This window comes from Mauremys mutica, chromosome 10 (assembly GCF_020497125.1).
Source record: "Mauremys mutica isolate MM-2020 ecotype Southern chromosome 10, ASM2049712v1, whole genome shotgun sequence".
NCBI classification, from domain to species: Eukaryota; Metazoa; Chordata; order Testudines; family Geoemydidae; genus Mauremys; species Mauremys mutica.
The window spans coordinates 9,920,762-10,161,081 of NC_059081.1; the positions used below are offsets into that span (position 1 = coordinate 9,920,762).

At 42.5% G+C, this 240,320-nt stretch overlaps 2 protein-coding genes and 1 pseudogene across 2 annotated transcripts; 1 reads left to right on the forward strand and 2 right to left on the reverse strand.

The window, feature by feature from the left end:
* Positions 1 to 51,447: 51,447 nt before the first annotated feature.
* On the reverse strand, positions 51,448 to 109,694 carry HSPBAP1 (HSPB1 associated protein 1). The gene is made up of 8 exons (XM_045032270.1): positions 109,253 to 109,694; positions 84,157 to 84,342; positions 75,478 to 75,662; positions 71,827 to 71,963; positions 65,976 to 66,147; positions 56,424 to 56,507; positions 52,256 to 52,366; positions 51,448 to 52,070 (listed from the first exon to the last, which is right to left on the reverse strand). Exons 1-8 carry the CDS (start codon positions 109,287 to 109,289, stop codon positions 51,516 to 51,518), a joined length of 1,467 nt encoding a protein of 488 aa, XP_044888205.1. The 5' UTR covers positions 109,290 to 109,694; the 3' UTR covers positions 51,448 to 51,515.
* A 279-nt stretch (positions 109,695 to 109,973) lies between these two features.
* On the forward strand, positions 109,974 to 235,108 carry SLC49A4 (solute carrier family 49 member 4). Its single transcript, XM_045032271.1, has 9 exons — positions 109,974 to 110,535; positions 166,032 to 166,125; positions 189,182 to 189,450; positions 199,497 to 199,626; positions 206,981 to 207,089; positions 207,749 to 207,816; positions 214,268 to 214,395; positions 231,044 to 231,226; positions 233,258 to 235,108. The coding sequence occupies exons 1-9, from the start codon at positions 110,184 to 110,186 to the stop codon at positions 233,371 to 233,373; spliced, it is 1,449 nt and encodes a 482-aa protein (XP_044888206.1). The 5' UTR covers positions 109,974 to 110,183; the 3' UTR covers positions 233,374 to 235,108.
* On the reverse strand, positions 116,696 to 116,824 carry LOC123343462 (annotated as a pseudogene).
* Positions 235,109 to 240,320: the final 5,212 nt, after the last annotated feature.

Consider the following 240,320-nt stretch of genomic DNA (forward strand, 5'->3'; position numbering starts at 1 on the left):
CTCATCAGATTTCTTTTGGCCCAATCCTCTAATTTGTCTAGGGCCAGAGTCGGGGACCGGGGGTTGGCCCGGGGCCAGGGGCCAGCCCGGAGCCGTGCTGCCTGGCCGGCCGGAGTCGGAGTCAGGGCCGGGGCTGCCCGGAGACACGCGGTGCCTGGAGCCCTCCTCGTGCCCCCCGCCCCAGTTCACCTGCAGGAAGCTGCTGCTTCCTTCTCAGCCCTCCCAGGCTTCCTGCGCTAACAGCTGATTCATTGGAAGCCGGGAGGGGGAGCCTTCAGGGGAGGGGGCAGAGGCAGAGCCGGAGCCAGGTGAGCTGGGGCCGGGGGCAGGGCAGGGCAGGGAGCTGCTGGAGCTTTTGTTAAATTTAAAAGCCCTTTACAACCGGTTCTAAAAGGGCTTCTAAATTTAACAACCGGTTCCTGCGAACTGGCGGGAACCGGCTCCAGCTCTCTTGAACAAAACCGGCCCCAGGACCGACCCTTGGGGCACTCCACTTGATACCGGCTGCCAACTAGACATGGAGCCATTGATCACTACCCGTTGAGCCCGACGATCTAGCCAGCTTTCTATCCACCTTATAGTCCATTCATCCAGCCCATACTTCTTTAACTTGCCGGCAAGAATACTGTGGGATTCAGTCGATCCCTTTAGGATATTAGCCAGTCTGCAGGAATCTAAGCAGTGCTATGGGTCCTTTTCTTGTTGGTTTTCTGGGACACCCAGGATAAGTCTACACTGCAGCTGGGAGCGAACCTCCCAGCCCGGGGAGGCAGACTTGCTACCTCAAGCTAGCATGCTAAAAATAGCAGGGTGGATGCTGCGGCTCAGGCTTTACAGGTCACTTAGGGAGCCCGAGCTCCAGCCCAAGCTGCAATGGCCACACTGCTGTTTTTAGCAGGTTAGCTCGAGCCCCACTAGCGTTCGGCTACCCGGGCTTAGAGGCTTGCTCCCTGCTGCAGTGTGGACATATCCTTCTGAGCTAGAGCCTCAGCCGGTGGAAGTCAACATAGCTCTTGAAATCAATGGAGCTGGGCTGATTTATGCCAGCTGAGGATCTGGATCACTGGAAATATGATCAGGTAGTTGCTGTCTAACAGAATTAGTAATTTATTTTAATTTTTATTGAGCTCTCCCCTCCCTCCCACCCAATCACTAGGCAGTCTTTTAAAGTACACTAGCAAACTGACCTGTCAATTAGATGAGGTCAAATCATATATCCCAGCCACCATGGAAATACAACACAAATGAATCGTCCTCCCTACCAGCGTCCCACCCAGCCACCACCCCGAGGTACCCAACACCTCCCGGACAAGGTGGCACAGACACCTCTCTTTCACTTAAGGGCAAACGCTGTCCTGGCCTCGGTGGACAGACAGGCTGCTGCCTGCAGTGATTCCTCTATGCTGCTGGGGATCCCTTTCCATGCTAGAAGCATGGGGTTTGGCAGGGCCGAGACGCGGTAAGGGCAGTTATGAGCGGGATAGATGTACGATGAGATGACCTCCATGGATTGGGAAGCACTTCATTAGCCAGGATGATTGCCAGGCTACGACGTAGCTCAAAGTCTAGAGCAGAGGTTCTCAAACCGGGGGTCGTGACCCCTCAGGGCTTCACGAGGTTATTACATGGTGGTCGCGAGCTGTCAGCCTCCACCCCCAAACCCTGCTTTGCCTCCAGCATTTATAATAGTGTAAAATATAAAAATGTGTTTTTCATTTATAAAGTGAGTCGCACTCAGAGGCTTGCGGTGTGAAAGGGGTCACTAGTACAAAAGTTTGAGAACTACTGTTCTAGAGCTTGCTGAAATGAGTGTACGTGTAGAAGAATGAAAATCTATTTGAATAAGCTGATGTCCCTATGCTGCAAATTTCCCATTCACTTCCATGGGAGCTTTGCCAGTGTTGGGACTACAGGATCAGACTCACTAGGTTTATATGAACAGGGTCTTGAAGAGGGTATTTGGGTATCTTTGCCAGCTGAAACCTCTCTGAGACATGCCGTAGTCATGACCAGCTCAGCTTTAGAGCAATGACAGGATGTCAGTTTTGGAGCTATTTTAAGCCAAAAGTCTTGGCTAGATTCTCAGCTGGTAGAAATCATCATCACTCCATGGAGGTTATGAGGACTACCCCGATTTACAGTCCCAGAGAGTCTGGCCTGGTGTGTTGGAATTTGCACATTTTTAATGTGTGGCTCTAGATTGCAAATGAAATTGCAATAGAAAATGTATGGTCCTAAATCGTATTTCCATCACCTCAGGATCAATGGAGCGGAATAATATCTGCCCCCTAATAACAGCTTAATAAAATGAATGGCTTCAGCCCTGCCATGAATTACTTTAAAATAGGGTTTGTAGAATGGTAATGTAAACAATCATTGATTTTTCTTTGAGAAAGTACAGTATTACCAGTTAAATATTGCTGTTCTCATCCTGTAATTGATACCAGACAATGCAGCAAATCTATCGGTTTACGTTAAAGATGGGTGTAAAGGGAAAACTAAATAGGACCCTTGTGATTCTTGAGTAGAGATTAGATAAATGAAAGGGGTATGGAGCACAAGATGAAAGCTCGTAGTTACATGACACTCCATATCATCCTGATCTGACACGATCCAATTAATAACACATTAGCTAGGTCTGGTAGTTCAGCTCCGTTAATTGAAATAACGTGATTAACTGCATCAGAGGAGACAGGGAAGACTTCGAAAAATAAAAGAAGTCTGTAGCTCTTTGTCAGCAGCTTGGGATGCATTACTCAGCACTTTAAAACAGATAAGAAGGTGGGGCTAATGGTTTGGTGTGCTAGCCTGGGACTTAAGAGACCCATGTCAATTCCCTCCACAGACTTCTGATGTGACCTTGGGTCAGCCACTTAGGCCCATGTGTATGCCTAGGGCTGTGCAGCTGTAAGAGCCGTGTTATGCTGATGGAAGAGCGCTCTCCCGATGACATAATAAAAACCAGCTCAACGAGCAGTGGTAGCTTTATCAATGGGAGAGCGTCTCCCACCGACATAGTGCTGTGCACATGAGCACTTTGCCAGCCAAACTTATGTCGCTCACAGGGGTGGTTTTTTACACCCGAGTGACAAAAGTTTTGTCGACATAAGTGCTAGTTTAGACATGGCCTTAGTCTCTCTGTGCCTCAGTTCCCACTCTCTGAAATGGGGATAAGCCCACTGCCCTGCCTCACAGGGGGGTTGTGAGTACTCAGACACTGTAGTAACGGGGCTATATAAGTACCCTAGCTAGCGAGACAGGGAAAGTCCTCGTGTTGTTGTTAGGAGGTGATTATTAACTAGACATGAGACAATAATAGGTGTAGGCTACAACTAAATCTCCAGTTATTCTATTTGTGTGTGTAAAGATAAACATGTGGGGCCTAAAAGCTAACCTGGGTGGGGCAATTAGACAGCACGCAGGAGCATGCTTGTTATGGAGAAGACAATATACAATAAAGGTAGAGGTTGGAGATGGACTAGATCAATGGTTCTCAACCGTATTTGCCACATAAAAAGCACTAGCAAAGCCAATACAAACTAAAATTTCATAATGAGCTTATATTTTTAAGGGGGATATGGTCAGGTCTTTGTTGTGGGTGCAATTGTCACCTACACCTGCAAACAAATTGTGAGTGCAAATCTGTGTGTGCGCACCTCTTTCCATCTGTTCTGAGCCCTCCAGGGAGGCTGCAAGTGTTGTGGGTCTATGTCGCACTTGCAAAGCCACCTTTTTGAAAATTTGCCCCGTGGGAGCTGAATGATCCATTCCTTTGTAACCCTGTGCTGCGCTCTCAATCCTTTAAGCACATTGGTTTTCAATAGAGCTCAAAATAGACACTCTGGGCCAAATTCTGCCCCTAGTCGCACTCATGTAATCTCATTGAACTCTGCCTCTCAAGCCCCAGTGAAGGTATAGGAGCACCAAGATCTCCAACCAGGTCTCTTTAAAGTGATAACACAATTTCTTCGTCTTATCTAACACATGGATGTCAGTATCTGGCAAAGAGATGGCTCTGCAGTCTGGTGCTTTTGTCTGTTATTTGCAAATGTAACGACAATAAAAGATTTTTAAACAAAAGCCATCATGCAACTTGATTTAGTTGGGGTGGTCCTGTTTTGAGCAGGGGGTTGAAATAGATGACCCCCTGAGCTCTCTTCCAACCCTGACATTCTATGATTCTAACTTCTTTAAAAGCCCACAGCACATAGCAGACAAAAACCCATGAGCCTTCTGAGGGCACAGTTGAAAGAAGATTTCCTAGATCCCCCTGCTGAGCAAACATGGGAGCCACCTCAGCTCTGCCCCACTTCTTGGCAATGCACCCCAAGTGGGGGTTTGTTGTGGAAGTCATCACACCACCAAGCCAACATTTTACACAAACATCCACATTTTGAGGGTTTAACTGAACTGAGTCAAATCTCCAGAGTGCTCCAGCCACGTTCCAAGGGCCTCGTCACGTTCTCACCTAGACTGGTGTCATTCAGGTGTAACTCCAGTAAAGTCAATGGAGTTACACTGGGGTTTTACCCCAGTATTAAAGAAAGAAGAATCAGGGCCTATTTTTATTTATACTATAGTAGCACCCATCAGTCCCAACTGAGATCAGAGCCCCACTGTGCTAGGTGCTGTACAACTGTATATTAAAAGTCCCTTCCCTGAAGAGCTTAGATTCTAAACAGACGAAACAGAGGCACAAGGAGACGTACTGACTTTCTTGAGATCACGCTGCACGTCAGTGGCAGACACATCACTCCTAGCCCAATGCCCTGTCCACTAGATCTCACGAGGAGGTATGGTTTGACCTGCTTCTCCCAGTTTTTTGAGGGCACTTCAATCCAGTTAGGCTGCTGCTTCTTTAGACTTCATCAACCGCAGTCCAGACCACACCCATCTGTTCTGCTACTTGCAGACTGGGCAAAGAATTGAAAGGGAGGGAGAACTAGTGCATATCTGGTGTACTTTGCATTTCCCGTGGTGGCTAAAACAAATCACAGACTGCACGCAGCACAGCTACATTTGGGGAGGGGTTTTTAATACATAATTTAAATGGACTGTTTACTTTATTTCCTCTTACAACCCAAACACTGGCACTGCAGAGGTTCTCCTCATTAGCTTAGCAAGAATTTTGGGTGTAGGCCCATGTGCAAAGAATTTGGGGAGCAGTTTCCGTTTGTTTCTGTCTCTCCCATCATTTGATGTTAATTACCTTTTTATTTATAAATAGTTAATGTTTTCATTTACATTTTGCAAATGTATTTTGTGATGGCAGTTCCCCCTCTCCTCCCCTTCGTTCAGTTCTGTCTCACAATATTAGTGACATCACTGTCTCCTGGCGACATTCTGAAAAGGTTAGTGCTTGTAAAGAATGTTTGGCTGTGACTTGTTGTTGGCAGGTTTGGAGCTGGAACTGGCAGGTGAGTCAGCCATATGACTTCCATTTCCTGGCCCGCAGTCACTGTCCTCCTGGCTTCTATAGAAAGCACAAGCCACTGACGTGCTCAGGAGTAAAGCTGGTCGGGGTTTTTTTGATACATTGTTTTTTGCAGAAAAACGCCAATTCGTCACAACCAAAACTGTTCATGAAACAGTGTCAGGGTTGATGAAACACTCAACTTGAAACATTCCTAGTTAAAAATAATAGCTTTGAGCTTGTCGAAACAGGACGTTTCGATATTGGGGAGCGAGAAGGTTTCTGGGTTTTGAGTCAAAATGACTTTTCTTTTTGAAATGTTGATAAATTTACACTGAAACACAGGGAAACGGTCACAAGCAAACCCAGAGATTGCACAGTTATAATTTTGGGGGCGTTTTGGTTCACAACATTTTTCAAGATTTCAACTTTTTGTCTAGTGTCAGGATGGGAAATTACTTTTTAAATGTGGAAAATTGTTGTGAGATGGGAAAACCATTTCCTGCCCAGCCTTGCTCAAGAGCATCAGGTCCATGTCATCCTAGTTATGCTCCTCAGATGAGGTCTGAACCATATCATGCTTTCATTTTCCCACTTCCAAGATGGTGGCTGTGGCGCTTCAGGGCTGGACCTTCCTGCCTGGCAGGGGCGGTGCAAAAGGACCATCTCAGGGTGTGTCTCTTGTTTGATTGGCTTGTAGAGAGTGCTTCAGGAATAGATAAGGTCTTATTTCCATTTGCAAAACACCCATTGTCACTCATTCCTTTTCCTATGGATCCTCATTCTCGTGCCTTGGATCGCGGGAGGTCCACCAGAGCCGCCTGCCGCCCTCCCGGCGACCGGCAGAGCACCCCCCGCGTGCTTGGCGTGCTGGGGCCTGCTTGGATCGGCCCGAAATGTGCCCAACTTCTGGGATCTGTCATTGCCCTGACACCTGCCTGCCAAGCTCCTTTCTGCCTCCTCGGAGCTGCTGCTCAAAAGCAAACATGCTGTCAACAAACTGACCATGATGCTCTGCTTTGAAATAGTGCTGAATGGGGTGAGATGCAGCTTTTCTTCAAGGAGCCACACGCTGAGGAAATGGAATGAGATGCTGCTGACACGTGAGAGAGAATATATCTGTGTCACTTCGCTGTCTTAGTTATTTCTAAGGCTGAGGAGCCCTGTTTCTAAGCACTACTGTACAGTGTTTCACACGGCCACCTCTGGGTCTTACATTGAGATCAGATGGAAAATATAGAGAAAGAGCTGAGCTGACACACCAACACTCTGGCAAAAACCCAACTCTGCCTCTTCCCCCCGGCTCAGCTGAGGGCAACTATTCCAGTCATGCTCGGCACTGTACTGAGATGGAAGATTCCTTCCTGCCCCCTGCTAGTGTGCTCAATTTAGCCCCTGACACATGAGGTTTAATAGCGCCCCACTAGTATTGCCACAAGTACTCCTGTTCTTTTTGCGGCTACAGACTAACACGGCTACTACTCTGAAACAAATGTAGGTGCTTTGAAGTAGGGAACATCTTTTCAATATAAGTGCATACTGCACCCGGCACCACAGGGTCCTGATCCCTGATTAGGGCTATTGGGTGCTATTACCACTCAAATAGCAATACCAGTAAAGTGTCTGATAGGGTCACCTTTCAGTTAGCCGGCTTCTCGCATTGGATGCAGAGGGGACGTTCTTGAACTTCACTTGCTTTCATAAGCTTGTGCAATGCAGAAAGACCCATGTCTTTCATGGCGAATTGAGCCCTGATGATTTTCCTTGATGGTCAGAAATGAGAACAAAAGGATTTAACGAATGTTTTATTGACCAGCTGTGAGGCTTTCACGTCAGTTTCCCAGCCTTCTGGGTCACTTCCATTCATTTAATATTCCCCACTTGAAAAATGACTCTTTGACTCTTATTTCTGAATCCTTTTCTCTCTAGCTTCACGGCTGCTTTTGTAGTTCCGTCATATCGTCTCTGATGTTCTGAATGCAGTTACTGAGGCTGACATAATCTCTGTGAGGGATAAAGGAACATGCACTTGTAGATTAACCCCCTGGCCCTCCCTAGACTGATGGAGCTGGGTGTTCTCAGGCGTCTAGATCTGAATTATTTTAATATTGAAATCAGTCAAGGACATGGAGAGGGTAGCCAGGATTGTACGGGTAGCCCCCTCCCTGCCTGAATGAATGCCAGGGACACCAATCCGATGGCAGCACAGTTAACAGCAAAGACTCCCAGGCAACAGAAGAATGACTTTTGCAAACTAAACAAAGGAATTGCAGGCAGAGCTGCACTAGTGGCAAGGGCCTTCCCCCTCTCCCACTGAAGTTACCAGGAGAGGCTGCCATTGGCTTTATTGGGAGCAGGCCCTAAGTGAGGGGAGAATTTGGTGCGTTTCTGACTGGATCCCTACTGTTTTCCCCTCTCACCTCACAGCTGCAGCACGAGCACTTTAAGAATCTGCCCTGAAGCTGTCTGATCAGAGATGAGATGAGACTTTGCTGCATGAAAAAAAAAATCTGTTTGAATGATGAATCTTCTCCCACCCTCTCTTTGAGCTTCTGTTTAATTCATGAATGGATGGAGTCTGAGCACATTTCCTAGAGCTCTTCTAGGAACTTAGGGTCCCTAGGAGCGAATTCCTGTCTCTTCCCCGTCTCAGTGCATGAGGTTCATGCTGATTAATAGCTCTTTTAAAGTTAGGGATAAACTCTACAAACTGTCTTATTGGGCATAGGACTTCATTCTCCTCTCTCTGACTCAGTGTCACTCCACTGAAGTGCCTCCTGATTTACACCAGCGTAAGAGCCTGTAGTAGCCTGTAGCATCCATTGACGCAAGGCTTGAGTCTCCTCTCCCTTTTGCACTATTGTAACTCCATTGGCGTCACTCTGATTTATACTGATACAACTGAGAGCAGAACTGGGCTCGTAATATGCACCAGTACTATCTCTGATGAGTTATGAAATTTTTACTATTCTCAACAACAGTGAACAACCAATTCATCATCACTTGTCCTAGTCAGGCGCTACACCAGCCTTTGTGTCAGTGGATAAGTATCTGCAATTAACTGGTTATTCCCTCTTGCTATTTGTAAGCAAACTTCCCTGCTTTCTCAGAGAATGCCTGTATTTGTGGACACTAAGCTTGCAGTGATGGTTTGCATATTTAATACTGAGAAAATGAATTATTATATTTGCAGGATAAATGATCATTACATTACATTTAAATAATAGATCAGCCTGTCGCTTTGCTGAGCCCTGCATCTCAGAGGAAGCAATGATCTGAAAGAGTAATGACAGGCAAGGTGATGCAATAAAGATAACCTGAAAGCCAGATTATTCTGAAAATGCTAAATACTTAAATAGCTCTTTTTGGTCAGTTGCTGCAATTAAGGCATGGTGTTATGCTCATGCTTGGGGACACACTGCAGTTCTTCAATACCTGGTCTACATGTGTCTCCAGAACTTTCCTAGAGACAATAACCCCTGGTCTTTAATTAGAACCTGCCTAAGAAATAGCCTGCAGCAGAGGAAGCAAACTGAGTTATGCTGATTTACATCAGCAGAGAATCTGTCCCTACGTTGATTATCTGATCTTGTTGTCCAGTCACAACCCACACGTGTTTGATGAAAGCTACTAACAAAAAATCTCCTGCATTTCTGACTCCCTTTTGGTTTGAAATGTCTAAGTGCTTTCGCTACCAGCAGCCAGGTATGAGGAATTAGCTGGACACCCCAGAATGCCATCAAGCCCTGTGTCCATGAGCAAGAACAAATTCCACTTTTCCTTTGTGCACAAAGGGAGCATCTCTCTGTGAGTGCTGATACAGTGCTGATCACCACGATACCCGAGCACCTTGCAGAGGGACAAATGAAAAGAGCTCAGAAGTAATAGCAGTAAGGGTGGCACATTGGTTTGGCTTGGTTGTTTAGGCCCTAGCAGAGCCTTGTCGTCATTAAGGTTCTCCATGGGTTCATATAGTTCTCTTTGCAATGTCTCAGTCTTCATGTGGAAATGGGACATGGGTGTCTGATGGGGAGGGACTCAGGAGGCCCCCATAAATGGGAAGTGGCAACACACATTTCTCCCTCCCCTTCACAAAACCATTTCCCCTCCACTAAATCCCCTCATACTCCATTGACCAGGTGGGAAGGGGAGCAGCCAGCAACAGATGGGGAAGTCAAGGAGCAGCTTCACCATCATTTATTCATCCTCTGCAGTCCATAAGCTCAACCTTGTGATGATCTATTCACTTGCAGTACATTATTTAGCCACTAGATGTCTCAGGGTGCTGAATAGAATTCCAGACAGAGTGTAGCCTCTGATAAACAAAGAAGACAAAGCTGGAACGCAAGCTGTGTGGAAGTCTAGTTGTATTTGTAGCTTTTTTCTTTACTAAATAGCATGACAGGCCTCACACCTAGTGATGATTTGGCAATTGGAGTTGGGATCTAATTGGAGCCTTCAGGGAAAATGACATTTTTTTTCTTTTTTACTGTATTTCCAACACTATTGTACCCTTCCACTTCCCAGGGAACAATAGAAGGGGAAGTTGCTAGCCATATTGCTTAATGCACTTCAGGAATCAGATACTCCAGTGATGAAGGCCACAAAAGACCCTGAATAGAATAAAATAGTAGAATGTACAGTAGCTGTGGGTCTCTAGGATTAATTTGTTCCTCCCTGTACATTTTTTTTTGCAAGCAGGATACACAGCATGCTAATAAATAAGACTTTGTAATGTAATTTTAAACATTCTCTTTAGAGAATTAATTCCTATTTAATATCAGGGACAGTGATATTTTGGTTTATTATTTAATTACAGAATATGCAAATGTAAATGGATTCAGAGATTTAATTCTGGTAGGTTTAAATTACCTACTTACATTACTTAATATTCTGTTCAAGCTGATACTGTATCTGGCTGTACCATATTTAGGGTGTGAACTTTAATTATACATTTTGATTGTACTCTCTTGTTTAAGTTGCATAATAAGTTTGCACAAACTCTGTTTTATAGTGAAGTACTTGGAAGTAATTAGCAACATAGTGTTACACATTGGGTGTCCAGGTCTCATCTCAGTCACCCCATGACAACCACAATACAAGCAATGGGCTGGCACAAATGTGAAAAGAGAATTTGACCTGTTGTCTGTAGCCTCATCTGTATCACCTGGGAATTTACACTCCTGTCTCTTTGGGGATGTTGCTCTAACAAAGCTTGGTTGCCTAGTACTAATCTATGCCATATAAACCACTGCCTTCAAGGGACACAATCAACTTGAGACCTAGTTCGCCAAAGCACTTGAAGCTCATGTTTAACTTTAATCAATTTCAGTCAACGCCTAAGGGATTTAAGTACGGGCCTGAAGTTAAGCAAGTGCTTAACGCCCAGATTTTGAAAGGTCTAAGTGATTTAGAAGCTACATCTCATTTTCAAGAGTGATTTAGCCAGCCCAGGATGACCATATTTCACAAAAGAAAACCTGGGACACTGCGTGGTAGCCCAAGCTCCTCCTCTCCCCACCCCATGGGGCTGGCCCGAGCTGCTCGTCCAAGCCCCCCTCCCCATGTAGGCTGGCCCCAGCTGCTCGCCTGTGCCTGCCCCTCTCCCCACGTGGGGCTGCAGTCGCTGCTCACCCGAGCCCTGCCTGCCTCCCATGCGGGGCTGGGGTTACTGCTCCCCTGAGCCCAGCCTGCCCCGTGTGCAAGGCTGGGGCTTGCGTTGCTGCTTGCCTGAGCCCTGCCTGTCCCCTGCCCAAGCCCTGCCCCCCCCCGCACAGGGCTGGTGTCCCTGCTCAGCCCCCCACTCCCGCATGTTCCTCTGCACCCCACGGTTTGGACACAAGGGAGCATTTGTCCCATTTGCTCTTGCCAGCTGATCACGTCGGGGCACTTAGAAGCCAAAATCCCATTAACAGTCAATAAGATTTTGGCACCTAAATGCCTAAAATCACTTTTGAAAAATGAGATGTAGGCTCCTAAATCAGTTAGACGTTGCAACACTCAGCACAGCAAGGCCTACACACCTTTTAAAAACCGGGCCTACGTGTTCTGATGACCTGGAGTGTTTCTCCAATTCAGGGCCTCAGCCAATTTCAAATATTGAATTTAAAGTACTTTTAAAGACTCATATCTGAGACCACGGCCAAATGTTTTGGTTTTGCAGTCACATTTTCCTATATGTTTGTTCTTCAGATATTGTCCCTCTCATCTGGTCACGTGTGAAACATCCACGCAAACAACACAGGAAGCAGCCTAGCCTAGAGCCTGATCCAAAGCTCACTGATGCCAATAGATGCACTCAATGGGCTTTGGACTCGTGCTGTAAGAGCACAATCTGTCAGACGCTTATACATGTGACCGGTTTCAGAGCAGTAGCCATGTTAGACTGTATCAACAAAAACAATGAGGAGTCCTTGTGGCTAAATAAATAAATAAATGTATTAGTCTCTAAGGTGCCACAAGGCCTCCTCGTTGTTTATACACGCGAGTAAGTTGTGTGTGTACCTATACATCTGTCTTTTTAAAGTACATTTTTTTATTTAATCTGGGTTTGCATTCGATCAAATGTTTGGAAAGTATTTTATACTTCAGTGTAGTTATAAGTTTAATTAAGGTCAGAAGGGCAATGGTAAAAAAATGGCAGGGCTTGCTCGGGTGGTAATAGTTTATTACAGTGAACAATCAGTCGTTTAATGGAGTCACATGTGGTGGCTTAATTGACGCTTGTCTGCATCCTTCTTGTATTCCTATCAAGGTTTGAATCAGGTCCCTCTTTGTATATAGACAGCAGCTCTGCTAGGTGAGCTAAAACACACCCGCTGAGCCTGCCTCAGCTGGAAGCTGCTCTTTAACTTTGCATGTTACCTTTCTCATTACTGTCAGAATTGGAGAGTCGATGTAACTATGCAAGAATGAGCAGCATTTTATTCTGCTTCATATGTCATCCACAAAATTCAGAGTCTGACTCTCTAATAAATAGTTTTTCCTACCTATCGGGCTTTGGATTCTGGGTTTCAGCAGCACAACTCGCATCTCTCGGCTGCCATGTAGCCTGACTCCACACCACCAGGTATAAAAGCCAGCAAGCAGAATCCACCTCTAGCATCTTGCCTCATGGTATATGAAGAACTTTTATTCTTTTTCTCTGTAGCATGCAGGTCATTTGCTGCCCAAGGGACCCTCAGCGTGGATTGTCTATTCTCCATTTTAAATATACATCATGCCTAACGGCACTAAGAGTGCAATTGGGGTCTCATTCCTTGTTCATGGCTATACTACAGTGTCTTTCCTCAGGCCACAACCACACTAGCTCCTGATGAAAGTGAAGTTGATCAATTACTGCAGAGTTGCTGGTTGCTGGACCCGTCCAACAAATCACACAGGACCTCAGTATATAATTCTCCTTTTGAAGCAAGTGGCAGTTCCTAAAGTGGTTTTCTCTCACTCCCCTAAAGCAAATAGCAGGAACTGTCAACGTATAGGAACTTGCCCAAGTAATGATCAAACCAGAGATAGGACATGAAGTACGGACTTTGAGAGCAGAGAGAGCAGCAGAGAAATGGCTCCAGCGACACACCTGGGGCCCGTTGATTAATCTCTTTTCAATGTTACTAATATTTTTAAACTTAATCAGTTTTTCTTGACCATTAATATGTTACTTATGGTACAACTAGGTCTAATTTCTGGTGCAGAGCTGAATCCGTAATATCTGTCTCATGGAGACTGAAGTACAGAAAGCCCAACTGCAGCTGGACATAAGACTACAATTCCACCTGAGGATTAGCTTCATTATCGAGTCCACCCACCCTTTCCTAGTTCCACCCAGTGAAATGACGGCCTCATCTGGACAGCTCAAGGGATACTATTATTCAGAAGTAGCTAGGTTTAGATTGTTTTTCTTTTAAATAAATAATTTCGTTTTGATGGTAGGAGTTCAGTGCTGGGGAGCGCTGAGACCCTAACAGCAAGGGGAGAGCAAGGGGCCAGATGCTTAACTGGCTTACTTGGAGTATTATGGGTTGGAGCCAGGCATTCCCACCCTCCCCCCGCCCCCATTTCTGTTGTGATGAAGTTAAATGAAGCAGCAAGTTCCCAGCCTGCTGCCCTGTGAGCAGGCTTATTTTTATTGTACAGAGCGATCCCTTTACAAAATAACCCTCAGCGTCTTCACCATCAATAAGGTGGCTAATTAGTACCAGTTTGTGCTGGTGTTTGAATAGCTTAAATAAGTAGGTGAGATGTGGGGTCTGACTTTAAGGGGGCTGAATTCAGCTGTTAGGACCTGATCCTGCCTGGGTGGACCCCTGTATCTGCACAGCACTCCACACATTTCAGCAGGGCTCCGGGAGGGTGCAGGCAGTTTGAGACCTTCGTTATACTAGCATAAACACCCATTGATTTCTAGTGGGGTGTGTGGGTGTAACTGAGGGCAGGACTGGTCCCCAGAGTTTCCTGTTTCTCTCCCATTGGGCCGCATGACTCACAGCTTCCAACCCATGTATCTAACAAGTGTTAGGCTCAGTGAGGTCAGCCTCAGTAATGAATGTGTCTTAGGTATGTTACTGAACATGGCAGCTAATTAAGGAAATCAATAGTTACTCCTGCTCTCTTCCCTGGCAAGGCCTCAGCCCCAGCATGGTTCAAAGGTAAAATGTTTACTTGGGGAAAATCTATCAGTTCAGATCTGAACTCTGCTGCTGTCTAGTTCAGATCACATAACACCGGATGTACAAATGAGACACTGGATACTTCCTCCAGGAGATGACATCTTCTGAGCTGAATGAACAGTATTGATTGTTGTGCTGTTATATTTTTGGTGATGTAACTGTCACAGAAACAGAGTTCAGTCCATTCAGCTCCTTGGTGATTTCCTGTTACCTACTAGTGTGTCTCATTGTAGTGCTGCCTTCTTATAGGAATTCCTTCCCAGCATGCCTTTCTGGGGTCCGGCCCTTTAAAATTGACAGAGCCAGGCCCCTGCAGCCCATAAGGGGCCATTTTGGAGCTGGATGCAGCTTGGTACATTTCCTCTTCTTCCAACTGGTGAGTGCTCTCTTTTCCCCTTCTCATTCTGGAGGTGATAGTACACGCAATCCAATATAGTGATTGGATTGACTTAAGCTCATGTTTATAAATGCTGTCCTGAAACAGGGACAGAATCAGAACTGGGCTTCCAGCTTTGCTTCCGAAGGGTTTGTGTGAGCCATTTTCTTCTGTGTGGGTTTTGGTTTGTAGGAATTTGCATGCGTGTGTTACAAGCGTTTTAAAGTGATCGGCCTTATTGCATTTAATTTTAAACAATGGCTATGTACTTTCCTTCCTCTGGGATTCTTCCAAGAATTTCTTTTGGTTGGAAAGGGAGTGAATTTTGGCATTATACATTTGCAGGTCACCATTTAAAAACCGCTTTCCCATTCACCTTTATTCTGTTATTGATTTGGAATCTTATCCAGTCTCAAGTATTTATTTGCCGAATTCTCATGTTATTGTCATTTTAATAAGTTGAGCATTTTTCGGTAGGCAGCTGGCCAATGCCAGGAGCATATACATGTTGCTGAACTTGCTGTATTTACATTCCCAGCAAGCATAATAAAATACATTTCAGCTACCAGCAGATCATATCTCTCTAATGTCCCTCATTTTGAGGGATTTCCCTAAATTTAGCCCCAAAGTTAACTGTACTCCACAGAAATTGGGTTTTCTCACTTTTTTTCTTGAAGATTGTTTACATCAGAAAGATAGTATGGTGAAAATGAGGCTACAGGAGTATTTACCCTTAAAAAAAAAAATCACCCAGCATTTCAAAGTTCCTGTGTAGATAATTTGTTTGTCCTTCATTTTCAGTCTTTCCCATGCATTGAGTCCCACCCGTGGGCCTCGGCAAGTTGAGAGATGTGGGCCAGACAAATGTGTAATAACATAGTGACAAAGCAAGGCTGAGAACTTCTTCTTACAGATTCTGTAGACCGTCAAAAAAATCAGCAGGGCAGACAGCCGAAGAAGCAACTCCATATAAAAAAGGGCAGATCCATGAGCAGAGAGTTCACCACCCCAGCCCTCCCGAAGCTGCATCAACAGGGAAAGGATGTACATGAGGACCAAAATCAAGGGTATTTTACATCTTTCTATGTCCTCTACTAAGTAGGACCTTCCTGACTCCCACCACAGCATAAGAAAGCAAATCATGTGCATTTTTAGAAAATACTCTAGGAAGCAAAGGTCAGATCTTGCAGGCAAAACTCCTGTTTTGTTCAGTGGTGCTTTCCTGAGTAAGGACTGTGTGCTCGTTCGTTAATACCGCTGCTAGGAAGAGTCTATGAGGGGATTACATGGTGATTGTTAAAATATTCTTCAACGTACACTAAGGAACAATTTGTCTCCTCAATAGTGTGTCTTAACAACATGCTCTTTTTATGATGTGTCATTTTAAACCACCATATTCACGCAGATGTACATTTAGCATCTGGATAGACAATGAAACAGAAAGTAACAAAGCACCTAACTCCTATCCATATGGGTTGGTTACATAAATAATTGTAGCAAAACACCTCTAAAAGGAGATTAAAGAGGATGAACACATGAGTGACAATGTGCAATAAACTGCAAATGAATACGTCAGAATTCAGCACCATGTGTCAATCTTAATCCCTTGCTAGGATTCAAGCATGTAAAGAACCCAAGCATGTAGAGAACTCTCCGTTTTGGCTACTTATGCAGTTGTAGCATAAAGATCTGAGTGTGAAATGCTTGTTCAGCCAAAATCCATGTGAGAACTCCTTAGTCAGCGTAGGCGTTTATAAAAGCCCAGCATTTCCTTGGAAAAACTAAAATCAATAATAATTAAAGAAATGAGCCATGTTTCTGTAACAAATCTCGGCTGTTATGTAAAACTGACTTCCCTTGTGTTCATTTGAGGGTACACGCAATCCTCCCAGAGAGGGCTTGTAAACGCAATTGTGATCTGTAAAACATCCCCAGCATTTTTTATTTTTTCGTAATTTTTCATGTGACCTCGGTGCTGGGAAAACATGATGGACTGGGCATGGGACCTCCCTATCAACAGACAGCAGCACAGAGCTCCTGCCTTGTTCCATCAATGGGCTTCAGGCTTATTCTGGAGAGACTAAATCCAAGGGGAAGAAAATAGCTTCCATGCCCATTCTAGCGAGTGGTGATTGAGCTGGGCACATGGCACTGGCTTTCCTCCTTATTTCTACCTGAGACTAGAAGGGAGATGAAAGGGAAAACAAAACTAGATGGACTAATTCCTTCTTTCTGAAGGGACCCATTCAGTGTGATGGCCCAGAACTAGCCATTGCAATGACTTTTCTTCAAACCACCTGTCACTTTAACAACAGCACTAAATACGCTAAATGCTTCCCTAACGTTACTCTTCCAGGTAAGCAATTGCTGTCGTTACCATAGTGATATCATGTAATCATGATCAGGAGGGAAGGTGGTCCTCACTGGGAGAGTTTGGTCGCCCTTCTAGGCTCTCTCTCTGGTCCTGCACATACACAGAGGTCTCACCAGGGCCGCCCAGAGGGGGGGGCAAGAGGGGCAATTTGCCCCAGGCCCCGAGCCCCACGGGGGCCCCCACCAGAGTTTTTCGGGGCCCCTGGAGCGGGGTCCCTCACTCGCTCCGGGGGGCCCGGCAAACTCTTGTGCGGGGCCGGGCGCAGGAGCTTCTGCCGCTCCCGGTCTTCGCCGGCGGGGGGTCCTTCCGCTCCGGGCGGAAGGACTCCCCGCTGGCGAATTACCGCCGAAGATGGAGCGGGACCCGCTGCCGAAGTTCAGCTCGGTCTTCGGCGGTAATTCGGCGGTGGGGGGCCCTTCCGTTCTGGGACCCGCCGCCGAAGTGCCCCGAAGACCCGCGGCGGGGCCCCCCTCCGCCGAATTACCGCCGAAGACCGGGCTGCACTTCGGCGGCGGGTCCCGCTCCGGCGGTAATTCGGCGGCGGGGGGCCCCCGCCGCGGGTCTTTGGGGCACTTCGGCGGTGGGTCCAGGAACGGAAGGGCCCCCCGTCGCCGAAGACCCCGGGCCCCCGGAATCCTCTGGGCGGCCCTGGGTCTCACCAGCTAAACTGTGCATCTGGCCACAGAGTTGTTACATTTTGGTGGCCAACTCTACGAATTGAACTTCTATGGACTCCAGTGCTTGGGGATAGAATGTGTTTGTTTATCACAGCCACCTAATGGCTGTCCATGGAAAGGTGAAAGCCCTACTACTACCAGTACCAGCTGCGGGAGTTGTTCTTTTAGCTTGTGTGGTAGAGAGCTAGGGGTTCTTGAGGTTGGCGTCCTGAGTTCTTCTCTCCCAGATGCTACACATGTGCAGTTTAGCTAGGTGTGATGATGGTATCCATCAGCATGCAGCCTCAGCTCAGTTAGAGTGGGAACTGCTGATCGGAGTGCAGAGGCAGAAGCAAAGATCAGCTCCCACAAAATGAGCAGCAAAACAAAAACTGCATCTGTCTGAAATTCCAGCCTCAGAAGATGGAAATCATCAAGCTAGGGATCTGTGTCTCCCTGGATACACAGGGCAGCATGTGCTCCTAGCTCATATCAAACACTAGCAGGAGTTACTGATGTAAATCTCCCATGCGCTGAGTAGAGAATATCCCCTTATGTCTGCTCATCACATCATTCCAGCTCTGAGTTCGCAAACCGGAGCTATTGATTTAGAGCGTTTGCCGGCATGCTGTGCTGGTGTGATATACACCGCGGTGGCGCTGTTTGTTACTCTCATGGCAGCACTTCACTTATAAATCACACTTCCCAGAGGCTTAGCATCTGCTTTTAAAAATACCTTTCTGCCAGTGCTCTCAGAATTTAATATATTTTAAAAATCCAAACTGTTTAATGGCTCGGACTGAAATTGAAAACTCATTTGCCACGGGCCCAAACTTATTTCCATTGAAGTCAGTGACAGAGCTCCTGCTGACTCCAGGATCCAGTCCTATAAACTGTGAGGACATTTACCGTTTAGTAGAAGGGAGCAGGAACACACCAAATGTAGGTGGAGGTAATGGCAAGAACATGTTTAGGCCAAACTCCAGCACAGCACTTAAGCACACGCTTAACTTTAAGCATGAGGGTGGTCCCAGTGAAGTGACGGCAGCTCAGGGGGAGAGGATTGGGTGATACCTTGTGATACCTGAAATCAGGGTACTCAAGTGCTTTGCTGGATCAAGATGTAATCGCACACAGCAGAAGAGACTCTGAGCCTAGCTAATGGCTGCAGCTACTCTCCCAGAGCTAGAATATGGCGCACAGGAAGGTCACACACAGTTTGGGCTCAAAGGATCTGATCCAAAACTCACTGAATTAAATGGGAACCGTCAATGGGCTTTGGATTCGGCCATAAAGGAGACGTGCAACCCTAGAGAAGACACCGAACCAATCCAGAGGTGGCTTGGTCCCAGTTCTGAATGATGTGGAGTTGCAGGGTTTCACAACAGCATACGTAATCAGAAAAAATGCTGGTTTGCTATCTGACTGATACACAAAATGATTACTCAGTGCCTGCAGTTAGAAACATTATTGGCCAGGTGCTTGTTAAACTGCAGTGGTCTCTTTGCAACAGCTCACATTTATAGGACACAGGAAAATACAGGAGTAAGAAGGCACAATGCAGCTGAAGCGAGTAGAGCTGCACCCACTGAGGGTATGTCCACACTTTGAGCTGGAGATATAAATTCCAGCTCAAGGAGACATAGCTGCACTAGCTCTGATCAAGCTAGTGTGCTAAAAATAGCATGTAGCCATAATGAGTGCGAGCCGCAGGCCAGGATAGCCACCCCAGGTATGATTCCATCCAAGAGGTCAGGAACGTGCTTGGTAAGCTAGCTCCTCCTGCAGCTTGCAGGATCAGAGCTAGCACAGGTCTGTCTCTGCAAACCTCCAACCTAAAGTATAGGATACTAGGAGAGAATTTGACCCATTGGGAAGGGAGGTGGTGTTTTTTTTAATGGAATTTCTCACAGTATTTCCAGCATAACATTAACTATACATTCTGTTCAGATATAATCTGAGTTTTAGGTAAACTTTGAGGTCAGTCTATATTTTATCTAGGCAGGTTCCCCCATCTCAACTTTGTTGTCCCACCTCAAGAGAAACCACAGTGAAGTGGGAAAGCTTAACTGATGTGTGTCTCCAGTTAGTCTGGCTTGTCTGTCTTTCCTTGTCTTATACCAAGTTAAAATAAGAGATTAGGAGCACTGAAAGAGTTCAATTTATAGAGGTAAGACTCAGATGTAGTATTTTGGTAAGTTATTAAACATGATGTCTGGGGATCTGAAATTTATTTCACTTTAAACACCAGGTGGCTGGTTCTAAATTAGCGCTTTGGGCATTGGTTTATTCAGAAACCCTGAATGCTGAATCTGTATGCATGACATTCTATGTAATATACAGTAATTGATTTCCATTGTACTGTGTCTTGGTAAAAATCAGATTGCTGGCAGATTATCTCTGGTGACCTTGTGTGACGGTGCAGGAGAATGCTAATGCAATGTCTGAAGTTTAGCAGATCAGCTACTGCATGTGGCTCAAAAGGGAGAGAAAGTTACTTATTCAGAGACTTATAATAAATACATGTGCCCATTGCCTGAGCCTCTGAATGCATCCACCACAACAAATCCTGTATTTATCATCATGCTGCCAACAGTCAGTATGATCCAAATGTACAACATTCCCAATGAAACATAGATGCCCTGTGGAATCTTTAGATAGTGGTGGACGAGTGGTCCAGATAAGGAGGGCTAGGCAGAAAACAAGAATATTTTTCAATAAAAAATTTCCCACCAGAACTAATGCTAAGCAACAGGCTCAAGTTCAAAATGTACATGATAAAGTGAAAATACAACATAACTCAGAGGTAGCATCTAACCAACAACCAGTTGTCCTTAAAGAAATAATCTTCCTCTTCACCAGCCAGTGTCAGGGCAAAAGAGGGTTTTATATTGTGCTCTAAAGATTTACAAACGTAGGCTCTGTCAGACCAATGGCAGAAAGCAGCTCCCAGAGCTGACAGTCCTCCACTGAGAACTCCCACCAGCTGATCTCAGGGCTAGATTCTCAGCACCCCGTCCCACAGATCTTTATTGCAACACAGGGCTATAAAGCTAGCTTATCTGTCCTGATCTCATTCTAGTAAATGGGGATTTTACCATTGAATGCTATGGGGTCAGGATCAGCGCTTAGTAATTAACACAGAGCTGAATTTTTAAACCCTAAGGAGAATGGGTGCCACACAGCAATGTGGAGAGAGGTAGTTATTGATTGTCTGTATTACAGTAGCAGCTCCGGGCCCCATCCAGAATTGGAGCTCCCTTGTGCTAGGCATTATACACACACCTAGGGCTGCCCCTGGCCCAAATAGCTACCAGCTGAATAGGCACAACAAAGGGTGGGAGAAAGGATGTATTATCACCCCCATTTTACAGAGCAGGAGTTGAGGTTCAGAGAAGTTGAATAACTTGCTGAAGGTAACGTACAATATCTAAGGCAGAGTTTGGAGTAGAACCCAGATCTCCTGAGTGCCAGTACTTTAACCCCAAGACCAGCCTTCCTCACTGAACTGAATATTTTCAGAAGAGCGAATATCACCCACCATTGGCAACGGTCTCAATGATCACCAGACTGGGACGGAAATGTAATGAGAGACCAAGATTTCTCCCTTATCCAAATCTCTACATGGCTCAGTGGCCTGTCTCTTTAACTCAAGTTACTTTCAATTATATGAGTGAGTCCTAACTTACACTGGCCCATTCCAGTGGAGCTGTTTCAGGCTCTTTCCTAGAAAAATCGCTAAGTGGTAACCCATCGCTTTAAGAAAACCATAAGGTATAGCACTCATTAAAAGGAGGACTCTTACTAATGCACGTACTCTGTCTTCATTATGTCAATGCACCTCTCTAAAGAGATTTGTAGAAGAATCCATCCATTTATTTCCACACATAATTTCTCAATAGACCATTTGCTTCAAAGATTTTATCGACTTTTACCACTACATGAATCCTCAGGTATTTATTTTTAGGCCCCAGAGGACCCATTGAAAAGGAAATTTATTTTATGAACTTTTATGACTGACTAAGGTATTTCCATGGCTAAAAAGCTTCCTATTCTGCCCAAATTCTGTTCTCTGCAAAGAATACTTGGCAGACTTTCTGCCTAATCCTGATTATTGACTAAAATAGTGGGTGTAAGACACTTGTGAAATTTTAGCTCCTATGAATAAATAAGAATATAGTTCCTGTTGCATGGAACGTCTGATAGGAATACGCAAGAGAAAACAGGAATGCAGCAGAGATATGTAGACCTTGGCTTGGTGTCTCCTTCCTATCTTTAGGGGATACAGAGGGACTGACTGTGGCCAGCCCTGAGTGGAAGAAGGCACAAGATGATGTCCAACTTCTTGGAACTCCTACACTGTCGGGGTGAGGAGTGGGGGGACAGTTCCAGGGTTGCGCTGATAGGAATGCTAGCCCCCTCCCAAGGAGGTGGGGGAGGGATGGGGTGTAGATCTCTGCTGGCACTGTGAGGAGAACTCGCTTCATTTGTTCAAGGAGTGGTGGAGCTGCCCCTCCAGGGTGCATCACTCTGAGTCTGACAGGATTCCTCCTACAGCATAACCCCTCTGTGCCCTCCTTCAAGACAGGCTGTGACTTAAAGCCACTGACTGGCTCATAATGGGGATTCCCTCTTGGGGAGAGAGGTCAGTTCAGAGTCTGTGCTAATTTTTTCATTGGCCCCTTTTTTGACACTTAATTTTGATGATCGGGGAATACGTTGCCACTGGGTTGTAAGACCACCAAGCAAAGCTCACAGAGCACCAAAGTCATAAACTGCTCAAGGAAGGGACTGTGCCTTCTCTTAAATCTCCATGCCTGTTTAGTGGTTCTATGGAAATACCGTAATATGACATCTTTGAGCAGACATCAGCAGGTAACAATTTATATCACGAATGACTGGGTCTTGGTTCAAGCCAGACCCTAGTGGTGAAAGAGTGAGCAGGACAAAGAGCTGGGATTTCTCAGTTCACTGACAATTCAAAAAAAGATAAAAAAATTGAATATGTTTTGGGTTGAGTCAAAAATCCGAATTTTTTGTTTGTTTTGGGCCAAATGAAATATTTCAGGCAGAATGAGTATTTTTGTACATTTTAAATTTTTAAAAAATACAATTAAATGAAATTTCAAACCAAAAAAGTTGTTTCAAGCTGAAAAATCAAAATGATTCATTTTAAAAATGTCAAAATAATTTTTTTTTGGTGGTGAGGGGTTGTTTTTTAAGTGTTTTTCAACTGAAAAAATTTGGCAAAACTGACACAAATCCACTAAATATTTTTGGTGCCACTGAATCTGCATCTTTGCTGAAAAAAAGTTTTGATTGAAAAATTTCACCCACCTCTCAGGAAAGATTCTACTATGCATATATCCGGTGCATGTATCCCCTTTTATCCTGAGACATGTGGTCCCCTGAGCAGGACTGATGTTTTGCCTTCTAATGTTAGCAGCATGTGAGGAAGAGTTTTGTGGTGCTTCTGGGCTATTCCTAATGAGATCAGTGGATTTTGGAGCATAGTTAGGGCCCTACCAAATTCACAGCCATGAAAAACACATCACGGACCATGAAATCTGGTCACCCTCCGTGAAATCCGGTCTCTTGTGTGCTTTTGCCCTATACTATACAGATTTCATGGGGGGGAAGGGGGGTGAAACCAGCGTTTCTCAAATCGGGGTTCCTGACTCAAAAGGGAGTTGTAGGGGGAGTCACAAGGTTATTTGGGGGGGGGGGGTTGCAGTATTGCCACCCTTACTTTTGCGCTGCTTCAGAGCAGCAGTGCAGAAGTAAGGATGGCAATACCATACCTTGCCACTCTTACTTCTGTGCTGCCTTCAGAGCTGGGTGGGTGGAAAGTGGTGGCTGCTGACTGAGGACCCAGCTCTGCAGGTAGCAGCTCAGAAGTAAGGGTGGCAATACTGTCCCAGGCCATCCTTACATCTGCGCTGCTGCTGGTGGAGGCTCTGCCTTCAGAGCTGGGCTCCCAGCCAGCAGTCACTGCTCTCCAGCTCCCAAGCTCTGAAGGCAGCGCCGCTGCCAGCAGCCGCACAGAAGAAAGGGTAGCAGTACTGCAACCACCCTACAATAACCTTGTGACCTCCCCCCCCACCCCACCCCCCCACAACTTCTTTTTAGGTCAGGACCTCTACAATTACAATACCGTGACATTTCAGATTTAAATAGCTGAAATCATGAAATTTACAATTTTTAAAATCCTGTGACTGTGAAATTGACCAAAATGGACTGTGAATTTGGTAGGGCCCTACTCATAGTATGCTGTGTTACAGGAGTGCTGCTTCTAGCTGACCTAGTCAGCTGATAGCGGAGGTGAAATTTCATCTTGTCTGATCTAGCTGAACCATTGCCCTGGCTCCTAGTTCCAAGCTGTCTGAATGACTTATCTACTAGCAAACGAGGTATTCTGAGTAAGCTTCTGACCACTTTGGGAGTAGGGGGATATAGAGGGACACTTCTGTGGAGTTCCAGAAGTAATTCCATCTTTGAAAAACCCATGCCCTCAGAATTACCGATGATGTTTTGGTGGTACATTTAATATTAAAATCAAATCATGCTAAATCGAAGTGACCACCAAGATGGTCAAGGGTGTTGCCTAGAAAAACAAAACCCTTCTCCCTGTTCCCACAGGGTTCATGCAATATTTGAACAGCACAAGGGCAAAGCAAACTGGCAATTCTCAGGAAGCATAATTTACCCGCAAGCTGTGTTGTTTCTGTGCAAGGAGTGAGATCTCTTCTCGCTTTATGTATATGAGGATTGAAAATCTCCAAAAAGGGAGCAGGCCCTCTGCCAAAACTATGATAATCTGAGCATTTAGGCATGTTATATCCATCCATTGCCAAACAAGTACCAGTAAGAACTCAGAAATAAGAATACATGTCTGGCTTGTGCAGTTTCCGGACATCGGTGGCTCATGCACACTAGGGGCATTTATTTATCATGATGTTTAATAAGAAATAAACACACAGGGTGAAACCCTGGGCCCACTGAAATCAATGCAAAACTCTCAAATCCCAAGATTGCACCGAAAGTGACTAGAGGCCCAGTGAGATTTCTGTGCAAAGAGAGATTGAAAAGAGTGAGGCTGTTTAGTTTAGAGAGGAGGCCAACAAGAGGGGACAGGATAGAGGTATGTGCAATAATGAATGGCACAGAGAAGGTAAGTTGGGTGTTCAGATCTACCTTTTCCCATCATACAAGAGAGTAGCCAGTGAAGCTGAATGGCAGCAAATGTAACATTGCTAAAGGAAATATTTAACTGGTGGAACTCATTGCCACAAGATGTCACTGAGGCCAAAAGCCAATGGAGTCCATAAAAGGATCAGACAATTATATGGATAATGAAAGCAGCCACAGTTACATTTTATGCGGGTGTACAGGCATGAGCCACCCCTCTCTACCCCCTCCTGGCCAGATGTGGCATAGAAATTGCCCATTTCTTGCTTTACCCTGACTAGGTGTTAACAGTGTGTTTGCTTACAGCAGCGCAAAGAGAAGCCAAGCCATAAGTAAGGCCTGGGCTACACTAGCAGGGGGTTCAAACTAAGATACACAACTTCAGCTACGCTATTCGCATAGCTGAAGTCGAAGTATCTTAGTTCGACTTACCTGGCTGTCCTCACAGCGGCGAGTTGACTAGCGCGGCTCCCCCGTCGACTCCACTTACTTCTCCTGCCGAGGTGGAGTACGGGCGTCGATTAGCGGATCGATTTATCGTGTCCAGACGAGACGCGATAAATCAATCCCCGATCCAGCGGGTAGTATAGACGTACCCTAAGTTTCCCTTTAGTGAAGCCCCCTGAAAGGAGCTTTGGAGAACAGTGCCTCAGAGCCCAAAACATAGAAATCCAAAACAAAAACTCTCTGGATCTGACCAGATCCAGTCTTCAGAGAACTTGGCCACTTTCCAGTTGTGCAGCTTCTAATCATCTCCCCCCCATTCAGCTTCCTCTTCCTGTTTTAAACAAGGCAGCTCTCGGATGGAGCAGGGAGTCTCCTTGATTATATGCACTTGGTTCTGAGTGCGGCCCCTGGCTGGCCCTTACAGGATAGCGTACTCCTTCACAGAGGGTTATAAACCCTCATGCTTCAGGGAATAAGCCCGCCATTAACTGATAGGGGTAAGGAAGAAACTCCCCTATAAGCAAGTTGATTCACAATTGTCCAGTAGGAGTATCTTGCACTTTCTTCTAAAGCATTTGGTGCTGACCACTGTCAGAGACATGATACTGGATTAGACAGACCAGGAGTCTAATCTGGTGTTAAAATTCCTATGCTTTTGCATATCCAAACACTTAGCACTGGGACATTGAATCATATGAACAAATAGCTAATGCTGGTTTTACAGGTAACTTCTCTGCATCTTATCACAAAGCTTCTGAGTCTCAGTGTGTTCTCAGATACATTCCCTGTGTTGAACTGTTCCTCCTTGCTTGGCTCCAGCTCATGGGCACTTTATATATTTCCACTCGGTCCAGTAGGAAAGAGGCCTGAGCAGCTGTGTAATGTTGCAGTGCCCCATTCAACAGCTTTCAGGCTCCACCCAACAAGTGGTTGCATTTCAGTGGTAAGACAAGTAGATTCTGTTGCAATTGCTGGGATTTGTAAAATGCTTTGAGAACCTTCTGGATCAAAGGTGCAATATAAATGTAAGATTATCATTAGTTATTATTTTAAGATGTTAAGGCTCTAAAGCTCCTGCTAAGCCAAAGTATCACCTTCCCCACATTCAAATCCCTCCTAAAGAATCCCTCTCTCATAGGTTCCTAGATTATAAATAGTCATGGAAGGATTCAGTTTTTATCATTAAACATTGATTTCACTGGACACACACAAACTGACAAAAAAAATTATTTCCATCAGTGATCATTGAAATGTACAGATAGTCAAAGAAAGAAAAATGCTGCTTGAGAACTTACTAGTTGGATGTAAAGCTATTTATTTTGTATACTTTGACATGTGATGTTGACAATTTGTGTTTTAATTGTCATAAAGCTTTAACTTTAGAATCTGTGTCTACTCGCTTTAAACAATCCTTGTCTGAGCCTCCCATTGGCTGACCTGACCTAATTTCCTGCAACTGGGGAAATTTAAAAATTTATAATAAAATTAAAACATGCTTAAAACCCATAATTTTGCACAACTGTGAAAATTTAAGCAGATAACAATAAAAAGTGCTTAAAAGTAAACATACATATTAGCCACTGAAATGATCAAAAAATAAAAATTGAATTCTGCCAAGCCTAATTACAAGTCAGAAGGGAAAAGGCAGCAAAAAAATAAATTAATATCCCATCTGTTAAACAAAGGTGCAAACCATCGTCATCTCCTGTGCCCTGCACCCTAACACACAGTTGCTAGAGCACAGCTCGGGGTAAACTGAGGCAGGAACACGCATGATTGAGTGAGCCAGACATGGGCAGTGGGTATCATAGGGGAAGGGAGGTGGTGCCTCCCCAAACACCTTACCATGGCCCTGCCCCCAGTGGAGTAAAGAAATCGATTTAAAGAGCCCTTTAAGTCGAAAAAAAGAGCTTCATTGTGTGGATGGGTCCAGGCTTAAATCGAGGTAACGCTGCTAAATTCAACCTAAAATCGTAGTGTAGACCAGGCCTGTGTGTGTGTTTCTGTGTATTTCCGCCTTGTAAGCTCTTTGGACAGGGTCTGTGTTCATTTGGTTTTTGAACAGAGCCATATTTTAAGCCATATTGTCAATGCTTAAAAATAACCAAATAATAGCAGGACCAGACAGTCTGTGCTACAGCAACTTCCTCTGATTCATGCCTGTTCTTCTCTCTTTGATTGACATCAGCAATTGATCTTGTTATCCATATGAGCACCTGAGGGACATATCATGCCTTCTGTGACTCATGATTGTTCTTTACTCAGAAATTGTTACTGACATTAAAACACAGCTATTAGTTGCAATCATCTTTAATTATCACATGGGTCTTCAAAAGGCTCCTTTTTCTCTTCTACCTCCTTCTTTGGGCTCTCGTTAATTAAATAGAAACTTTCTATAGCCAGTGATTAGATTATCCAATATTACTTGCCTGAAGCAATCAAAATAAAAGCTGGAAATTGTGCTCTTTTAGTACAAATAAATAGATTCCAGAGGCTTTAATCTAATTAACCAGTGACTGAGTTAAGTGGAAGATACTGCATTGTGCATACAAAATACCTCCACCCCAATAAGAGATTACAACCATATGGTTTAAGTGATCAGAACCAGAGAACATCTATTAAGGAGTCATAGTTTAATACTTACAGGTATTCACAGTTGCAAGGTGAATAAAATGAAAGATGCTTAGAGGCAATAACAGAGTTTAACAGAAACACTTGTGGTTAAATCCTGGAAGTCAACAGGAGTTTTGCTATTGACTTCAAGGGGACCGTGATTTCACTCTCTGGGATTAAATTTCTGCCTCCACAGTGAATATAAAGCAAACATTTTAGAGAAGCTGGAGGATCACTTTGCATCAGACAGTCTCCTGTAGGGAGACACCAGACACCCCTATTTGGTCACCCTCTTGCTGTCTTGATATGCCTTTAGTTAAACACCACAGCTGGGGTTTTTCCTTCTGTTCCTGTAGCTGTTTTGAACGAAGCAATTCTGGCCATAGTCTCTTTGTTGTAGAAAACCTCTGCCATTGGCTGCTTACATGGAGCTCCCATGGCAGTCATTGTGCATGCCTGTTTAAGGGCAGAGTTCTTGATCCTCTTGTTTATCTTCACGTGTAACACAATGGCGATCATATATAGCTGGAATTTGAATCGCTGAGGCGGTTTAAAGCTGATAGGGGAAATTCTCTGCTCAGTTGTCCTAGGGTAGTTCCGTAGACTTCCATGGCGCTGCACTGGTGGTGTTGAGATGAAAATTTGGCTTGGCTTCTTGAGGTTACATTGCTAATACCCTGGGATGCATTCCTGGATAGGGGTCTCAAATGAGGAGTTGGTAGGGTGACCAGATAGCAAGTGTGAAAAATCGGGACGGGGGGGGGGGGAGAGGGGAATAGGTGTCTGTATAAGAAAAATCCCCAAATATCGGGACTGTCCCTATAAAATGGGGACATCTGGTCACCCTACAGTGCCCTCCAACTCCTAGGGTGTGTTTTGGCCCCCAGTGAGCGAGGGCTGTTGAAGGAACAGAGGAAACCCAGGGATCTATACCTTCTGCAGACCCATGATCTTTCACCTCACAGGACGCTTGAAGGGATTATGTGAAAATCCAGTAATAACTGGAAGGACTTTGCCACCTGGGACATATGTCTTATGCAGAAAACATCGAGGAAGGAGTTTATTTTATTCAGGAAACTCCTTAGACAGCCTCTTTTTCCCTGTCTTTATCTTCATGAAGGTTGGCAATTCATGTAAGGATGTGACACCAAAGGTCCTCCTCCATTTTAAAAGGCGGGGCTTTGGGCAGCAAGCTGCCATCAACACCTGGCTCTGTGTCCTGTCGTGTTAGAGCCAGGCAATGTTTGAATAAAATTATTATAGTTCTTAAACACAGGCTCTCTGCACCTTCAGAAGAACTTTACAACAGGTAAGGGAACATGATTTATAACCTGCCAGTGTCCCTTTAATACTCCACCTTCTTCATACCTCATTATGTATTATAAAAAAACCCAAGCTATTTGTAACTGTATGTACTATTTTAAAGCAAGGTCTGTCAGGGATTTGTCACTAAAAGGGAGGAAAGACTATGTGGAGATACTCCTGGAGAAGGAATTTCAGACAGGATCTCAAAGCCAGGAGCATTGATAAATGTGCCACTGCCAAAAGCTTGCACAGCCCAAGAGCATCTATGATTATGATGAATTCCTCCAGCTGCTGGAGTTAATGCATAATGTATTGATATCATTTGTGTTCATTTGTAGCAAATAATTACCTTAAAATATTATCACTCATTTACATTACTTGACTTCTCTATTAATTGCATAAATAATTGGTTAAAAAACTATGTTCAGATCAATGAGAAGCATCAATAATATACTTTCATTTTTCCTGATAAATACATAGGAAAAATAGGCAGGCACAAACAGATGCTGCATATGGTAAAAAGTCTGGGCCATCTAGGAATTTCATGACTGACACTATGCAGTTATGAGAAGCTGCACAGTAGGAATAAAACTTAGCTGTCCAGGTTCAAAAGTACCATTGTAGCTGAAGTAGCTCTCCATTAGTTCTTGGCAGTATAGGGCATGTAACACATGTACAGGTAGTTCTCTTTCCACCCAGTAGAGGGCAGTGGCATGCCATATTCTGTTTAATGTATGATCCCGATTGTAACTGACTGGCTAATGTGTATACCAGTCAATTACAATCTGGATGATACTTGAAACGGATAGCATGCATTGCCAACATATTCTAGCTACATCAATTTACAAGAGATGTGTCAAACTAACAAGATAACTCTCAAGTCAGTATCTGTGCATATTTTAATATTATATTTTGGGCCAAATCGTATAAGCCAGCTGCATATAGGTCCCAGTAATTTCCAGAGGAGTGTCTCATATGGAGGATTAGTAAGACTGGGCCCAACATCTTCTTAGCCACGTACAAGTAGTTAGGAGCATCGCATGGTGCAAAGCTGAGGAAAGAGCTGTGGGGAAAAAAGGAGGTACCTGTTGTGCTCTTGCACTCAACACATCTTTGGCTGTCATACCCTGGGGGAATTCTGTACCATTGCGCAATGCAGAATTTTGCAGAAATTAATGTTGTATGTGAAGAATTTCATTCCCCACCCCCGAAATGGGCTGCAGAGCTGCTGGCTGCCACTAGCAGCCTCTGGACCCAGCAGAGCTCAGCTCGCAAGTAGGAGACACTGCCGAGGGAAGGGGGAGGAGGAGCTGGAGGGTTCCTGGCAGCTGCAGTTCCCAGCATGCCCTGAAGGAAGGAGATGATTGTGTGCAGGAAACTCCGTGTTTCTCTCCCTGGATCCCTAGGCTCTGGGGCAGGGGTTGGCAACCTTTCAAAAGTGCTGTGCCGAGTCTTCATTTATTCACTCTAATTTAAGGTTTTGCGTGCCAGTAATACATTTTAACATTTTTAGAAGATCTTTCTAAAAGTCTATAATATATAACTAAACTATTGTTGTATGTAAAGTAAATAAGGTTTTAAAAATGTTTAAGAAACTTCATTTAAAATTAAATTAAAATGCAGAGCCCCCCGGACGGGCGGCCAGGGCCCGGGCAATGCGAGTGCCACTGAAAATCAGCTCGCATGCTGCCTTCGACACACGTGCCATAGGTTGCCTACCCCTGCTCTGGGGGGTAGGAGATGTGAGTGTCTGGGCTGGGAGAGGGGGAGTGGTTGGGCTCGGGGAGGGGTGAGTGTCTGAGGGGGAAGGCCCCATAGCTGGGCTTTAGGGGGAAGGGGCAGAGAAACAGGAACTGGGTTGTCTTAGGCATTTCTTTAACCCTCTGTTCCTGGAGGAATATTTTGTGTGCCTGTATTGTGACAGACATACTTGCTGACAGGTACTTTGAAATAAATTACCAAAATAATTGAAACTGACATGATTATATTGTGTTATTTTGACAAATAGAAGTTGCAGAATTTTGTAGAATTTTAAAATATTGTGTGCAGAATTTTTAATTTTTTGGTGCAGAATTCCGCTAGGAGTAGCTTTCAGACTAACACCTCAGATAGAGGCTGCTGAAGCCAGCACAGCTCCTCAGAACTGGACCAGCACTGGGGTGATGGCGCTGAGGATGAGGGAGCTGCAGAAGTGACTTAGACACCTCGGCAAACCTCTGACCTACACCAGCAGCACAGGAGCTGGTCTGGATTAGAGGTTTATGGCAGATGCGCTGCCTGAACCAAATGTAAAGGGTCATTTGTGTCAGAAATCCGTTTGTATCTATGGCATCACATTTCTGCTTTAAAAATTAGGACATAACCTGTGATTTCTCAGGAAAGAAGGACCAGTGTCTGCTCTGATCTCGTGATCTTTTGCTGTAAATTTTCTGTCCTGTGATACTTCTAGAAAAAGCAATCCTAATCACCCCCTTTATAATACAAACAAAGGTACCAGGCGAAAGGCTCCACAGCCAATAACTTCTCCACTGTGTGCCCTTCCATCTTGCTTGATAAATGGTGATTTAGCTCAAAGATTTTTCATGCACTAAAATAGCCACACAATACTATTTCCCTCCCTTACAAGGTGAGACAAAAGAGCTGTGCTTTTCGGCCCCATGGCAGTTGTCTTTATTTCCAGAGCGATGTCAAGGGGGGACAGAGAAGGGGGATTGGTTTGTGGGGCTCCCAACCTACTACTGATGCTTCAGTCAAATCAGTGGAGCATCAGAAAAACATGCTGACCTCATTATCATCTTGTCCGAAATCCTCCGCAAGGTTGAATTAATGGGAGGCACCAGCTCCCTGACAACCCGCTCCAATCTAGCAGGCTGCCAAAAACTAAAAAAAAGTAACCGGTCAATTAACTGATTCTCTCGGAAGAAATTATTCCCAAACCATTCTGAAGAGAAAACTTAAAAGCTCTCAACGTTTAATTTGATAAAGGTTTTGGTGCCGTCTGGACAGATTAGTATTCAAGGGGCAGTTCCGCCCTGCGAGAGGCTGTGGAATATGCGCTCTATGCACTTGTTGCGTCTCCATGATTTCCATATGAAACATGTTTGTGACCAAAGTGTTGATCAAAGCTCAAAACTGGGCCGTCATTTAATGGGGGTGATGCCATTTACAGATTCCTCCTTCTCCTTCTTGTCCTGTGCCCTGTAAATCCTAACATCAATCCTGGTCACCGGGATTGCAAGCAATAAAAGTGGGGTGCCAACGAGGAGTTCTGACACCATGGCAAATGCCCTCTTTCCAGCTAAGTACCTGACATGGCCCCCATCACAATCACTGATGTAATTATCCTCACAACATCCCTGTGATCTAGGGCAGTGTTGTTATCCCTATTTTACAGAGGGGTAACTGAGGCACCGAGAGACTAAGTGACTTGCCCAAGATCACACTGGAAGGCTGTGACAGAGCCAGGCCTTAAACCAAGATCTTCTAAATCTTAGCCAAGCACCCTAACCACTGAACTATGCTGCTGTCTCTCTCTCTCTCCCTCTCCCGGAACAATACCTACATGCTGCATCACTTGCTGGAGGTCCTAATAATAATGTTAAAAGTTAGGATGGAGGCTCTTTCATGCCCAACATTTTTTTCAGGCATGTTCTCTGCTAGAAAGGCTGCACTGTAGCTTGCCCTGACAAATGTTTTTACCTTCCTTTTAAAACATGAGATGATTTAAGAAACTGAAAGTTTCAAGGCAGGAGTTTTAACTGAAAAGATATATCGATTTGTGGGAGGTTGTGGAATAAAAAGAATTAGTGTGGCACAAAAAAAACCAACCCTTTGTTCTAAAAGTCACCTCAGTATTTCCAATGTATTTATGGGAGCTGATGCTCACATAAACTGAAGGTGGTTCTCCTATAAACCTAAACAATCACTTACCCCAGTGTGGATTTTGGGGGTGCTGTGTGGCAGGAGCACACCCACCTAGGAAGGAGGCACGTACACCCCTTGGAGTCGCACAGAAAAATAATGATCACACTTAATGCTTCTACCAGGACTTTTTTAACCAGGGATCTCCAAGCATTTCCCAGACATTCATGAATTAAATCTCACATTGTCCCTGGGAGGGATTATAGCTGTTTAACAGATGGGATATTAATTGATTTGTTTGCTGGATTTTCTGTGGTGCCTCACAAACATTAATGCATTTATATTCACACACCTGTAAGGCAGGGAAATAGTATCATTTTACAGATGGGAAACCGAGAGATTAAATGTCATGACACAGGTCACTGAGGAAGCATGTAGCAGAGATAAGACTTAAACCCAGATCTCCTGAATCCTAGTCTAATGTCTTAAGTACAAGGCCAGGGAGGCATAGAGGCTTGTCATTGATCACGCATGATCTGTAGCAGAGCCAGGAAGAGAACCCAGGTCTCATGACTTCCATTCTTATGCCTTGACCACAAGAGTCTCCCTGTTCCCCTGCCCATTGCATGACCCCTGCATATGTGGAGAGCTGTGCAATGCTTTTCCAGTGAATCTCAAGCCATCACCATCTCAGCACGAGTGATAGACTCAAGTGCTAAAGTGAAAGACTCAAAGAGCTCTGTCTACTTAGCTTAGCAAAGAGAAAGTTATGGGGTGGCTTGATTACAGTCTATAAGTGCCTACAAGGAGAACAAATATTTAATATTGGACTCCTCAATCTAGAAGAGAAATGTATTGCATGATCTAAGGGCTGGAAGTTGAAGTTAGACAAATTCCAATGGAAATAACTTGTGCATTTTAAACAATGAGAGTAATTAATCTTTGGAACAATTTACCAAAGGTCATGGTGGGTTCTCCATCACTGACATTTTAAAATCGTGATTGGATGTTTTTCTAAAAGATCTGCTCTGCAAATTATTTTAGGGCAATTCTATGGGGTGTTATACAGGAGGTCAGACTAGATGATTGCAATGATCCCTTCCAGCCTTGGAATCTATGAATCTTTGAAACCTGGTTGTCTATATCCTCCGCTCTCCAGCCCCTTCTCATGCCCACTCTGCTTCCTGAAGCCACATGGAGCCCCAATGAGGGCACAGAGTGTGCCATGGAGTGGGCGCTCCCATCTACCATCCTCCCCCCGTCCCGTGTCGCTCCCTTCTACATATAAAACAAATGGGGATGACCCAGCCCTTGAAATAACTTGGATCAACCCTCATGCTATCTAGTTCTATAACTATTTTAACCAAAACCTGGTCTCAGGGTTTGAGTATTTGTTTGGCTCATCATCTGGGATTTTATCAGTGAGATTTCACATCATCTATTTCTCTGCCCCCTTATAACATTCACGGACTTGCGCGGCTTAAAAAGCTGTCCAGTTGCCCACTTAGGGATAAAATATACAAAGCAGTTGATGGTAAATAAATGCGTCTGGCCTGTTTTGCATAGATCTCTGCTGTCTACCTCCCCCACCCCAAACTAATACACGTAGGTATAGCTAAACATTTCCATGTTTCTGGAGTTCTAGGAGGAAAACGCTTTCCACTTCCATTCAGCTATTTCCAAGCATAGTAACTGGAGTGTGGCAGCATAAGAGAACTCCCAGAGGAGGGTTTGGATCCTGGAAAGCTCAGATCCCAAAGTTTTTCAGATATAGAGTAAAAATCCTGCCCTGTGACTTCCCCATACCCCCCAAAAGGGAGAAATCTGGCTCCCAAAGCACCATTGTACTAAAAATCAACTAAGATTTATTAGCATCTAAGGAGCAAGGATTATTTAAGTTAGCGAGTAGCCAACTAAGCCCCACACCGAGCTGGAGTCTTCAGAAAACGTGCGCTCAGAAGCTTAAGCTTGCCAAAGTTAATGAAAATCTCCAATGGCTGTGTGTACACTCAAGTAGGATTAAATAAAAAACATATATCCCAACTGGACCCCAAGAGGGAGAGCAATGGAAAATTGAAAATATGCAAAACGTTGCACAATAAAAGGCTGCAAGGGCTTGAAAATCCTGCAGTGTTTCATGGCAGCCGTTTCCAACCATACCCTTGGAATTGTTTTGGGGGAATTCTGTGGCTTTGCAACACAGGAGGTCAGACTCAATGATCACGGTGGTTCCTTCTGGCTTTGGAATCCATGACCTAGATCAGCGGTTCTCAAACTGTGGGTCAGGACCTCAAAGTAGGTTGGGAGCCCATTTTAATGGGGTCGCCAGGGCTGGCTTAGACTTGCTGGGGCCAAAGCCCAATCCCGAGGTCTTCAGCTCAGGTTACAGGCAGGGGAAGGTGGGGCTTTGGCTCAGGCTTCAATCCCCCCCTGCTGGGGTCCTGGCTCAATTTTTGTTGTCAGAAGGGGGTTGCGGTGCAGTGAAGTTTGAGAACCCCTGACCTAGATCACAGCTTTATGGAAGTGAAATCTGAAGTAGGCACACATTTTAAATAGCGAGGGGTGATTAACCATTGGAACACGCTGCCAAGGGATTTAGTAAACTATCCGTCCCTTGACGTTTTCAGATTAAAACTGGATGCCTTTTTGGAAAATATGCTTTGGACAAACACAAGTTACCGGGCTCAACAAAGAAGTAACTGGATGATACTCTAAGGCCTGCATTATACAGGCGGTCAGGGTAGATGATCTAATGGTCTCTTCTGACCTTAGAAGATACGACTCTAGATAGGAACAGGTTTCTGGTATGAAGAAGGCTGAGAACCATTGCTCTGAAAGAAAACTTCAACCAAAAAGTCCCAACGAAGTGTTAACAACCCGGTCAAGAGGAGACTGTGAGCCAACGCTACTGGGGTGTAGCCAGGAGTCTGCCACTGACATGCAATGTAACGGTGGACTAATCCGTCAACATGACTGAGCTTCTCAGGCTCAGGTTGGCCACTCCTGGCGTAGATACATGACTTACTGTGGCTGTACACTGCACAGGTGTAATTTATAAAGTCAAAATGACCGAGCATTTAAAAATTGGACAGTGGCAGCCCGTGAACCCCAGGGCTGCTTCTACCTGGTGATATTCTGGACAAAAAGAGCTCTCAACATGCCACTGCTTCACACTGACTCAACAGACATCTTAGGTGACAATCCTGGAATCTTGTTATCTATATAGAGGGACTGAAGAGGAAATTGCTGGTAGTGTTATAACAGTGTGCAGGTAGGGCGGGTTTAAGTACTATGTAGCTGTGGCTATCCACAATGTTATTAGCTATTGAAACGTTATTTTAATTTTCCCGAATCATCTTTTTTGAGGTAACAAGGCAGCACCAGCCCTGGTATTGCTACCCCTGCTCTCCTGGCATTATGATGCTCACTCAAATCACTAGATTGTAATGAAGGGATTGCTAGTGGCTTCAGTGTCTGTAGTGGCTTGGGATGGAGATTGACCATCACAAAAATAATTACTCCCAGAGTCCCAGCTCAAACTTGGCAGCACATTTGTTACATGGATCTCAGGCCTGACTTATCACAGCACCCAGACTGAACTTTAGACCCAAACTGGCTGAATTATATGATTTTAGGTCAGACCTGCAAAGGGACATCATCAACTTGAAATTTAGTCAGTTTAAAAGGACTTTGGGGTACCACACCTGCCCCACAGTCCCCTAGCCAATTTTGTTTTGTTTTTCCAATCATGTCCTAGTTTTTTAAATTTTTCTCTACCTTGTTGCTGAGTGAAAAACCTATGTAAACGACAGGGGAAACTGACTATAGAGAAACACAATTAAACTGACGGTTCTCAGAGTTCTGTTAAATGCGCAAAACAATCAAGATGAAAAAAATGGACCAATTCTTTCTTTTTTACACCTCTGTTTTCTCTCAGCCTCAGTCATGTCAGGCCTCACTTGTAACAAGAGTAGGTAAAACAAACGTTCAGACCAAAGTGTAGTTTTTAAGCATCTCCCTTTAGTATGATGTTAATGTAGTTCAGTGTGAGACCCTCATTAAGATTATGAGAGCTAATAAAGTTAAGTCTAAGAGTGTATTAGGTTAAGTTCCTGACATACACATAAGGAGTGAATAGTTTTGTGGTTAAGGCACTGGCTTGTGAATCCAGAGGATCTGCATTCAATTTCCAAGCTCTGACATATACTTCCTGTGTGACCTGGGGAATGTTATTTAACCTCTCTATGCCTTAGTTCCCCAGCTGTAAAACAGGGACAATAATTCTTTATTTTGTGCATCCTTTGTGAGTCTTAGAATCTAAATAGACAAGCTCTTCCAGACAGCGACTGTCCCTTAGTACGTGTGTATACAGAGCGCACCACATCGGGGCCCTGAGCTCAATTGCAAATAACAAATAAACAATAAGAGCTAATACAGGTTCAGAATATAAGAAACTTTCTCCACCTGAGAAGCAGGCCTCTGCCGTGCAATTGAAATAGATGCACCAGCCGAGTGTTTGTACAGCAAGTGAAAACAGTTCTGTCCTGTGAGCAATCTCTCTTGAGGGCACTGAGGTACATGGTAATTGATGACTTCCCTGACCTTATCATTGATGCCGTAGGAGAACAGTGAAGTTCTCTCGCTGTTGTGTAAAGGGAATAAGCTGTTGCCAGTGCCCACTGGGTCTGATCAGAATGCGTATTTAATAAACAAGAGATGCAAATGAGGGCTCATCCTGGCAGAGCCAGCTGGATAATGGCACCCCAGTTTTGAGTAAGCGGTGGTGTGCTGTGGTTTCCTTGTAACTGTTGCTTCCATAATCATTTTTATTTTTCTGATGCTTTCATTGTTGTAATTTTAACCTGGCCATGGAAATCAAGTTATTTTCTGCTTCACTTAACTACCACAAGTGAGCAGATCACAGGACGTATTGTATTATTCCCAGAGAGCTGCTGCTGGCCTCAGATTTTCAACTGAAACCAATTTTTAATGGCAGCAAATTGTTAATTCCCTCAATGGACTTAGCGCTAAGGAGGTCTAAAACCCCCAAGCAATTGCGCTTGTCAGTTTTAAGCTGTTCTGATCCTTATGCTTCTCATCGTTGGTTTTGTTTCTCTCTTGTCAGTTTCACATCCAGGAGCCTTGTGTGCTTGGCAAGAAGCGTAGGCCTGGGAGTGCCGCAAAGCACACGGGGGCCTGGGGGAGGGCAGGAGAGAAACACCCCTGGATTGATGGCATCTAATCAAGAAGTAGAATTTTTTTTTTAATTTCGTGTTGGAAACTGGCAGCCCTAAGCTGTGACGTGCAATATTTCTGGTAAAGTGATTATGTTTGGCTGAGTTTGCATTACTCACAAAACCCCTTTAGAGACAGTGCACGCCTGGAGGCAAAGACTTGAGCAAGAGGTGGTGAATAACATGCACCGGGTGCTCAGGACAGCCCCAGGAAGTATTGTGCCTCCGAGAGAGAGTTCCCATACTGTTTTCTCCCTGACTCTGGGAAGGGTATTAATGTGTTGCTTGTATAGGTCAGCATAAGAACGGCCCTACTGGGTCAGACCAAAGGTCCATCTAGCCCGTATCCTGCCTTCCGACAGTGGCCAATGCCAGGTGCCCCAGACCAGGTAATCATCAAGTGAGCCATCCCCTGTCGCTCATTCCCGGTAATACTACCTCTCTGTTCCAGCGTGGCTGTGCTGGCCCATGCATTGCAAGGGGTGGGGCCAAACTCTGACCACCCCCAGCCAACCTGTTCTGTGGGCATTATGCTGCCTGCTTATTGCTGCATGCCTAGACCTAAAGACTGGGGAGCACAGAGGCTAGGGTGACCAGATGTCCTGATTTTATAGCGATAGTCCTGATTTTAGGGCCTTTTTCTTATATAGGCTCCTATTTCTCCCCCACCCCCTGTCCCGATTTTTCACGTTTGCTGTCTGGTCACCCTAACAGGCATAAGGGTGCAGGAGGGTGTTACTAGCCCGAGGCAGGAGAGGGAGGAGACCCCCCTGCTGTCCAAGTCGCACTTTAGCCCTGTGTCACCAGGGTCATCCCATTCAAATACATTTTTCAGGAAAAGCAATGAAAAAAATCTCCCTTGGAAAAGGCCTGAAGAAGACACTGTCCAACGTTTAAATTGCTCAATGTACTTATTTAAACAATTCTAAATACAAGATGGAGTCTCTCACCACACTTACAGCAGTAGCTTGTCACCCTGACATTGACCTCACAGTCATTTACTTTCCTACTAATTCCCAGTGCAATCCCCAAAACACTGTCAATCAGTGGCACTGAAGAGCCTGGCGGTATTTTCATCTGCACTCCATGAAAGCACTTGTTAATTCTCTATTCCGTCCTTAATTACATTAATGCAATGACCATTTTATCAGTGCTTTACAACTCTGCAGTTAAATCTACTATTAAGGCAGGAATGCTCCAGCTCAGATATTTTAATTAACATGAGTGATCTCACCTTTGTCTGTACTGCTTTTTTTTTAATGTTATTATTCCAGGCAATTGTTAAACTACTCACTGTTTTAGAGAGTTCGGCATTTTTGCAAAAATGTCAGAGCTATTTCCCTCTTTTTGACTCAGATTTCTTGCTCATTTTCACTAGGAGGGTGGTGAAGCACTGGAATGGGTTACCTAAGGAGGTGGTGGAATCTCCTTCCTTAGAGGGTTTTAAGGTCAGGCTTGACAAAGCCCTGGCTGGGATGATTTAGTTGGTGTTGGTCCTGCTTTGAGCAGGGGGTTGGACTAGATGATCTCTTGAGGTCCCTTCCAACCCTGAGATTCTATGATTCTATGAAGAAGGGATGGGTGCGTCAGACCAACTTAGGGAAGGGCTTTGCAGGCATATGGGGCAAGTGGAAGAAAGGCTGCCGTTGAATGTGGGAGAATAACATGGGAATGGCCTTTAGTAACACAGCGTGGGTGCTGAAATCAATGGGACTCCTCTGTTTGCAGGAGAAGGCCCAACGTAGCGATGCCAAGCACTGTCGTTAACTGGGTTAATTATATTCATGTTGCTAGGACCATTGTGAATTCTGTTAATAGCCGCATCTGGGGAAATTACATCTTCATTAATTGGTCCTGATTGCTTTTCGCTGGATGTGATGTTTTTGGCTTTAACATACAGCGTAACAATTATTGTAATCAGCCCATGCAGTAGCTGCATAAACAGTAGACCATCAACTAGCCCAGCTAATTAATTCTTGTAGGCTCTAGAAATGGCAAAGGCCTGTTAGGTTATTGTGATCGGGGTCCCAATGGGAGTCATCTGTGGTCACTCAGATAGGGTGAACTGCAAAGAATGGGGCAGACAGTCCCCCAAAAGCTGGTGGATATTCCAATACTTAGATTTATCAAGCCAGCATAAAACAGCTTCTTTATTACCTCACTGGTTACTCCGAAGTCCAAACAACACAGTTCCCTTAAAGTGATCCAGCCTCAGGCCTCCATCCAGGTACCTAAGTCAAATATGATGATTTCCAAAAAGCTTATTTCATCATATAAAAGAAAAGGTTCTACCAATCCCAAAGGATTGGACACATTGCTTCCCAGGTTATTGCATGTTTCAGATCTTACCCAAATACACGCTACAGCCTAAACTAAACTAAACTAAAATGTATTCAAAAACAAAAGAGAGTCTGGTTAAAAGAGCAATATACATACAGACATGAGCTCAGTTCACTGCGGTTCAGATTCATAGCAGAGATGGTGAGCTTTGTAGTTGCAAAGAGTTCTTTCAGAAATAGTTCATATAGTCCAATGATCATATTCAGGGTGGATCAGCATAACTGGGACCTCAGTCTTGCGACTCAAACTTCCCCCGATGAAGCTTAAGCAGATCTGAGATGACAGAATCAGGCCCCAAGGATCTTTTTTTCATGTCTTTTGACAAGTTGGAGTTCAAAAGGTAATTAGCCTGACTTTGAAGGAGGTCCATCACTGGTACTTAGCTATAGAATTAACATAAGGCAATTTGCTTGTTCCTCCACCATTCACAGGACATTTCAAAGAGAGATGAATACCGAGATATCCCGTGTTTATGATTAATTTAAATGCTTGGATGTTCTTTTGATCTCTGAACTATCAGAATACAGCATAGACCGGGACTGTTGGTTACATTATCAACCCTACTCATACATATGGAAATACACAAAACCACACACATTATCTCCCCAGTCTTTTGAGGGTTATTTATTTTGCAGGATGTTTAGCCCTTTCTAGCCATGCGTCACAGTCAACTTCTCCCCTCTCCCTTCTGTCTCCAGCCAGTGAAGAGTTGTTTCCGGTGCTTTGTCTAGTAGAATTTTAAACATTACCCTGTAGTTAAAAATGACAACATTGTGGCCTACAGCCATAGAGAATGCCATGGGACAGATATGATGTCTGAGCTCGAAACCAGTGAGCACTATTTGATGCTTTGGGGCCCAGATTCTGGGGACAGTTACAGCTTGGTCCTCTTGGTTCAGTTACAGCAGGACTGTTGCATTTTAGCCCTGATTCAGCAAGGCACTTAACCTCATGAGAAATCCCTTTGATGGCACTGGAACTACACACATGCCTAAAATCAGACATGTGCTTTCATAATTTAAGGCCAGAAAGGACCATTAGATCATCTAGCCTGACCTCCTGTATATTAGAGACCACTGAATTTCACCCAGATAGCCCTATACTCAGCCCAATTATTTAAGTCAGTCCTGGGGAGACTAAACTGTTGTGCGCCACAGGTTAAGAGCAGAAGAGGCCGCGGTGCCCCCAATATCCAAGAACCCTGTAATGGCAAAGAAGTGATTAGGTGAGATTTTCCCATTTGATCCATACCCGGCGCAGTAGAGGAAGATGGAAAAACTCCCAGGTCCCTGCCAATCTGTGGAGGGGGAAAATTCCTTCCTAAACACAAATCTAGTGATTGATTTGACCCCGTGCAAGTGAGCAAGACACATCAGCCAGGCATCTCAAAAAGAGGATTCTCTGTACCACCGCAGAACCCTGCTCCACCCTGTCTAGTGTCCCACCTCCAGCTGTGGCTAATCTCAGATGCTTCAAAGGAAGGCAACAAAACCCCAACCAAACAAAAACAAAAATATCCAGAATACATCTGACCAATTATGCACTGGGGGGTGGAGGAGAAGAAATTCCCTGCAGGTGACCAGTTGAACGCCTGAAACATGAGATTTGATTACGCCATTGTCTTAATCCAGAGCTGCAAGTGTTATGAGTCTGTTGAAGACAATGCAGGCAATTCCATTTGTCCCATGGCCCATGAAGGCCGAGGATGACCAGGGGGACTCCTAGATTAACAAATGCCAAGGCCAGAAGGGACTACCATGCCCACCCACCTGAGTCCCTGCAGGCATCAGCCGTAGAATTTCTCCCAGAAGCCGGATTAAAGCATAGCTTTTAGAAAAATATCCAATCTCACTTTAGACTCCAAGCAATGGTGAGTCTGCCACCTCCCCTGATAAGCTCTTCCTATGTTTAATTACACTTAATGCTAGGAAATAGCATCTTATTTCAAGGTTGAATGTGTCTAATTTCAGCTTCTGGCCACTGGATCTTCTTATGCCTTTTTCTGCAAGATTGAAAAACTCCCCATGATCAGATCTTTTTTCCATGTGTAAGGACCTATATACCCAGAGATCAAGTCCCCTCTCAACCTTCTTTTTGACAAACTGTAAGTTGAACTCCTTAAGCATCACATTATAAGGCTTGTTTTTCAGCCCCTGGTTCATTTTTGTGCCCCCATGTCTGAATTCCCATCAGAATTTCCACATCCTTCTTGAGGTGTTGACACCAGAACTGGAACACAGTGTTCTCATTGTGGTCTCACGGGTGCCGCGTACAGAGGCAAAATCGCTTCTCTACTTCTACTTGATAGTTACCTTTTTATACATGGAAGAATCGCATCAGCCCTTTTGGCCCAAGCATTGCACTGGGAGCTCGTGTTGAGGAGATTGTCTAGGATGACCCCCTAAATCCTTCTCTGAGTCACTGCTTTCCAAGACAGTCTCCCACCCTGTAGGTATAACCTGCAATTTTAGTTCTCAGTATTTGGCTGTATTAAAACGCATGCTTCAGTGCCTTTCTGAATCAGACCTCTAACCCTAGCCATGGTCCCACTCAGAGTAACCTAAAAGCTACTGACAAAGCTTCTTAAGAAGTTGTGCCCCCCACAGACATTATCATCTTGATGGTTGCTGCTGGACAGAAGATGGGAGGATTCTATGTGGAGACAGAAGGAACTCTTGGATAAAATGGCAATGGGCTATGTGCAGAGCAGAACACGGATCTCTGTTTTGCTTTCAGTGTAGCTGCAAACAAGGAATTAAACTACATTGCAGTGAACTATTGCTACATGACAGAAAGCACCGTTTTTAGCTAGGGCAAGGATTCTAATCTCTTTTGACAAAAGACAAGCTCAAACAATACAGAATACCAGGCAGAGGTAATATATTACCACTCACGAGGAAACAGGCTAAAACGCGCTCAAGGCAGAGCTCCTCATAAGTTATAAGGGGGTTCGTTCTGGGCTGGCAGTAGGTTGTATTATGGCCCTGCCGGCTCTGCCTTTTATTTACACAACATCATTTTTCACTTTAATGGTGGTTTTTCAGTCAGCTTTGTAAAGGCTGTTACTAATTGGATTGGAGTCGTAGGCTTTGCCAGGACTCAGAACAAGGCCAGCATTGGTTAAATGAAAATGGTGAATTTTGCCATATAGCATTTCTAAGCATTTTGAATAGCCGTCTCCTGAGCTGGGGGGGCAATGGGGGAGGGACATTGTAATGACTGGAAGAGAGAAATTTAGCACAGGAGTTTAACCCACTTGTTGCTTCGGAAACTCAGACGTGCTCTCCAGTTGCAGTGATTCGGTAGAATGCCAGTGTATAAGGGGTTAAAACAGAGCAGCGGGAAGAGAAGAAAAATACCCTAGAGCTTTTTGCAAATAAACTTCACAGCCTTTCTGGGGAGAGATGTGCTTTCTTTTTAAGAATGTGGGTTTAAAGATCAATGTTCTCAGCTTCCATTCTTTGGAAAAATGTGATTTTTAAATTGATTTTCTAGGGTTGCAATACCCGTTGGAACACTCTGAAAAGATCCCCTTTCCTAGGGCTTTGGAAAAACCAAAAAAGCAAAGTCTACCCCCAAACACTTCATATCAGGTTTTACTGGGACATCACAGTACATGCTTCAAACTTCTTTAAACAGGGACTTGTCAATTTATTTGCCCGCAAAGTGCCAGTAAATAATGATGCTGGGCGCAGGCGTACTAGAAGCTTTAGTAAATGCAATGTAGGTCTCAGGCAAAACTAGATGTATTAAATATAGCTCTAGTCCTTTGCCTTAATGCTGAGTTCGAGTGTTAGCTAAAAGCACCCAGTAATCTAGTCAACAAGAGTTGGTGGTCCTGGGTTCCTAGTTTATCCAAACTAACCAACTCACTCATATGATGTGGCAACTTCAGTCTCAAAATAACTGCAGCCCAGATATTAAAACTCCCAGCAGCGATGTCACATTTTTAGCTACATAGGAGTTGTCGAGACCGGAAAAAGGTTGAAGTCAGGCTGGACCATGACCTTTTCCCTAGCACAGGTGAAAGGTAATGCTTTGTACCTTGATTGAGCTGGTTAAGGTCTACCCTAGCTCCCTCTCCAGATACAGTAATTCTGTCTTCCATGCCCATTCATATTTTGGATTCTATGTTGAGACTGCCAAGGTATACGAGAGAAAAACCGCTGATCAGATGGATTAAATAACTGAAAGGTGATTTAGTGAGGTGTCCCCTAGGAATGTCCCCAAAACTGAGCTCCTAAATCTTGTGTGTATTTTATTTAAAACAGGAAGGTTCCTTTCTACCACCTTCAACTATTGCAATGGGTTGCACACTGCAAAATCCTTCCTTATGGCCCCAGTCACCACAATAGACTCATCTTAGTTCCAGGGAATTGTCAGAGCAAAGACATGCTGATGATCACCGTGGCTCCATGTGGGGCTTTGTCTGCCTATCTGCATCGCATTGCAGGATCAGATTCCTAGTTAGGAGAACAAGACAGATGAAGGTGAGAGGTAGAGAGACACTGTGATGATGCAGTAGATGGTAGATGGCTGTGTCACACATTTGTGATGGCTTTCTTTTTAAGCCAGTGTTGTAAAAAATTGTGTCAGCAAAATATTACAAATAAAGAGGCTGCCACTATCATAAGCATAAATGATTCAAGCTTTTTGGTAAGAAACAGAACACAGTAGCTTATTGGTAGGCCAGAAGTATTGATATGTAGCACTATGTTTATTTTGAAAGGCAATTAGGGCTGTGCAAGCATTCATGTTGCCTCATCAATATGCCAAAGTCATTATTAGTTGACCATTCCAACTTCTGTCTAATGCTGAAGCATAACATATGCCATTGTTCTTTAGCACAATTGCTTTGTGACCTCAAATAAATACAGATGAAGTGAAAGTCATGAGACATACAATGGAAACAAAATTTAAATACAGGGAACTGATTAATGACATGAAGTAAAATGGTAACTTGTGAAATGACGCTTCTGCAATGGAGAAAAAGGTTTACAAGAAAGGAGCAAAAATTCATAAGAAACCTAATTGCTTGGGTGTTTTTTTTTCCCTAAAAGGTGTGACTATTTTTGCAGCCATCCTAAATAAGTTCAGCTCCCTTCGTGTTTGAGGACAGAAAGTTGCTAGTGCTGTTTTAAAGAGCCTGCAAGGGGAATGGAGAAGTTTATCTTGCTTTGATATAGGAGTTTTCAGCTCCTGCCATCTTCTGGTACGTTGATAGCTAAATTATCTCACTTAAGTATGCAAAAGTTAGCTTGTCCTTGTCCGGGCGTACCGAGGTAGCTTTAACAGTGATAGAGCAAAACTTCTGCATTTGACTGTGGTCAGTGGCAGTAAGGTGCCTAAAGAACTTCAGTAATGCAGGCCTTTGGAGCCTACGTTTTACTGAAAGTCAATGAGACTTACAGGTGCTTAAGTTCCTAAGTCAATTTTGAAAATGGGACATAGCCATATAAATCATGTAGGCCTTGCAGCTCTGAGTGGAGCAACACCTAAATACCTTTAAAAAATCTTGGCCTGTGGTCCTTTTTGGGAAATCTCTCTTCCTTTTACAGGTCTTGGCTATGCACAAAAATCCTGTCCCCAAAAAAGACAACAGGAGTTTTGCCATTGATGGCAAGGGAGCTAGGATTTCATGCAAAGTTACATGGACTTAACTAGAATCTGTTTTTATATAGTTTGAGTTAAATCAGTGGAAACTCCTGCAAGGCCATTCTTAATTAGATTTCAGTCTGGTTTCTAGCAATTTAGCTTCAGTAAGTAAGGGATCAACACAAGCTAAATTGCTAGAAACCAGGCTGAAGTCACATTAAGAGAGTGTCCATTCAGAAACTGGCATTGATTTAACTAAAACAATTTTAAAACACCGTTTTAGTTACACCGGTGCAACTTTGTGTGTAGACTGGACACTAGAAACATTAACTCTTCAGACACCATGAGTGACGTTACTCCCAGCCCTTTTTGCTGCTACTTACGCCTCCCACAACCTCCTCCAGCAGCACTGTCCTGTCAGTTGCTCTGACTCCAGTCCTCGCAGCCAGCAAAGTCTTCCTAGGGAAACCCCCCTCACACACACACTACTGGAAAAGAGCCCTGCTTCCCTCCCAGTATACTCAGAGAAATGCGCCTCTATATGAGCCTGCTTCCACACCTAGGGAGACATCCTGGCCTCCTCCAGTCAATGGCAAAAATACTGCTCTAAGTGACGCGACACAGAATTTGCAGCCAGGGAGCGGGAGCTAAAGTGATTTTAAACCACATTTATGCCTTCCCAGTCCTGGGTTGCTCCAGGTGCTGGAGCCCTCAGCAGAACTTAGAGCCCTGGGACCTTTCTCAGCGCTTGGCAGCCTCCTTGGACTACCTTATAGGCTACAGCACTGTGCAAAATCCCCACAATGCTGCAGCCACACCCTTGGAACCAGCCTCCTGCCCTATGCCTGGCACACTCCCTACGCCAGGCCTTGCGAGAGCCATAAGACATCCTGAGGACTTATCTCCCATAGTGCCAGTGCTGGATATGGAGCTTTCAGAGCCCTTTTCACTTCTCTGGCCCTTTCGCCCAGGGAAAGGGTGAGAACTGTAGTTTAAGGGTTAACCATCATGGTACCTTGGTAATGGTATTAGCGTTAGCTGTAGACACTTTATAACCACTACCGTATAAAATCTTTACTTGGGTAAGGATCAGAGATATCAGGAAATCCATGGTCTATATTCTTTTGAACTAAAAAATATTTTAATTATTGTATTGAAAAATAGCTAGAACATTGGTCTTCACCTTCCTTAGCCTTGGGGCTATGAGGACTCAGCTCCCACCTCATTGTCCAAAGTCATTACAAAGGTCAGAACTCAGTTTGTTTAAACACTCTTAATATGTAGACAGTTATTCAAACTCCTATGTGCAGGCACATGATGAGAGAGTCAGAAATCATGGTCTTCTGTATACTCTGAATTGGCTCATGGAACTGTAAATTTCCCTTATTAGTCCATGGGCCATTTGCCATACATGACTCCATTCATCTGTGGTAATTTTTCTCTCCATAACCACTTGCACTGAGTATGACTCTGATTTTTATAGTCCGCCTCTGAGACATGAAGCCCTTCTGGTGCTTTTTTCCTAGCATTGTAAACAGATCTGCTCTGGCCTCCCCAGATAACGATCTCTGACTGTAGCCTCATCCGTTAATCATGGTCCACACCTGGCGAGACATAAAAACGCTGCTCTCTGCGGACAGATTGAATGTTTGTTTAGAGCAATGAGTGATGTGTCTCTCTCTGGTCTAATGCATACCATTCAGTGCTGTGGCAATGGCTTTCCCTGCTATGCAGACTCTCTTAAAGGTAGGCCCTCCTGTACCAATATCTGGGTTTTTGCCTATAGGGGAGATCGTGTTAGGATCTTTAGGAGTCTAGAAGCCTTCTCAAGGACAGACATTCTGAAATAGAGAGTTGGGAAATCTTTCATGTTAATATAAAAAGAGCCCTAGCCCTGTGATATCTGAAGTTATCTTTGCTATAGAAAAAAAGAACTTTTTCTAAGCAAGCTTACACTTTGCCGAATGTAGTAGCCCTGCACCCGAGGATCTGCTCGTTCTTCCCACCCCCCTGTGAATGTACCCTCGCCCAGATATAAAAGCTTTCTTCATGAGGATTTTCACTGAGTGTATTTGAATGAAACATTTACAGTATCTCTCACCTTATGCAAATGTTCCCAGCAGCAGCCTCTGTCTGTGGTCAGGCTGAGAAGAGAGCAAATGTAGCAATGTGACAAAGGGGATGGAGCTTCATTAGTGTGTGGTTTTATTATGAAAAGTGACTATGTAAAAACTGCACCTTCTTACTCTACAGATCTGCTCCCAGGGTGCCGCGTGAGTCACTAACGGCAGCAGATGCAATAAATTTCTAACTTCTTCTTACACCCACTGGCATGGCATCACCAACACACAGACCAGTAAATGAAGTGGATTCTACTCTGGGTCATTCATCAACAGAACAGTTTACTAACTTCCAGTCTGTCACACCTGTGCGATCTCCCTGAGGCATTACCACCGAGGGCATCAAACAGACAGGGGGCATTGTATAGATATAACAAGTGACCTAATTTGGCCTGCAATCTTTGTGAGTGGTAATGAAGAAGAAAAAGAACCCATCTTGGTTCTGGGGCCATGGTTGAGTGTGCAGGACTGGGAATTAGATAAAATAGGATTTTACTTGTGAACTGAGCACATTTAGGGCAGAGAGAGACAATAAATACAACAGAGTCATTTTTCAGAGAAGAACCACATTTTAAACTCCGCTGAAATTCTTAATTTCCCCTGAGCATGCTCAGAAGTGACTTTTCCCAACTGCTTATAATTTTATTCTCTAATTATAATTCCCTCCCTCCTCCCAACCAAATGACAAGGGCCTAATCCTGCAACCCTTACTCATGTCAGTAGTGAAGAATCTGACCCCCAAATGCCCAGTAAGGATCATATCTCTGCACCATTTCAAATTTCCACCTCTATTCATTTTTCTCTAACCTTGTTCAAAAAGGGTTTGATTTTTTTTGTTTGTTTTTTTATGACTGGAAAAGTGTTTCTCCCCCCAATATTATGATGAATTGTTTACATAGCTGTAGCACTCAAAGGCCTGAAACAGGATCAAGGCAACACAGAGCTGGGAACTGTACAACCGCAAATGAAGAGAATCTCCACCCCTACGACTTCCATAACTCGAAAACAGCTGGAAAGTGGCTTGTGTGAAAATAGCACCATTGGGCAGAGATCAGGCCAAGAAAATTTCAGGCCAAAAGGTTGGGTGCTTAAGAGAACTATCAATGGGTAAAACTGGAAACCAGTTTGTCACCTTAATAACTGCAGATGTTATTCCAAAAAGAATCTGGCTGAAGCTATAATTAGGACAAGTGCCATTCTGAAGTGCTGCCGCAGGTCAAGCAAAGACAGTAAGCATTTCAGGGGAATTTTAAGTGACTTTCCCAACCGTGTTTTATTGTAATGTTCTTGCGAAGATCCTCCAGCTAGACATATCCTATGGTGAAAACAACACTGAGTTCACCATGTGTTAATCCCCCAAGACCATGCTTCAGAGAGCAACACTGTAGCTTCAAAAAGATTCTGCACAGCTTCTAAACTTGTGAACAGGCCCTTGCTGTGAACCGGAGAATATAAAATATGCTTTTTCCAGGATATACAAAGATGGATTTCCTCCCAACTTCCCTGGAAACCTGCTGAAAACACAAATCAATGAGTCTAAAATAGCCCACTGTATGAAAAGAGATTCAAATGTGCTATGATCCGAACAGCCGCTCAGAGGGTCTGAGCCGAGGGAGGACTGCAGAACTTGCAGCACTAACATTTTTTCATATTTCATACGGAGTAGCTGGTTTTCATGCCTTTTCCATTTCATGTACTATTCCTTTCCTAACTCTTAAAATCCTCACTGTAAAACTATCTTCTTCACTATATTTCCCTGTGCTGTAGCCCAACCTACCTGAGGACCACCTCCTGCTCCCTGTAGGTTCTTTTCCCACCCCACCACAGAACTGTTTATTGTTGAGAAGGGATATGGTGCTGGGTGTAGAATTTGAGTTGGGATTAGGTATCTCCAAGTACTTATTTCTGTCTTAACTGTTATCTCCTGCTGAGCAAATATCACAACCTATACCAGATCATCCTCTTTATGATCCAGATTGCTTAATGGCTCTCCTATACACATCCCCCAATTCCTGCATTGTGTTGGTCTTCCAATGGTCGTTGGCCTTTCACTCATCTCATCATCAATTATGCCACACATCATTATGTGGAGAAGTTACAATGAATGGGCCTGATTCACAACTTGAACCCACGTGGTGGAATGTCAGACTGGAGAAGGGTGCAGAGGAATAAGCCCCACACATTCTCCCAGCATGGGGCTGGAGCCAGCCAGCACTGTCTGGAGAGAGAATAGGATTAGTGTACCGAAGTAGTGCATGATTCAATACATCTCCCAGGCAGCTTTGGCTCGGAGATTGAAGCTGCCCTACTATCTGGTAGACGACAGCTGTTTTTCCCCTGGGATGAAACTTCCCTTTGGGTACAGTTATTGCTGTGTCTGTGCCGCTGAATCAAGCCCAACATTCCATGAAATGCTGAAGTGGACTAATTACATCCTACTCTGTTGTTTTCCAGTTTTGACCATGGCCATAAAGTACTGGGTGCTACAGGATCTTAACTCCCCATAGTTATTGCCTTTCGCAGGATTACGCCTGTTTCAGTGACAGGATACTCTGGGACCAAGAGCTGGTGTTCACCTCGGGCATATTTTTTTTGCCACGTACTGAGAATCTGTTGTCCAGATGTGTATCAGTTTCTAGGCTCCACTCATAGAGTCATAGCGTTTAAGGCCATAAGGGACCATCAGATCATCTAGTCTGACCTCCTGTATATCACAGTCCATCAACACGACCCAGTACCCACACACTAAACCCAACAACTGAAATTCGACCTAAGTATTGCAACCCCCAAGAAATTAAACTATTATAGACCCACACAGAGAATAGGCGGCATAGAAGTACACCAGTGCCTACTGTCTGACTCATTCTCTCATTAGCCTGTGCATGAGTTTGTTTGGACCCCATATAAATTGAGGCTCCACATACCTGTTATAGGTTTAAACTAATTATTAGGTTATAGGACACTTAAGATACTCTCTATAAATTGGAATCATGTTGTAACCCGATCAGGGGACAATTGTGTAGCCGCTGGGTATTTTATATTTCTAATCAGATGGATCCCAAAGGGGCTTTGTTTTATCTCTCTTAGTTGTCTCTGCCTAATGTTATTTATTTATTCTTGTTTCAGCTATTCATTTTTATTCTGCCATTTAACCATTTGAAATATGGGGCTGGGCTGGGGCCTAACATGCATTCCCAAGCATACTTGTCTACATCTAAAAAATATGCAAATTAAAAAAAATAGTAAAATATTCAATTACTAGTGAGTTAAAAAACCCAGAACAAGCCTGCCAGTTTCTCTTTATTTTAGAAATGATAAAATACTCTATCAAACTCTCTCTCTCTCCAACAAGAGACCGGCCACTAAACTGATGATTTGTGGATTAACCAAACAATCTAGCAAGTCATTTGTAGAAATGGCCATTTGTGAAGGGTTTGCAGTGCTGTCTGAATCTGTTTGATCTGCCAGTGTTTCGCAGTCATTACTCATTACCGATTGCTTCCCAGTGCAGCGTGATTTTCCAAAATGTCCTCCTTCATTTTCGCTGAGAAGGTCTCTAGAGTCACTTTCCACTGCTCCTGCCCCCCCTGAGCTTGCTTCTTGAGACTGTGGTAATACTGGAATAAGATGCACCCCGAAAGGTATTTTCTCCAACTTTTTTGCTTTAACCACTGTAAAGCCAGCTTCATGGGTTCCTGATTTATAGTCCTCTGGTTTGGTGTTGACTTGTATTTTCCTTCTTTTACATGAAGATGCCTCCTTCTCTGTATCATGGGTGCTGGGATCTCTGTCCTCTGATACAGTTACCGTTTGATATTCTAAATATGCAGATATTGCTCCATTTAAGTACTGAAGATTGATTTCATGGGATGTTGCCTCCACCTAAACAAGCAAACAAAAATAAACATAGTGAACAAGCTGTACGTGTCTATTCAATGCTATGCCTCTTAGCTGTATGAAAGGCACTTAACAATTTACTTCACAGGAAGAAAAGACTCATAGTAACTTTAAAAGAAATGTCAGTAACTCCAGGCTATTGCTGCTAATGGAAACAAGAGGGAGCTTACTTCTGTAGGATTCAGCCAGGCATCCACATGGCTGGGGTTTTCTGCAGATTTTATGGCACACACTAGCGTTCGAGTTATTGCCTCTTCCACCCGGGCTTTGTGGTCTGCATCCTATCCCAAGAACATAAAAGGTAAATGGAGAAAATGTGGCACTTTGCACCTTTTACAAAGCCTTGGAGGACCTTGCAAAGGACCAAACCAAGAGCCTTAACTTGAAAATCCCTAACACAAGAAACCATGGGATTACTCACATGAAGAAGAGGTTGCAAAAGGGATTATTTGGATAATTAAATCTGATACCTCATAAATTATACAGCATATGAATGCTGCTGAATTTCTAATGATATACATTTATATAGCCCCTTTAATCTAGATGGACCCCAATAGCATTTTACAAAATTATACATATAAATATTTTAAACACTTGAACCACAAAGGATATTACTGTGAGATAGCAAATACCTTGGGGCTACTAAGGCACATGACTAAGTCCTATGAACATTCAGGAAGCTTGTTGTCATCTGACAGTAACAGAAGCCCACTAATATGTTGTTGCAGTTTTAAATAGCAACAGAAGGAAAAACAAATGTTTCCTTCCCAGAAGAATGCTCATGGGCTTCTGCTAAACTAAAAAATCAGTAATTGATACAGCTTCGCAAATGTGAAGAGAATGTATAAAATGACATAAAACAAAACTCATCCCGCAGCGGCAGCTCCTGTCTCCTGGGGCCAGGCCTGAGGGCCTACTCCAGTTTGGTCCAGCCACTCCCTGGTCATGATGGAGGGGCACCTGGGTCAAATCTGAGTGGCGCTGTGACCCTGCACGCCAGATTGCAATGACCAGAAAGGAGAACCGGGCCCAGCCCTGTGAGACAGGAGCTGCCGCTGTGGGGTGAGTGCAGGGCAGGCTCGCTCTGCAATACCGCAGGGCCTCCCACTCTCCTGGCAGGCAGGATAACACAAAATAACATGACATTCACAAAAAATAAAATGAAAAATTATAAAAAGATTAAGAGTTTTATGGGGCTCTTGTAATTAATTCTTGCCTGGTACAGACCTTGAATTCTCCCTTCATCCCTTGGCCAGGTAGACATGGGCTAATTTGAGATTTTTAGAACAGAGAACCATAATTTTGAACGACAGTCTGTCGTCATCCACTTTCTATTTAACTAAATAGCTTAAAGGCGGTGGAAGGGTAGTTAGAAGGGAAGGAGGTTGATTGGGGTGTGCAGTGTTGATTAGCACTCAGATATCACAGTGATGAGTAGACTATAAATGGACAGATAATTTAAGAGTCACTTGGGCTCTTAGGGGGAAAGCAGGAGAAAAAGGAAGATGTACCATAAGTATGAGCCAGCCAGCCAGCCAAGGATTGTCAAATTTTGGGTTGAGGGTTTGAAACATTAGAATGTGTCAAGCCTTATAGCTTGCTGGGAAGGGTGTTAAAGGCTGTAATACATCTTGGAGTTTCACAGTAGAACCTGGAATTCATGCAGAAAAATAATCTATCTTCATTTCTGCACACTAGTTTTAGGACAAAAATCTGCCATTGGTGGTGTGTGTGGGGCTGTCATATGGCAGGTATCTGTTCACATTTATTAATGTTCTTTCATAAAAACCTCCTCCCTGCCAAAATGACAACATCCTGATTTCTACATATAGTAAAGCTGTCATCAAGGGTTAACTGGGTTACTCAGAGCAGCAGCCATGCTCTATTCCTCTCTTCTTGTCTAGTTAGAGGGAATTGACTCCCCCTTCTCTTGTGGGCTCTGTTGTGTTGTAGTAAAATAAAGTAGCACGTTCCCAGCCTGCAGTCCTGTGAGTAGATTTATTTTTGTTGCACTGAGCAATCCCTTTGCAAAACTACACATGTAAACAGTTAATATTTTTCCAGGTATTGTGATCTTGGGAGTCATCCTACTGTGCTAAATCCTGGGGCTGCATTAATCATGTGACTTAGTTCGTTAGAAAGCAGGGTTTGAATCTGTCACATTACACTGAAAACAAATTAAACTTCTACTCTTATTCTAAAAAGTCTTGGCAAAATAATTAATGGTATCACTAGGATGATGCTGGCATGACACGCATCTGTCAAAGTGAAAGCGGCTGGTTACAGCTCTAAGTGAGAGAACTGCTTGAATAGGTAATGGCAACGTTCTCAATATTATATTTTAGTGCCCGAGTCATGAATTATTTTAATAGATGGATTGCCCACATCTAAAAACAATGTTGCTGTCATCTGCAGGGATAATAGGCTGTAATCAACTGTCACCTGTGCCACAATGATTACATGCACTCCTTTCTAAGGTTCAACTACTGTGCAATTTACTTATTAGCCAAAGTCATTTATTTTGTTTGTGGGGCCTTTTAATTTTTGTATCTTATTAGGAAAGTCCAACAGACTCTATTCAAATTGGACTCCCATTGTGTTCAGTCAGAGCTTTGTCTTAGTAAGGGTGGCAGAATTTGGCTCTATTTTATTGTACCAGTGGATAACAAAATGAAAAAATAGTAAGAGAAAGGAAACAAAAATATGTCCAACAAATAACTCTCTCTCTCTCTGTATTTATCTGTCTAGTACAGTGGGCCCGACTCTGACCTTCAGCTCCTGAGTGGTGCAGTTCAAGAGGCAGAGCCCAGTTTAGGGATGAGGAGGGGGCTTTAAGTCATCTTTGCAGACTCTGAATTCTAGACACTGACAGAGGCACCCCCAGTCGCTGGCACAAATCAGAACTGCCTCAGGGACTGTACAAATTTATGACAGCCTTGAATGGCTGCCTTGCTGACCCAGAACAGAGGGACTGCAGCGTTCCTAGATGCCCCCTGTACGTGGCACTGTGTAGGAGACTGGCACAGGACTGCTACACATTGTTCTTATAGCTGAATATCCCTTACAATCAGAATTCTTTCCTCAGAGGATCCACCCAGGTTTGAACCCCTCTGTTCTTCCAGAGCAGCAGAAAGATGCCAGAAGATGGCTCAGAAAAGGGGCCATCCCTGTATAACTCTTTGTTCCTATCATTTCAGCTATCATTCACAGATTTCTGTCCTAGTAAAACCTGTTTCTTTAGCCACTTTAATAGTATTTCATACTGCGATAGTATTCATGATCACACGATTTGGGTTTAAAACATTGTGGAGTATTGAGACTCTATCACTGGAACGATCACATATCTATTCATTAACAAAAACACAGTAAAAACAACGCCTAGAGAAAAGGGAAATTAACAAAGCCAGAAAATCCAATACAAGCAGAATCTCCACTCTCAGGAAGATGTGAATTAAACATTTCAGGCAGTCGTATTCTTTGCCATTTTGTTTGCCATTTAGGCCCTGATCTGGCAAAGCACTTAAGCATATGCTTTGCTGAACAGGGAAGGAGTCAAGCACATGCTTAAGTCCATCCCTGTTCAGCAAAGCAATTAAACACATGCTTAATTTTAAACTGTGACTTCAATGGGACATAAGCATGTGCTTTTTTTTTTTTTGTCCCATTGAAGTCACAGTTTAAAATTAAGCATGTGTTTAATTGCTTTGCTGAATAGCGTGAATCTAAGGACATGCTTGAGGTGAAGTGCTTTGCTCAATCAGGGCCTTAAATTCTGCGCCTTCAAATCCTTATTCGTGTAAAGTCTGACTGATCATGTTGTTCACATTGCCTACTCCCTTCCCAAGCCATGAATGCAGCTGCTAGGCATGGGGCAAGATTAAGGGAGCCTCTACAAGGCTCCTTGTAGTCCACTGCAAGGATTTAGAGGAAGAGCTGGGCCAGCGGATGCATGATTAAAGCTCTTTACTCAAGAGCAGACATGTGATAACTCTGTGACCTGGTCAAATTCCCCTCTGTAGTATTAGTTAGAGAAGTTCTTCTGCTTCCTGATTTTCCTTACTAAAAACATCCAGGCAAACACAAAGAGTTGTGCAATGTATTGGCCCAGCATGGCTGCATTCTAGTGATGGGTGATAAATGATCCTTCTATAAACACAAGTCTGTAAAGTGTGTTGGGATCCCTCTGGATGAAAAGTGCTGTGAAAACGTTAGATTATTAATATAACTCTAATGTGGCTCATTGTGTCATTAGATGTGGGGCAGAATAATTTATTTTTAACCAGTGAGCCTACACTATACGGCATGCTTTGTAGCTTAAATGACTTAAAAGGAACGTACCAGTTCAATCCAAGAGTTTATACTGACTGTGATGGGGTCAATGCTTTCTACATAGTGCCACCAGTGTCTGGGTACAAACAGGACCTGAAATGAAGGGACACAGTCATCAGAATAGCAGCAGGAATCTTCCTTTTTCAAATACTGTAGCAAATGGTCTATTAAACCTCTAGTGTAACTGTAATATTTCCCTTATTTAAAAGGAAGTTGGAAGAGTATTCCCATTCTGAAACAGTCAGGCAAAAATAATGGTAAAGTCTCATTAGCAAAGCACCATACTGTACCCAGAATCATTAAAAGCAAGCAAATGCTATTTGTATATATCTTTCATCCAAAGAGTTCAAACATGAATACATTTCATCTGGAGGAAACAGCATGCTTTTTATGTAGATGGGCACAGAGAGGTTAAATTATTTGCCCAAGGTCACAGAAAAGGTTATCCAGGTCTACAATGAGGGGGTCTGACTTTAATTTCTCCCTCAAGCTCAGAGTAGTCCATTGTCTCACAATGTCAGTAGCTACTGTGTATGACAGCGGACACAGTCCTGTACTACCTCTTATCCAAAATCCTCTTATCTGAAACAGGGTTGTAACCCCATAACTCTTTCAGTTAAGTGAGGTCCAGATGCATAAAAAGCTGCTAGCTGGCTTAGCAGGACTTTAGAGAAAGTCCTAACCATACCCTGCTGAGCAAGGACTCTTTGGTAGACTCTTCAGCTTAGCAGGCTTTCCAGTTTCTTTATAAAGACGGCCAAGCTGGTTTCCCCAGGAAGTCAGTATTCTAAAGTTCTTCTAGGTGATTAATAATGTGCAGCTCTAATTCTGGTGAGTAACTATCCTTTATTACACTTGTCAAATTTAGTAGACTATTTAAAAAATAAGATGCCCTAAAAATCATGACTATCTAGTTTAGATCAGAGCTATATTACTATATTAGTGTGATATTTTTGACATAAAATTGATTTTAAACCTTGGCTTTTACGGTGCAAAGACATTAACGTTGTTTTGATGATATAGTACTAGCTTTATAGATTGCAGAACACTAGATTAACATAGGGTTATCAAGAACAGCATAAAAGACTGTTTCTGAACGGGTAAGAAAATGGTTGGACTATAGAGACAGTAAAAATATACACTTCAGGAAGGGGAAGAGCAGTAATGATTTTTATCTGAATTATAGCCAGTTTTTTTCTTGCTAGACACAAATTTCCTGTAAGAATGTCCTATCATCAAGATAACCACCTTTTCAGATAATACAGTACTGGGTTGACTAGAAAACTATGTGGAAAAAGACCAATGAGGCCCCCATTCTACAAACACTTACATACTCATTTAGCTTTATGTACACGAGTGGTCTCATTTAAGTCAATTAAGCACCTGCATAAATGTAGCATCAGGGCCTGTGAGCCTGGGTTAATTTTGGATGATGAGCTGAAATACAGCTCACAAGTTTCCATTTAAAACAAGCGAAAGGCTATAGATGTTTGAGGGTCAAGAATATTCAGAAAGTAACCTTAACCTCATGCAGCTTACAGACCAGAGTAAGCGGATGATCTGAGCAAGAACAGACCGAATCATGCAGCGGTGAGCACAATGCATACTTGCCATTAAACAAACCAAATGTTAAAATGTAGATGTGGTGCAGAAGTCCAAAGACATTACAGATCCCTCCAGTTGCTAGAGATGGATCACAATGGTGGTAACTCAGGGAAGTTCTATGGCCTATGTTATACAGGAGGTAACACTAGATGATAAGGTCCTCTCTGGTCTCAGAATCTATGAATATAGTACCCAGTTTTAGAGTATGAACTTGATCTACCAAAGTCAATAGCAAAACTCTAAGCACCCGATACTCATTTACACTAAGGCCACCTCACACCATCACTCAGGAGTGTAATTTATGCTTCCTTTATACTTCTAGAGCGGTGTGAATGAGCATCAGAATAAATGAGAAACAGGCCCTAAGGTCCAGGGTGAAATCCTGGCCCCATGATGTCAACAGTAAAACTCCTATTGACCAGGATTTCACTTTAAAAGTTCTGCTATATTAGCTGGTGACAGGAAGGGGGAATAGAGAGAAGAGGAAAGGATATAATATTCTTAGACTTCTGTACGACATTTGACTTGGGGGTCACACTTGGGATTAGATTAAAATAACTAGACCAATATAAAATTAACATGGCACACATGAAATGGATTTAAAGCTGGCTAACTGAGAGGTCTTAAATGTAATTGTAAATGGAGAATTGTCATTGAGCGGGTGTGTTTCTAGTAGGGTCCCACAGGAATCAGTTCTTGGCCTATGCTATTTAATGTTTTTATTAATATTTTTATGTTTTTTTCCCCATCACCAATGATAAAGTTGAAGATGACACAAAAATTGGGGGAGTGGTAAATAATAAAGGGGAGAGGCCACAAATACAGAGTTGTCTGGATCGCTTGGTAGGCTGACAGCAAGCAAATAATGGTGTGTTTTAATATGGCTACATGTATACAGCCAAAGAACGTTGGCCATACTTACAGATTATTCCCATTTTACAGATGAGGAAAAAGAAGCACAGGGAGAAGCGACTTGTTCAACACCATGTAACAAATCAGTGGCAGAGCTAGGACTAGAACCCAGGTCTCCTGAGTACCAGGGAAAGGGTGATGGCAATGAAGCAAAAGCAAGATAACATACATTGGTAAGTGCAGAAATGCTAAAATACAAGGTGCTGTTTGGAGAAATGAATTGGATGTAAGGAATGGAAGGTTGTGAAGGCAGCCTGGCCTTTCGGTGTGGCTGGTCTCTGGTTGCAGGAGCAGAAGAGGGGATTTCATGTGCCATGACATCAAATGTAATAATTGTAAAGGATGTATATATCTGGAGCCAGCACTGTTTCCTTATAGAATTTATGGGGCAGCTACAAAGCTTTGACTGCAAGAGGAAAACTAGGAAACATAAATAAGAAGCAGCGAGAACAGCTGGGTTTAGTAAGCATATGATCATTAAAATCAGAATTTATGCTAGCGAGAAATGTGAAATTATTAAAGGTGAATAGGCAAATCTTTAGGGAAGTTGCAAGACACAGCAAAAAAGTGATCACAGACAGCTGTGTGCAAAAAATAACCTGTATGGGGCTGTCCATAAATTATGTAACACATTTTTTGGTGATTTTCAAGACCCAGCCATCCCTTGTAACACTTTAACACTGAAACAAAACACACAAAATTAAGGACCCATCCACCCCTTAGTGCAGGGGTGCCCAACCTACAGCCCACAGGCCATACACGGCCCACCAGAGCATTTCATAAGGCCCGTGGCCTGCTTCAGCACAATATACTAACAGCTGATTCATTAGAGTTTTGTCATCAAGTTTACACACTTGTGTAAACTAAAAAGATGGAAATAGACAGTACTGTACATAGGTTGTTTCTATCTAAACACAGACGAAACAAGAAGGATTTAAAATAGAAATCAATACAGGTGACTTTAAATCTTATTAAAATACGCTGAATCTGTTTGGCCCACGCAAGGTTGTGCTTAGGTTTAGATTGCCCTCCTGTGTAATAAGGTTGGGCACCATCTGCCCTAATGCGTTAAATAAATTACGGACAGCCCCTAAGGGAACAAAACCGGCTGAACATGGGGAATATTTCAGATCGGAGAGAGAAATGGAGAGAGAGGGATTTTCATATGCCTAGTTTTACAGAAAGGAAAGCAAAAACTTCATCAGATCTCCCAATGAAACAAAACAGAGTCGCATATCTTTGTGCTCCTTCAAAGCGGAGCATACATATTTAACATCTGAAAATCAATGGGAAACATGCTGGTAAACCACAGTGAAACTGAAGGAATAGGGGTAAATGTTTAGCGTACAGATCTATGGATGTTGGTGAAGGGTTAAGTCAAAAAGCAAAGCACAGACAGAATAATTTCAAGCTGAGAAAGAATTCGCTGTGGGCATGCCTTTCACTCATGCCACTTTTGTTGCAGGGGCTGGAAAAGAAAGATACAAAACTAAATAAACAATCAGATAGAAGCAACTCGGATAATTGTAATATTTTGGCTAGTGGGTGGCAGATATGGCTCATCGCAGATAAAGGCAAACTAAGGCATTTGTACAAATCTCCTGAAAAAGATGAAATGAAAGGGCAAAACATTAGAGCACAGATACAGAGATAACTTCTACAGAGTAAATGGAATGATGCAGAGGATTTGTATATCCAGAGCCACATAATGGGTTGGAACTTCTACTGAAACTTCCAATGCAAATGTAAGGTGCTGATAGTCTCACTTTTTAAAGAAAACGCTGAGCTTCCCGAGGAGTGAAGTATGTATATGCAAGTAATCACTGCTTGTCACAAAGAGATATTTGGTAATCAGAAAGTGATGCACAGAAGAACTTGGGTAGTGAAGGTGGCAAAAAAATGTCTGCAACGGAATTTAAAAATTCCAAGGCCAGCTCAGCTTATTACAATGGTCTTCCCTCTCTGAGTGCACCCACTATTGCTGCAACTGTGGCAGATGCTGACAGAGCTATCCTGTTCTTGCATCCTTCAACAGAGCCTCTTAAAGAGTACGTCTGCACTGTAATAAGAAGACCCATGGCACAACCATGGCTGGCCCAGGACAGCTGACTTGGGATTGCAGAGCTTAGGCTGCAGAGCTAAAAATGGCAGTGTAGACGCTTGGACTGGAGCCTGGGCTCTGAAAACCTTGAGAGGGGCGTGGGTCTCATATCTACAGTGTGATTTTTAGCCCCACAAGGCCAAGTCAATTTGACCTAGGCTCTGAGACTCGTTGTCCTGGGTTTTTATTGCCATGTAAATGTACTTTGGTAGGGCGGTGCACCACAAGGTTCTCCCGTACTCCCATTCACAACAGCTTGGCTTGTCTCCACTTCTCACACACTGCAGGAGAACTGGGCTGCTATCACAGCTGCAGCAGTAGGCAGCAGCTACTAGGTAGGGGAGTCACCTTGAGCAGCCCCAGTGAAATACTGGGGAGCGGACAGCATGGTGGATCAAGAGGTACTAGGACCAGGGGATGGAAGGATTGATGGAATGGGAGGGAAGAGTATGTAGTTAGTAGATTTCCTTATTGATGGGTACAGGGAGGAGTGGAACTGATGGATTTTTTTTCATGGGGAAGGTGATGGGTGATTCAGCCATGGATTTTTCACATATTTTGCTGATCGAGGTGAAATTTTTTTTGAGGCAACCTATTCTGGCAGCTCATCATCGATAATGGCATAAATTCACTACTAGTTGCTCCACCTCGTCCAACTTTTCTGTACCAGATAGGCTTGTTCTGATGTTTAACTGAACCAAGCAGATGCTCCACTGTGTTAGCACGAGCCCACTCCATAGTGCACTGTGAGAGGCTGATCTGCAGCCACGTACACCGCTCCCCCAAAAGAGTTGTTTTATCCATGTTAATCAAACGCCCTCACCTCCGACACTTTTGGATTCTTCTTTAGTTAAAATCATTCAAACTCTGTTACAGCAAAATCCCTTTAAATATTTTAATATACCCTCTGAGCTTGAACATTTAACTGACTTTTAACAAGAGCTTGAATATATTATGTTTCCTGTGTTCCTGACTTGCTCTTTATTTTCAAGGGTATTTATGTAGAGATAGGAACTTTGTTTATCAAGAATTTATCTGCTCTTGCTTCTTATTATTTGGGGCCAATTCCTGACATGCTAAATCGGTTTAAAAAGCTGGTTACTCAGGTAAAACCCTCATTGAAATCAGGGGGAGTTCTGCCTGCACAAGGGCTGGATAAGAACAGAGTAAAGAGTTCACGACCTGGCCCCACCTGAAGTCACAGTGGTGTCTGGGGTATTTTGTTATTTGTATTGCAGTAGGACCCTGGACCCTGAGTGATGGACCAGGACCACATTATGCTAGGTGTTGTACAAACAGAACAAAGACCTGCAAAGAACTTAGCACAATTACTGATTGTGGAAAGAGAGGCTGGTGTGAGGACATGTATACTGGTTGTTTACAATTTTAGCAGGAAGCCAGGCAGTAGGGGAGTTGGGAACTGTTCTAGGCAGAAGCCCCACAATAAAGCAGAGGGAGCGAGAGAAAGACGGAGTGCTAGTGAGTCCTTATTCTGTTTTCCTTATTTTGATAAAGCTCCTTCTTCAGTGTTGGAAGACAGTGCCTCTTTCTGTGATTCTTTACTATTGATCACATGACATGGGGGATGTAATGACAGGAGCACCACAGCCTGAGAAGTTAGGAGGAGGCTGTAACGGGAGGTGGGGCGAAGGGAAACAATGATCAATAATACTTAGCAATTATATACCATCTTAGAGCATTTTACAGGCATTAAATTAAACCTCTTATTACTCTGGAAGGAGTCCAGGGAAAAGGGAGAGGATGAAGGGAGAATAGGATGTGGCTCTGGCTTTTCTTTTTTTTTTTAAAAGATTTTTATTTTTTTGGACACATTAAATCGTCTGAACAAAGAAACCAGAACAGCAGCATTTTGGGTGAAAACACACAGGTTTGGTGAATGAATGCATCAGCAGTCACTCACTCACTTGTGATTCTCCCCTGTGGAACTATCAAGGAATGGCTAAGGCCACATTTTTAAAAACAGCCTCTCAATTTGCCCCTGAAATTTTGCAAATTTGCATGCAGTTGTCTGAGCTTGCAATTTTGTGAATTCAGTCACTTGCAGATGCAAACACTAGCTTTGAGACCTCCAGCTACCTGGTTGGCCCTCCAAACAGTGGGATGTCTCAGTGTTACCATGTGCATCCAAAATATATTGTGGATGCAAAATTGAAGGTTGCATTGAGGCTTTATTAGAAATTTAGCCCACAGCCACAAGTCATGTTTAAACTGAAGTCTTTTTAAAAAACTAATGCAGTCTTTATACAGCTAGTTAAATTGGGAATAGAATCCATTCTTCCAGTGATAAGGGGCACAAAATGTTATAATCAAAGCACATTGTACCAATATATAATTTCCCAATGTAATAATGAGGGATACTGCATTAAACTCTGCAAATGAGCACAGAAAATTGCTTATAGCAAACTGATGAAATTAAACACATTGGCCAGAAGGTGGCATTAGAAACATTAAGTTTATTTGATATTCATCGCTGCACTCAGCCTACATGCAGTTGCTTTCCTGAATACCCAAGAATACCTTTGTCTTTATTTTTCAAGCCTGTACTGTTACAGTGTCTAATCCCAAACATTTTGTTCACTCTCTAAGAAGGAGTGGAGATTACTATAAATTACCACAAAATAAATCTGATTGCAAATCCTAAAGTAATTGTATTAATTCCCATCTGAAAGAGAGAGACTGAGTGGATATCAAAGTCTTTATTATTTAGGGATCTTCTCCATCATTAATAATGGCATCCTTTTAGGTTATTCCTTCCTTCTCACTCAAACAATAAAGGTCCCAAGCCAGTAACCACCATCCTTGTGGCTGAGAAGTATCGGATGAGACTGGTCTAAGAGTCTGCTGTGGAATGGATGGAGGCACTTCCTCAGTACCCCAAGTGTCTGTCTCTCTCTCTCTCTCTCTCTCTCTCTCTGTGTGTGTGTGTGTGTGTGTGTGTGTGTGCGCGCGCGCGCGCATATATCTCTTCATGGCACTGCATACTACTGAGCTGACCCAAGACCTTTATTCTTAACAAAGATTAATTTGTAATTAGTTTAAGCCTAATTAATATCATATTATAGAGTCATTATCAAACTGAATCGTTCAGACAGAGGTTATAAATGGCAATAGCGGTGCTTGGCACTGTAGATAATGCTATGCTAAATAAACACAGTTTTACTGATATTAAGCAAAAAATAATAATTTAGTACCAAGCCTCCCTCCTCCACTTCCCCATCCCACCCTACTATTGCTGTAAGGAGGGCAAATGGCAAAACCATTCATTTCGGTTTGGGCACTATTAACAGTTAACATAGTGTAAACTATTAATATGCTTTGCACACAATAAAATTACTTCAAAAAGGCCTAAGCTTTCTATTTTCAGGAGCACTTTACAAGAATGTGCATTGCTAAATGTAAGAAAATGGGTAACTAATGCAGTAAATGGCTGGAAGTTGAAGCTAGACAAATTCAGACTGGAAATAAGGCACACACAGTTTTTAACGGTGAGAGTAATTAACCATTGGAACAATTTACCAAGGTTCGTGGTGGATTCTCGAAAAGGGACACTGGTGGCTCCGGTCAGCACCACTGACCGGACCAATAAAAGTCTGGTCGGCGGTGCTGCGGAGCTAAGACAGGCTAGTCCCTACCTCTCCTAGCTCTGCGCTGCGCCCTTGAAGTGGCCAGCTGGTCTGGCTCCTAGGCAGGGGGGCCATGGGGCTCCGTGCGCTGGCTCCACGCACTGCCCCCGCCCCGAACACTGGCTCCGTGGACAATGGGAGCTGTGGGGGTGGCACCTGTGGGTGAAAGCAGTGCGCAGAGCCACCTGCTGCACCTCTGCCTAGGAGCCAGACCTGCTGGCCACTTCCGGGGTGCAGCGCAGAGTCAGGACAGGCAGGAAGCCTGAGGAAAACCTGTGCCCCAGCCCTGAGCCCCCCCCAACCCGGAGCCCCCTCCTACACCCCAAACCCCTCATCTCTGGCCCCACCTCAGAGTCCGCACCCCCAGATGGAGCCCTCATCCCCCCCAGCACCCCAACCCCAACCCCTTCCCCAGCCCAGAGCCCCCTCCCGCACCCTGAAATCCTCATTTCTGGCCCCACCCCGGAGCCTGCACCCCCAGTTAGAGCCCTCACCCCCTCCTGCACCCCAACTCCCTGCCCCAGCCCAGTGAAAGTGAGTGAGCCACTGAGGGAGGGGGAATGTAGTGAGCGGGAGACAGGGCCTATGGGAAGGGGTGGGACAGGGGTGTGGCCTTGGGGAAGGGGTGGGGCTAAGCTGTTCAGTTTTGTGCGACTAGAAAGTTGGCAACCCTATTTGTGATGTTGAGCAACTCATTTATAGCTTGATTTTCAAAGAGTGATTTATCAGTCCATCGGTTCCCTCATCACTAAAATAGGGTTACTAGAGACGCCCTTGTAAAATGCTACACAGTCTTTCAATGAAGTGCACTATAAGTGCAAGCATTGTCATTATAAATACTCCACTGTTAAAGCAACAAGTTGGGCAAATGTTTCCATGGTGAAGGTTATTCCTCACCATCATAACATAAACACGTTTCTTTGTTAGCTCTGCCTACTCATTAATCAAGTACACTTCACACCACATCCAGGTTTCAGAGCAGCCAGGCTAGAGCACTGCTCTAGAAAGTTTCAAAAACAACCTTTTAAAGAAGAGGATATGCAAGTACTTGCAAGGACTTCTATAAAACTAGGCAGCCTTTTGAGCTAGTCCTCCAAATGTTTGCAGTTCTCTTTTAAAAGTCCGGAGAAACAATAATAGTGAACAAAGCAAGTTACTGTAGCCAGATAATTGTATTAAATCCCATGTGTACTGGGGAAGGGGAAAGCTGAGCTGTTTTCTTTTCCTAGCTCATGTTTAGCAGCATAAACTATTTACAGAAAGTTCCAAAATAACGTCAAGTCTAAGTGTGGGTGGTACCTGTCCTGGATTGAGTGTAACCACATGGGCCTGGGCTTTCCTGAACTGAGGATAGTGTCTCAGATCAGGGTTGACAACGTTGACTTTGCTGAATATGCTGGATTCCTCATAAGGGATCCTAGTGGGATAAAGGAAAGTGGTGTTGCTAGGTGGGAAAAGGTGCCATCTTTTCCTGAAAGGAGAGAGAAGATAAAAGTTGATTCAGTAAATGCCTGTTCTGATGGATGACTGAAGGCAATCACAAAATTTTCAATAAAACATAAATCTACCTGCTGTTTGCGTCTCCTACACAGTAAGAACGCATGCAGTTCTTACAGGCTGATCTACTAAAAATAGTTTTAAAAAGTTCTACACATATTTAACTTAAAAGGAAGATTTACAGCTTCTCAACAATGAGTTTTGCAAGGGGAATAAAAAAAGTAGTCTGTAGCTCTTCCATTTAGTTTCTCCTTCCTTCTACAGAGCACTTGAATAACCTACAAATACTCAGGGCAACTCTACACTACAAAATTAAGTCGACTTAAGTTACATCGACACACAGCCACTGTAGTAATTAAATGTTTTGCATGGTCACACTAACTCCTTCTGTCGGCGGTGCGCGTCCTAACCAGGAGTGCTTGCACCAATTTAACTGTCTGAGTTGGGTACTGACAACTGGAGCCCTGGGCGGCAGGGCTCTGGCTGTCAGCTCGAACAGTCTCAAGTAAGCAATGCAGTGTCTACACCGACACCGCACCAACTTAACTACATCAACCTAAGTGCTACACCTCTTGAGGAGGTGGAATTAATAAGTCAGTGTAGTGGGCGGCTTACATCGGTGGGAGTAAAGTGTAAGTGTAGAGTCTTAGAGAGTTAGGCCTCAAAATGTTCACAACACCTGACATTTTCCCTATGAACCATGATCTCATGGATGAAGAACACATTTTCACTAGGTAAATATATTTTGATTCACTAATTGACTGTCCGCAATATCCCTGCTTGCTATAAGTACAGGGTACTGTACATATATGATATTGATAGTAATAGGAGTACAATTTTGATATTCTACTACATGTTGTCATCTACGTTTCTTATATTCATTTGTTAATCACAAAGTTTGTTATTTAATTTACTAATCCATAATAACTTGGTGGTCATCTACCATAGTTATGGGTATGGTATAAAGACAAGTTAGATAGGAGCAAGACAAGGTGCGAGAGGCAATATTTTTTATTGGATCAACGTCTTTTGGTCAGAGAGAGACAAGCTTTTAAGCTACAGGTATGGCAAAGGTACTGTGTCACAGCTAAATGCAAGATAGAACAGATTGTTTAGCATAAGTAGTTAGTAAATATTCTAAAGAGACCATTCAAAGTGGAGTGGCCCGTTAACACCTTTGCAGTCATATGACAAAAAAAGTGGGTTACAGATTGTTGTAATAAACCATAAATCCAGTGTCTCTGTTCAGTCCATGATTTGTACTGTCTAATAGAGTTATGAATTTAAGATCCCAGACTCATCTTTTGAAAGTGTTGTGTAGGTTTTCTTTGACGATGAAGATTGATAGGTCAGATGCATAGTGATCTTCTTGTGAAAAGTGTTCACCCACAGGTGATAAAGTATTTTTGTTTTTTGTCATTTTCCTGTCTGAGTTCATTTGAGAGTGTAGAGAGTTTCACTCATAATAGTTGTTTTGGGGCATTTAGTGCATTGGATGAGGCATTTGTAGGATCCATGGATCTTGAAAGGTGTGTTGTGGAAGGGTGTTGATCATTGTAGCAGTGGAGATACGCCTGCAGGTTTTGCATCTCTTATTATGACAGGGTCTGGTGCCACTTTGGATTATGGTATATCTATACGTACAGCGCAGCAGTGGCACAGCTATAGCAATACAGCCAATAGGAGAGAGCTCTCCCATCGGCATAAAACCCCCCTACTACCTCAGTATTGTCAGTGTATCACACTGGGTAAGGGTCATGACGTCTCTAGTAGCTAATCCAAATAGTGATAAGAGCCTACTACTGCTCCCACTTAATGGGATCTTAACTCTAGTAGTAGAGGACTATGCTTTAGAGTGCAAGGTCCACGCTCAATTCCTATCTGTGACCAGTGGTGCAGGTACTCCATCAGCATGCACCATGCTGTGCTGAACAAACAGGAGAGATGGACCATATCCCAAAGAGTTTACAATCTATTTAAACTGCACATGCTGCACTGAAAAAAAGTGTTGAGTTTGCCAGACCTTGGAGCATCAGTTTTATGTATAATATAAATAAATCTTCTTACCAGGTAATTTCTGCATGTATTTTTCCATAAAGCTGAATGGCTAATACATGAGGCAAAGTAAACAGGCATATAAATAACAATTTATAAGGAGAATACATTACGTGATGGAAATAACTAGCAGTAGGAGTAATTAAAGTAATAGCCCAAATGGTGAATTTATGAAATGTTTTAAGAGTAGCCATCTAATCAATACAGCAGTGACCCGCACATTTACTGACACCATGGACTGGTAAAACAGAAGGCAGCACTTTGAAGCAAGGTTAAAACAATCTGTGCTGCTCCCCTCTTACTTCCAGATTCTGGCTGCTTCCCCACTTCTTGTTCCTCTCCTATTTTCATGCTTCTCAGCTCTTTCTTACTTGCCTAGAGAATCTGGTTGTCAGTTCTAAGTCACAGATCTGAAAATGAGACATGAAGAAAGCCAAGTGGCACAAAACCAGAAGAGATGGGAACAGAAAAGTAGCCAGAACCAGAGAGATCAGCACAGATGGGAGTACCACAGGTTGCTGACATTTCTTGGTACAGATAATAAAAGCTACTGCTAAGCAGCTGGCATCAGAGAGAAATTTTCATTATAAATAGTTAACCTATTTCCCAAAACTCAATGACAGTAATATTTTGCACAACCATAACACCCTAGGAAGGGACAAGTGAGTGACTAGCTTAGAAAGCCATAGGGCTCCAGGCCTGGGTTCTATGCAGGAAGGCAAGTGTTGTATGAGTAGGACCAAAATACAGCAGTGTAGCCTGTTAGCCTCTAAAGAAGCCAGTCTGAAACACATAAGAGGAAGCACGTGTTAGCAGCAAAGAGCTAGGGGTAGCTCAGTGGCTGTACTGGAGAGGCAGCACCACTAACCTCAGTGTAAGCCTGTTTTGGGAAATAAAGACTGAGTTTTTTTGCCAGCCAGTTAAAAAGGCTTTACTGTCTCTGCTCTAAAGAGGCAAAGGATCCCCAAACTGTCTTAACATGCAGCCTCTTTGAAAGCTTTACGTTCTTCTTGTTCTGAGGAGGAAAAGGGCTTTGTTTCCAGTCTGCTTGAAGGTTTCATGCATATTCTGTCACAGGTAGGAGCAAGCAAACAGAACCAGGGACTTTGCTTTCCCAGAGAGAGAGGAAGTAATTTTGGGAAGGCAGACAAATCGGCAGAGCAGACCCAGAATTTTGTCCAACATTCCACGCTGGAGACTGGAATTCCAAAGTGTATAAGCTATAACAGGGGTCGGCAACCTTTCAGAAGTGCTGTGCCGAGTCTTCATTTATTCACTCTGATTTAAGGTTTCGCGTGCCAGTAATATATTTTAACATTTTTAGAAGGTCTCTTTCTATAAGTCTATAATATATAACTAAACTATTGTTGTATTTCAAGTAAATAAGGTTTTTAAAATGTTTAAGAAGCTTCATTTAAAATTAAATTAAAATGAAGAGCCCCCCCGGACCGGTGGGCAGGACCTGGGCAGTGTGAGTGCCGCTGAAAATCAGCTTGTGTGCCGCCTTCGGCACGCGTGCCATAGGTTGCCTACCCCTGAGCTATAAGGACAGCTGGGCGGCAATTCTGTGATGCAGATGATCCCCCAAACATGTACTACCTGGTTAGGACAGCACCAGGGCTGCTGCAAGGATGTTTCGTGTCCTAGGCGAAACTTCCACCTTGTGCCCTCTCCGCCCCGAGCCTCCCCCCCACACAGCAGCTCCCCCCCTCCGCCCTGAGGCGCCCCCCTTGCGGCAGCTCCCCACCCCCACCCTTAGGCACCCCACCCCACCCCTGCTCCGCCCACGAGCACGGGCACCCCGAGCACGCCGTGGCTGCTTCACTTCTCCCGCCTCCCAGGCTTGCGGTGCCAATCAGCTTAGGCGCCACAAGCCTGGGAGGCGGGAGAAGTGAAGCAGCCACGGCGTGCTCAGGGAGGAGGCGGGGCAGGGGTGAGCTGGGGCGTGGAGATCCCCTGCGTGCCGCCCCCCCCCTTACTTGCTGCAGGCGGCCCTCCCCGCGCTCCTCTGCCCCAGCTCCCTCCGCCTAAATGCCGACGGCGACCAGGGCAGCCGAAGATCCGGCCGCTGTGGTCGCTGCCGAAGAAAATGGCACCCTCCAAATGCCAGTGCCCTAGGCGACCGCCTAGGTTGCCTAAATGGTTGCACCGGCCTTGCACAGCACATAGTACCTCTGAAGTCAGTGGGACTGCTCATGGTAATAAGCAGTGTGGTCAACAGTATTTGTTGAATTGGGCCCATTGAGCCTCCCACATGAGGCTCTCAAATCTCTTTACAAACATCTGTGAAAACACACCTGTGAGCTACGTATAACTAACCCTGTTTGAAAGATGCAGGACCACTGAGATAAAAGCCTTGCAGCAATGCAGGGCCAGAACTCCTGACTCCCAGTCTTGTGCCTTAGTCACAAGATTATCCTTCCCAAAACACAGTGATTTAATTAATCACATTAAAACCCCATTGGCAAGCTATTCTGCCCCACCCCCACAGTACACTGGAGTGCCTGACACAAGTATATACAAACTGCTTTGTTACTGGACAGTTGCTAACTGGGGTTGGGTTTAATAGACATTTTTTTTTTAAGGAAACTAAAGCAAATACTTAAGGGAACGGGGAAGAAGAATTGCATGGAATTTGCAAATAGGAAGAATGAACAACAAAAAGACAGGCCCCAGATTTGAATGTCAAGCCTTGAAGTGTCCCTTTTAACTTTCCTCAGAGCTGGCTGCTCCTGTCCTCATGTTTCCCTTTTAAATGAATTCTAACAGGTGATTGGAGGCTTTAGCCTAGAGCAGCGGCTCTCAACCTTTCCAGACTACTGTACCCCTTTCACGAGTGATTTGTCTTGCGTATCCCAAGTTTCATCTCACTTAAAAACTACTTGCCTACAAAATCAGACATAAAAATACCAAAAAAAGTGTCAACACACGATTACTGAAAAATTGCTGACTTTCTCATTTTTACCATACAACTATAAAATAAATCAATTGGAATAGAAATATTGTATTTATATTTCAGGGTACAGTATATAGAGCAGCATAAACAAGTCATTGTTTGTATGAAATTTTAGTTTGTACTGACTTTGCTAGTGCTTTTTATGTAGCCTGTTATAAAACTAAGCACACATCTAGATGAGTTGATGTACCCCCTGGAAGACCTCTGCATCCCTGGTTGAGAGCCACTGGCCTAGATTAGTTTATTTCCATATTTTTTATTGCAAAACACAAAAAAGCCAAACAAACTTTCCTAACCCCATCCTGCTCAACTCATAACTATTGATGATTTAAAATATTTATTTATTTTAGATGTATAAAATAGGCCGAGTACAATTTACTGTATAATTTACAACTTCTTTAAAAATAATAAAAAAAAGGTAAACAAAGACTCTCCTTCCTCAAACATAACAAAATGTAAATTACGCACCAAACCCTCAAACCTTTCATCACTTCCCAAAGAAAAACGCTCAGCTCTGCTGGATCACTGAAGGCTTCAGAAAATGAAAATGGTTGACGAGCTAACAATTATAATACCTGAAGGCTGGTTTATAGTAAAAGTTGCCTCTGTAAATTCTGCACAAACATAAATATTTCTGGTTACCTTCCTTGTATCTGTAGTACTAAATTGCAGCCATAGGAATCCAAATGACAAGGAGTATTTGCTCCTGCTGAGCCAATCCACAACGTGCTCTCCTTTCCATTTCTTCCAGGGAAACCAAAATCAGACCACATTATATCCTGTTGCAGAGACAAAGTTATTGATGTGAGCGATGACATCTTATCATACTTTGACTTCTGTGACCCTGTCTGCTTATGTTTCTCTTCTCTCATTACTCCTCTGATCACACTTTCCTTTTCATCTTTTTTCTGTTCCCCTATTCCTCTCCATATAGGAATCCCACAAGCCTCAATCCATGGCCTGTTCCCCTTCTCCCTCTAAATCTTATCCCTGGGTGATCTCCTGTGCCTTGATTCTCTATGCAGACGATTCAGAAATCTACCTCTCCATTCCTGCCCTGTCCCTATATATAAATATTTCTCCAACGCTAAGCTGAATTTCTTATTTTTCTTCCTAAACCCTCATCATCCTCCTGTCTCCATTCCTCTACCATCCCTCAGGCTCAGAATTCCTGGTTGAAAAATGTCAAAATCTGAAATTTCAACAAAAGAAAGGAACACCATTTTCATAAAATCTTCACTGTTTTATCAACCCATTCCATGAGCTACCTTTGACTCCTCTCTCTTTCTTCCTAAACATCTTGTCACTACTTCCACCACGATTTCCAAAACATTCAGCCCTTCCTCTCTCTCCACTCCAGTGGCTAAAGTTTTTGTATCCTTCAGCCTCAATGTCTGAAAATTTCTCCTCCTTTTGTATAATGGGGCTAGTCCTGCTTCTGCATTTGCAGCCAGGGAGGCACCCTGGGCAGCTGACTCGATGCGGTTCTGCTGTAAAGGGAGATGGGGAAGGACAAAAGCATAACTGCTATGGAGGAGGGCAGCACAGGAATCCACCAGCGTTTGGATCCTCCCATCCGCCTTTCTTTGGTGCAAAAGGCATATGAGGATACACAGCGTGGTAGTGAGCTATAATGCATGGGCTTGGGTGGCTTTCCCTTGGATGGTTCTCCCACGTTTGGGGCAAAGGATTCCCAGCTACACCCCCAGCCTGCCCCCCCAGACCAGAGCGCACCTAAATAGTCTGGCTAGCTGCTGGGCAGGGGATTTGTCCATTAGAAAATATTTATCCTGAGGCAGGCAATATTGTCTAATGGGTAGAGTCCTAAACTGAGACTTAGGTGATCTGAATTCTATTCCTAGCTCTGCCCCTGGCTTGTTGGATGGTTTTGAACAAGTCTGTGCCACAGTTTCCCCATCTGTAAAATGGGGATAATGATACCTCCTTTGTAAAGTGCTTTGAGATCTATAGATGAAAAGCAATATAGCTAGATAATAATTATTACTGCCATGACTCCATATTCTGGAATCTTTCAAAACAAATGAGGTACTGTTAGAGACATCTTGATTTTAAAAATATAATTAAAAAAATACAAAAGCCTAATAAACATTTGTCAAAATCAGCAAGAAATAAAAACTGAAAAACTGCTCATAGAGCTTTCCACAGACACAAAATTTAAAATCCAATATAACTATTTCAGTGATAAAGTTAGGCGTAATAACATCTCTACCCTTTAATCTCACACCTAAATAGTTTCTGTATTTTGTTACAATTTAAATGGAAAGATTGTGTGCACAATCAATATTAGATTTAAAAGAACTCTTTGAAAATGCTGCAGCCATAGTAAATACTTGAAGCGATTGTGGGTAAAATAGTTTTTAACCAATGAGCTGAAAAGAAATTGGTAAGATTACTGATATCTTGGCACAATGGGCTTCTTTTTTACAATAAAAAAGCTACAAAAAGAAGAAATGCACTCAGAAGTATTCCCACCATAACAGATGGCACATTACTTGTGAATTACATTTATTTCATTTTCTGCTTATAATGAAGTTAATCTGTATTCGTATATCACTTTAAAAGGTCTCATTTCTATTTAAACTTCATGCGTATATCTTGCTGCTGATTTATATCTCAAATGCTGTAATAAAATATCAACTGAACAAAAAAAATGTAAGATGCTAGATACTGCTCATAGATTAGAATAATGGAATCATTACCTTAACCCACATAACTGTAAATGATAAACAGTGCAATCTAAATTTCAAACAACTTCTAAATGGCCCTATTAATCACTATAAATAACAATGTAGTTAGCCTTCTTTTCTCCTTCAAGTCACCTTAGGTAAATCTAAATAAAATCTAAATGAAAAAGGTGTTAACATCAAATTCATAGAACAAGGGAGAATTACTACAAATAATACTTTTGGGTGGCACAATAGTGCAGTAGTGCTTGGCAAATCCTGCCAGTCTCTCGTGGACGGCAGGATTTCACTCCCATGCCAGTACAGTCAGCATATGATAAGTAGATAAGATTCTTAAACTCCTAATTATGTACTTGTGTGGGTTGGATGGAAGTTGCTTCTCTCAAGAAAATTTCTTATTGACCCACTGAAATAGCAGTTTTAGGTAGATGTTCTGCATGTGATTATTTTATGTAATTCTCCCAATCTTGTGCCATAAACTAAAGGTCCATTGGGGCAGTAATATATAGGGCCAAAATTCGAGGCAGTCATGTAGAGTCCGGGCAAGCGTGAAATGGTGCTAGAGCTTCAAATCTTGTTTAGCCAGAAAGAATTCCCCTCATGAATCATGCTGACATTTGCAGAGAGTAAACACCCCGACATTGAGAGTTGTTCAACTCGTACTGTATTATTTATTAAGCACTGGCAATGTGTTTGACATGCTGTACAAGAGAGTGCAGGCAGAGAAGGCCTGGAGAAAACTTGCAATGCATCCCAAAACTTTGGCTAGGATGCGTGCTCATCCTTTCAAGAATGGGCTACTCCAGTGTATTTTAGCACTTTCACGAATAGTAAGGACATAATCCTGCAAACACCTGTGCACTGGTCTTCAAGGATTATTTAATGATGAACTGTGTGCCTCCTGAGTCAGTATGCACAAAATGGCAGTGAAACTGTATTATGGTCTTGATGCTGCAACTGGATCTATGCAGTTGGGATCTTTGGGCCAGTGGAGCTGTACTGAAGTTAATGGAGCTGCACACAGGTGTAAGGGTCTTCCTGCATTGATCCAACTGCAGCATCAGGGCCTAGGTTTGTAAACTATCACGCATGCCAATTGCTTATCATACTAGTGGAATAATCAAACCTTATACTCACATCTTAAAAAAAAGAAAGCAGTGGAGGTTTTAAGCTGTAGAGGTCACATAAATGGCAATTTAAGGGCCTAATCTACAAAAGTCAGTGGAAAGCCAGACACCCATTATCTTCAGTGGTGTCTAGATCAGATCCAAAATTGTGTGTGGCTGGGTGGGAGGAAGTGGTTACAGCTGCTTTAGACAATTTGTTTTGTAACTCCTATAGTGCTGTGTTTTTATATGTCAAGAGTTCCCCAAGCTTGAGATGGGTGCTCTTTGGTGTGATATTTTTGTTAGACTGAAATCAAAATAAACAGGCATCCAATAAAACTGAAAAATTGGTCAAAGGAATAGAGAAGTGAAAAGGCTAGACAGAGTTTAAAAACTATAATAAATCACTTACAATAATTAACCAACATCTTTAGGACATTTACCTGAATAGTTCTGAGTTGAAGGTAAAGTTAACGGTTTACCTTGAAAATTTCTGTCTTGTCTTCAAATATCCTAGCAATATATTTATAGTCAGCATAAGCCCAATATTTGGAGGAATCGTAACAACTGAATGGTCTAGAGACAGAAGTAGGCTGTCCAGAAGTCCAGGCCAAAAACTCTTCAAGTGTAGCTTCCACATAACTACACTTGGTTTCAAATTGAGGAGCTGGAGCAATATAAGAAAAGACAACATTACATGCATACTGAACACAGCACTATAAAAACAGAGACAGGGTGAAGCAGTTTAGCAGACGAAACAATAACTTTGTCTCAGCTGGGCCCACGGATTAAATGAAATATAAAAACCAAAGTGAAATTAGCTCAATTGCCTCACCCCAACACACAACTGAAAACAGACCACGTCACCAAGCTCATGTCTAATTTAACACAATTGACAGTCAGTCTGTCCTTTAATTAGTCTCTCTCCGTAAAGATTCTCTCTCACGTTCCTCCCACCACCACCTTTATTGAGGCTTCTTTGATTTATGGAGCTGGACTCTAACTTTTCTCCTCTCATCTAAGGGAATAACTAAATCAGCACCATTTTACAGAAGCAGCAAATAGTGGAGCCCTACACATGTCCAATAACCCATCTGAAAGGCTGTCACTATTTTTCAATACTTATGGATAAAGCATCTTGCAGCATCCTCTGCCAGCCATAAAAGATTCACTAGGACCATTACCTCAATTGAAGCAAGCGTTCTTTCCTCAGGAATATATATACAAGATAGGTAATTTTTATGTATAATAATCTTATGGTATTATACCACAAAAAAAGGTTTTAAAGTACTTCCACAAATGGGAGTCAGCTCGCAAGGCTGAATTCACTGAAGCTGACAGAATGGCTGTTTGGAAATTCAGTGAAAAACGCTCTGTATCTAACTCTGTTTGGGAAATATTTTTAAAACTTTGTTCAGGATATAAAGTACAACCACAAAGATCTATGCTATAAAGGCCCTGGAGTCCTCATTGTGCTAGGAGAAATGAGATCATTAGCCCATATGTGCAGGGCTTCTGGCAAAAGGCTTGAATTTTGAGTCAAAGTATCGCACAAATACACCCATCTCTCTGCACAAAATCCTGTTATGTTGATCTGTGTGTGCAGAGAACAGTGGCAAGAGGAAACATACCACAACAGAAGCAACCAAAATAAATAGGTGGATCAAGTCTAATTATTGCAGACAACCCATATGGCCAAGTCAGTAAAGATTTGCGATTCATAGGGGATCATCAACTGAACTTGAGCTCCTAACACGACGCTGTGGCCAAAAGGGTTAAAGCAATCCTTGGATGCATAAAGAGGGGAATCTTGAGTCGGAGTTAGGGAAGTTATTATACCTCTGTATTTGGCTCTGGCCTGACCGCTGCTGGAATACTATGTCCAGTTGTGGGGTCCGCAGTTCAAGAAGGGTGTTGATAAATTGGAGAGGGTTCAGAGGAGAGCCATGAGAATGATTAAATAAGAAAACATGCCTTATAATGATAGACTCAAGGACCACAATTAATGTCACTTAAGAAAGAGAAGGTTAAGGGGGTGGCTTGATTACATTCTATAAGCTACATGGGTAACAAATCTTTAATAATGGGCTCTTCAATCTAACAGAGAAAGGGAACATGAGTCAATGGCTGGAAGTTGAAGCTAGACAAATTTAAACAGGAAATAAGGTTTCATTTTTTAACAGTGAGAGCAATTAACCACTGGAAAACACTTATCAAGGGTTGTGGTGGATTCCCCATCACTAACAATTTTAAAATCATGACTGGATGTTTTCCCAAAAGATCTGCTGTAGGAATTGTTTTGGGGAAGTTCTAGGACCTGTGTTATACAGGAGGTCAGACTAGATGCCCACAATGGTCCCTTCTGGCCTTGGAATGTATGAATAAAAAGCTGTTGTGTGTGGAGCTGCTGAAGAGGATGTTATCCAATCCCAAGTCTGGGGTAGGCTGCAGTGCAGCCGTGCTCTGGCTGCTATTCCAGCCTTTAGTTTGAAATAATGTCCACAGTACCGCCATGCTTTGTACACTGGGATTCCTAGCCAATGGATTCATGTAACAGTGGAGTCAGAGGCCCAATCCTGAACTCTTTCCTTCACGCAAAAGTGTATTCAGAGCAGATATGGAGGTCACTTCCCCACTGCACAGGTCCCCTTGCATAGCCACTCTGCCTACAAACATGTGCCCTATGCAGGGGTATGATGGCAGTCCCACAGCACAGAAGTCTTTGAGTGGGCTCTGTGCTAATGGGTGAATTTGTCCCTTTGGGTGAGATTTTGCAAAGCACTCAATGTTGGCTAACTCTGCTCCCATTGAAGTCAATAGGGGATTTTTATCATTGACTTCAATAGGAGCAGAGTTAGGCCAATGGTGAGCATGTCTGAAAACCCTTAGCAAGTAAGATGGGGGAAAAAAATAGAACCCGGTGGTTGTAGCAACTGTGTGAATCTGTTAAGTCACCACCATCATCAGTCCTGTTAACCATACCATAAAGGTTGGCACCACTGCAGAACAGAGCATTGTAAGTCTTCACTGCACAGAAGACGGAGGGTACTGAATCAGCATGAACACTGGTTTTACTGTCATTGCCCTCTTGTCCCAGGAATATTCTGGTACACTATTTCAGGTCAAGGTCAAGTAGCAGGGGAAGGCCTACAGTGTTTTTGCTGCACCATAGTGCACATCACCTTTGGCTTATCAGAGACCTTAATTTCCCATCACAGCTAGTCATCCCAGCTTCAGATATACTCATCCAGAATGTAAAATGAAAAATTACATACTGTACTATAACCATTATTGATGGAAAAAATTACTACAGGCTGCCTGAATGGCAATGAAACAGCAGTAATTTAACCTTGGACAACTTGTATGCAGCTGCTTAGTAAGGGAATCCTTTTATTCTTGCACAATAGTAAGAACTCTGGGGGAATTCCTCATTGCTCTGATTTTGCTATCATGGCAATTCCCATACAGTCTCATACATTTGTTCAGATTTCCTTTGGGCAGGTGAACAGCTCTCTTAGGGCTTGTCTATACTACTACTTAAATCGATGTATCGCTCTGGGGTGTGAAAAAGCCAACCCCCAGAGCAACGTAAGTTAGATCGACTTAAAGCAGCGTCTACACTCGGCTATGTCAGCAGGAGACACTCTCCCACCGACCTAGCTTCTGCCTCTCATTGAGGTGGAGTAACAGAGACCACTGTCCCATTGGCACAGCATGTCTTCACCAGACACGCTCCAGCAGTAGTGAAGACAAGCCCCTACAAACTTTCACTGTCACCCTGTCATTTTCTACTGTAGTAGTGTTGGTAGCAGCTCTCCGTCCAGCTTATTTTCAAGTTTATTAGCTAAGAATGTCAGATAAGCTTAGTATTTAGCAATATATAACTTGGCTTGGTGCTATATAAGGGCTTTCACCAGAAATCACTTTTCCCTGCATAAGAATTGCATTGAAGACACAAGAACCCCCCTCCCATCTTAAAATCTTATATCTGATTCATCCTATGTGTTGCAGTCCAATGCTGCCTCCAAATATCCAGTCATTAATGCAATGCACATCATTTTGCTAAAGGATAGGCTGATGTAAAAAAATATATAAAAGGTATCAGAACTATTGAAGGCAGTTCAATATCTGAATTATTTTGATCAGAACAAAGAGTGCTCATGACACCGCCTGTTTTATGAGATAAGATAGAAGCAACTATTTTTAAGTGAAGAAATAGGGTATTTCTAACTTTCCATGTATTTCACACAAAGCTTTATTTGGACAATTCCAACTATGAACAGTAAGTCCTGCAGACCATTGAAGACTGTTGCTTCTAGGCTGTAACTTTCTCAGGGCAGGGATCTTGGTTTAATTTAGATTTGGTTCAGCATCAATCACACTGTGGATAATGAATAACAAACAACAATAAAAACAAGTATTTAGAAAATTTAGAAAAATGGAGAAGTCTACGGCAGCCTGCAAGTAAGTGTCAGTGATCAGAACAGGAAAGCAAGAACACGAACAGGCTTCTGACTATGTAGTGACTGAAGATTGAAGAATTTAAAAAATGAGATCATTCTTAGACTAAACCAAACAATTCTAAACTGGGCTAGCAGTGCTGTGCATGGACGATATCTGAGTTTGATGCCTGTCACTGATCTCTCGTTCCCTGCACTAGTGCTGTGAACTCAAACTTGCGAATAAGATGGAGTACTTTGTGCAGAACATCAGCTCACCTACTTGCCTAAGCACTGGCATTGACAGAAGGCTGAGAGGGGACATAAGTCTTCAAATATGTAAAAGGTTGTGATACAGAGGTTAGTGATCATTTTTTCCTCCATGTCCATTGAGGGTAGTACAAGAAGTAATTGTTGTAATTTGCAGCAAGGGAGATGTAGGTTAAATATTAGGAAAAACTTCCTAATTATAAGGATAGTTAAGCACTGAAATAGGATTACCTAAGGAGGTGTAGAAACTCTGTCACTGTAGGGTTTTAAGAACAGATTAGACACATACCTATCAGGGATGGTGTAGGTACGTTTAATCCTGATTCAGTGCAAAGGAATGGACTAGATGACCTCTTGTGGTCTCTTCCTGCCCTACATTTCTATGATTGTATGATACCAACTGCTGTTCCATCCAGAAGGATGGTGTCTGCAATGCAGGGTCTCTTAGTAGAAGTAGAGAAAATGCAATACCCGAAGGCTCTAATAAAGATGCATGGCTCCACCTTTTTATTTATTTTGATTTATGTTAAATAAACAACAACCAAACCACCCTACCAAACATCCATCCACACTTCTAGGGACCTTAATTATTTAAAACAACAATCCACGCAGAGAATAACTACTTAGCAGTATAACAAAGCGCATGCACATTCACATACCAAAATTCAATAAAATAGCCAGGGATGTAAACATCCAAAGACTAGACCACCACATCCAGCATCCCATTATCACCCAAACCCTCTGCCTTCCCCCAAAGCCTTAGCAGATGGTGTCATGGTTACAGGGCAAGCTGCATTTCAGTTCCCTTCACGGGCCCCTTTGAGTGCACCCCTGACGTGACAGGCTTGGCTTTCACCTCTCTTGAGGATGGAACCTCACAATTCAACTACTCTTTGATCTCTGGGTTGCAGCTCTGCCATTTCCCAACTGCGTAATACAACAGGCCCGGCTCTATTTGGCACCTGAAAGAAAACTTTTCTCTGGGAGCCTATGGCCCACAGTTGATTAACGGGATCCAAACCCAGCTTCTTCTCATATTGTTTATTCATCCAAAGGTATTGTAGCAAGCCGAGAAAAGACAGTGGAAGTCTATATGCATTTTGTCTCACCTAAACTTTATCCTTTCCTTGCAAGTTTTGATAAGCTCCCCTCAGTCCACCTATCTCCATCTCTGGGGTGGGAGAGAGAGACTGCGCAGCTACTCTCTCACCATTTCTCCACTGCAGTCAGGAGGTAAGTTGCAGCAGATGTAGAAATACCCAAACTAGCTTTAATCTAGCATGTATATACATGCTGCAACCACACTTCTGATTGCAGCGCAGGCATATCACTGTCAGAGACTAACCTTCAGCAGCTGCTACCTGCTCCCCACACCTTCCTCTAGGCAGCGGGCTTTAACGGTTTAATGTGCCTTTGATCCTAAACTCTGGCCTTGAGAAAATAAAGCTGTTAATCTGGCTGGAGCCAGGCAGGTAGGCATTTCCTGATCAATAATCCCTCAACCACTCTTGGTATTCTCTCTGGATGCATCTTTGTCATTGTTTTATTCCCTGCTTGTTTTTTCCTAACAGCTTCCTTTGATATAACTTTGTGTAGTCCGACAGAATAATATCAGCAGGTAAGCTGAGGCACCTATCCTAGTCATACACACAATACAGATATCTAACTTGTTCTCCACATCTGGTCTGTGGAATATGCACTAAAGATCAGTTGGCAACTGGCTATTTCAGGCTAACGGGAAAAGCAAGTGCTGAGATACGTGCTTGCCAGCAGCTCCCTCTCCTTTATACGGTTTGAGGGCCTCCACAAGCTATAGCTTTGATCGTGTTAGAAGGTAATAGGTGGTCTCTCAGGTAGGCAGGTCCCAGGCCACTTAGGGCTTTATAGATCAAAATCACCATCTTAAACTCCTGCCAGAAACCAATAGGCAGCCAGTGCAGTTGAGAGTGATAATACTGTTGTCTTGCAACAAAATCCCCCTTTAAACAAGCGATTTGTCTCACTCTGAACCAGCTTCTGAATGGATTTCAGCTGTAACTCCAGGTTAAGCACATAGCAATAGTCTAATCTCGAGGCAATGAACATAGACAATATCTATATCCGAAATAAATGTTTGCAACCCTCTAGCCAGGCCTGGATGGAAAAAGCCATCCTGGCTGTTGTTATGCGGACCACTGATAGGATCATCTACCAACACCGTTAAATTGTAAACTCAGGTGACTAATGGCAGATGAACACACTCAATCAGAGGGGCCAATATAATCTTTGGAGATTGCGGGAACTGTGGGATAGCTACCTACAGTGCAACGCTCCAAAAGTCAACGCCAGCCTCAGTACTGTGGACGCACTCTGCCAACTTAATGCGCTTAGTGGGGACACACACAATTGACTGTATAAAATCGATTTCTTAAAAATCGACCTCTATAAAATCGACCTAATTTCGTAGTGTAGACGTACCCTTAGGTGACTTATCTAACAAATTCTTACAATGTAATGCTTTCTGGTGCAACAAGATCCTCACTTAGCTACAGTACAACCCCAGAGGGCTCTACTCATTTTCTTAAAGACATTTGCAACTTCTATTGCATATAACGGTGTGGTCCTGGACACAAAACTGATTTCCTAGAGACTGGTTTTCACCAGGGATCAGCAATGAAGGGCAAGACATACAAGGACTTTAATCTTAAAATATGAAAACTCTAACTGTTTTGAATCCTTGATGACTGAAAGTTGTTATACTAGGACTCATCATGTAAGCTGGTGTCAGTCCAATTCTTGATAAGTGTCACAACTGGAACTCTAGTTGCCAACCTCAAGAAAGATGCCTAAGATTTGACAGACACTGAGACTAAATTACCTTTTCATTCCTATTGGTGCTTCCTCCATGTTAAGGTGGAAGTACATTAACAAAGCATTGTGGAGAGCTTCACAGCCATTGCCTGTATTGTGCTAGTTTCCATTGGTATCAATATGGTACCATCTGTGAAATGGCGATGATAATAAGAATGGTTGCTTAGCTAGCACTTTTTATCAATAGATCTTAAAGAGCTTTACAAATGAAGTCAGTGTCATTATCCCTATTTTACACATGGGGAAACTGAGGCACAGGAGAATGACTTGTTGAAGGTCACCCAGCAGGTGGGTGGTATAGCCAGGAACAGACTAATACCCAGGTCTCTTGAGTATCAGTCCAATACTCTCACCACTAGTCCACATGTCAAAGGGGTGAAGTGAAGATTAATTCTTGTTTGTAAAGTGCTTTGAAAACATAAAATGCTAAGCATTACATATCTGGCAGTTCTTGTATTCCACAGTAATCCAACATATACTTTGTCAATTCCATGGTTGTTAGTATCTCATTATACTTGTTACATACTTTTATCTTCCTGCTTTGACTCATTTAAAAAAAAAAATTAAATCTTCCCAATTGATTAGCTAGTGTGAGAGACACTGCCCTCCACTGGACAGACTCAGAACCATTTAATTATGTCCTGTCTGGACCTGATTGTAACCACAGACAGTAGCCGCTAAAAGGCTGCTTCATTCCACCCTCCTCCCAACATAGGGGTAGAGCTTTGGTTCTGCCCTACCAACACAATGGCTAGTGCAGCTGCATCTTTGAGCTGGGGGTGTATGCTGGAGCACGTATAGGGATGGAACAAAGTATATCGCCACCCCCTTAGCAGGGAGAAAGTAGGAGGCAGGCTGTGGCTTTGACTCACAATCTACTTTTCAGTCTGCTATTGAGGCAGTGTGTACATGGGGCTTTCGGCAAAGCCACAATTGACTCAAGTCATATTCTTAGAGCAGGAGGTTCTGTGTTCTGTGCTCTATGCTGTCTTGAAGCTCACAGTGGCTATGGCAAAATGCTTTTATTAACACTTTGTACTTCTATAGTATCTTTTATCAGAGTATCTCAGAATGTTTTAACAAACAGTAATTAATCCTCATCTGTTTTACATGGAGTTTATCTCCATTATACAGATGAAGACACAAACAGATTGGTTAATGGCATGATTTTCAAATATACTCAGCCCGGCAGCTCCTATAGGGATGGCAGTACAGATGCTCAACACCTCTGAACATCTAAATCATCACCTACCGCCTAAAACATCTAAGTGATTTAGGGATGACCACACAACAATTATGTAACAGAGCCAGGAAAGGAAACCAGGATTTGTGATTCTCAGAAGTCAGCTCTAACCATTAGACTTCCTGATCCAAATGTGAAAAGGAGGGAGAGGGGGAGAAAAAAAAAAGAGAGAGCCAGTGAGAGAGAAAGATGAGACATCACTGGCTAAAACAAACCTCTCATTTCATTCCTCTCACCCACAGTCTTTGTTAGATGTAATGTACTGTGAAAAGAACATTTGGCATGAAAGCATTGCAGAGGATTAAGGAGGATATTAAACAGAATTTCTAAATGTAACCTAATGCCATCTAAAATCCTACCTGTGTCCCTTTTCTTCATTCCCATCCTAAACCGTATTGTCCTTCCATCCAACACCTCAGAAAGATATTTAGCATTCCAGTGTAGTACTGGCCAATTGAAAACCATGTTACAAAACACTGCCGGTTGTTGTAGAGACATCACAATTTCCTTGGCTTTCTCTGGAGTAAAAGGTTTGACATCTTCACCTTTGGAAAGAAACAAAGAGTTGTAGAGAGATGATTTCACACAGTGTGAAAAACACAAATTACTAATATCTCCCTCGATGATGGTTGATTTTTTTCTATGTACTTGTTATATTTGTTTAATGAAAATTCTATTGCAATTCCAGAGAGGTCATTTCCTATCCTAAATTAGAATTTAAAGAGGCACATTAATACTCAGAAAACAAAACATTGGTAATTATTTATGATTTTCAGTTCCCTAATGTAGAATGTAGCCCAGTGGTTTAGAATTACTCTGACAATTAAGAACTTTGTGATTAATGTCCAAAATTTAGAGAATATAAATTTTATGACTAACATTCCTTCTGTGCAGGGTTCCTTCTGAAAAGTGCAGCATACCATCAGAGATGGCACACCGAGTGCCTAATGCATCTGATTTTAACCAGTGAATTAAACATTCCTTTCAGTGCAATCACAACAGCAGATATCTCAAAAGATAGATATAGTTCTATTTTAAATTATTTTCACCTACAGGCTTTTAAAAGACATAAATTGTGCCAATCCAAGGACTATGCTAATCCCAGATTTCAATTTAGCCCTTAGTTGTGGAAAGATTTATATGCCCCACTGAAACTGTCAAGCTGAAAAGTTGGCAACTTTGTATAAACTCGGCAGTTTTACAACAACTTCCCTTTAGGAACACGTTGAGAGGTAAAGTTTCTTTAAAAAAAGAGATAACAGCTCCACAGTGTTGGGGCAGTGAACTACATTTCTGGATCATAAAAAACTATAAATTAATTTTACTAGAGGTTAGAATAATGAACTCATCCAGAAGTTGTATCCACATAATGCAAAAAATTGAGAAGGACTAATAACTTTGTTTTGTCACACCCAACCCTGCCAATTTCCTCCTCCAACAAAAAAATATTTTGGGCCAAATCATGGCCCATGCTGCACAGTGCCTAAGCATGTCATAAGGTGGCCCCTTATTCCCTTGTGCTAGTTTCCCCTAGCGCCACTCCAACTATGGGAGGGGAAGCAGGATCTGCAGAGCCACTAGTTCTCCCATCACCACAGGTGTGTGAGAGAAGCGGTGGAGTCTTGGTTCTACACTCCCCCCACCCTCCAGTGTGTTAGGCAGCATAGCTGTGCCAGCATGCCAGAAGACGTAGCTTGCACTAGATATAGTCCTAATGTAGTGTACTCTCTCCTCAGAGTGGTAAGGAAACTGAGAAGGTAATTGTGACTGTGAAAGCGAGTCTCCCTAGTAGGCTGCTCCTAGGGAAGTATCCCATGCTGGCCTTCACTCTGGGTTCATGGCAGTGCAATGAAAGAGCCAACTATTATTAATTAATGAATAAATACTTTCACTGGCGAAGTGCCTGGAGGTTCCAATCACAGCCTGGCTCCCTATTATGCTACATATGGTACACACACATATATGAAAAGATGATTCCTGCCCCAGTACAAAACAAGAGACAACATGTGGATAAAGCAAAAAGACAGGGGAAGCACAAAGTAACAGTGAGACAAGTCTGGCTCATGTAATAAACAAGCGGCCCAGCACACATACTGTGTAACCATTTAAAAGGCATTTGTAGGTGAGTTTTAAAGGGGGACAGCGGAGTGGCCCGGGAGATTTTTACAAAGGGCAATTCCCATTCGTAAGGTGTGGTCTGAGGGAAAGCACAAAGATGCCTGATGGAAAACTTGACCAATAAGCAATAAATGCATGTACTGTGTTACTGTATTTCCCATGGAATAAAAAGTAAAAGTATCCCATCAGAGGCACTGGTATTGAATAATTAATAATAACTGCGCAAATGATAAAAGTTCATTTTGTAAGTTTTTCTTGGGGAAGAGAAACGTTTAGCAAAGATAAAGTTCCTGGTCCTTTGGGGACATTAGCAATGGTCAAACTGATGTGGATCTGACTGATAAAACAGAAAAGTAACATTACAAAGGTATTGTTTCCAGTGGAAACCGGGATGTCAAAGAATGTAGCTACCTGAATTCAAAGTGCAGACTGCGTGATCACCAACATTAACCAAATGCCAGCTTTCCTCCCTGAAAATTATACTGCTGTTGGGAAAACCACAAATGCACTATGGGCTCAATCTTGCAAGGTGCTGAGCAGACTGGCCCCAAGTCAGCAAAGCACTTAAACATGTGAATACAGCAGACCCTCGCTAGAACACACGTCTTTATAGCATGAATTCGGTTATAGCGCAGGGCCGCACATGGATCCCAAATGTAATTACCTTCATTGGAATCCATGGTAACGCGGTCCCCGTGTTAACACGGGACCGCGCATGGCTCCAAAACCCCATGTTCTAGCGGGGGTCCGATGTAGTTCCATTGAAACCAGTGGGACTGCTTGCTTGAAGTTAAGAATGTCCTTAAGTGCTCTGCTGGGCTGGGGCCAGAGTGTTCAGAATCTTGTAGGATTAAGCCCTATATAAAAGCTTCCTTGCCTCATATATTATGCTTCATATGAAAACTCCATTCAGTTTCTTTACTCAGTCTAAGAGTTGTCCCTAGAAGTCATGGCATCATTTATTTTAGAAAAACACAAAGCCCTTGCACTTATCAAATGAGATGTAGAAGGGACAATGTGATTTGGTTTCATACCATGTAGAAGTGGAACAACATAAGCAAAGATCTGATTTTGTGAGCCATACAAGACTTCCACAGGTTCAGTTTAGACACCCAAGAGAGAGAACAATGTTCATTAAAAAAGTTGTTCAGCATACACAGCAGTTTTAAATCAATCAATAAATGTTTAGAAAATATAAAAATAACTGGATATCCTAGATTTCTATATTCCTAAACACTATGAAAAGGCTAATTTTGTCTGGCAAGAAACTGGTATGTTAAAAAAGGAAGAAGAAAAACAGGATGGATTTATTTAAATCAAAGCAATTTAAATCAAGAAGTGGAAAGCCTTGAAATCATTGATTTTCATCTGTTTCATTTGTTCTCTAGTTAGTTTCGAAATAAAAGTGCATTTTCATTGGTTGATATTAACTATTAAAACATGCTGATTTACAACTAAATAGCACCTTTTCACTAGATTTGGTACATCTTTTTGCTACCTAGGAGGGTAAACTGTAACTATATACATTTAGTTAAGCAATTACATAGCTTAATATTTTCAGATTCTTATTAATTGTACATTTTTAGTATGTTAGAAAATGGTGAATGATATATTGCTTATTTACTAGACAGTTAACTTTTTGCTCATGATATGTGTCAAGTTGCATTAGGATGGTAACCGAAATTTAATTAAACACACAAAACAGCATAGATTTTTATTCAACAAAACTACATTAAATGTTATGGTTACATTAACTTCTCTTATCAAAACGTGTTTCACATTTACAAGTAAATGATTTATTAAACAGAGGGATTAACTGTTGTCAGTGAATTAAACTGATTACTTCAGGTCAGCCTGGGAAAATTTTCAAATATGCTTAAGTGAAAGTGACAGGAGCTTAACTTCCTATTCAGCTGTCTCTTGAAAATGATACATTCTCCTAAATTACTTAGGCTGACCTATTGTGCCATATTTATAAATCTAGACCTCAAAAGTTAGTCATTTCCCCCCGCTGCTTTCTTTACATAGGAAACCAGCCTTTAACAATGGATTCAGCATATTTATTTTTTACTTAAATGTTTTAAGAGATTATAATAAATTTAGGCCTTATATTTTGAATTCAGATTTTATTTTAAACAGGTTTATTTTTAAAAAGAAAAATTATTATAATTTAATTAACAAAATATAAAGATCCAATTTAAATAAAAAATCTTATTTTTTTATTTTCCTCAAAAAAAAAAATCAATGATTTTTATCCACCTGGAGACAAATGGATAAATTCAATTTCTTCTTATAGTAGAGTTTAGACCAGTGGTTCTCAAATTTGTGTATTGGTGACCCCTTTCACACGGCAAGCCTCTGATTGCAACCCCCCCCAATTAATTAAAAACATATTTTTTATATTTAATACTATTATAAATGCTGGAAGTGACGTGGGGTTTGGGGGTAGAGGCTGACAGCTCGCGACTCCCCATGTAATAACCTCACGACCCCCTGCAACGGGAATAAATTAAGTTTTTGTATTTTATGGAAGCACTGGTTCCTACTCCCATAGAGGCACTAAGCCTGGAACCGTCAAAGGAGACTAAGGGAGTTCGGACTCTAAATCTCAATGAAAGTTGAATTCCTAACTGCCTTTAGCTCTTATGAAAATTCCAGCATGTAAAGTTTTAAGAATAAACTGGTCTGCTCACTCATTTTAAATGATAAAAGTAATATTTTTAAAGATGGCTTCCATGTCTTAATTCAGAAGGTTTTTATAAGCTCTCCTCTTATAAGCAGAACAAAACTCGACATGGCATTGCTGAGAAAGAAGGTGAGGATAAGTCCTGGTCTTTGGCCTCATACACTCCACTACATTAATACCCAAGCATATGGAGGACTCATGGGGACCATATGCCTTGCCATATGTTATCCCTTACACCAGGAAGAAGCAGCTATGGGTTACCAAGCAATAGATTAATACACATGGAAAAAGCAAGTTCAGGAAAAGTGTTCATCTGGGAGCATGACAGCAGATACTGGTGCGGTCACAAGCAAGCTGGCTATCTGGTATGATTAACAGATTGCTACTCAGCATGTTTTTGCTGTGACACTAGGTCAAAGATTAAGGGCGAAGCTCAGACACTGCTGGAGGGACAGACTGAACTTTGGAGGAGAGACCTTTTGAAAAATTATACCACCCTAAACTGCTAATTCCTGGTGCAATTCATTGTGATATAAAGCAGAGTTAGCCTTCCATGACTAGGCAGCTGTGCTGGTCGTATTTGTCTTTCAGCTTTTCAAACATACAGTAAAATAAAATTACTCCTAGTTAGGCTAAGTTTATCACCACACAGCTGTTCTTTTGCCTGGTCTGATTTTAAAAAGCCAGTAAAAGTCTGCAAAGTTTATTTTTTAAGGACATAAATCCAAAGAAACACAAACAATTTATGGCAGTTTTCTTACTTGTAGGATTTTTTAAAATTGCATTTTAATGTGGAAACATCAGTTATGTTGTATAGTTTAAGGTGCTAAACTGTTGGGGTGTACTGCAGAAGCCTGTCTGTTTATAGAGACTTTCTCTGAAGGGGTGGGAAGATTCATTACAGTGTCCATTCAGCCAACTGTTGATTTTGAGAGTCTTTCTAAACTGATTTATACATACACCTTGTGCTTTAGAGTCACTGAGATCTAGGGATGCCAGGTAGATCCTGGGATTGACTGCCAATATGACTATCTTGAAAGACAGGGTTTTTTGCAAGGCTTGTAAACAACCAGTTCACAAGTCATTCAGATTAAGGATAGGTCTGTCACCTTGTGATGTCTTGAGAAGAACAGACTCCTTAGAATTTTCCTTTCCAGGACCCAGAAATTATTACCCCAGCAGCACTCAAGTTAGACACTGTTCAAAAAATCCCCTCTTCTATGGGTTGTTTAGATTCTTGGATATGGGGCAAAGGAAATGAAGGCTGCAATTTATTCTTTTTCCTTCTGGACTACAGCTAGCATCCATAGGTTCATGTCAATTTGAACCACAGCCTCTCATCATAGTCAGCTCTCCATTAGGATGAGCAGAAGAAGCATGAAGGATGAACAGAAAGGGAAAAAAGCACTTCGGGTCCTATGGAGCAGCTCTGCAAGCTCCTGCTCCTCATGTGCAGGACAAAGAGGGGAGAATGATTCGACAACCCAAGATGTCTACAACAGTAGATGATAGCTATCTTGGGGACCTCTGGATGGGAATGCTGGGTGTCAGGAAAAGAGCTTGTGCCAACTATGTCTTTCAGGGTCTTCCCTACATGTCCACTCGACAGCCTATAAAGGGAACAGAGATACAACTTAATGGAGAGTTCTGCTACTATTACTACATAACAGCTCAGTCTCTTGGCTACCCAGCATGAAGAGGGCACTGAGTTACATCATACAAATACCTCACCTTCAGTTAGAAAGGGGTGGCCAACACTTCTCCAATACGTCTCCTTGCTTAGGTGCCGACTCCGAGGCTGGACCACAGGCACCAACTTTCCAATGTGCCAAGGGGTGCTCAACCCCCAGCTCTGCCCCAGGCTCTGCCCCCATTCTATCCCTTCCCCCAAGGAGTGGGAGCGGGACATGGGGCAGAGCAGGGGGTTGAGCACCCAGTAAGTCCAGGGATGCTTGTTTTGAGCTACACATATTGGAGCAACTCATGAGGATCAGTTTGGACCCAGAGGAGGTAATAATGGCAAAAATGGAACCAAAGAAGTCATCTAGTGCCCCCTCAAGCAGGCACCCTACTCTGTTATCTGGTGGTAAGAAGAAGGCATCAGCAAGAATGCTGGCACCGACAACCTCAATGCTGATGGCCTCAACTCCGGAAAGTCAGTGCCTGTGTCTCCTTGAATCCTTGCACAAGCACATGGTGACTAGCTTCCACAGCCATTACATCACGTCTTGTGGCGAGCACATTACTCAGTTTGGACTCAGAAATGGATGTGTAAACACTGTGCTGCTGTGGAAATTTTTATCAATATTTTTCATACACCATCTAACAATGGAAGGCAAGTGCAAACGGAAGAAAAAATACACAGATGAAAATCAAGGCTTCCAACAGGAGTGGGAGACTAAGTACTTTTTCACTGAATGTAATGGGAAGGCCATGTGTCTTCTTTGCCAGATGTGTATCTCAGTTCAAATCTTCAAACTTGCAGTGTCGTTTCTCTTCGAGCCATGCACATATGGATCAAGAATTCCCATAAGGTTCTGAACTCCACACTTTAAAATTAAAAACTTTGAAAAAAAACAAATGGATGTAGAATCCCAGTTCTTCACCAGATTTTCCAACTGATAGCAAACTGTAACATTAGCCTCCTATTATGTGGCTTGGCACATAGCCCGTGCGAAAAAGCTCTACTCTGAAGGTGAGTTCATAAAAAACGTGCCTCACTGATGTGATTTCAATCTTGTCACCAGACAACAAGAATCTACAGAAGAAAATTTCTGGTCCGCAGCTTTCACGTCACGCAACGGAACGCAGAATCTCTGACCTGAACGGTGACACTGAATCACAACTGCACTTGCAACTTCAGCAGTGGGAATATTTGAATATCACTTTGGATGAGTCACAAGTCAATTATCAGTATTTGCCCGCACTGCGTCTGACGACTGTGTTATAAGGGAAGAATTCCTCGATATCGTGTTACTAAGGCATAGAACTCATGGACAAGATCTAAAGTAGGCATTGATGTTGGTAATTGTAAAAAAACAACTTGCCCTTACAGAAGCTCACTGCCATTGCAACGGAGAGAGCTCCATCCACGTGGGGATCTGCGAATGGATTAGTAGGGCTTTGTAAGTCTGACGAGAGCTTTCATGAATTTTGGACATTATTCATTTGGGAGCAACTAGCATCTAAGAATCTCAAATCTGATCATGTCATGAAACCTATCTTGCACACTGTGAATTTCATTTGCTTAAATGCACTCAATCACAGACAATTTCAAAATCTAATTGAAGAACTGGGTGAAGACGACTCCCCTGCTGATTTGCCATTTCACTGTGCAGTTCGGTGGCTCTCGAGAGGTAAAGTTTTTTCCGGTTTTTTGAGCTTCTGAAACCAGTAAAATTGTTTATGGAGGAGAAACACAGAATACTGCCTCAGCTTACAGATCCTGGGTGGGTTCTAGATTTGGCATTTCTTGCAGACATGCTGCTGCATTTGGATAAACTAAACGTGGACTTGCAAGGAAAATTCTGGTTGCTGTCTGATCTAGTGCAAGGCGTATTTGCGTTCATGAACAAACTGCAGTTGTTTCCCAGACAAATGTTTGAGGGAGCGCTGACACACTTTCCCTCAATGTCACAACTTCAAGCCAGATCAAAAGAAGATGCAGCAGAATCCCTAAAATGGAGCACAACTAGGTAAGCAAGTGTGATTAGAGATAGTAAGGACAGTTTTGAGGAAAGATTCCAAGATTTGCAGTGGAAAAGACCTAAATCAGATTTCTGATTGACCCTTTTAGTGCTGAAGCCGATTGTCTGAAGCCCCCATTAGTCACTGATGAAGCAACATCCCAGACCAAAATAATAGAACTTTTGGAAGATGACAGATTGAACTCCGCTCAGAAGACAGAGGGGACCCTTACTTTCTGGAAATCTGTACCAAAGGAAAAATACCCCAACATCAGAGATGCAGCCCTAAAATTAATCCTTATGTTTGTTTGCCTCGACCTATCTTTGTGAGTCTGTTTTCTCGACACTCAAACATGTGAAATCCAAGCACTGATCCATTTTGACAGAGAGCCACTTAAGAGAACTGCTGCTTGTGAGCACAACCAAACACAAATAAAACTTCAAGGGAATTGTTGAAAGCAAAGATTGCCAGAAGTCCCACTAAGTAAAAGGGTAAGTTATTATTGCTAACTATAAATATATAAAATTTGCATTATCAAATTATATAATTATGTGTGTGCATATATATACATATACAGTCATTACATATTACTGTGGCTCTTTGGCAATGTACAATGGTAAATTCTGGCTCCTTCTCAGGCTCAGGGTGGCCACTCCTGAATTAGAGCCAATATGTTCTCAGCTCTCTCTTTGGAGCGTTGCTATCTGGATAGGTACTGAAACACCTTCTCCATTCAGTAAAAAAGCAGTCTGTGTACAGCAAATAAGCAATTATTTAATTAAAGCAAAACAAAAACTGCCTACGTCATTTTGTCCAGGAAGAGAGAGTGGGTGGGTTAGTTTTTTGGCAAAGGAAAAAAGGCCTCTTAGTGGCAAGAACTGGCTGGGGCTTGAAGCCTCAGAGAATAGTCTTGCAGGAAGCCCTCTTCTATTTAAGTAATTTGTATGATTTAGTAAAATCCCCAGGAACAGAGAACTTGCTGTATCTTTGGAAGATCTTACTATATTACATATATGTATCATTATGGGCCAGAGATTGTAAATAATTCCATGGGGGAAGGATGGGCAGTGGGAAGTGATCAGGCAAATTCACTCAGACTGTAACCTCCCCAGAGAGATACCCCTAACCTGTACAGGCTCGCATATACTGGTTCAAACTGGATTCTCTAGAGAACCAACAGACAAAGAAATTACTTTTGGATAAAAAGCCTAAGTTTAAACTGACTTGAGGCCTGCTTTCTGATCCAGCAAACAGACAGACCTTCTTTCCAAGAGAGGCCTCAATCCTTCCTGGGAAGGGTTGGAAGGACCTGAACTAGTCATGGGGATGCTTGTTCTGAGCCAAGTGGTTACGAACTTATAACTACAGAAATACCCCCAGGTGGGATCTGAAGGACTGATCACCTGCCAGAGCGCTTGTTGGAGGTGGGGGTGATCTCTGGTTAGTTTGTTAGCATGAGTTCAGGTTCTTTTATTTTTTATTTATTGTCTGTAATGCTTTTACCTTAAGAATAAATGTGCTTGCTTAGACGGAGCTGTGTAGTAACTTATACTTTTGGGCAATTGTGCTGCTTATAGCCTTTGAGGGGAAGGCACAGCAGCCCTGCGTAGGCAGTTTGATTAGCTGGGGAATTCAGTGTAGGCAGCCTGGAAAAAGCCCAGTGAGGACAGAGAGAGACATGACAGCTGGAGGGCTGGAAGCCTGAGAGTGGGTGCCCTTGGTGGACCATAGAGGAGGAATATTGGTGCAGTTGCCCTGATCTGTGACACTTGCATCAAGAGTCTTTGAGGGATCAGTCATTCTGGAATCTGAGACTCCTGAAAGCTCCCCATATTCATTTAGTTTATCATTTTGCAGCATTATATCAATCCCCTCCATGGCTTCCTGAAGAGCTGTAGACAATGAGGGTTGACAGGAGATATGAAGGTAGATTTTTTGCTTCACATTTTTGTTACCTCCTTCCTTCCTCTGGGCTGACTACAGCACCGTCAAGAGGAAAAATAAATATCTAAAGGTGCTGCGTTAGGATCTGTCAAGCTCTTTCCTGTGTAGCTCTTAACCAGGGGGAGGTCTCTGGTGTAGTCCTCTTCATGCCTCTTGGTAATTAGCAAGCAAAGTAGAATATTCATTTTTCAAAAAGTTCACCCAGGTCGAACGAATTATTTAATTCCTTAAGTGAATTCATGGGCAGCACAGTATGTTAAGAAGGCTATCTACTCCAGGGAGACGATTATCAGCCAACTGCAAATAATGTAGCCAGTAAATCCTGGCATGAAATAGAAGGTAAAACTTCGTAAGTATTCAGGTCATATCATACTACTTAATAAAATATTTATGTCACATTAAACTTTCACACAAAAATATAATTGTTTCTGTCATGTGAAAAATAGGACAAAAGATCAGGTTTGAAAAGGCAAAGTTGTCTTAATCATGTACTACTTCATTTAAATTGTTTTATACTCCCTGGTGCATGTCAGTTGTTGTAAATGAATGTAGTGATTTTTTGCTTTATTAACTGTGTGGCTGTGAGCTATGGATAAATACTTCTTGCTCAGAACTGCAGGTATCTAACATGAAATCTTATTTTCAATGCAGTAAAACAAGTAATTCCTCTAAATTTTTATTCTGTATCTCCAAGTAGGCGCAATCCTATAATACATGTGCTCATGTGAGTAAAGTTAAGCATATACTTGTAAGAGCAAGGCCTTAATAATTGTGAATAACTTATTAAAACTGTCAGATGATTCAAGATATGCCACCTGCTGCTTTTAAAAAGAAAAGTTCCTTTCCTCTAATACCTCTGGTTTACCTTCAATTTTACTTAAACCCATTCCTAATTGCCAAATTCTACACTGATTTATACCCTGTGCAAACTCCCCACATTGCATCGTGTGTAAATCAGTACACAATTTGGTCTTTGATAAGTAAAAGTAAAATTTATATAAAGGAAACAAAATGCCAAACACACATCTTGGACATAGTATGCCACAAGCCACGGGGAAGCAGGCAGTGGAGATGCATGTTCCCTTTCAAGAGAGGAAACACTGAGATATGGAGTCTTCTGCTGCCCAACTGTAATCTGATTAAAAAAGAGACAAGAGTATTAGCAAACTAATTTTTTCTATCGGTCCCAACAAGTGATGTATCTTCACAGCACAAAAGGCGAATGAATAATTTGTCCCACTTTTTGACTTTACACAAGATATGTTCAGAAGCCAACCAAGAATCATACTTTGTCAAGTTTCAACTCAAATTCAATTACTGTAAGAAATTATATGATTTGGCACAGATGTTTTGTATTGGTTGGAATGGCACTTCAATGCTGTTACATTCCAAAATAACAATCTGCTAACTGAAAAGCCAATCATCTTTACAAGAGGTGTTTTAATATACAACAATGGATCCAGATTTTAATACTGGGGAGGAGGTGAAAGGGTAGTGATGGTTTCTGACAATCACTTTCCAGTCTCTCTGTGCTGCCAAGAGAAAAATCAGTTCTCAATTTCTGATTTAAAATTTATTCTGAATACTGTGCAGCATTTGGGAATAAAGAGTTTAACACAGCAGGGAGTCTGCAGAAAAGTGGGTTTGATTAAAGTTGTTCAGAAGTTAAATGTACAGTCATTAAGAAGTTAAATGTGCTGTCATTAATGTAGAATAATGTAAATTACAAGAATTCATTAGCGAACAGTAGTTGTCTCCTGCCAATGTACCCCGCTGTTTAAATAATGGAGTTTAATTGAGAGGGTTTAGAATTATCTTCAAAGGAAGGAGAACAAGTTCTATTGAAAATATTTGTAGAATAACCCCCATTACACTGCGTTGCTTGCAAATGTGTAAGAATTTATCATCCTAACTGCTTATAAAGAGGGGAAAAAAATGATAAAGAGTTAAAGGACAACCCCAGGTATTTTGAATACAGTACTCTGGAAGTGCCAAGCCACTCAAGTCAACTAACCTCCATCTTCCTAAGTGCCTGGCAATCAGGGGAGGGCGGTTAAGAAGAGGGGATCCAAAACCCCATAAAACCAAAAGTAAATGTAATGATCTGGGGAGGAGCTTATACTTAAAATTTTTCTCAATTATGCCCACAAGGTAAGTTTTATTTTTTTAAATAGTTACAGTAATCTGCATGTGATTACACTGGTCTGCAAAACAACAAACTATTTTATGGCAATAGGAGGCACTTAAATATATATTGATAAGATTTCAGGGCAATACATGAGTGTTTAGATATGACTTCTCTGAGCATCAATGAGAGTTCCGTGCTTAAACTTCCACTGATCTCTGCTATTAGTGGAGGAGTAGCAGAAGAGAGAAGAAATAGACCCCACTCACTACCAACAGCATCCTTGAAGAATCCTGCTAATAGCAAAGGGAGTGATCAGTCTGCAAGTTACGCTGATGCAGAATCTGATGACATTCATCACCTGACCTACAGTTTGTTTTTCTTTCCTTGAAAGAAAAAAAGAAAAGAAAAAAAAAGAACGAGGAGTACTTGTGGCACCTTAAAGACTAACAATATATACACACAGAGATATATATACACACAGAGAACATGAAAAAATGGGTGTTGCAGTTGGTATGGCAACACCCATTTTTTCCATGTTCTCTGTGTATTTATATATCTTCCTACTGTATTTTCCACTGCATGCATCCGATGAAGTGGGTTTTAGCCCACGAAAGCTTATACTCAGATAAATTTGTTAGTCTTCAAGGTGCCACAAGTACTCCTCATTCTTTTTGCTGATACAAACTAACACGGCTACCACTCTGAAACCCGTTTCCTTGAAAAGTGATTCAAGTGATTAACTGAGAAACCAGCTTTGTGCTCAAGCTGAACTTTCATTGTTGCCAAGGAGAGGATACAGCTCCAGACTTCATATGGGGCATACTCATTTGGTCTAAAGGACAGCATTCAACAGATTTTTTTGGTAACCTTTGTATATTTCTGTTTATTGTCTTTAGCAGAGTTATGGGAAACAGAACGTTTAGAGGATCTGCAGAACTCTCTGGACAGATGAATATTTATTTAGTTTTAGAGGGGAAAAATTATGGTCTTTGATCAAAAATCTCCAACATGATGTAAGGTGTGAGGGGGAGGCTGTGCTTTTTCTTTCTTTGCCTGCCACAAATCCACACCTTTGTCCTTTAGCACATAAATTACACCCACTTACACTGCTGCGAGAGTGATTTAGCAGCAAAGAAGTATCTTTCAAGTGCTTCTGCTTGTGTACCCCGATCACAATCCTGTATCTACTTTCTTCAAAGGTACAGGGTATTTAATGCAAAGAGTAGTGTTGCTACAATGACAATAGAAAAACTGAGAATTCACATGTCAGGATATTTAAACATTCACTTTTCAAACCAATCAACAACCACCTACAAAATCCCACCCCACCACACGTTGTGGCCACATTGTACATACAAAATGTTTTCTATTTTTTGCTTTCTTTGTTCATGGTCAATTTTAATATTACTGAGAGTTGTTCAGTGCATACTATAAGATGCACTGACATTTGTGGTCATGTAGGACCTCACAGATGTGTCTGTATTTTACAACATAGTCAGAACTTCAGGGCAATAGCAGAGCGAGAGAGAGACTGTAGATCTTTCTGGTCAAAAGGGACTACTTCCTTTAGCTTGTAACAGTGTACAGCCTATAACATGGTTTCTCAACCCATTGGTTGCAACCCAAAATTGCGTCACCAGAATGTGTCAAAGAGTTGTGTGGATGTCCCAGTGTGGGAGGGGGAATCAAGTCCCTCACCCAGGGGATGGGAGGCCCTGAGAAGAGGTCAGGTTCTGCCTACAGGGGGTGGGGGGAAGGGTTGCAGAACTCACCCCGCAGCACCGGCTCCTGCAGCTCTGGTCCCACAGTGCTGGCTGGGCTTGTCTCCCCTTTCCAGGCACTGTGAGGTTGCAGCGCCACTCAGGTATGGCCTAGCCGCCCCTTCATCATGATGATGGAGGGCCAATCAGGTCAAGTTTGAGTGGTCTTGTGACCCCATGTGCCAGGTCACAACTTTACACTCCAAATTTGGTCTGGCCAGACCCTCATTAGGGAGGTCAGCCCAAGCCTGACCAACGCTGCAACCCCAGAGATCGCAATGGCCAGAGCAGGGAGCTGAGCCCAGCCCCAGCCCAGGGAATTGGAGCCGCTGCAATGGTATGGATGGTTGTGACATACCAGGATACAATCCAGACTAACAAGTAGCTGTGTCACCCTGCCCTGTAACCTGGGGTACCCTTTACAATGCCTTGCTGCTCACAAACAGCCTCCAGCATGTAAGTCACTCCCAGCTCTGCCTGTGTGCGTGCTGCAGCCAGCCAGCCACCCCTTGGCTCTTATCAGACTTAAAGACTGCCACAGGGTGATCCCAACAAACATGTACTCTCAGATTTCCCCCCAGAAATGTATGTCCTGTACTGCCCAGCCCTCTCCTGGACAGTACCAATATAATGAGTCTGTTATTCCTTTAAGGGAATAATACAATTTGTTACCCAGATACTTCAACTTGAACACACAGGATTAGATAAAACAATCAAACTAGTTTATTAACTACAGAGAGAGATTTTAAGTGAGTACAAGTAATGAGGCATAAAAGTCAGAAATGGTTAGAAGAAAAATAAAGATGAAATGCTTACTGGTGCCTAACAAACTATATTCAATTCAAAGCAAAGTTTTCTCATCATATGCTTACTGACCGAACTCCGTTGGTCAGGACCTCTCCCTACCACCCCTCCTAGAGTTCAATGTCTGCTTCCTTTCTCTCTTTGGGTCTAGTGAATGTGATGGGCAGGGGGAGAGAGAGAGGGGTGCGCCTTGGGGTGTCTGTCCCTCCTTTTAAGAATTTCAGTCCCCCCCTTGAAAAACATTTCCAGCTGAGAACCAGGAGTCAGAGAGTCTATGTGGATGGATATTCCCTGCTGGTTTTTTTCCACCTGTTTGAACTTCCTTAATCTTCCCTGCCTGCTTGATGACTGTGTTTACTGCTTAAATTAGGAATGTGTGCTCTGCTTAACTTTTTGTTTAGGACAAACCTGTTTGCCAACTTTTGTTTGGGCAGGGTTGTGGGGTTTGGAAAATGTGTTAACAACACCATACAGGGAAATCTTATAATTTTGCATACAATGTTGCTATGCATATTTTACCAGGACAATACTGACCAGCAAATTATTAATTTTCAAAGGATACCTTACAAGGCATACTTTGTACAAAGATTATTACAATAGTGTGTAGAGTGTGAATACAGGCGTGTATTTCATCACAATTGTGTACTTGTTAAAGTAATAAGTACTGAATAACAATGAAATATGTATATACTGTGGGTAAGAAATATTTAGCAATCTAGGTATTTTTTGCATTAAAGCTATTTACTGGGTCACAACAGGCCATCAAGGTTTACAAATGGGTCCTAAGCCCCAAAAGGGTGAGAACCATAGGCCTATAATACAATTGAGCAGTTCTTATTCTATGCAGTAGGGGGCAGTGGTTCACATACGCACTACCTAGTATAAACGTGTGTGTGTATATAAAACGTATGATGTGCACCATGGTTAAGAATATAGTTTTGTCACAGATCATGGATTCTGGGACTTTAACGGGCCTCTGTGACTTCTTTGGCTTCAGCCCCCACCTGCAGCAGCGGGGCTGGAGGAGCTGTCAGCTCTCAGTAGTGGCAGGACTCGAGCTGTCAGCTGCTCCCTCGCGCGTGCAGCAGGGCTTGGACTGTCAGTGATACCCCTACCCGCCCTGGAGAGGTCACGGACTTCTGTGAATCTCTGTTTATTGACCATGACCTGTCTGACTTTTACTAAAAAGAACCATTACCAAATCTTAACCGTAATCATGGTTAGTTATTGATGCAGTATAGTTTCTTAAAGGGCTGTCAGGTTAAAATATATCCTTTACAACAAAACAAATATTTGTGCTAATAACATCTTAGATTATTAAACTGAAAGAAATTTGAAGAATCCATTGTGTACATGTCCAGAGAGGTTTATACAGCATGCAGCACAAGAGGGTCTCCCATCCTGATTGGGGCCTTGAGCATTACTGTAATGTAAATATTTAATAACAGCACTTTTCATTATTTATTATGTTTGTTTCCATTTTCCTTTGATGAAAATAGTCTGGTGAGTTTAACTTTTGAGTCAGTTCCTAATCAATTTCACTTTCATGCATATATTCATACAGAGGTGGGCAAACTATAGCCCGCAGGCCACATCCAGCCCGTGGGCCCGTCCTGCCTGGCCCCTGAGCTACCAGCCAAGTAAGCTCCCCCCAGCCCCGCCTGTCCCCCCTCCTCCACAGCCACACCACCACGCGGACAGCGCTCTGGGCGGCAGGGTTGCGTGCTCCTGCAGAGCAGCATGTCTGTCTCCAGCCGGGCGGCACAGTTGCCAGACATGCTGCTCTGAGCGGCACGGTAATGGGTAGGGCTGTGGATGGGGAACTGATGGGTTGGGGTAGGTATGGGGTTCCGGGGGGCCTGTCGGGGGCGGGGGTGTGGATAGGAGTCAGGGGGGCAGTCAGGGGTCTGGGAGCAAGGGGGTCGGATAGGGGGTGAGGTCCTGGGAGGTGGTTGGGGCGGGGGGTCCTGGGAGGGGGCAGTTAGGGGACAAAGCGCAGGGGGGTTGGATGGGTCGGGATTCTGAGGGGGGCAGGAAGTAGGAGGGGATGGATAGGGGGTAAGGGCCAGGCTGTTTGGGAAGACACAGCCTTCTCTACCCAGCCCTCCAATGTGGCCCTCGGGCCAAAAAGTTTGCCCACCCCTGCACTAGCATAATGCTGATTGTTTATTAAATATTGTTTCCAGCATTTTGTTTTGAATTTCATAGTTTGGGTTTAGCAAAAACCTGCTGTTACAAAACCTTGGTTTAGGACTAAATTTGACCTAATGTTGTCCATTACTGACCTTTCTGAATGAATTCTCAATCTTAAAGTTGTATTAATGTTAATTTTTTTTTTACATAATACATATACACTCAATATAAAAGTTACTGTCTGTCCAGAGAGATAGAATATACAGAATTTTACTGGAAAGTACAGCTTTAGAATGTAGAAATATATTAAATTTCACAGCTTTATAGCAGACAAACTACTACTAATGGTATCAAAATCTCTCTCTTCAACCCAGAGATTTTCTTCATGTTTATACATAATGTCCCACTCCAAAGTGTCTCTATCTATCTTCTTGGTCGTGCACCATCTTCAATAAAAAGACCAGCTTATTGAAGTCAGTCATTCCCCATTTTTCATGAAGGGCCTGATCACCCTGAAGGCACTCAGCTCCTCAAATTATTTGATTTTGTAAGGAGCACCATGCCTCCTTTGATTCCATATGGCAGCCAATTGTTCAAGATGGAATATCTTCATATATAAATCACAAATGCTTAGATCGTTACATTAGAGCAATTACACTGAAACAGCAATGATTAGTGTGGTGACAGAAGATGTTCAATAAGCCCTGATCTACACTACAAGTTTAGGTCGAATTTAGCAGCATTAGATCGATTTAACCCTGCACCCGTCCACATGACGAAGCCATTTTGTCAACTTAAAGGGCTCTTAAAATCGATTTCTGTACTCTTCCCCGACGAGAGGATTAGTGCTGAAATTGACCTTGCTGGGTCGAATTTGGGGTAGTGTGGACACAGTTTGAAGGTATTGGCCTCCGGGAGCTATCCCAGAGTGCTCCATTGTGACCGCTCTGGACAGCGCTCTCAACTCAGATGCACTGGGCCAGGTAGACAGGAAAAGCCCTGCAAACTTTTGAATTTCATTTCCTGTTTGGCCAGAGTGACGAGCTCAGAGGTGACTGTGCAGATCTCAGCAGCAGAGGTGACCATGGAGTCCCAGAATCGCAAAAGAGCTCTAGCATGGACCGAACAGGAGGTACTGGATCTGACCACTGTATGGGGAGAGGAATCCTTGCTATCAGAACTCCACTCCACCCCAGAGGACTGCCCAAGCAACAGAAAGCTGGCATTCAATAAGTTTTGAAGTGCAGTGTGGCCTTGTCCTTCCCTCCTCCACCACTCCACCCGGTGCTTCCTTCCTCCCCCACCCCTCCCGGGCTACCTTGGCAGTTATCCCCCCATTTGTGTGATGAATTAATAAAGAATGCATGAATTTGAAACAACAATGACTTTATTGCCTCTGCAAGCGGTGATCAAAGGGGGGAAGGGAGGGTGGTTGGCTTACAGGGAAATAGAGTGAACCAAGAGGGCAGGTTTTCATCAAGGAGAAACAACTTTCACACCGTAGCCTGGCCAGTCATGAAACTGGTTTTCAAAGCTTCTCTGATGCGCAGCGTGCCCTGCTGTGCTCTTCTAACCGCCCTGTTGTCTGGCTGTGTGTAATCAGTGGCCAGGCAATTTGCCTCAACCTCCCACCCCACCATAAACGTCTCCCCATTATTCTCACAGATACTGTGGAGCACACAGCAAGCAGTAATACCAATGGGAATATTGGTTTTGCTGAGGTCTTACCGAGTCAGTAAACTGCGCCAGCACACTTTTAAACGACCAAATGCACATTCTACCAACATTCTGCACTTGCTCAGCCTATAGTTGAACTGCTCCTTACTACTGTCCAGGCTTCATGAGCCATGGGAGCAAGGGGTAGGCTGGGGTAGCTGCGACCGCACGGTGCTGCCAGCTGGGAGAGCAGCCTGAGGCAGAAGCCTCCAGCTCGCATGATATTCCAGGCAGGATTGAATCTCCATGAGATGAAACTTAAAGAAGAGAATGACCTGGAGTCACTCCCATTTATGTCCAGGCGCCTCTGACCGACCTCACCGAGGTTGGCCAGGAGCATCCAGGAGACGACGACGACGGCTAGCAGTCATATTGCACTGTCTGCTGCCACGAAGGCAAGGAGCTGCTGCTGTGTAGCAATGCAGTACCATGTCTGCCAGCAGCAGAGATGTATGGTGATGGTGAGCTGAGCGGGCTCCATGCTTGCCGTGCTATGTCATCTGCACAGGTAACCCAGGAAAAAAGGTGAGAAACGATTGTTTGCCATTGCTTTCACGGAGAGAGGGAGGGAGGCCTGATGATATGTACTCAAAACCACGCGTGACAATGTTTTTGCCCCATCAGGCACTGGGAGCTCAACCCAGAATTCCAATAGGCGGCAGAGATTGCGGGAACTGTGGGATAGCCACCCACAGTGCAACACTCCAAAAGTCAATGCTAGCCTCGGTACTTTGGATGCACTCCGCCAACTTAATGCACTTAGTGGGGACACACACAATTGACTGTATAAAAATCGATTTCTAAAAAATTGACTTCTATACAATCGACCTAATTTCGTAGTGTAGACATACCCTTAGTATGGAGAGACATGAACATATGAAACAAGTTACAGAACCGATGTTCTCTGGTGCATATTTTTGATGTTCTATTGAAAGAACGAGGATGGTAGCTATCATCTCTAGGGGGCAAGGAAAATCTTAAGTGGTCTGGATGCCTTTTTTGAGAAGCGCAACCTTATGGACTTGTCTACACAGTGGAAATGCTTGCAGCAGCTAGTGTGCACTACCCTGTGTGGACACGTCTACTGCACAGTAAGAGTGCCTTTGTGCGTTGCAGCTTAATGCACTTCAGAAACACATTAAGCAAAACACCTCAGGGCAATCTCAGTGCTGAGTAAGGGTGTCCATATGGGGAGTTAGTGCAGAGCCTCTAGCATGCTTTAAATTCTCACTCTAGCTTACTGTGCACTAACTTCACTGAGTAGACAAACCCTAACTGTGCATTTTCTGGGGTCTGAATGTTTGGGGGTTGGTTGTTAAATAACATTCTTGAAAAATAATATGCATTCAGATCAGTGATCTGTGCCTTCAAGCTTAACTGCACCGTAACCAATTTTGGGTGTGTGGGAATAGCAAATTGGTCTCAGGTGCTTGTTAGTTCTTGTCTAACTAATGCTGGCTTCAATCAAAAATATCAATGTAAATTATTTTTATTTATAATGAACTTTACACTGACTATCAGAAACCTGCAAATGTACAGAAATCTTGAATATTTTAGAAAATTCCTAGTACCCTCTCCAAAACAAACAAGACTCCCATAAAAACCACAAACAAAACCAATCAAAGATATTATGATATAAACAGGATTATATGCACAGCAATGCACATTTTCAGATTTTTGTACAGTGAATTTTAAGACATATATATTAGGCATTGTGAATTGCCTTTACATGAAGGACTGGAGCAGTTTCAAAAGAACATCTCCGTATTTCATGTTTGCAGTGTTGTTGTAGCTGTGTCAGACCCAGGATAATAGAGAGACAAGGTGGGTGAGGTAATATATTTTATTGGACCAACTTCTGTTGATGAAAGAGACAAGCTTTCAAGCTACACGGAGCTCTTCTTCAGGTCAGGAAAAGGTACTCAGAGTGTCACAACTAAATATTAGGTTGAACAGATTGTTTAGTATACTATAGCATATTCTTTTATACCTTCAAAAGACAAGCCTGGGAGCTCAAATTCATAACTGTGCTAGACACGAAAAATCATGGTCTTAATAAAGACACTGGATTTATGGCTATTAGAACAATCTGTAAGCCACTAACTCCCCTTTTTGTCCTATGACTGCAGGGGTATTAACAGGCCATTTCATCTTGAATGGTCCCTTAAAATGTGCGTGAACTACTTACGCTAAACAAAATGTTCCACCTTGTATTTAGCTGTGACAGTCTGAGGGCTAGTCTACACTTGAAGTGCTATATCGGTGCAGCTGTGCCACTGTAGCAGGTCTGGTGAAGACACTATGCTGATGAGAGAGAGCTCTCCCATTGGCATAATAAATCCATTTCCAAGAGAGACTCTCCCACTGACATAGCGCTGTCCACTCCAGCACTTAGGTCGGTGTAACTTACGTCATCTGGGGGTGTCATATTCTCACACCCCTGAATAATATAAATTATACTGAAGTAAGTGGTAGTGTAGACCTGGCTTGAGTAACTTTCCTATGCCTGAAGAAGAGCTCCAAATAGCTCAAAAGCTTGTCTCTTTCACTAACAGAAGTTGGTCCAATAAAAGATATTGCCTCACCTACCTTGTCTCTCTCAACTTCATAACAGAAGTTGACCAAATTCTTTGCTACTACATTAAAAAAACAAAAAACAAACAAAAAACCTCATAAAACTCTACTTGTGTAAGTCTTAGGAGTCAAAAAATCTTCATATTTGTCTGAATACACATTTAGCTGATCTGACGGTATTCAAGTTTCTAGGTTACATTATAATGAGCTTAAAGCATGCAGAGATTTCCAAACCCAAATATACAAATGTCAGTTAGGAGAATGGGAAAAATGCCATCATATGGAGAAAAGAGTGATATTGGCATATTTAGAGAAGTGTTATATCCATGAGTGAAATAATGCAATCAGTTAGCTGCCAGATAATTTGATTTCTAACAGTTTATCAACAATGCAATGCTCCTTTACATTAACAAATTTAAAGGGTATAAAATCCTGCAAACTCAGGATTTCACACCTCAACTGCTAGAACAGGGCCTCATCCTCCCTGATTTATCTAACCTCGTTATCTCTAGCTTGCTTCTTGCTTGCTTATATATACCTGCCCCTGGAAATTTCCACTACTTGCATCCGAAGAAGTGGGTATTCACCCACGAAAGCTCATGCTGCAAAACGTCTGATAGTCTATAAGGTGCCACAGGATTCTTTGCTGCTTTTACAGAACCAGACTAACACGGCTACCCCTCTGATACAGTAGCAGTGTAGTTATACTAGATTGCAAGATCTCTGGGGCAGGGCTGTAATAGTGTTAGTGTTAGTAAAGCACCTCGCACTATGAGGCACTGATCTTGGTAGATACCTCTAGGCACTACTTAATTGAGCCAGGCCTGAATTTGGACTATGATCTAGTTTTGCTGCCATTTCACATTAAGGTTCATATCTATTTACTCTCTGCTATTATCCATATGTCTCCTATTAAATAATTGTGTGTGAATTATATTTTTCCCCAGGTGGACTAGCCTGAATTTGTCTAGACAGAATCTCATTTTCTTACTTTTTCCCCATATTTCTAATTATTTAGGTTGGTATAAATTTTCTTCAATCCACCCTGGTGCTTGCAATTCCTAGTTTAGGCCCCAATCCTGAAATCAGATCTGCAAGGGCATACCGTTATGCCAGTGCCCATAGTCTTTCATGAGACTCCATTAGGGCATAAGGATCCACCTGCACAGATCCGATTGTAGAATTAGGGGTTAAGTTTGAATTTCATTGATGTGCTGTTTAGATGTGTTAGTGAGATAAATAACACTGAATCCAACAGTCATTTTGGTGCACCCTAATACACAGCTTACCCCAATTTAACATACTGCCATTTATCAATTAAATTTCCAATCATTGTGACAGAACTGAAGCCAGTCTGAAATAAATACATTTTCAGAGAAACTGGAATACTGTGCAGCACAAGCAATTAATTTTATGATAACTGCATGTGGTAAAACAGAGTCTATTACCTATTGATATCTATGGCATAATGAACTGAATATATTCTTCAATTTGTTCAAATGATAATACACCTCTACCCCAATATGACGCTGTCCTCGGGAGCCAAATTTTTTTACCGTGTTATAGGTGAAACCGCGTTACAACAAACTTGCTTTGATCTGCTGGAATGCGCAGCCCCACCCTCCCGGAGCACTGCTTTACCACGTTATATCTGAATTTGTGTTGTATCGGGTCCCGTTATATCAGGGTAGAGATGTAGTTTATAATGAGCTTAGCTCATGTGACAGATGACTGTAAATTCATCTGAGATTTAAAAAAAAAAGTAAATCCAAATCATAACATTCAATGGGGATTATTTTTTTATTTAGATCACCATTGTTATAAAACAATACTAGCAGCTTATAAGAGTAGTTTACATTTGGTGGAACTGTGCCTATCCAAGTCATATCTAGCAGTCACCAGCAGAAACCAGATCTCTTTCCCGCCTCTTTGTTTCCTTTTGCCTTAAAGACAAAAAAGGAACAAGTGGCTGACCTGTCACAATACCTCACCATCTTTTATAGCATCTCAAAAGCAAATTTAAACCTGGATCCTGCAATTGGATCTGTATAGGAGAATTACAAGGAGTCTCATTTGAGTCAGGGAGAGGTGATAGCAGATCAGGGAGATTTATGCAAAGTACATATAATGAGGTTGCTTGTACTAGTAAAATACCCATACCCACTGAGGAGGTTCATTTAAAGATTATATGTGTTTTAGGCATGGGAGTGTGGGTCATTGTTGAGGGAAATGTGGACTTTGAGTGGGGATCTGAAGGAGCAGAAGGAAGATGCATGATGCACAACATCCCAAGGGGCAGCAGCAGATTAGTCAGAGGAATTTACAGAAGGATACAAGGGGTGAGTGGAGAGAGAGAATAAGATTGAATCTATAATTTGTAATGCTGGAAAACAGCAAATAGAAAAAGAAGATTTATTTAAAAAAAACCAATGAATTTAAATCTTAACTTGGAAATATGAAGTGGATACTCGTGTGGGCAAGTTAATGTTACTATGAGAACTTTAACTTCTGTGTTTCCTGACATTTTACAGCCTTAATGCGTTTAATGTCATTGGGCTGTTAATGTCCTACTTTTGTTGTTTGATTTAAAAAAGGGGAAGAAAAACTAAGGGCGTGGCTACACTTGCAGATGTAGAGCGCTGTGAGTTAAACCCACCTTCGTAGAGCACAGCAGGGACAGTTCACACTGTCAGTTCACACTGACAGCTGTTTGCGCACTGGCATGGCCACATTTGCAGCAGCATTGGGAGCGGTGCATTATGGGCAGCTATCTCAGCATGCAAGTGACTGCAATGTGTTTTTCAAATGGGAGGGTGGAGTGTGACAGGGAGTGTGTTGTGTGTATTTCGGGGGAGAGAGAGGGGGTTTTTGGGGGGCTGAGAGCATGTCAGCATGCTGTCTTGTAAGTTCAGACAGCAGCAGACCCTCCCTCTCCCCCCCACCTCTCTCACACACACAGCATTCCACACTAATCTGTCTCGGAGCACACTTATCTGTCTTGGAGCAGATAAGCAGCGGGCTGTCAGAAACAGAGCTTTCAAATGGCATATCCAAATTCCTACAGTGACTCATAAGAGTGGCCACTTGACTTAAGGGGATTATGGGACGTTTCCAGAGTGCAGTAATGGAACACCTTGTCCCCACTGGTGCCGTGGCACTCCAGTGGGGGCGCAGCAAACGTTATTCCACTCACCCAGGTGGAGTACCAGCAGTGCTGTAGTTGCAGAATCAGAGCGCTCTATGTGCCTTGCCAGTGTGGATGGGTAGTGGCTAGTGTGCCCGGGGCTCCTTTATTGTGCTGTAACTCGCAAGTGTAGCCAAGCCCAAAGTAGTAATGACTCACCAGAGGCGAGTGTTAAGGACCATGCACATGACACATTAACAGTCTTTGCACCAGTAACCTTTGTAGATGTAATTCCTCAGGGGTGCAGCTCCAGCAGGGTTAGGAACACTGGATGCGGTACAGCAGACAAGAGTCCCCACAGGTAAAACCTGTCTACACCGCAGCTTCCACTGTTGGCTACCCCCAGTGGAGCTGAAGCGGGGCTGGGGTTGCTAGCGCAGAGGAATGCACGTCTCGGAGACCTGCTAGCACGGAGGTACTTACCGGAACTGAGCCCAGACCTTGAGGTTAACAGAGGCCAGACTGTGAGGTGCTGGGAGCAAACGGTGCAGGTGTGCGCACACGTGTTCCGGCAGCGGGGGAGGGAGCCGCTAAGCGGCCAGCGCCCGGGCTGCAAAGAGGGTGTTGCAGACCCAGCCAGGCGCTCCCCACTTGCCCAGGCTCTGGGGGCCAGGTCGGGGCCCGGACAACGGGCTGCGCTCTCAGGCCGTGACCGAACGCGGCAGCCAGCCCGGCTGAACACCCGCCGCAGCACACACGTCAGCCGGCCAGGGCCACCTACCGGGCAGCGGGGGATCCAGGGCTGCGGCCTCTGCCATGCTCCCGCCGGCTGGGGGGACAAACCCGCCCGGCTCAGGCTTTGTCCGTCACCAGCAGCCCCGCCCCTCCGGTCACGTGAGAGCAGCGGCACCCTCACGTGGGTTTGTTTGTGTGCGGAGGAGCCGGGCGCTGTGGTCACGCGCTCGCCGAGCGGTTCTCGGGCTCCGGCCAGCAGCGGGGGGTTGGTCGGGGTGGGGCAGCTCCAGCATAGCTCCGTACACAGTGGAGAACCCCGCTTGCCCCCAGTAGGGAGCCCAGGGAGTGACCGTGGGGAGGGGCTCTGAGTGAGGGAGACCCCCCCACCCCTAGGGGGTGACCGTTGGGGAGGGGCTCTGAGTGAGGGAGACCCCCCCACCCCTAGGGGGTGACCCTTGGGGGGCGGCTCTGAGTGAGGGAGACCCACCCCCCAGGGGGTGACCGTTGGGGAGGGGCTCTGAGTGAGGGAGACCCCCGCCATCCCCAGGGGTAACCGTTGGGGAGGGGCTCTGAGTGAGGGAGACCCCCCCACCCCCAGGGAGTGACCCTTGGGGGGCGGCTCTGAGTGAGGGAGACCCCCGTACCCCCAGGGAGTGACCGTTGTGGGGGGGGCTCTGAGTGAGGGAGACCCCCCCCCTCGCCCCCAGGGAATGACCGTTGGGGGGCGGCTCTGACTGGAAGTAGCTGGGTGGCTGGGAGGCAGGGAGGGAAGGTGCCGGCCGGTGGGCAGGGCCGGCCGGCTCGCGCATGCGGCTGGGCAGGCCCGGCAGAGGCGGTGTGATTGTGAGTTTGGCGTCGTTTCCCCGGCCCCCTCCCCAATGCCCTAACAGGGCACGGGCCCCTCAACCGCCCCGAGCGCTGCTGTCCCCGAGCCCGTCCTGGCCGCCCGGAGGCAGGTCCCTCGCCGCCCCCCGCAGATGGGTCTAGGCTGGAGCAGCGCGGAGGAGCGGGAGTCCCTGCTACCACCGCCGCCACGGGGGGCGGCGGGGGGTCCCGTTGTGCCCCAGCTTCGGCGGGGCCTTACCCCGGCGGCGGCGCCCCGGCTGGTGCCGGTACTGGGCCGGGTTTACGGGCGGCGCTGGCTCGTGCTGCTGGTCTTCTCGCTGCTGGGCTTCGCGCAGGGCCTGGTGTGGAACAGCTGGGGCCCCATCCAGAACTCGGCCCGCCTGGCCTTCGGCTTCTCCAGCTGGGACATCGCCTTGCTCGTCTTGTGGGGCCCCATCGGCTTCCTGCCCTGCTTCGCCTTCATGTGGCTCATGGATAAGAGGGGTAAGTGGGGGATCGGGGGGTCTGGAGCTGTCGTGGGGTGGGTGGCAAAGGGGTCCCAGGGCAAATGACCGGCCCTAGGAGAGGCTTTCTGGCAGGCACGGGCTGCGGTTGAACCCTGGGGCACTGGCGGGTCGAGCGGACTCGCCTGGCGTCCTGTGGGACACACTGTATAAGGCAGTGGGGGCTGGGGCTGCAAGGAGTTTTCATAACATCTCTGTTCTCCTTATCCCGCTCTCCCCATTCATATTTGTCACTTTGCCTGCTCACCCCATTAGCACCTCTTCCCATCTCTTCTTTCTCTCCCTCGCCATTCCCTTTTCTCTCTAGGGGTCACATGAGGACTCTGACGTACTTCTCTGTGTTTGTTGTTTTTCCTTTAGTTGGATTTCATTTTTGGATGACTGTGGTTTGGCGCTAAACCATATATTAAGATTTCTTTGTTCCTATAAATATATAATACTACTACTACCTACTATTATGTAGTGCTTTTCATCCTTAGATCTCATTATAACTAACCCATTTCCATTTATGCTGAGTTGTCTTTCAAGATTGGTTGAATGAGGAAATATCTTAAAGATGAAATGAATGATATTTTAAATATATAATTAAAGCAAATGCACAGCAGAAGTCATTCACAACAAAGGATGTTTAAAAACTGTCTTAACAATACCTTTACAATTAAGGGGATTTACGGAATTTCCCACCCCAAATCTCGAGACCTGTAGGTAAGGATGTAGAGAAGGTTTAGTGTTTCTAACATGTCCATTTGAAATATTGGGTTAATCTTTGAGACCATTCTAGTATCAATGTGAGGCTTGCATAATAAAAGTTCCTGAAAATAGGAAAATGTTATTACAAATTGGAGCATTTGTGGTAGTTTCAGTGCCTTGAAAAATTTTAAATTCATTTTTTAAAATGGACTAGCTATCAAGTTCGTGGTATCTTTGAGGAAATTTTAAAATAATCCCTGAAGTTGTGAATTTAGATTATAAACTTTTTGAGGATTGTTTTCTTACCTATATTTAAAATAGTACACTTTGTGTGCAAAAAGTCTAATATCTACAGTGAGTTTGTGCAAGGCCTGTTAAGCACATGAGCACTCCCACTGAAGTGAATTGAGGTTACTCATGGATAAAGTTGAGCATATGTACGTTTGCAGGACTGGGGGTTTTGTCTCTAGTTATTTCATTTATTCTAGGGTTTAACTGTTTGCTTATCTGAAGGAAAGGGAAAACAATAACTAAGTAATTTGAAAATATGTACACATTGTAAAGCACTATAATTGTTTTCATTAAATCTCAAGATGTCTTTGGGGGACAAAAACTATGCTAGTAGCAAGAAGTCCTATACTGTCATAGGCCCACTCCCAAACAGTTTACAGTCTTAAATTAAAAATAGTTTCTCTAGACCAGTGGTTCTCAAACTTCTGTACTTTGGAGACCGCTTTCACATAGCAAGCCTCTGAGTGCGATCCCCCCATATAAATTAAAAACACTTTTTAATATATTTAACACCATTATAAATGTTGGATGTAAAGCGGGGTTGGGGTGGAGGCTGACAGTTTGTGACCCCCCTCATGTAATAACCTTGTGACCCCCTGAGAGGTCCTGACCCCCAGTTTGAGAACCCCTGCTCTAGCCTATTGTGCCATTGTTGGTATAATAATGTTAATTGTTCTGTAATTAAAAGTTGTTGGAATCCTGTTGGCTGTTTTCCCTTCTACAAGCAAAGAACACTACAGACGCTCTCCGGGTTATGCAAACCCGCCTTACGGAAATCTGCATTTATGCAAAAAGTTCCGTAAGCTTTTTTTCTTTTTCTTTTTGCATAATTGTTGGGTATATGTTCCCGACTTATGCAAAATTCAACTTGCATAAGTCAGGAAGCATCTGAATTGTGTTTCCAAATGCAATAAATTCCCATTGAACTTGTGTGCAAAGAGTTTGGACTTGGACAGCATCAGCACGTGCAATCCAGAATGTGTCTAACTGAGAATAGAGTGAACAGTGCATCTTATTTGTTATAGTCTTCCACCTCACAGGCACAATTAAAATGTTACTTTCTGCTGCAGCTGCATGTTCTGAAAAACATCTACTAGATTATGTGAATCAGAAGTGCAAGGAGAAGACACAGCAAGTCTATTTTTGAACATAATGCAGGCCTATGCCTTTTAATTTTCCTGACATATTGAAATCAAATCCTGGACCTCATCAAGTGGAATGTTATGGTGTTTCACCTGACAATTAGCATTTCATCTATATCTTTTTTTTATTAAAGTTGATGAACTGAAGACTCTTTCTTGAATGTTAAATGCACTACTGTTGTGGTCCTGACGTATGAACCTGAATATCAACACATTTTGTTCATGGTGAGAGGCATCAGGAGTAGCATCACATATGATAGGATAATAGATGGCTTTTTCTTTTGCTGCAAGAATGGCCTTTTGCCCGCTTTTACCACATAATTCAGTAAACTCATTCTGACTCTCTCATGAGAGGTAATGTACCTGTCCTTGCGTTGTTCTATCCTCTACCTGCTTCTGTTTACTCTAGCCAAATGGCCCTGAGTTATGTTGTCATAATGATCTAGTAACTCAAGAGTTCCAAGTTGCCATTGTATGGTTCATCAATCAGACTATCTCCTTGAAATGCTATGCCTTCTGAAGCAAGATGTAAGATATCCCAAGATGTAAGATATCCCAGTATTGCTGTCCATCTTGCAGCTTTTGTTAATATTCGTTTTTGGATCTTACTGTGTGTTCTCCATCCACATCACAACACCTACTCTGATTCCTTCCACTGGCAGTAGTGGGTTTTATGGTCTATGCTCTTTTTATGTTCAGGAAATTTGTGATGTAGGTTGAGACATTTTTTCAAAGCTGGAGAATAGTCTTCACTTTTTGCCAGTGTACTGCATTGTTTGTTTGTCCTCACCCTCAGAAAATAGTCAACATGGGAAGCAGTACAGTGCTAGGTGGGTAGCCCTTCAAACAAGCGTATCTCTTGTAATCTCTTCTCTATTTTTGGAAGTCGTACATTTGAGAAGAAATTCAGGAAAATTATGGCCGCAACATCTTTTTGGCACAGACTTCACCAGTGTCTGCATTTCTTTTAAATTCAGTACACCAGATAGAACAATTTTTTGATGAACAGAATCTGTAATGTGTTTAGGCCACAATTGTGAATCAGTTAAAAAAGCGTGAATCAGTAAATAGAAGCAGGAGAGATTAGTGCTGCACTTGCAAATCTTCCACTGAGCTTGGTGGTGATAGACTCTTTGAAAGTCATTAGATTGGAATCATACAATTCATATGCCTGTTTTCATTCATCAATTTCCACGGTCTCTATATTGAAATCACCTTCACCTTGCTGTTTGTGTTCACCCAGTTCCCCAGTTTGTGCATTGCTTGAACCAGACTGTTGAGAGGTTTTGTCTGTTTGGAAGAATTAGAGGATTTATTGTTGTCCATTAGCCAGAAACTTGAGGAGTTTGCTTCTTTTCTTTAATCTGATTTGTATTTACAGCCAGACATGTCAGTATGGTACATATATGAATAATACACCAGTGACAAATGCCCTGTAAGCATTCTGGAGGTACTGTACCCTGTCCCTGTGATCTTGTCTCAGCCCTTCTAGACCCGCCGGAGGACCAGCTCAATGTTCCGTCTCTGGGATCAGTTATTAACTCTCAGATCTTCTAGGCTGTAAAGTTTTGGGGATCAGCCAGACCAGTAAAGCGTTCTGTTAGCTCCTGCCTTGTAACTTCGGGTGCTTTAATGCTATGCTGCAATGGCTCAAAGCTCTGACACCAGTTGCCAGCCTACAAGTATAAAGATCTCACCCTGGCTTTTGTCAGCCTAGTGACGCCTTGCAGGGTGACCGCAAGAGCACTTCTGGTTCTGAGTCTCCCCAAATCTTTCTATCTTGAAATCTTAACTACCAGGAATTTGAACTTTTCCCTTCTGGTTTGTTACCTCTGAAGGAGTGAAACCTGCCCCTGTTATCAGTATGCTTTGGGGTACACACTCCATGCAGTGTGCACACCAGAGACCTGCTTGAGATAAACATAAAATTATTTAATAGAATAATTATAGATTCAGAGATGAAATAGTAAGGAAAATCAAACACATACAAGTTACACAGAAAATAAACATAAAGATGCAACTTCAGGCTTCACACTTCTATATTGTTGCCTCTGAACCGTTTCCCAGCATATCCTCTGCTGTCAGTGCCTGGATGCTAGCCCTCAGTTTCTGGATGTCCTTCACTTCAAACCCCTTCTCCTTTAAGGGTTTTCAGTTTTTCTTTCTCTCAGACTATGGTGATTTTCAGGGTGGGGGAAATTCCTTTCTCTTAGGCCCTATCTATACTGGCAAGTTTCTGCACAATAAAGCAGCTTTCTGCGCTGTAATTCTCGAGGTGTACACACTGCCAAGCCACGTAGTGTGCAGAATCTACGCATTTATCGGCGGCTGAACAGCTGTGCAGAATTAGAAAGTGTCCAAGAAGAACTAAGGAGGACTTTTTGCGTGATGTTATGATGCTCTCTGCCACCGAGAAACAGGAATGGAAGGAGTAGCGGGACAGCGAGAAGAGGGACCAAAAGGAGAACGCGGCATGCTGGAATGAAGCCACAGAGTGGCTCTTGACGGTTATGGAGCACCAAGCAGACACACTCTAGGTGATACTAGCTCTGCAAACTGAGCAGCTCCGAGCCTGCCCTCCCCTTCAGCCGCTGTCGCAAAACGGTTCCCCCCTGACACTGCCAACACACTGTTATCAACCTCCTGGCTCTAGTCTATCCCTGCGGCTTTCCAATCCTCCCCCTCCACAGTCCAGCACTGCGGACTCCCACTACCCACTGCACTCAACACCCATCCCTCTGCAGTTTGGCCCTGCTGAAGCACAGTACCTGCTGCATTGTACTCCGTAGGAGAAGGTTGGATATGATCCCAGGCCTTACACAAATCTTTAGCTGTCCCAGAACCCCTCTTCCTCCTGGGACCTTCCCTTCCCCTGTCCCCCTCACTGCTGTTTTTTTTTTTTGGTTTTACTCTCTTCTCTGTTGTTTCTTAATAAAAGAATTGTGTTGGTTTGAAAGCAATCTTTATTCTATTAACTGAAAGCAAAAAGAACCCTGCAAAGCAACATACAATTATGTTTAAACCCACATATTACATCGTCTGCACCAATCACCTTGCATTACACTCCTGAGCATAGTAACAAATATTAGTGGCTTTCAGCTTCAAATTGCTGCCTCAAGGCATCCCTGATCCTTATGGCTCCACGCTGCGCCCTTCTGGTAGCCCGTGTCTCTGACTGTTCAAACTAAGTCTCCAGGTGCTGAGCCTCTGCGGTCCAGCTCTGAGTGAAGATTTCACCCTTCCCTTCACAAATATTATGGAGCATACTGCACGCAGCCAGCTCCAGATTGCCATCGAGGCAGCTCCAGCAGGATTTTAAATGGCCAAAAGCACACTCAATAGTTACTCTGCACTTGCTCAGCCTTTTGTTGAACCGCTCCTTGCTGCTGTCAAGTTGCCCCGTGTATGGCTTCATAAGCCACGGCATTAAGGGGTGGGCGGGATCTCCCAGGATCACAATGGGCATTTTGACTTCCCCTATGGTGATCTTCTGGTCCGGGAAGAAAGTCCCTGATTGCAGCTTCCTGAACAGGCTAGTGTTCCGAAAAATGCATGTGTCATGCACCTTTCCAGACCAGCCTGCATTAATGTCAGTGAAATGCTCACGGTGATCCACAAGCGCCTGGAGAACCATTGAGAAATACCCCTTGCAATTAATGTACTCGGTGGCTAGGTAGTCTGGTGTCAGAATTGGAATATGTATGCCATCTATCACCCCTCCGCAGTTAGGGAAGCCCATTTGTGCCAAGCTATCCACAGTGTCACGCACGTTGCCCAGAGTCACGGTCTTTCGGAGCAGGATGCGATTAATGGCCCTGCAGACTTCCGTCAACACGAGTCCAACAGTCGACTTTCCCACTCCAAACTGGTTAGCGACTGATCAGTAGCAGTCTGGAGTAGCCAGCTTCCACAGTGCAATCGCTATGCGCTTCTACAACGGCAGGGCAGCTCTCATTCTCGTGTCCTTGCACCGCAGGGGTGGGGTGAGCTCATCACACAGTCCCATGAATGTGGTCAGCACCTCCATGAATGCCACAAGCAATCTCATGTCGTAGCTACAACGCATGGCGAGATCAAGTTTTCAACTAGCAATAATCACACCTCAGATTAACTTCATTGGTTATGATACTGCCACTGCGTTGCACTGCTCTTGCCTTTGTAGTTTAAGGAATAACTACTCCACTGCCACTTGTGACATGTTGGTCAGCGCGAGCATCGTACTGGTCAACAGTTCAGGATCCATTCCTGTAGCCTGAAGAGGCAGGGTGCGCAATACACAAAACTGTTGAAAGATGGCACCAAAGGCATATGGAAGCACAGGGATTGCTGGGATGCGAAGCAATGCATCATGGGGCACTGGGACAGGACTCAGGATGCCCCATGACCCCCTCAGTCTTTCCGTAACTCTTAGCAGCAGAAGAGAAAGAGGTGCTCTGTGGGATAGCCTCCCAGAGTACACTGCTTTGAATACTGCTGCAAGTGCCGGAAGTGTTAACCCACTGTTGTGCAGGCAGTTGTCATTGTGAACACACCACAGCAGTTTCCCTTTAGTGCTACTCTGCCAGTGTAGACATGCCCTCATTAGTTTTCCAAGACTGGGGATTTCTTTTCAGTTTCAACATTTTCCCATTAACTCTAAAGGTCCACCATTGTCTTTTCCTGGCAGGACAATGAATAAGTACTTGAAGTTAGTTTCATGCATACAACTGGCTTAAGAGGACTGCCCCTCCCTGCTGTGAGATGTACTTGAAATTGTAGTGCGAGTCATGAGCATACTATACTACGTAGCAGGGATCAGTAACTTTTGGCATGAGGCCCACCAGGGAAAGCCACTGGTGGGCCAGGCTGGTTTGTTTACGTGCAGCATCCACAGTTTCGGCCAATTGCGGCTCACACTGGCCGCAGTTCGCCATCCCAGGCCAATGGGACTTGGGGCTTTAGGCATTGGACGGGAGCCGGAGAGGCAACTTGGGCATAGTTTGACTTCTGTTTTGGGGGAGAGGCACATGGTGGGGTTCAGGCCAGCTCTGCACAGCGGGGCATGGGGAGGGAGCACCACAGCCAACCTCTGTCTTATCTCAGCAGGCCACTCAGCCTGTCTGGGTTGGAGGAGGGGCACAACCAAAAATGAAAACTCAAAGTGTGTGTGTGATGGGGGAAGGGAGGGGCTCAGCTCACAATGGTTGGAAGCTGCTCAGCCTGCAGACGGGATAGCTAGGGGCTGTGCGCTGAAGGGTTGTGATCACTGCTCCCTGAGGGCTCTGCTGGCCCTGGAGCCAGGTCCGCCCACCCATGCCGCTCGTACTGGCTGCCCGAGCAGTCAAAGTGATTTGGGAGCTGATGAGTAGCCTTAGCCCTGGGCACCAGCAGTAGGAGAAAGAGATGTGGGAGCACCATGGCTGCCTGCTCCATGACACCAGGCAGAGCAGCAGCCGCCCTGCACTGCTCGGCTTAGGCTTCCTGCCTCTGACCTGGTCGGTGGAGGGTGAGGAGGTGGGGTGTGTGAAACTGCCCTGTTCCGGCACTGCAGTTGGGGGGCAACACCCCCATCTCTGTCCATGGGCTCGGGGCTTCTGCCCCATAAGGCACCAGGGTTTGCGGACCCCCTGAAACTGGCTCATGACCCACCAGGGGACTGCAGACCCTCAGTTGAGAACTGCTGCAGCAGAACACATAAGCTTGGTCAGAGCAGTGGCCGTGGTCCTTTGGCGATTTAAGCTCTCTTGGCTAGGCATTTTCATTTAGAGCAGTGTTTTGTTTTCTACTTAGGAATACAAACATGTTTGTAATTACACTGAATTTGCTGTACTGTACAGACATGCTGAAATTACACCATTTATTCTTATGGTATATTCACCATTACTGGCTATCTTCGGCACAGAAAGATACCTTGAAAACTGTATTTGTCAAATGCCAGCAGCTAAAATTTGCTATTTTAATTGTTACGTATCACAAATTGTGAGAGAAGAAAAAACGTTCCAGTTCAATATTATTACTGGGCCATATTCTGCCTTAAATATTTATGCACCTCTCTGAAGCCAGATTATGGTTTGTCATTAGTTGTTTAGCTGGTCATGATCTATTCAGTCTGAATTTGTTTTATGATGGTTCAGATTCTTTGACATGAAAGCTGTTTGTCATTTTTTTTTTATTACTGTTGTGAATAGTTTAAAAGCTTGGAACTTAAACCTGTTCCCCTACCAAACCTGTTTTGTCTGTATTACATGCATGTCTTGTTATACTGCTGCTTATAAACATTTGCCTGTTCTTACTGGTTTTGTTTTTTTCTTGTAAAAGTAACCTGGAAATGAAAAATACTTACTCAGCACACTAACTAGGCTGAAAAGGATACTCTGCATATAGACAACAGCACACTTTATCTTTTCTAAGGATTTCTAAAATCATGCTGGAGTACTCTGGTGCCCCAGACACACTCATTTTACGATATTACAGCTGTCAACCCTGGACTATGGAGTCAACCCTAAAAGAGTTAGGTAAGTGGTGTTTATTTTTAGTAAATCATATCAGACTAAAATAAACATCACTTAGCTGACCCTTGGCCATGTTGTTTCCCTTCTACCAACATCTGCATTTGGAAGGGATACTTCACGCACAGATCATAAAAATGTAAGGGACCTCGAGAGGTCATTTAGTCCAGCTTCTTGTGCTGAGGCAGGACCAACTAAACCTAGACCACCCTGACTAGTATACAGAGCTATCCGTAGGGTATGGCAAATCGGGGCCACTGCTCTGGACCCTGTGCTTTGGGGGGGTCCCGTGGGCTGGTGCGATTGGCTGGCTTGGTCAGTCCCAGAAGTGACAGATTTGTAACTTCCACCCCGGACCCTCCCAGCCCCCTAGGGACGGCCCTGCTGGTATGTGTCCATTCAGTTCTTAAAATCCTTCAATGATGTAGATTCTACAACTTCCCTTGGAAGCCTATTCCAGAGTTTAACTACCCTTCTCATGCTTTGTCATAGAAATAGGGTTCAGCCACGCCTATGCCATTGTTATTCTCTCCCTTTGTCACCTCCCCAGTCTCCTGGATCCTGTGGAGAGCTCTAGTCAGAGTTCACATAGGTGATGGGATTGGAGGCTGGGTGAGCTGGGGGTGTGAGGAGTGGACAGGCTGCAGGTGATGTGTATCATGCCATATTTGGGTTCACAGAGAATCCCCAGCATATAGGCTGTGCTGTCTGGTCTGTTTGGCTTCCCAAAGAGTTAGGGAGCAGCTGCAGCCAGGGATGGGCTTATGGCAGGGGTTCTCAAACTTCATTGCACCGTGACCCCCTTCTGACAACAAAAATTACTTCATGACCCCAGGAGGGGGGGGGGACTGAAACCTGAGCCCGCCCAAGCCCCACCGCTCCGGGCGGGGGCGGCCAAAGCTGAAGCTCAGGGCTTCAGCCCCAGGCAGGGGGCCTGTAACCTGAGTCCTCCTGCCCAGGGCTGAAGTCCTCAGGCTTTGGCTTCTGTCCTGGGCAGTGGGGCTCAGGTTTCAGTTTAGGGGTCCTGAGCCACAGTTTGAGAACCTCTGTCTTATGACATGGCTCCTATGGAGCCAGATTGTCTGATAGCGTAAGAGCCAGTGTAGGAGTACGGGGCCTAACCTCCTGCAGATACCCAGGGATTTCCTAGGTTTGAGGGCAGGTCCCACAGCCTTTTTCCTAATGGTGTTTGTGGTAAACCCTGCCCCCTGATAGGACAGTGTGGAAAATTCCACAAGGGACAACTCATGGAGATTCTCACATTGCCTGGAAAAAATCTCCCAGTCCCACAAAGAGTGGGATGATGTTGGTCCAACATGAGTTAATGTCATGCTCCACTAGGGTCCTTTCATCCCTAATGTATGTGATTTGGGGGTGGGAAGGGGTGGGAGTTGGGTGTGCAGTGTCATAGCAGAACTATATGCAGTTGGCAGTCTCTTGGGGCATGTGAGCTGACAGATAAGTTTTGTTTGTTGTGCAGCATATTTGTGTTAAGTAAGTGAAATGTAATGCTTTTGTTGTCAGCTCATGGTTAAGAAAATATAGTATGTAATATCTTCTAGTTATTACACCTCTACCCCGATATAACGGAACCTGATATAACACGAATTCGGATATAATGCGGTAAAGCAGTGCTCCGGGGGGGTGGGGCTGCGTGCTCCGGTGGATCAGAGCAAGTTCGATATAATGCGGTTTCACCTATAACACGGTAAGATTTTTTTGCTCCCGAGGACAGCGTTATATCGCGGTAGAGGTGTACTAGTTTTCAGGAAAATAAACCCTAAAATATTATATGGTCTTGACAAACAAGTAAAAGAGTGAGTCAAGGGATACTTTTATGGTTGAAAATTTTTCTTCTGTATTGAGAGTGAGGTTTTCCTGACCTAATGTAATTTGACCACACACTTATTCTTCTAAAGGTACAGTTGTAGGAGTTTATTTGAGAGGAATGAGGGTTTGATTTTCACAAATACATCTTTCTTCAGTCAGATAGTAGAAATGATACAAATGTTAAGAGAGTTTTCTTCAGTTCTCATCGGACCTGAGCCATCATTCATCAAAGTAAATGAGAATATTCCCACTGACTTCTGTGAGTATTGGATCAGGCTCTTATTGTTTGAATGGTATAAATTGGCTAAAGATTGTAACATGGCACTTAAATGTTGTGTACCATCAGTACTGTGTACCATCAGGCTTGTTTGGAATTGTAAACTCTCAGCCTTTTTATAAACTCAGAGTAATGACAATACAAGTCCTATAAATAATATGTATTGACAGTCTACAATGCACTCTTTCTCTCTGTAAATGTGGGTGTGTATGCATGCACACAAAATGGAAGTAAATGGTCAAATAAATGTTCTACTTTGCATTAAGTAACGCAAAATTAAACTAATTGAAAATAACTTGAATATTATTAAATTGTCATTTCTGAGTATGGTCTTGGCATTCTCCATCTTGTAATACATTTAACAGTCAGAAGAATTTTGACAGTTTCATGTCAGATATTTAATTGCATCTATTTCTTTCTTACCTGTTTTTAAATTATGAACGGTTATGTGGATTGTTCAGACAGTTTATTCTCTTGAGTGGGAAGAGAAATTTAGATAAGCAAATTAATTTAAAAATGTAGCTTCCAAGATCGGCCTATCTAATGTAACTGTTGATTTTCTTGTTAGTCACATAAATGACCATTCCTTTTCTGAATATTAAGCTCTTGGCTTCGTTGTTGTTTTGCAACTCACTTAACTTCCCTGTGTCTCAGTTTCCTGATTTAGGAAAGACATACGATAATTCCTACCAACGTCACCATTCTGTTGTGAGGCTTAATTCTTTAATGCAGCCTTGCAAAATTGTCATGAAATTTTAACATGTAAGCATAATATTTACTTGACTGTCCTTTAATTCTACGAGGACAATGGGGAAAAAACTGTCACCTAGTTAAAATAAATTACTTATGGTGTACAAATTGAATTTTGCACAGTGGCTTTAATATTTGAAATTATCAGATGTGATCAGTATGCACCCCAAAAACTGAAAAACTCTGATCTAAGTTGCTAGGGGGGTCCATGTAGCTTAAAGCAGTGGTTCTCAAACTAGGGCTGCTGCTTGTTCAGGGAAAGCCCCTGACTAGAGGGGCCGGGCCGGTTTATTTACCTGCTGCGTCAGCAGGTTCAGCCAGTCGCGGCTCCCACTGCCCGCGGTTCGCCGCTCCAGGCCAATGGGGGCTGCAGGAAGCAGCGCGGGCCAAGGGACGTGCTGGCTGCCCTTCCTGCAGTCCCCATTGGCCCTAGTTTGAGAACCACTGGCTTAGAGCAACTTCGGGGCTAATTACTTCAATTCACATTGTCCCCTCTTTACTTTGGACCTGCACTGAGGAAGGGTTTATGGAATGATATTTTTGGAGAGTTTTGAAAGAAAATATAGAGCACGCACGACAGACAAGAAGTGAAAGATTGTTCCAAAATTTGAGGAGAGAGAAGAAGTGAAAGCCACAAATACAGAACCAAAGACAGCAGTTCTCTGTTTGTACAGTGCTGCCTAGCATAAAGGGGTGCTACTCCATGACTAAGTATCCTAAGTAATACAGTAATACAAATACTCCAATTATATTTATTATTGTTTAATTGGTGCACATCACTGACACTTGACAAAAGTGCCAGACCCAATTTTGGACAAATCTTAACACTCTTTGCTTAGATCAATAGAGAGTGGGGCATTTTTCACACTGGCACACACAACAGGGTGGTGGCTTTTATTGTAATTTTTTCATATTCATATTGTTGTAATCCTCAGAGACTTCAGTTAACATCAGCGCCTCGTTCCTTAGTTAACATCAGGTGTTATACAAGCACAGAAGTAGGTAAACTCCCTGCCTTAGAAGCCTAGAGGAGTTGTCATGCTGTGGCTAGGGAGTACACCTTCTACTCCTTTATGCCGTGATCTCAAAAACAATCTTTTCTTATCTCAGCTGCATTACTGCAAGAGGTTGGTGGTTTTGAAACATAGTAGAACCTCAAAGATACAAACACCAGAGTTATGGAGTGACCAGTCAACCGGACACCATGTGGAATTGGAAGTAAGCAATCATTCAGCAGTGGAGACCAACTCCCTCCCCCCACCCCCAACCCCAGCAAATACTGTATTGTGCGTGTATTTCATCTTAAAAGTAGGCACATCTGGGCTGCCTGTCCCCCACCCCAACCCCTTACTTGCCACGTGGGGGGCAGCCACGTGTAGGTAGCAGGTGAAGACACAAGTTCACAGGCGCAGCTGTAAGCCCCCAAGCAAGCAGAGCAGGAGCAATGCTGGGCTCTGTGCTGCTTTTCTGTAAGCCACAGGTGCAGTGTCCCCTCCACCTTGACCAGGAAGGGGACAAATTTGCAAGCTTAGTCCAAGCCCAGGAAAAGAAACTTCCCCAGCTCCTGCTGGAACCTGGCCGGGAGTGTGAGCTGCTGGAGCCAGAGCCCAATCTCCTGCCTGCATGCTGTGCTCTGGAGGAGCAGCTCACTTTTAAAGGGCCACAGCCTGCTCCGCATGGTCACTGACGCCATAGTGCCCCTCACTCATCACCCTTGCAGCCAGGGGGCTAGAACCAGTTGCCAGTCCCCACCCCCACTCGCCGGGCAGCCACTTACAGGCAGGAGGTGAAGATGCTGAAGTTCACAGGTGAAGCTGTGAGCTCCTGCTCCGAGCAATCCACCCTGAGGAGCATCCCATAACATCTTGTTCAGAGTTACGAACAACCTCCATTCCTGAGGTGTCTGTAACTCTGAGGTTCTACTGTTATATTGCCTCCTATTGGATCATTCACAAGTCAAGTACAAGTGTGAGCTCCAGCTGAAGAAACCCAAGATGAGGCTAGACTCATACATTTCAAAAAAATTTGTAATGGTTAATAGGGAAATTGAAGAATTTATGAAACATAATTGGAGCAGTCTCTTCAGTTACTGTGATTTTGGTCAGGTCCAGTAAGATCATAGAATATCGGGGTTGGAAGGAACCTCAGGAGGTCATCTAGTCCAACTCCCTGCTCAAAGCAGGATCAATCCCCAGACAGATTTTTGCCCCAGATCCCTAAGTGGCCCCCTCAAGGATTGAATTCTCAACCCTGGGTTTAGCAGGCCAATGCTAAGATGTTGTGGCAGTTCTCAGGATACCCGGGACAGTAAGTCACCTTGTTATCTCCCCCCCCGACCCCCATTTAGTGAAAAGGAGTCTGTCTTGTAGTAGTTGGATATCAACTTCCTTACACCTGCAGCCATCAAGCACTCTCCTCTGGGCTTATGCCACCTTTTCTTCATGTTGCAGGTTAACAGTAGGTGCATCCCAATCTCTGAATCCCTTTGAATTGTTTCCTTGTAATATCCAGCCCATGACATTGGCTATTCATGAACTCCAGATCCTCTGCACCCAAAATTGCAGTGCACCCCAGTTTATCAGTTTTACTTTAAACCACTGCTATTGTAAACCATACAGCACTTGTGTGCACTTAAATAAACCTCCTTTTGTTTTATTATAAGAGAGAATAAAGATTTAACTAGATATATGAAATGAGAGAAAGTGATGGAAACAAGTAGATAAACCAAATCATAAAACACAAATCTGAGTCTACACTTATAGTTACCTTTCCTATATAAAATATGTTTTTGCCTCCAAAAGTTCAGTCTTTTGTCAAGCTGCCTGGTTTCACAAGAAATCAGGACCCAAAAGTTCATGAAAGCAGCCTTGCTTCCCAAGGGGTTTCCTCAGTGAATGGATCTAGAGTGCTTCTCCCTTCTCTGTGTAATCATAGAATCATAGGAGTGGAAGGGACCCTGAGAGGTCATCTTGTCCAGTCTCCTACACTCATGGCAGGACTAAGTATTATCTAGACCATCCCTGACAGCTGTTTGTCTTAGCTGCTCTTAAAAATCTCCAATGACGGAGATTCCACAACCTCACTAGGCAATTTATTCCAGTGCTTAACCACCCTGACAGGAAGTTTTTCCTAATATCCAATCTAAATCTCCCTTACTGCAATTTAAGCCCATTGCTTTTTGTCCTATCCTCAAATTAAGAAGAACAATTTTTCTCCCTCCTGTTTGTAACAACCTTTTATGTACTTGAAAACTGTTATCATGTCTCCTCTCAATCTTCGCTTTTCCTCACTAAACAAACCCAGTTCTTTCAATCTTCCCTCATAAGTCATGTTTTCTAGACCTCTAATCATTTTTGTTGCTCTTCTCTGGACTTTCTCCGATTTGTCCATATCTTTCCTGAAATGTGGCGCCCAGAACTGGACACAATACTCCAGTTGAGGCCTAATCAGCACAGAGTAGAGCGAAAGAATTACTTCTCGTGTCTTGCTTAAAACACTCCTGCTAATTCATCCCAGAATGATGTTTGATTTTTTTGCAACAGTGTTACACTGTTGACTCATATTTAATTTGTCGGCCACTGTGACCCCCAGATCCCTTTCCGCAGTACTCCTTCCTACGTAGTCATTTCCAATTTTGTATGTGTGCAACTGATGGTTCCTTCTTAAGTGGAGTACTTTGCATTTGTCCTTATTGAATTACTAAATACTGAAAACAGCCTTCTATTTCTGTTCATAGCCAGAGCAAAGTTTTGTCCATTGTAATTTTTCTTTTTCACCTCTGACAGGTTTTGATTGGTGGTGCCTCTGATAGTTTTCCTTTGATAGTTTGTGGAGGGAGCAAGGCTAGTCAATGGAGTCTTGCATTACCTCGCCAGCTAATTAGGGAGCAGGAACAACTCCCTCTTACTTGAATGGGTCATCTTTGAGGCACATCAAGTCCTGGGGATTAATTTCTAAAATACATCCATAAAGCATATTTTCAGTATAAATATATTGTTTTTTAAATATTACCTGTACAAACATCTCACATTGATTGAATCTTGAGAAGTTACCAACTGTGGACACCTCACATGATATCCCTGTGGTATAACGAGTTTTTCTGGTCTGAGGTAAGAGCTGTTTAAAAGGTTCAGGGACCCTTTGCAAAGAGGTCTCTTGTCACAGGTATACCTTAAAGAAATATTGACACTAAAGCACAGAGCTTTGAAAATAAGGGTGTTTGGGGGGCGGGGAGAGAGTAGCAAGAGTCAAATGCAACATTACAGCACTCAATTGAAATATCCTCTGATAGTACATTAAGATCCTGATCCTGCTGTCATTAAAGTCAGTGGCAAAGCTCCTATTGATTTTAACAGGAGCAGCAACAGGCTCTGGAGGATTTAATAAAGGCTAAACTTGAATTTAGTACTTTTTTTTTAAACCAAAAGCTGTCTTTTCAAAGCAAAAGCAGTATGAATTTGGTGAAAGGGCAAGTAAATTGATCCAGTTCAGTCAAAAAAGGCAAAAGAAACATGAAGAAATGTTTCTAGTTTAATTGCACAACAGGGCATTCACACTCTTCCTGTGGAAATAAGCAACTGAATTTTATGAATAATATAAACCTTTTAATGTCTTAAAAGGTGACACTAATCTGAACATAATAAGTTTTATGAAAGGGATTAATTTAACTAAATTAACAAATCTTGAAAGAGATGACATTGAGGGATCCTTTTCACGTGAAGAGATGAGAGAAGCAATTAAATATAGGTAAATCCCTCTGGAGAAAGATAGCTTTGTAAAACCAAGCTGTCAGACTCATTGTGATCAGAAGGCTCCAGTATAAAAATCTGTATTTTCAAAGGATAAGGTAAAGGGCACATTAGTTCCTCATTTAGTCTTGAGCCAACAAAGATATATGCATATGCTTAACTTTATGTTCTGAGTAGTCTTGAAAATCCTGTTAAGCCCGTGCACATGTGTTTGCAGGATCACAGACTCAAATAATGAAATTGCTATCTTTGAGCACCAAAATTAAGATCTACACTAACATTTTATCACTAAAGAGAGAAAGGTCCCAACAAAATTGGATATGTCATATGAGAGAAATAAAGTACAGAAACTTAGTAAGTGACAACAATGAGGAGTCCTTGTGGCACCTTAGAGACTAACAAAGCTTTGGGCATAAGCTTTTGTGGGCTAAAACCCACTTCATCAGATGCATGGAGTGAAAAATACAGTAAGCAATGTAAATATTACAGCACATGAAACGATGGGAGTTGCCTTACCAAGGGGGAGGGGCAGTGAGTACTAACGAGGTCAATTCAGTTAAGATGGAAGTGGCCTATTCTCAACATTTGACAAGAAGGTGTGAATATCAAGAGAGAAAATTTCTTTTGTAGTGCTAAGGAGGCCAGTGCAATCAAGGTGGATGTCGCCCATTTCCAACAGTTGACAAGAAGGTGTGAGTATCAGCAGAGGGAAAATTACTTTTTGTAGTGACCCAGCCACTCCGAGTCTTTATTCAGGCCTAATTTGATGGTGTCCAGTTTGCAAATTAATTCCACTTCTGCAGTTTCTCGCTGAAGTCTGTTTTTGAAGTTTTTTTTGTTGAAGAATTGCCACTTTTAAGTAGGTGACTGAGCATTGGCATACTGAATATAAAGTGAATGCAACTCAGTTCTCCTTCTCTTCTCCATGTGTCTAGACAGGGAAAGCATTCAACAGGGTGGAATAGGATTACTTATTACAAATATATAAAGTGTGCCGCTTTGTCCTGGCATTATCAAAGTGCATATATTGGCTATGCGCAAAACCTAATGCATTGGAATTAAGTGATGGAATTGCATTCAGCTCTTTAATGCTAGACAGGCACAAACAGACTATTGACTTCTACCACTCCTGTTTACATTTGCTTTATAATTGCCAAAGCATCCAGGAAACAAGACTTTTTTGAGGGAGTTTAATATACATTTTTCTGTGTGGATGACAGCTTATTAATACTAACTAATCAAAGTACATGCACTAGACATCTGATAGAATTAATAAGTAAAAATTGTTTCTCAAGACTTCTCAGTTGAAAAATAAATTAGTAAAAAAAATTAAACTACTTCCTTTGTCCTCTACTGCCCAAATACTTGGCTGTCAGAATGGAACTTATGATGATTACCAAAAGGGATCAAATATTTGGTTATATTGCTTAATGGAGGGTGAAAAACACAAGAGCCAGTAACAGTACTAATTCAAGAGTTGCACACTTTTTTTAATGAACTGGGTTGAACTAATACTAGTGGCATGGGGATGTACACAATCAAGATGACTGCAGAACCTTGGTTGAATTATCCTTTTGATATGTTCCCATTAAGGTATTCCAGTGAGGGATTTTGAAATAAATTAGAATGATTGAAAATTGTATGTAGTGAGGGGAAAAAAACAAGAATTTAAGCTGGGTAGAGTAGATGTTCTTAAAACCTTACGATTAATTTTGGGTCAGCACATAAACACCATCATGTCATCCATGGTCTTGCTACACACACTTATACCATCCCTTCTGCATATTAGCAAAAAATTACACACTCAAACTTGGGTTAGGTGGTGGTGAAAGGCTGGCATTCTTACTGGGGCAGAATTAAGATTTTGGGATGTTCTCTGTTGTGTATGGTAGTTGTGCTACTAATTAAGGGATAAGCTTTATGCTTTCATTTCCTTGTCTTTTAGGTTTTGTGTTTGCTATGTATAGCATAACTGTAACTAATGCAGAATGCAGCGTTTCTTTGCATATTTCCTATGATTTTAGCTGAATCTTCAGTGTAGCAAAACTCTTATGAAGAACTGGACCTCTGTCAAAGAACTCTGTGATGATGCTACTTTGTGAAATGAGCTATTGCTTTGTCAGAGTTCCTACTCTTCATTAAACTGTTCAGTAGCAATGAACTAGCAGCTTCTTCAGCTAAGATTTATCAAACAGTACAAAGCCCCATGCCTAACAAACATCCATTCCCTATGCCATTGATTTGGGGTGCAGAGAACATTACTGAAAGCATACATTCCTCTCCTGAACTGTTCAAAAAGACATCCACACCTCAGCATAGTAGTTGCTGCCATAGGACCCCATTTTCAAGAAGAATGTTAATTTTTTCTTTCTATGAATTAACAAATAATTAACAAAATAATTATGTAACTCCAGAGAACCTACCAAATTAGGTCATTTTATTTTGCCTTTCTATAGTTTGTAACTATTAAGCTAGAGAGGTCCCCAAATTGAGGGTCAAAGTGGCTTCTTTTTTTTTTTTTGGTGGGAGTAATTGTTAATTGATGAAAATTTGGAAACTAACTGGTTTTCTTGAAACCTCTCCACAATTTCAAGCTTTACTCAGTGATTGGAAAATTTGGGCTACGTACTTGTTTCCTATTGAACAGGCTAAATTCCCCCTTAAAGTGCAAAACAACACAACCTTAACCGTAGTGTCGCAACGGCTCTATTATAATTAGAAGCAGTATTATTGATAGGTGTTTTATGGTTAAGTGCTGAGCACGTACATGTTAATGCTGAACTATTAATCCTTGTATTTTCAGTAACTGTTTCTTTACAGATTTATTTTTGCACATGAACATGAAGAAATGGCAGCTTACTTCATCTTTTATTCCTTCCTTCCCCTTTCTACTCTGAGTGTCTTATTTCAGAATGTCTAGATGGGAAGAGGCTGTTAACTTTTTAAGCTCTCACTTTGTCACACTGTGTTCTTTATTTAGTGCTTTTTATATGCATGCTGTGGCTGTGACTCCATAGTTAACTTGTAACTAACGTTCCATTATACTGGCTTTTGACCAATCTTCCAACTTCCTCAAAAATCTGCAAATTAAGCATTCTAAAGTATGTGCTGTAAGCCAGAGAAGGACTTTTTTTTCCCCTTTGCGAAGTTTGAGGTTAATCTGACTCAACATCACAGAGGGATGAGAGTTTTGAAAGTAAGAGGTCTTCTGCTTTTGTGAAGTCTTCTGGTGTTTTTTTCTGGAATATTATAGTTCAAATGCAGCTGGGCCTAGAAACTCCACATCTGTTTTATTGAATTGCCTTCAACAACAACTAGCCCCTTGGAATATTTTGGGAAGATAGGGTTAATTTTTGTTTTATTAGCCATGAACATTTTTGAATCTTTGAAGACTTATCTGGCCTTAGCAGAGCCTATGAACCTTAATGGTTAATCCTTCAGGTCACTTCTAATCTGAATCATTTACATAACAATTCCTAGCCCAGGGGTCTCAAATATGTGGCCCATGGGGTTCTTCCGTGCGGCCCGCCAAGCTCCCTGTACCCCCCCCCCCCGCCTACCCCCACCGCGAGCCCCGTGCTGCTCCCTGAAGCAGCTGAACTACTGTATGTCCCTGCAGCCCTGGGCAGGGGGGTGGGAGGCAAGTAGAGGGCTCCATGCTCTTGCAGCTCCCATTGGCCGGGAACTGCGGTACCTAGAGGAGCAGCAAGAGCAGCACATGGTGCCGTTCCCCCCTCCCCGGGACTCCGGCTGCTTCCTGGAGCAGAGCGGGGACAGGGCAGGCAGGCAGGGAGCCTGCCCTGGCCGCAGGGCACAGCGCTGCCACCCCGGATCCGCTCTAGGTAAGCGGCGCTGGGCCGGAGCCCGTACCTCGCACCCCTTCTGCACCCCAACCTCCTGCCCGGAGCCCCCTGCCACATCCCACACCCCTCCCGCACCCCAACTCCCTGCCCTGAGCCCCCTGCTGCACCCTGCACAGCTCCTGCACTCCCTGCCCTGAGCCCCCACCGCACCCCTCACCCCTCCTGCACCCCACACCCCAATTCCCACCCGTACCCTGCACACCTCCTGCACCTCAACTCCCTGCCCTGAGCCCCCTCCTACACCCCCTGGGGGCAGGGAGGGGGCAGAGTTGGGGTGAGGACTTCTGGGAAGGGGTTGGAATGGGGGCAGGGAAGGGGTGAGAAGAGGCGGGGCAGGGGCAGGGCCTCATGGAAGGGGTGGAGTGGGGGTGGGGCCGGGGGCAGCGAAGGGGGGTGTCAGTGATGCGGCCCTCAGGCCAATGCACTAGTCCCCATGCGGCCCTCAAGGTCATCTGATTTTGAGACCCCTGTCCTAGCCCATCTTATTGCAAAGATAAAATTGAAGTTGTAAACCAAATGCCAAGGTTGAAAGCTTGCTACAGTAACTTTTCCTAAAAATCACAGGATTTACGTGGTCTTTTCATTGACTGGACTCTAGCGGTCCTATCTTCCTCACTCCCCAGGAGGGAGAAGCAGAGAGAGAATTTTCATACTTGCTTTTCTGTTCAGTGTCTGCACTGAAAGCACCACCAGGAGATTGTGTCTTTGCCAGTCGTTGAGCCAGCGCTGCTTCTAACTCCTCTCCCTTATAAGGCGGGATGGAAGCAGCTATATTTCTCCAAATGCAGAATCTTCACCAACCATGTTCTGTAATGTGGGAAGCGAACTTAAGGTAACAGAGCATTTTTTCCTGTGTCAGGTGGGATCAAGAGAGGCACTCGCCACAGTTAGAGGGCTTTTGTGCAGAGGTATAATAGTGGAAACTTCTCTCCTCTCACAGCAGTCAGAAGCCCTTGGAGTGAGTGGGTGGGGAGACAGTCAGGTACTTCTCTTGTCCCTCAGCAAAAGGGGTGTGAATCTTAAAATTTCAGACACCTACTTGTGCAGATCTATTCTGCCCCCAACAATCTTCTATTCATTGAACTTTTTGAAACTTTGCACTTTTAGAGAGAGAGAAGGGATTAACTATGTGTACACAAATTTGCAGAGGGACAGTAGGGTTGAGGTCTGTTATTTCTCACCTCTGTATATTATTTATTTATTTAATTAATTTAAAACATTTTTGCTGTTAACAAGCATGTTCTCTCTGGAGACACAAATCCACAGTTTGAGATCTGCAAAACTAAGCATCGCTGATGGTATCTTCTAGACTGAGCACTGAGTCCCATTGGGTATATAGAAAGATTAACCTAAATAATCTATACAGAAGCTCCTGGAATCCCGTAAAATTGGGTCCCTAATCCATGAACTATTGGAACTCATTTACAAAACTTTTCTTAAACATTACATGAATATATTGTCTTATACTATAGAATTAGAATTTACAATCCCTATTCCATGATGAGATATCTTTGAGCTATAATGTATCTTAATTAAAACTATCTTTAGATATCTTTTTCCTCAAAAAGCATTTTATCTAAAAAATCTGATTTTTAAAATTGTTTTTAAAAAATCATTGATTTTTATCCATTCTGCTCCTGACTGATGAAGCTGTGGTGACCTAACTCTCAGTGTAGATGCAGCTATATTGCCATAAGAATGCTTCCGTCAATGTAGCTACCGTCATTCATTGAGGTGGTATTCATACACCAACAGTCTAAACTGACAGAAGTGTTTTTTCTGTGCCCACACTATGGGGTTATGTCAGCACAGTTGTGGCAATGTGGCGTTGTCTCTGTTTGATTAGCAGCTGATGAGTTACTGCATCCCTGCTATGTTACTAGCTCAAATATGAGCAACATTTGTACTTCAGATACCTCACCCCATTCCCTTTGGCCGATGGACCAGTTAGCCCGACTTTAAAGCATCATATAAGCTAGATTTTTTTTGTGTGTGGACAGGAGTCTTAGGAGCAAAACTTGAGTGATAGCTTGAGCTTAAAATGCAGTGAAGACAAGCCCATGGTGAAAGACAACATTTGCCTCGAAGTGTATGTCTACAGTGTGGCTGGGAGCATGCCTCTCAGCCTAGGTAAACAGACTCGCACTAGTTCTGCTTAAGCTAGTGTGCTAAAAATGTGGACATTGCAGCATGGGTGGTGGCTTTGGCTAACCTCAAAAGCTCTGACCGAGGGGGTAGCATAGTCTTAGTCAGCTAGTCTGATCGGCTTCCCATCCACAACATCCACATTGCTATTTTTAGTGCACTAGCTTAAGCAGAGCTAGTGTGAATCTGTCAACCTGGACCAGGGGTCTCAAACACGTGGCCCTCAGGCTGCGGGGCTCCTGCGTGTGGCCAGCCAAGCCGCCCGCCCCTCTGCCTACCTGTGGGATTGGCCCCTGTGGTGTTGTGAGCCCCGTGTCGCTCTCGGAAGCAGCTGGCAGCATGTCCCTTCGGGCCGGGCAGGGAGGGGGAAGGAGGCAGAGGGCTCCTGCAGTGCCTCCTTCCAGGCACCGCCCCCCGCAGCTCCCATTGGCCGGGAACAGGGAACCACTACCAATGGGAGCTTCGTGGGAGGTACCTAGAGGAGCGACAAGAGCAGCGCACGCAGGGAACCCTGAGCCTCCTCCCCCTCCCCCAGGGGCTGCAGGGACATGGCTCCAGCTTCTTCCTGGAATGGAACAGTGCGGGGCTGGGGGCCAGGGCAGGCAGGTAGGCAGGGAGCCTGCCCTGTCCCCGGTGTGCGCCGGGGGCAGCGTTGGGGTGGGGACTTCGGGGAAGGGGTTGGAATGGGACTGGGAAGAGGTGGGGCAGGGCGGGGCCTAATGGAAGGGGTGGAGTGGAAGCAGGACCAGAGGCAGCGATGGGGGGTGTCAGTGATGCGGCCCTCGGTTCAATGCACTAGTCCTCATGTGGCCCTCGTGGTCATTTGAGTTTGAGACCCCTGACCTGGACTGTGAGGCCCACTCAGAGCTGCAGTGTGGATGTACCCAAAGAGTTTACAATCAAAATAGACAAGATAGGAAAAAAGCTGGGAGGGGAGAAAGAAGCACAAAGAGGTGAAGTGACTTGACCATGTTCACAAAGCATGTTGGTGCAAAATCAGGAATAAATCTCTCATCTGTGTGTCTTAGTTTAGAGCTCTCTTGTCTGGAATGCTTTGCATAAGAACCTGAACAGATATATCACACTTGAATTAATAGTGAGAGATTGAGGTTCTCTGTAGCAAAATATGTAAAGTGAATAAACAACTGCAAATTCATTGGTTCCTTCTGAAGCTGAGAAGTAGGAAATTAAAAGCAAGAGAGATGAAACCATAAATTTTATTAAAAACACTAAAGCTTGTTCCAAGCTAGCATTCTGGTCTGCAGGCTCATGCTGTTTAAAGTCTGGATATGTCTATACTGCTTCTTGGCGCATACCTCCCAACCTATGTAGACACACTCGTGTTCATTGTGCTCAAGCTAGCATGCTAAAAGTAGAAGCACAAATTTTATGTCACGGGCAGTAGCACAAGCTATTCACCCAAGTCCAAGCTCATCCTACTCTCGTGTCTCAGCTTGAGCCACCATTCTGCCGCAACATCCACACATCTATTTTTAGCACATTAGTTTGAGGGGAGCTAGTGCAAATCTGTCTACACGGCATGCGAGGCATGTTCCCACCTACAGTGTAGGCATACCTTCTCTGCTTGTTATCTGTGCAAAAAAAAGTGTCTTGAATAAATAAAATTTACAGTCTTTGTAGTAATTTTTAACTGAAAAGTGAATCTTTTAACTGGATCATTGCATTGCAACTCTCTTTGCATAATGAAGAATAAACAATCATAGAATATCAGGGTTGGAAGGGACCTCAGGAGGTCATCTAGTCCAACCCCCTGCTTACAGGAGGACCGAGCTCCAGACAGATTTTTGCCCCAGATTCCTAACTGGCCCTGTCAAGGATTGAACTCACAACCTTGGGTTTAGCAGGCTAATGCTCAAACCACTGAGCTATCCCTCCCGTGCTGTTTCGAAATTCTTAGCTGACAAATAGAAGAAACTACAACACTTGTAAAAAAAAAAAATCTGCCTTTTATGTACCTAGAATCTCAGAACAAACAAATTCCATTCTGAGAGTCAATAATACAGAGTGTATGCTAAAACTGGAAGTACTGCCTAAAACACAAAATTGTTTTAACTTAGAATTTAGACAAAATATAATAACATAAATATGGCCATACTGGATCAGATCAAAGGTCCATCCAGCCCAGTATTCTGTCTACTGACAGTGACCAATGGCAGGTGTCCGGAGGGAGTGAACCTAACACGTAATGATCAAGTGATCTCTCTCCTGCCATCCATCTCCACACACTGACAAACAGAGGCTAGAGACACCATTCCTTACCCATCCTGGCTAATGGCCATTAATGGACTTAACCTCCATGAATTTATCTAGTTCTCTTTTAAACCCTGTTATAGTCCTAGCCTTCACAACCTCATCAGGCAGGGAGTTTCACAGGTTGACTGTGCGCTGTGTGAAGAAGAACGTCCTTTTATTTGTTTTAAACCTGCTGCCCATTTGGTGGCCCCAAGTTCTTATATTATGGGAACAAGTAAATAACTTTTCCTTATTCACTTTCTCCATACCACTCATGATTTTATATACCTCTGTCATATCCCCCCTTAGTCTCCTCTTTTCCAAGATGAAAAGTTCTAGCCTCTTTAATCTCTCCTCATATGGGATCCATTCAAAACGCCTAATCATTTTAGTTGCCCTTCTCTGAACCTTTTCTAATGCCAGGATATCTTTTTTGAGATGAGACCACATCTGTACGCAGTATTCAAGGGCAATAAGATATTCTCCGTCTTATTCTCTATCCCTTTTTGAACGATTCCTAACATCCTGTTTGCTTCTTTTACTGCTGCTGCACACTGCATAGACGTCTTCAGAGAACTATCCACGATGACTCCAAGATCTCTTTCCTGATTAGTTGTAGCTAAATTAGCCCTCATTATATTGTATGTATAGTTGGAGTTATTTTTTCCAATGTACATTACTTTACATTTATCCACATTAAATTTCATTTGCCATTTTGTTGCCCAATCACTTAGTTTTGTGAGAACTTTTTGAAGTTCTTCACAGTCTGCTTTGGTCTTAACTATCTTGAGCAGTTTAGTATCATCTGCAAACTTTGCTGCCTCACTGTTTACCCCTTTCTCCAGATCATTTATGAATAAATTGAACAGGATTGGTCCTAGGACTGGCCCTTGGGGAACACCACTAGTTATCCCTCTCCATTCTGAACATTTACCATTTATTCCTACTCCTTGTTCCCTGTCTTTTAACCAGTTCTCAATCCATGAAAGGATCTTCTCTCTTATCCCATGACAACTTAATTTACATAAGAGCCTTTGGTGAGGGACCTTGTCAAAGGCTTTCTGGAAAATTAAATACACTGTGTCCACTGGATCTCCCTTGTCCACATGTTTATTGACCCCTTCAAAGAACTCTAATAGATTAGTAAGACATGATTTCCCTTTACAGAAACCATGTTGACTTTTGCCCAACAATTTATGTTCTTCTATGTGTCTGACAATTTTATTCTTTACTATTGTTTCAACTAATTTTCCCGATACTGACATTAGACTTACCGGTCTGTAATTGCCAGGATCACCTCTAGAGCCCTTTTTAAATATTGGTGTTACATTAGCTATCTTCCAGTCATTGGATACAGAAGCTGATTTAAAGGACAGGTTACAAACCCTAGTTAATAGTTCCACAACTTCACATTTGAGTTCTTTCAGAACTCTTGGGTGAATGCCATCTGGTCCTAGTGACTTGTTACTGTAAAGTTTATCAATTAATTCCAAAACCTCCTCTAGTGACACTTTAGTCTGTGACAATTCCTCAGATTTGTCTCTTACAAAGGATGGCTCAGGTTTGGGAATCTCCCTAACATCCTTAGCCATGAAGACTGAAGCAAAGAATTCATTTAGTTTCTCCTCAAAGACTTTATCAACGTTAAGTGCTCCTTTGGTATCTTGATCGTCCAGGGGCCCCATTGGTTGTTTAGCACCAAATGTAGTTTACCGTATTTTCCGGCGTATAAGACGACTGGGCGTATAAGACGACCCCCTAATTTTCCAGTTAAAACATAGGTTTTGGCCTATACTCGCCGTATAAGACTACCCTCCCTTCCGAGGCTGAAGGACCCACCACCGAAGACCCGGTAGGGAACCGCCCAGTGAGTACACCCCCCACCCACGTCCTGCCCCCCCTCAGAAACCACAACCCATAACCCCCCCTGCCCTGCTCCTTGTCCCCTGACCACTCCTTCCCAAGACCCCCAACCCTAACTCCCCCCCAGGACTCCACCCCCTGCCAAACTTGCCCCGCTCCCTGTCCCCTGACTGCCCCGACTCCATCCACCACCATCCCAACAGACCCCAGGAACTCCCACGCGGCACCTACCCAACCCCCCTTCCCCATCCCCTGTCTGCCCCCCCAGAACCTCTGCCCGATCCAACCCCTCCTCCCCCGCCCCAGTCCCAGCCCTGGCCCTGGCCTCTTACCCCTGCCGGGGGCCAGGGTCTGAGCCGCAGCCGCGGGGCCGGCTCCCCGGGCCAACACAGGGACTGGCGCCGCAGCTGCGGGGTCCGGCTCCCCGGGCCAACACCGGGACCGGCGCCGCAGCTGCGGGGTCCGGCTCCCCGGGCCAACACCGGGACCGGCGCCGCAGCCGCGGGGCCCGACTCCCCGGGCCCGGCCGACACCGGAGCCGCAGCCGCGGGGCCCGAGCTGGGCCAGGTCCGAGCCGCGCAGGCGGGACCAGCCCGAGCCAGGGGTGCTTGGCTGGGACCGGGCTGGGGCGCTCGGCCAAGGCCAGGAGGAGCCGTCCCGCCCCCTCCCCCACACGCCCGGCTTACCTGCCCGCTCCTTTTTTCAGGCTTCCTGCGAACATTTGATTCGCGGGAAGCCGGGGAAGGGGAGGAGAAGGAGGGCGGAGCATTCACGGGAGCGGTGTCATCTATTAAGCCTGCTCGGATTGGCTGAGTCAAAGAGGCGGGCTAATACAACCTTTGCCAATCCGAGCAGGCTTTGTATGCATTAATATAATACACCAGTGAGACCCCTCCCAGGATTGGCTCAGCCGAAGCTGTTTATACCCGGCGTATAAGACGACCCCCGATTTTTGGGGGTTGTTTTTTAGTTTAAAAAGTCGTCTTATACGCCGGAAAATACGGTAGTCTATATTAGTTGAGCTAAACATATGTTACAACACACATGAAAAGAAGCCAGAACCATCAATATTACTGTAACTAAATTTACTGCAGTGGAGAGGTGAATAATTGTTTTATACTTGGCATCTTTTTAGAGTTTGTTTACATACTAATTTTAATATTTTGGGATGTTGACAGAGAATAGTTCCACTTATCACATTTTAACCTAACTTGGTCTTGCCAGTGTAGATGGGACAAAAGGCATATTACATCCCTTTTACATAGTTATAACATGGCTTGACCCTGACTACAAAGGTAGGATCAGACTATGTTGTAAGTAGAGCTGGTTGAAAAAAATTGAATTTCAAAATGTTTTCATAAACTGGGGGGGAAATCATGATCAGTTATTTTGTTTTTTAACCTGCCCAGTTATAACATAATCTCAATATGGTAAAATGGGCTGTGTAGACAGAATTTTAGAGATAAAGTATAGATTGCGTAAATTGCCTAGACATCTTAATTCTGGATTATTCAGGACTCTCAAAGAGGCAGTGTGACATCTTCAGAGCAATGAGTTGTTATGTGATTGTCCTGATTCCACTGAAGTCTGTTTAGTGCATATTCTCATGATTGTCACTTCCTAGCTGCTTCTACATTTATTCCAGTTATTATAAATGTTCATTCTTGTCCTTGAAGGTTGTCTGAGTGTTCACACTGAAACACTAAATTTCAGTTTTAGTTAAATTTGCTGCTTTAAATCTCTTGCCTTTGCTATAATCTTTTACAAGCTTCAGAGTAACTTCAAAATGTGGGAGTGTAGTTGTGACCGGTGCCTGGAATGAACCCCACTGAGAATGCCACACTCAGGGCAGACTGCAAGAAACAGGTCAGACAGTTCCCCCAAATTGGTGATTTATTCTATAATTAGATTAACGAAATGAGTAGCAAAAGAGCTTCTTTAGCACCACATTCGTTAACAAGAAGCCAAACACAGGCCCCTTTAGGCATTCCAGCCCTTGGTTCCCATCCAGACAAATTGATCTGATATAATGAGAGGTTACTGAAAACCCAATTCACCATATATGAGGTTCTACCAGTCCCAAAGGATCAGACACTTACTCTCTGGTCAATATGTATCTCAGATCTTACCCAAATACCATGCTGTCAGCCAATCCTTAGTTAAACTAAAGATTTATTAATGAAAGAATAAAGTTATGAATGGTTAATCATATACATGCAAATGATTACAAAGTCCTTAGATCAGGTTTGTAGCAGTGATGGAATAGACTGCTTTTCCAGGGTATTCTAAGTAACTACTCAGAGTTCCCCATCCTACAGATTGAACCTTTTCCTGTTTAAAATTCAGCAGACTAGAGCTGCTGGATCAGGCCTGAGGTTTCTCTTTTATAGCTGAAGCAGGCTGTCAAGTGTTTTGAGGACAGCATATGACTGCAGATTCTTTTTTGTGGAGCACACACTGACCCACAACTTTGAAGTTAACATTCTATTTCCTATGCTTACACAGATAATCTAGTTACACTTATTAACATAAGGCAAGAGCTGGTCATTCATTATAACAGGGATAGATAAACTGAAGACAATGTAGATAATATCAGTTTTCTGCAGTGTCTCACATCTTTCATTTTAAGGTTAACTGAACACAGTTGCATACATAATGTAATGCAATTAAAACATGAAAAAGATTTAAAATCTAAAAGCTAATTTGGTTACATTGATAAACTTCTAACAGGATATAGGTACACAGAGAAATGAATTTAACATCTACCCTTGATTTCTATTACTACGAATGAATCGATTAGTGATTACTGGTCTAGTACATCTTTGGTATTCACATACAAGTAAATTGTCCTTATTACAATTGCAATGCCTCTTGTTAAGTTGTTATGGGTCATATACAGGTTAGCTGATTTGCCAGTGTTGCAGTAGTTATATGAGCTATCATCTGGCAAAGTATGTTGCTATACTGAATAATGCACCCTCAAGTCTTGTGAGGGTTGTACTGCATGAAAGGCTGATTGTAATGGATATTGCACCTCTTGTTATGCATGTGTGTAAAAGTCCTGTAGTCACCCAACAAGTTATAAGTAGCTGGAATAACTGTACTTCTTGATGAATATTGTTTTTTATTTAAAAAAGTCTTTACATTTTTACACTAATTATCTAATAATTCTGACACTGCATATATGCACAGTTGTAACCTTCTTTAAGAATTCAGTTTAATCATTTCATAATACTCATTATATTATTCTGTGGACCTTTTGAGGGTTTTATATGCCACTTGAAAATAAACTGTTTTCTTCTCTTTATTGCATTCCCTACTGCTCCTTTATTGCACTCATGGTTGTTGCTGACTGATAATAACAGTGAAAATTTAAGAGGTAACATACAAAATGGTCTATTTTCTCCTCTCAAATAGAGGGAGTTTGTGTATGCAACTCCACATCCAGAGATAATAGATCTCAAAATATGAGAGTAATGCATGATTTTTTCACATCCACAATGTATGATAACCTCTTGCTGGGTTTGAGATACAGTAAATTAGGTTTCAGAGTAGCAGCCGTGTTAGTCTGTATCCGCAAAAAGAACAGGAGTACTTGTGGCACCTTAAAGACTAACAAATTTATTGAAGCATGAGCTTTCGTGAGCTACAGCTCACTTCTTCGGATGCATAGAATGGAACACACAGACAGGAGATATTTATACATACAGAGAACATGAAAAGGTGGAAGTATGCATACCAACAGGCAGAGTCTAATCAATTGAGATGAGCTATCGTCAGCAGGAGGAAAAAAACTGTTTGAAGTGATAATTAAGATGGCCCATAGAAGGTGTGAGGAGAACTTAACATAGGGAAATAGATTCAATTAATGTAATGACCCAACCATTCCCAGTCTTTGTTTAGACCACAGGTAATTGTGTCTAGTTTGCATATTAATTCGAGTTCAGCAGTTTCTCTTTGGAGTCTGTTTTTGAAGTTTTTTTGTTGCAAAATTGCCACCTTCAAGTCTGTCACTGAGTGGTTAGAGAGGTTGAAGTGTTCTCCCACTGGTTTTTGAATGTTATGATTCCTGATGTCAGATTTGTGTCCATTTATTCTTTTGCGTAGAGACTGTCCAGTTTGGCCAATGTACATGGCAGAGGGGCATTGCTGGCACATGATGGCATATATCACGTTGGTAGATGTGCAGGTGTACGAGCCCCTGATGGCGTGCCTGATATGATTAGGTCCTATGATGGTGTCACTGGAATGGATATGTGGACAGAGCTGGCATCGGGCTTTGTTGCAAGGATAGGTTCCTGGGTTAGTGTTTATGTTGTATGGTGTGCGGTTGCTGGTGAGTATTTGCTTCAGGTTGGGAGGCTGTCTATAAGCGAGGACTGGCCTGTCTCCCAAGATCTGTGAGAGTGAGGGATCATCTTTAAGGATAGGTTGTAAATCCTTGATGATGCGCTGGAGAGGTTTTAGTTGGGGGCTGTAGGTGATGGCTAGTGGCGTTCTGTTATTTTCTTTTTTAGGCCTGTCCTGTAGTAGGTGGCTTCTGGGTACTCTTCTGGCTCTGTCAATCTGTTTTTTCACTTCAGCAGGTGGGTATTGTAGTTTTAAGAATGCTTGATAGAGATCTTGTAGGTGTTTATCTCTGTCTGAGGGATTGGAGCAAATACGGTTGTATCTTAGAGCTTGGCTGTAGACAATGGATCGTGTGGTGTGCCCGGGATGGAAGCTGGAGGCATGTAAGTAAGTATAGCGGTCAGTGGGTTTCCGGTATAGGGTGGTATTTATGTGACCATCGTTTATTAGCACAGTAGTGTCTAGGAAATGGACCGCTTGTGTGGATTGGTCTAGGCTGAGGTTGATGGTGGGATGGAAATTGTTAAAATCACGGTGGAATTCCTCGAGGGTTTCTTTTCCATGAGTCCAGATGATGAAGATGTCATCAATGTAGCGCAAGTAGAGTAGGGGCGTTAGGGAACAAGAGCTAAGGAAGCGTTGTTCTAAGTCAGCCATAAAGATGTTGGCATACTGAGGGGCCATGCGGGTACCCATAGCAGTGCCGCTGACTTGAAGATATATATTGTCCCCAAATGTGAAATTAGGCTTTCCTTTGAGTATTTGTCCATGTTTATCCCAATCTAGGTGGGGATGTGCCCCCTCAGAATCTTTGAAATAGCAGTGACTGTTGGGTTGCATCTATGCCCTGTATGACCTCTCCCCCCCGCAAACTATGGGCAGAAGGGGCAGAGCAGTTGCAACCATCCCCTTAGTGTATTCTCCAGATCTAGCCTTAACCAGGTAGTTAAAGTTAATTTCCTAGAAATGGTCACTTATTTTTTTCTCAGCACTTTGTGCCACAGCTGCTTAAAATGTCAAATTCATAGCCATTGACCTTCACACCTTGCCCATCTTTTGTCAGGCACAGTCCTCTAGACAAGTCATAGCTGTTGTTTATTTTGTCTCAGCCAGAGCCATGTGTCTGCCCATTACTCTATCTGCTTGTCATTCTCAAGAAGGAGAAAATCTTGAGACATTTGGCTAAAATTACATCTTTGGGAGGGAGTGTATGAGGGACACTTTGGTCCCAGAAGAACAGGAATTGAGCTCCAATATGGAACTTCTCACCTTGAAGTTCTAGTCTGTCAGCTTTCCCATCAGCTGGGATGAGATTCCTAAGGCTGGTATCAGTAAGAAATCTGACCTGGCACTGACAAGCCTAAAACCAGATCAGCGCTGGTTGCTCTGGCACCAGAGATGAGTACCGCTTTTTCTACATCCACACAAGATGAGTCAGAGCACCCGACCAAGCACAGTTCCCGGAACCAGTCTGCCTCCCCTAAGAAGGGAAAAGTTCAGAGGCCTGAGAACAGCTTTTTGCCTTCACTCTCCTCTTGAGAACTGAACACACATCCTTCTCATGCTACAGGGCAAGTGACGTAGGTTCAACTTCCAGCTCGGTGCTGAAGGGTCTGAAGGTTTTCCTAGTCCCTGTGTTTGGTACTGATTCCCCAACACCAAAAATCACGGTACCAACCAAAGTTGGCATCGGCAATTGAGGCACCAACAGTTCCATCTGATTTATTATTGGTGGACGTTCCCTCTTCTGTTACCATCCTCAGTATTGAGGGTGCTTCATCCATTACCAGCTTTGACATCTAAGCTCCCAGTATCAACATTAGCTCAGAGATCAGAACCCCGCCTTTAACGGAGAACCATTCCTTCTCTTGGTCACACCACATTTCCTCTCACTCCCTCGCACCCCCCAAAAAATCCAACCCGGAACCTTCACCTTCTTGCTCACTGAGTTCAGGAGGTAGTTCTGATCTGAAGGGATGAACTACTCATTTCAGAGCCCTGGTTTACCCATCGCATGGATGTCAGTATCCCAACCAACATATCCTTAACCAATCTGGTCAACTTTATCCATACAGCTTTCCACTATGGCCATACTGGACTCAGTGGGACCCACCATGCAGAGTTAGGTTTTCTTCCTGATCATCCAAATGTGGAGAGTCTCGTTCTTTTGGCATGTGACCCAGAATGCCTAGGGTCGCCCTCACTGAAAATGCCAACATCAGGGTAGGCTGCAAAAAGGAGAGCAGAGTCTCCCAAAAGTGGTGGTTAACACTGAAGTGAGACTCACCAGCCTGTCACAAACTGTGCTCATGATCACTCACACTTGTTATCAAGAAGCTGAAAAAAGAAATCACACAGCCCCCTTTATTGCATTCCAGTTCTCTGCCTCCCAATTAGGACATAGGTCCAGTAAGATGGAGTTATTTAAAAACTCTGCTCACTATACAAAATGCTCTTCTGAACCCCAAAGCCACATTACCAGGTCAATGTTAGTTTGGATCTTATGCAAAATACCATGCTGCCAGCCAATACTTCAGTATCTGAAACTAATGGTTTACTAAAAAAGAAAAGAACAACAAGAAGAGAGTTGTTAAATGGTAAAGCAATCAGATACATACATAAGACTTCAAAGTCCATATATCAGGTTCTTAGCAGTATTTATTCCTGGGGTAATTCTGTGCGCCTGCAAAAAAACACGCCCCTCCCCCCCCCCAATTCCTGTGCGCCACAGAAAATGCCAAGGAAGCCCCATCTCCTCACACCCAGACCCCCTCTTGCTGAGTCCCAAGCACCTTCACCTGGATCCCCTGCAGAATCCCATTGCCCCTGCACTTGGAACTCCTCAACAAGCCCCTGTGCACCCAGATCTCTCACTGAGCTGCCCGCACCCAGATTGCCCCACACAGAAACCTCTCACCCCACGCCTGGATCCCCCCACACTAAGCCCCTGTCCACAGATATGCCCCTACATGTCTGGCTGACTCACAGAATATAGCCCCTGCCTTCTCTCAATGGGTTCATTGTATAGCTGATTGCCTTTGATAGGCCATCAAGCAAACTTAGTTCTGATGTCATTCTGGCTGGGGGTGTCATCTAGATACAGAGCCCAAGCGTGAAATACAAATACATCACACATATTCATAACTCACGATACAAAGATGATACAAACATATAAACAAGACTATCATATTTGTCAAATCATAACTTTCCCACTGATACCTTACATGGCATATGTGGTAAGAGTCATTAAAATTGTATAATATTGGTATCAATAATATCACAAAGTGTCTCACATATTCCATACGGCGTCACATGCAGCTTCAGTTTCAAGATCTCCCACAGAAACTCTTAGGGGAGGGGAGGAAGAACTCCTGATGGATGAGGAACAGACAGGCTCCAGTACCAGGTCCAGATGATTTTGGTGCTTTGTTCGAGCTGCTGTCTTGAATTTTTGACACCCTTGAGATTGAGACTTCAGTGATAGAGGGGAAAAAGGCCCATACATTATTTGATGTCCTCTGGTCCACGTAGGTTAGTAATGCCTATAAATGAAGGGATTATGGAGCCAGCTAAAGATGTCTGGAAGATCCCTGCTATTCTTATCCTGATAGCTCTTTACTGACTACTGCAGTTCAAGCTAACTGATCTCCTCCACATGTCAGTTCAGCCTCTGATAGCATTTTTCAAGACTATTCAGACCTATTATTGCCAAACAAAGGTCAGATTCTTCACCTAGACTTGAAATAATAGCACTTGACACCCTGTACTTGTTGGCTGCTTAGGATACCCTCTATGAGAAAACCTTAGTCCTGTACTTCCTCAGGTCGTTAATTACATCCTGGATCTAAAGCTCTTTGGACTCTCCATTCAGTTCATGTTTTGTCTGTGTGGATCCCTCTCTAGGTGCACATGCGCCCCGTACATGTGAGATCAGAATCTTTGAATAGCAGTGTCCGTTGGATGGTGCCATTCCGCTGTATGTTTTAGCACCCCTCTTCACCCTCCCAACCATGGGGGGAAAAGGGAAGAGTGGCCACAACTATCACTAAGGCTTTGGCTACACTTGCATTTCAAAGCGCTGCCGCGGCAGCGCTTTGAAGCGCTAAGTGTAATCAAAGCGCCAGCGCTGGGAGAAAACTCTCCCAGCGCTGTCCGTACTCCACTTCCCTGTGGGCTTGGCTACACTTACAAGTTGCAGCGCTGGTGGAGGCTTTCCAGCGCTGCAACAACACCCCGTCCACACTTGCAGGGCACAACCAGCGCTGCAACTCCCTGGTTGCAGCGCTGGCTGAAAACCCATCCCGGCAGGGGTATAAGGAGTGCAGCGCTGGTGATCCAGCGCTGCCCAGCAGGTGTGGACACTCACCAGCGCTTTACCTGTCCTCCAGGGAATAAGTAGTTATCCCAGAATTCCTGTTCAGCCACTCTGCACATCAGTTTGCACTCTACTGCTCTTGCCTCAGGTGACCCGCCCTGTAAATGCCCCGGGAAATTTAAAAATCTCCTTCCTGTTTGCTGCAGCCAGGTGTGGAGTGCAATCAGTTTTAATCAGTTACAGGTGACCATGCCTCCACGCGGCAAATGAGCCCCAGCATGGAGCACTGGTGAATTGCAGGACCTCATCAGTGTTTGGGGTGAGGCATCTGTTCAGGCACAGCTGCGCTCCGGCCGTAGGAATTACGATATCTTTGAGCAGATATCAAGGGCCATGCTGGATCGGGGCCATGATCGGGACGCAGTACAATGCAGGGTGAAAATTAAAGAGCTGCGGAGTGCCTATTACAAAGCCCGAGAGGGGAATCGACGATCCGGAGCTGCTCCCACGACCTGCCGTTTTTACAGGGAGATGGATGAGATACTTGGGGGTGACCCCACTGCCAATCCCAGGATAACGATGGACACTTCTGAGCAGGCTGGGGGACAGGAGGAGGAGGCGGCGGAGGCGTGGGGGGGGGAGGAAACCGCGAGTGAAGCTCCTGGCATGGGGGAAGAAACCGCAGATTCCCTGGAGGCATGCAGCCAGGAGCTCTTCTCAAGCCAGGAGGAAAGCACGCAATCGCAGCAGCCAGCAGTTGCAGAAGGACAAGCAGAGGAGCGTGTTACCGGTAAGCGGCTTTTATTTTCTGGGTGAAATGTTTCTGGAGAGGAGGGGGGGTTATGGATGCATGCATGCCAGCCTCTAGATGTGGAATAGCCCGTTGATGTGGTCTATCACGTCGCGGTAATCTGCCTCAGTTATCTCAGCAAAAGCTTCATCCAGAGCGTGGGCAATATGCCTGCGCAGGTTTATAGGCAGAGCCACTGTGTCCCTTGTCCCAGTGACGGTGACGCGTCCGCGCCACTCTTCTGCCAGTGGTGGGGGGACCATTTCTGAACACAGGCAAGCCGCATAGGGTCCCGGGCGGAATCCACATTGCTCTAAAAGAGCCCCCCGCTGTTCCCTAGTGACTCGCAGTAGGGAAACATCTTCCAGGATTAAGTCCTGTGAAAAATGTTGGGAGACTCTTTAGTGAAGAGATAGGGAGATAAGATCACCCCTGCATCTGCATCTTCATTTCACTCAACCCCTCTAGCACTCCAGATTACCCGAAGCAACCAGCTCCCCTCTTACACCCAAGCCCCACTTCTCCCCATATAAGCACTGCTCACTCACCATGTCGTGGCTTCTGTAGTGTTATGCGTGTGGGTAAAAGAATGCTTAAATAAGAACTCACTCCCTCAGTGTAACAATTCATGTCTGGAGATAGTGGATACAATGCTGCCCGTGTTAAATGTTGTCATTTCTGTTTCTACAGTGACCTTGACTACTGGACTGCCCAGATGTTCAACATCACAGAGGCTTCAAAATTTGAGAAAAAATCCCCGAAAGAGCAAAGAAGACATGCTGAAAACTGTTCTTAATCAGTCTGCTCGAGAGAGTAAGGACTTGAAGGATTGGCGAGAGAAAGAAAGCAGGACACGCAAGAGAAATGCAGTGGCCAAGAGGAAAACCACGGAGCGGCTGCTAAGCATCCTGGAGCGCCAAGCGGAGTCTATAGAGTCACTCGTTGCCATGCAAGCAGAGCACTACCGTGCTACTCCCCCACCCGCCCGTCCTTTGTGCCTTGTGCCCCAATGTCAGCTCAAACCACCTTTCCCCAGCATCCAGGTTCTTACCACCACCAGCTGCCTCCAACACCTGTACGTTCCCCAACCAGCCCTGATACCTACCACCACCCTTACCCTCTGCATTCAACCCCCATCACCATGCAGTATATGAACCCTGAAGTGCAGGATTCATTAAACAGCAATCCAGACAGGGCATATGCAAACTTGTGACTGTACAGTTCACCAACCCACACCCCTGCCCTCTTGTGTTCATGAAATGTTGTGTGTCTGTCTGTCTGTCAAGGAAGTTTTTTTCTTTTCAATAAAACAATTCTTGGCTTTGAAAACAGTCTTTATTATAGCAGATAGTGAAAGATACCTTAGCCCAGTAAAGAAAGAGGCACTGCAAATCATATCATTATTAGGGATAATAGAATAACAGTGTAAACAGTGCAATTCACTCCCATGCAAGGCAGCAAACATTACTGTTGGCTTTCAGCCTCAAATTCTTCCCTCAAGGCATCCCTAATCCTTGTAGCCCTGTGCTGGGCCTCTCTATTAGCCCTGCTCTCTGGCTGTGCATATTCAGCCTCCAGGACTTGAACCTCGGTGGTCCATGCCTGACTGAATGTTTCACCCTTCCCTTCACAAATATTATGGAGGGTACAGCAAGCGCATATAACCGCGGGGATGCTGCTTTCCCCCAAGTCTAGCTTCCCATACAAGCAACGCCAGCGGGCTTTTAAACGCCCAAAAGCACACTCCACAGTCATTCTGCACCGGCTCAGCCTGTAGTTGAACCGGTCCTTGCTCCTGTCAAGCTTCCCTGTATAGGGTTTCATGAGCCAAGGCAGTAACGGGTACGCGGGGTCTCCAAGGATCACAGTGGGCATTTCGACATCCCCTACTGTGATCTTCCTGTCTGGGAAAAAAGTCCCTGCCTGCATCTTCCTGAACAGGCCACTGTTCCGAAAGATGCGTGCATCATGCACCTTTCCAGGCCAGCCTGTGTAACCACAATGTCCTGCACGCTCCCCAGAGTCACGGTCTTTCTTAGCAGGATGCGATCTGCAAATTTGTAAGTGTAGCCAAGCCCTAAGTTTCTTTGCTAATTCTGAATTTCAGCTTAAGGAAGACTCTTCAACAGCAGGGGGTGGAGGGTGGCTCGTGGGATTCACATGGACAAAGTAATAAAACAGCTTTTTATATCATTGGTAGGACTGTGGTATCTTGCCAGGAGGGCATAGTTGTAGGTCAAGGGATTTGCTTCTTCATCTCAAAGAGGTCCCAGTGTAGTGCTGGGCAATCACTGGTTGATCCCAAATGCCAAATGAGGTTCTTTAGAGTTCTATCTAGTTGTTTGGCTTTCTTGCACAATCTTTATATGAAGCTACTGGGCAGATTAAGATATTTTGGGACTGTCGTTTCAATAAAACAATATTCAAATGTAGCTCACTTTTTCACAGAACTCAGATTTTACAGTTTAATTACTTTCCTAGTGTCTGGTGGATGCAGGCATATGGCTAAAAGCAAATTGTCTACAACTCGATAGAGAAGTACTTCTTGTTTGGTTTATTTTTGTTTTTGTTAAAGGGAAGCATTTGAAGGAGTGATGGGGAGGCAGTGTCAGAAGCACTTATTGAGAGTATATTTCCAACTTATGCCTGAAAGGGTTTTGTGGACTTAGTGGCCTCTTGGATTCATTGCTGCCACTAGCCCTTAAGTGCCTTTTTCTGTCTATATGTGGCTGGGATATTGTACTAATTCTTCCTGTGTAAAGACATTAAAGTGGTCATCCAGCTGTTGTTACTTCCGGGGTTACACTTACCCCAGAGGTTCATACAGAATCTTCTAGCTAGTGCAGAACACAGCTCCCAATTCAGCAGTCACTACTCCGGGTGTGAAAACCTGTACATCAAGCCTACATTGGCTTCTAAGTTCATTCAAAGTTCATACAAAGTGATCTGGATTGGTTGATAAACTGAGCCTATTCAAACAAAATGTATTTTAATATAGCCAAATGCAAGAATCATACATGTAGGAACCAGAAATACAGGTCATACCTACAGCATGGGGGGAATGTATCCTGGAAAGCAGTGACACTAAAAAGTATTTAGGGATCATAGAGAGCTCTGAGTGTTAGACTACTGAAAAAAGGGCTAAAGCCATCCTTAGATGTATAAACAGAAGTAGTGAGTTGGAGTAGGGAGGTGACTTTACCTCTTTATATTCATTTGTAACACCACTACTAGAATATTGTATGCAGTTCTGATGTCTGCATTTTAAAAAGGATGTTGAAAAATTGAAGAAGGTGAAGAAAAGACCCACCAAAATGATTAGAGGACTGGGGAAAATGCCTTACAGTGAGAGTCTTAAAGAGCTCAATCCGTTTAGTTTAGCAACAAGAAGATTGAGAGGTGACCTGACTACAGTGTACATGTACTTCCATGGAGAAAAATATTGGGCAGTAAAGGGTTCTTTAATCTAATGGCGAAAGGCATAACAAGAACTAATAGGTTGAAAGCTGAAACAAATTCAAATTAGAAAAAAGATGCATTTTTAACAGAAAGGATGATTAACAAGTAACTACCAAGAAGAGTGGCAGATTCGCCTTCTCTTGATGTCTCCAAATCAAGACATGGATGCCTTTTGGGAAGATATGTTTTAGTCCATGGGTAGTCAATAGTTGGACTGCCAAAGGCTTTTGACCAGGCCACGAAACTCGGGGGGGAGGAGGGGAGCATGGATAATAAGTGCAGGGAGTTGAGGGAGCATTGACAGGTAGACAAGTGACTGGCTGGATGCTGGCGGGCTTGGGGGAGCTGGGGCTGTGGGGTAAGGTGGAGGAGCCTGGCACCAACACTCACCCTGCTACTGCCACCTTCACCATCCTCTGGCCACACTGGCCTGCCACTGAGGAGCAGCATGAGCGAAGGGTCCCGACTGCCTGCTCTGTAGGGGCCACAGTGCACTCAAATGGTCAGAAGGCACAATTGTAGCTCAGTCTTAGCTGCAGTTTAGCCCAACTGTGGCAGCCATGCTTTGTGCACCCCTGGTCAAAGGGGGTCACAGTAGATGCACCATTTAGGGAGGGTGGGGGGGCATCTTCCCCCGGGTTATGTGTCACCCTCAGGTGGCTGGGGCTGACATCAGGTGCCCCCCCGCTTGCCCTCCCTCCCTAAATGGAGCCCCAGCAGGCATGCAAGACTGACATGAAACTCATGGGGGACAGGTGCTTCTTTGCCTTTCCTAAATAGTACTCCTGCTCCCCCAAGAGCTCTACCAGGCATGCGGGGCTGACAGCAGGAGCCCTGCTGCCCAGATTTTGACAGCCAAGTCTGTGGAACCACAGTTAAAGTGTCGTGTCTCCCCCCTCCCCCCCCCCATCAAAATCTGAAATGGTGCCCCTGGGTCACAGACCCCACAAATAAAATGCCCACAATTCCACCTAAGCTGCTGAGGGGTGCATATTTCCTGTGTCTCTTGGGGAAACCTCCTCTGATTGGTTTCATTTTCCCTTGCTAGTCAATAAGCAGATCCTCTTGCTGCAATCAGGACTGCTGCAGGAAACAGGTGGTGCTCTCTAGCCCTGCCCCTCAGTAGGTGTCATTCTTACAGGAGACAGGAAGCAGAAGAAAGAGTTCAGTGGCCTGCAGCAGCTTTGCTCTTCCCTTCCCTCAACTCCTGTGACAAGGGGAGGGCTCTTGTGCCTTTCCCTCCCTGCACTCCCCCTCTCCCTGGCCTGTATGTGGGGGGTGAAGAGCCCTAGGAACTGCAGAAGAAGCAAAGGTGAGCCAAGGTAGTCCCATCTCCCACTCTTTTAACATTTAATATCACTGTGTTTAAACATGGCAGCTAAAAAGGAAAGTTGACACCAAAAACTGTTCATTTAAAGAAGAGTGGACTGACGCTTACTGTTTTATTTTGCCACAACATCCAAAGAGTTGACCAGTACGTTTAATTTGTAGACACTGTGGCTGTTGTTAAAAGCGGGACTATCAAACAGCACTATGAAACGAAGCACTAGGATTTTGACCACAAATATCCACTGGGCTTCTGTTTAAGATCAGACAAGATCACATTGTTAAAGGATGTATATTTTCAGAACACAAATATTATTTCAAAGGCCACTTTTGCTCAGGAAAAGGCAACTGAAGCTTCATTGAGGTGTGTGTGGACAATAGCAAAACACAGGAAACCTTTCCCAGATGTGGACATTATTAAGCAGTGTATGGTTACTACAGCTGAAACCCTTTTTGCAGAGAAGAAAGACATTGTTGACGCATTCAGACAACTGCCAGTCTCAGACACAACAACTATTAGGCACGTTGGGATAATGGCACAAGACATTTTTGAGTAGTTGTATGAGAAACTGAAAATAGGAAAATGTTCCATGGCAGTGGATGAATCCTGTGATATCAGGGACACGTAGCTCTGCTAGTGCTGTATGACCGTTTTTTTGATGGAGAGAAATTTGTGGAGGATTTGTTGTCCCTTATACCAGATAACGATCTCACATCAGGTGGGGATTTATATAAACTGTTTTGTCTAATGAATGTTTTGATGTGAATCAGATTGTATCAATTACAAGAGATAGCACTCCTGCAATGATCAGTACTCACTGAGAGCATGTGAAATGTCTGGAAGATCTGAACCCCAGTTTGCTTTCCTATCACTGTGTAATCTGCCAAACTGCACTTTGTGCAAAGCTTAGCAATGAGTATGCTAATATAATGTCAATGGTGATTAAACTTGTCCGCTTCCTTCGGTTCAAGTCATCACTGCAACGCAGGCAGTTCACAGGAGTGAAATTAGGAAGGCCAAATCACACTTGGAGTTGCAGCTAGCTGGAGATGTTAGGAGTAACAAGAAGGGTTTCTTCAGGTATGTTAGCAACAAGAAGAAAGTCAAGGAAAGTGTGGGCCCCTTGCTGAATGAGGGAGGGAACCTAGTGACAGAGGATGTGGAGAAAGCTAGTGTACTCAATGCTTTTTTTGCCTCTGTCTTCACAGACAAGGTCAGCTCCCAGACAGCTGCACTTTGCAGCACGGTATGGGGAGGAGGTGACCAGCTCTCTGTGGAGAAAGAAGTAGTTCGGGACTGTTTAGAAAAACTGGACGAGCACAAGTCCATGGGGCCGGATGCACTGCATCCGAGGGTGCTAAAGGAGTTGGCCGATGAGATTGCAGAGCCATTGGCCATTATCTTTGAAAAATCATGGCGATCGGGGGAGGTCCCGGACGACTGGAAAAAAGCTAATGTAGTGCCCATCTTTAAAAAAGGGAAGAAGGAAGATCCAGGGAACTACAGGCCAGTCAGTCTCACCTCAGTCCCTGGAAAAATCATGGAACAGGTCCTCAAGGAATCAATTCTGAACCACTTAAAGGAGGGGAAAGTGATCAGGAACAGTCAGCATGGATTCACCAAGGGCAAGTCATGCCTGACTAACCTAATTGCCTTCTGTGATGAGATAACCGGCTCTGTGGATGAGGGGAAAGCAGTGGATGTGCTATTTCTGGACTTTAGCAAAGCTTTTGATACAGTCTCCCACAGTATTCTTGCCAGCAAGTTAAAGAAGTCTGGGCTGGATGAATGGACGGTAAGGTGGATAGAAAACTGGCTAGATGGTCGGGCTCAACGGGTAGTGATCAATGGTTCCATGTCTAGTGGCAGCCGGTATCAAGTGGAGTGCCCCAAGGGTCGGTGCTGGGGCCGGTTTTGTTCAATATCTTCATTAACGATCTGGAGGATGGTGTGGACTGCACCCTTAGCAAGTTTGCAGATGACACTAAACTGGGAGGAGTGGTTGATACGCTGGAGGGTAGGGATAGGATACAGAGGGACCTAGACAAATTAGAGGATTGGGCCAAAAGAAATATGATGAGGTTCAACAAGGACAAGTGCAGAGTCCTGCATTTAGGACGGAAGAATCCCATGCACTGCTATAGACTAGGGACCAAATGGCTGGGCAGCAGTTCTGCAGAAAGGGACCTAGGGGTTACAGTGGACGAAAAGCTGAATATGAGTCAACAGTGTGCCCTTGTTGCCAAGAAGGCTAATGGCATTTTGGGTTGTATAAGTAGGGGCATTTCCAGCAGATCGAGGGATGTGATCATTCCCCTCTATTCAGCACTGGTGAGGCCTCATTTGGAGTACTGTGTCCAGTTTTGGGCCCCACACTACAAGAAGGATGTGGATAAATTGGAGAGAGTCCAGCGGAGGGCAACAAAAATGATTAGGGGGCTGGAGCACATGACTTACGAGGAGAGGCTGAGGGAACTGAGATTGTTTAGCCTGCAGAAGAGAAGAATGAGGGGGGATTTGATAGCTGCTTTCAACTACCTGAAAGGGGGTTCCAAAGAGGATGGATCTAGACTGTTCTCAGTGGTAGAAGATGACAGAACAAGGAGTAATGGTCTTAAGTTGCAGAGGGGGAGGTTTAGGTTGGACATTAGGAAAAACTTTTTCACTAGTAGGGTGGTGAAGCACTGGAATGGGTTACCTAGGGAGGTGGTGGAATCTCCTTCCTTAGAGGTTTTTAAGGTCAGGCTTGACAAAGCCCTGGCTGGGATGATTTAGTTGGGTTTGGTCCTGCTTTGAGCAGGGGGTTGGACTAGATGACCTCCTGAGGTCCCTTCCAACCCTGAGATTCTATGATTCTATGAAAAGCTTGCTTTCAGAAATATCTGGTGATTACGATGATCTGTTGATTCATGATGACATCCGCTGGCTGGGCAGAGGGCAAGTACTTTATAAGGCTGCGAGAAATTTGAGTTCATGTAGAAGAATACCTACATAACATTGCAGGGAAAAAGGCAGGAGAGCTATATGCATTTTTGAGGGATGCTACAAGCATGATGATATTGGCCTTCCTTGTTGATTTGACAGGCCACTTAAATGATTGTGATTTTCCCCCCATGGCTGTAAATTAAAATGTAGTGGATCTCCACAGCAGTGTCGCTTCATTTCAAAACAAACATAGTCTCTTCAAAAGTGATTTGGAAACTGGGGTGATGCTGCATTTTGTGACGCTGCTAAGCTGCCAGAATACTGCAGGTGTGAATCAGATGGCATAATCTCTGGACAGGCTTCTTCAAAACTTCCAACAGAGGTTCTAAGAATTTTAAAGTGTTAGGGACATCATCTTGTTTGTAAGGAACCCATTCATGATATAAGCAAATGGCACTTGTTGTGTTCAAGCAAAAGCATCATTTACAGATGTTGAAAAAGCAAAAGTATAGCTGGAGCTTACTGTTTTACAAGTAGGTAGATGAAGTGCTTAAGGTGCAGCACACCAAAACTACATCTGAAACTTTCTGGACAACCCTTGTGCTGGACTCTGCACGTATCCACACTTGAGGAAGGTGGCATTTAACATTTTGACTATGTTTGGCTTGACATACATGTGTGAACCAGGATTCTCAACAACGAACAACATTAAATCGCATAATTGCGCCGTTCTGACTGATAATCATCTGTGCAATTGCCTCCGTGTTGCCTTGACTGAACTTTCTCCAGACTTCAAGGCCCTTGTCCAGTGTGTCACTTTTCCCACTGATAGCGAGTAGTCTAATTATACATTATTTGTGCATATTTTATTTTAAATTTGTATTGCCGTATAAAGTTACATTTTCAGTACTGATGCTACAGTTTTAACAGGTATTTCACAGTAATTATTTAGGATTCTTTTGCTTAATACATGTGTAGGTGAGTGTTTACTTGTTGTTGGAAAGACTTGAATCATAAAAGATAAAGAATTCGTGTACTAAGTGTTTTCTTTCAAACTCTGATACTTATTAAATAACCCACAAAAGGCTTGAACATTTCAACTGTTTATCTATCTATATATATATATACATGCCTACAATGATTTTATTTGACAGAACACATTCAAAACTTAAAACAGTTGTCTGAAAGTGTTTTAGTACTAATATTTGTATCTATTTGACATTTTATCTATATACTTTCTCAAAGTCTTAGAAGTAATTTATTACATCTTTCTTGGAGGTTATGTTGAGGTTATAAAGTGGCTTTATTTTTCAGTTAATTCACTAAAATATAAGCAATAGGCCCTGAGTATATTACACAGCATTGTATGAGTGGCACGTGTGGTGTGAAAAATGTTGCTCTGGAGTCTGGACCTTGACTATACCTTGATCAAGAAATTCGGACCTTGACAAAGAATAATTGACTCCCCCTGCTTTAGCCAAGCACAAGTTATTGGGCTCAACATGGGGTAATGGTGAAATTAAATGACGTTTTATGCAAAAGGTCAGACTAGGTGATCATGTGATCCCTTCTTGCCTTACAGTCTATGAAAATAAAAATTCATAAAATGTACAGCAAGATGCCACCTTTTTTGTTGTGCTGGAGTCTTGTGGCATTTGGTGTCTTTAGTCAATTCTAGTGCATGAACGTGAATGAGAGCAACCTCTGAAATTCTGATGTGCCTAAAGTAAAGGCATTGCCTCAATGATAAAATAAATTTATATCCGTGCATTCTAATTTTAGGGCTAAATTCTGCATCCCTTAGTCAAGCACATCTCCCATTGGCTTTGGTGGAATAGTGTAAAGTGTTCCTCACTCTAAATATCTAATTTAAATTTCTCCATGATGGAGCACTATGCTTAAAATAAGCAAATTGCTGCTGCTTTTGTGACTCCCCAAAATGAGAGAGTTTTGTTCACTGTTCTGATTCTGTAGCAGCAGTTCACTAGCAGACTATGCTGATCTATGCTAACATCAGTCAATTGTGCTGATACACAAAGAAAGATGTTTGCTGTTATAAGACACTATATAAATAGAATTTTTCATTTCTTGACATGAATAGGAGTTTTGACTTGAATGGGTGTTTCTTCTGAGTAAAGTCTGGGCCTTTACCATCTGCTTTTCACATGTACTTTTCAAGGTTCTCTGTATTTTCATCATAACAAGTGACTGAGAATATAGTTTAGAAAGTGAAAGAAGGAGTAATCTTTAAGGCTTACAAATATGTGGATGTGGAATTTTATTCATGTCTCTTTATATGTAGTTATACTGTTTTTGCATCATCTTTGTTTTTATGGCAAAATACATTTGGTATGTCTTCGGTCGCAAATTGGGTAAAATGCCAGTAACAAAAGAAAAAATACCAATCCTATTTCAATGTCTTAAAGTGTTGCTTATATGTAGGCATGATGAGACAAAAAGTACAGCACATACACGGTTTCCTGTGTATTTTATTTTCTGTCATTCCAGTGAAGTCATAACTTTTGAATTAATTTGTATTTTGTAAAAATAGAAAGGAAGCTGGAAGTTTGAATTATATGGAATGTTGTCACTGCATTCTTCAGTTTGGGATGGAAAATATTTAGTGGTTTGCAGTCCTTACAAATGGACCTAGTATTAAAGGAATAATGCTATGCTTATTATATTTAATAAAATTATAGGCTGAGATTCTCATCCCTGCTCTGGCCCCTTTATAGAAGGGTTGAATTGGTGTAAAGGGACACCTAAAACCCCTAGTGAAGATTGCTTTGGCACAAGCACTATGGAGGAAGGCCCCTGTGTAAGTGGTGTGCCAGGTCATCAGGGATGTGTTGGGGGGTAGGGCTTCAGAAAAAACAAACACATACTGAGAGTGGTTCATGGTCAGAACAGAAAAACTGAGGAATTAAATGAAATATTAACATCTTAATGCTCAAGTGATGTTGTGTAATGACTCCTTTTGCAAATGGTTACAAAAAATTCAGAAATGAAAGGTGCTTCCCATACTGTAACCTTTTCCTAATCCTTCCCGTGTAGTACTAGAGAGAAGAAAAAAGTTAAGATATGATCCTTGTTCAGTGACATGTTCAGCAAAAAAAGTTTTATAAATCACTGGGATCTTTTTTGGCACCTCCAAGATGATCATATTTTCCTAATTTAGCACTTTCAGTCTCTAAGTTGGAGCTGTAAACTTCTTACCGTTGATAACTTCAAATAGAAGACACCTGTTGGAAAAATACTAAGTCTGTGATGGATAGGATTGTTCCCTTGATGTTGCATAGATACCACCCCCGTCTTTTAGAAATTCTTCCAGCGCTTTAAAGATTACCAGTCTCTTGTGTATTAAGTCTGTATGAGGTATGGTCAACTCCTGTCTCATGTTTTTGTTTTATGATGGTCACTGAGGAAGAGGCAGTGTCTCTGTTTTAGCAGTCACAAGAGAGAATCTTCAGGCAGTTTGGGGTATTTTTGGGGGAGGTGGAGTGGGAGGGTTTTAATACCCCAGATTCACCCCGTGGATGAAACACAAAGTGGGGACCAAAATGCTTGGAAAAATTCGCTAAACAGCTGGAGCTAATTTCTGCCCTTGAACACATACACATGGCCAGGAATTGCCTTGTTATATATGAGGGCAGGAATTAGTCCTAAATAAAAGCTTTCACTGAAATTGTATGTTCAGCTGTTGTTGTGACCTCCCATGCAACTAGCCTCTTCTCCTCACTTCTTTATATTCCACACCATGGTGCATTAGAAGGTTAATTAGTAAACAATAAGGGCCTGGTTTTCTTCTCTCACCAGCATTATTCCTGTAGGTGAAAGAAGATTTGGGCCCAGTAGTACATCATGTCATTTGCTGTATTTAAATACATACTATATTTAAGAGTTTAGAGGAGTGTTCCCCACCTAAAGCCTTGATAGATATTTAACAGTGGGGGAGAGATTGTCAACTAGCCAAATCAAACATTTGATTGCGCATGTCACAGGGACTTTTAACAACCATGCCTTGGGGTATGTCTATACTACCTGCTGGATCAGTGGGCAGCGATCGATTCAGCGGGGAGAGATTTATCGCGTCTAGTTTAGACGCGATAAATCGACCCCCGAGCGTTCTCCCCTCGACTCCTGAACTCCACCGGCACGAGAGGCGCAGGCAGAGTCGACGGAGGAGCGGCAGCAGTCAACTCACCGCAGTGAAGACACCGCAGTGAGTAGATCTAAGTACATTGACTTCAGCTATATTATTCACATTGCTGAAGTTGCATAACTTTGATCGACACCCCCACCCTCCACCCCCAGTATAGACCAGGCCTTAGAGAAATGTTATAAGGTATTCAACTTTGTGTAAGTTTTATTTATAGTTTGTGTGTGTTTATTGTATACCAGTATTGTATACTAGTAATCTGTTTCAGGATATGTGCCCCAGATAGCATTTTGTATAATAAAAGCTTTAAATTTAAGAACGGCTACTAATGTCAAAGCCAAAATGTATGAAGGCTTTAGAGTAAAAGAACAGATACTAAACAATAACATACTGTAACTGCCGTTTGGGAAGTCTTTGTTAGACTATTGTCTTCATTAACTAAGGTGGAAAAGAAAAAGAAGTTGAGAGAAGCAAGATCTGAAATGTAAAAAGAAAAAATTGGGAAGCATGTTATTAGCAACGAGACTATTGTCTAAAATAAGCTACTTGTCTGACATTCTTTTACTGATTTTCTTTGGTGTGACAGTTTCAATGTGCTGTATTATTCTTTAACCGAGGGGGGATTTTTAGGTGTACATGCATATTAAGAGGAAACAAAAGGTCAAAGAAATCATCAGCACAATTTGAAACACTTAAAGGCAATGCATTATAATTTGTAGTTTAGGAACTCAAGGTTTAGACTTCAAATTTGGAAGGGTTGAGGAATTATCAAATACTTCATTTTCTTTATTAGGTTAAATGGATGATTTTCCATTAAATTTCCTGGCATATGAGATTAAGATTAAATTTAAGGAAAGACACTAAACCTTGGATTCATTACAGATTTCTTAGCTGCAGGTTAAAGAGAGACTCTTCTGATAGAAGTGAGAGTGACTACAGACCTTACTGTTTTCAGAGTAAAGTGTAGAACTAGGGCTGTTCAAAAGGTTTGTGTCCATTATTTTTTCAGTGGAAAACGGGTTTTTTATTAATTTTTTTTGCAAAAGTCTGCTATGAATAATTTCAATTTTTCATCCCAAAAATGAACATCTGAAAATGGAAATATTTTGATTTGTAAATGTTGCCTCATGAAAGTTTTAATTTGGTTGCTAATTCTTCTCTATGGGTCAGGCTTCCTGACTGGACTTAATTTTCCATGATGTACCCCTTCCCTCTCCAAGAGGGGAGACTGTGGTGCATTTTGGGAGATGTAATCCAGCCATAGAACCCTGTGTGTACATGAGAATGGGAGCATGAGGCGTCCTACCTACAGCTCTTATAAGGCACTGCAGCAGCATTTCCAAATCAAAATAAAATGATTTCTTTCAGCTCAACTTTTTTCGGTATTTGAATTTCCACCAAAATATTGACATTTTCCATGGAAAAATCAGACAAACTTTTTAGCAGAAGAAAACTCACTTTTTGATCAGCTGTACGGAGAGCTCATTTCTTCTGGGTAGCTTCCCACAGCCACAATAGAAACCACAAATGAAGGAAGGTAGAAGACTGTGGTAGTGAAAGAGGGAGAACAAAAACAAAGAAGGTTGCTTCAGGGGAAGGAAGGCATTAGACCGCATGTGCCACCACAATATAAATGTTTAATAACAATGTGTACCTTTTATATTGTAATAGTGTTGTTTTTTTTAATGCGCACCTCCCCACACGTGCACTGTGTGAAGGATGTATATATAGCGCTGTGCGGTCCAATCATTCACAGTTCCTTCTCTAATGCCTTTGATTTGGGACGGAATCCACAGCAGAGCCTGCTTTTCCAATTCCCTTAAGAGGTAGTGCTTTAGCTATTAGTGTAGTATCCTCTTCAACTCCTTTCTTTCTTGTATTTTAAAAATAAATTTTGTTGTTGTTTTAACTTTACCTTCACAATTATTTCATAGCTTAGGTTTCCATTTCCCTGATACCTGCTCTTCCCGACCAGGAAGCTTTTTCCCTCACCTTTAGGCCCAGATCCCCCAGGTTTAAGAGGTGCGTTTCTTATGGGGCTGCCTTCCACAGTGCATTCGCTGTCTGGGAGAGGGACATGTCCCACAAAAGTGTTCCCACTGCCTTGGCCTGAAACCCAGAGCCAGAAAGACTGGGACATTAGATTAAAACTTCTCCTCATGGGGAAATCGCTGCGACTGGCATTGGACCTGGACCCAGTTTCTTCCGCGGAGAGACCTTCACGCTCTGCCAGGTCGTCTGCCGATCCTCACTCCCCACGTCCCCCAAAGAGAAAGTTTTCTTTTTCTTACTCGGATGAAAAGAAACGGGCTCCCTCCTCACACTTTGAGGCACAGCCCACAAGAAAAACCGTTCCCAGCGAGGTCTGTTGCTTCAACATCATCTGACAGCGGACACAGCTCCTGGACCTGTTCAAATACCCCTGATACCGACATGAAGAAACGGTCTAAAGATCCAAACTGGGCAGACTTACAGACCTTGGCACAGTTTCCCAACTCTGGCAGTGAGATAGGCCGACTTCAGGAGCTACAGCACTGACAAAAATGCCGGCACTGGTGCCTTTCCGACATTGATGAAACAGTTGGCTCCGGCCAAGTCTCTGGCACCATCTTCAGACACTTCAGGAGAATACACCCTTCGTCACTGAGTCATACACTGGCACAGATGATGCTCTTCCCCCTCACCCCCAAGACTTTAGATATCCTAAAGATCTGCTGGAATCTGACACTTCTGAGTCTTCACTCCTTCAACATGACCTCCTCCCACTTCCACCCTCCTCTCTGGACTCACAACACTCCTCCCTTTCTCCACCTAGGATGGCACCTCTCTTCCCCAGTGATGAGGAGGAAGAGGAGGGCTCCATTGCTCCCTCATCTGCCAGGCAAATCACACAAACTCATCCTCTCTATCCACAATCCACATCTGGTCCACAATCTTGACATGGACCACTATGGATGCAGCCACATTTTCCACTCCCTCAACACTGGCCATATTGGGACCCATAGGCCATGTACAGGGCACAGTTTGGGAACTCTCCCAGGAAGCAAAGCTGGAGACGTGTACATCTTCCTTCTCCATTAGTCTCTTGTCCTCCAGCGGTTGAACCCCCGCCTGTACCAACTGAAGAGGAGGAACGCATTGATGAACAGGAGGAGGACGCTCCACCAGCACTACTTTTTTCATCCTCTTGCAAGGCTATCATGCCTCCACCTCCTACATCTGCTGACAATTTCAGACATTTTCAGAACTTATTCTGCAGGATTGCAGACTCTCTGCAGATTCCTTTGGAGGAAGTCAGGAACCAGCAGCATAAACTGATTGATATCCTCCACACATCCTCTTCCTCCAAGATCACACTACCAATCAGTGAGGCTCTTCTCAATCTTTAGAAGCTGCTCTGGCAGTCCCGGCATTCATCCCTCCAACCTGCAGCCAGGTATCAGAAATGGGTGCCATTCAGTTGTGCGCGGTGAAATTGTTAAGGCATATAGCAACTTTTTAGATGACAGATGAAACTATTTATTTTCTAAACACCTACCTCTGTCAATTAATAAACCAGATACATATGTTTTGGCAAATACTAGTAGTCAAATATAATGAAAGCTGAGAATATACAAATATGTGATTGCCTAACCTTTCTACTGAAACTGAAAATCCACTCTCTTATCTTTTTTTAAGAAACTCCAAGGTGTAGAAATCTGGTAAGCTGTGCAGATACATAAGCAGTTCCCTTTTGATGATCACTCAAGCCAATTTGGACAAGCATTTGCTGTGCTGAGTGTTGCATGTGAATGTCTTAATGCACTTTGAAGTTGAAAAAGACTGTTCCATCGTGGCAGTAGAGTAGGGAATAGTCATAATTAAGGTATCTGACTTGTTGACCTCAGACAAGCAAAATATGTAAATCCAGCATATGAATAGTTCTGTACAAGTCCAAATTAATCTTTCCCTTGGAGCTGTTCTGAGTTGTACACAGCAAACAGTTCGGAGTGCAGCTGACTAATATAAAAAATACTGAGGTAACGTACTTGCAGAGATATGAGACTATCAGCTGGAAAATGTGTGTGGAACTCCTTGAATCTTTTTGGAGAAATTCAAGTTTTGCTACGCTTTCAAATCTTACTGACATCTGTTTGCTGACATTGTCAGTAACCTCAGAGAAGAGACGCTTACATGTTGCTTGGCCTTCTCTTGCTCTCTTTTCCCGAGGTTCATGTGCATCTTGCTCTGACACCTCTTTCCAAAACTCATCAAAAGTTTGTCGCTTTTGGTTAATTTATTCTGTCTCACAAATCTGCTGAATACAAAACCCAGTATTGTTCATCTTGGTTTGAAGAACATCAAATAACTCTCCTGTCACTTCAAATATGTCACTCCAGAGGCAAAGGAGAAACATAAACTGACAATCATCAAGCATGGTCAGAAAAGTCTTGGCTGAGGTAAAAGATGAGCATTCCAGTCTCCTGGATTTTGCACTACACTTCTCTGTTCTGCTTAACAGTTTGTACAAGCCTTGAGTGAAAATTTCATCTTGTGGTACAAATAGAAGGCAGGCTTTGCTTAAATACGTTTCAGAGAAGTTCAGCTTGATTTGGAGATCAAGAGAAAAATGCAGATATTCCTTCTAAATTTTTTAAAAGAATCAGTCATTCTCTGATACTGTATCCTGGAAAACTGAGGGCAGGATTTAAAAAAATGAGCATAGCAATGAGCAAGAAATGCACAGGGGAATTTTTCACAAATGTGTTTCTGAAGCCCACTTACATGACCTGCAATTACTGCTGCACCATCGTATGTCTGAGCTACCAACTTGTCACTGAATTTAAACTTCTGGCACACCATTTCAACATAGTGATAAAGGCCAGCTGCAGTTCCATTGTTGCTAACTTCAGTAAAACCAACCAAGAATTCTGTAGCATCACCATTCTTGCTCACATAATGCAGTATAGTCGAAAGCTGACACTTATTGGTGATATCTGAGGTTTCGTCCAGTAAAATAATAACAAATGGCATTCCTCAATTTCTTTGACAATGACATTAAATCGAACATTACTTACTGCTTTGATAAGGTCATTTTGAATTCTGTTTGTTGTTCCTGAAAAAACAATAGAGGTTTCCAGATGCTGCTTGAGTAAATAATTGAACTCACTGACTAATTCTAGGATTTTTACATAACTGCCCTGTCTCAGAGAATCATCTGATTTGTTATGCCCATGAAATGCCAGCTCTTGTTCTCCAAGATGACATACAGCACAAATTAGTTGCTGTCAGAATCAAGCTATATAGCAAATTTTTGTGTGTGTTGTCTCACAGCAATTCTCTCTTGCTCATCTAACTGAAGATCAGTGTAAGCTTGTCCCAATGTTTGTAACTGTATGCAGGGTGCTAGGTGTTTCTGGCTAGTTTCATGATGTCTACGTTTTGTAGATTGTTTAGGCCATTGTATCCTGCCTTATTCCGCAATTTCTTTTCCTTGATAAAAAGGTAGACAGGGTCAGCATTATACCTTATTTCTGCACACCTATAGATCCATTCACGTTTATACATTGCTTCACTAAAATACTGTTTCAGATATTTTCCTGCTTTTCTGTAAGAACTCACTAATTGCAATTTTGGTTTTGACTGTCCATTTACTATTATTTGTTTTAATTATATAGTCACTTAAACTAAATTTAACTAATTTTGTACTAAACTGATTAAGAGTTTATGCCACTAACTTTGGTCTATCACAGATGATTCATTTGTACACTTGCACACCTTGTATATTTAATTCTACACTTGCCGTGGGAGTTCTCTCTGGCTTGGTCTCAGCTGTAGGATAGCACTGATGAGGACAACAGTAACAGTGATTGCTGCCATCCCCTTCCTGGGCATACTTGATGTTCTCTTTATTTTCCACACTTGTGTTTTGCCATTAATGAGACTTTATTCCAGCAACCTGTGTGGAACTTTAATCTATGCCTTAAGCTTTTACAGAGAAATAATGTTTTGAAAGTGCTGGCTAGTCAGAGAGTATATGGTACAGAACAGAGAACAGAAGAACATATGAAACAGAAGCATATAAAAAGGCATTTTTCAAGGATGCACTTTAAAGCAGGAAAAGAATCAGGTGTGCTAATGAAGTGGAAACAGTAGGGGGGACATCTTGGTTTTTGAGCACCATAAATATTTAAGTAGATTTTGTTTTAGAAAACAGTAAAGTTTCAAATCAATTATGTATATAACTATCTAGGGGCTTTGTTTAACATGGCAATTTTAGTGTGCATATAATTTGTCTATAGTGTGCTATATGAATTTCTATGTTCTCCTGTATATAAATTTAGCAGAACTTGGCTAGTGGCTACCACTGACTGACTGACTGCTTATCTTGGTCCCACTCTCCAGTGCATACCTAGTATATTCAGTTACACACTTGCATGCCTGATGCTTCACAAAATGGCATCCTCCATGCAATGTGCCCTTGCATGTGTGGTACAAGCTAAGTCACACTGTGCAGAGGACACAATTTTAAAATGGCATCCTCCGTGCTCATTCGCGCAAGGGGGCAGCTAGTTTTTCTGGGGCACACAATGCATATGTTGCATGAATGGATGGCAACTGAACCAGGGCTGGACTTTTTTTATTCGTATCTACAAATGCAATTATCTATGTTCAGTTGTAGTTCAGAAATGGTGGGTAAGCCCAGGATCTCTGCAAGTTTACAGAAAGGGGGTTTAGAGCAAGAAGCATTTATTAAGGTTTCTTATTTGCCTATTAGTATTGCAGTTGTTTTAAGTTTCATGTAATTGAATAATTCAGGGAAAAAAATATTCCACTAGTCTGTGCTCCCTGGGACACAGACATCCTGCTACATGCAGTGCTTTCTTTTGTTGTGAATGAACTTCAAGTTGTATGGCCGTATAGATATGAAATGTATGGCCACATAAATATGAAATGTACAAGTGCTGTTTCATTGGATATATGCCATATTTCATAAGGCTGTCAAAATTTAACTCTGTCAAGATATATCTATTTTCCTTCTGTTTACTGATGACAGAAACACATCATCATTAGTAGTTGGCAAATGAAATTACAGCACTAAAGATGAAGTTGTTTTTGATCTAGCAGTTTCTCAGTCCTGAATCTCAGATTTGGAGGGAAAAGTATTTAAGGAATCAGTCAATTGTAACTTATTTTTTTAGAAATGTATTATGCACGCAACCTCTGACAACTTGATCTGAACCCATCAAAAACTTCTGTTAATTGCAAGCACTGCAAAGAAGGCAAATTTTTCCAGTGATTAATTTATTTCTTCAAGGTGAAGTGTAAATCTGCTTTATGAAAGAATGCAGCAAACCTTGCACCCACTCCCCCCAAAAAACCCAAACCAAAACAAAAACTCACTACTTCATTTAGTGTTCAGAAAAGAATGCGTATGGGGTCCATTTCTCCCTCTACATATATAGTCCAGAGATTTTTAGATTTCAGATCACATCCATTGTGCATAATAAGGAACCTTCAGCATGAGTACCAGTGAAACTGTATAGTATTTTTCTCTTCTAAAGGTGCTTATATATGATTGGCCCAAATCCTGCAAAAGATTGAAAGGTTGGAGCTTGAATATAGAGAGGTCTGTATTTTTCAATGTGAAGTCATGGTTGATATCTGTATTAACACAAAGCTTCATGGTTATGTAGGTATTTATGAAAAAGATGGCGTGTCAAGAAGCAATTTCAGGTTGCATGTATGTGTATGTATTCAACTTCATTCTTAGCATTATTACTGCTTTATTTTTAAAAATTTTAATATATTGCAATTTTTGTTTGTCTTAGGTCTCAGGGTAACAGTGTTGTTAACATCCTTCCTCATGGTGTTAGGAGCCGGCCTAAGATGTGTACCACTGTCAGACCTAACAATAAGAAAAAAGTAAGTGGACAATATATATACACATTTTTGGCGTGTTTTAAATGTCCGTTTTCGCTGCTATTACAATACAGAGTAATGTTAACAAAGGTTTTCCATATCAGACTCTGATATATAGAAACATCCATTCAATTTAAACTAGCTGTAACACTTCTTTCTTTGTTTCTCAGAATTGATTTTAGCATAATTCTTTTACATGGTATCTGAGATTGCAAAGCACTTTATAAACTTCAATTAATTAAGCATCACCACACCCCTGTGAAGATAAGCATTAAGCTTAGTTTTACATATGAGGAAACTGAGGTATAGAGAGGTTAAGAAACTTGCCCAAGATCATACAGTTAATCATCCCACACAAAATAAAAAATAGGTTATTTGTTTGTTAAATGTTAAGTAAGTAGCTTACATTTTACGTATTGGATTTCTGTGATCAAACACGGAGGCAAATGAACTAATATGAAAGTGCCCCCTTGCATACAGTATATTACAATCCGCATTCCTAAAAAATATATATTTTAAAATTACTTGCTTTCTATGTGGTTGAAATGTGTCCTTAGCACATAGGCAATATCAGAGATGGGAATAGAAAGTAGTACCTTAATAAAGCCACATAAATCCAAACTGTTCAGTTGTGCCTTTCTTTAGAATGTCTTGAATTTGGAAGCCTGTCTGTAGTACAGGCTACAAGTCCTATATTTATGGTCATGCTAAATGACCATTTGTTGTTCAGCCATCTTTATTTGTCTGTTTTTATACACTCTCTTGCCAATAGGAGGCAGCATAATAACACAGCTATACATTTCTTTTTCTTCAGAAAAGTATAGTAGCATTGACTCATAAGTATTTGTGTGTGTGTGTGTGTGTGTATCTTATTATCTAGAAAAGGAGTTAATTTTAAAGGATTTTTTGGTCTGGAAGTGTCTCCTTGCTTTAGAAACTCAGTGGTGTATTTACCCTCATGTCTCTTTGCTTTCAGTAATAGGAGCAGGATAATTGCCTTGCTCTAGGACCACATATATTTGCTCTTTGTGGATCATTCAGCAGAGAACAATGAAAGAGAAGGAATTTTTTTAATTCTCCTGCTCCTAGCCTTGCTCCTGAATTTCATTGCTCCAAAATGAAATAGCAATGTGGAAACTTTTTTTTGCTGAGGAAAGAACAGTGGCTTTTATTTTTGAAATGCCAAGTACATTGTAGGGCAGAGATTTACAGACGGCAAATCAGGTAAGTTGTAAAGAGAGAGTTGGATGGTTTAGGGTACAGGTAATCTAGGTCATTGATTCTAATCCAGACCAGGTCAGTAGTGAGTAAAGTTACCGTCACGTGATGACTAGTTTAATGACCTAGGTGTAATGTGTTGATGATTTCATTCCAATTCTCAGATGACAAGTATGTGTATTACAAAACCACAGGTACACCTGATATTAACCATCTTTGTTGCTAGTCGCAGCAGGTTATTCAAGGATTCAATGGGCTGTGAAGTGATGTTGAAGCATATTGTCAAGGCAGCATGGGGAGTTGTTCTTGCTGATTGCCCATGCTGTACCTGTTCTGGGGATATGTAGCAGTACTCAGTCTACAGCTCTGTCAATCCTGTATCTCTCACCAGCACCAACAATTAAATATTACAAAAATGTGTTAAATAGTTTAAATGCAGTGGAATGAAATATTTTGTACTCTTTCACCTCTGACCTGCTGCAGTAGGGTTATGAAGTATTTAAGCACCAGAGATACTGTATTCTCAAACTGTTGCCTGTGGAATAAGTTTCTGGAGAAGATCAGATTAATTAAATCAGCCTTTTTGAGTAAACATTTCCACCATGTCCACAATGAAGGGAAGTAGGGCAGGAGGGAGAAAAAAAACCCCACTCCCTTATAGGTGTTTTTCTCACCAAGAGCCTCTTAAATTAGGTAAGTATCAGAGGGGTAGCCGTGTTAGTCTGGTTCTGTAAAAGCAGCAAAGAATCCTGTAGCACCTTATAGACTAACAGACGTTTTGCAGCATGAGCTTTCGTGGGTGCATCCGAAGAAGTGGGTATTCACCCACGAAAGCTCATGCTGCAAAACGTCTGTTAGTCTATAAGGTGCTACAGGATTCTTTGCTGCTTAAATTAGGTAAGGAAGAGGAGCTGAAGACTCGATGAAGACCAATAAGGACCATACCATCCATATCTAATTTATCAGGGAAGCTCTTAGCTATTATGGTGAGGTGTGCTACTTAAAACCAATAGATCTATTGGTAGCCTGAGGAGAATTCTGATGGAGAAGGTTACTTATTTCATTTGTTTGTGCTGTGAAAATATATATAATCTCAAATTGAAATTGATAAAATTGCTAGATATTTTGCCTGTTCTATAAAAGTAGAGAGGGTTTTTTTAGGAATTACAGCTCTACCTATGGAAATAGTTTGATCGTTTAGGTTGTGTGATAAAAATATACAGAGGATGAATTATTTCCCAACTGTGTGAAAAAGGCTGTTCTTTTTATTGTAGATTTCTTGTGACAACTGTAACTGCACTGTTCACACTGTACATGCAGCTATCTGCTGTTAACTTTGCATTTTGAGGCCGAAAACTGAAAGCCAAGTTACATCACTTGAGAAATCTTTTATCGAGTAAAATTGTGCTTATTGAAATAGGCATTCTTGTTTTATACAGCTTTGTTTTTAAATTTTGTAACAGTTGGCTATGCCCTCAACTGTGCAGTTATTCCAAATACTTATATACATAAATATATGAGCTTTCATCAGCCCATAGGATTAACAGGTTATGCTTTGGCAATACTTGAATAGTTTGTTGTTCCACAAATAAAGTCTTCTTGAATTGAAAACTGATTTTCTTCTTTATAATGCCTATTTTAGAAGGTGGCATAAGTGAAAATCTTTGAAACATTTTTTAATATTCTGTAATGATATTGTTAGAGTCCAAGGAATAATCTATAGAAACATATGTAATGGTTACCCATGGGAGAGTTGCACTGATATGATGATGAATAGAATTAGAATAATGGTTTCTGGGTTTTTATTTTTGTTTTTTTCAGTCTCAGTTTGGCCTAGTAGACATTCTATCCCAAAACCTTTAGCAACTCAGTATTAAGGTTGTTCAAGCACATTTCCTATCAAAGTGATCACTAAAAATCCAGGAGATCACGAATTAAATTTACGTTCCATCCACACCAACTCACATGCTTTTCTACATAAACAGTATAATCCCCAAATATGGAGTCCACAACAAACTCCTCAGTTCTAGTGTATAACCACCCACAATGTACACATCCAATACCTTAAAGTCACACTCAAACAAAACTTAATACTGACCTCAGCTGACTTGTGTCCTATATGCATAGGTATAGTGGTAAAATCTGTAATGTGACTTGCATGTGAGACAGTATTAAGTCAGAATTAAGTTTGTACGTTTGTGTGACTGAGGAATTACATTATGGATCTGTTCCCAGGGCAGCTGATCCTTCTGGTGAACCTACAAGAGGGGGATCTAAGTGCATTAGCAGGACTGTCAAACTAGGACTCCCATGCCAAAAATTAATAAAACTAACAGAGTTTGGATTGAAGGACATGGATGAAATGGAGAGTTATAGATATTGGCATGAGACTTGTGGACCCAGGGTACATAGTGGTGCTAAGGACTGGTGGTCTTTCATGCCTGTGTAGTTAGTATGTCGTAAATGTAATATCCATTGTTACATTTAAAGAAGAAAAAAAATCCTTCGTTAAATTTATGTAGGCTCAGACCAGACACATCTAGACTTTCTCAGATAATTGTTGTTGTAAGTGTCAGGGATATTACGGTAAATTTGTAAAATTGTAAAAAGGTTATTTAAATAAATTTCTAAATGTGATGAAAGCCTCCACACCTCTTATATGCAGATTTAAATTGGGTTTCTTCTTATCTTTTCAGTTTGCACTAAATCTAAAATATTTGTGATTGATATGAAGGCAAAATTTTCTCCATCCAGTTGACGTCAATATTTATTCTACTTGTAAAAACAAGAGTAAATAATTTTAAATATTGTATGTAAAGCGGAAATGCTCTGTGCATTTTCTTCTTTATTTTTGTTTAAAAAATGTTTCAGTCCGGAAACACTTGTCTCCCAAGGAACGATTTTACCAGATACGCTGGTGTAATTATACCCGTATAGGTACACCAGAATAAGTATGTTCACATGAACACCATATAACTCTGTTAGTTTAATAGTGGCTTTTTAGATTAGCTTAAAACCCATCCAAAGTGACATAAACCAAACAGGAAAAAAAGGTGCTGTTATACTGGAATAACAGCATACACAGAGGGAGTTATACCAGTATAACTATATGGCTATAAATCTCAGGCTTTGGCTACACTTGCATTTCAAAGCGCTGCCGCGGCAGCGCTGCCGCGGCAGCGCTTTGAAGCGCTAAGTGTAATCAAAGTGCCAGCGCTGGGAGAAAACTCTCCCAGCGCTGTCCGTACTCCACTTCCCTGTGGGGAATAACGGACAGCGCTGGGAGCGCGGCTCCCAGCGCTGGGGCTTTGACTACACTGGCGCTTTGTAGCGCCGCAATTTGCAGCGCTGCAGAGGGTGTGTTTTCACACCCTGCTGCAGCGCTGCAAATTTGTAAGTGTAGCCAAGCCCTCACCCTAGCTTATACAGGTATAGTTTGTCATGTAGATAAGCCCTAATATCCTTCATGATTGATGTGGATTTGAGTGTCAGTCTCAGGGCATGGAGGGTCATTAGAGAAAATTGAGTATTGGGCAATGCTTGCCTGTCTGAGGAGACATGAAGTTCTTTACCTCTTGGAAACTTAGAGTACGTCTAACAGGAAGGTGCAGTGTTTTACAGACAAGTGCCAACCATTTTATGTCTTAGCTTCCAGCAGTGCGAAAATGCTTAATACAAAATGGTAATGTCCTCCTGTGAAGGTGATTGTTTTGTTTTTCAGGTTTGGGCTGTGGTGTGAGTCTCAAACTCATTAATATTTTTACAAATTTACCATAATATCCCTTGGTGATATTTAGAGAGAAGACTCCAAAGAAGTGCAGAGTATTATCCTATTCTTTTACATTTCTCCTCATGTGGCAGCCCTTCCTTGAGACTTTGTTTCTTTATGCTGTGTCTAGTGTCTCATGATTAGGCAATGACACAATTGACATGCAGCAACTCATGTCATATTGGGTCTTTTAAAATTTGTTCGCATTTAGTCAATTTGCCTGGCATTCATGATGCTTTACCATAACCTTCCCTGATTATAGGGTTTCAGAACATCTTTAATAGCATTGAAAGAAGAAAAATAAGGCTATTGACCTGGGTTTGTTTAGTTTTACCTCAGTAGTCTCTTAATAACAAATGGTGAAAAGAAGCTTTCATTTCATATGGCTCCATTTTTCAAACTTGGATAAAGCTTTGACCAAAAAAACATTCTCAAGTATATGACAGCTATGATGGCTGTACAAATAACGTGGTGTTATGATGTGAGGATTTGAGTGAATTTGTCGCTGTACTGTCAGGGGTCTCGCTATACTGTTATGTTGTTGCTTTTTAACTGACAGTATGTCTGACAGAGATGTCAGTGTCTTGGCCTGATACTGCAGTGTTTGTTTCACTGTAAATCCTTGTCTTTCTCCTGGTAGGCTTTCAGTAATATTAGTTTAAAAGTAACTACACTTTTTCAATTATTTTAACTTTAAGAACACATTCCATTGTTTTTTCACAACTTTACAAGTTTTTTTTTTTAACACAGGTAAGAGAAGAGATATACACAGATTTAGTATCTGAGAGATGTTCTGATCTGATGTGGGTCATTTCAAAGTCAGCTCATTCTCTAATAACATGATAGATTGTGATGAGACTGCAATAAGTGCACACCGGCTGCTCATAGAACTTCTGTGTGGAGACATCACCACCACCACCACCACAGGAGAGAAGCCAGGAGAAGGAACATCAGTCACTGCTATGACCCAGCAGCCAGGATCCAGAAGCTCTACTGGTCAAACCACCCTAATGCTATGAGACAGAGCCTCGACAGGCCCTCATCTTACTGCACAATCTCGTCAGAGAGACTATTCTCATACTTCAAGGGTATGTATAACTGCGTTGCTCAGAGCGATGTGCAGCGTCCAGAGTGCCTTCATCTTCTACCGCACATTGACTGTGCAGGAGACCTGGAACAAGACTTTACATCACAGGAAGTAGAGACCAGACTTACGAAGACCAAAAACACAACTCCAGGAAAAGATGGTATTCGCTATAACATCTTGAAAAAACGAAACCCCAGCTGCCTGGTACTAACTGCACTTTTTAACAAATGCAAACAATTCTGCTGTACGCCCAGCTCCTGGAAGAAGCCTATGACGGTGCTCATCTACACAAAGGCGAGCAAGATGACCCTAGCAACTGGAGTTGCTATCTCTCTCTGCTCCAACATGTACAAACTGTATGCCAGCTGCCTCGCGGCTAGGATAACAGACTGGTCGGTGAATGGAGGAGCCATCAGCTCCATCCAGAAAGGCTTCATGTCATGCGAAGGCTGCTGTGAACACAACTTTGTCCTTCAGACTGCCATCCGCACGGCCAGGAGGGCACGGAGGCAATGTGCCTTAGCGTGGCTCAACCTGGCTAATGCTTTTGGATCGATGTCCCACCAGCACATTTTTGCCATGCTGTGAGAGTTTGGGATGCCTGAAAACTTTCTCCAACTGATCCAGGAACTTTATGAAGGCTGCACCACCACCATCCGCTCCATGGAAGGAGAGAAGCCTGAAATTCCTATCCATAGCAGTGTGAAGCAAGGTTGTCCCCTCAGCCCCATCATTTTCAACTTAGCCACGGAGCTGCTCATTTGAGACATCTCCAGCAGGCTAGGCGGTTTTGACCTCTACAGCAATAGCGTGAATATCTTGGCCTTCGCAGGCAATCTGGTCCTGATCACAGACAACCTCGAGTGTCTCCAACAAATGCTTGACATCACCAGCCATCCTGCCAACTGGATGGAACTCCACTTCAGTGCTAGGAGGTGCACATCCCTGCATATCGATGGCAGTAGAATGGACTCAGTCCAGGCGACATCTTTTCAGATCCAGGGTGAACCTATGATCTTTCTTGAGGACGGGAAAATATACCAATGTCTCGGCACGCCCACAGGTTTCTGCATCCAACAGACACCTGAGGATACCATTGTAGAGATCCTCCTCCCTGCTGGCACCACGGCAGAAGATCAGTGCCTTGAACACCTTCCTGATTCCCTCGTATCTCATTCGTCCTGAGGGGATCTGCCGTGGCGAAGGTATCTCTGAACAAGGCAGACAACACCATCAGGTAGCTAGTGACAAAGTGGATGTTTCCTCCCAAGAGAGCCAGCAATGAACTGGTGTACATCTCGCACAGGCAGGGTGACGCCAACGTCCCTGTATGGGTGATCTGTGCGATGTTGCAGTGATCACTCATGCCTTCCGTCTTCTGATGTGCCCGGATGCCATGATGAGGAACATCACAGAAAGTGCCATTCGGGATGTTATCAAGAAGCGAGTAGCCAGGATGCTCTCCAACCAAGATGTTGCCACCTACCTGAGCACCTTGCTGAAAGGTGAATTTGGAAGAGACAGAGGAGACTTTGTTTCACTCTGGACTCGTGCCCACAACGCTATGTAACAACTGGAGAAGCATATCTGCTGCCGCTGGATATGGTGCGAGGAACACTAGGAACTGGGAGTCTTGGTGCCAAAGGTGAAGAATACGGAACACATAGTCCTCACTCCATAAGCTAGAACCATGCTGGAGAGGACCCTGAAGGATGCCATCTGCTGCCAGTATGTTGAAAACCTGAAGCAGAAGCCCGACCAGGGCAAGGCATTCGAGGTGATGTGCAAGTGAGACGCCAGCAACGGCTTCCTCCCCGGGGGCAGCTTCACCCGATTTGCTGACTGGAGGTTCATCCACAGGGCCCAGCTCAACTGCGTTCTGCTGAATGGAGCTGTCCGCCATGGGAATCAGGACAAGCGATGTAGGAAGTGAGACTGTGCCAACAAGACCCTACCCCGCCTCCTGTAAGCCCCATTCCAGAGCCTGGCAGCTGGAACACAATGCCATCCTAGATCTCTGGTCAGAGCCATCCCACCACCCATAGGAAAGGTTGCCATGAACTCCACCATCCTCGGAACTGACAGCCAACTGCAACCACATATTGTCATCACCCAATGAGGACTGGAAGAAGATCATCATGGTGGACGTCACAGTGCCCTTTGAGAACAGGACCCCGGCCTTCCACAATGCCCGAGCTTGAAAGGTGGAGAAATACGCCCCTCTGGCCGCCACCTTGAGAGCTAGGGGTTACCAGATTCAGACGCATGTGCTGATCATTGGAGCCTTGGGCACATGGGACCCCAGTAACAAGCTAGTGTTGTGAGAATGCAGAATCAGTCAAGACTACGCTTGGCTGATGTGGCAACTCATGGTGTCAGATGCCATCAGATGGTTGAGGGACAGCTACATAAAACACATCACCAGACATTGGTAATACCAGGAGGGATGAGCTAGAGTGCTGATGAGAAGCACAGTAAGGAAAGTAACTGAAAGACTTCCCTGATAGATTTTATTTCCTATGGACAACCTATCCTAATTCTCAATTACTGAGAGACAATCTCCACTCATTAATATGTTTTGCTTTCCACAACCAAATCTCTGTACAACTTCTCATGAGTGATGTACCCGAATACTTGGATGCTAATATCTAAACTGTGTTCCTAAATTTATTCACCTGAATTTGGATTATTGCTGATTATGTACTCTGTGTATCGTATGACTTCTTAAAAACAAACTCTGTATTTGTGGATAATCTAAGTACTATACCCAGATGTACAGACACTCTTTTTTCAACCTATGATATTACATAATTTCTTTAACATTAGCTTTAATAAAATGTTTAAATCTGAGAGATGTTCTGATCTGATGTTGGTCATTTCAAAGTCAGCTCATTCTCTAATAACATGATAGATTGTGATGAGGCTGCAATAAGTACAACAGATGAGATGTGAGCTGAGTTCCTAATGAAAACTGTAGACGGTACATTTATAACAATTTTTATGTAATTTATTGCCAGAGATAATGTACCACGCAGTGGCTCTGCTACACTATGACTTTCTACCTGTAATAATTCTTTTTACTGAGAAAAATGTCCTTACATTATCCCACATATATCAATGACTACATGTGTCAAAAACAAACCAGAAAACGCTAACAACCACAATCCCTGAATATCCAGGTGGCACAAAGCTTTTGCCTTACAAATGTATCATTTAATGAAAATCTTGAAAAAGTTGCCATTTATACACAAAGAAATCGTTTGGTAAGTTAGTTTAATACATTACTTTCTCCAGATGTATATTTGCTTCCCAGTTCTTTTATTCCGCTGTGGACTGTAGGTAAATTATCTTTGGGCCATAAGCAGGAGAGGGTTTGATGCTTTTTAGTGGAATTGTATTGCTAGAAAGCACTGATATTATCTAGCTTCCTGGTTTCCCTCTACCTTTATAACGTAACTATTCTAAACCTCTAGTATGAGTCTAAGGAAAGATCTAGCCATTGTGAAAATTATATTTTTTTCACTCAAGTAGAATCAATTTCCTCCTATCCTGTAATAAATCTTCTAATGTACAATGTGAATAGTGTCTGTTTTTTCATATATTTTTTATTTTCTGGGCAAGTGACTTAACCTCACCATGCATCAGTTTCTCCATCTGTAAAATGTGGTTACTATTTACTCACCTCACTGCCATCTAGCGAGGCTAAATCCATTCATGTTCGAAATGTGCTTGGAGATCCTCACATGAAAGGTTCTGTTGTTTGTTTCCAGTAGCTCCCACAAATTATTAATCACTGTATGAACTCAGAAGAAGTCACCATCTGTTTCAAATGAGCTGAGTAATGAAAATTAGCATGGATTGAATAATTCACTGCCTATGGTAAATGAGAAGCTTTCCCTGGTAAATGTGAGGACATAACCATCAATTGCTGCAAAATATAAACTTCTCTACAAAAAATCTTTTCGTAACACAGCTATAAATGCCAGCAAAGAATCTGCCAATTGTGAACTGAATGTGACTCAATACAGTGTTATTTTTCTGAGTCATCACATGAGCAGGTCATTGCCTCTGCTGCTGCTTATAGGTTTGCCAAACAGCAGAGAATGAAACTAACAAAACACTAATTATTTTTAGTGCCTCTGTTTAAAAGTGTGGGCGGCAATGAAACTGTCAAGAATCTTTTCAGTTATTGTTGTTGTTTGAGCCTGTAAACAGCAGCAGAGGCAGACATGGTGTTGTTTGTGAAGGCAGAAAGGTAGCAGGGACCTTTTTCCGTCAGCCTCACAGCAGCTAGAAGGAGTAGTGTAGTGTTATGAAGACACCCTTCGCTCCTTCACACAGCTCTGAGAGAAGGGAGGCAGACTGTTCCTTTTCCGTTCCAGTAACTAGATGAAGGTGGATCTTCAGATTTACCAAACTCTAGTCAAAGACTAATACAAAAGGTTTTGAATAGAAAGTTTCAACCTTAATGCCTCTAAATTTCAACCACTAAATGCCTCCTCTTGTGTAATCAGCTTGTTTTCTCTTGCTCAGTTCATTCAGTGATGTTACTGTTAACATAACATAAGAATGGCCATACTGGGTCAGACTAAAGGTCCACCTAGCCCAGTATCCTGTCTTCCGACAGTGGCCAATGCCAGGTGCCCCAAAGGGAATGAACAGAACAGGTAATCATCAAGTGATCCATTCCCTGTCACCCATTCCCAGCTTCTGGCAGACAGAGGCTAGGGACGCCATCCCTGCCCATCCTGGCTAATAGCTATTGATGGACCTCTCCTCCATGACTTTATCTAGTTCTTTTTTTTAACCCTGTTATAGTCTTGGCCGTCACAACGTCCACAGGTTGACTGTGCATTGTGTGATGAAACACTTCCTTTTGTTTGTTTTAAACCTGCTGCCTATTAATTTCATTTGGTGACCCCTTGTTCGTGTGTTATTAGAAGGAGTAAATAACACTTCCTTATTTACTTTCTCCATACCAGTCATGATTTTATAGACTTTGATCATATCCCCCCTTTGTCGTCTTTTTTCCAAGATGAAAAGTCCCAGTCTTATTAATCTCTCCTCATACGGAAGCTGTTTCATACCCCTAATCATTTTTGTTGCCCTTTTCTGAATCTTTTCCAAATCCAATATATCTTTTTTGAGATCAGGCGACCACATCTGCACACAGTATTCAAGATGTGGGCGTACCATGGCATACTGTCACAGTTCAGGGCTGCTACTACACCTATATTCACCTTCTGTGATCCAGCAAGGGCACCCACTGTAAGCTCCAGGCTACTTAGCCGTCACCTCTGTTAGTGGAGACTCACTCAGGGGTATGTTTATGTTGCAGTTAGACACCCGCAGCTGGCCCACATCAGCTGACTGGGGCTCAGGGTGTGGGGGTGTTTAATTGTGATGTAGACGTTCCAGCTCCGAGCTCTGGGACCTTCCCACCTTGCAGGGTCCTAGAAACCAGGCCTCAGTCTGAGCCCAGACGTCTACACTGCAGTTAAACAGCCCCACAGTTCGAGAGCCCTGTGAACATGGGTCAAGTAGCACAGGCCTGCCATGGGTTTTTAAGTGCAGTGTAAACATACCTAGTATCCCTCTGCCACCTGAGGTACAGTGAGTCGCCAGTATACGTCAGGGTTGTGTTCTTGAAAAGGACGACTGATACTGGAAACCCCCCATACAGTACTGCACTCATGAGGGCCCCGCCTCTTCCCACCCTCCCTTCACCCCCACCCCTCCGCTTCCCGCTCAATTCTGCTCCCTCCTCCAAGCATGCCCCATCCCCACTCCTCCCTCTCCCATAGGTGCGGGAACTAGCCATGTAGGTGATGCTGCAGCACCCCCAGGTTTTAGGTGGGGCTGCTGGCCCCACGCCCATGCCTCCACTCCCCAGCCTGAGGCTTGGGTCCTGGCCGCCGGCTCTGCACTGGGGGCCCACTCCCAGCCCCGTGTCTGAGGCCCCGAGCCCAGGACTCAGCTTGCCAGCCCTGCACCCAGGGCTCCATGCCTGGGGCTCGGTCCTGACTGCCAGCCCTGCTTCCCGGCTGCTGGCCCTGTATCTATTCGCATAGCTGAAGTTGAAGTATCTTAGTTCGACTTACCTGGCCGTCCTCACAGCAGCGAGTCGACCGCCGCGCCTCCCCCATCAACTCCACTTACTCCTCCTGCCGAGGTGGAGTATAGGCGTCGATTCTGGGATTGATTTATTGCGTCTAGATGAGACACAATAAATCGATACCCGATACATCGAACGCTACTCGCTGATCCGGCGGGTAGTATAGACGTACCCTGAGTTTCAAGACTTCAGGTTTATGGAGAAGATGGTATGATGAGACTACCTACAATGGCATGTAGCTGATTTGCGACTGCTAGCAGCAGATATCTCCAACGACTGGTGCTGGGACATTAGATGGGGAGAACCCTGAGTTACTACAGAATTCTTTCCCAGGTGTCTTGCAGGTGGGTCTTGCCCACATGCTCAGGATCTAGCTGATTGCCATACTTGTGGTCAGGAAGGAATTTCCCCCCAGGTCAGATTGGCAGAGACCCTGCGGGGTTTTGACCTTTATCTGCAGCCTAAGGCATGGATCACTTGCAGGTTTAAAGTAGCATAAATGATGGAATCTCTGTAACTTAAGTCTTTAAACTATGATTTGAGGACTTCAGTAACTCAGCCGGAGGTTATGGGTTTATTACAGGAGTGGTTGAGTGAGGTTCTTTGGCTGCAGTGTGCAGGAGGTCGGACTAGAAGATCATGATGGTCCCTTATCATCTTTGAGTATGAGGCCTGCTTCGCTTCAGATCTGAGTGCAATTGTATGGTGGGGTTGCTTGTGATGATAGGAGACAGGACTCGGCAACCTGGGGCTCACACCTGTTCTATGTCTTATGTTGCTTAAAGCTCATGTTTTAGGCCTGGCCACCTGTAGGGCTCATGAAAGCCCTGAGTCCGTTTTGTCTCAGGCTATTTAACCAAATATCCTTTTTTTCTCTGTTGTTCCCCAGAGAATCCAGTTTGAACCAGTATATGTAAGCCTCTCTCCAAGTGGTCATAATTCATGGAGGTGTTACAACTTGAGTGAATTAGCCTCACCACTGCTCTTACCGCCCATCCCCACTGTTCTTAGTTCCTGGGGGACTGTGGTCCCCCATCACCAAGAAAATACATGCAATCTCTCAATATTATGTAAACATTTGCATTTTTAATACAATGAATTGCTAAAATACTTAAACTTAATTCAATAAGGTTTAACTTGATACAGTAAGATTTGTCCAGCATATTGTCATATCTATCACAGTTACAGTTTCAGTATTTAAAACCTGGTAATTACTTCCCTGTTGATAAATTGTGATGTTGCAATTGTGTCAGGTGAATCAGACAGGGAAGCACAGGCTAATTTTAAGGAAGGACATGTCTACAATAAGGGCACGTCTACTTACAGCACTGGCAGTTACAGCGCCGCTCAGAGAGTGCCGAAGGAAAACCACTGTTGTGTGTTCACACTGACAGCTGCCTGCGCAATAGCGTATGCACAATTGTGGCACTTGCAGCACTATTCGGAGCGGTGCACTCTGGGCAGCTATCCCACAGAGCACCTCTCTCTCTTTTGTCGCTAAGACTTGTGGGAAGGTGGAAGGGGTCATGGGGCATCCTGGGACCTGTCCCAATTCCCCGTGATGCATTGCTTCGCATTCGAGCAATCCCTGTGCTTCCATCCACATTTGGCACCATCTTTCAATGGTTTGTGTACTGCACGCCCTGCCCTGCCTCTTTCAGGCTGCAGGAATGAATCCCGAGCTGTTGACAAGAATGTTGTTCGCACTGACTAACACATCACGAGTGGCAGTGGAGTTCCTTAAACTACAAAGTCAAGAGGAGTGCAATGTTGATCTCGCCACGTGTAGTAGCTACAACACAAGATTTCTTGTGGCATTCACGGAGGTGCTGACCTCAGTGGAATGCTGCTTTTGGGCTCGGGAAACAACCACTTAGTGGTGGGATCACATTGTGATGCATGTCTGGGATGACGAGCAGTGGCTGCAGAACTTTCGCATGAGGAAAACCACATTCACGGGACTGTGTGATGAGCTCGTCCCAGCCCTATGGCGCAAGGACACGAGAATGAGAGCTGCCCTGCCATTGGAGAAGCGCGTGGCGTTTGCACTGTGGAAGCTGGCTACTCCAGACTGCTACTGATTGGTTGCTAACCAGTTCAGAATGGGAAGGTCGACCGTTGGAGTCGCGTTGATGGAAGTGTGCAGGGCCATTAATCGCATCCTGCTCCAAAAGACCGTGACTCTGAACAACGTGTGTGACATTGTGGATAGCTTTGCACAAATGGGCTTCCCTAATTGCCAATTCTGCCACATTCCAATTCTGGCACCAGACCCCCTAGCCACCGAGTACATTAATTGCAAGGGGTATTTCTCAATGGTTCTCCAGGCATTTGTGGATTACTGTGAGCGTTTCACAGACATTAACGCAGGCTGCTCCAGAAAGGTGCATGACGCGTGCATATTTCGGAATACTGGCCTGTTCAAGAAACTGCAAGCAGGGACTTTCTTCCCTGACCAGAAGATCACCGTAGGGGAAGTTGAAATGCCCATTGTGATCCTGGGACACCCTGCCTACCTCTAAATGCTGTGGCTCATGAAGCCATACATGGGGCAACTTGACAGCAGCAAGGAGCGGTTCAACAACAGGCTGAGCAAGTGCAGAATGACTGTGGAGTGTGCATTTGGCCATTTAAAAGCCTGCTGGCGATGCCTGTATGGGAAGCTGGACATGGCCGATGACCATATTCCTATGCTTATAGCCACGTGCTGTACGTTCCATAATATTTGTGAAGGGAAGGTTGAAAGCTTCACTCAGGGCTGGACCACAGAGGCTCAGCGCCTGGATGCTGAGTTTGAACAGTCAGGGACCAGGGCTATTAGAGGGGCACAGAGTGGGGCCATAAGGATCAGGGATACTTTGAGGCAGCAATTTGAAGCTGAAAGCCACTAATATTTGTTCTATGCTCAGGATTGCAGTGCTTGTAATGCTAGGAGGTGATTGGTGCATGTGATGCAAGAAGGGACCTTAACATAATTGTATAATCAACGAGGAGTACTTGTGGCACCTTATAGACTAACAAATTTATTTGGGCATAAGCTTTCATGGGCTAAAACCCACTTAATCGGATGCATGGAGTGGAAAATACAGTAGGAAGATATCTGTAGTAGTACATGAAAAGATGGTAGTTGCCTTACCTAGTGGGGGGGTTGAGACAAATCAATTAAAGTGGGCTATTATAAACACGATGAAAAATCAATTTTCTAGTGGTAATCAGGGTGGCTCATTTCAAACAGTTCACAAGAAAGTGAGAATAACAGTATGGGCAAATTAGCATAGGGAAATTCGGTTTTTTTAGTTCTTGTAGTGACTCATCCACTCCCAGTCTTTAGGCTATGTCTACCCTTAAAACACTGAAGCGGCAAAGCTGCAGTGCTGTAGCACTTCAGTGTAGACACTCTCTACAGTGACAGGAGGGGATCTCCTGTTGCTGTAGGTAATCTACCTCCCTGAGAGGTGGTACCTAGGTTGATGGAAGATTTCTTCTGTTGACCTAGTACTGTCTACACAGAGGGCTAGGTTGGCATAGCTACATCTCTTGGGTGTGGATTTTTCACACCCCTGAGAGACATATAGCTAGGCCAGTGTAAATTTTCAGGGTAGACCAGTCTCTGGATGTGGATTAGTGACCTGAGGGAAGTGTAAAAACTCAATAGCTTGAATCATTTACAATTAGACTTGATAAAGACCTTGAAAAGAGGCAAACAGGATGGACTACAGAGCTCTTTGGAATCACAGCCTCTATTGTTCTATGCAGATTCTCCATTGCCCTGTCTCTCGCTAACTAAAAAGATGATCTAGGACAATTGGATGATTCACATGACCTGTCAATTTGTATGTCAGTTAATTTTTATCCTATACATGTCTTTACAAGCACTCCTTATTATAGAATGCTGTGATACCTGATACTTAAAGTTGAAAGACTAAAACCAGTGCCACTCCCTGAGTCAAAAAGCTTTTAGCAGAGAATCCACGACCCACCCTCCAAATGTAAGTTTCACTTAATGCCAAATTCACTAGCCAAAGGAGCAGATATCCAGAAAGTGCTCCTAAACATGGGTTTCTAAGATGGCTGCCAAGATGGTATTTGAATCAGGCCTGCACTCACCCACTTCCATTTTAAGGCAGAAGCAGAACAATTGGTTATTTTATAAGTCTTTGTTAAATTCTTTATGAAATTTTTCTGTCGTAATATTTTTTCATGATTGTGATAAAAAGCGTCACACTCTTGGGATATTTTCTGTTATTTGAGCTCAATACTTTCTACATTGCTTGGTACCTGAAAATACTTTCCCAATATTCATCTAATTAATGTAGAAATCTGAGAGCAGAACAGAGCTGAACACAGAATCAATCAAAATTAATCTGTTAGTGTGTCAGGTCTTAAAAATATTTCCAGCTGGGTTCAGAACTGGACTAAAATTCTCTTGCAGTTCTCGCCTTTCATACAAAAGATATCTTGTATTACAGAATCAAACTTAAATTACAGTGTAAGGCTGTAGGAAAAAAATGTAGTTGCTCTTTGCTCCTTTTGGATAACACAAACAGAAGAAAATGGGGAAATAATGGGAACAAATGTTCTAATCTTAGAGCAATTTTTAGTGCTGATGATAGTCTGTAGGAAATAGTCTTGATAGTCTTTTAGACTGAATCTAGTTCATGGATAGCAAGACACTGTAACAGCAGCAATCCCTGATACTATTGTGTTCATATTTCTCTGTCATCTGTATTAGCTGCTATATATTTGTCTCCTAGAGTATAGTAGTAGGTTGCTACTGAATGCGCTGAACCATATTTTGAGTATGTTTTCCATCTCCTTTGGGGAGACAAGCTAGAGATACATAGAGGAACAATGAAAATAATCTCCTTCTCTTGAAAAGTAACTTAATTCAAGCAAGTTCATGAATGAAAGATAAAATTAAGTTAACAATACAAACATATGCAGAGACATTTGAAGCAGGAAATACTCTGGAAGCACAAATAGTTGAGAGAATAAAGTTGAAATTTAAAAACCTAAAATATTGGCATTTGAAAAATAATGTGAAAATACTTGTAAAAGAAATAGGCTATACGATGGATTAGCACCACGCTTTATAGATGACTAAGAGGCAAATAGAGCTGGCATGATATAGTTAAAAAGATGTCATACTAAATGGGAAAGGAATGAGATCATGGGTTAAAGAAAATTAACTGAAGAGACAAATGTGAAGTCTTTAATTCAAAAAAATTTCCCCCCTCATTTAAGTTATTTGGATAATGTACTGAATTAAAACGTGATGTCTCCATCTTGGGTTCGTACAGTGAAGTGAATATTTTTGTATCTCTGAGGTTATATATGCGATTATTGACCTTTACAAAGATAATAGGTCTTCATTTTGCAACTTGCTCAAAGACAGCATGTCATTTCTTAACCCATTCTGGAGCATTGTTTCAGTACTGATTTAATCTCTCTGCTAAATCACCAGATTCTTCTTCAAGTGCTTGCTCATGTCCATTCCACATTAGGTGTGTGCGTGCTGCATGCACTGTTGCCGGAGACTTTTCCCTCAGCGGTATCCATCGGGCCAGCTCTAGCGCCCTTTGATGCCTCACACCTATGTGCTGGTATAGGAGGTCCCACTGGCCCCCACCTCCTTTCAGTTCCTTATTGTCCATGATGGTTGCTGGAACAACTCCTCTTGCAGACCCCATCTTCTCTCCCTGACACTTCGAACAGGGCAGAGAAGAAATTCTGTGTGCCCTGAATACCTATACTCTAACCCCCTTCCTGTCTCCCTAGTCATATCGACAGGTAATGAGAGGTCTAGACAGGGCTAAGAAAGTACTACCCACAAACAGAAGGGCGCAAGGAAACTCTATCTGTTTGGGAGAAAATTCGACAGGTGGACTCCCCAAGCCCTGCTGGGGAGATACTATTACAATTTGTGGGACTCCTTGTACAAATTTAAAGACTGTGTCTCAGGACTGAAGGCAGACATTTTCTGCCCTCTTAAAGGAAGGAATGAATGTTGCCAGAGCCTCACTCCAGGCAGCATTGGACCCAGCCGACGCACAGCCGGGATGACGGCCTCTGCAGTGGCCATGAGGCGATGCTCTTGACTGCAGTTCTTGGGGCTACCTCAGGATGTTCAGCTGTCGATTCAGGACCTCCGTTTTGAAGGCTCATCGTTTTTTTCAGTGCAAACAGACACAACGATCCATGGCCTAAAGGACTCAAGGGCTACCTTCAGGTCACTAGGCCTCTATGCACCATCTACTCTGAGGAAGCACTTTAGGGCTCAACAGCCAGTCCACTTTTTGGCTCTGCCACCAAGACAGGACCTGGTTAAAAAGAAGGGGCAGAGGTTACAAGTGTCATCAACCACTTCTGTCCACCTCAACTTCGATGCCAGGATCACATAGGTACTCCGGTGGCCCCAAGCATGCCTTTTGAAAGTACACTCAAAGGCACTATATCAGTTTCTGCTTTGAATCCGCCCCCCGCCCCCTTTGATTTTGGACCGATTTTCACACTTCAGCCCAGTGTGGTCCCACATCACACCAGACCCCTGGATGCTAAATAGAGTGGCAAATGGTTATACTCTTCAGTTTTCATCCACCCCTCCCTCCCACCCTCCTCCTTCAGGGAACCTTCTCATGAGCAACTCTTAGCCCAAGAGGTGCAGATCCTCCTACAGATGGGGGCTGTGGAAGAGTCACTTCAAAAATTGAGAGGGAAAGAGTTTTACTCCCAATATTTCTTAATCCCAAAGACCAAGGGGGGAGGATGGGGCTTCATCCCATCCTGGACCTGCTTTGCCTCAACAGTTATCTCAAGAAACTGAGGTGTCGCCTGGTCTCCCTGGCCTCCATCATCTCCTCCCTCAATCTAGAGGATTTGTGCTCCACCCTCAACTTAAGGATACTTACTTTTACATTTCCATCTTCCATGGCTACAGAAGATTCTTCAGATTTATCGTAAACCAGACCCATTACCAGTCCATCCTCCTTGCATTTGGCTTGTCTGCAGCCCCTTGGGTTTTTACGAAATGCATGGTGGTGGTAGCAGCCTTCCTCAGAAAGCAAGACGTTCAAGTCTACCCGTATCTCGATGACTGGCTGATCAAGGGTTGCTCAGAGGCCCAAGTAAAGAACAGCACGGGCCTGGTCCAAGCCACTTTCTGAACACTGGGCCAATTGATAAATGAACTAAAGTCGATTCTCATTCCAGTACAGGGAATAGAGTTTATCGGGCCAGTGCTCGACTCAACCCAGGCCAGAGCCTTCCTTCCAGAGGCTCGATTCCAAACAATGTCGGCTCTGATATCCCAGGTCACAGCCCACCCAGTCAGAACAGCCCAGGTTTGCCTCAAGCTCCTGGACACATGGCCGCGTGCACTTCCGTGTATGACGTGCACTTCCATGTATGGCATGCAAGGCTGCGCCTCAGGTCCCGCCAGGCATCGTTAGCTTCAGTGTACTCACTGAACAGACACCACTTGGACTCAGTAGTTACTGTTCCGGCCCCGGTCCTTGCCTCCCTCAACTGATAGAAGAGACCTCCAGTTGGCAGTGGTGGGCATTCCCTTTGTTGCCCCCCAGCCATCTGTGTCCCTAGTGTCGAACGCTTCAGACCTAGGCTGGGGAGCCCACCATGATCGCCTCAAGGGCAGGGCCTGTGGTCCCTGGAAGAGCTGTTCTGGGCATAAAAATGTCAGGGAGTTAAGAGCCATCTGCTTACCTTGCCGAGTATTTCTTTCCCACAGGCAAGGTAGTGCAAGTATTGATGGACAACACCACGGCCATGTTCTACATCAGCAAGCAGGGAGGAGTATGCTCCTCTGCCCTATGTCACTAGGCCATCCATCTATGGGACTTCTGCATGAAGCATTTCATCCATCTCGAGGCTTCCCATCCTCCAAGGGCCCGGAACATCCTGGCTCATCACCTCAGCAGATCTCTCTCCTCTTACCACGAGTGGTCCCTTCACCCAGAGGTCACCAGGTTCATCTTCCAAGAGTGAGGATCTCCCCAGGTAGACCTGTTCACGACCAAGCAGAACAGGAAATGCCATCAGTTTTGCTGACTGCACATGCACAGCCCTGACTCCCTTTCAGATGCCTTCCTGTTTCCATGGACAGAGCTCCTATACTGTGTATTTTCTACAGTTCCTCTAGTACACAATGTCCTTCTAAAAATCAAGCAGGACAGGGTGAGAGTTATTCTTATGGCCCTGGCATGGCCATGCCAACACTGATTCGGCATGCTGCTAAACTTATCAGTAGCACTCCTGCTGTCACTCCCACTCTGTTCGGACCTGATTTCGCAATACCACATCCGTTTGCTCCACCGAATGTCAGGTCACTTCACATGATCACATGGAAGCTCTATGGCTGAACCTGGAGGAGCAAGCCTGTTCAGAACACGTTTGACAAGTCTTGCTGGGTAGTAGGAAGCCGTCCACTAGGGCTACCTACCTCACCAAATAAAAGTGTTTCTTGATATGGTCATCCCAATGAGGCCTTTCTCTGGCTTGATTTTTCCTTCTGTCTGTTCTGAAGTACTTGCTTCACCTAAAACAACAAGGCACGGCACACACATCTGTCAAGGTACACCTAGCAGCAATTTCAGCCTTCTATCCGCCAGTGGGCAGTCGGTCAGTTTTCTCTCACGAGATGACAATTCGCTTTCTTAAGGGGTTAGAGAGACTTCACCCTCAGGTTTGCAAACAATTCCCCCGTGGGATTGAACTTGGTCCTATCAAAACTCACAGCCCCTCCCTTTGAGCTGCTAGTATCATCTCCTCTGCTGTTTCTCTCCTGGAAGGTTGCCTTCCTGATAGTAATTACCTCAGCTAGAAGGATCTTTGAAATCGGGGCCCTTACGTCAGAATCATCATACTCTGTGTTCTTCAAGGACAAGATTCAACTGCACCCCCATCTGCCTGCTAAAGGTGGTTTTGCAGTTCCATAGCAACCAAGCCATTTTTCTGACAGTCTTCTTCCTGAAGCAGCACAAGAATTCAGAAGAGCGGCAGCTTCACTCATTGGATGTTAGGCGTGCCCTCACCTTCTACATCGAAAGAACTAAACTACTTCTCAGATCCACGCAACTTTTTGTGTCAATAGCAGAGAGGATGAAAGGCCTACTGGTTTCAGCTCAAAGAATCTCATCCTGTATAACCTCCTGTGTTCAGGCATGCTACGAGCAAGCGAATGTTCTACTGCCTGCTACCCTGACTGCTCATTCCACAAGAGTGCAATCCTCTTCAGCAGCATTTCTGGCCCAGGTTCCAATCCAAGACATTTGCAGGGCCGCAACATGAGCAACACATCTTGAAGAACAACTTGTTACAGAAGGTCAGTAACTGTTCGTTTGGGGTTTTTTCGAACCTCCAATCTAAGAATTGAACATGCTTGATCTTGCTTAGCTTGCGATGTCCATTAAAATCATAGCATGAGATAGTATAGCTGCAGTTGCATATTACAAAGAAAGGATAACACATCTAATTGTTAGATTTATAACAGATATTTTTCCTTTTATTTAATCGTTAATATAATTTAACCCCCAAGTAAAGAGTCAGTAAAATGTTTCCTTTAGATGGTATGTGATGGTGTTTTTTTGCTCTAAAGTATCTTTTATAAGTTTTCTTAATAGATTTGGATTGAAATTAATGTTGAATGAGTGGAATTCATCAGGTTTTTTTATAGGCACATGTTAGATTTTTAACTTGATAAACTGTCTATCAGCCTTTTCCCGAGATTTTACGTTTTAAAGCTCCTGCAATGCTCTATGACGTTCAGCATTTGTGGCTTGAAGTGTTGCCTAAATGCTGATTAAGCTTGGCTTATGTTTCCCATTTTTAGGCCATATTGTTGTGTTTCTTATGACTATGTTCTTGCAGCAGTAACAGAGGGTTCACATTTCATTTTTTAAAAATAACCATCAAAATAAATTTTGAAATCACCTCCACTCTCATCTTAAGGTGTATCCTTTTGGAGATTGAAAATGATTTTGGCTGGCTTGCTAGCTAGATTGTCCCTGACTGCTTTTTTAGACTTCATGTCTTTTATAAATTCCAAAAGGTCTTGGCATCTCAAGTCTGATTACATTTGCAAAAGTCAAAGTGGAAGGTTTCTGGCTCGATTCCTTGTTTATAAGAGACCTCAAAAATTCCTCCATGTGTGTGCTGACTGTGCCAGTGCTGGATGTGTGTGTTCAGTGTCTATAGTGTTTGGGACTAATACCTTTGTTTTGATTTCCAGCCGTTAGCTGTTAGACCCAGGTGAGAGTGCATCAGGGAGTGGGGAAGGGGAAAGGGCAATTGTATTTTGCTACATGGCTGTTCTAAATAGCAGAATATGACTCTGTCTCAGAACAACTAAGGGTCCAATCTTATCTTGCTTTTAGCGTAAATCTTCCATTAGTGTGGAAGTAAATAATATAATGAAAATATGCAAAAGGGCTTTGTGATAGATCCAAAATTGAAACCCGATAAGGGGTTTAAAACTCCCAGTGGGACTCATGCCTGCATAACACACATGGGGTTCGATTTAACATTTTGAAGCTTGACTGTGACTAAGCCTCTTTCTTCCTTTATACCCTATCATGCTATCCTCCTCTCCAAAGCAATGTCACTCTTTTATTCCTTCACCATTCCTTCTTTGAAGAGAACATTTAACTTCTCCATTCATTTAAGTGCTATTAAGAACAAAGAAGCTTCTAAATTCTTCATGAGTCTAGTCCTGCTTCTCTTAGTATAGAATATTCCTTTTCTGCTAATGATTTCTGCATGTCTTTTGTGGAGTTACACATTTTAGTGCATTCTATATCTTATATAATGTTTAAATAATTACTTTGTAAATGTCTGCATATTCTTTTCTCCATTTCAGACTGATTCATGGAGGGCAGCTGTTAAATGGATTGGCAGGTCCAACTGTAATGAATGCTGCTCCATTTCTCTCCACTACCTGGTTTTCTCCTGATGAACGTGCCACTGCAACAGCTATTGCATCATTGCTCAATTATCTTGGTGCAGCATGTGCATTTTTAGTAGGACCTCTGGTGGTTCCATCTCCTAATGGAACATCCCATCTTGCACTTGCATCTGAAAGTAACTCTGAGCATATCAAGGACCGCATTGAGGCTGTGTTGTATGCAGGTATTTTAAAACTAATTTACTTTTATTGTGTCTAAAGTGTGAACTACTACCCTCTAGTGGCTGGCCTGCAGACAAAACTGCTGATGGCTTAAAGAGTAGTTGTCCTATAGCTCAAGTGGTAGAATCCTGGGTTCTAGGGGGAGCTAAATTCTGTTCCCTTTGCCACACGTGTGGGGTAACCAATTGGGCTGTCTCTCTGAATGCAGACACAGATTCATTCCAAATGCAGTATCTGGTCTAGTTTTTCATGTCTTCTGATTTCCCATGACAAATATCTTCCACTAGGGCTTTGTGTTTTAATGCAGAACTTCAGAATTATGCTTGTTTTGTTGAACTTTTTTACAGTAAACCTCTCACTACCAGTTCATGTTTCTCTTTATCATTAACAGTGATAGTGTAAATCCAGCAATCTCTCAGCATTTCATGCTTAACTTCTGTGTTAAATCAGTCCTCATTTAGGGCTTAAATGCGTGAGAGTTAGGGCTATCGATTAATCACAGTTAACTCAAGCGATTACCTCCAAAAAAGTAATCACGATTAAAAAAATTAATCGTGATTAATTGCAATTTTAATTGCACTGTTAAACAGTAAAATACCAATTGAAATTTATTAAATATTTTTGGATGTTTTTCTACATTTTCAAATATATTGATTTCAGTTACAACACAGAATACAAAGGGTACAGTGCTTACTTTATATTATTATTTTTATTACAAATATTTGCACTGTAAAATGAGAAACAAAAGAAATAGTATTTTTCAATTCACCACATACAAGTACAGTAATGCAATCTCTTTATGGTGAAAGTGCAACTTACAAATGTAGATTTTTTTTTTGTTACATAACTGCACTCAAAAACATGCTTTGGCCACCATTCCAGAGGACATGCTTGCATGCTGATGACGCTCGTTTAAAAAAATATGCATTAATTGAATTTTGTAACTGAACTCCTTGGGTGAGAATAGTATGTCTCCTGCTCTGTTTTACCTGCATTCTGCCATTTATTTCATGTTATAGCAGTCTCAGATGATGACCCAGTACATGTTGTTCGTTTTAAGAACACTTTCACTGCAGATTTGACAGAATGCAAAGAAGGTACCAATGTGAGATTTCTAAAGATAGCTACAGCACTTGAACCAAGGTTTAAGAATCTGAAGTGCCTTCCAAAATCTGAGAGGGATGAGGTGTGGAGCATGCTTTCAGAAGTCTTAAAAGAGCAACACTCCGATGTGGAAACTGCAGAACCCAAACCTAAAAAGAAAAAAAAAAGAAAAGAAAAAGAACCTTCTGCTGGTGGCATCTGACTCAGATGATGAAAGTGAACATGCGTCGGTCTGCACTGTTTTGGATCATTATTGAGCAGAACCCCTCATTAGCATGGACGCATGTCCTCTGAAATGGTGGATGGAGCATGAAGGAACATATGAATTTTTAGCGCATTTGGCACATAAATCTCTTGCAATGGCAGCTATAACAGTCCCATGCGAACGCCTGTTATCACTTTCAGGTGACATTGTAAATGAAGTGGGAAGCATTATCTCCTACAAATGTAAACAAATTTGTTTGTTTGAGTGATTGGTTGAACAAGAAATAGGACTGAGTGGACTTGTAGGCTCTAAAGTTTTACGTTGTTTTATTTTTGAATGCAGTTTTTTATATAATTCTACATTTGTAAGTTCAACTTTCATGATAAAGAGATTGCATTACAGTACTTGTATGAGGTGAATTGAAAAATACTATTTCTTTTTTATAGCACAAATATTTGTAATAAAAAAATAAATGTAAACTGAGCACTGTACACTGTGTTCTGTGTTGTAATTGAAATAAATATATTTGAAAATGTAGAAGACATCCAAAAATATTTAAATAAATGGTATTCTATTATTAACAGTGCGATTAATCGCACAATCTATTTTTTTAATCGCTTGACAGCCCTACTAAGAATCTTTCAAAAGTGATTTGTTAAATAATTATTTAAGAATATAATAAAACCCCACTGGATCTTGATTTTTTTAACCAAAAAGTACTTAATGCTGTTCTTTAGATTTATGTGACAGTTATTATTCAGAAGCAACAATTTACTGAATAATAGTAATGTATGAAAATGAACACTGTAAAATACTAGATTTATTTATCCAGGCTTTTCCTTGCGATGGTTTCTTCAGCACAGCAGGATAATTCCTAAGGTGTTTTAAGAAATTTATTCTAGTCATGTTCAGTGGCAAATTTTCTTTAAAGATGAGGCTGAACCCCAGTTTAAGAATCTAGGGCTTGATTCTCTTCTAATGTAAATTGCTATAGCTGACCATTTCATGTCAGTTAAGAATTTGGCCCAGTTTTCTCTCTAGAGTTCAGTCAAGAGATATTGCTAGGCTTATTTTTTTTTATTTAAAATATTTTTGAAAAGGCACCTCAATGTTTAAAAGTGTATATACAAGTATATTGGACTCTGCTGGCTATTTACAGTGCTTTGTGCCAGTCCATTCTTCATGAGGCGAGTTTTCTTATAGGTTAATAATGACAGGGTATGGGGCACTTTCTTTACTTTAATAACAAGCATTTGAAGTTGGATCATCATGTAAGTGGGTACCACATAGCCCCTGCTTCTTTGAGTGCTTGCTCATATCCATTCCATGTTAGGTATGTGTGTGCTGCGTGCACAGTTGCCAGAGAATTTTTCCTCAGTAGTATCTGTCAGGCTAGCCATAGCGCCCTCTAGTGCTGCACGCTCATGCACTGGTATAAGGGGCCCAGCTGGCCCTGCACCCTCTCAGTTCCTTCTTACCGCCCATGACGGTCACTGGAAGAAGGCCTCTTGCTTTGGCAAGGCGTTCATTCAGTGGTTTTTCCTGTTATTCTCTAGTTTAGTTTTATTTTAATCTTAATTTCTAGTTTAGTGTACATAGTGTAGATAGTGTATATAGTTAGAATCCCTCTCTTAGCTTAGAGGGGCTTCTTTCACCCTGGCTTCTTTCACATCTTCTGGGAGCCTGGAATGCTCTGGCAGATCACCTCAGCAGGTTTTCTTTTCTCACCACAAGTGGTCCCTTCACCCAGAGGTGACCAGATCCATCTTCCAGAGGTGGGGGTCTCCCCAGGTAGACTGGTTCACAATCAAGTAGAACAGGAAATGTCAGCAGTTTTGCTCACTGTGCAGTCACAGACCAGGCTCCCTCTCAGATGCTTTCCTGCTTCCGTGTACAGACCTCCTGTTCTATGCATTTTCCCCCAGTTCTTCTGGTGCACAAGATCCTTCTGAAAGTCAAGCAAGACAAGGCACGCACAGGTTATCTGTGTAGACTCTGCGTGGCCACAACAGCACTGGTTTGGCATGTTTCTGGACCCCTACCCCAGACCTGCTCTCTCAAAACCACAGCCATTTACTCCACCTGAACCTCGGGGCCTTTCACATGACTGCGTGGCAGTTCCATGGTTGAACCTGGAGGAACAGGCCTGCTCAGAGCAAGTCCTCCCGGTCTTGCTAGGTGGTAGAAAATCGTTTACTAGAGCGACCTACCTAGCCAAGTGGAAGCGCTTCTCGGTGTGGTCGTCCCAACAAGATCTCTCACCGATCCAGTCGTCCCCTCAGTCTGTGCTGGAATACCTGCTCCATCTGAAACAAAAAGGTCTGGCCTTTTCATCAGTCAAAGTACATCTAGCGGCAATCTCAGTCTTCCACTCTCCAGTGGATGGTAAGTCTGTCTTCTCTCATGAAATGTCCATCCGCTTTCTCAAAGAGATAGAGACTTGACGCTCAAATTTGTGAACCGATTCCACTGTGGGACCTAAATCTGGTTTTGTCAAGACTCTCATGGGCTCTCCCTTTGAGCTGCTGGCATTATGCCCTTTGCCAGATCTCTCCTGGAAGATCGCCTTCCTGGTGGCAATTACCTAAGCCAGGAGAGTCTCAGAAATTAGGGCCCTTACGTCAGAACCCCTGTGTATGGTGTTCATTAAGGACAAAGTTCAGCTGCACCCCATCCTGGTATTTCTCCCAAAGGTAGTCTTGCAGTTTCATAGTAACCAGTCTATTTTCCTGCCAGTTTTTTTCCTGAAAAAGCACACCAATTCAGAGGAGCGGCATCTCCACTCACTGGATGTTAGGCACGCCCTGGCCTTCTATGTTGATAGGACCAAGCCGTTCTGTAAATCCATGCAGCTGTTCATGGCAGTAGCAGACAGGATGAAAGGCTTGCAGGTCTCAGCCCAGAGAATCTCATCCTCGATCACCTCCTGGATTCATATGTGCTACAAACAAGCGGGCATTCCACCTCCTGCTATCTTGACCATTCCTTTGACAGGAGCTCAAGCTTCATCAGTGGCGTTTCTGGCCCAGATCCTGATCCAGGACATTTGCAGAGCTGCGACCTGGTCATCAGTACATACCTTCTCCTCCCACTACTACGCCATCACTCAGCAGTCCCGAGATAATGCCAAGTTTGGATGAGCAGTGTTGCAATATGCATGTCCATGAACTCCGAGCACTCGAAGAAAAAATGGTTACTAACCTTTCCGTAACTTGTTCTTTGAGATGTGTTATTCATGTCCATTTCGTGACTCACCTTCCTGCCCCTCTGTCAGAATTACGGGCAAGAGGGAACTGAAAGGATGTGGGACTGTCCAGGCCCCTCAACGCATGAGTACATGGCACCCGAGAAGGTGCTTAGAGACAGCCTGATAGATACCACGAAGGGAAAATCTCTGGCGACTGTGCACATGGTGCACACACGTCCAACATGGAATGGACATGAGCAACACATCTCAGAACAACAGTTATGGAAAGGTTAGTAGCTGTTCTTTTCCTTTTGAGTGACTCACTTTTTTCTGGAGCCAGATGTATTGAAACTGAAGGGAAGTACAATTTGGGGCTACAGCCTTTTTAAGAGGCAGATAAGATGTTGCATCCGAAAGGTTCCGTGGCAGATCAAAGTAATGGTTCATGAGAAAGGAGTGCAAGGGAAAACTGATATCCCTTTTGCTGGCCTCATGGCTCAGTGCGGCTCTATAGTAGTAATGTTGATGGAGAACTTAATGGTAGGTAACTCAGATTTTCTGCATTCCTGAAATGGAAAGGGTTTTTAGGAGAATCCCTCCTTGAGACTTGTGGGTGGTATTGTCATGGGTGCAGAAACATTGTGTTGCATCTTTTAAATTTCCTGGGGAGCAACTTTTCATAAGGCTGCTGTAAGTTTTTTACTTTATTCAGCAGACTTTTAAACACACAACTGGATTTTTCTGTCTGACTTCACCTGTTGTATTAGTGATGTGTCAGTGGGATGAGATTCTCTTTTGAGGTATAGCTCCTTTGCACCACTCATATAGTGAATGGAAGCTGGATCCTGGATATAATTGTCCAGTAGAGAATTCTGCTGGTTGTGGGGAAACTGTCAGCTAGTTTAAAGGTGTCAGACCTGGCTCAAGACACTATCACCCTGGACAACATAGGAAAGGGACTGGGATGAGACAGTATAGCCCACAGAATCCGAGAGCTGTAACTTACTCCCTGATGGCCCCATCCCCACTCTCCTGCAACCCTTGGAGCTCAGATATGGGAGTGAATTTCCACCATACTGTGTAACAATAATACTTAGTAATTATATAGCTCTATTTACCTGCAGACCTTAAAGCACTTCACAAAGGTGATAGGTATCATTCTTCCCATTTAACAGATGGGGAAATGGAGAGATTAAGGGACTTGCCTAAAGTCACATAGCAAGCTAGTGGGGCACCTCAGAATTGAACTCAGGTCTCTTAACACCCATTCCTTTGGCACAGCCATTGGGCCATGATGCAGCTCTCACTTTGAGATTTTGGATATACTACAAGAGATGTTAACCTTGGATTGGTAGCATGGCAAAAGCATATTATTTTTCTAAAGCATATTTTGTGTAATGGTGGATAAGGCTGTAAGTATACATAGATTTGCTTTACAATCTTTCTCTGAACCATTCCCTTCCCTATCTCTGTTTAATGTAGTGGTGTTCCTTGCACTAAGAGCTTGGCTGAATTAAGGTCAGGCTTGACAAAGTCCTGGCTGCGATGATTTAGTTGGGGATTGATCCTGCTTTGAGCAGGGGGTTGGATAGATGACCTCTCGAGGTCCCTTCCAACCCTGATATTCTATGATTCTATGATCATGGCGTCCTATTGTCATATTTGCATACCATATTCTGAACCCCATGACTGAAATAGCAGGTATGTTCAGATCAAAATCAAGTTGCATTACCTAAACTGCATGGGGAAGTTTGCCTTGCTGTTGGCTCTATCCAGAGCTATTAGCCATTCATTTTCCGGCGCATGAAATTAAACCCATCACATTTATTATTACAACATTGTAGGTTCTTTCCTTATTGCATTGCAATTCAGTACAGGATTAGGGCTTTTTAAGTCTGGATATACCTTTTCAAAAGGAGAAATACCTTTCACCATCTACAAAGATACTTGTACCTCTGGATATAAAACTTTCCCTTTCCCATTTAGAGCCTACTCAACTAGCCAGGTGCCCATTTCTCAGGCAGAGCTGGGGCCATCCCTTCACTATGACATACAGGGGGTCCCCGGCATATATCTTCCCCCTTCTCTGTTGTTTCAGATATCTGTCACTCATCAATAGGGGAACCCGTGTTCCGATTTACATTGGTTCTGATCCGCATATCCGTCGTGAATTGGAACACCTTCCCCTATTGTACAGTACAGTACTGTACTTGCATCTGCTGGCCATGTTCAAGGCTTATTACCTATGGAGGACGTTCTCCATGCTGATTAAGGAGATGGCAGGTGAAGGAAAGCCAGTGTAAAGGAGTTTTGGAAGTCCTACAACATCTCGAACGGCGTGGAAAACATTGACGCGTCGTGGGAAGATTTGTTGCTGTTCCTGCTCTTGAGTTGGTGAAGGATGTCAGCTTCGAGGAGGTGGAGGAGGAGGATGTACAAGAGTTGTTGGAGTCTCACACTGAGCAACTGACAAATGAGGAACTGATCGAGCTGGACCAACAATGAATATCCAAAGAAAGCAAGGACAATGACGACAGTGACGTAGGGAAGGAAGCCAGGAGTCTGATGACAAAGAATCTCTCCCGTTTCTTTGGATTGCTGGATGAGATGACGGAAATCATACAGAGCGGTTATCCTTTTTGTGAACAGTCTGCCAAAGTCTCCAGGGCTCTCAATGATGCAGTGGCTTCCTACAGGGAGATCTGTCATTCAAAGATTCATGCAGGAGAGCAGACGTTGATAAAATCCTTTTTAAGATTTCTGCAGCCAAAAAGCCAGCCCAAGAAAAGCCAGCCACCACCCCTACCTAAGTTTAGCATAATTGACACTATTTTATACTGTATTATTGTATTAAAATGTTCTGTGTGTTTGAATGGTGTTAGTAGGGTTCTACATTATTTTATTCAACGTTTTGTATGTAAAATGTGTACTCTATAACCTGTCATTGTAAAAAGGTGCACCGTTTAGGCGAATAAAGCATTGTCATAGGCGAGTGTGGTGAAGTTGTGAATGCATTCCCCCCGCCCCCATTCCATTATTTCTTATGGGGAAAAATTCTCTGGTATACATTGTTTTGGTATCCATCGCCCTTTTCAAGAACAACCCCAGTGTATACAGGGGACCCCCTGTGTACAGGTCATTGTGGCATGGTGCTCAGATTGCTTTCATGAGGTATTAGAGATTCACTCTTCAGCAAAAGACATACAGCTCCATGCTCAGTGTAGCATTTCCTGACAATTAGTTTGTTGACGGTTCTTGTTCTCCCTTCTTGTTTCAAGTGCTTTGGTGGATCCATCCAGTGTTGCTGAAAGAATTGTCAAGAGGAAGGCAGTCAGTTACTGTTAAAGAGCTCTTGTCTCTGACTGCAATTTCCTTGGCACTTACAGTACATCCCTTACATCTGACCTTTTCCTATGTCTTGCTCTTATTGTTAAACTCTAATAATAAGCTGGTAACTTGGCCTAGGCTTGCTTTTCTTCTTTTATCTAGAGCAGCGGTTCTCACAACAACATTTTTGGTTGCCTCAGAGTCCAGCCACCAACTCTCACTGATGGCCGCACTGACACTTTTTTCCTAAAATACTTAATTAACTTTAGGAAAAACAATTAAATAAGCACAGATTCACATCCAAATAATTGTAATTTATACACCTCTACCCCGATATAACGCGACCCGATATAACACAAATTCGGATATAACGCGGTAAAGCAGTGCTCCGGGGGGGCGGGGCTGCATGCGCCGGTGGATCAAAGCAAGTTCGATATAATGCGGTTTCACCTATAACGTGGTAAGATTTTTTGACTCCCGAGGACAGCGTTATATCAGGGTAGAGGTGTATTTGTAGGGTTTTTTGGCAGACTCAATAACAAAAATAATGCTGCCTTCCTTTTCATGCCCCCTCCTCCCCCCAATCCAGGGCTTAATGGGTCCTGGACCTTGCTGTGAAAAGTGATATTTGTTAATATCACAGCACACTTAGCAGCTACCTGGGAGGCCATAATGTACAGCAGCATATAACTTACTGTATTTGTATAGCCTAGAGGCAGTGGTGTTATAGGGTACAGTGGGGGTAGCTAACGTATCCTTCACCCTCAAAGACAATCCTTTTATGATAAGACAGCAGTAGGAAAAGGAAACACGGCTTCGTCCAAAGTGAATCATTTAGTATTTGATGCTGGAGAACAAAATGGTCAAATCTACATGAATTCATCCTCAAAATAAATCCTGTGTGTTTATATTTTTTTTCCATAGAGCAAACTGAAACAGTTATTCTGGTTTTTTCCCCACCTGGTCCATTCAAATTCTGTGTATCATTTACTTTTCACTTTCATGAATTATTTTCTCCTCATTTGGCAGAGCAGTTGGCAAAGTGCCTTCTCTCTCTTTATTGACTTTATTTAAAAAAAAAAGTATTTAGAGAGGAGGAAACTAAAGCAATCCAGTACCCAGCACTACTGGATTTCTAGATAGTATTTCCAGGTAGTACTGGTGAATCACTTCTTTGTAATAAGATCCCAGGTGCTCCTCAGAGGACATAATCCATAGCTATAGGATTGCCTATACAGTAGTAAAGAATCCTGTTTTTAAGAGTTTAGGAAAACTAGCATATTAGGGTTAAGCCTGTGAATAGGGAGAATGCTGTGTAAATTGTAAAGGCCTGTAAATGTTAGATGGGCTGGGGGTTGATTAACATTTGTGGCTTTCTCTCATAAAGGCTGATCATGAGACTTGCTGAGTGTCTTATGCAGGTTCAGGCCCAAATTGCCACACTGAAATTTCTGACAGACAAACCCACTGCTGTTGAGCAAAAGCAGCATCTGCAAACAACTCTGTTTCTTCATTTCTCTCCCATTTATGTCCATTCTCTCCTTGGGGCATGGCTGACTGTACTTTCCTTCTTACATTGTAAATCTGTCTGTTACCACAGTAACACTCTCTGTTTGTGCTGTCTCTTGACTCTACCTTTGTTGAATTCTTTTTCATGTCTTCATCATTGTGTGCTGTGGCTATTGAAATTCATTGCTCTAGGGCTTCCCCAAGTCCCAGCTTTCCAAACTCTAGCATGTACTGCTACCTGTCTTCTCATACAATGAAAAGTAACCTCATCACTGCCCTCACGCCCTCAGAATTATCCACTTGGGTCCAGTTTGATATCATCCTCCTTGTGTTTAAAACCACAAGCAGACCTGCTCCAGCCTGCCTCACAGACCTTGTCCGGCTCTGCATTGGCCTCCTCTCTGTCTCTTCAGGTAGTGTTATAACTGTTGATGCAAAAGCCTTTACCTCTGCAGCTCCTGCCATTGCCAATGACCTGCCTATATCTATCTACCTAATTGACTTCCAATCTTGCTTAAAAATATATTCCCTTAATTCCTCTTCCTATTGTTTTAGATCTAGTTCTATTATTGAAGTTTGTAAAGCATTTGGCGTACAATTTTTGTATGAAATAGGCTAGATAATAACTTCATCGTATTAAAATAAGCTCTCACTGTTAAAATCCATCACAATGTTAAACTTCTCTCTTACTGTGGTTTTTCTTAATTGTCTCTTAGAATTTGGAATGGTCTCCCTGATATTTTCTGCAGCACTAGCCTACTTCCCATCACGCCCTCCATTTCCTCCCAGTGTGGCTGCAGCTAGTCAGCGGCTCAGCTATAGGAGAAGTTTTTGTAGGCTATTAAGGTAGGTTCTCCTGGGGACAGCTTGGGTTTACAGTTCAAAGCCAATTCAGCTTTTTTTACACCTACATTTAAAAAGCAAAACAACAGAACATGTGCTTTAATCTTTTCACTGAAGAACAAACAAGTTAATTTGTAGTGCTTTGTAATCAAATTAAATATTAATACATAGACATGAAAGAACACTAGATGTTAAAAAGTGGAGTCATTAATTATTAACTATTTTCAAAAATATTGCAAACCACATGTCAGAGTCACTCAGCATCAACATCACAGCCTCTAAATATTTTTGTTACAATGAATACAAGACAATTAAAGGGATGTGTACTGTAAAGTGTTGAGGTAATTTAACATTGTGAATAACTGAGCATTAAATTGTTTTCTTCATTTTCAGTGCTCTTAAGCTACCAATGTTGCCCATTATGTTGGAATAAATTGGGGTCCAGTTCCCCATTCAAATGTGAGCCCCATAGCCCTTGCTATGATGAAAGAAGTACACAAATGCATCTAAGGCAGAATTTCTCCTATTGAGTCCAGTTAATTGCGTATGGTGTTAAAATGCAAAATGGGGGAATGGAAAATAAGTCTTATTGCTGGGCAAGGTCTCAGATTAAACATTTTTGGTGTTTTTTTAACTTTATGAAGAAAATGTCCTAATGCTGCTTCCTTTCTCCCACCCTTGTTTGGTCTTGTGTATTTAAACTGAAAGCTCTTCAGGGCAGGGACTATTTCTTTCTATGTGCTTATATAGCACCTAACACAATGGCATCCTGATATCAGATGGGTCCTCTCGGCACTGCTGTAATACAAATAATAAGTAATATTAAAGGCCTGCATCCCGTAACTGATAGCGCAAAGGTGAACTGTTATGCCCATGTACAATCCAGGTGACTTCAATGGAGCTCTGCTCATGTGCAGCAGTCTACCACTATTCTGTCAGTAGCAGGAATAGAATCAATGTGTAAAAGGGACCATTTAGGATGGAATATTTGTGAAGCTTTTTTAACTAAGCAATTATTAGAGAGCAATAAAAACATACTTGTCATGCACTCTGTGCTTTCTTTACTTGCGTTTAAAGCCTGCAAAAATTATTCCTCTCTTCTTGTTGTTGTTAGGGAAATCATTTCCAATCAGAAACACTCAATTTCTGCTATTTGGAACCTGGCTAAGGCTATGTCCAAACTGCAGTTAGACACCCATGGCTGGCCTGTGTCAGCTAACTTGGGCTCATGAGGCTCAGGCTAAGGGGCTGTTGAATTGCAGTCTAGACATTTGGGCTCAGGCTGGAGTCTGGGCTCTGGAACCCTTCCACCTCACAGAGTCCTAGAGTCTGGGCTCCAGCCTGAGCCCAAATGTCTACACTGCAATTAAACAGCCCCTTAGCCTGAGCCTCACCAGATCCGAGTCAGCTGACACAGGCCAGCTGCAGTTTAATTTCAGAGTAGACATACTCTGTTACCAGAAGGTGCAAGGCATTATAATCACAAAAGTGTGTCCTTTCTGGAGAAGGTTGGCGGTGAGGGAGGAGAAGGTGAGAACAGAATTGGTCAGTTAATCTGTAACGTGACCTACTTGAGGTATTAAAAAATAGCAATTCCCTTGAGGACACTGAGCACACTTATTAATGCTGCATTATGAGCCTAAACTGCTGTGGGGAGAGTCCTGGCTGAGGGATGAGTTGTAAAAACGTTACTGTCAAATAAAAACCCAAACAACAACTGATTCTGCAGGTGAAATATAAAATTTCTGTTGACAGTATTCCATTTGGGAGCCTTGTAACTAATTGGTTGTACACAGTACAGTAAACACTGGATCTGACTTATAGTGTCAGCTAGTGAGCTGCAAAACTCTGAATTACCAACTCACTAAACCTTTCTTAATAAATATATCTTGCAGTTAAATAGTGAACTTATTTTTGTTTTAACACATTGCTGTCAAGAGTCAGGATTGTCTATTGCTATTAAGTAAATGTTGCATCTTCCTCCCCTTATGCATTCTTCCATGCTGTCCCTTCCACAAGGCATTCTCTCTCTTCCTTTGTACACCAAACAATTGCCATCTCATCATTCAAAACACACTTGTCTTGGGGAGCCGTTCAGCAATAATCCATCAAAGAGGAAGGATTTATAAAAGAACGGAATCTGCTGTGCTGTAAGAGAGATCCATCATCGATTGTGTTAGACATCAGACCATGTTGTCTGTCTAATCTACATTTTGTAGTCTCTGAGACAGGGACTATTTCTGCTGACAGAGCTGTGTAGGGATACTCAGTTGATGAACCCTGGAGAATCCTGACTCCCTGGATTACAGAGTTAGTGTCCCTATTTTGAGATTGCCTTCATATGTTGCTGATGTGCATATCTATATTTGATATATGTTACCCTGTGGGCTAACTCACAAGTCCATACACCAAAAAACACTTCAGCCATGAGTTTGTATCTTTTTCTTCAGGGCTTCAGTTTTATTTCTTATGTTTAACATAAGTTCAACACCTCAATCATGTCCTTTACCTTCTTCAGGAACCTGTGTAATCCTTGCAGCCCACCTTCTTGGAATCAAGGTGAGCCTCTCTGCTCCTTTCTCCTTTGCAGTCTGCTCCCTGCAGGATTACAGTCCACAGGTCATCTACCTGGGAGTCACATATGATCTGGGTTCTTTCCCCTGACATCTACTCCCTTCAGCTCTCACTAATAACTGAGTATCTTGCTGACTCTTATGGAGACAAGGTGATCCTCAAGGAATCACCAGATCCAAGTCTCACAACATCAGCTCGGAGGCAACTGAATAGTCACATATGGGGGCTCAACTCAACTTAATGGGCCACCAATCTTGTTACAATACCCTAGTCAAGACTGGAAAAAATACTCTTTCTAAGGTCCTTAGTTTAGCAATGTTTTTTTTTACACTGAAACAGGACATACAGCATGTCCTAGTGCTTCAGTAGAAAAAAAAATCCCAATACCTGCAAATAGTTTAAAATATTTGTTTCAAATGAACAATAACAGATTTAGTTTTAAAATAGCTTGACAGTATTCGCCAATTATATACATTTAATATTTTGAAGAATCCATGTAAACTATTCTAAAGCTCATAAAACTAAGAACTCTGTGTATCTCTCGCTCCTTTATGAACTAGAAGTCATAGTTTCACATGACACCTCTATCCAGAAAGGAGGCCACAGAATAAGGTTGGTGCTAAATAGACATTGTCAAGGTTATTGCCAGGAAGCTGATTGACTCTGACAGGCTTCCCATCTGAACAGTCTTCCCTTATGGAGTCTAGTAGTGTGCAATAGGGGTTTTTTTTGTTTGTTTTTTTTAAAGCTGATCCATATTCCAGCAGAATGTTTTAATAAAAAAAAGGTTGATGCTAACTTTCCTATGTCATAGGCACATATATATTATGATGGGAAATAGTGTGGGTGCAGTGGTTGATAGTGTGACAGGCAGCAACATGCTTGCTTTTTCTGTAAAATTTTTGGATGGTGAGGGATGGTAATTGCAAAGATAAATACGCATGGCCAGATTCTTGGCTATATTCACCTTTGCATAGACTCATATTGTCTATTAATAGGTCCAAGGAGACAAAATGACAGCTTAAGATTGGCATAACATAAGATTGCCTCAACTATGCACCCTTTTCTCTCCTCAAGTCCCTAATGCTGGTACAGCGGGTGGCATAGGTAACTATCACCAGGGGAGCCCCTTACACAGATGTGATTCTCATGAGCTGGATACAGCAGCTTATGGCCAGAATCCATTGGCAAAATAGCCATACCACAGCCAAGGAGCTTATTCATAGCCAAAAGTCTAGAAAAGGCAAGATGATCCAGATGAGACCACCATCAAGGTAGGTTACAATTTAACCTCCCCTCTTAGTGTCTCTTTTCAGTCTAGAAGGAAGACTAGATATGCAATCATGTACCCAGAATTTGTGACTATTTCACAGACAGTATTTTGGAACAAGTTCGGTCCCTTCTTTAGAAAGTGCCCAAACAGGTAGAAGATTTTCCATTGTGTTTTATTCTGCAAACATTGACATACCTTCCAAATGTGAAATGTTAAATAATTTTGGAAAATAGCAGCACTGAGTACAAAAGACAATCTGCCCTCTTAGACTCTAAGATTGCACAAGGTAGACCAGAGTCAAGGAGGAGAGAGTGGGCCTAGTAGATGACAGACAAATGATGGTAGAAAACACTGTAAATGCATCTTTAAAATTGTAATGAGAACATGAAATAACCTTACTCCTGTGTTTAGGCTTTCTTTGCACTGTTTTATTAAAAGAAAACTGACAAGTGGTATTGGGAGAAGGCCATGTTTATGTAATGTAGTTGCTTTGCTCGAGAAGAGGCTGTGTGAAAGAAAAAGGGCTCCAGGTAAATGTTGGCTATGTTCTTTAGATCTTCTCATGGAATAAAACAAATGTGACCTCTGAAATTCTGAACATTTCAGAGAATGTTCTAAGATCTTTTCCTCAGCTTCAATAGTTGTGTGAACTAGCAAATTGCTCCTTCATGTCTAGGGAACTGGTGCTGATCAATTTCAGTCCTATGGAACCTGTTTTGAGGGAGGCCTTTTTGTGGTTACATGAACATCCTTTGGGTAACCACCTTGGACAGAGCCCTAAAAGTAAGCAATAAAATAAACACTGTCCAAACCTTAGTTAGAAATACTAGGGTTGCTGAATGTAAAGGCACCATTTTCTGTCTTCAAGCTGCCTCTCAGTAGAGGTTTTGTGTGTGCTGTCAGTTACAGTGATGCTGTTGCTTACGTGATTGTTTTAGGACTCGTCTTGTCAACTCCTGTTTAACTTTGTAGGGTGCAGATGATGACAAACCTTTGATTGTTTCACCTTCAATGAACAGTGAAGGTGAATCTTTTTAACTGAAAAAAATCCTGATTTCTTTAGAAGACATTCTTAGACTTGTGTGTGTGTTTCTCTCTCTCTCTCTCTCTCTCTCCCCCCACTGCTTTTTATGGTTTAAATTGCTGATGTTTTCCACTCTTGCTACTGTTCCCCTCTCCCTCATCCCCAAAGAAAGAGAAAGGTATTAAGTACTATTAGCTGAATAGTATGTGTAAATGTATTCAGAGTATAGGGGATTTGAACTGGAGTCCTGTTTCACCCATAATGTTGACAGTCATTTTGTCTCCCTGAGGCAGTGATTCTGGGTTCTAAGTTTGCACATTGTTGGTTCTCAGTCTTGCCTGAAATTTCAGCATTCTTCTTTCTGTTATCTTCCTGGAAAGTTGAATTCAGAATTCAAATGGCATTGACTTGTATTCAGATAAATACCCAATCTCTTTCAAGACTACCATGAGTGCTTCTTACAGTTACTCTCTTCCAATGGCTGGTTTAGAGTATCTTGTTAACTATAACTCTGTTTGTCTCCCCCACACACCCAGTGTTAATAGGTCACAAACACTGTGTTAGAATCGTAGGACTGGAAGAGACCTTGAGAGACCATCTAGTCCAGTCCCCTGCACTCGTGGCAGGACTAAGTATTATCTAGACCATCCCTGATAGGTGTTTGTCTAACCTGCTCTTAAAAATCTCCAATGATGGAGAATCCACGACCTCCCTGGGCAATTTATTCCAGTGCTTAACCACCCGGACAGGAAGTTTTTCAAGCTAAACCGCCCTTGCTGCAATTTAAGACCATTGCTTCTTGTCCTATCCTCAGAGATTAAGGAGAACAATTCTTCTCCTTTCTCCTTATAACAACCTTTTATGTACTTGAAAACGGTTATCATGTCCCCTCTCAGTCTTCTTTTCTCCAGACTAAACAAATCCAATTTTTTCAATCTTTCCTCATAGGTCATGTTTTCTAGACCTCTAATCATTTTTGTTGCTCTTCTCTGGACTTTCTCCGATTTGTCCCCATCTTTCATGAAATGTGGCACCCAGAACTGGACGTAATACTTCAGTTGAGACCTAATCAGCGTGGAGTAGAGCGGAAGAATTACTTCTCCTGTCTTGCTTACAACACTCCTGCTAATACATCCCAGAATGATGTTTTTTTCTTTTGCAACAGTGTTACACTGTTGACTCATATTTAGCTTGTGATCCACTATGACCCCCAGATCCCTTTCCGCAGTACTCCTTCCTAGGCAGTCATTTCCCATTTTGTATGTGTGCAACTGATTGTTCCTTCCTAAGTGGAGTACTTTGCATTTGTCCTTATTGAATATGAAGAACATATGAGGAAGTTCTGAAAAGTTTATTGCTTACTATATTGACTTTCTCACTGTACTTTTCTATGATGCTTCTACAGAAAATGGGAACAGCAACATTTAAACAAGTGGGGATTTCAAATGACAGGACTGTATTCCGAATACATTCATTGGAGGAAAGGTGTTCTACTGCTTAGCTAGGATTCTTGGGTTCTGTTCCTCTTTCTGCTGCGAATTCACTGTCACCTTGGGGGGGAAATCACTGAAGGCATATTTTCAAATAAAAGTACCTAAATTGTGCCAACACAATACATGTGCAGAAGCAAAATAAGGCAATTAGTTTAAAATATGTATTTACATGTGCAAAAATGGCTAATTATACACACAACCAGTTTCTGCTTCAAAATTATGTGCACAGTTTTCTTTTACATGTGTATATTTTATGAGTTTAGCTTGGGCTCTTTTATTAAGGAAACATGGAAAAATACTTAATCTAGTTCACAGTGAGGTTTGTTTGCCAGAGTGCTTTGAGATCCTTGCATAAAAGTTCTGATATAATTGTAAATTGTTGTTTATGTTCTGCATGAGTATTCCAAAGAGTTGGATTATAATATTTGTATGTTTTTAAGTAGAAAATAAGTTTTGAGAAAATAAATTTGTGATGTGTAGTGCAAGTGACAAGCTGGTAGGGCAAGGAGAGACTGCAGTAAATTTCCCTTTCTCAAAGAAAGTAAACAGCAAGAGTAGCTTGAAGAATATGAATCTCTGAATTTATATATGAAATAATCTTTTGTCACACTGAATTTATGCTTATTGGTTTTTAATATGTTAATACTGCATAGACTGTCAATGTAATAAAATAGCATAACAAACTGAATTTCTTGTGAAGAATAGGAAAGTCTGAGAGCCTAGCATGGTCCAAAAATCAAGAAGGTGCCATTGATACGCACATAGTAAATGCTTTTTCTTTAATAACATGGTGCCAGGCAGTAACTTCTCAGCACTTGGAATTTCAGTGAAATAGTCAAATACTATACTTGATTTTTCTGACTCACTCTTTAGATTTCTACTTTTCTTCTTAATGGGCGGAATATAGATTCTAGGGTACAATTTACTCTTGAAGTTAATCTGAGCCGTTTCTAATACAAACAGCAGCTAACTGCATATATGTTGTCTTCACAGCAATTTCCGTTTTTTGATGATTGCGTTAGCCTATGCTATACCGTTGGGTGTTTTCTCTGGCTGGTCTGGTGTTCTGGACTTGATATTAACACCAGTTCACGTCAGCCAAGTAAGTATTTACATGCAGCAGCTGCTCTATTTCATAGGTATTTTGTTAGATTTGTAATGGTGTTTGAGCTGATGTACATATTCCCTACCTTAGTTTTTCTCACTGTTTTATGGAACTATCAATATATACATACCACTTCACTACTGACACGTAAAACAAAACAAACTTTTAGCATTGACATACCAAAAGTTATTGTGGTGCCCCCTGCTGATTCTACAGTGGCAGTTCATATCTTCAGAGCTGTATGTACCTACTGATGTTAATAAAGAGGCAAATAAATAAAAGGGAGTAGTGTTGGCTGCTGTACTTTCACAAATAGTGAAGGAAAAGAAAATCAATGTTTGCCAAATTGAAAGGACAAAATCAGTAGAGAGAGAGATTTTTATTTTTAAGTCTCTAATAGAGTATCATACAAATCCAGATGACATTCCCCAGCAGATTCCAATATAAAGAGAGGTCACATTTGGGGCATAGACTATTTGACCATATCCTTTTAATTAAATTATATTTCCTTTGAATTTCTTAGAAAAGTCCATCAGTTTTTTTGCTAGGATTTTTCAGTACCCCCCTCTTCCAGTCCCCCCCACCTCCTTTTTTCAAAGTAGCATCTTTTTTTCTCAGCCTTAACACTTTCATTTCCCCATGCTGTTTCCCATCAGGTGGATGCGGGCTGGATTGGATTTTGGTCCATAGTTGGAGGCTGTGTTGTTGGCATAGCAATGGCAAGGTAGGAATAATGATCTCTCCTTCAGTTCTTCATTTTTCTTCACCTGTAACGATCACTTAGGTTTTTAAGACTATAAACTGAATTTATTTCTGATCATTAGTGAAATTTTTGAAATGGCAGATATGACTCTCCAAGATGGATGATGTATTGTTTCTTTTTGTAATTTGTATATTTCATGTTACTGGACTACATGGGTTGAAAATGCCATTTGCTCACTCATCAAGTTTAAGAAGTCATATTGTTATGTCTGAGAGTGCTTCCCATCCGCTCCTTTTCAGGGTAGCCTTGTGAGAAGGAGGTTGCCTGATCTTGGGAAGAACCAGTTTAGCACCTCTGAAAAACAACAAAGAACATCAGTGTCTATTTCCTGCCAATGCCTGTCTAGCAATCTGATCCACTGAGTGTTTGATGCTGAGAATACAACACACTTCCCACATACGTGGACACAGAGTGTTCCTAGCATCTCTCCTCCTGACCACCATGGGTGTGGAGTGACACTCCCCACCAACCATCTGAAAAGATGTGGATTTATGAGTGAAAAAGCGAGACTAGGAATGCCCTTCCCAAACCAAGCTACCAGACTCTTTCTATCCAAGCTTTGTTTAAAAAAAACAAAAACGAAAAAGCAAAAACCTTCACCTTCCTTGCGGCTCTTGCTAACTTAAGTTAATAAAAAATAGAAAACCACTACATTACACTCATCTCTGGATTTCCCGGTACAGTTCTGTCTTCTTTCCATCCACTACCAAGGCTCTGATTCTACAATGAATGCTGCACGGGTGCAGGAGTCTGTCTGCACAGAGGTCATTGCAGGATTGGGACCCAAAACTGTATTAAACTCTTTTGGGGCAGAGACTGTCATCTTCTTGTACTGTACAATAACAACGTGTATAACTAATAAATAACAAACTGTAGGTTCAAACAAGAACTAGATAAGTTCATGGAGGATAGGTCCACCAATAGCTATTAGCCAGGATAGTCAGGGATGGTGTCCCTAGCCTCTGTTTGCCAGAAACTGGGAATGGGCGATGGGATGGATCACTTGATGAATAGCTGTTCTGTTCATTCCCTCTGGGGCACCTGCCGTCAGCCACTGTCGGAAGACAGGATACTGGGCTAGATGGACTTTTGGTCTGACCCAGTATGGCCGTTCTTATTGGGTTTCTCCTCTTGCCACCTCTTATTCCACTTAACAGCTAGAAAGGAGGAAGAGGAAAGCTCCCCCACAGACATGGAAAAGGGAAAAAGACATTTGAGCTCCCCCACCACAGTACTCCAAATGCTAACTAGCCAAAGAGCTAAATCCTACTAATCAAGGGTCATACTCCAATAGGATCCCTGCAGAGGACCCATTGTTTGTTAGCTATTGCTAGATTTAGCTATGACATTTTTCTCCATAGCGAAAAGTTTAAAGCCCTCCTGGCATTGTAAAAGTAGTGTTTGGTAAATAATGACCTATTAATATATGTCCTGTCCATGCAGCAAAAGCAGTATGATGGAGAAACTAGTGTGAATACTATGCAGAATTCTCTCTCATATGGGCTAGCCTTTGCTACTGCAGTTGAGGCCCTTGAACACTAGAGGGGCACCCTTTCTAGCCTTAAGCTTCTCTAGCAAGAATTTGCTGATTCAGACCCATAATGCAAATCTCAGCCTTTATGGTAAATTAATTTATTTAATATATAGCCTAGTTTTAGTTTCAGAAAATGCTTAATGCCTCTGTAACTGCTGCAAAATTGACTGCAAACTTTATAGCAAAGTCAGTATTTTGTAGAGTTCAAAACTTTGCTTTTGAGTAAATTAAAAGAATACTAATAGTCTGTTTCCAAATATGTCTCTGCAATTCAGGCACTATATAGTTCAAACAGTAGCGTTTGCACACACACAAAAAGTGGGCAAGGGTGATTTGTCACTTTTGATAGATGATTCCCTCCTCTTAGGCCTATTCAGCAGGTATCTGTGTAGGATTGAACCAGTGATGACTCTGACTGTAATCTGCTGAAAGTTATAATTAGGAAAATTAGGTAATGATTCTTGTCAAGTATGACAAGCTGATGTATCTCAGTGTCAGGACTGTGACTTTCCAGACTTTCAAGCAGCTATCTCTCTGAACAGTCTGTGGTAAGGTGGGTTTGTTTGTTTTTTTTTAGTTTTTAGGGGGTTTTGTGTGTGTGTTTTTGTTTTGTTTTGTTGGGGGGGGGGGTTCTACCAGCTGTTAATTTGTAAAACCAAAAATGTTACAATTTAAGAATGATAGTGTTTGCTTTACTTTATTCTCCTCAAACCATAAAGTCTAGATATTATTTTACCCTTTCATTAACAAGATTTAATTCTTTAACTGCATACAAAGGGCCTGATTTTTCAAATTTGGTTTCAGTTTTTGATGACGCAAATGCAACCATGTAGATATCTTAACCACCTGCTGCCTGCAATGGTAGCATTTATGCCTGCAATTCACTGTGGGTATTAAATTGTGCCCCTTCAAAGGAAGGCTCATTGAAATTCAGGACCCAAATCTCTTTATTTTGCTTTTTGTGGTATGAGGAGTTTTTCTCCACAAGGTATATAAATAAATCCTACTTCTCTCTACTCCCCCACAATCCTGAACTAGACATGTTTGGTTAATTTGTGTGATGCATTTTAATGATGGAAAAGTCTGGGATATTTTGGGCAATTGGCAGATGTTGTACCCTTTGCTGGCAGAGGTAGAATGAGACTGGTTTCAAGCAAAGCAACTTTAAAGAATGACATTCATGTTTTATTATCGCGCTGAAACATAAATCTATCTCCTTTTCCCCCAGAATTTTTCTTGTCACGTTCACTAATGATCTCAGATATTTCTGGATTTTTGTCCTTCACAGCCCAGCATTTCCTTCTGCTTTTATCCTGCAGTGATGTCAAAATGCTGAAATGTTGTGACTTGGTGATAATTGCCCTAGCAACAGACTTTTCTCAGCAACATACACTTAGGCCTTAACTGCAGGATCCAGCACAAGTGGATTTGCTTGGTCATGAAAGATTGTGTTGGTGTGTTGCTGCATGGTTGTAAGTGACAGAGCTGCTGGGACTGGGGAACAAACATTTTCTTTCTGACCAGTGCTGTGAAAAGTTTACAGGTCTTGCAAGCATTTTTACTAGTCATACTGAGTTCACCAGAGGTGAAATACAGGCCCTTAAAGGACTGAGTATGACCTTATTTGTTATATTTTCTCCATTTTTGTTTAATTCAACAGTTTTGTGAAACTTAGAACCAAATAAGGGGCAAATGTCAACTTTTACTCCCAGCAAAATCTGAGATGCCTATTACTGCTATTAATTTCAACAGCAGCTTCTCTTCCTATATTAAAAGACAGCTGCAACTGCTCAGTACAGTAAAGTGGAGAAAATATCTGACTCCATTTTTCCCCACCCTCCCACCCCCAATCTGATATTTCATCCACTTTTTTTATTAGGCAGCATATGTAGAAATGGAATACTGATGTTGGCAGCAAAATAACCCCTCAGACTTTGCTCCATGGGACAAATATGAAGTTCATATTTTGTGACACTTCTGAGAAGATTCACAGTTAGTTTAATGACAAAAATACAGAAAAAAATGAATAAATAAACTGACTCCTGTGATTTTAAAGTTTGATCAAACTGATTACTTTCTTCTTCCCCCCTTCAAATCCAGCATGAACAGCTAAACTTCTGCAGTTAGAAGTTAATACTCTATGCTATTTGAAAGCTGGGATTACAAGCTTTAAGATGATATACAGCATTGATTCTAGCTCTACCAGTTATTGACTTCTAAGTTCAGTGTGGAATTGAAATAGAGGGAAGGACAAAATAAGAGGAAAGATGTGGTCTTAAGATCCAATATTTCATAAAACTCCCATGCTCGATAAACTGCTAAACATCACTTAAAGGTGGCATTCCCAACTTTCAAGCTGTATATAGTGTTACTTTTTATATCAGATGGGCCATGTAGGATTGGACCTTAAAATACTCACCCAACTCTTCTTTTTAACAGGGGAAAATAAGGCAATTAGACAAGTTAGGATGTCTTCATCATTCCAAACTTCCTGGACCACACTACTCCAATCCAACAGGAGGATTAAAACTGAGCTAAGAGGGGAGAAGTTCTTCAGACATAATTTCAATAATAGCAAGGGAACTACAAAAAATTACTAGCAAATTGAATAACATCTCCCTCTCAAATGTTTTTTCTAAGTTTGCACCAGTGTTAAAATCTCTTTTGAAAAGAACAGTTGCAGTACTAATTGTGTTGGGGGTTCAGTGCTCAGCTGGATTGTTTGGTTGTTTTTTTAATAAATACAAAAGGTGCAAAAAAATTGAGTGCCCCTGCAAACTGTTTAATAGATCTTATTTAGTTTTGTATCTAGGTGCAAGTGTCTGAGCATAGGTTTTCTGCTTGCCCTATTTACTGAGACCTCCATCATTGACTCATTTGGGTTTACAAGACCCAACTTATCCTCTTGTTATACACAGCGTGTTGTTCTTTATTACAATGACTTCATAGTGATATTAGTATTGGGGATTTGAGAATAACTGGAAAGGTGTGAGTTTTTCCATAAAAATGGATCCTAGCTCTTCAGTCTAGCTTGAATGAAATAAATACATATTTACGCTTACACATAATCAAGCAAGTTGCCCTAAACTGATTGATCAATGCACCCTCAAGTCTAAATGCCACTGACTGGAAAGCAGCCATGTAAGTAAAGATGTGATTTTGTTCTGAGAGACATCTGCTTTGGGGGAAAAAAATTAAAATTTCCTCTTATGTTTAGCTGCTGAAAAACACTATCTGAACTATCTTTTAAGTTTCCCTTGTAAATATACAAAGTGAGACAGTGTCCCCATTGGCTGAATTGTTTTGAATTATTATTATTATTATTATTCATTTTTATTTGAATTACTGTCGTGTTTAGGAACCCTAGTTATGGACCAGGTCCTCATTGTGCTGAGTGTTGTAAAAACAGAACAAAAAGACAGTTCTTGCCCCAAAGAGCTTACAATCAAAGTAATAAATGAGACAACAGGTGGATACAGCCTGACAAACACAAATGAGGGGAGTAGAAATAAACAATGAGACAGTACTAGCCAGCATGATAGGTTGTGTTCTTGGCATACCAACAGGCTAAATGTCGTCAAGCTTTTTCTAGGCATCACAGTGAACTAGGATTGTCGAGGAGGATAATGAGTTAGTTTTGCAGATGTTTACAGGGGGCTCTTCCCAATTCTCAGGGGGCAGCATAGGAGAAAGTACAAAAATACTTGTTTGAAAATGTAACAAGTGGGCTATAGACACTGGCATCATGGGCCAGTCAAAGGCAGGAGTCAGCGTCTTGATAGCGAATGAAAGATGATTGGATGGGTAAGTGAAGACAAATAGTTTTGATTTAATCGAGAAAAGGGAACAAGTTAAGTGATGCAAAGAGAGGGGTGATACGGTCAAAGCACTAGGCTAGGACAATTACCTTTACAGCAGCATTCTGCGTGGATATGAAGATTGCATTTATCAAGGCCAGAGAATAGGATGTTGCAGTAATTTCACCAGGCAGATGAAAGCCTAGATCAGAGTTTTAGCTGTGGATGAATGGGAAAGGCCATGTCTTACAGATCTTAGATAGAAAGAATCAGCAAGGTTTAGACATAGCCTGAATATGAGGACATAGAGGGAGGTCCAAGTCGAAGATGATGCCTAAGTTATGGGCTTGAGTGACAGGAGGCGTGGTGGTATCCATAGTGATTGAGAAAAGAGGTAAAGGGGAGAGCTTGATGGGGAAGATCAAGAGCTCCATTTTAGCCATGTTGAGCTTCATCTAGCAGCTAGATGTCCGCAAGGAGATGTCAGAGAATGTCAGCAGAGAGTTAATTTTTAAAATGTGTTATAATAGCAGAGATGATCCCAATGATAACTGTGATCTGGCAAAAATACATAGGAGTCAAGCATAAGGAAGAGGTAGGGAGTGAGTGTAGTGTTTGAGATTTTGTATATTGGAGCTGTGAAGATACTTTTAAAACAGCAAAGAAATCTTGAATTGTGGTTGTGAGACTGTGTAAAGAAAGATTTCAAAGCAGAGGTTAAAGTTATTTTCCAGTTTTAGAGCATGGTGTTTGTTCAGATATTTAAAAATAATATGGTCCCTGCCCAAGAGGATTTACATTCTAAGAACTGCAAACAAGAATCCTTCCTGTATGCCAATGATCCTGAATTGATGAGACAGACTTTTTTGAACTGCTGAGGAATCAAGTCAGGTTTCAGTTTAACCATGACAAAAATCACCATTATATATAACTCCTTCTAGCAGTTTCAGAATAAGGTTCAGTGGTCTTTTCTAATTTCTGGATTATATAGTGAGAATGTATTAATTTTACTGTAAAGTGTCATGCTTAAATAACTTGAAAAATAACATTTGAATTTATGAGTTTTGTGCTTTTATTTCAGGTTTGCAGATTTTATCAGGGGCATGCTGAAACTTATACTACTGCTGCTGCTATTTGGCGCAACACTGGCATCCACCTGGTTCACTCTCACCTGTCTTACTAGTGTCACTCACCTGCCTTTAACCACAGGTACCTAGAACAATGTAAAACCGTAAAAAGAGATGATTTTTATTGTTCTTTGGGTCTGTTTTATAAACAACTGATATTGTAGGCAAATATTTGCCATCTTAATTAAACTATATTATGATCTGTTTTGAGAACCCAATCCTGATGATAAATACATTAAATATAATAATCTGAGTTTTCATCCACTGATTTATAATGATGGACAAAAAAAGGATTTAAAGCTTATTAAATAAGAATGTCTTTGACCAGATTTTAAAAGCATGATAAAAGAATTAAAAACTTTGACAAAAAACATAATTATTATAATCCAGAGTATTAATTAGTACCTTTCTGGGGAATAGCTGTGGTTCTGAATAAAACAGTGATGGTGATATTACGAGTATATGGTAGTGGTGAATACATAGAGTTAAAATGGCAACTTTGGGAGCTCAGAATTCAAAAGATTAAATAAATTATTAAAAATTAACTAAAACCTTGAACTAATTAATCCAGTGGAACCCAAACTGTGTGGTGTTCCCCCCGTTCTTCATCACAGGTGAAAAAATGGACTAGCAGTTTTTACTTTTTGTGCTTGTCTGTTCCATCATTACACACCTACAGAAAGGTAACTTTGTACAAAAATTTTGTTTTCTGAATTAATGCAGTGAGCCAAACTTATAAGTCTCCAGTCCCTGCCTACATACGAGAACAAAGCAGACCACTTTCTGTAGGTGAAATTAATTACATAGATGGTGATCTAAAACAGAACTGGTATATCAATTTTTCCTTACCAGCCTTTAGTTTCTCTTTTTTTTAAGAACTCAGCACACCATGTAGGATCCTTGAGAAATAAAGCAGCCTCCTTATCTCTTTGTTTACTCAACATACAGCTGCAGGACTGTAAAATGGAAGAAAAAAAAATGGAACCATTGAATGGTAAAAAATAAATAAATAAAATAATAATAATACTTAAAATGAAACAGAACTTAAACTGACAGTTGTGTACTCTCAAGGAAGAACTACTAATGTTAGTGCCCTCCCACAATTACTCTGTTTAAAAATGAAATTAATGAAGATTTGGAAAGGAGTTTTTGTAGGCAAATGAAAAGATATAAAGAAACATGCAAGTACACAATAACTTCTAAAATGTTATTTTTTGTGGGTAGAATTGGCTCAAGAAACAGTCAGTCAGTGATTGTCAGTGTGGCTCTTTTTGCGATTGACTAATGATTGCGAGACTGCAATGTGTTTATTGGAGAGCATGTCTTCTCTGGGACACTGGTAGGCTTTTTTAATTTGCAGATGGATTCTTATAACTGGAATGAGACTCGTGGTAAACTATCCTGATGGGTAAACTGAAAGGAACCAGGTTAATTTGAGGGGAAGGTAAAAATACAGAGAAACAGATTTAACAGCATTTCTTAATTTTGGTCTGCTTTGTATGCCACAAAGTGCATTAGTAATAATGACATTAACATAGGACTTTTCATCTTCAAAGTGCTTTACAAATATTGAATCTAATTTTGAATGAAGCATCAATGAATGAATATGATAGATCCCATCTCTCTGTGCGTGCCTCTGGTTGAATTTTTGTGGGCAAAATATGTTGGCTTACACACACCAGGGATAGTACATATATACACAGAAAATTACACAAGTGGAGACCACATACAATCTGACTATCTCCAATCCTCACTGTACTCCGGTGGGTTGGGGGGAGAATCTCCATTTCACGGATCAGGAAAAAGGCGAAAGTTAAATGATTTTTTCAAGGACCCAGGAGTTGTTAGAGTTGCAGCTATGATTATTATATTAAATCTCAGCCCTTATTATTTTTAAAGATTCATTACAAGTTTTTTTTGAAAGACCTGACTGATTGGTGCCCTTACTTTTATATGGTATACTAAAGAAGGTGTCTTTAGCAACATAGTCTCAGTCATCATGCTGGGGTACTGGATCAGTGATGAATCTGAGGTGAAAGATTACGACCACTGAGTCACCATCAGTACTATTTGTAGCAGAATTCCAGATTCCTTTTTTCTTAAAGGGGTCTTCTGATCCTGGGCTGCAGGATTGTTGTAATTCCTTCCTCTATGATCAGGTGCATTTGTGAGGTTTTTTGTTTTTTTAAGTCACGAGGAAGGTCACACTGTTAACTTTTATAGCAAGAATTTTGATGTCTCTGTCTCTACCTTAGTTTTTGTCTTTCTGTGCCTTGTTTCTTTCCCAATTAAAGATGTTTGGCAAGTTTTACCTCGTAACTCATGTTAAAATATATTGCAGGGGTAGGCAACCTATGGCACGTGTGCCGAAGGCGGCACACAAGCTGATTTTCAGTGGCACTCACGCTGCCCGGGTCCTGGCCACCGGTTCGGAGGGGCTCTGCATTTTAATTTAATTTTAAATGAAGCGTCTTAAAAATGTTAATAACCTTTACATACAACAATAGTTTAGTTATATATTATAGACTTATAGAAAGAGACTTTCTAAAAACGTTAAAATGTATTACCGGCACGCGAAACCTTAAATCAGAGTGAATAAATGAAGACTCGGCACACCACTTCTGAAAGGTTGCCGACCCCTGATATATTGGAAAGCATTTTGCCACTTCTGTGTAATTCATGGACTCTCCTGGAAACTTTCCCTGAATAAGATTGTTTGGATGATTTTTGGGCTGACCATTGTTGAATATCTAGTAGAGCTAAAAGGAGCTTGACAAAATTAGAGCCCAGTCTTCCAAGATGGTGAGCACCTCCCGTGAGGTGGAAAATTACTTCAATTCGTGACAACTTCAACAGTGTCCAGAGTAGACAGTAATGTTATCTTAGCACTTCAGTGCAATAAGCTTTCCTTTAAAAGTCTTTCTTACCTTATTCCTATGTACAAGTACATATTTTAGGATTTGGCATGAAATCTCCTAAACCAGTGTGTAGTTAAAGGTTAGATTATTCTTTTTAATCTGATAGTTTAGAGCTATCTTTAAAATAGATGTATTGTTATTGCCTTCATAATAAGCAGTTCTGTATATTTGTTTTTTATAAAGTATCCAAATAAAACTACTCCTTCCTGTGGTAGATTTTCTATCTATTTTCTGTCCAAGTTCTTTTAATGTGCACATCACTGTAGTATCTGAAAACCCTTTTGAGAAAACAAAACCTTGCCTTGAATAGCAGTACTAGCTGTAATGAGTACTAGCAAATCTTTAAAAGGGGATTTTAAGGATTTAGGCCCTAATTTATATCTGCTTACAAGATTTATTTTTCCTCTGTGGCCCAACTTCCCAATTTCTTTACTAGACAGGCATTTCTTTTTATAAGCAGCTCTTTTTTGTAAAAAAGTAATATAAAACATATGCAATATGCCTGTTTAATGTAGGTCTTTGTATATTGAATACCAGTGATACATCTTTATAAAATACATTCTTATGGATGAAAATGCACAAGCTTTTTAAAGTACTAATGTATAGGGCTTCATGCAGATTATTCCTAAATGTAATGATGCAATATGCATATGACCTCCTAGATGACCTCCTGAGGTCCCTTCCAACCCTGAAATTCTATGATTCTATGACCTCTGCACTTCACAGTAAGTGGGAGAAACAGCACGTTTAAATTGATGTGGTTGAACTTTTTTGTTTAATTAAAAGTTTGAGGGTATAGAATATAACTGAGCCAAAGTATAGAAGGTTGAATGCAGGCCACTGCCTAGTGGCACTTGGGCTTTGGGGAAGAATTGTGAGATGGCTATTTAATGTGGAAGCATCTCTGTGTGCTCAATCAGTAGAGCAACAGTGACATTAGAGGTCAAGGATGTTGTTTGCACTTTTTTGTGTTTGGAAGATGAGCACTATGTATAGCTGAAACAATTTATCTTAGTATTTTTTGTAGCAATTACTGTGTAGTGCTTCACATCTTCAGGGTACTTTGGATTTATTAACTAATCTTCACAACACCACTGGGAAGCAAGTGCTGTCATTCCTGTATTACTATGAGGATTTTAAGGCAGAGAGATCATGGTTCAAAATAATTTTTGCAGAAGCTAGCATAAATGTGCAGTGGTACCTGTAGAGGAGTTCTCTGCTCCCTACACAGGTTTCTCTTCCAAGATTTGTGTGTTCACTTCCACTCCACTCCTTCCCAGAGAGCTTCAGTGTCAAATTTCTTTTCCTGGGTGCCTCCTATGCCCATTAGTATATACAAACATCTTTCTCATAAGCCCTGCCCGTGCAAAAACACAAGCTTGATAGGGTGCAGCAACATCTTGAAACTGCCCAGATATCAGGATGAACTCATCTGATGCTGCTGGTCTGAGCAGTCAGGAGGGGAGCTGTTCCAAAAGGAAAGCCAGCTACTTGGATGAGGAAGCAAACCTCAATCAGAATATTATGGAGGATGAGCCAGGTACCTGTGGAAGGCTACTCCCATGAGAGGAATGCTATTCAGAAGGAGATGGTATATGTTTGGTAGTGTCTACCAGACTCAATGGGGTGAGTAGTCAGGAGGACTGCGGAAGCAATCAAGAAGTGGTTAACTGAGTGATGTCTGGTGGCCTGTTTTTGAAAATTTAGGCCCAAGCTGCTTGGCCAATCCAACACCAGGGAATTGATGTCAGAGCTGGAGTTAAAACTCTGGAGCTCCTGGACTTCCGCTCAGTTCAGTAGACTAGTTCCTGACATGTTTAAGGGGAAGTTGTTATTAGGTATGATTATTCTCCCTAAAGTGAAGTGGAAGAAAGAAGCTCTTAAGATCTGAGTAGAGGAACTGAGCAAATCTTTGTTGGCAATTTCAAAAGTCAGAAAATGTTTTTGGTCTAACAAAATGTTTTTTGGTGATTTTTTTTTTTTTGACAAAATGGTCAAAATCTCAACTTTTTTATTTATTGTTTTTGCATTTTAAAAAATAAAATGAAAGTAAATTTTACAACAAAAAGTTGGTTCATATAAAAATGAAATGTTTCATACAGAAAACATCTAAATGAAACTTGTCAAATTTTTGGATTTTTTTTAAATGAGCAATTCGACGAAACTGACATGAATTTGTGAAACATTTTTCTGTCACTGAATCTGCATTTTTTGCTGATAAAAGATTTCAGTTGAAAAATTTCACCCACTACTGTCTAAACCAATTTTCCATCACCAGTATATGTGGCAATTTTATAAATCTCTAGCTAAAATAGGGAGGAAGATGGTGTTAATATATTGAAAAAAGGGGTCAAAGCAACATGGTGGTTTCCTGCATTTGCTTATAAAATATTGGCCTAATTCCTTTTAAATAAGCATGACGTAATCTAAAGAGATTTCCTACAAAATTGCTTAGAGACCTTTAACATTGATATTAAAAATCAATGACTAGTTCATGTTTTCTTTAATCAACAGTAGTTTATGTTCAGGCTGCTATTCAAAAGGCTTTTCTTCCTTTTATACAGCATGGCTTTTGCTTTCTGTCATTAGTGCGGGGGAGTGGAAGGTTAAGATATTTTCAGCAGAATTGACATGAAAGCATATTTGGAAACATATATAAGAATGATAACTGATTACAATACACTTGAAGAAAGCTTGAATTTTCTTTTAATAAATTTTAATATACATTATTTAAATTATACTAAGCTAAATTCTTCATTTACTTCCAAAGACAGTTTTGTATACACACTGAACTCTAAAATAGTTGTTTCCATTGTCTGTGCTAGAATAGTGATGTCAAGGCTGATTCCCCACTCTGGCACTTTGAGTGCAGAAGAGGGGGCCCGCAAGGATTCTAAAAATATTGGCCACCCCAGGCTTGTATTAAACTCCCAAGGTTACAGCTTTTCTCTGACCTTGGATGGGTAGATGCTGCCACCACCCAAGTGCAAAAAACCCGTTGGGACCCAAGAAGGTGCACTTGGGAATTCCTCCCTGTGGGGTACCCTCAAGCCCTTTCACACACACACCCCCTCCAGGGAAAAGCTGAAAAAGAAATCAAAGGAAATCAGCTGTTGCCACCAGCTAATTAAACAACATACGCACACCTCTTAGGACACAAAAATTCAATCCTGTTCTTAAAAAAGGTAAATTTTATTAAAAACAAAAAAAGAAGAAAATACATTTGGAACTTAATAACTTTCTTGAGGTCCAGCTTAAAGGTTACAAGCAAAACAAAAGCACTTGGGGTTTATCACAGAGGAGTCTACAAGCCAGTGAGAAATAAAAGAAATAATCCTAATCGCATCTTCCTAGACATTCCCTGATTTACTTACATATCTCGGGTTTCACATAAGTAGTTCTAGGTATGATCTGATGATTTCCATACCTGACTTAAAGCTTCTTATAGCATTGCTGCTATGTGTCTCCTCTCTCCAGAGAACAACAGACAGACACAGGGGAAAACGTTTCCCCAATTTTAAAAAGTTCAAGTCCTCTCATTGGTTCTTTTGGTCTGGTGCCCACTCCCTTTCTTTTACCTGTGGACTTGTTAACCCTTTACAGGTAAAGCAAGTAGAGAACAGTAACTAACTGGCTGGGTGGATGTCCATAAAAGGGAGCTACTCCCTCCCCCCGCTTCATTTATCACAAGTGCATTGTTAGTTTGCTTGTATTGAACTCATTACATTAATTAATGTAAAATGGGGTATTTTGACCCAAGATAACTATATAACATGGCACAATGCCAGTTTCAATATCTTGGGCTACGTTGTGTTGCTGAAAATACCTACGGATATAAATACTAACACTTTCTAAGAATTGGTATGTAATGCCAGTTGCATATGACTCAGATTCAATGTTTTATGCAAAAAAATATCAATACATTTCTAATATATCAGTATTTTCAACGGTATTAAGATGTTGGGGTCAGAATTTCCTTTTACAAAATCTATATTCACACTGGGCATCGGGCAGTCAGATTTCCATGGCAGTCCATTGTGTCAACAACTGAATTTAAGTTATGCAATATAATTAAAAATAAATGAATTAAAACTTTCAGCAAGTAAGAACACATCTCTCTACCCAAATATAGACCACAATATTGAAGAAACAACCACAGCGAGAGAGGCTAGAAAATTATTTATGCACAAAGGGTAAAATAAGACAGTAATTTCTTTACCATAAATAGCACATATTTGATGTGACTAAAGCAGCATGGCCCAGTGGATGATAGAGTTGCTAGGGACTCTGAAGAACTAGATTTTTATTCCTAGCTTTAGCATTAACTTACTATGGGACTTTGAGCAAATTATGTCATCTCTCTGTCCCTTGTTTTTTCCTATCTATAATACTGGAGATAAAGACACTTGCCTTCCTTAAAGTAGTTTGAGATCTACAGAAGAAAAGTGCTTCGTAAAGGTTAAGTTTATTATTATGATTATCAACAATAAAAAGCAAGTACAGCAGCAAATGTGTGGCAAAGTCAGTTTGGATCTGAAGTGAGGAACATTTCAAGAATATACCTATAAATGTAACAGATCTTAAAACTCATCAGTATGAAGCCTCCATTATTTCATGATCTCTACTCTTTAGCTGAAGGATCACTTACCTGTTCATACAATTTTTAGCTCCTCAAAGTTTGTACTTCAGCTTTAACCACAAGTTTCACTTGCTTTTCTTTTCGGAAATGTTTGGAGCAAATCCAATTTGATCAGATTTCCAGTCACTTTCATAACTATATCAAGATATAAGAATTTGCTAAGCATACACAGGAATGAAAAACTGTGTATACTCGTTCATAAGCCGAATTTTTTTAGTAAAAAAGGGAAGCACCACAGAAAGGGTGTTGACTTATGAATGGGTATAGAGAGGGAGAGGTGGGACTCAGCCCCTCCCCCCAACGGAGTAAGGAGAGGCAGCAGAGCCAGAAAGGAAAAGGTGGGGCCAGAGTCTCTCCACTTCTGGCCACGCTGCTCTCCCCCCAGCCTCCAAAGCAGCTGCCGCTCCGAGCCGTGCCGGTTGGCCCGCCCCCCAGAGCACGCTGCGGCCATGCCACCCGGCCCAGCTCGCTGGAACATGCTGTGGACATGCCGCCCAGTCTGGCCCGCCGGAGTAGGCTGCTGCCGTGCCGCCCAGCCTGCCGGAGCAGCTCCAGCCAGGCCAGAGACATCCTCCCCTGGCCCTCCCCAGATAAGGTGGAAAGGGATGGGATGGGGAGATGGGGGGGGGGGTCCCGGCCTAGGGGTGGGGTCATGTGGGGGGTGGTCACAGGGGTTACTCCTGTGATCCCCAGCTTCTCCCCCCAAAAAATTTCCCCACCAGTTGCTGTCCCAGCCCATCAGGATAAGCAGCTGGCACGCCAGGACACTTAGTTTACTTGGGTTTACTTCCGTGCCTGCAGACGCTCGAGGTAAACAAACCATCTCGGCCCGCCAGCACCTTATCCTGATGGCGCGGGAGCCAAAGTTTGCTGACCCCTGAATTATAGGGTCGTCTTGTGAACGGGTCATAAAAATTTTCCATTTTTACTTATCCATCTTGGGGGGGTCGGCTTATAAACAAATGGGCTTATGATCGAGTATATACAGTATATTAAAGTTATAAATGTACTTTAAAGGGAAATCCTTTTTATCTTTGCTTCTGTTAAGCAAATTAAAATAAAAGTTATCACAATGGGTCACATTTCTTACAGAAAAGTTAAAGCTGGTACTTCCCCTATGGTTCTTATCCTTGCTCATGATAGGAATGAAGCTGTAAGGAAGTTTTGCTGTTCTACTTTAACAAACTGATTAAAGCTGTGGCAGGATCTGATTTTGGAGCAGAATTTCTCTCATTCAGTACATTTGCAGAGTTCAGTAAAATTGACAAACAGACATCTAGGTGAGGCACCAGCCTATCATCTTGGCACTTGGATTTTAGCATGATTGTCAAATTAGAAACAGGTCTCTAAAGACCTGTTTAAATTCTGTGTTGAGTCCCACGAGAAAATGAGTTTAGAGCTACCTTCCTTCTTGTTTATCCATAGAAAACCTCTACATGACTTGGCACAGTTTTTCTACTCCTAAGAGGCCCATTACTGGAATAACCAGGGTACTGGAGGTCAGGATACATTATTCCTGAGGGAATTCTGTGTCAAAAAATTAAAAATTCTGCATCAGAAAAATAAAAATTATGTGCACAATATTTTAAAATTCTGTAACATTCTGCAACTATTATTTGTCAATAAATAAATGTGGCTCCAGCATGGCAGTGGGGAGCACAGGCCACTGGCTGCATTGAGGTAGGAGATCACCCTGAAGTCTCCACCTCCCCAGCTCTAGGGACTCAGCAGTGATGCTGCACCTGACCCTGACACAGTGCAAGGGCTGGGCCTGCCCCAGAAACACCCCAGGGCCCTGCTTTTCTGCCCCATGTACACCAGGTGTGGGTGGGCAGGCTCAGCCCAGCAGGATCCAAGAGGAGGGTGGGGATTTCGGTGGAGGTGAGAGATTTCTGTGTGGGGCAGTCTGGGTGTGGGCGGCTCAGTGGGAGATCTGGATGCACAGGGGCACATTGGGGGGGGTTCCAGGTGCAGGGGCAATAGGACTCTGCAAGGGACCCAGGAGAAGGTGGTTGGGGATCAGTGGGGGGGTCTGAGTGATGAGGGAGTGGGGCTTGATGGGGTGGGGATCCAGGTGCAGCTGGTTGGGGCTTAGTGGGGTGCGGGTCTGTGTGTGGGAGGCTCATCGGGAGGATCCAGGTTAGGGGAGTAGAGCATATCAGGGTGAGTGTTCAATGAGCCTGCTTAATGGGGAAGCCCCAGCTGCTGCTGAGGAGACGCCGCATGCCAGGCGCCTGCTTCCCCCCAGGATTTCCCTATCCCCTTTTCTTCCTCATCTCATCCCCCTCCGCTCACTTGCACATTCCCTTCCTCCTGCCCTTTTCCACTCCCCCTTTCATCCCCACTGCCTCTTCCCCCCATTCCCTCATTTTTCCCTACCCCGCCCATTACCCAGCCCCACGGCTGGCACTCACTGGTGCACAGAAAACAGGAAGGCTCCCAGCACACAGAAGGGGCGCATGATTGGCACTAGGATCCAGGAGGCAGCGTTCAGTTGCAGAGTCAGCAGAGTTGAGACACGCAGCCTACTTCAGCTGGGCAGCTCTGCATTTGCAGAAATGAGGTGGGGCAGTGGCACGTTATCTCCTGTGCCTCCCATGCCTGGCCTCTGTTGGGGGGGGGCAATCCCCCCCCCCAATTGCCTGTGGTCATCATCCCCCCTCTCCGGGCACAACTTCCCTTGGCTTCCCTGCCGTTTTCTGCAGGGGAGCACAGGAATTCTGCAGGGGGCGGTGCGTTTTCTGGGGGCGCGCAGTCCCACAGAATTCTCCCAGGAATAGATATATGGTCAGAGTGGTTTGGGGAAGCTTGGACAGCACCACTCACTTGCAGTATGCCTGACATTCCCTCACACTAAGGGCCTGATTCAAAGTGTATTGAAGACAGTGAATATCCAAATCATAGAATCGTAGGGTTGGAAGGGACCTCGGGAGGTCATCTAGTCCAGCATGCATGGCAGGACTAAATATTATTTAGACCATCCTTGACAGGCGTTTGTCTAACCTGCTCTTAAACATCTCCAATGATGAAGATTTTACAACCTCCCTCAGCAATTTATTCCAGTGCTTAACCACCTGACAGTAAGTTTTTCCTAATGTCCAACCTAAACTGCCTTTGCTGCAATTTAAGCCCATTGCTTCTTGTTCTATCTTCAGAGGTTAAGGAGAACAGTTTTTCTCCCTCCTCCCTGTAACAGACTTTTATGTACCTGAAAACTGTTATGTCCCGTCTGTCTTCTCTTCTCCAGAGTGAGCAGCTGGTCTGTGAACCACTTCTGGAGAGGGTGTAATGTAAGAGGAGGCAGTTAATATTTCCTGGAATGCAGGTATTCTAGGAGCTGATTTGTACCCTTGCCTGGAAGATACTTGAGACCAGTTTTGCTGTGTTCTAAGCGCAGCTGAGCATAGTTAAATGGCTACCACTGTTTAACCACTTCCTCTGGGGGGCACGGAGGAACATTTGGGAAGATGTGGTGTGGCCTAGGCCAGCCTCCATGGGGGATGGGGAGGGAGCGCCACCCAACCCCGCTCTGCTTCCTGCTCTGCTCCGGCCCTGCCCCCAGCCCAGCTGTGGCCCTGGCCCCTTTACCCCATCTATGTGTCGTCGTTCCTCCCCTTTCCCCCCCCATCAGGAGCCACAGCCCTACTCCCAGCTCTGGAGGGGGGCAGGGGGCATGGACAGGGTTTAGGGACCACTGCTCTATTCCAATTCATTCTTCTTGCCAGGGAAATGTATAGTAATGGATCACCAAATAAGCTCATACATCTGCCCCATCAATAAATGGTTTTGGAAAATCTGGGCAACACAAACAGGGAAATGTTTGTCTTCTTGTAAGCAGTATTCCCACACCAGTTCTGAAACCAAGAAACCAAACTTTGAGCCATTTTTTTTTTTACCTTTTATGAGAGATGTTGATCCCTAATCACAGTTAGTTATTGTTCTGTTCATTCCCTCTGGGGCACCTGGCATTGGCTAGTGTTGGAAGACAGGATACTGGGATGGATGGCCCTTTGATCTGACTCAGTATGGCCATTCTTAGAATTTCATAGAATATCAGAGTTGGAAGGGACCTCAGGAGATCATCTAGTCCAACTCTCTGCTCAAAGGAGGACAAATCCCCAGACAGTTTTTTTGTTTTGTTTTTTAACCCCAATTTCCGCCTCAAGGATTGAGCTCACAACCCTGGGTTTAGCAGGCCAATGCTTAAACCACTGAACTACTCCTGCCCCCGTAACATTCTTATGTTAATATGTTAGTTAATAGCTGCTTAATATACACAGCGATCTATATAGGTCCTAAAAATACCAAGTACTCTATCACAGTTGCTTTAAAAAAACCTGATTCTATTATTTCTTAATGACTAGAGCTTGCTAATGTAAGTGTCTTGAGCACGTCTTCGCACACTGCTCTTTTCCCAGTTAATTACTTTTCACAAGAAAGGGCAAGTGCTCTTCTGATATGATATATGTCATGCAGATGAAGTACAGTTCTGGTGTGTATTTTTATCCAAGCAGACATGAATTAGTTGTTTACCCTGTTTTTGGAGCAAGGAAGTGAGGAAGAACTGTTAGCTTTTGTGCTTGTACTTGCACTTGTCTACATTCTGCACCATTGATGGTAGTCAGAGTTTCTTAATTGAAAAAGCATTTAGTGTAATTGTAACATCAGTTCTTTTAAGCTATAAAAAAAATCATGGGACTCTTTAATGATCACGCAGTCTGAAGTCCTGTTATGAGAAGTAAATGGACTCCATTTAATAGCTGGCACTCACCCTGCCATAGTAGACTTGAGCTGGTATTTTAGGTACTGTACTCACTACAGTATGTTAAATAAAAGGCCAAAGCCACTTTTGGACTACCATTTATCTGACTTCTTCCAATAATTTTTTCTTGCACTGTATATTTTATTTATGACTTTCTAGGTAGGCAACAAAATTGGATTTGTTACTTTTAAACGCTGAATTGATGCAGTAAAATTATTTATTGTATTTACAGCACTCAGGAGTTTTAGATGCTTTATACTACCATAACATGGAAATGTTATCATTAAAGTGTGGTTACAGTTAGAGACATAATTATAAATGTTATTGGAGGCGTCCAGATTTTTAATACTGTCATTTCCACATCCATTTTTTCTTCGTTCACAAGTTAAAAGATATATTTTCTTACTGCAAATCCTGTAAATTCATCCTGGGATCTAAAACACACCCTGTTCTTTCTGCCTTTAACATTGATCCAGTTGCTTTAGCTTTTTAAATATTTTTTTAGATTTTAAAGTGCATGTGTTTTATGATATGTTATATTTAAGTGTTTATGCAGTGTCCCAAGAGCTTTGTGATTGAAGAGAGTATATATAAATATGATCTATAGCTAAGGCTATGTTTTAGTCACGAGTATTTTTAGTAAAAGTTATGGACAGGTCCCAGGCAGTAAACAAAAATTCATGGCCTGTGACCTGTCCATGACTTGTACTGTACACCCGACTAAAACTTGGGTGTTCTGGAGCAAGGGGCGGCTCAGGGGTGCCACAAGGGCTTTGGGGCAGGGGGTGGCCCGGGGGAGCCACTACTGCTGGGGGAAAATCAGGGGGAGGGGGGGCGACGGGGCTGGCAGGCTCCCTACCCGGCTCCACACGGCTCCTGGAAGCAGCTGGCATGTCCTTGCGGCCCCTACCTAGGTGGATTCGGAGGCGCAGCCAGGCGGGCTCTGTGTACTGCCCCTGCCCCAAGCGCCTGCTCCGCAGCTCCCATTGGCAAGGAACCGTATTGGTGAATGAGGCAGAGAAGAACCCACTTTGCACTTCTATGTAGTGGTTGCCGGCATTAAAATACTTATAATTTTCAGAGATGCCAAATGAATGTTGAAATACTGCAGCATTTCCCTACAGTTACTGCTGCAATGAGGGCCATGTAAGTTCCTACTTACTTAGGCCATTGGAATAGGAAAATGCAATGCTATCTACTCTGATAAGGAAATACACCAGTATCTTGGATAATGCTGTGGTGATTGAGGGTAAATGTCTTTCAAAGTGACTCTGCATTGCTCATTGTAATATAAAAATGTGTGTTTGTCACTAAAGCAAAGAAAAGTGACTAGGAAAACATACAGGATATAGATTAGTTGAATACGAAGGTGCTATTTGGAAAATTCTGTAGACAACTGTACCCCACATGGTGCTTATGAGAGGAGCTGAAGCTTTTTGCCTCCAAACTAAGGAACTATCTTAGTTACTTTACCATGCCATCCTTTTCTCCAGCAGAATCAGCATTAGGACCTTTTGTAATTTCATAGGAACTCACTATAGCAAACTCATTCTGTCCTCTGCTGGAGATGTACAGCTTGTCCTGGAGCAAACCTGATTATATTAGAGCCTCCCAAGTCATGTAGCTTGCACCTTAGTGTTCAACACTGTGCTCACTATTCAGTTAGCAATGATTGATTTCTTTTCCATCTTAGAGTTCTTTGAGATTTAGGGCAGGTCTACATTACCGCTATAGTGTGTCTGGTGAGTACGCTCTAAGCTGTCAGGAGAGAGCTCTCCCATCAGCTTAATAGCTCCACTTCAGTGAGAGGCAGTAGCAATGTCAGCGGGAAAAGCTCTCCTGCCAACATAGTGCTGTCTACACAGGAGGGCTGGGGGTCCATGTTAAAATTGGTATAACTATGTCACTCAAGGTGTGGATTTTTCACACCCCTGAACGACATAGTTAGACTGAAGTAAGTGTGTAGTGTAGACCAAGCCACAGTGTAGGAACACAGTTCTCAAAGTTCATGAGAACTGGTTGGCTAAATTACAAGTATTTAAAATTTGGGGCAAAATTTCTCAAAAACTGTATGGTTAATGTATTTTCACCATCTGAAGTTCTTCCCAATAGTTACTAGTTCCTTATATATTTTCTCTTTGGAAAGTACTAGAGAATCTCACTTTAATTCTAAATAGGTGTCCATAGATTTATCCAACTGAATTTTTGGGGGAGAAAAGACCTGTCTCTGTTGGCTTCTATTCTGATATTGCAGCTTCAAAAGCCACTACCAGATCCCTTTTTGCCTCTGGTATCAAAAAAGATTCAAATAGTTAGCTACAAATTAGAAAACTGAATCAATGATGGCTGCTTATTTAACAGGGATTAGAGAACTGTGAAAGCAAGAGGCTGTGCTACTGGATGTAACCAGGACTTGTGCCAGAGATTTACTAACTTCAAAATATCAATGAGCGCTTGCAGCAGAATCTGTGGATATCATGGCAGCGGAATTACTCATTCAATTTCAGATACAAGAGCATGTTGGCGTCAGGATACTAAATTTTGTTCTCACTCTTTGAGAACTCTGAACTTATCTTGGAACAGTTCCTCTGACTTTCATCCTCCAGCTGGTTATAAAAGAATTTACAGGAGCTGGAAAAGCTTTTACGGTTTCTCATATTTAAAAAGAGAGAGAGAGAGAGACAGTCATATCCAGGCCTGTTAAAAACAAATATAGAGGCCAACCTGATCAGTCCCCTTCCAAAGTTTTGCCACTATATCATCTTCCTGGCAGCCTTTTCTGCTCACCTCCTCCCTCTCCTTTTCTAAGCAAAATCCCTGCTCTAGGGAAAGAAATACGTCTGTGTTTTGGCAGAGAACCGCATCAAATGAGTGAGCTGGTGAATAGGCATTTCTACTGTATCTCCTAAGGCCTTCTTTTCTGCCTTTCATTATATCTCATATTTTGACAAATGGTGAATTTTTTTAAGCCAAGTCTCCTGCTTACTAACAACTTCTCAGTTGAGAAATTGAGCAATGCTTAATTTAAGATGAAGTACAGCTTTTTCAATTCTCCACTTTCCATGAGGCATTTTTTAATGTAGTATAGTTTCAGTTTTCATATATCATCCTTCTGCTATAGCACAGGGTAAAGAGACCTTAAAATCTGAAATCTTTTCCTAGCAATTGGGTGACTTTTTGCATACCAAGGATATTTCTTTTCATATCACCGGAGCTCTTATAGAACCTCCAAGAAATATTCTAGACATTTTATTTGTTCTTTTCAGTTTTAATATTTCTTCTAGCTAATTCTTTCCCTTACATATTTGCTTTTCCTTTGATAGGTCTCGTCATGTCACTGAGACTCCAGTTCAGAAAACCATCATTATTCAGGACTGCTCTTAAGCACGTGACTAAGTCCCATTGAAATCAGTGCTTTCTTGATTTGGATCCTTAGAGTTACTGGATGAAAAGAAAAATGTTTTATTTCTGCATAGCTTTAGAAGATCTAGATTTCCTAGCTAAAATATCTATACTAGTATGAAACTGGAAGAAGTGTGGTGACATCAGAAGTCACAGAACAAAATACCCCAGCCAATAAAAGAAATTGCCATATTCTAATATTATGCATCCGGGATGAAAAATCGGAGTCCTGCAATGACAAATAACCTACTCTTTCAACTAGAGCAAGTGTTCTCAAACCGGGGGTCGGGGCCCCTCAGGGGGTTGCCGGGTTATTACATGGGGAGTCGTGAGCTGTCTGCCTCCACTCCAAACCCTGCTTTGCTTCCAGCATTTATAATGGTGCTAAATATACAAAAAGGTGTTTTAATTTATAAGGGGGGTTCGCGCTCAGAGGCTTCTTATGTGAAAGGGGTCACCAGTACAAAAGATTGAGAGCCACTGAACTAGAGGCTAATCCTGCAATGCCTTGGTATCTGGTAGATCATTAGTATTATTTGTCTGGAAAGTGAAAACAAAAATTAGTTCTGACCTTTGGAACTGAGAGTCAAAATGTTAATTTCCAGTTCATTTCTGATTCAGTACAGTAATTGTTTCTGCTCTAATTGAGTATAAAACAGTTATTGTTCACTTTGGAGGTAACTCAACCTAGATGTCTCTTTGCATAAATATTTTTTCCAATGTTTTCTGTTTTCTGATATTTGGTAAACATACTCCAAATCACTCAGTGTATCTTCAGGAATTCAGTTTGTATCCAAATAAAAATTGCTGAAATGATCAAACCAAAAATAAATGCTGAATACTAACAGAGAGACGTTATACACTATATGATGCACAGAAGTAAAAATAGGTCTGATTCTCCTTTGTCTTCCAGTTACTTAAGCATTAATATCCTGGGCATCTTTTGTTTGAAATATGATAGCAAAATGCTACTATGAAACTAAACCACTGTTCTTGTTTTTTGTTGTAGCTACACTATACACATCCTGTATCTTGCTCGGAGTATTCCTGAATAGTAGCATACCTATATTCTTTGAGCTTTTTGTGGAGACGGTCTACCCTGTTCCAGAAGGAATTACGTGTGGTGTTGTCACCTTTTTGAGTAACATGTTTATGGGAGTGCTTTTGTTTTTTCTCACATTTTACCATACAGGTAAGAAATATGAGCTATTTACTAAATGTAATTATCTGTGAAGACATTCTATAAGGGGTCTGTTTTGGCACCAGTGGGAGGAGGATTTACATACCAAACTCCCATTAATGCTAATTCTGTGCATAAATCTCCTGCACATCAGTGGGAGAAAAGACCTGTAATTGTTTGTCTTTACATGCATGCCAATCGAAGAATGAAATCCTTTAGTTAGAAAACAGATATCCAGACTTTGCATAGAACTCACTGCAGAAGGAAGCTATTGAGATACACATGATGGCTGGATTTTTACAAAGAATTGGATAATGTTCTGGCCATTAATAACATTTGTAGCTATGCTAAATAAAACAACAATAAAGCTAATCCAATCTCATGCTTCAGGGTATAAACTGCTCGCTGGTGGTGGGCAAAAAAGAATTTCTCCTCTGTCCTCGCAATGTTTATCACTGAACACATGGTTGGGTGAATTATTGATGGTGGGAGACAGTTACCTTCGCAAGATATTGGCCACTGCTCTGAGTCAGAATACGACAATTGATGATGTGTAGAGGTCTAATATGCTAAGGTAGTCCTTTGTGTTGATATTTCCAACAAATTCTTTATAGATCCTTTATTATTTTCATCTCTTGTGTATTATTTATTTGTTCACATAATGTGTCGTAATTTTGAGTGGTATAGCTTGCAAATTATATTTGCGTTTAGATATGAGTTACTATGGTACAATATGAAAATCTAGATAAGTTTGGAATAAAACCCTGCAACCTCACTAATTCTTCTTTTTAAAGTTACAAATTGCTATTTTTATATGTAGAAATCAGCAAGGTTAATTTTTCTTTCTTGGTACAAGAAGAATACTTTCAACCAAAATGTTTGTAGTTTGCTTTGTAAGTATAAAACCTTATATGAATTCTAAGTATAATTGTCAAGACATCTCTTAATTAAAATGTTATGTTCCCAGCCAAGAGGAAAGTGGTAAACTTCACAGTAAACTGTATTTTGAAATTAATAATATTAAATTATTGGCCTGACTCAGATGTCTCAGCATAGTCTCTGGTTTTCTACCTACAATTACACCGCTACCTTGATATAACGCCACGCGATATAACACAAATTTGGATATAACGTGGTACAGCAGTGCTCTGGCGGGGCGGGGCTGCGCACTCCGGTGGATCAAAGTAAGTTCAATGTAACACAGTTTCACCTATAAAGCGGTAAGATTTTTTGTCTCCCAAGGACAGCGTTATATCGAGGTAGAGGTGTAATTGTGAAAAAGAATAATTGTAAATTCATTCTACCTTCTAACTGCTGTTTTGTAGGTGCAAGCTGATAGAAATTTAAACTGTCATTTGTGGCCTGGAAATTAAAAGCCAGTTTTTCAAACGTGGGCCTGTATCTTCCAGTTAAAAGTGATTTGATGTTTGTTTAGGAAACTCGTTCAAATTGCAATGATTTAATCAAATCTATATTGAGAATAGTAGTGGATGTGAACTGATTTAACACAAATACGATTGTTTCCAGTATTCACAAATGAGTTGGCAAGATGAAACAAAACAAATTTGAAATATTTTCAGTGTACTTCTAAATGAGAGTGAAAGTCCAGTGTTATGAATTCATTTTTCATTGAGTATTAGGATATAGTACATTGTACCAACCAAATCAATGGGTCTGAGGTCATTTTACTAAAAACCACCTGTTCTAGGAATTATTTTGGAGAAGTTCTGTGGCTTGTGTTATACCGCAGGTCTGACTAGATGATTATAATGGTGTCTTTTGGCCTTAGAATCTATGAAAGGTGAATGAATAAGTTATTGAATTAATTAACGGTATTGAGGTTTTTAAAAAAGAAATCCATAACATCTCAAAATATTTCATCCACCTCTCAATCCCATGCATTGTTACTGTTTTGCTATTAGAGCAGAGCTAGCTCAAAGCCATCAGTTAAACTTTTAGTTTCCAGTATTTAAGTCCTGATTGCTTTGACGGTGGAGATGTTATATGAGCTTCTGAAACCGCATTTTTTGTTTTGTTTTACAGAGTTGTCCTGGTTCAACTGGTGCCTCCCAGGATCATGTTTGCTCAGCCTACTCCTTATTCTGTGCTTCAGGGAATCCTATGATAGACTTTATCTTGATGTCGTTGTCTCAGTTTAATAGCACAGAACTGACAGAGTTTTGAGAGAGCCTGGAAGTCAATACTGCATTCTGCACATTGCTTGGAATTGCACAGTTGTATGGCGGAAAAAGCAAAAAAACTACAACATTTTAAATGTGGTTTTATCAGACTACGAAGATATTTTTTTAAAACATGTCTTGACTTGATCTTTATTGCTGACTTGATAAATAGTGTGGTACTTCAGTTGGGAATAAGGATATCCTAAAATACACAAGTGGACTATATCTGATGTGTATATTCTAAAGTCAGAACTGTGATATCTTATTTAAAAAACAATACTTGCAGATATTAAGTGTACAGATTTTCTGTGCCAACTCAAACCACTTAAAGAGATGCCAAGGTACCAGTAATCTTTCCATCTTCTATCAGAATACGAATAGTGAATAACCGTTTTAAAAAAATCTATAACTTAAATAGGTAACACATTTAAATATTAAAAGGCCAGCAAACATATAAGCTAAAATAATATGGTTTTGCTGCACTACATTATGTTCTAATAAAGCCATTTCTGGTAAGACTTTGGTACCTGAGTTTTCAACCATATTGACTAATCTTAGCAGTCCTTGAACTGTTGTTAGAAATCTTTAACTTTCACTTCAGAACCAAGTGTGCACTGAATGATAAGTGCAGTTTTAGTTATACAGCAGTTGCCACTAAAAGTCACCTTAGCTGACAGTAGCACTGAAATTCTGCAGTTTTTCCATATGCTTAGAATAGGGAAGAAACAATGGTATCTCAGATGTCTCTGTTGATAAATGTTGATGATGTAATGGCCACCACTATACTTCTCTTTCATCTCCAGTTAATACTGTGAACCCCAATTTCATGCCACTAAATAATGTAGGTGTGTAGGGCCGAATCCCCAGTAAGTTTAGCTTTAGTAAAGGTTTTGGGGTTTGGGCCATAGTGCATCTGTGTTTTTAAGATTAGTTTAAAATTATGGGTCCTAAGTAATGTTTTTTAAATACCCAGTTCTTTAAAAGTGGCATTTTTCTGAAATGTCTTTGGACTTTGTGAGGTGCCCTTGTTAGCAGCGAAATGACACATCATGTGGAATATTTTGTTTCATGAGTCTATGAATTTTGGCATAACCTGGGAAGTACAGTGCCAAGCAGAAAATTGTGGTCAGTCTGGCCCTTACTTGAACAGAGATACTTAAGAGACTTTGAGTAGTTTTTTAACACAATTTTAAACTGATTAGTAATTTCTGAATTCTTATAATTCACTTAAAAATATTTACGGCATTTCCATGCTGAGTATGTTCCTGTACTCTGTTTAATGTGTGTGTGTGTGCACATGTATATATGTACAGATGTGTGTGTATAATATTTATATGTTGTATATAATTATATAATATATAAATATTGTATGTAGAGTGTGTTTATAAGTTTATTTAAAAATCATGTCTTTGGATGGTGGTATGCCACTGTTTGAACTAAAGCTATCATTTCAGTGAATGAAGTTGCACGCATATACCACTGTGAAATGAGTTTTATTTCACTGGGTGAATGTCTTTTCTTAATGTAGCTATTTGATATAGAGGGATATGTACATGTGTGAGGGTGTTGCCATGTAATGTTCTGCTTCAGTGAGAAATCTGAATCAAACGCACTCCACTCCTGTGAGAGGCTGTGCTCTGCCACTCCTGAGTAATACAGCCACTGTAACTCAAAAAAATAAAAGCTGAACTGTGCACTACCCTTCAGCTGTGTATCCATTTGTTCTGTCTGCTCTCTGTAGAGAGCGGATATTTCACTGACATTTTAAATTCAAAATTGTATTCATGCAGTAAAATGAAATGTTATTTCACATCATCTGCTTTTATTGTTTTCAGTGAAATGGGCATATTTAGCATAGCAGGTAATGGGATGTTGTGACCTTGTTTATTGGCTACATCAGCTATTACAAGATCAGAGTTATTCCTTGAAAGGCACTAGTCGGACAATGGAGCTATCTGTATTGAGATATCCTAAATAAATTTAATCAGCATGTTCAAGCTGCTGAAGAAGTGGCAAAGTACAGTTGGACATATCCTTTTACCGTCTTCACCAGTTGATTAGTACAAAGGTGTTAACCATCCAGCTTTCTTGGCTATGTTCTACTATATTTAGCAAAAGCCACCACTTTACAGTCCTTACTCAACCAACATTCCCATTTGAGCCTGATGGAGCTTTTGCCTGAGGAGAACTACAGGAGCAGATCCCAGTTATATAAAGAAGTTCTCCCATAGGTAAGAGTCTGCTGCTATGATAAATAGAAATGAATTTTCAGACTTGAGGACTTCATCAGATCAACATATCTTTGAGTGGCAGGTGGGGGAGAATGTATTGAAGGACAGAGGATGGGGGAAATATAAAATATTGTGGCTTTGTTAGCATTAGAATGCACTTTGACATGATCTTTAAAATAGCTCAGATCTTCATTTGACTGCACAAAAAGCATTCTCCCCCACTGAATCTAAGCCAGCAGCCCTTACTCAGCTAGAAATCCAACCGAAGCCAATGAGAGTTTGCCTGACTAATAATACCAGAGCAGGCTACCTGTTAGTATTTTTGACTTTGTAAAGGTAAAAGTTATCTTGGTTAATCAGGTCTCACTGAAAGAGACAATGGGAGGGTTTTAAATATTGCTTATATGTTAATATTGAGTAGTCCCAGAAAAGATTCAGAAATGAAATATAAAATATTTCATATTTATTATTTAGCAGTAAAAAGCACATCAGTTTTTGGAAGTGCAACTTAGTTTTAATTGTCCCTCTAATTTTCAGTGAGTACTGACATTGATTGATATCAAACACTTCTGACCATAACTGTAATTGATTTTAACAGGAAAATACTCTAAGAAAAGATAATATTCCCTGTCCCCTCTTGGCTCTGAGTTATTTCCTGTAGAAATCCAGAAGAGCAATTTTTCCTAGCCCTGATATGTGCAAAGCCACTAGAATATGGACAATCATGCTGCAATTTGTGTTGAAAATGTGAGCAATGAGGCTGTGCAGTTCCCATTCCTCTCTTGTAATAGATCTTTGTTTTAAATAGCTAGTTACGTCCAAGGCTGCTCCTCAGTTTTTCACTTGGCTCCACAATAACTGTAAATTCAACTTCTAGCTATGCTGCTTTTTTCCTTTGGCTGGCTCCTGAGCTGTACTATTTCTCTTGCTGCTAATGAGGTAGGTAAGATTTAGAAGGATTGGCCTTCCATCACTTCCACCCCTATTTTCTGTCTCTTTTCACTTCCCTCCTCACCCCATCCCCCACCACTTCCTCCCTCTTGTTTCCCTTCTCCTTCCTTTATGGCCTTTTCAATCTTAAATGTGTGTCCATACAAGTACCATGGAAGCAGAGCTTTCTGAATTCTCAGTTCAGTTCTAAAGAAAGGGTTGGCCAGGCATCTATGCAATATTCAAAGAAAATTATTTTCAGTGGTAGAAAATCACTGAACATAGAGTGCAGAATCCAAGGATTTTAGGTATTGTAATATACAGTACTGTACTGGATATAGCGCATATACAGATACAAACTATATATGTAGTTCCTGTATCCATAGAATATGAAGGAGGAAATTGTGTAGTACTGTATTTAATGTATACAGGTATATGCTACAGCTGAGATTTTCAAAGCCATCTAAGGAATTTAAAAAGAGTGGATATTGGGGGTTCTAAACCCCTAAGTGTCTGGGCAAATTTTAGCCTGTATATGTGGTTCGTGCATCCACAGTGCTATGGAGAGACTGTTTTGTACAGATCCAATTGTTTGGAAATGGGCTAGAGATGTTGTCCTCTCTCTCTGTCTCTCCATATACAATTAAAAGTTGGTTTATTGATGCTCAGAGAGGTACTTGAGTGTAGAACCATGATCTTGCTTGTGACTAGATTCCAAGAGGTGGTGACCACCAGCAGCTCTCATCAAACCCAGTGAGGAATGCATTCAGTGTGTGACCTGCTGATGTTCAGCACCTCTTAAGATCAGACTCCTATAGATTTGTCAGACACACTGTCCCTTGTGCAGTCTTATGTACAGTGTGAATTGCAAAGTAACTTTCAAATAATGAGCATTATTTTATGGTAACTCTGTTCGGAAAACAGCAGTCACTACATGGAAACTTGGGAATTTACCAAATGCACTGTTGCATGTAAGAAAAAGACCATATTGCTATCTGGGATATCTTGAAGGAGCTGTATTACCTGGAGTGTGTGTTTATGGAGAACATTTGGACTAAGCAAAGAGTGAATAGATATTCTTACATTGTAAAAAGAAGAAAAAAGTTGATCTGTGTGTATATATTGGCTGCTACCAAAAAGGGGGAAAGATACGAGATTTGTGAGAATTGACTGATATGTGAATAGGGATTAGATGTTTTATCCTATGGCTTTTGACATCCTATAAAACTGTGAGAGTAGCAATTTATTAATAAATCTATTTCTCATTAAGTCATTTTTTTAAACAAGAGAAAAACAAATGTCTAGTTTGTGGTAAACAATTGGTTTTAGATGCTGTTTTTGTATGTTTTATTAGATTGGTTAGAATCTAAATATAATTCACTATAATTGTTTGGCAGGTTAACTACTATGTTGGTGTGAAAATGCCAGAAATTCACAACACTATTGATGGATGGATGTACAGTGTGTATAGCTGGTGTGATTAGAATTTTGTGTTGAATATCATTGTATTAAATTTTGTAAAGTACCAGTGTAAACTCTCTCTCTCTCTCTCGCAAATGGCAGTTACACAATCACATAGGGCTAAAAGCACACCCCATTAAAATGAATGGGAATTTTGCCATTATCTTCAGTGGTTCCAGGATATAGTAGAATCATAGAAATGTAGGGCTGGAAGAGATCATAAGAGGTCATCTAGTCCAACCCCCTGCGCTGGGGCAGGACCGAGTAAACCTAGACTTCCCTGATAGGTGTTTGTCCAACCTGTTCTCAGAAGCTTCCAATGATGGGGACCAGAGTCAAGGACCCTTGCTATCATAAAGAGGAAAACTCTGAAATTAAAACAATACCCACATCACTCTGATCAACCTTATTTGTCTGTCTTTAGCAAGTCGATGCTATTGTTGATGAGATGCTGCTTCATATTTTGGGCAGTGGTGCTCTCCCAGCATCCATAAAACATGAAAAAGCCTCAATTAAGTTTCCTATTTTAGAAGGTTTAGAAATATCTATTTTGATTCATGAAGGAGTATTGCTTTAAGTAACATCAGCGGAGGATGCAGAGACCACAGTGAAATCAGAAAACCTGTCAGTCTGCTTACAGCATTTACACTTGGCATTTTAAGGCAGATGAAACAATAATAAATAAAGGGGAAAATTCATCTTTATTTGAAGTTTTAACAAGCAAAAGTAAATATTTGTGCAGATGTTATGATTCCTGTTTTCATCTTGGGATCACTGCTATGTTTGGGACAGTGTGTTCTGACATAAATATCTTCTGAATTCCATGATCCCACATCACTGCACACTTGTTTTTTGTTTTTTTTTCCTCCTAGATTTGCATACAGGTTCTAAGCAAAGTGAACACTACAGCTTAATACTCATTAAAAGAAAGCAACATTGCAGAAAATATCTGTAGCAACACTGTGGCAGATATTGGTCCAGAAGAGATGGTGAGTGGATGCGATGGCCAAGGTTTCCATAAGTGACTGGTGATATGGGGTGTCTCCATTTTTGGTAACCCAACTTGAGACCTCTTAAAGGGCCCGATTTTTAGAAAGCGCTTGGCACTCTCCCCTGGAAGTCATTAAGGTGTCTCAAGATGGGCACCCACAAATCAAAGCCCCCAAAACCAAATCACTTCTGAAAAGCTTGACATGTTTTGTTTTGTTTTTTTTTCACTTTGGACTTGGAAATAATTTATAAACACATAATATATTGCTTCAGTATTTCTTCCTCACTCCCTGCACAGGTGTTGTGTGTTCATAGCACTTCAGGAAATATGATTGCTGGGTTAATTGTTAAGGCTTCCATTCAGCAGTCATTCTTGAGATGTTTGTTTAGAAGACAGTAATTGACCTTGCGTATAGGAGAGTAAACATAAATTTGTTTTGTCTTCCCTGTGTGCCTCACTTGTCTACTCTCACATACTTTCTTTATGTTGCTTCAATGAATTTTTTCACTATTCCATAATGAGTATTGGAATTTCATGGATGACTTTCACCTGTTCTTATTCAGAACACTTGTTCTTATTCAGAGCTTTCCCCCTAGATTGTGGCATTCCCTCTAACCTTAGTTCCACCAGATGTAAAAGTCAAAAGAAATTATTTTCCTCTGTAGATGGTCCGTATGTAGCGGTGATGGGTAGTTTTGTTGTTAAAGCACAGGACTGGGAGTCAGGACTTACTCTGACAAACTATGAGATCTTGGGAAAATCACTTAACCTCTTCATGCCTCAGTTTCCTCGGCTGTAAAATGGATATAATACTTCCCTACCTCACTAAGATGATGTGATACTGAAATTGCTGTTTGTAAGGAGTTCTGAGATCCTCTGATGGACAGCACTAGCTCTAGAACTGCAAAATACTGTTACTATGTGGTGTTCTGATATATTCTTCAGGTTTTTATTAAAGTGACTCTTTATTGAGAACATAGAGTCCGATGCTGTGGAGTTACTGAGCTCTCTTTGAAGTCATCAGGAGTTGAGAGCACACAGCATTATTGGGATCAGATCCCCATATATAACATATAAGTGTATATTTCCATACATTTAGAACTGCCTCTGACAGGATGGGTAACCTCAGCAAAAGCAAACTGATCAGAAAAGATGGTGTATCATGAATCGATGATCTTAGAGAATGATGCGTGGGTGGGTGGGTGTCAGAGGGTGAGTGGGTCATCTGGTTTTAAAGCCACTCTTTCTTAAGCTATGTATCAGCAGTGCACCTATATTTATAGGCTCTTCTACTGCAAAGTCACCTTTTAAGA

Coding starts and splice junctions, on each gene's coding strand:
- SLC49A4 (XM_045032271.1), top strand. CDS start 110,184: ATGGGTCTAGGCTGGAGCAGCGCGGAGGAGCGGGAGTCCCTGCTACCA. Junction 189,451..199,496: donor TGAGGCTGTGTTGTATGCAG/GTATTTTAAAAC, acceptor ATTGTCTCTTAG/AATTTGGAATGGTCTCCCTG. Junction 207,817..214,267: donor GTTGGCATAGCAATGGCAAG/GTAGGAATAATG, acceptor CTTTTATTTCAG/GTTTGCAGATTTTATCAGGG.
- HSPBAP1 (XM_045032270.1), bottom strand. CDS start 109,289: ATGGCAGAGGCCGCAGCCCTGGATCCCCCGCTGCCCG. Junction 75,663..84,156: donor AATGAAGAAAAGGGACACAG/GTAGGATTTTAG, acceptor ATATTGCTCCAG/CTCCTCAATTTGAAACCAAG. Junction 66,148..71,826: donor GTACTACAGATACAAGGAAG/GTAACCAGAAAT, acceptor CTCTCCTTTCAG/GAAAAGATGGCACCTTTTCC.